The following is a 243,179-nucleotide window of genomic DNA, read 5'->3' as shown; positions in this document are numbered from 1 at the left end:
GATCAAACACACGTACGGTATAGACAGGGTTACTGTCGTCGTGCAAATGGTGAGAACAATTCGATCTCCCGAAGCGGCAGTTAAAACTATAGGTAAGTTTCTTAAATCTGCCCGCCTCTGTATAACCACGACTGGTCGACGATGGGCGGCTGGTCGCGTGTGACGCGTGCGGTGGGGTCAATTGTGAATTACCCCCACTTCTCCCATGATGTTAAAACTTGAAATTCTGTACCCACTGATATATATATACAGGAGAAACAACTGCTGAAATAGGGGGTCGTCTGTGGTTGCCCCACCTGATGACGATTGCTTGTGTTGCGATCATAACGTCGTGATCTATTATTTTTCTACCTACGTGACTTTACCGAAAGAACCAAAGAGTATGGATTCCTGCAGTCACGAAAGCTTCACATCGAGATTGTATACAGGACTCCGTTATCAGTGCTTCGGTGTCCTACGGCCTGGACATCATCAGTTCACGTTCTTTGCCACGTGAGTATAATATGCCTTCTCTGGAAACGCTTACCCTGCCTCAGCCAAATTGAGACATTATGTCTTCGTGGCCTCTCACCTGACTCAAGGCTCGTTTTGTTTAAAATACCAGCGGCAGCCTCGAGTGACCACTGGGGGATGTTCATCATCAGCCACGATCCATCCTATACTGGCGGTTCCTCCTTCAACGGTCCTGTGATGCATCAAACAATCCCGCACCTTCTTAGTTCTTTCGATAAAGTCACGTAGAATGAAAATAACAAAATAATAAAAATAAATGCTTTATTATTTTACGTGACTTTACCGAAAGAACCAAGAAGATGAATCCCTGCAGTCACGAAAGCTTAAAATCAAAATCCCGCACCTGCACGCGAGCCGGTTTGATCGTATCACCTCTGCGGTGGATGTCCTCACAGGCGCGTTTTCTCCTTTTGCATGCAGCTTTGTCACTTAGCCAGGCGGTGGTGGCTATGCACGTGGCCTGTTTGATCCAGCACTGTGGTGGCGAGGGTTGGTGGGTCGCACAAACGTTGTGAAACTCCCTTCCCACGAGTCTCGAGGAGCCATACCCGGGCTCGCCAGGAGGTGGCGGTACAGCAAAATGTGGAATTGAGAATCGGAATCAGAAAGGGTTTTATTCGCCATGAAAGTTCGCACAGACAAGGAATTTACTATGGCAGGAAGGTGCATACATTCAACATGTAGGAATCTTAAAACTTAAATAAGTGGTATACAGTCTAATTATACTAAAGTTACAAAGTCTAACTAAGGGGCTAAAGTATGTAAACTTTTAAATTAGTATACAATATAAAATGTGAATTATCCGTAATATACAATCTTAAAATACAAAAATACAAATAGGGTAAAATGTTGTAAATATGGCAAGGTGTAATTTTGTAGATAAAATGTTATAGTAAGTGTAAAAGTCATTTTAAGCCCTTGGCCTTGTTGAAGTTGAAGAGGCCATCAGCGGATGGGAAGAAACTGTTTTTATGACGTGAGGTTTTGGTCCTGATGGACCGCAGCCTTCTGCCGGAGGGGAGTAGCTGGAACAGAGAGTGTCCAGGGTGAGAGGAATCGGCCACAATCTTCCTCGCTCGCCTCAGGGTCCTCCAGGTGTGAATGTCCCCCCCCCCCTCCCCATGCATGCGTGGGTTTTCTCCAGGTGCACCGGTTTCCTCCCAGATATAAACACGAATTAATTCACAACCTTACTATATATGTGTAGAGGTCCGCAGAGCTTGGGCAATTGCCAGTATCGACTCACCCGCCTGGCTGTTGCCTTGCCCGCTCGTTTGTGTTTCCTCCTCGCAACTCCGAGTTTTCCTCTCTCTCCTAGAGACTGAGCGCATACTGTGTGGCAGCGACGCGTCACAAGTTTAAAATATAATTATCGTCTTTAGCGTTGAGAAACAGCTATCGTCCATTTGAATGGTGTCTTGGAAACGTTTTCCAGAGTGATGAACTGCAGTACACGATACCAGTCGTGAGATCATGATATCCGCGGTTCATTTGATTGTGTAACTGACAGCACGTGCGTTGTGATCGTTGTCCATTGTAAGGCTATAATCATTTGAAAGATGTGTTGTTGGCAAGCGCATGAGCAGTGAACTTTAGTGGCATAATTTGTTTTATTAAAATGTTTGTTCGTGCTTGAAGTAAAGTTTAGTATAACATTTAATTAAAGTCAATAACAACAAGTTCAATGGAAGTACAAAGTTAGGGAAAACTGATATTGCGATAATCATCATATTGTGAGTTTAAATATTGCACCGTACCGTGGAATCCATATCTGTTTTAGGTTTAAATCACTTGGTAAATAGTGTTATGCCAGAAATGCTTGCCATTAATGAAAAAACATTATTTATGTATTTAGTATAAGGCCCCGTGGTGGAAAGTGCAGTTTCCAACTAATATTCGACATGTATGTCTGGACCGCTCTATTTATGTGCTATGAAGGGCCATTCCCCGAAACGTCGGCTATTATATATTTGTTTTCCTTGTAAGGCCACACACACACAGTGTTATTGACGATTGTGTTAAGTTTTTGTTGTTTTTATTATTTGCGCAACTACGATAAAAGAGGTCATTGCCCGAAACGTCGCTTGCTATTTCCTTTCCCACTTTTAAGGCAACAACGAACGGTGTTGTATCGATGAATGTGTCGTGGTTTTTAAATCCTTTATATTAAGTTCGCTTGCGTGCTTGCTTGCTTGCTTACGACCGTGCAAACCTTTCGGTCGTTTTTTAACCCACTTCCCGTGATCCAATCGAGCTGACATTTTCCACACATACTCGTTGTGCGTGACAATTAATGTTTGTGAAAAAATTTTCCAAAATTTTACACGTTTTAGGGATTTTTTTTAAAATATTTAATTACCAATTGCTTAATGGTGGCAGGCAATCATCTGACCCATAGGTGGCAGCCATCTCAAGCCAGAGGACGAGAGGACTCTAGCCAGCCACGCATATAAAGGATTTATAGTGAAAAACTTTGTTTTTACGGGTTAATTTTTTTGAAGTCTTTATCGACGCGTCAGCGTGGGACGCGCTATTAATAGAGCCGTCGAGAGCACGCCCCGTGACGGTTACAACAACACGTGGGCGGGCACGCGGTCACCCCCTCCCCTTCCCTCCCCCACGTGCGTGACGTCGGGCGCACGAGCCAATCAGAAGCGCGGATTTAGCCCTTTAAACAAGGGGGGCGGAGTCGTCGGTGTGCGTTTGAAACGTTGCTCGCTTTGGAACTACTTTTAAAAATAATGACGGCGTGCCTAAAAAAAAATACCTGACCCCCCCCGCCGCCGCACCCCTAGCATCGTTTGCATTCGAGCGCACGTCGCATATCGATTATATCTGGCAGCGGCGTGCTTTCGATGTTGGTATCCGTGCAAAAAAAATATAAACCGGTGAGTTGCGCTGTTTGAACGCGCGCGCACTACTTTCGATGCGCGCGAGGATACGCTCGGAGGCGGGTGGGTGTGCGCGGCGGAGGGGGTTGGGGCGGTTACCCCGTGGAAGGCGCAGCGCGGTTTTAGATTTTCCACAGTGACGTCACGCAGCGGCCATATTGCTAAAGGAGAGAAGCCCCCCTCACCCATCCACTTCTCACAGGGAATCCTGCCGTGACGTCACAAAGGACATCTTGCCAGAGGACACTTGAATTTTGAATGCCAGCCACCGAAAAAAATATACAATTTGAACACATTAATTTGTGATGCTGCTGCGTTGGCAGTGGACCACAAGCACAATTATATATATATATTTTTTAAAACAGCTCAACCATACCTGGCAACTCCCTATCAGTGCCTGTCTTATTACAGACCAATTCAGACATTATTGATCACCCCGTGTCTTTATAAATCTCAATGTTTATCCTACAAAGTCCCATCAGAAGAGAGAAACAAAAACAAATAGACAAAGCAAATTGCCCGTATTGAAACGGCGGTACGCCATATGGACCTGAAAACTAATTTTGAGTATTTTGAATGCCACTAAGTACTCAGATTATATCAATGCTGTGGATTTGCTCTCCAACACGCCGGTGTGCTGTACTAGTATTCTTAGGTTTTTTCGGTAAAGTCACGTAGAAAAATGTGAATCCTTGCAGTCATCCTTGCAGTCACGAAAGCTTCAAATCTGCTGTACTAGTGTTGAGTAGTAGATTGATGACGGGTTGTCACACTCGCCTCGGGAGGAGTGACGTCATGGCCCCTAGGGGTATTTAAGGAGGGACCGGGACGGGGAATATGAGCGGTGAGCGGTGGGGAGGTGGAGACTCAGGGTAAGAGAGACATAGCACCAGGCTAGGGGGGGCTACTTTACCCGGCTGGCCGAGTTGTATGAATCGTCGGTCAGCGCTGTGGGAAGAGCCCGTTAGCCTGGAATGCGTAGGGATTTCCCAGTACACTTTCCCCTGGGGAGATTTAGCTTAGCCCGTGACTTGGGTTCGCCCTTTCCAGAAAGCTATGCGAAAGCCCTTAATAGACCCCGTAATAACCCGTTTGGCGTCAGCCCCGACAAGATCTGCATTCGTGTCGTGTTTCACACCTCAACACTAGTAACGAATTGGCATGTTCTGTTTAGGAGCCGTCCATAAATGACGTCACGCGATTTTGGACGATTTTTGACCCCCTCCCCCCTCGTCACACGGCGTCACAAAAAGTCAGACCCCCCCCCCCCCCTCAAATATGACGTCACAAAGCTCTGCTCCCCCCCCCCCCAAAACCATATTTCCATTTTGAAAATAAAACGTGCTTAAAATCGCTTTAAACTATTGTCATTGTAGTGCGTATTTAATGTGGCGCTGCACTCTAATGTTATAGGAGTGTTGTTATAACAATTAGTGTTGGTATAACAATTATATATTTATTTAAAGTTGCTCATTTTTTGTGACGTCACATTTCTCACACACCCCCCTTGTCACACATTGTCACAAATGTCTGACCCCCCCCCAGGTGCGTGACGTCATTTATGGACGGCCCCTTACGTGAAAAACCTTACTAATTGGTTGTGTTGGGTGGTGGCGGGTTTAAGGACACATTTTTATGAACGCGATCTAACCCAAAAAAAATATTATGAATTTCCATGTACAAGAATACGGATAAGCCGTATGGGCTGACAGGTATGGCTCAACACATATCGTTCATAGCACTATGGCCTTAAAAGTAAATATATATAAATATAATAGAAGACGTTTTGGGCAATGACCCTGATTTTATTGCAAGCGCATTCCACGCGCTGTTATCCAGAACACGACCACTGTAGTGTACTTAATGAGGAAGCTTGATTAGTTGTGTTTTAGAAGTTTTCCTTTAAATGTGCAATTTAAAACACATTCCTGCGGAGGGAGCTGGAAGGAACGTTGGGTTGCTCGGTCAATGGCCAGGGTCAACGGCGGCGTGGTGTATTCCGCAAATATGCCCGACTGTGAGGGCGGGCACAAGCCGGCGTGAGTAGGTTAAACGTTGAGTTTTATAAGGGCACCACAGGGTGACCAGCCCCTCCCAACCCAGCCCCACCCCTCCCACCCCCACCCAGCCCCACCCTCCCCACCCAACCCCTCCCCACCCTCACCCAGCCCCTCCCCACCCAACCCCTCCCCACCCCACCCAGCCCCACCCTCCCCACCCAGCCCCTCCCCGCCCTCCCCTCCCTCCCCACCCATCCCTCCCTTCCCCACCCAGCCCCTCCCTCCCCACCCAGGCCCTCCCTGCACGACGGACACAATAATCCCATGTGGACTGGTGTAACCAGGAGGTTCCTATCAGTATAAAGTACTGATAGCTTAATTAACAACGACTGTTTTTGGGATGTTACATTGGACATATAGCACGTCTTGGAACAATAAAGTGAATTGCAAAGCTCGTAATTTATGCTAAATTCATCAGAAGGAAACTAACTAACCACTCCAATCAGAAACTAAGTTACCGAATCGATTTGGGAGCTTCGCAGACACTTGGGTATCGTTAATAAAGTACTTCTTAGGTAGACATTGTGTTATAGGTGTGAGCTGTGACGGTGGTCAAGATATGGCAATATTGCAATAGATAATTGAATATATCTGAGTGTTTCCCATATTATCTTATCTGACATGTCCACTCAGAAAAGTTAAGTAGGGACAAACTACAACGACATTTCATTACATTTCCCCCACCAATCTCATACATTTATTGCATATTGTTAACGCTCTCCTCTGTGGGGACATGTAGCTCCATCTTTATGAACTTTCAATCACCTGTTGAGAAGCAAATGCAATGTCAGTGCGGCGAATGGGTTATGTAAAAACTAATTATTTTATTTTGTAATGTGGACACGCCTATGAAGCAGACGTATTGTCTGCTCAACTGATGTATGTGCTATGACGAAGGGCCATTGCCCGAAACGTTGCCTCCTGCTTACACTTTATTTAGGCCAAATTGTTGACGAATATGTTGAGTAATGTTTTTTTTTAAATCCTTTATATTAAGTTCGCGTGCTTGCTTGCTTGCTTAGGACCGTGCAAATCTTTCGGTCGTTTTTTAACCCACTTCCCGTGATCCAATCGAGCTGACATTTTCCACACAGACTCGTTGTGCGTGACAATTAATTTTCGTGAAATTTTTTTTCCAAAATTTTACACTGTTTAGGGAAAACTAATTAAATATTTAATTACCAATTGCTTAATACTGGCAGACAATCATCTGACCCATAGATTGCAGCCATCTCAAGCCAGAGGACGAGAGAACTCTAGCCGCCACGCATATAAAGGATTTAGAGTGAAAAACTTTGTTTTTACGGGTTTACTTGTTTATGAATGAACCACCACCGGCCGTACCAACACACGCAGAGGTGAAAAACCCTCTGATCTGGCACGAGACCCTCGCCACGCTGTGGTGACGGTGGGCGTGACCGCGCCGTTGACCCCGCCCCCTGTCTTTATTGACCCCGCCTCCTCCCCCCGAGGCCCCGCCCCCCTCACCCAACAATGTCTTTTGTGTGTCCGCGTTGTTTGGGTCGCGGGGCCGCGGCTCCGCGCTGCCCGCCGCCCTCGGCCTGAGCACGGGAAGCGACGAGGAACAGCAACAACAACAACATCACGACCACCGACAACTTGGCCACCCGCAGCAGCCGAGAGAAGCAGGATAACGAGGAGGGAGTACGAGGAGCAGCAGGAGGAGGAGGTGGTGGTGGCGAGCAGCGAGCGACCATGGCGGTGACAGCGGCAGCGGCGGCGGCGGCGGCCTTCGATGAGTTCGTGGCGCCGCCGGAGTGCCCCGTGTTCGTGCCGACGTGGGAAGAGTTCTCCGACCCCATGGGCTACATCGCCAAGATTCGCCCGTCGGCCGAGAAGACGGGGATTTGCAAGATCCGTCCCCCGCCGGTGAGCCAAGTGCGGCCGCTGCTGTGCTGATCGCCGCCGCCGCCCCTCACCTCCCCCCTCACCACCCCCCTCCCCTACCCCAACCCCCCTCCCACTTCCCCGTGCCTCCATCGCTGCCTTGCCTCTGCGTACGTCCGTCGCCTTGTTGCCGTGTCCCCCCGCTCCTCCTCCTCTCTTGCCAGTCTCCCTCGCCGCGTACTCGGCCGTGCCGAGGAGGAGCGGCGGCGTCAAACATGGCGCCGCGCCGAACAAAAGCACGGGGGGGGCCGCGGCCTAGCACGGCCCCACGCCGCGGCCTTGCCTAGAGATCCCTGCGGGGCCGCGAGCGATGGCGCCGGTAGACCAAGGCAGGGGTGGGGGGGGGGTCGTAAGGTCTAGTTTGACACATCCATACCTGCTCCGTCGAGATGGTGGTGTTGTTGTGAATGGGCTACATGACGGGGATTGTAGTTGGCGATTCGGGCAGGGTGATTTAAAGAGCGGCGGTGTCTTGTGATTGTTGACAGCCGCAACTTTACAGCGCCCTCAGCGAGCGCCTCCGTCCGTTATCTGTCCATATCGGAGTTGTGTCAGTGGCGTTGTTTTGTTTTGCTTACAATGTCTTGCTGCATCGGTTGGGACGGGTCCGTTTGCGTTGAACCTTTAGTTTGTGACACGAGAGTGGTCTTTAATGAGCCGTGTGGTACACACACATTACTGTATATACTTGCAGCAAAATGGACTCCTGGCCCACCGAGATTCGGTTTTTGATATTAGCGAAATTGAGATTTTTTTTTTTTGCTTGAAGCCATTGCGGTGAGGGAATACTTGTTCGCTTCAAAACAAACCCCACCGGGTAAACTTTTGCCGCGAGGGCTGGCTTGTCTGCAGGCGGGTCATCGCCGGTGTTTTGTTTATGTTTTTGGTTCGTGTCGTCCCTCATTGTGAATCGCCTCCCCGTCGGGGGTTTTGCACTTGCCCCCCCCCCCCTTTGCATGATTCCACTTGTGTGCACGCACCAATGTTCCCCCCACGAACTTTTTCCTTTCAGTTCGTACGCACCTTAATAGCATACAACGTCCCCTTGTTAAGGAGGCCTGGGCTACACACAATAATGTCCAAAACCTGTCAGATCCCGTTCGATTAACGCCCTACGCCGTGTCGTTTTTGGACTATACTATACCCTAAAACGCTGGTCACTTTAGGTTATTGAATAGGGGAGACCATGATCATGTATATGCCAATCGCCACTAATGTTCGCCCTGGCCTGGAATCAAATTTAGTTTTTAAGGAATGCCGAAAGCAGTGCTTAAACCGCTGCCCCATTACGTATCCTTCATTAAAGCAAATGGCAATATTGAAACATATATCATGCACATACACACAATATATATGAAGAAACACTTGAGTGTAAGCGCATCATGTTGTGGAGAGAATCATTCCCCCCCCCCCCCCTTACAATTTTCAACCAAATATTCCAACTAATGGGGCGCCAAGGTGACTAAATGTTAAGTAACCTCATGTGGTATACAGGATATGTCGTGGGTTCGATCCTAACCCAGATGCCTGGTATATTTGGAGTTTGCATGCTCTCCCCATAGTCGAGTGGATTTTTCTCCGGACCCTCCGGTTTTTTCCCTCACATTTAGAAACATACTTTTAGGGTATTTGGCTGCTATACATTTCCACATGATAAGCCACTTCGTTGAGCTATCATGCGTGACAAGGTCGCTTCTGAAAAAGAGTAGTATAGCTCGGGGTGCCTTACCTGATGAAATAAAAAATTGTTTAAATGAGCACGTCAGATACAGTAATGCATCTTATTCCAAGAATTCCCATTAAATGTATTTTTCAATGACAGAAAATTTAAATACGTTTATACATTTTAATTGTTTTATATTCCGCTCAATATCTATTCCACGAAACGGTATTCTTTCTAAACATGTCATTTAGTGTATATATTTTCGTAATTTTTCGATTTAAAGCTTTCGTGACTGCAGGGATTCATCTTCTTGGTTCTTTCGGTAAAGTCACGTAGAAGGGAAGTAATAAAATAATAATTATGTTTTATTTTTATTATTTTATTACTTCCCTTCTACGTGACTTTACCGAAAGAACCAAGAAGATATTTTCGTAATGTTATAACCAGGTTTCGCTGTGGTGAACTTATCTCCAAAACCCCCTGCATTGCTGGCAAATGATAACCTCCGACACTCATCTTGACTCTCATTGCACTTTTTAAAAATATAACTGACGTGAAAATAAGTGTCGCAGTGAGCAACATGCAAGCAAGTATTCGTGCTGAGTGAAGTTACTTGCGACGTTTACCTTTATCTTGGGAACAGAAAAAGCAATACCCCAAGTGAAACAATCGTAAAGCTATGGGAGGGGCAGTTCCTTGTTATTTTTGGCGTTATTTGCAGATGCTCCTTTGAAACGTAATAGCTAAGTGTGTCCTTCAACAACAAACGCATTCCGCTCAGTCGCCTCCTGTGTGTAATAGGGAGGCTACCTTTTTTTCAAATACCGCGATAATCATTATTTACGAATATTAAGAATAAAAATATCTAATGTTGAAACCTTTTCCAGACAAATGAATAAAAATGCTCATAAGATCAGCAACCCTGATGGTTGCAAAAGCAATATAGCAAATATACTGATGCTCGTGTGCACGTGTAATTTAAGTTGTATTTAGAGCAATACAACTTACAATAAACATGCAAAAGTCACGACAAGATACACGCATGCAAATCAAACGCAACATGTATGTGATAACAGTGAGATATGTACATTGATCGTGATAAGCTGAACTGCAGTGTGCATTATTCAATTGCACGTTGGCTTAAATTACATTTACGAAATGCTCATAATGGCATGAGAGTAATGTAGGTTTGCGGTGAGTTTAGTACACGCGGGGTTTCAATGGCAGGGCCTGTGAGCTGTCATGCCACGTTTCTTGTCAACCAGATGTCCCCTCCTGCTAATTTGCACCCAGCGGGGATGCTTGCTGATGAGACCCATGCGTGGCCCTCTATCTGTGCTTGTGTTTTATGAAAATAAAGGGTGTTTTACGATATGGTGCAAATGGCATTTCTGCAGCCTGCCAGCCGAGCCAGCTCTTAACCACAAACAGCAAGATACATATACACTCTGTTTACCGTGGTTGCAGGACTTCCTCACGTGCCGGCATTGCGATGCCACATTGGGATGGATTAATTGGTTGTTGGTAGGGTTGTAGCAATATAGTCCGTTTTGCTAAATGTTGTTACGCTGTGATTATTGTTTCTCAAAACACTTTGTGACCTGACAAAATATTTCTGAAATATTAAGTCTTACTTAAATTCATTTATATTATCTATGAAATTACGACTTTACTACATGTTTTTTTCGGAGTAATTGATAGCATACTAATTATTTGACTTAATATTTGGGGTTAATTTAATTATTTTTTGTAACGTGTGCAGTTAATTTATTTATCTAAAGACTTGTGGCAGGCTTAGGTTGAGTAAACTACAGTTTAAAAATTAAGCATCCGTTTGGATCATATACTGTAAGTACATCAAAGCACAAAACAATGCAATAAAAAAACATGTAATACCATTACAAAGTTTTCGGAAACTGATATTGCGATTGTCATCCTATTTTGAAAATAAATATTGTATTAATATTAAATTATATCGCAGCGACCCTTGTCATTATTTATTTTCCACAGAGATAACTTTTATTTACTGGACACTTTTAGAGTTGATGTCTTATTAGAATGAATGGTCTTGTATCAGATGTAAATCCTAAAAGGTTAATATCAACATGCACACAAATTTAAAGGGCAGAAGTCGGAATTAACATGTCACGTGAAAATTGTACAAAAAAGCATAGGTGTTTTGTATAACTGGTTGTCATTTCCCTCAATTATTGTCTGATTTCAGTGCTTGTCAAGCTTTTTAAAGAAAACGTGCTGATTTTATGGGTGAAATGTGGCATCATGCACCCTCATTGGTGCAGAATCCCGTGTGGTCGGCATAGCATTTAAGGCTAATGACGCAAAACTCGCTGTGCATTTCTGGGTAAACTCTCCAGGAAACTCCCGTGATATAAACGATAAGGTATTTATCAAATTGGAACAAAACCCAAAATGTAGCCACTCTTGTTACCATTACGAGACTGTGCCTTCAGTGACTTCATCTGCACCGTGTTCATGAGCGTTTTGTTTGACATTGTCGCGATGCCATAGATTTTCTGGGGTGCTGTGCCCATGACCCTTACACAAATGCTTTGGCAGCTTTCTTGTGTTGTAAGCTGCACAACATGTCAGTCATAACCTGCTCTGTCTTCCCTGCCACTTTGTCCCCACTGGATTTGCTGACAGGCTCCTTTGTACGCACGTCCAGCCCGCTCTGGCCCTTCGTGGGTGAAGACGCATGCTGTGGATAATTTTTTGCTCCCTCCCTCTCCCCCGCCACCACGCAGGGTGCAGTGTTTTCTTACAGAAAATGCAATTTGTAAAATAATGTTCCGTGAATGTATGGTCAGTGTATGGAATTAGATTCTTGCACTGGTGTAATGCCATGTCGTGTTGCCTTTACTCGTGTTTATGGGACAGATTATGTCTGTGTAGACACACGATGCACACACTAAGAATGGCTTGCGTAATTGTTATACCATGCCGAATAGAAATCCCCTTTTTTACACTAGTTAATTTATTTGGAAGTTCAACCTGTATCAGGTTCCTAACAAATGTGGTTTATATAAGTAGGCCTGAAATTGAATGGATACAGAACTCAAATTTCAAGTTATTGTAGCAAGTACATTAAGAGAGGTTTTTAAGCTGAAACGTCATTCTGTTTTCTTTGTGATTGTGCCGCTGCGTATAATACATTTACCCTATGCCAATAATGACATGTTTGTTTGTGCAATTAATGCTGTGCAACTCTTTGTTTTATTATTTTAAAAATCTGAATAAATATTTGTGTTACTCAGTTTTGAAGAGAACTTAACGACAAGTCTTACATGCTTTATAATTGCTTCTAAATTCTTATGAAGGGTAGGAGGGGGAGAGATTAACCCCTTATATTTTTGAGTTTCATACATATGGGTGACAGGGTGCCTTTTTTGTGTGGAGTTTGTACGTTCTCCCTGTGTAGTGCGTGGATTTCCACAGGGTTCCCTGGTTTCTTCCCAAAGCTAATTAAAACATACAATTTAAGTTGGTCGAAAATGAATGTCTATATGAGTGAACTTATTTCGCACTATACGTAGCCAACTGTGCTAATTGGAGGTGCGAATTTAATTGTTACAAAATTACCTGCAAATACTCATTAGTGAAAGCTTGGCAGGACCCTCCTGAAAAAGGCTTGACTCAATGAGGCTTTCCTGAGTAATCAAGCATAATAATACTTAGGCTTATAGAGAAGAATGTCTTCTAGAGCATAACAGAATGTAGTGTGCAGCTATTTTTGTTAATTTAGAATTCATATTCTTGGGTTTTTTCGGTAAAGTCACGTAGGTAAAAAATTTAAATGAATAAAAGTAAAATAAAATAAAAATCACGACGTTTCGGAGGCAACACAAGCCTCCGTCTTCAGGTGGAACCGTCACAGCACGCTTGCTGCATCAAGTAAATGAGAAATTCCAAGAGATCCGACCCCGTATATATACTGGTTGAGGGGGGAGGAGCCAGGGCAGGTCCCTGGATAGGAGTTTTTTTTTATTATGGTAAGGTTGGTGCGGCTGAAGCTACGGCTAGTCTACATAGACGGAGGCTTGTGTTGCCTCCGAAACGTCGTGATTTTTATTTTATTTTACTTTTATTAATTTTAATTTTTTACCTATGTTACTTTACCGAAAAAACCCAAGAATATGAATCCTTGCAGTCACGAAAGCTTCAAATCTAGAATTAATTTAGAATTATAGGCAGAGTTTGTGCTAATTTACGGGGATTAGATGGGCTATGCTCTATAGGATAGATATGCTTGTTGCTTGCGTTATTCTAACTTTAAATTCTCCATGGGTTCCTCCAGCAGTTGCTCTGCCATCTACTCTGTGGGCTATTCTATGGAAAACCATATGCTTCCTGCATCACATTGGAAATTTTAAACATTTCTCACTCTCATCTACTTTGCTGTTTACGGAATGATTTGTTTGCATCCTACTTCCGGGCCACATTTGTATATTTTGCCTTGTATAAGTGCATTGCGTTTATTTTGCACCTAATACCATGCTTCAGTAACAAAAAACTGTCCTTTGAAAGTTGTGCACAAAGCATTCGGCTGATTAAACGTTATTTAAAGAAATTTTGGAACTCGTGCTTTCCAGTTTTCAGTCGAAAACACACTGCCTCTTGGATTAATTTGACCTCGTCATTGCCAGTATCTCTTACACATGGCTTCCTGGAATGTGGTCACGATGTTTTATACACAAATGAGCACTTGATGCGAAATATCATGGAAGTTTCTTGCTTTTTAAAGTTCACGTACAGAGATTGTTTTCTGTTTTCATAAGAATCGTATTCAATTATTTATATCTTAATATGGATTGCCTCTTCTGCTATAGTGGTTATGTTGATGTACATTTTATGAAAATATTGTACGTGCCATCCTGAAAGTAATTTATCATGCTTATATTCAATATATGTAGATTTGTTGTCTGCTACATTAAGGTACAAGAACGGTGAACTTTTAACCCCAGCAACTCTTAGGATTAGGACGCCTTGTAAGAGACCTGTCAACCACAAATCCGATAATAATTCTCCCGAGTTGCACACAAAAAAGTAATGCATTAAAGTAATGATCAGATGTTACCAATATGCAGTTGCTGACGCTCTAGGAGATTAGCACACAAGTCGATATATGTCAAAGCAACGAGAAAGGGTCTTTTCACGTCCAAATGCAAGCCAGAGTATGTCCAATGCCCACGAGGCTTTTGTGTGCACACATGGTTTGCTGCCGTGAAAATGGTCAAGCGTGCACCTGCTGGGAAAAAAACTAAAACTACTAAAGTTTTATTTAATTTTACCAGGTAAGGGCCACTGAGCTGCTATATAGCGCTTTTCTGAAGCGACCTGGCCACAAATGATAGCTCAACGAAGTGGCTTATCACGTGGAAATTTATAGCAGCCAAATACTCTAAACGCATGTTTATTAATTTGGAGGGAAAAAACCAGAGGACCCGGAGAAAAATCCATGCCACCACAGGGAGAACATGCAAACTCCAAATATACAGGTGTCGGGGTCGGGATCAAACCCACACACGCCTGCATACCAGGCAAGGTAGTTCACATATTTCACCACTACAGCGCCCCAGTGTGACGTTACCTCTGCCATCACGTATGTGATACGAAATAGATAAATTGGCTCTTGTAGTTTTGTCTGGGGTTGCTCTCCTAATTGGTTAGTTTTTTTTTATTTTGGTAACAAAACACACTCACTGTTGCACTGTTTGTTTGAAAGTCACAATTCTCATCTGAGATTGAAACAATAATATGAAAATCAAATCTAATATAAATGTCATGCACAGCTCTTGAATGTATGTGGGGAGGAAAATAACCGACATTTGATATGGAACATGTAATCTGATTATCACTATCTAATCTTACCAAATTCGCAAACAAACTTCACAAAGCAAAAAAAATATGTGACCGGTATTGGCCAAGTAAACATTCCCCTGCTATAATATTACCTGTAGGTTATTTTATTGGGATTACACACAGCAACATAATCCTCTACTGGACATACTTGGCTGGACCCTCTTGGAAAAGACTTGAGACTCGGTGTAGTTTCCCTGGGTAAATAGGCTGAATAATATTAATAATCATGCAGCATATGAACTCCATGATCCATGGACTTCCCTAGATAAAGGAAGACTGACTTCATATTTGCTGGTCATTTATGTATTTATATGTATGGGAGCTTTTTTCTAGTAGCAGGTATTAAAATAAGAATCGGTGTTAACCTTTCTGCCAATAAAACGGGCATTAAGATGTTCAAACACCAAATAGATAACGTTTGCAAGGAATCAAGTCTGCATTAACCACACGTACTCGTGGAAAAACATGCAAACAAACGTGCTCTGATAATGTGTTGTCTTTGAATATGGTATGTATGTATGTTGAACTTCTTTCGCACCGTACGTAGCGAACCAGTGCTAATTGAAGGTCCCCAATACACTGCATCCCCAGCCCTGCATTAGCTCCTGACACTTGACAATTCTCGCCGCGGAGTGCCGTTATTGGGTCCTCGTGTGTCGGGCGGCCATTCAGTCTTGTGTTGTCTGTGTGGTTGCTTTCAGGACTGGCAGCCACCGTTTGCTGTGGACGTGGACAAGTTTCGTTTCACGCCCAGGATTCAGCGGCTCAACGAGCTGGAGGTAAAGCACTACCAAAATCAGTTGTTTTCCAACTACCGGAGAAACATTAAGGCGGATCATTGCATATGGCAGCGCCCCAGTGTGACGTTACCATTCACGATGTTTATACCGATTTTTGGCAGGTAACCTTAATGTCTCTTCCAAGGTTGGATTTTATTTTGTTGCCTTGGTCAGAAAGGATCCTTCCAATTTTTACTTCGGATTTTCCAGATTATAAAATACTTTGGAATTTAAGAAGCATTCCAAACTTGTGGCCGGTGTCAATAAACTTATACAAATCTGGTCTCGCACACAATAGATTATAAGACCTACCTCCATTTTTTTTTTATAAATAGAGCATAACTAATTTGTGTATTATCCGGAGAAGACAGTATATGAAAGCAAGCTTTTTCACCCTATTATCTATTTTTAAGTTATTATTAGTTTATATTTTCACTGTTTTAAAACGAATTAAAGTGACGCATCAAAATCGGGCACTGTGTGTGATGTATTCGTCGTGGTCTGGCAAAACGTGCATCAGCTTACACACAAAACGCACAACACTCACTTAGCCTTTGGTGCTTGTCAAAATCATTGCAGCTCTTCTGCCGGTTTGGCAGTGGCCTTTGCCGCAGTGCGTTGATCCGCTGCACTGCATCTTGTTCACTCAGGCACAGACTCGGGTGAAGTTGAATTTCTTGGACCAAATCGCCAAGTTCTGGGAGCTGCAGGGCTCCACGTTGAAAATCCCCATCGTCGAGCGCAAGATCCTTGACCTCTACATGCTCAGCAAGGCAAGTGCGGACAGAGCTTTAAGAGACTCGGGTTGTTCCTTCCATGTCGAGCCTTATCGAAAAATTGCGTGCAACGTAAACGATGAAAATTGCCAATCTGTTGGCCGCACTTATCGAAATGTCCTAATAATAGGATAAAACTCCAGCCCTGGTATGTGTGTGTGTTTTTGTGTCTGTTCACACGTAGCACATGGTAACCGATGATCTCTGCTGCCGGTGCCATATGATGGTTTCCGCTGACCAATCGCATTGGAAAGTGCCGTGCGGTTTAATGTTGAGGCTTACCAGATCGGTTCAATTGTGGCCTAAAGTTGAACTGCATTCTATTATGAATTCCACACCTTTTGGAATTGAAAGATTATTGAAATAATCAATTTACAATTGTAAAGGAGACCTTGTCTTCTTGACGATCATTAATAAGAGTCGAATTGTTTTTGGGCCACTGCAAACCCTATCTCTTTCTGTGAATAAATGCATGTTTGTTTTTAAACTAGTATCCTTGTGATTTGTGCATACTGCATTGACTAATGACTGACAGTTCAGGTGGTATGCATGATAACTCACGTTGGGAATTCCCCTGTTGTGTGTGTGTGTATTATGTTGAACTTTTTTCGCACTGTACGTAGCCAACCGTGCTCATCGAAGGTGCAGGGGAATTTATGGTATTATTAGTTGTCCTAGGAATGCATAATTTCAATAATCTAAGTGAATGTTTTCAGGTCATTGCAGTTCACCACTTTCAGGTAGCGATTACCTTCACCTCAAAGAAAATACTGGACCGGTTGTGGTAGATGTCATTTCTAAGCCTGTTTCTAGTTGGAACTGGCACGAGGAGGACTATCCTGGGACAAGAGTTTTCCTACTTTATCAGTTGTCTATATATATATAAAAGGAAAATTTGTGAATGTGTGTCTGTTCGAAATGTTTAGCATACATCCCGACATGCAACAAATTTGAAATTTGGCAAGTGGGTAGTTTCCAGACTGTAGACAATGCAAAAAGTATAACAATAGACTTTCGTATTTTTTTGGGGGGGGTGGGGGGCGCAATAATAGATATATTTTGCAAGGCAAGTGAGCTATGACGTCACATTTGTGACGTCACCCGCATGCGGCAGCGTTACGCAGCGTGCTTGCTGACGTGACGCATCCCCCCCCCCCCCACTCTCCGCGAGTAAAGTGCCATATAAATGTGTTGCAGGTCTAAGGCGTTCTTCGCGCAGCATTGCTTTTTTATTTGAGTCGTTTGCTGCCGTACGCACCCTGAAAGTTGTGTGTGTCTGCAGCAAACGCGTGTATGTGTACCTATGGACGCACGCGTGCGCGTGTGTGGGGGGAGCGGTAGTGTAGTGGTTCGCGCGCTGTGCTACGAACCCGGCGACCCAAGTTCGATTCCCGCTCACGGCCACCATTGGTGACGATTATTTGAACCGGTCCTGAGCCGCCCCGAGGTCGACTCAGCCTCAAACGAGTAACTGGTGGGGTGTGTGAACATCGCCACTGGGGAGACAAAGGCGGCCGGGCGTGGTGAACCCAAGTCCCGGGCGAAGCCGGGTAGTAAAGCTAGTGTTGTATAAGACATTTAGTATCGCACATTGTTAATAACTGTGAAGTTTTCCAGCTTCATTTGGGAGTGAAGAAATGTGAACTTGTGATAACAGGTCATTTTCACCCTTACAGAAATATCCAGACATGTTAGCGTAATTTGTAGGATTCAAATGTGGTCTGTGTGTGACATTGTACGTGCCAGTCTTTTGAGCACCGTTGTTCGTGATCAGGTCTAAAAAGCGGTTAGAAGCAAATTTTATACCCAGCTCATTCAAAGATGCTTCAAACCTTCCCATTTACGTGGGTAAACCGAGCTAACTATGATGATTCTTTGGCTTTGAGAGGCAAGCTGGCTTTGTATGTATTATACATACGTAGAACTTCTTTCGCACCATACGTATCCATCCGTGTTAATCGAAGGTGCGGATTTTGTGCATTTTAGAGCCCCCATCTTAAAGTCTGCCGAGTATACTAACAACCCAAAGCTTGGGGAATCCTTCCTGGTGCTGAATGTACTCGGAAAAAAAACCTCCGTGCACCCACCCAACAACTTGCACACACGTGTGCAACGCGTAAACGTTGGTGCGCAGTCGTTAAGACCGGCACGGAGTTGTTGGCCATGCCACCAGCTCGTAACGCTGTCTCGTTAAAGTGACTGAGGTGGGTTGTTTGTGTCACTGGCCTTTGCAATGAATTCCAAGTATTCCAGGAGGAGGTAACCTAATATTTATGTTTTTTTTTGTGTATCCGTGCACATTAAGCTGTGCCCACCGGCAGTTTGCATTAATGTTTTACTTCAAGGCTACTTTAGAATATTTCTCATCCACAAATTGTTTAATGTTAACCTTCACGTTTAGACTATTAATGCGTAAACAATTTTCCCACTTTCAGCAGATATATTTGAGGTAATAATTCTTCGTATATTTTTTTTTCAAATGATCTTTCATGCACTTTATGACCGACTGAGCCAGTTTTCATGAAACATGGATGAAGAATATAAGTAATCTGTATAACTCTATCACGAGGAATGGCCATCTGCATTCTAGATTTAAATTTAACCTTTTCTTTTTGGTGTTTGAGCAACACTGAATTTAATGCTTAATTAAACTTTGACACCTATTGTTGATTTTATAACTTGATGGTCTACATTAATACCCCAATTTACGTCTCCCCCTTTTTACGTCGTTACTAATACCACTACCCGATATGTCGCCTCAACCCACGCTTACGTCGCTGACAGCATCATCCGTCCTTCTCGGATCCGTCTCCTCTCAGCCTTCAGCCTTCACCTACCCCGTACACGAACTACTTTGCATCGCGCATATAGAAATGGACTGTACTGTAGAGTACAATATATTATTTACGTACCGTATTTTGGTGATGTATTTTATCCTATACTCTTTCTTATTGCACCCTGTATAATTCGTGTTAAAGTTTACCGCTGTACACTCGCGTTGAGTACAGAAGTTTTAGTCATTTAATCTAATGTTGTGAGTACGTCTGGACGATTGTGCGCGTTTTAACACGCAGCTTCACCGCGCCCTCCGTTTTCTCTGCTTAGCTTCTCATGGAGAAATTGCTTTGATTTACGTCGTTTCGATATTCGTCGCACATTTCAGGAACGCATCCACGACATAAGGTGGTATATTGCTGTAGGTCATGTTTACTGGGCTCCCTCTAGTGGTCATCTCATGATATGAATACAGTAGAACCTCTGGTCACGAACGCTTCTGACCACGACCAAATCGGGTTCCGACCAAAAAATTCACAAAACTTTTGAATCTGGTCACGAACACAAACTCGGGTGGCGATCAAACACGGCCGCGGCCGATTTCCCCTTCCGCCCCGTTTTTTTTTGCAAGCACCAAATTTCCTGTTTGTTTACAAACAACAGCGACCCACGTGTGGCCGCTTGCTCAGTCTCGCTTAGTAAGATATTAATTTTGTGAGTGTAGTCATACCCCTCCCCCCTCATTGAAGCCGTTATTTAGAGAGCGAAAGCGCTGAGTACGTAAATCGCTAATATAAGAACCCGTTAATCTCTTCTCGCATCATTCATACGATGATGCGGTGAAGTAAATGTTCATACGATATTACGGCGAATGCTTCCAAAAACAATACTGTACCCAAATATTACTGTTAACTTACTTTCAATAGAAACATGAATTTCTCTTACGAATATTCTCTCTCTCTCTCTCTCAAAATCGACCGACTGATGTAGCAGACGAAACAATCATCTTATTGAACGATTCTAAACCTTGACGCGGCAATGTTAGTTTTCTCTGTTGTTCAAGGTTTTCTCAGTGTTATTCAATGTTTTTACATATAGTTTACTATTACACTGTAAATTCTATGGCATAATTAACTATTTTTGTGCTTAAAAATAAAAAAAACTATTTATATACAGTTCGTAGGAGTCTGGAACGGATTAATCGTATTTACATACAATCCACTGGGGAAATTAGGTTCTAGTCACGACCAAATCGGGTTGCGACCAAAGTTATGGAACGAATTATAGTCGTGACCAGAGGTGTTCTACTGTACTAAGTCACGAGTCAATCTGAGAAAAAGTAAATTTTCTAATTATCACCCAGTTTAAAATGTGAGAATCTTTGAATATTGGGTTACTTCTCAACAACATAATTCATCTCTCTGGGTGAGATGGTTGAATAAAGATGTGCGTTTGACCGCCGGCTATCTAATTCCTTTTTTTTGTTGCCGTTCCTGCTGGTATGCACTGTCAAATTTGTTGACGTTCAGGTTATATTGAGCATTGATGAATGTTTATCATGAGAGGTGGCTGGGTGAGCGAGGTAACGGCGCTGAACTGGCAATGCTGACAACCAGGGTTTGATTAAACCAGATCATCCTCAAGTACAGTTAATTGATGGTCTCAGTCTGGTCACCAATGACTGCCCAAAAATATTATCACAGGTTTGCTTGTGATCATAATTTGGTATAAATTCCAGCTCTTAAGAACTAGCACGGTTGGCTACGTCCGGTGCGAAAGAAGTTCTACATGCGTACGTAGACAATATCAACTTGACTGTCATGCAGTCAATCATCATGCGCGCCATTACCCAACATCAAGGGTCGAACTGCTCTGCGAGAGAAGTAGAATTTGTCTCGTGACATGACCCCGATCGCACAATCGGGATTAAATTGACGGAACAGTAGCAATTTTCTCAAACAAATATACAATATTAATACTCATCGTGCCTATTATGTTTGTTTCAGTTCATCCCATTATGCCATTTCTTTTTAATGCTTATGTTTGTGTCTTTTTGGCACCTCTTGCGAGGCATGATTTAAAGTTCACTCTCATTAGAAACACGAGACTCTGTGGGCATTGCTGAGTGTGTCAGGTGTGTCCAATACAGAGAACGGAGTGATTGATAGCATTACCATAAAATCACTATAATACACTTGGCTGGCCTCACCCATTTGTCTAATTGGATCCGTTTCATTTATCCGTCAATGGAAAATGGTACGACATGCACGTAAACAAAAGGATATGAATAACATTGGCCCCTCCATACATTTCGTCCTCGAGTCCCTGAACGCATGCGGTAAATTCACCACTAATGCCACTTGGCTGATACAAACAAGTTTGAAAAATACAACCCCTCAATACTGACTGAGGACATTTAAGGACACTACCCTAGAACATGTATTCTAGTTCTGTGTATTCAGCTTAAACCAAGTCTCTTGATTATTCGTATTCGAGCTCTTCGTGTAACCCTTGCGTATTTTTGCTCTCGTATGTGTACACAGGTGGTGTCGGAGGAAGGTGGCTTCGAGACGAGCTGCAAGGAGCGCAAGTGGTCGCGTGTAGCGGCCAAGATGGGATACCCGGCAGGGAAGGGAGCCGGATCACTGCTCCGCTCTCACTACGAGCGCATCCTGTACCCCTACGACCTCTTCCAGTCTGGAGTCAGCCTCTCCGTGAGTGTCACATACTCCGCGCGCCACTTCTGCTGCCCATTGTTTGGACGCCCGACAGGCGATAGATGAGCACTAAGCGCTGCCATTCATCATGATAGAAGTGCCGGGAAAGAAGTCTGTGCGCTGTGCTTTCGAAAAGAGGGCTTGCACTCGGGCCTCTTGAGGCGACACGGTGAAATGTTAAGTTCTGTCTATATAGCCGTTGTTGCAGACCTTAAATCTCAAGGACTTGTGTACATTGGGATGCACTGAACATATTTGAGCTTTTCAGTGCAGCAGCAATGCTGCCTTGTAGTTTTAATTGTGAAATTGATAGCTTTTGTGCATTCGGTTCCCAATAACCGCACAGCACACCCTGGGGTAGTCACTTTAAAAGCAAAACAATTCTGACATGGTGCAAATTATGCGGAGTTTAATTTCGTCCCTCGCTTCAATATTGTAGGATCCTAACCCCTTCGCCATGTCAGCTGCTCTAAATCAGAATTTTGCACGTGTTTTAACTTGCATCCTTTTCACTTAACCTTGACTAGTATTATATGCAAGTTACTGCACGCACGTACCTTCAGAAATCCCAAATCCTTTACAGTCTGTGAATACTTCATTTGCTATCACTTTCTTTGCATTGCTTTTCAGTAGAAATATTGAACTTTTGATGTGTGTGGGTTGTGACCATTTATTGCTAGGACCATGACTCCTCTCCCATGAGCTGTGTGTGGCCTTTGAGGTGTGAGCAGCAACGCGGCGTCAATAAAGCGAGGAACTAGGAATAAATCAGTATGCGCAACTCATCTTGGCGCATAGTCTTCTCAGTTCCTTCCTCATCGCTGCTTGGCCAAACGATGAAACAATGCTTTGCCAGTTCCGCGCTCGTTGAAAACCCCGTCGGTCAAGAACAGTCGTGCGTCAGGCAACCAGCAGGCGGAGATTTACAGGGTTAAGGCAGCGGTTCTCAACTTAATTGGCCGCTCGAACAAGATCACATGTCCACATGTCCAGATCACAGTGTCCCACGCCTCTGGTCAACACGGTGTCAGCAAGGCGATTTGTTTCACATTGTGCCGTAGTGTGTTTTGTCGCCACACATCGACGATGGCGTTCCCCTCTTACATTTCAAATTTCTCCTGCACGGTATCCATGCTGCAGTCTGTGACCCCGACGAGTTGAAAACCGCTGTGTTTTTAAGCGGTGGTTGTGAGGGGTCCCAGGCATCAGCGTTTTGAAAGGATATGTGCGTGTTGGGTTGTAGTGCACTGATGTGACATTGACGCTGTCGCCTCGCTTGTGCACTCAGACCCTCTTAACCCTCTCCAAGCAGAAAATCTCCCTCAGACTGGCAGTAGCTGAGTTTTGCACAAAAGAGGTATGTTGTGTATTTAAAATCCTAACGTAACTCTCAAGTTCTTTCTAGATTGCTAACACTTAACTCGGCAACTTGAACGCGAGGCTGAGGAATAATTCGGTGCTGTGACCCTTCCAGAGGCAGCCGTCTCCCGATGTTCCCTTCTCTTTGCACGGATCACAGTTAGGGCTGTGCCGACGGACCGGTTTTATCGTCGGTGGAATTTTGTGTAACGTTTATAATTGAACATGTGGACAAACAAAGCAATCGTGAGTGCGATTATGGCCGTATACTGTACAGCTTTGCAGTCTAATACGGTATTGAACTCTGCCCTGTTTTGCCAAAGCTTCAGCCGTAAAGGAAGGGGAGCAAGCATTTTTCAACGTTTAAGCACTTTCGCTTATCCTTGGTTTTAAACTTTAATGCCTTGTTTTAAAAATGCCAGCAGCGTTTCCTGTGCAATCGTGGAGAAGAAGCTTCAGCTTAGAATTAACTGTCACTTTTCTCGCCGAGTCCCTAGTTTTCTGTGACACCGGTTACGTGTATTTCATGAAGCGCGAATAAAAGCATTGCGCATGCTTCTTTTGTTGAGTTATTTTTATTTTAGTGGCGATGGTGGTGAGGCCTTGCAAAGGATTTGGAATGTTGAATTAACGACTAAGGCACATTTTATTTGCCTCCAACCAAGTGCATGTCGATTTATGCCTTAGAAAGTTAAATATTAAATCATATTCACTAACTTAATTACCCTGTTGAGGGAAGAAAAAATATTTACAAGCGCTCATCGTATCGTCGCTTGATGCCATTTAACTTCATATCACCTTAATATATTGTCGCAGCGAACTGTGAAGGTGACCCCTTGACATGTTAACGAGCCTTTTAACTTGAAGCCCTCTTCTTGCCGGCGTTTCTCAGACCTAGACAACGTGTGACTGCTGGACCGCATCGACGGCGCGGTGAAAAGTTTTTTTGTCGCTGTCTCCGTGCGCTGAAATGCGCGTGGGCCGCTCTGTGCTCTGTTTTCACTCAGGGGCTCTCCAAGCCGCAGTTTGAGAGCAACGACAAGGACAAGGAGTACAAGCCGCACAGCATCCCGCTCCGACAGTCATTACAGCCTCCCAAAACCGACAGCTATGGTCGCCGTGCCAAGAGGCTCAAGCAAGAGGTGCCTTCAGTCTAAACTTTACGCCCCGTACTCTTTGGTAACCGAGTTTGTTTCTCAGTCCGCTTGTCCTGGTGAGGGTCGCAGGGGGCAGCGTGTTGAGTAGGGAGGTCCAGACTTCCTTTCCCTGGCGACAGACTCCTAGCTCTACACTACTATGCACTGCACTACTACACTATACACTACTTTACATTACACACTACTTTACATTATACACTACTATCCACAGACTCGAGCTCTTCCTGGGGAATTCCCAGGTGTTCCCAGGCCAGCTGAGCGACATTGTCCTGCCAGCGTGTCCTGGGCTGGCCCCCCCAGGGTCTTTGCCCAGTTCAGGTGTACGCTTGACGTTGTGGGTGGTTCCTCAACACTTTAATCTAAGCCTCAAATAAATAACCTGTGCCCTTATGTCAAAAAACCTCCGTCTCGCAGCTTTTTTATATAGCGTCCTGAGTTTTTGGGAGGTTTAGCCTTTGCGATTAATTAGTGTGCGTGGCTCCTGCTAGGAAACCATAGTACCCGGAGAGAGAACACACAACACTTACAGCGGGGTAACCAAACTTAACACGGACCCCTCACCTGGCCACCCTCACAGCCCAAGCTGATGGGACTTGGTATTCCTAGGCAGTCTCCCCATCAAAGTACTGACCAGACTCAGCCTTTGCTAATCTCCTGATATCTAGCGAGGTCGGATATATTTCGGGCAAAATTTCTGATTGGTGATTCGTTTATTTGGTCATCGGCGATCTCATAGGTATTCTAGTCATTATCGTTGAGGTATTTAATAACATATTCTTAGGTTTTTTTGGTTAAGTCACGTAAGTAAAACATCAAAATAAAAATAAAATAAAAGTAAAAAATCACGACGTTTCGGAGGCAACACAAGTCTCCGTCATCAGGTGGGACCGTCACAGCCGTATTTAATAACATGGTCAGGGTATTTAAATTGGTGTGTATTATTTATATTGGTGCTCTGGCTGAAGATTATTATCATAAATGTATTGAAATCTATTAAGTATTTCTACCAGCCCAGGATTGGCCCAGTTTTGGTGTAAATTAAATACTATTTACTATTAACATAACAAGTTTTGTCCATTTTAATGAAGACAGGAACATGCTGTCATGTGTGTAATTGAAACTCGAGACTGGTAACTCGTCGCTTTTTATTTGTAATGTTTCAGATTATCGTTTATTACATACTGATGACTTGTTCTTCAGCTGTTTACAGAGTGGATTGCTTGGCTGAGACAAAAAAAAACATAGCCTCATTTCCTCCAACAACAACAAACAGTGACGAGTCCCGTTTGTTTGTACTCATTTTATGTTTCTGTTCAGACTGCATTGTAAAAAAGGGCAAATGTCTGTGCAAGCGGGTGTTGGATTCTTCCCCTTGAAATCACACCGCTCGTGGTTCCTGTGATCTGCCCCAGCTCTATTGACTGTAGATTCTGACGAAAGAAAGTCAATAGCCATCGGCGTTGTTATGGTGACGTTAACGGAAATTACTGCTGATGTAAGAAATTAATGACAACGTAAATAATGCTTCCTTCCTATGTTTATCTTTTCACGTAAAAAAATATTTTGCGCGCAGCCCATTGGCCTTCTCCGAGCGCATCATCAGTTCGATACAAGCAATCTCCGGACTGTTTTCGATATTCAGTGTCACATCAGTATATTCAGGCTTGCTTGAACCAATGAATATAAAATAATAATTTAAATAAGTCTTGTTGCATATCCTATTGACCTTCCAAGCCAATGTTAACCAGCAGCATTTTTTTTTACCCCCAATAACCCTGCCACCTTCTTTGCCCGTCTTGTGTCTTAGCATCATAGTAATGTTGGTAATCTTGGTATGTATGTTGAACTTCTTTCGCACCGTACATAACCAACCGCGCTTATCGGAGGTGAAGCTAATGCTGATGCGTGCCCCCGTGTTCCATGATTTTACTGTCGCCCAGCCGGACGTTGTAGATACAGAGATGCCCAAACTCCCGGAGCTGCGACGGATGCAAGCCTACTGCTCGGGCATGCGTGCCAGTGCTCATGTGAGCGCCAACAAGGACAAGCTTGTCAAGGTCAAAGGTAATTTGGGGAGTGTCCTGGCCATCATTTGAATTGGTTGCGATGTGAGACAGGTCACGACAGATTAGCAAAAAAGCATCTAAGCAGAATGTTTAATTTTAGGTTTTTTGGTCTCGGCAACATTCTCAGGACTGCTTATAAGACAAATAAAACAGTTTCTTGCTGCGCGCGTGCGTTGAATTTTTTCGAGGTTCCTCATCGATGACCGATCCTTGAAAAGGATTTCTTAGAAGATACTGTAAAAAAAATCAAATACTAATTACCTTGTGAACACACATCTAGGCTGTATGTCCTCTACTATTTGACGTGAGTTTGAAGCTTAATGAATAAAATAGACTTCAGTGACTTTCAGGCATGCCGAAGGAATGCGCCTGTGACATCACTGCACTGGTGACTTATTATAAAGTTCACTGGTCATGTCACAGTAAGCACCGTCTAGCCAAAACAATTATGCAACCATTAAATGCACTTGATGCGTTGTTTCCAGTGTTTAAAATTACACTGCTCAAGTTAACTATTTTTTCTACTTGTGTCTCCCATTTGGAGGCACATGCAAACGCCTTGAGTAACACGAGTACATTTAATTGAAAACTAATATTAGTGCACGATTATAATTTAATTAAGTCAGGCGACCCTCAACGAGTCTCAAAGACTCTTTTTCAGGAGGGTCCTGCTGGGTATTAAGGTAAATGGCACACGCGTGGTCTCTGTGCGGTCTACTGAGCTCCAATTCCAAGCGGCTGAATTAGAAGCGTGTGCGGCCGTGCCTGGCCAGACGTGTACGCGCTTCATTTTTTTTTCCAGTCTCTCGTACGAGAGCCCCACTTCTCCAGCTCCTCTCCATCTCTCAACCTTGTTTTTGTCCTCCATGTCTTTTAGAAAGGGATTGGGAATTTCGACAATAGATGATAGAATGTCAACCTCGAGATGGACTGGGAATAGATAGAAACATTATAGGTATTGTCCATCAGAGACTTTGTACATGTGGTCCAGATGAATGGTGAGCAGTTCCCAAACATGCTCTTGTACGCTAACATTTATGGGTTGAGGCCACAAAGGACGGCCGAGGAAAAGGTGGATTGACGATATTGGAGAGGACTGCACAGCGATGGGGCTCGCACCCGCAGAGGCACTTAGAACTTGCCAGGGACTCAAGGGGTTGGAGGTTGGTCTTGGACGGGCTGCCAGCACACAACGATCTTCTGGTTGTCACCTTACGCTTGTATGTATGTTGGATTTCTTTCGCACCGCACGTTGCCAACCATGCTAATAGGTGCAGGGGAAGGACAAGAAGTAAGATAATAATAATAATCCCCTCTTACAACCTTGCACTTCCTTATACTCACCAACTCCCCCCCCACTGCCCCTCCGCTTCCTCTCGGCAGAAGAGGCGCGGGCGGTGGGCTCGAGGACTGAGCGCGCCTCCGAGGTGGCAGCGGCGGCGGCGGTGAAGGCGGGACGCGGGGTGCTGCCCTGCCGCAGCCCCGACCCTGAGGTAGGTGGCGCGGCGGAGAGCGGCTCTGGCAACGGAGGGGACGGCAGGACTCGCATGCAGATGCGACAGCGGACCGGCGCGCTCTCCGCACAGTTCGTAAGTTTCACAAGCAACCCGAGCACAGACTCCTTCCTGCACAACCTGAGCCTTCCTCCTTCCAGCTGCTGCAGCCGAGGCGAGCACACCATCTCTCTCCCTTCTTCTGTCTCATCAGCACCTGCTTGTGGACAGCAAAGGACCGTGTGTGTGCCTGAGGCCACACGCTATTTGTGCGGGCTCCGGATATCCATTGATGTCGTTCACAACAGCAGCACATTTTGCGTTTGTGTTGGGCAAGCTTTGAAACATTTTCCCCAATTGCTGAGTTATGAGACTCTTTTGGGTAAAGTGTTACGATGGGAACTATGTTTCTGTGCAGAATTTGAGGGGATCCCTCTGTACAGTTCCACTGTAAATGCTCTTTCGGCAATGGAAAATTATCAATGGAAATGTGTGGCTTGCCAAGTTAAGTTGTCCACAAGTCAAAAATGCCTTTCACAAAGCGAATTCCACTCTTACATTTCAAAATGTTTGAGCTCAGCCACTGCAGCTAGTAAACAACACATGGGGTGCCATGCCATGTCCCCTGATTCGTGAGTTTTCTTGATTATATACTGATCATTGTCAGTTGTTTGCGGTCGCTTTGTGAACTGGATCCCATTTCTCTTTCCTCCACTCTATGGACAAGGTTGCCAATTTCAGTGTGGCTTTTTTTATTTAGGGTGAACACAGTTTGTCAAAAAGATGCGTCTCGTGTGAAATGTGGTCTTCAAGGGGTTATAGTTGTCCCACGTACTGATTTTGGTAACCTTGACCTGACATCCTTATTTCATCTCAAGAGCCGTCTCTCCTTGGCCATCGATTTCTTCGTGAGACTTCTTCCCTCTGGGCTTCCAGAATAACAGGACACTTTGTAACGTTTGTATTTTGCAAGGATTAGCGGCACGACTGTCTTCTCTCTCCCAAATTACACTTTATATGTGCAAATGCAACTTGTTATTGCACTTATGTACACCTTGATCATCAAATTAAAGGGTTTATATTTTTAGTTGTAATGTGTCAATAAGCTATCTTTTTCACACCGAGGCGGGATGCTCCCATGGTGTAATGGGTACTACACAATGCACTTGCAGTTTAGAGGTCGCCGGTTCGATTGCCATCTCCCAGCAATGCATTTTGAATAATGGTGCAAGTTTCTAAAATCGCTTCAGCCTCTTTCCACCCAGCGGTGTAATGGGTACTCCACAGTTAGTTGATTGCAGGTTGCAGAGCTGCAGTTGAAACAAACAATGCAGACATTTTATTAAAGCCCCCCCAAAACACCTCTTTTCACCCAGAAAGATAACTGTTAGATGACGTGTGGATGGGGCAAAGAGCATATACTTTCAAGACCTCTGGCCAGTTTGGAAGAGTAGACCAAAAGGACCTTTCGGAGGACTCTCAGGAGCTTCCTCCAGTCGAAGTTGTCCCGCCTGCATTGGCCCAAGGAATAAATTGCAGCGCTGCACCTTTCAGGTTAAGTCCTCATTGTGACGCTGATTAAGTGTTACGTGTGTGTGTGTGTGCGCTCGCGTGCATCGATTCAGATTGAGATGTACGTGTGCCTGGTGTGCGGACGCGGGGACGAGGAGGACAAGCTGCTGCTGTGCGACGGCTGTGATGACAGCTACCACACCTTCTGCCTCATCCCACCGCTGCAGGACGTGCCCAAGGGTGACTGGCGCTGCCCCAAGTGTGTGGCCGAGGTGTGGTCCCCCACGCATGGGCTTGTACCTAAAGCACGAGCCGTACGACCATAGGGATACCTGGTGCAGCAGGGAAAGAAAAAAAACACCCAACAGTGTTTTGTGTAAATGCTTACCCCGAGCTCTCGTACTCTGATGGTGCATTGTCTTTGAGTTGTGCGCCTTTTGGCGTCATCTGGTCCAACCCATGTGAGACGAGGCTCTAAGGAAAGCTGTCTCGGGTGTGGACCAATCAACTTCAAGGACAGTGCATACAGAGTTATGTTTTTTGTTTGCATTATGACTGCAGGTATTGTGGTCTATGCAAACATGACTCCTTGTAAAAAAGGTGTCGGTTTTGTTGCCATATAGAAGAGTAAAAAAACAATTATCAGTGTTTTTTGTATTTCGTGATATCGCATGCTAGTATCGTCATAATTGACCAACAATTTGTCAATTAGACAACTTTACAAGGATCTGCAGTCTCAAGAGGCAGCCTCTTCGCTGTGGGAGAGACTACCACTTGCGCATATGGTGATTTACAGCTACAATGGCACACACGAGTCGTGATACTGTCGGCAGCGTCATCTTTGTTCACGAAGAACAACAACAACAACCGCCATTCCCCACCGAGTGACGGTGACATCACCACGGCGCTTGTGCCAGGTTGTGTACTTTTAAGGCCATGTGAAGGACAGGGACAACATTAACACGCACTGAGATCTCATCAACAAATGAAAACCATTTAACATGTAGAGTGCGAGCATTTGTGTATAGTTCTTACATTAGAAAAAGTGCTATTCATGTTAGAGGTGCAATGGGTAGGAGCCTTCGAAAAAAACACTTAGAATGTACCTGCTGTCATCAGGTCTGAGAAGGTAAGCAGAAATAAGTGCTTGGATGGGTGACCACCATGCACAGTAAGTTATAATATACACTCGCAGGGTTTCCCATTACAGATTTGACCATTCATGCAAAAAAAATGAAGGAGTAGTTCGCTTATCTCAACCATTCGTGATTAGCGGCGAGGTTCCTGTACGGTATGCATCATGAAGTATAGTACCTTACTATAATTACACTCTGCTCACGATGATGCCGCCACAGAAGAATACGCATGCCATCATCATCCATAGTAAGTCATTGTATTTTTTTAACTGCATATATATATACTGGAAATGTCATTAACCGTATCTTTATTTTCAGGTTTACTTTTATGTGTCCAGTACAATAAAAATGTGTTTAAATATTTACATTGAACATGCAGTTATATTTAACACTAGAAAATATTAATTATATTTTAGGTAAAAAATATTCCCTGTTTCGTGTTTCGGTGAACGTAGGGGGACAAAACGAAAGGAGGGGGTGCCACATTACGAACCGTGAACCAAGCCATATTTTCGCCACGTGCCTTTGAGCTTGCAGGTCGTGAATTTGCCGAGTGCGACTATTTTCAGGAACGTTACCCCCATGATCGGCAAGGTTTTGGTGTGCATATATATAAGATATATGCACCATAGTTATGACGAAGAGCAATTGCCGAAAAGTCACCTATTATGTATACAGTAAATCCTTGGATTGCGAGTAACTTGGACTGCGAGTGTTTTACAAGACGAGCAAAATGTTTAAATAAATATGAATTTGATAAATGAGCGAGGTCTTGCAACGAGCAGTACGTGATCACGCTTTGTCTTCCGAGCGTCACATGATCACAACTGATATACGAGTGCTTTGATATACAAGTGCTTTGGATTAAAAACATGTTTCCGGAACGAATTATGCTCGCAATCCAAGGTTTTACTGTGTCTCTAGTTTTCATTTTTTTCCCAGTGTTATTTACGAATGCGTTGCGTTCATTGATGTGTTCCTGTATTATTACATGTGACCCCTTTTTGTGCTGCCCAACACCGGTCACAGACTAATACCCTCCCCGACGCGTGAATCTGATCGGCTCGCAGGAGTGCAGCAAACCCCAGGAGGCGTTTGGCTTTGAGCAGGCCACCAAGGAGTACACTCTGCAGACCTTCGGAGAGATGGCAGATGCCTTCAAGTCAGACTATTTCAGCATGCCCGTGCACGTACGTACCTGACCCTCGTAATCCGCACATTGCACGATATTTGGCTTCTGCTGTGGGTCAGGAGCTTTACAAAAATAATTAAGGCAACGCTTCCTCGCACTTCATATTTACGTGCTGTATTTGCGCTTCTTTTTGTACGTCTAAATATGGGGTGATGAATAATGGAAGCTTATGACCACATCACCTGGAACGTGTGCCCGATCTCATCAGATCTTGGGAGCTAAGCAGGCCTAAGCCTGGATAGTGATAGGATGGATGCCTACCATGCACACAACAAGTGTTGTTGATTGCTTTGTGGCTACATTGTGGGCAGCAGAGGGCAGTACAGCAAAACACGTTGTACAGTACTTTTGGCCAACATCTGTGCTCCCCACCATCAATCTGCACTGACCAAATTTGCTAATTATGGTCAGATAACCCCTACAATCTTTATGGTGTAGGAAAGCCCTCGCCATGAGTGGGGATTGAGTGCTGTACATGAGCAGTGACACTTTATACACACGTGTATTGATAAACACTTAGGAGATTGACTGCGGGAAGGTAATAGTGCTCGAGTGTGAGACTGCTAGCATTTGCAAGCATTCTGTAACGCTTCCCAAAATGCGTTTGTCCTAGAAATTATTTAATTGCAGACAATGATGTTCTGTTCCAATCCACACGAATGAGATGATATCACGCGACGCGTGACTTGCGGAGTTGACGTCATGCATGATGATGTCATCCGGAAGGGTGAGGGGAAGTGCGTGGGTTTCCGCTGCCAGGGTGCAATTGCCGAGGCGAATCGTTTTAGCACCGGTTTTGCCTTCAAGTATTGGGCAACGCTTTGATCAATGTGGCCAGTTTTATAAAGGGTGAGTCTCTTAATAGCCACAGAACTTTACTCGAGTTTCTTGGTTCTTTCGGTAAAGTTACGTACAAGAGAAATAATAAAATAATACAAATTAAACATAATAAGATACAATTCTCACGACGTTTCGGCCACAACGCAAGCAGCCGTCCTCAGGTAAAGAACAGGGCTGCCGACAGCTCTGTTCTTCTACGTGACTTTACCGAAAGAACCAAGAATATGAATCCATGCAGTCACGAAAGCTTTAAATGAAAACTTTGCTCGAGTTTCTTTCATATCGGATCATCTTGGTGAGTGTTTTTACACCCATCCGTTTTAAAACCGACAGACAGATGGACAAGGGACCTACCTGGATTGAAAAGCATAAAACGGGAACAAACAATGACACCTGTGCACGTTGGCTTGTACAACTGTCGCCGGGTTCACCCGACTGGAATCAGATGGTGCCCCCTGAGCTGGTGGAGAAAGAGTTCTGGCGGCTGGTCAGCACCATCGAGGAGGACGTGACGGTGGAGTACGGTGCCGACATCCACTCGGGCGAGTTTGGCAGCGGCTTTCCCGTGCGCGGAACCCGGCGGAAACTCACGCCAGAGGAGGAGGTAAGTGGCTGGCAGTCAACCTCGGTTGAAAGCGCACTCTCACCCGCAGACTTCACGGCAGACCTCCGATTAGCACGGTTGGCTACGTACGGTGTGAAAAGTTCAACACGCACACGTGTTGGTGAAGGAGATGTCTGCACTGCCGCAACTGATGCGAGCCGTGGCCAGGGAAATCAGGCCCAGGTCGCTGGGTTTAGAGCACAGTGCGCTAACCACTGCACCTAGTTTTACTATATTTTTATTTTACCCGTTAAGGCCAATTTTAGCTGTATAGCTCTTTTTCAGAAGCAACCAAGCCACACCATGATAGCTCAACGATGTGGCTTGCCATGTGTAAATGTGTAAATGTATAAGCAGCCAAGTTCAACATACATACATCTCCCGCTTCGCAAAATATACACTGTTGAGGCAATCGCTGCAGCCTGTTAAGGCTGGAATGACATAGGACATTGTAGTGGGGTGAGCATCACATGCAGAATGTCTACCTCCTGCAAATTTTTGGTCAAGGGAAAACCCAAGTCAGGCTCAGAAACACTTGATTCATGACCAGGATTCCAACTCGGCAGGCTAGGATTTTAGCATGGAGCAGAACAACGCTGTTCTTAAGATTAAAGGTGTAGCTCGATCCGTGAGGCTCAAATTCTTGAATTCACCATATAATGTTCGTTGGTTTACTTAGTGTCGCATTGATGCTTGATGTGGAATATTTTCATGTGTAAATGTACGTAACCAACGTCTTTGCATTTTGGCGAAGGAATATGCACGTGCTGGCTGGAACCTCAACAACATGCCAGTGCTGGCTGAGTCGGTCCTGGCGCAAATCAACGCCGACATCTCGGGCATGAAGGTGCCCTGGCTGTACGTGGGCATGTGCTTCTCTGCCTTCTGCTGGCATATTGAGGACCACTGGAGCTACTCCATCAACTACCTGCACTGGTCAGTACAGCGCATTGGGGCACCGCGGTGGTGAGATGTTAACTACCTCGACTGGTATGCAGGAGGTCATGGGTTCGATCCTGACCCTGACGCTGATATGTTTGGAGTTTGAATATTCTCCCTGCGGTCATGTGGATTTGTCTCCGGGTCCTCTGGTTTTTTCCCTCCATATTTAGAAACATGCGTTTATAGTATTTGGCTGCTATAAATTTCCACATTGAAAAACAACTTCATTGAGCTATCATTTGTGGCCAGTTCGCTTCTGAAAAATAGCTATGTAGCTCAAGTGGGTCTTACCTGGTGAAATAAAAATGGATTAGATTAGTTTTAGTTTGACATTGACATCGCGAAGAATGTGGCTTGAATTGAAAGACTTGCTTCCTCATGCCTACATACGGAATATCCATTTTAATTAATCATGCTGGGTTTAGTTACCTCATTGCTGGGATATGAAAGAAATTCTCATGACAACTTTGTAGGGTACATTTAATTGTATAACAGGGTTGAGTTTCAGATTTAAAAACAATCATGTCAGATCAAAGACAATTTCGTATCATTTTCAGATAATTTGCGGTACGTACACATTTAAATCTTCTTCGTGGGAATAATTACGGCATCACGCAATGCCACGTGAGACCACTTATGGCAGGAAAATTGCAGCAGAAGTGACGACATTTTAGAGACGTGACTTTAGGCTTTCAGATAAATCCAAAGCTAAAAACTCATATCACCAAAATTTGTATATCTTGGCCTGGTTTTCACATTGGTTCGATTAATCCAAAAATCGTGGACTCATCCCTCCTGCGTAGTTCTGTACACTAAATTCATAGACGTGTCACATACATTACAATTCCCATTCTCCCTTCAGTCTGATAGTCCTGAAAAATGAGCACGCCTCATAAATAATTAATAGGCTGGACTGCGTGACATGTTATATGGAAGCGCACTGCTGTGCGTCTACATGTTGCTACTAAACATCTCTGAACTACTGGACATCTGTGAAAAGAGCTTTATAGCTCATCGGATTCCTCCACTATAAATAAATATTCTGATTATGCAGGGGTGAGCCCAAGACGTGGTACGGCGTTCCTGCTCACGCGGCCGAAAGTCTCGAGGAGGTAATGAAGAAGCTGGCGCCGGAGCTGTTCGAGGCGCAGCCGGACCTGCTTCACCAGCTCGTCACCATCATGAACCCCAACCTGCTCATGGCCCACGGCGTTCCCGTACGCACTGCGCACGCACCCACCCACTGGCGCGCGGGCACACGGCTTTACAGAGAGACGCAGAACTGGATTTGAAGCTTTCGTGACTGCAAGGATTCATATTTTTGGGTTTTTTCGGTAAAGTCACGTGATACAGCGAGTGTGCTGTGACGGTTCCACCTGAAGACGGAGGCTTGTGTTGCCTCCGAAACGTCGTGATCTTTATCTTATTTTAATTTTTTACTTGCGTGACTTTACCGAAAAACCCAAAAATAAGACGCAGGACTGTTGTGAACCCTCGGAGATGGACATCTCGGCCTCCACAAGTTGATGTAATTTTTTTACGAAAATTAGTAGAACTAATATGTTTTTTTGTGTGGTAGAGGTGTAAAAGCAACAATTTGAAACGTGTTTATAATAGTGTTTTTTCAACCAATCCAAGGAGGCAATAGACGCTGTATGGATCACAGCGCCCCTGTCAGGATGTACGTGGATGGCACATTTGTTTGATGGTTTGTACTTTACCGCAGTTTAAATTTTTCCAAGTCTCGGACCTTCTATTTGTGGCAGGTATATGTCCATCTCCCAGTTATCCGCATGTTGTCAAGTGGCCTCCTTTGTTTGAGACTGCACATGGGCGTGCCGGAGCTGCTTGCACATCATGGCACGTAGGAACATCTACCACGGAGGAGTCACATTGGCTCGACTGCAGCAGGGCACTGAAGTGGTCGAGATGAGATGCGATGTAAGACACTTTGAAATTGCCGAGGCATTTGAGTGCCACGTAAATGCAGATCATCGTGATCTCTCGTGGTTGACTCTCCGCGTGTTTTGTTAGACCACCTCGGCTTGGTTTCACTGTCGCTTGTCTCCGCAGGTGGTGAGAACGAATCAGTGCGCCGGCGAGTTCGTCATCACGTTCCCGCGCTCGTACCACAGCGGATTCAATCAGGGCTACAACTTCGCTGAAGCGGTCAACTTTTGTACCGCTGACTGGGTACGTTATGTTTTTACTTTACATTTTTAAAAATGTATTCTTATATTTTTTTCCAGCAATGTACACTCATTGCCCTGCACACATCTTATCCATATTCTTTGGGTCTTTCGATAAACGCACACGTAGATAGAAAAATTATGAAAAAATAAATAATGAAATAGAATGAATAGGATAAATAAATAAGATAAAATATCACAACCACATTGTTTTAAACCTTCAATGCTAACTCAAGACCTTAATTTAAAATATGGCTACAAACCTGGATCTATAGCTAGATATTGATTACTGAGCTGGCTCCAGCAATTGCTATATATAATATTGTTTATTCATGTTTTTTCATGAATGTATGCTACCATCGTGTATAATGGTTAGCACAATGGACGTGCAATACAAAGCTTGCCGGTTAGATTTCTTTTCAAGGTACGGTAGTTGGAACAACGGGCAAGGCTCTTTTTATAAATTTTTAAATGAACTGGATCCCCCATACACCAAATATGCAGTCAGTGCTGTCGCGATGGCAGGGCACTCATTAATTAAATGTATTTTTTTTAGTAAAAACTCACCCGCACTAAAGAGAGCATCGCAATACTTTACAGTATAAATTAAACATAGGTTCTCCTACCTATAAAATCAAGACGCATATAAAAAATGTCAAAATGAGAGGACATATTCAAGGAAAAGCTGAAAGGACAAAATGAATCTTGCAGAGTTTTCCGAACTGTTCGGTGCTCGGAGCCAACGTGAGGGCCAGTGGAAGAGAGTTCCAGGTCTTACGCACCACACTCGAGAAGCCCTACCACCCAGCGGAGAATGAAACATTCGAGGTTGTGCTAACAGTGCCTGACCTGGGGAGCGCAAGGTATACAGGTAGTCCTCTACTTACGATGGAGATGCGTTACGACGACCCCATCGTAAGTCAAAAATATCGTAAGTCGAAGATGGCCTAGCCTACCCAGGAGTCTTAAAGAATGGTGATAACTTAGCAAAATAGAGCAATTTACAGTACTGTCCTGTATAAACTATATACTGTATATATTTATTAATTACAATACTGTATTGCACAGTATGATGTAAAGTAAAAAAAACAAGGTAAATTCTTAGCCTACCTATGTGAACTGCAATTTAATAGAAAGTTTTTCAGGAAACAATCCTATCTGCATCACACAAGGCGGGAGATGAGTACATCCCGGCAGCGTCCCAACGTACAGCATCGTACCTCGTACGCTGCTGGGTTTGCCTGCCGCGCGAAATAAAAAATATTTTACAATTTTCTTGTATCGCTATCGTAAGATCGAAATATCGTAAGTCGGACCATCGTAACTCGGCGACTATCTGTTTATTGCACTTGTGATTTCTGTTCACCAGCGTGAAAGAGTAGGCCAAAATACCCTCTGTAGAGGAACTCTTAGAACCCCATCTGTTTGTAGGCCCTTGCGCTAATAGTGGCAGAAGAAACTATTTGCAGGGCTGCAACTTTAGCTGTTCACGTTTCAATTAACCACACAGGGTGTGTCCCGCCGGTCGGTGTGTTTTTAATGACGTGTGCGCTTTCCTTGAGCTTTTGAATACAACTGCTGCGCACGCTCTCGCGTGTGTTCCCGTGGCAGCTGCCGACGGGGCGGCAGTGCGTGGAGCACTACCGCCGGCTGCACCGCTACTGCGTCTTCTCGCACGATGAGCTCATCTGCAAGATGGCGGCGGAGCCCGACGGGCTGGACCTCCCGATGGCCGCGTCCGTGCACAGGGACATGACGGTCATGATGGAGGAGGAGAGGCGGTTACGCAAGTCCGTGGAGCAGAGGGTATGCTTTTGCCGACAGGCACTGTCTACGAACAAAGCCACGCACTTTGACGACTGACCGCCCCCGCCCCACAAAGACAAAGATTCCCCCCCCCCCATAGCCTTAACAGACTGTTGGGGCAAGTGCTGGTAGCGGGTATCAGGCCGGCACGGCGCACGAGGGGGTGGGTGGCCAGCACCACGCCCGGCCACCTTTTTTCTCCCCAGTGGCGATGTTTACACATTGCACGAGGATCTCATTTGAGGCTGAATCGACCTGGGGGATTCCCTGGACCGGTACAGACAATCGTCACTGGTGTTGGCCGTGAGCGGGAATCGAACACGGTGCAGCGTGCTAACCGGTACACTGCCGCGCTGGTCACACGCACGCACATGTCGCAAATCATTCGTTATTCTTTGCGCTGCAAGGTGATGAGCAATGCAGAAAATAAGGTGATTGTCGACCTCGGGGAGGCCCACGACCGGTTCAGATAATCGTCACTGGTGTTGTCCGTGAACGGGAATTGAACTCTGACCACTGGGTTCGGAGCGCAACGCGCTACCCACTACCACCACACTGCTCACCACTTTTTACAACTGACCACCACCCCCCCCGACCTCATGCTCACCACCCCGCCCCACCAGCCACCAGCCACCAGCCACTGAGGTCCTTTGTATCACATCTGATTTTCCATCTGTGGTTGAACACAGGTTTTCAAGTGGTAGTGAGTTAATGCTTTCAGCCGGTCACAAAAGGACTGCTCAAAATTATCGCAATTTCATGAAATTAGATTCTTTACTTAAGTTTTGCAAAAGTGCAGCTGTGACAATTGAACTATTGGTTTGTTACTCTCCTATGCAAAGTGCAGTGGGGGGAATGTCCTGCCCTTTGCAAACATGTTATCACGTGAAATTGGGAATTTCACTTTCTTTTGTTACATTTCAGCTCTGAGAGTTAATATATTGGTTTTGACTGCTGTGGGATGAACATTTCTCTATATCGGGGGGGGGGGGGGGGGTTGCGGGCGGGGCTGTAATAACAGAGAGAAAAAGTTGTGAAATTTTTAAAGCTATTCTGCAAAATCTCATGCGGGCAGTTCGCCATCAGAGGGATTCCACTGCTCTGTGGGCATTTCAATGGATGTTTTGTCCCTTGATGTGAAGCTGATGGGGCGATTGAAATAAATTTGGGTAAAGACAAATAGCAACAAACACCAGAAACGCACAACTTACACAAATGTCAGCTCAAGTGGCATTTGATATGCCGCTCGCAAAAGTCAAAGCATTATTAAAGCAAATGTGACTCTTGAGCATTAATTACACAAAAAGTGATAGCAACCCTAAGAGTGACAATATTGTTCTGGTATTTTTGTTTCCATATAATTTCTATCACAAAGTTAATGTGACAATGCAATACATATTTGTAAGCCTCATTTTCTGATTGCCGAATTAAATATAAAGAAGAGTATGCAATGCTTAACCTGTGGTAGAGTGTATTTACCCACATCATTTAATGTATTCTTCCCCACTTGATTTTCCGTACACACTCGAGCTAGAGTTAAGCAACGTTAAATAACAACTGTAAGCGCTAAGACTTGTCTGTATGCTGAACTTCTTTCGCACTGTACGTAGCCGACCGCGCTTATCGGGGGTGCGGGAATGCTTGCTCGACCACCTCACTTTTACGCTCCAGCCGTTGGCGCGACAATTAACCCGATGTGCTGCTCCGTGGTGGCGCAGGGCACGTGCGATTCCGAGCGGGAGGCATTCGAGCTAATTCCCGACGACGAGCGGCAGTGCGACTTCTGCAAGACCACGTGCTTCCTGTCGGCGCTCACATGCTCCTGCAGCCCTACCCGCCTGGTGTGCCTTCATCACGCCGACGACCTGTGTCGCTGTCCGCCCCAGCGTCAGTGCCTACGGTACGCACGTAATCACGCACACGCGCGCATTCTTTCGCTCGTGACCATCTCTTCATGAAAGATTTTATTTCTACAGTTGTTTCAATGTCGAACTTCTTTTGCACCATACGCAGCCAACCGTGCTCATCGGAGGTGCGATCTGGAGGTGTGTTGTAAGCTGCGTCTCCTGCACGCGAAGCATTGCGATCTCACGATGAGTCTCGTTGAGTGTTGTTTTTTTTCTCTTCTCCACGCGGAGGATTTGGTGTCACCCGGAGTTGTGGGTGAGCAGCAGCGGCAGCGCCGCGTGTGAGCGCCTTGACGGAGGTTTTTACCCTGGCAGGTACCGCTACACCATGGAGGAGCTGCCCGACATGCTGGCCAAGCTGAAGGCGCGAGCCGACTGCTTTGACGACTGGGTGTCCCGCGTGAGGGCAGCGCTCCAGCCTGATGGCGACGACAACAAGAGAGGTGAGGTTTCTTGGTTCTTTCGGTAAAGTCACGTAGAAGGGAAATAATAAAATAATACAACATAATAAGATAATTCTCCCGACGTTTTGGCCACAACGCAAGCAGCCGTCCTCAGGTGAAGACCAGGTCTGTCGGGGAGACAGTGTCTGAATGAAACACCACCACGCTTGGAGCGTATATTTAAGTTGGGTTGGAAGGGAAGAGCGCCTTGACAAAATAATTTGCATATCAAGAGGAATTTTGCATATTTATGGGAAATGCTGATATGTGATTAGTACTACTTGTGAAATGCATAGGAGGTGGGCGGGGGGTTTCAAAGTCATATTATTTAAGAGAGGTGAGGTTTCTCTCGAACCGTTTTCAAATATGGGACCCGAACTGATGTTTCTTAGATGAGCGTTTTCATGCTGTCTGATATGCCATCGTGTGTTCCTACGTGGGTGACAAAAGTCATGCTATTTATATATCAGGAAAATAAATGTGGTTAGTCCTCGCTTAACGCGTGGTGTCCGCACTACAACGCGTTTTCGCTAAAATGCGGGTCAACCATTAGGGAACACTTTTCGCACAACACAGAACACGCCAATTAGAATGCGGAACGTGCACCATCAGAACGTGGAATGCGCACCGTTATAATGCAGTTTCTGAGCGGCCGACGAAGATCTACTTTCTTGAGCTGTCACGCGGTGGCATATCCCGAGTTAGTTATGTCTGGCCATCTTATTGTGTGTGCCTACATCGTATATCGCCAGACTTTATTGTTACATTATTAATGGGGAGATTGTTTTCGCTGAACGTGTTTTTCACTTTTGATTGACGCGTCGACCGCGTTAAACGAATTGCTGTACTTTCATGGCATTATTATATAGCGGTTTTGGTGATGCATTCTGTCCCAGAGAGTGGCTTTGCATCTCCGCAGAGTGGCATCTCGAAAGGTTAGCTTGTAGAGGGAGAAATCGAGTGGTTTTGTAACTGGATAATTGTGCAGCCATATCAATGCAGCAACAATGCCAATGCCCCGCCCATGCTCCTGGTGCTGCTGATTCACTTGGGCTATGCCCATCCCCAAACCTTTATAAACAATTTGCCTTTAGAGGCTAACCACTTTTCCTGATGACGACCACTTGTGTTGCGATCGAAACGTCGTGATATTTTTATTCACTTCGTTTTTTTTTTTCTATCTACGTGACTTTACCGAAGGAACTAAAGAATATGAATTCCTGCACTCACGAAAGTTTTAAGTCAAAATGTAGGTTTTTACAGCCAATATTATTATCTAACCTTCTTGTCAAACCTTCCACTGCCCGACATAACCGGATCAGGTGACACGGTTATGCTGACTTCATAGAATTTATTCTGACTTTCTGGTTTTCCCTGACGCATCTTGGCATGGTTTCAAGCGAAAACGTCATGTCCAATTGCTTAATTTGCTCGTGAGAATGCGTTGGACATCTCTGAAAAAGAGCTTTATAGCTTATCGGATTCCTCCAATATAAATAAATATTCTGATTCTCAACTTACGCCTAAACAAAAAGGCTATTCTTGGCGCGTTAAACGCTTGTATGCGTTTCATGCTTGCTGCTGTTCAATATGCGTTTCACTGCTCCCGTGTCCCGACAGAGCTGGCCGAGCTGAAGGCGTTGGTGTGCGAGTCACGCGAAAAGCGGTTCCGCGACACGGAGCTGCTGCAGCAGCTCTCCGCCGCCATCCGGGAGGCGGAGAAGTGCGCGGGCGTCGCTCAGCAGCTGCTGACGCGCAAGCCCCGTACCAGGCAAGTGCCCCAGCGCTCGCGTTTAACGACACGTGATGTTCGCCTGCTTGCCCTCGCGCTGAATCGGACCCATGCCAAACGTCGGGGTCCCCGGTTTGCAGAACGTGCATTCGCTCGGTGCACTCGCCGTAAAGCTGGGTCCACACCTGAGCAACCGGTTACACACCCAGGTTACATGCAACACGGTAGCTTTTATGTTGGACGTCTGTGCAACGAAGTTGTGAGCAGCTGCACAACCAGTTGCTTACACGAGAGGCAGACTCGAATTTAAAGCATCGATCTGTTTTGCGACTTGTAGCAATGTATTTCATCACCTGCACATTTTCAAACTGATTAGTTGTTGTGCTGCTTCATTAACTTGTTGAGAAATGTGGACAAAACAGTTTATGGCGATTTGCGCTATTTGTTTGCACACCTTATTGCTGTGGACCTGGCAATAGATACGATGCGCATACTATTTGCATTCAGATCATTAAACAAATTTCGTGTAATCTACTTGCATTAAAAGCATGTGCGGTGCATGCTTGTGTGGGCTGCTATGTGTTTAGGCTGCGTTCGGAAGCAAAGGTGCAGACACAGCTCACCGTGGAGGAGCTGCAGGCTTTCGTCGATCAGCTGTGCAGTCTTCCGTGCATCGTCACGCAGGCCAAGCAGGTTAAGGTAATTGTATGGGGCAAACAACTGTACCTATGTGTGCATAGACACAGACGTGTTTGTTATTCAATCTGAGAAAAAAAAATTACCCTATTTGCCTTCGATTCACCAACTACAAACGACCGTCTTGCTCTCGCTTGGAGCGCAGGATCTGCTGAACCGCGTGGAGAAGTTCCGCTCTGAGGCACGGGACGCCCTGGTGGAGCCGAGCCCGGACGCCGACAAGCTCGAGCGCCTCCTGGAGGAGTGCTCGGGCCTCGACGTTGAGCTGTCGGAGGCGCCGCGGCTGCGGCTGGCGCTGCAGCAGGCTCGCTGGCTGGCCCAGGTGCGGCGGGCCCTGTCCGCGCCCGAGCGGCCCACGCTGGGCCAGATGCGCAAGCTGATCGACTGCGGCGTGGGGCTGCCACCCCACCCGGCCGTCGAGAGGGCCATGGCCAGGCTGCAGGAGCTGCTAACCGTCTCCGAGCGCTGGGAAGAGAAGGCTAAGCTCTGCCTGCAGGCTCGGTGCGTGCCTGGGCGCGGTGCTCGGTGCAAGCGATTGATCCTTTTACCACCGATCATACTTTGTGTTTCGAAGCAATGGTGGATGCTGGTGTAGAATGATGGCATCTGCCGAGAAGGTGGAGCAGTCAAATGCGTTTTTACGCAGGAGGTGCTCGTTTGTGGAATTGGCATAGTCGTGAGAGGCGTTCATCCAGCAGTCGATTGATCGTCGTGGCTGATGGTGTAACGTAACATCTCGGTGTGGTTTTGTTGTAGCCTGCGGCATCCCGAAGGACAGCTCGTCCATGTCTGCGCGCGGTCGCTGGTGTAGCCGTGCTGTGTACGATGGCGTACGCGTATTAAGTACTTTTCTAAAGTCTTAATTCACAAAATGTCCTAAAAAGCATCGTTAATTTACTTGTGTATAATCATGTTTATCCTTGGTTTAGAGGCAGAGGAGAATCCAATTATGCGTGAACACTGTGAACATTTAATGGGTGCAACATGTTCCGTGTAATGACAATCTATAACATAAAAATCTTATTTATTTTAATGTTATATGTCAGGTTTAACTAAAAGCAGCTGGTTCGATTGTCGTTATTGATGTTAGAGCCATGTACATTAAATTGTTATTAAAACAAAGCCTTGTATATTGTGGTAGGTTTAAGCAAATTGTCTTTGTTTCATATTTTACTGCATAAAAAGGTACTATTTTATATGCAGATTGTTCACACTACACAATCTTATTTGATTCGGTATTTGTGGTTGTGGATTCTCTATGAAAGGACTTTTGTGCTATGAATGATTAAAACATGTTAATTTCTTTGTTGAAATATTATGTTCGTGCAACGTTTTGCAATTTCTTCTGCAATGCGATTATTTTTTGCTCTGATTTCTAATGAGCATCATTGCTTTTTAACACGTAGGCTTTCGCGACCAATGTTATTCATAATCAACGTTTTTGGGTTTAGATCGCGTTTATTTATAAATGTGTCGTAACCCTCCACCACCCGACACGGCCAATCAGTAAAAATGTGTCACGTTGACAAATAGTTCACTGCTTTAGCCCACCGGTGTGTTGAATTGTAAATTGTAAATGTTGTGGCTTCAACACACCGGTGGGCTAAAGCAGTGAACTATTTGTCATTGTCAACGTGACACATTTTTACTGATTGGCCGTGTCGGGTGGTGGAGGGTTACGACACATTTATAAATAAACGCGATCTAAACCCAAAAACGTTGATTATGAAGATCATTGCTTTTATCATTTTGGTGACCAGGTAAGTCATCTTGCACAAGACGTTGTGTCGAGTTCTCACCCGGTTAAACAAAATAAACTTGAAATCTAACTCTTTCTTCACCCGGCATTTGCAATCCTGTGACATTTCCAGACCTCGGCATTCATTGGCAACGCTAGAGGCGATCGTGCAGGAGGCAGAGAACATCCCTGCTTACCTGCCCAACATCCTGGCCCTGCAGGACGCCTTGCGACGTGCCAAGGAGTGGTCTGCTCGCGTCCAAGCAATCCAGGTGCGTCTCTATGCAACAGCAGTCACTATATTAACTCTCTCCCTACCGACTCTTTCAAATACACCTGCAGATTACAGTTGCACTTTGGACTTACATATTGGATGTAAGGGACCTAGCTGATCGTAATTAGGTCGTAATTATAATATATATTGGGACACACACACACACCCCCCCCCCAATATTAAAATATGCTCAAAATGTCCCCCCCCAATATATTGCTAATTAAAAAAGTTATTGCTATGCGATGTAAATAAAAACAATTTGCTTAACCTTGGCCACAATATCTGGACTTGTTTTCATGTCAATCAATGCATAGAGTTCTGTTTATATGATTGTGATTATGGTTTTACTTTATTAATCCCTAATCTCTGCGATTACATAAAATGAAACAGGAAATTATTTAAAAAAAAGTTAAAACCGAGTAATGTAATACAATACACTATTAGACATTGTAAAAAATAAATAAAAGTCATTCCATGTGTTAGTGAATTTTTGTTAAATATTTCAGGCAGGAAATTAGTTTTCAGATTTAGATATTTTTCTGGGTTGGGACTCCCATACCCCCTGGAAGATTTGGTCCCCCCCCCCCCAATGTTGACTCCATGGCTACGGCCTTGTGATGCACTCTTGGAATTACATTGAGAGACCGAAATTGGAACACTTGCAACACACTCAAGTTAATGACGCGCTACAAAATGTTGGGAAACGTTAGTTGGCTCGGAAGGGACACACTTCTCTTGAAGGGTTTGTGACAGCCGATGGTCAAGAATTACAACGGGATTGGCCATCAATGAATCGAACACATTCAAGAAGACGTCCACCCAGGTAATGGAACGATGAAATTGGTTGATGTACAGGTGCCATGGTTGTTGTTATATTGGAGGACCATGTGAGGGGTGGTGGATACTTTGGGAGGCCTTCATTTCGCAACATATTGACCCTGGCTAATGATGATGATAATGATTATAATAATAAAAACTATTTAATCTTAACTCTTTACATAAACTGCCAATTGTTTTGTATTGAGAGAGAGGCAGTCGTAGGCAGAAGAACAAGGGAAGGTCCTGAGCCTGGACTTAAATAGAAGCAATGAGTCTACAGCACGGGTGGCTGGGGAGCGAATCCCAAACCTTGGGGGCAGCGGAGGGGAATGAGCGACCTCCTGCTGATCAAAGGTTGACTGAGGGCTTTGACAAAAACGCCTTGGTGGCTGTTGCGGAGAAGTGTATGGAGTGGAGTAGAGTGAGATGAAAGGGGAAAGGTAGACTGGGACAAGTCCGTGAAGGATAACGAATGTTGTATGTTGAACTTCTTTTGCACCGTACATACCCAACCGTGCGAATCGGAGGTGCAATTTAGGCCGGTCAGTTTGATTGTTGCACTCGCAAGGGGTGATCGCAAGTCCCTCCACTGACTTTAAATGCCCCTCCCCCTGTGCTCACCCCATCCTGCCGTGCCCGCCTCACCCAGGCCGGTGAGCACCTGCCGTACGTGTCGATGCTGGAGAAGCTGGCGGCGCGGGGCCGGCCCGTCCCCGTGCGGCTGGACTCGCTGGCGCGCATGGAGGCACAGGTGGCGGGGGCGCTGGCGTGGCGCGACCGCACCGCACGCACCTTCCTCAAGAAGAACTCGGCCTACACACTCCTCGAGGTTGTGCCACGCACTTACCCGTTGAGGCCCGTGTGTGTGTGTGCGTGTACATATGTGTATCGGGAGCCGTAGTGCAGCGGTTGGCGCACTACGCTACGAACCCGGTGACCCCACCTGCTCATGGCCAACACGAGTGATGATTATCTGAACTGGTCCTGGGCCTCTCTGAGGTTGACCCCTCGTCAAATGAGTACCTGGCACTGTGTGTAAACATCACCACTGGGGAGACAAAGGTGTGTTGCTGGCCACCCATCCCCTCGTGTACCGTGCCAGCCTTTATGGGTCCTCGCTAACAGCACTTGCCCCCCCCCCCAACAGTCTGTTAAGGCTATATGGGGGATATTTGTCTTTGTACATATATGTGCACACCCCTCTATTAATCCATTACTTTTAGATGTGTCTCGAGACCATCTGACGGCAAGTCTTCACTAAAGCGCAAGCACTTTAGTGATGTCACCGTTTCCTTGTGGCAAATGGCGGATGTTGCTGTCCCCTGTGTGTTGGGCCCGAGCACTCCTCTCTTGCACCGTGCACTGCATCTCACGTACTTTCAGATGCGCTTCTGCGGCCGTCTGGAACGCTGTTTCTTCCGATATTGGGAAGCCACTGGAGCTATTCACTTTTAAATCTAGATTGAAAACTAATTTCTTTATAACTGCTTTTTGTGTTTAGTTTGTTGTCCTTCCCCACACCTCTGATTATCACGCTTGGCTACGTACGGTGCGAAAGAAGTTCTCCATACATACGTATTTTAGAGCAGTACTTGCCCCAACAGCTTGTGTAGGTTGCTCAGGCAATCTGTCTTTATTGGTACATCATGTGCGCGTGTGTATTATTATTATATGGGGAGCGGTAGTGTAGCGGTTAGTGTGCTGCGCTATGAACCTGGCGATCCAATTTCGATTCCCGCTCATGGCCAACACCATCTGAACCGGTCCTGGGCCTTCCCTAGGTCGACTCGGCCTCAAATGAGTTTTTTGCACGGTGTATCAACATCGCCACCAGGGAAGCGAAGGCAGCCAGGCGTGGTGCTGGCCTCCCACCCCTGCATGCGCCGTGCTGGCCTTCATAGGTGCTCGCTAACAGCACTTGCTCCAACAGTCTGTTCAGGCTATACGGGGATTTTTTATTATGTACCTTTGAGCGTGGGTTTTTTTCCCAGAAGCTCTTTTGCATGAGATATACCGTCTCATGTGTATTTGTTTAGTCGATATTTTTTAACTAATAAAATGTGTTCACAGTTATGAGTCACCATTAGCTTTTACAGTTCATCGATCACTGTTTCTCTTGACATTTGTGCCCTTTGCTATCCTTCTGCAGTTGTAAATTAGCAGGCGCACATTAACAGGCAAAGCATAGTTCCTGACATTAGCACTGACAGCAATCACATGAAGGCATCTCCAGCACGTTACGCTGCAAAGACTAATGGAGAAATTGGCGACAGTGGAAATTGTGTGTTTTTATTTATTTATTTGTCGGTACCAGCGCTAAGGCATAATTGCTTCAGCTTGTTGTTGAATGCGTTTAACCTGCGTGCACTCGTCCATGTCGCACCATTGCACATCTTGAATCGGTGGTCTAGACAAGGCCGAGAGCACTGTACACCCAGTGCGGTGGTCGCGTGACGTGCATGCGAGGCATCATCTGCGTGTTGACCTTCTTTCGCACCGTACGTAGCCAACCGTGCTAATCGGAGATGCGGGGGAAGGACAAGAAACTAAACACAAAAAAGCGCCGTGGGAGTCCTGCCGTTTGTGAGCACGTATTTACGCATTGTGGTACATTGCTGCTCTTGCAGGTGCTGAGCCCGCGCGCTGACATCGGCATGTACAGCAGCAGCAAGACCAAGCGCAAGAAGCTGAAGGAGATTGCGTCGGAAAAGGAGAGCAGTGCCTCTGGGCTGGGCGACAGCCTGGACGATGACAGCGACGAGCCTGTGCACCCCGCTGCCATCGTGAGCCACCCTGCCCGCCCCGCCACCTTAAACATTTCCGAACCCCCACGTCGGCCCTCGATGGTTCTGTGGGACGGGAGCAGAAGCGCGATCGTTGCAAGTTGGCCGTCGTCGTTTCGTGTTGACGTCCATAATAAGAACATGAATTGGCACGAGTTTACATTAATTTAAGATGTTTTGTCTATTGGTTTTTGTGCATCATTGTGGTCTGTATGGTGATGTGCTGTTACTGTACATCCTAACACTGAGCACAGTAAGTTATGGCAGTTATTAATTGATGGTGCTTTCCTCAAATGCCTCTATGCATATCCACTTGTGTGGATAAACAAAATTGGAACAAAACTATTTAGTGCGTTTCAGTGTTCACGTTGCAATGAAGATGTCACAAGCCAAAGTAACACTTTTTTTTTTTATTACCGAGGCAAACATCTAATCGCCGAACCTCTGCTTGAGCGAATGTTTGCGCGACTACTGTCAGTGTCTTTATTTATCTTAATTTCTTATCATTCGCCGCAGTGGCGAGATGTTAACTTCCTTGTAGGAGGTCATGGGTTCAATTCAGACTCTGACGCCTTCATATTTGGAGTTTGCATGTTCTCTTGTGGTCGTTTGGATTGTTCTCCGAGTCCTCCGGTTTTTCCCTTCACATTTAGAATCGACATGCTTTTAGAGTATTTGGTTTCCATAAATTTACACGTGATAAGTCACTTCATTGGCCTTTCAGTTGTGGCCAGCTCGCTTCGAAAAAAATAACTACATAGCTCAGTGGGCCTTACCTAGTAAGTAAAAAAAAATGCACGTTGTGGTCTTTTACATGCTTCACCTGAGGGCTCGCGTTTGCGGCACCTGCCCCCCCCCCCTCAGGTCGCCTCGTTCAAGGAGTCCCAGAGGCGTGAGCTGGAGTCGATGCGGAAGCTCCGAGCCATCAACCAAGCCAAGCCCAGGCCGGGCTCCGGCGACCTCATGCCAGGATCGGCCTCGGTTTCTGGTGGCAGTGGCGGCGGCACGTGCCTGGCCGGCGTGCTCCCCTCGGCCGAGGAGTGCCGCTACTGCGTATGTCGGCGCGGTGCGCAGGGCTCCATGCTGCAATGCCAGCTGTGCCGCGACTGGTTTCACTCGACGTGCGTAGCCCTGCCGCGCCCCGTCAGCCTCAAGAAGGGCCAGGCCGGCGCTACGGGAGGCGGCGGTGGCGGCACGAACAGAGGAAGGGCCGGTGGCGGCGGCTTGGCCACGTCGGTTGCACTGTCCTCGTTGACAGCCGGTGCCGGCTTGTACGGCAGCGGCGCGGGTTTCATCGGCGGGGGTGTCGGGTCGGGCGTGGCCAGCGGTAGCGCTAACAGCGCGGGTGCCAAGGAGCCGCGCTTCCTGTGCCCGCTGTGCCAGCGCTCGCGCCGTCCACGCCTAGAGACGATCCTGGCGCTGCTGGTGGCGCTGCAGAAGCTGCCAGTGAGGCTTCCGGAGGGTGAAGCGCTCCAGTGTCTGACAGAGCACGCCATGGCTTGGCAGGTGAGCAAGGGGTTTGCTCATATTTATAGTAATAATAGCTATACTGTCTCTGTGTGCTGAAAAGTCTCGTTGAATCCCAGGGCTCTATTCAAACAGTTCTCCCTGGGATATTTGTCTGGCTTATAATGAAGTGTTTTTGCACGTGTGAAGAAAGAGTGCCTGAAAATGTAATTTACAAACTGCACACGGGTAGAACGTGAATCAAATAGGAATTCATTGAGTGTCGAGTAATGATGGCTTGATGAATTAATCATTTCATAATGATCCCACTTCGAGAGACAAGGTACTATAATTTAACAACTTTCATTTTATGATGCTTCATTTTACAGAACAGCTTGCACAGAGTACTAAAACTCAATTATAATTCTACTGGTGAGAGAGATGTTGATGAACATGATGATTGCGGTAATGACCACACATAGCATTTGCGTTCTTAGCAATGAACTTCCTCCTAATTGCATCACTTATTCTTGCAATACTGTTGAGTATTTTAAAGTATATTCTTCCTTGAGCTTGAATTCACTGGGCCGTGCACTTAAATGTACCGAACAGAAGAAAAAAACGCTGATCTTTTCCACTGGGTATTTTTCTGGAGTGATGGTTTATGGTTTGGCCATATACATCATCCCGCACGGACTGCTGCCAACAGTTTCATCCACAGCCAAGTCAAGGACCGTGCTGTGAAACACTCGTATAATCCCCACGTTGATGGCTTCGAACTATCTATAAACATTCTCCTAAAGATTGGCCATGACCGTAAATGCATGCTGTGTGGATTATAGATGCAGCAGTTTCCAACCAAACGTAGCACGGGTTTTCACAGCCGCTTTGTAAATTAAACTTTGGTTTTTTTTTGGTTGGGCCCAGTGTTGAGCATTTCCTGCTCAATTTTTGCCACACGCCGCTGCGTGCATCTTCAAGGCATCACATTTTAATTGATCTTCTGAAGAATTATTGGGAGAAGTATAGCTCAATAGGCAGCCAGGTCTGGAAAACTCACTCGGAACAACCTAATGCTTCATTGATTAAATCCCGATGAGTTCCAACATCATGGCGGTGAATGGTTAATGGGGCAATGACATCACGGGGCGGTCACATGGTCAACTGATGGTTTGTTCTGCACTTGTTGCAGAGGTTTGCAGTTCGACTCGGACAGGCCGCCCTCGTTATTACTGCAGTGTATTAAAACCATAAGATACCTGCCGCCTGCTTCACAGTGGACGTTAAAGATCCCGTGGTGTCATTCGAAACGAGTAGGCCGTTGTGTGGCGGCGTTATGGTCCAAATTTCTCCAAATAAAAACTACCCGCGTGTTATGGGGTTTACACGTGGTAACATCACCCCCTCCTGTGAAGCCACTGCACGCTGTGAAACAGCGCTTTCGTGATAGCCTTGTACCGCACGAATGGCGCAAATACAAAATGTACTAAAATTATACTGAATAATTAATGTTTGCAAGGTGTGCCATGGTGTCCATTGTGTTGTTATAACCCTGGGCTCTGCGCCGCTCAGGACCGAGCGCGGCAGGCGTTGGCCACTCCGGAGCTCGCGTCGGCGCTCGCCAAGCTCTCCGTGCTGAGTCAGCGACTGGTGGAGCAGGCGGCGCGCGAGAAGACCGAGAAGATCATCCACGCGGAGCTGCAGAAGGCCGCCGCAAACCCCGAGCTACAGGCAGGGCATCCTCTCGCTCGCAATACTTGCCCGGGCTGGAAGGTTCTGGGCAAACTCTCAGAAGCTTTCACATTTTCTTTAAACATCAAAGTCAAAAGACAAACGTGGTTTCCTGCTCAAATAAGCATTGAGGCAATTAGTGCTTATTCTGTTTACAGCCCTGAGCCAGTGGTGAAAGATCCAATTTTTATGTTGGCTTCCTCACAAAGTGGTACTAATTTTATCGACCCGTGGGGTGCCACAGTGGTGAGATGTTAACTACCTCGCCTGGTATGCAGGAGGTCGTGGGTTCGATCATGACCCTGGCCTGGCGCCTGTATATTTGAAGTTTGCAAGTTCTTCCCGTTATAGCGTGGATTTTTCTCCAAGTTTCCCGGTTTTCCCCTCCACATTTAGAATTAACTTGCGTTTAGAGGATTTCACTGCTATAAATTTCCAGGCGATGACAAGCCACTTCGTTGAGCTATCATTTGTGGCCAAATCGCTTCTGAAAAAGAGCTGTGCAGCTCAGTGGTCCTCGCGTGGAAAAATTTAAGTAATTTTTGTTTGGTTTAGGACGGGGTTCGGCAACTTGCGGCTGTTATTTAAATTAAATCTTCAACATAATTTAATATGGCGGGGAATGGGTTACTGGAATGTCTTTGTGACAACAAAATGTACAACAGTCAAACTGTATTGTATTGTTAAGGGGGGGCGAAACTAAATAGACAGTTTATTCCATCACCTATTTTGTTTATTCAAGTCAAAATGTATTTGTCATCTGCTGTATACATGCTGCTGTGTTTGTGCACAAGTAGCCCTGCGTGTGTAATGCGGCTCTCGAACAATTTCGGTCAAAGACGAAAACGAACCGGCTCTACATTAAAAGGTTTGCTGACCCCTGGTTTAGTAGAATGACCGTGTTTTCTTTTTTGTGTGCCGTCTCCTCTTCGCACCGCAGAGCGTCCATCACGTGGCGTTCGGAAAGCTGGCCGCGGCGGCCGGCGTCATGGGGCGCTCGCCGAGAATGATGGCCAGGGACGTGGACGACGACGACGACGAAGACGACGACGATGACGACGACGACGACGATGAGGACACCGATTCGGACGAGGAGAGCGCGAGATACACGGGCCGATACCAGCCGAGTCATGGGAAGGTGAGCTCGCTGTCAGCTGCGAATCTGAGTACAAACGGGGAAACTCCTGTCTCGACCCCGAGGTGAACAAGGTTGGGCCTCCCAACAGATTTGTCTGACCATACGATGGACAGACAATACTAGAAGGTTATTTTGATGCGACTGTCAGAGGCCAAGTGATTTCTTGCATCAAACAAAGACGGTCACCGCATCGCGCTCTTTCAGATGGCGCTTCTGTGGCCATCTGGAATGCTGTTCACTCCAATATTGTGAAGCTACTGGGAGCTCTGCACTTTTAAATCATGTGGATTAAAAACTCCTTAATTTAGAACTGTTCTTTTTAGTTTAGTTTGTTCTCCTTTCCCGCACCTCCAATTAGCACGGTTGGCTACGTACGGTGTGAAAGCTGTTCAACAACATATACAACACATTCCTGCGGAGGGAGCTGGTAGGAACGTTGGGTTGCTCGGTCAATGGCCAGGGTCAACGGCAGCGTGGTGTATTCCGCAAATATGCCCGACTGTGAGGGCGGGCACAAGCCGGCGTAAGTATTTTAAACGTTGAGTTTTATAAGGGCACCACAGGGTGACAAGCCCCTCCCCACCCAGCCCCTCCCTCCCCACCCAGCCCCTCCCTGCACGACGGACGGACACAATAATCCCCTGTGGGCTGGTGTAACCAGGAGATTCCTACCAGTATTAACAGTCCTGAACCAGTGATACAAATTTCACATAATGAGAGCATGTGAAATTTGTATCAATTCTCTGTAGGATAACCAAAGTTGATTTCACTACAAAGTGGAAGTCATTCTATTGACCGGTCAATCCCGAAGGAGGATTTGCAATTTGCAAGCCGCTCGGCTCTATCGGCGAGCCACCTGTGGCTTAAATTATATATATGTGTAAACATAAATAAATATTAGTTTAAATAAATAATACATTCTCAAGAATAGTCGTGTTTATCATTGTAATACAACCTTCATCATCTCGCTGTGAAGTGTGAATATGTGTGTGGACACTGTGCGTTTGTTTGTGAATGCCATGAAAGTGATGCATGCTTTGTCGCGTGCTCACAAGTCCGTGTTTGAATGTGGCAATTCAAATGAAATAGCACGCGCAACTGTTCGTTATTGCCCACAAGTGTGCAGTGACATTTGCAGGACAAATCTTTCCTTCGTCCTCAAATTTATTTAATATTACATCCGAGTAAAGTGGTGTAAATTGCAGCACAAGAATAGTGTGCACCTTGAGTGATTAAACAAAGAATTGGGGATATTTTCCAATAAGCAACAAATTGCATGACCTTAAAATATATATTGACATGCCAATGCTATGGTTTGTGTACAAAATTATTTGGAATCGAACCTTATGGCAGGACCCCAGGGTCCCATAAGCCCCCGCCTCTCGCATAAATTGCGTTACGACGTCATTTTGTCTGTTGAAGGCGAACGATACGGCAATCTATTCCTCTCGACGAGCTGTACACGGTGCGCTAATCAAAGTTTCAAAGTTTTGTTTCGTCTGCGCATTCGTCCTCGCTGCGCTTTGACGACGTGACAACAGAATGATCCGCGCCAGGTGGGTCGCGGCATCTATGTGCGCGGTGAAACTGAGTCTTCAAAAATAAATTTATTAATTGCGTTTTTTTTTATTTACTTCCGTTTATTCGGGACCCCGGGGTCCCGCCATAAGGTTCAATTGCTCAAAGGTCCCTGCCTAAATTATTTTATGAGATGAAGCACCTATTTTGTCTGATATATATACTGCAGCTATAGAACTTTTTTTTTATCTCAACTGCATTGAAATCTTGCTTTGTGGGAGTTTATCCAAGAAGCATTTATAGCTGAGAAGCAGTCTCGTAACAAAGTCTTTGAGAAGGCTTTGAACTTACAACTTCCTGCTGAAAGGACAATAACATTATCCTGCACTTGCGTATGGTTTCCTCCTGTGTGCGTGTGTGCATCCACCAGTCTCCGAGCAACTTCTCCCTGGCCGAGATGAGGTTGCTGTGCGAAGAAGAGGTCCCCATGGAGACGGAGGAGTGTTATCCCCCACAGCATCACCACCACCATCACCACCATCACCACCACCAGTACCACCAGCAGCAGCAGCAGTACCAGCCATACCACCATCACCACCACCACCATCACCACCAGCAACAGCTCCAGCAGCAACAACAGCTGCAGCAGCAACAGTTGCAGCAACAGCAGCTGCAGCAACAACAGCTGCAGCAACAGCGCATGGTGACTGCGTCGTTTTGTTCGGAGCATGCCTACTCGTCAGCCTCCAAGTCTATACACCAGGGTAAGCAGCCGCATATGGGACCATGGGTTAGGCAGGAGGCGCATTACACGCAGAGCTGCTTGTACATGGACACAAATACAGCAGATCAACAGCAGATGACAACACACATTCTGACTTCAATAAACAAAATTGGTGATGGAATAAACTGCGTCTATTTATATTTTTCCCCCTTAGTTATACTTTAACAGCACAGTTTGATTGTATATTTTGTTGTCGCCAAGACATTCCATAGTGACCCATTCCGTGCCATATTTAATAAATGATCTTGACGTTAAATTACGTTGAAGATTATTTTTTTTTTTAAAGGCTGCCCACCTTGGCAGCCAAAGAGCCACAAGGGGGAAGCCAAAGAGCCAAAGCTGATGGTTTCCTACCCCCTGGTCGAGCTTCAGTGGCAGTGATGTGGCCGAGCAGCAATGGTTTCAACCCCGTAGCCACTCTGGTTATTATGTTGCCGGGCGTATTACCAACACACTTGCGCCATCTGCTTCAAGCAAGCAATTCCAGTGCTGCACCGTCACGTTTTGCCTTTGCGAATAATTTTCTGCATTGATCATCACCTTGCAGCGCAGTGAATAATGAATCATTTGCGCCGTGCGCGTGTGTGTGTGACCTGCGCGGTAGTGGACCGGTTAGCGCGCTGCACTACGAACCCAGCGACCCGTGTTCGATTCCCGCTCACGGCCAACACCAGTGACGATTGTCTGTACCGGTCTTGGGCCTCCCCCAGGTCGACTCGGCCTCAAATGAGTACCTGGTGCTGTGTGTAAACATCGCCACTGGGGAGACAAAGGCGGCCGGGCGTGGTGCTCGCCACCCACCAACCTCGTCTGCCATGCCGCCCTTCATCAGTGCTTGCTAACAGCATTTGCTCCTGCAGTCTGTTAAGGCTACACGGGGGCATCTTTGTTTATCTTTGTTTGTGGCCTGCGCCACCGTTTCGCAGGCATGAGCATGCCCCGGAAGCAGCCCCGCAAGTCGCCGCTGGTGCCGCGCTCGCTGGATTCGCCCGTGCTGCGCCTGTCGGAGGGGGCTCAGGCGCGGCTGGAGGAGCTGATCCTGGAGGGTGACCTGCTGGAGGTGAGCATGGACGAGAGCCTGCACCTCTGGAGGATTCTGCAGGCCACGCAGAACCCGCCGGGGGACGGCACCGCCCTCGGCCTCTTCCAGGTACGGTCCGATTCACTCGTGTTTATTTGCGCTCCTTTACCCAGAAGCCCTCGCTGAATCTAAACTTCTGGTTTCAGGAGGGTGCGTTGTGTAATCCCAGTTGAGTAATATTCAGGTTTTTTTTTAATCATTCGGGATTTTTGACCAATACAAATTGTACGTATGTGTGAAGTTCTTTCACACCGTACGTAGCCACCCGCGCTTATCAGATGGGCAGGGTTACGTTGTTACTGGTTTTAGCTAAACTCTGCTGCATAATGTCCCAGTTTGCATCTTGTATGTGAGAGTCTCTAGCTCTTTGGGTTATTGTAAGGTCTTAAACGTTTGCTTTTACCGAATGTGCTTTTAAGGTAATTGTGACATCGAATGAACCGTCCACTGGCTTTAAAGATTGGTTTAGTTTTCTAACTGTTGCCACTTGGCTATTAAGGTGTACCTCAATGAAGCCGTTCATGATTACTGCATACCATTACACTCATCTTGACATGTGACATCTCTATTGTGCCTTCCACTCAACTGGTTTTATGTTCAAGTGAAACATTTTCTAACTCAATTGTGCTGTGAAAGGGCCATTTGCCAAAACGTCGCCTATTATATATTATTGACCGTGTTATTGACGATTGTGACTTTTGTATTCAGATGTACTTAAAAAATTGCAAAGCGTGCAATCATCCTACTTTGAAACGGAAGTATCACCGATAACACTACAGTACTCGTGAAATTTGACCACTGATGAAGTTTCATCTGACGATTATAAACTACAGCAGCATCATTGTTGAGATTTCACAACACATCCTGTATTTTCTTCAACTCAATTTTAGAGAGGTTTTTTTTGGTGGGGGGGGGGTGGGGCTTCAATTATTAAAAAAAAAAATTACCAGGTAAGGCCCACTAAGCTTTAGCTCTTTTTCAGAAGCGACCTGGCCACAAATGATAGCTCAACGAATTGACTTGTCACGTGGAAATTTATCGCAGCCAAATGTTCGAAACGCGTGTTGATTTTAAATGTGGAGGGAAAAACCGGAGGACCCGGAGAAAAATCCACGCGACCACAGGGAGAGACACGCAAACTCAAAATATACAGCAGGTGTCAGGGGTCTGGATCGAACCCACGACCTCCTGCATACCAAGCAGAGGTCGCAAACGGGTTTTGATTCCTTACCCGTACCCGTACCCGGCCGCACCAGGGTCGCAAACGGGTACCCGTACCCGGCCGGGTATCGGGTAGGGTACGGGTATCGGGTACCCGGTTGCGACCTCTGATACCAAGCAACAAGGTAGTTAACATCCCGCCACCGTTTGCGCCCCAAGTTAATGCATCGCTGATTTTACAGACGGTGGGCCGGGAGGGCAAGCCAGTGAAAGCGCGGGCGAGGGACAAGGATCAGCTGGACAAGAAACGCAAGCGCAAGCTGGAGAAGGGCGAGTTGACGTTCGGCGGCGACGCCGCACCGCGCGACATCCTCAAAGCCGACAAGCCCAAGAAGAAGAAGCTCAAGGCGGTGGGCGACGGCAAGCGGGACGAGCCCAAAGCGGAGAGGCGCGGCGTCGAGCGGGCCGACAAGAAAGACAAGAAGCGCGCCAAGCAGCGCAAGATGAAGGAGGGTGCCGGCGCTGCCAAGGAGAGGAAGGCCAAGGCCGGCGGCCGCAAAGCGACGAGTCGAGACGACGACTCGGATGACGAGTACGCCGTGTGCGCGGCGGAAGACTGCCAGCGGCCCTGCGGAGATGAGGTGACTGTTACGATTTTGCCAATTGCATTGTATGTGTACATGTACCTGTGTTGAACTTGTTTCGCACCGTGCGTAGCTAACTGTGCTCATCGGAGGTGCGGGGAAAGAACAACATGAATGTCGATTTGTATCACCGTCATCACGATCTTCTGCCCATGGATCATGAGTTGTTATTAAAGCGGGTGTGGTGAGTTGATGGGTCTCAGCCTGGTCATCGGTGACTGCACAAACACACAAGGTCATATCGGTCATCATCATCACGATCCATGGGCAGATACCCCGTAGGTTGTCCCCTGCACATTTAGTCATTTGTTTCCACTTTCCTCTGTCTTGTGCCAATATGCTCGAGTAGTTAGTGCCGCATCTTTCTGGCACCAATCTCTCATGTCATCTGGCCATTCTCTGTTAGGTCTTCCTCTCTTTCCAGAGAGCATATATAGCGCGTCAGATTTACAGCTCCGTCTCAAGACGCCGTACCGACAGGGTGAGTTTATGCGCACCGTGTAGACCAGCGGTAACTATCGATTACATTTCTAATGATCACTGTTACGTTGTTTTTATAGCATTATTTTAGTGATTTCTAAAAAGGTTTAGTTTAGCCATATTTTAATGTTGCAGTTTAGCGTTATACCTAGAATTTAAATCTAGATTGTATTGTGATTGTTATTGTGATCTAACATCAAACTGGGATTTTTGCACATTTTTTGTACGCATCATAAACATTTGGTGCTTTTTCTGGAAGATTTAATTGTTTTTATAGAGGATGTTTAAATTTGCGTGCAATAAATTTTAAATGTATCTTGTAATTGTATTGTTTGTTGCGGTTGCACCCGAATCAAGAAGTCGAATGGCTCACAGGGTCAAACCAAATAAATGGAACTGAACTGAACTGAACACCAGGCACTGCGATCCATTTTGGTGAATCTATTAACAGCTCTGGGATTCCACCAGAATGCTTTGACAACCAATTGCCCGGATTTAATCCCGTGGTATACCATGGCCATGAAATACTAGTGCCATCTATTGGTACAAGCTTTTTATTTTTTAATTCTTAGTTGGGAATTTTTATTTGGCATCGGTTGTAATGAGAATTGTATGCTTTTATATAAGTGTTCTAATTTGTCCCTGGGATCCACAAATAATATTTTTCTAGCTGCCCGTGGATTGATATCCACATTGAGCAACGCCGAAGTCAACAGTGAAGTTTCTATGCTGTTGGTATCGCGGTCTAGGTGAACACGCCTCCCACATTAGCATGTTTCTAATCCAGTGAGTGTTGCTGCAATTGCAATTCCAGTTAAAGATACTGGTTACTGTTGAGTCTGCTCTGTTAACCAAGCTGTAATGCTCTGTGAGGGCTATTGATCCTGAAAGACAATTTATCAATGTTGTATTCTTATTGTGGTTTCTGAAGGTTGTGCGTTTAGGATTTTATTAATACAAATCGTAAGAAGTTATTAGAATCGATTTAGCTCTGAATTAGGGACGATTTTTCGCATTTAAAGAGTCAGTATTTTTGGATAATTTACATTATGTAATCATTCTGCATGTCTTTATGCTAACAAAAGTGATGTCAACCTGTACCACGTGACCCCACTTTTGGTTGGAAAAGCACAAAGTGGCGTAATATATGAACCTGTGACGTCAATCTTTCTGATCAATCCGCATAAAAAACGTTATTCATATCCTTACAAATTTTGTTCCTTGGCCAGATTTTTTATATTTTTGAATCAAACCAAACGTCGGGAGCACATCTCTCCTCCAAAATAACAACTCTAGCGATCTACTTTGAATAAAAGACAAAATTATTCAGGGATTTGCTATGGATTTGCTATATTTGCTATGGTTGCAGTCGGTGTAACTCATCTGTGTCCTTCTGCTTCCCCGGCGGCCCAGGTGAACTGGGTGCAGTGCGACGGGGGCTGCGACGGCTGGTTCCACCAGGTGTGCGTTGGCGTATCGACCGAGATGGCCGAGAAAGAGGACTACATCTGCTTGCGCTGCACACGCAGGAGACCCATTCACGCAGCGCAGAGCACGGGCTAGCCCTGACCCCACCTCCCCCCCCAGCAGCACCAGTGTTTGGGCACCCCCCACCGACACACACAGCTCGCTCCCGATCGCTCTTTTCGCTCACTCGCATGGCCAGCACGTGTTCCCCCAACTCTGACGCCTTCAAGCTCCCAGGACGAACAAAAACGGGGGGCCCGTGTTGACGTTGCGGAAAAAGCAAGCGGCTCTTGGTCTTCCGGAAGGACGTGTGTGTACATTGGGGGTGCACCTTGGAATGTAGGAGGAGGAAGCTGGCCCTTGTCTCTGTGAAGTACACTTTTAAGCAAGGCACAATGGCATTTTGAGTATAGGCCAAATTGAAATGACTGAAAGGATGGCCTTCAAGGTGAAGGGGGATTGATGGCAGTTTGCTTGTTCCTTGAGTGTTCTTTATAGGTTAATGTGTAGGAGGTGGCAACGCTGAGTTGGGTAGGTTAGATTTGTCTGTACATTGAAGTGTAAAAAGAAGACACAGAAATCTTGCAACAGAGCTCAATGGACCGGATGGGCATGATCATCATTTTTTCAAGATTTAACCTTCAAGTCCAGCACAAGGGGGGTTGGTGGGACCCTCCCTCACCCCACACCCATCCCCCCCCTCCCCCCTGTTGGCCCTGTGGACCTCGGTTATTAATTTTCACAATGCTGAAGTATTTTTTTAAAATTGTTAATAACAGTGTTCACGTGGAAATGCAGCAAAGCCACGGGGATGTTCTCAGTCGCCGGACTTTGGGATGAGACTGACCACACTTTTGTCAAAGAGCATTTGATTTGTTAATAAATACAAAAAAATGTCGGTCAACAAAACACCTTGTTGAGCAAGGGAAAAGGGGATTTTTTTTTCCCTCATTTCCTGAAAAGTCTGTTTAAAATAAGTGTTAACTTTTTTAAAAGCTTGTATATTTAGCTACAGAATCTTCCTGCACATGTTACGTTGTCAGATTTAACTTTCCTTATTTTTGTGTTTCCCTCAACCCCCCCCCCCCCCCGTTTCTTTTCTCTCGCTCCGTGTGTGTTCTATTTTGTTTCATGTTTTTTGGCAGTTAAATTTATCCGATGTCAAATTTAATTTATACAAATGTTAGCATATTCTCTTCGACGACTTTGGGTTTTGCGACCTCCCCGTTTTTTTCAGCGGCGTGTATATAGTCGTTTTTGAGGCGCGTGCCCCATCCTAACCCCCCCCACCCCTCCAGACCGTCTCCATTGTGGAATCACTTTATTTCCGTGCAAGCTTTGTCTTTAGAGTAAAAAAAATGTGTGCAGAACGGACTCGCTGTTAGTTTTATGCTCGAGTAAAGCGGTAGGAAATAAACGTGTTAGACGGTTAACGCTGAAAATTGTCCCTTTGACTCGCGCGTTGTCTGTCGTTACCAGTATGAGGACGGAGTTAACTTTGCGCTTGAGTTGTGTTAATTTTGTTGCTCGTAAACATTTATCAAAACATCCGATTTACCACGCAGGGCTGTGTGATATCTGTAACTTTCCCCAAGCCCCACCCAGTTAGCATCATGTTTGTTCATACATTCATTTGGATGTAACGTTTTGTGACGCTGGCTGAAAAAGTTTAAAGAGCCACTTTTCAACAAAATTGCCTTTCGTGTTTTAATGTTCCCAAAGGGTGGTACCCAGTCGGCAAAGCCGACTCGGTTTGATTTCAAGTTTCTCACTTTCCCGGTCTGATACGGCTGCCTTATTGATGCGATGAGGGCCTCCATGTTTCTAAGAACCCAGGCCTCTTAAAATTCACCATCAAAAAATTACAGTGTGTTCTTGTGGTCTGCATGGCCCATACCAGGTGTGCGGGGGGGGGGTGTTGGTCATGCAGCCTTTCAATGCCATCGTTTACAGAGCCACACCCAGACTTCCACATGTGGCAGTTTCCGAAGTAACATTTTTCACTCGAGCTGCTAAACACATGGTATTTAGTGTTTACGCTTAACACCATATATGCGTGAGAACGTGCGCATAGGTGCACGTGCTACTGTACTTCAGGCCGAAACACTTGAGAGTGGTGGATTTAATACCTGGATGACTACTTGGAGTGGAAATTGGAACTTGTCACTGGCTGCCCTAGTTTGACTCAAATCAAAAAGTCAAAGTGATTTCCTGCTTAAATAAGCATCGAGCCGGTGTAGGAAATTCCCAATTCCTTCAGCAAGCTAGTCTTCATAGAACGGCCTCTGTTGATTCCAGCACAGTGGTGGACATTGTATCGACCCCAGAGGGATCATGGGATGAGTCAACCCAAAACCAGGACTTGAAACTCGAAATTTTCCGTTTGCGAGCCACTCATTTCTCAGCTGAGCCATCTTACTCGGCTGTCGTGAAATTGGTTTCTGGCATCGTGGCAACATCAAATCTATGGAGACAAAGGCGGTAGGGGAGCTGGTTTGCTGGCCATACGACCCAATTGCCGTATTATTCTGGCCTCAATTTGCGTGCACAATGCAGCACTAGCACCAGTTCGTTGCAGACTTTGTGAAGTCTACATGTACAGGATTGATGTTTTTACAGTACTGTACTTAGGAACTACACGCATATTTAGGAAGTGACGTCCGGTGTGCCTTAAGCTGGCCAAGCCGACGGATGCTAAATTTATATTCACACTTTTTTTTGTTGTGGTCTCTTTCCGTGCCATACCTAAGCCAGTAAGGCAACTTCATAACAAGTGCTGTGCAGCGCTTGCCTCGGTAAGAGATTATAGCAAGTCACTGCAAAATTCACAAATACGTTTTATTTATGCGCGAAATGTCTCACACACACACACACTGTGGAACCGTTTGATTCAAGAAGGTTGAGCATTTTCATTAACTTGCTTTACACCACGATAACAAATCTGCCACACCGGTTTCCTCTATTTTTGTTAGTCTCAAGCAAAGTGGGTGAGCGCGCGCGCGTCTGTGTGTGTGTGGCGTGTGCGTAAAACTCCAGCCAGCAACGTGGACCTCAAAAAAAAAATTGCGTAAATTCCTGTAGCGCACGGTGAGACCGCCGCTCGCCACGCACAGCCGAGGGCCACCGACTTCGCGGGCGGGGCCGGGACCTGTGGTGGAGGGGGGGGGACGTGAGCCCGAGAGCCCTCTCGATCGTCACCAGTTTCTCGCTCGCCACAGCCTCGGAACACAAACGTCGGTGCGCGCACACCGCCGCCTCCCGCCGCCCTCCACCCCAGCCGTTTGCCGCTCGGCCAGAGACACCCACCGCCTGCCTCCACCCTGGCGATGGTGGCTAAAGATGCCACCGGCTGCTCTTCAGGAGCCAAGCGCTCTTTGGATGCGCCGGACACGCAGCCGGTGCAACTGCGTAAGGAGCCGGAGGTAAGGCGCTCTGCGGACACTGCGGAGACGGTTTTTGATCTATCTACCGTCGCTGGCTTCCTCCGTGTTTTTTTTCTTCCGTTCTCGACCGTTTTGGGTTTTTTTCAAAAATGTCACCCCGCCTGAGGTGTGGTTCTTTTTTGGCGCACGCCTGTTCGGATAACTTTAAAGGTAAATTTGAACATTACACTGAATAATTGTGATCCACGAATAGTTTGATGGGTTCAGAGGGACTTTTCGCGCGACGACATCGATTGTATTCTTGGCTTTAGCAGCTTTGGCGAAATCGCGCTTTTTTGTTATTGTTGCTGTATGGAATCTGCCGTAGATGTTTAGCTGCATGATGTGCAGTGATGGTCTGATCGAGATGTTGACTTGGCCCTTATAAGGGCCGTTAACAGAGTTGTTGATGTTGCTCTTCAGACTCGGAGGGCGATTGGCGTTCAATCGCCTATTTAATGGCAGTCGCAGTGTTTTTACGCGTTATGGAAACACCGTGAGAAGTTGTCGCGTTCCTCCTCCCCAGACGTTAGATCATGAGTATCATTGTAAACAAAATCTAAACTGCTGACAGTTTACATGTTAAGCTGGTGTTTTGATGCCTGCCATTTCATTAAGGTTTACATGGGTTGTAGTTACAGTACGCATCTAGTAATTTCAAACGTCCCACACACAATACAGAAATCCGAGACAGGGTTAATTGGGTTTTTGGATTAATATTTAGGCCAATAGTGAAAAGCTTATTTAAATGTTATTGAAGTAAAAAACAAACGATATTCTCAGCCTAGTTGACCTCATGTTGAATAAAGCTACCTTGTAACAGCATCGTTTCTAGGCTGTGTAGTGCGTGATGTATAGAAGTTCGGGTGGGGGGTTGGGCGGTGGTTTGAGAAATTGTGTTTTGAAAAAACATCTGGCTGGGTGACGCAAATTAAGACGCAATGCAAGTGTAGCGTTCAATTAACGCCGGTGCCAGGTTTCACGACGCAGGGTCCGTGACCGTGAACGCAGTTGTCATTCCGAGGCCGCGTTCATTCCCGAATTCCCCATCCCGTCGTTAATGCCTCCTCCCCCCTTCTTTGATGGGTCAATGAGGTAAAGCGCCACTTGCCCCGAGGCTTGTGTCACCTTTTATGGGAAGTGAGTTGCGATTATTCACAAAAATAATTATACACACACACACGCCCAAAAAATGCATCGTCTCCGAACCTTCACCATAGGAATGTGGAATTAACCCCCAGTGGCTCCGTGCAACTTAATCGCTCCGCTCAAATGTAGGAAGAGCGCTGGCCATTACTGACTCGACGTCTGCACGAACTCGCACACTTCCTGAACGAGCGCACACTGCGTGGATTGTACGACGGCGAGAGCACGTAACGGGGGAGGTTTTCTTTCGGCGTTTACATAAATTGCATAATTCGCGTGACGAACTCCACGCTTGGAGCCGCGCACACACACACAAAACCAAGGCGACAACACCTAAAGCCCCCTCTCGTAGCCTCTTGGCACCGGGACCCCTGGCGTCAGGTGCTTTTAGTTTATAGGAGCTGAGTTTACCGGACACGCGTGAAAGCCCGTGCTTAATAATACAAGGGTGCTCTGTTTCATAGCAAACCCCTGAACAGAACACTTTGTTACCGAATGTTCATAACCAAGGAGGGAGATTGCTAATGATTAAAAGGTTTACTCTTCCAAGTGTTACTGGATAACTTAACTCCTGAAACCATCTGCGTGGTTGACTTGTCGTTAGCAGTGTCGGTAGTGAGACATTGACGCAGCATTGTAATCGCAGGGGAATTCTAATCATTCAAAATATGCACTTCGCGATTTTAATTTGGTGACTTTCAACCACGTGTTGTGTACCCAACATGCCTACAGAGAGATTTCGCTTGTGAATATTACCTGCGGTGACATGCATCAGACACGTAGACAGTGACAAAGATAATTTAAGAAAGAAAAATTCGCTTGTGTTGCGATCGAAACGTCGTGATCTATTAATTTTCTATCTACGTGACTTTACCGAAATAACCAAAGAGTATAGATTCCTGCAGTCACGAAAGCTTCAAATCAAGACGTCATTTAATAAAAAAAATTAAAGTATAGACCACGGCTGTTGATGCTGATAAGTGTAGACTAATTGCGCGGTGTTCATTTCACTTATGGCAGGCAGGTAGAGATCGCGCTGACGAAGTGACTACATCTAATGTGGCTAAATCTCCGAGGGCTGGAGTTGGAACTTTCTGTCCCACGACTGTAGTGACAGCATTGCTGTGATACGCATAGCTACACGCCAGGCCACAGGAACGCTGCTCACTCTGCCTCTGAATGCCATTTCTGCCATGATCCAAAAGTTTTCCAGCTCGCCTGCCACCACCCTCCGAGCACAGTTCAACCACAGTGTGCGGTTTGAAATGTGAACTCTGCAGCGCGTGGGGAGCGTAATCCCAGAACAAGTGCGACACCGCTGAATTATTTCGGTTCGGTGGAGATTGCCCCACGATATGGCACGGATAAAAAAAAAACATCAGGCTCGCCTTTGTTGACGCTTTTATGGCCATATATGGGCAAGCGTTTGGTCAAGTGAAAGTAGTCACTTCCTCGACGCTTCTACCCAGGACTTTAATTGAAGTCGCCCCTGATTATGGCTGGGAGGAAGGGGGGGGGCGTAAAAACCGTGACGATACCGCGCGTCGTCTGCTTCACAGTGCGTGTTAAAGATCCCCCTGACGTTGTTCACAAGAGGAAGCTCAGAGGGCGCCACGGTGGCGAGACGTTAACTTCCTCGCCTGGTATGGAGGAGGCTGTGGATTCGATTCCGACCCTGACGCCTGATTATTTGGAGTTTTCGTGTCTATCTCCCCGTGGTCACGTGGAATTTTCTCCCAATCCTCCGGGTTACTCCTCCACATTTAGAATCAACGTGCGTTTTAGAGTATTTAGCTGCAATACATTTCCACGTGATAAGCCCCTTGAGTTATCATTTGTAACTAAGTTGCTTCTGAAAAAGAGCGATATTGCTCAGTTGGCCTTACTTGGTAAAATAAAATTACTTTAGTTTTAATGTGCCGGTGTCAACGCCAGTACCGTCAAGAGCGTGGGGGCAGGGGGTGCCTCGCCCCTCCCCCCCTCTCCGCGGTGGTCAAAGCTCCGAGTTGGGTCCCTCTTGACAAACACCATAAGACATGTCTTCAACAAGTGTAAAATAACAAAAACGTGTTTAAAACCCCACTTAAATGTATTTTTTTTATGAAAATGCTTCCATTTACGTTACACGTTTTATTTTTATTTAACGAGAGTAGCAACGTTGGGCGACCGTGCGAGACAAATCAAATATTGGAGCCCCGCCTGATCGATTGCTGCACCCCCCCTGAGCTGATAATGTCGTCACCACGCGACTGGTCAGAGCCCATATTTTCCAAATTCTAAAACGTTACACACATTACTCAGTTGGGATTCATAACAACCCTCCACCACCCGACACAGCCAGTAAGGTTTGTCACGTAAACAATGGTGTGTTGGAGAGTCAATACACAACATTTACAATTTGAGTAGAATGTTTCGCTGTTAATTACATCCAGCATCGTTGCAATAATCGCCCCCTACTGGCAGACTAAAGCCCCATGTTACCCTTGCTGATACTCTCCTGGTCTCGAGTTCTCCTGGGTAAACAAATTCGACTTGAACTTGTCTTGAAATGGCAAATGTCCCCATGGTGTCCAATTGCTCCCGAGTAAAGCCGTAGATACACTGTGCATGTAATTCACATCCGATTAGCACACATACGGTGCGAAAGAAGTCCAACATACATGTAATGTAAATTGTGAAAACATGCGGCCGGGCGTAGTGCTGGCCATCAACCCCCTCGAGTGCCGTACCAGTCTTCATAGCTGCTCGCCAAGAGCAATTACCCCAACAGTCTGTTAAGGGGCCATCCTCAATGACGTCACGCACCTGGGAGGGGGGGGTCAGACATTTGTGACGATGTGTGACGAGGGGGGGGGGGGTTGAGAAATGTGAAGTCACATCAAAATGCGCAACTTTAAATACATATAGACATCACGTTCTACTTAAATATACTTTTTAATAAATGTTTTCTCCTGCAACATCAGAGTGCAGCGCCACATTAAATACGCACTACAATGACAATAGCTTAAAGCGATTTGAAACATGTTTTTTTTTGGGGGGGGGCAGAGCTTTGTGACGTCATATTTTAGGGGGGTCTGACTTTTTGTGACGCAGTGTGACGATGGGGGGGGGGGTCAAAAATCGTCCAAAATCGCGTGGCGTCATTTATGGACGGCCCCTAAGGTTTTATGGGGGTCTTTGGGGTCGTCCATAAATGACGTCACGCGATTTTGGACGATTTTTGACCCCCCCCCTCGTCACAAATCGTCACAAATGTCTGACCCCCCCTAGGTGCGTGACGTCATTTATGGACGGCCCCTTTGTTTGTAGCCCGGTGGATTGAGCCATGAGCCCAAACATGGCTTATTGGAACCAGCTGGGGTGGTGAATACTTCCCATGATTTTCTTCAAGCATTTTATCTGCACATTACCTAAAGACGTACGATAGCAAGGTTAACGCGGTAGTTTTTGTTAACGACATACATTTCGTTAGGGAAAGGTACCATATTTTTTCTTAATCGAAAATAAAATTTCGTATTTGTGTATGTCGAACTTCTCACCGTACATATCCCGCCGTGCTAATTTTGAGAAGAGAAAAAAGTTACGTGAAACCATCCTTGGCAAATATAGCAAAAAAAAATTAGCCGTGTCTACAAAACAGCGTAATTCTACTAAGGATTTCTGGCCATCGTGGATACCGCTCACGAATGGATAATGGTTGCAACGTCACACCAGGTGGGTACCGTTCAACTCCCTTGGCTCGTGGACTTAACAGCAGCAGCAGCAGGGGCCCCATTTGTGAGACCATGATTTTAAACCCCTTTTCAGGGTCAACTCAGTTCCATCAACATTATCATCATTGCCCAATGAGGTTGCGCCACTTGCTGCAAAATCAACATTTGTCTCATGCAGGAACCCAGCAAACGTGGGTAGATATAATTGGAATCCCAAATAACGGGGACTGAGACGAGAGTTTTAGAGTACGTACTATATTACTGGCTTCGCATTGAAACGTCAACGTTTATCAGTTGCACACTTTAAAAAAAAATAACTTAAGTGCACAGCTTAATCTGTATCCTCATTCCCTCCAAAAATTGTGGCTTTTGGGGTTTTTTGTTCTACTTCCTCTCTCCATCTTCCGAGAATTTGGCTGCTGAGCAACTGCCGCTTGGAGCCTCGCTCCACACCAGGGCACGGTGGCCTGTGTCCTGTAAATGTGCTCATACAATTATAGGAATGTAGGGTACGATAGTATGGGATTGTTTTAAGGTGGGCGTATATTGTACAGGGGACGTCCATAAGTGACGTCACGCACCTGGGGGGGGGGGTCAGACATTTGTGACGATGTGTGATGAGGGGGGGAGGGTTTGAGAAATGTGACGTGACATCAAAATGCGCAACTTTAAATAAATATATAATTGTTTTAACAACACTAATTGTTATAACAACACTCCTACAACATCGGAGTGCAGCGCCACATTAAATGCGCACTTCAATGACAATAGTTTAAAGCGATTTGAAGCATGTTTTATTGGAAATATGGTTGGGGGGGGGGGCAGAGCTTTGTGACGTCATATTTGAGGGGGGGTCTGACTTTTTGTGACGCCGTGTGATGAGAGGGGGGGGTGGGCAAAAATCGTCCAAAATCGCGTGACGTCATTTATGGACGGCCCCACAGGCAGTCCTTGACGTACGCGGTCGATGCGTTCTTGGAAAAGCGCGCGTATCTCAAAATCGCGTATGTCAAAAACAAGTTTCCCATAAGAAATCAAGGTAAAGAAGGGAGTTAGGGGATTTCACTCACACTCGCAGACACGATCGCCCATATTATCCTCGCCTATGTCTATGCAATACACGTACACACGATATAATACTTTAAATGAAAAAGAAAATCACGCAAACTCAAACATACTTCCTAGAAAATTTAAATTAAAATAAAGAAATACAGTACGACTTATTCGTGGTTATTTCGGTAAAATCACGTAGAAGGGAAATAATAAAAGAATTAAAATAAACATAATAATAAAAAGACATAATAAAAATACTTTTATTTTATAATTTTTTTATTTTATTTGATTATTTCCCTTCTACATGACTTTACCGAAAGAACCAAGAATATGAATCTCTGCAGTCACGAAAGCTCTAAATCGAAACAGTACGACTTGTAGCTCCACCGGAGTCGCGTTGTGGAGACAAAGCGAAAAGTGCCGATGTCCACGTGGCAAAATGCTGTCGACTGGAGCACATTCGTTATCGTACCGCACTGGCTGCTAACAATGCCATTGGGTCACGGTTCCAGACTGTGGGGGACGGGGGGGGGGGCTTGTATCGCATTGCGGACGACGTTATTCCTAAAATTCCGTCGCGTATGTCAACAAAATGTCTCAATACAAAGGTTGCGTTTTTTCAAAATGGCGTACCACGAAATCGCGTAAACCGAGGATTGCCTGTACTTTAGTGCCTGATATCAGAAGATTAGTGCTGCATACAACTGAATTTGTCAATGTGATTTTCTAACTTCATTGTTACCCATGTATCGATAGTTGCATTTTAATGTGCAATTTGATTGTCTTGGTGTGATCCTGGGACTGTTGTTTGCTGTTGTTTGCTGCCTTACCCAAGCTTAGGATTTGGTATACTTAGGCAATTTGAGGCAAGGCTTCGGTGGTACGGCCATGTGATGCAAAGTGAAGAGTCATCAGTGGCCAAGACTGCCATGCGTATTGAGCCAGAGGGCCGCCGTCCACGCGGACGTCCGAAGAAGCGATGGATGGATCGAATAAAGCAAGACATAAAGACGGTCAACGCATCCCCTGAAGATGCCCTGGACCGAGCCAAATGGAGAAGACAATGCCGAAAAGCGGACCCTGCGCCACAGCGGGAACAACGCTAGGAAGAAGAGGCAATTTGAACTTATATACGTTATCTATGTCATTTATTTAGCTTTAGTGATTTTCTTACATTTCCTATACTTTGCACTGCTATCGGGTTTTTGTATTGTTTGTTGTTTTGACTTTCTGACCCGCCCCTACTGGACATTTGTAAACAAAAAAAAGAGCGTCATAACTCTTCGGATTTCTCCGGGATAATTACAGATTGTCGTTATGATCCTGAAACCCTACTCTAGGCCAGCCCGGAAAATATACTGAGAAATGTAGCGCCTTGTGTGTGTATGGCCTGTGCGTGTGTGGTGTATGTATGTATGGGTCGTGTGTGGGTGTAACATGGATGAGTTTTGAATTAGAACAAATTTTGATGTGTTTAGATTCTTTATTCAACGTGTCTTTGTGCCAACTAAGTGACGACATCCAATACCACATGATGCCACTTTTGGCAGGAAAGGCATGGAAGTGACATCATTTCCTGTGATGTCATAATTTCGGCTACATCCAAAGCAAAAAAATATGTATTCACATCATCCGAAATGTAATATCTAGCCCGACGCGTGTGCAGTGTGTGGCGTATGTATGGCATGTGTGATAATTATAGAAAGTGTATGCTTGGGTTGTGTGTAGCTTAGTGCCGGATTATCCTCGTATCAAAAGTAGCATATGCTACGGGCCCCGCACTTTCAAGGGCCCCACGCTCAATGCTTTCAAGCTATCAATTCCGGTTCAGTGTTTCTGCACTTGCTCTATTACTATAGTACTATACTGCCTTCAACTTTTATGAACGACTGGGTGTTTAAGCTTAGCGATTTGTCGTATTATCTGGCTGTATAGCAGATGAAAAATACAATAACTTTACTATGCAAGTAAAAAAAACGTGTTTTAATATTTACGTGTTTTTTTTATGAAGGGCCCCTTCATAACATATGCTACAGGCCCCGCACTAACTTCATCCGGCACTGGTGTAGCTTATGTATTGGCTCAGGCATGGCTGTTCAGGGTATTTTGCTCCCTGTGCTCAGTTCCACACTGATCATCATCGTTTCTGTATTGCACACTTTTTTCACACTTGAAGGAGGATTGCACTCGAACCGTATTCATTGTTGGGTTAAGTCACGTGGTCGTTTTATGCCAAACGTCTTGCGCATTAACCCTCCACCACCCGACTTCAATGGACCTAACCAGGTCTCCGGAAACCCAAACACAGACATGGGTCTTTGTTATTGACAGCGACATTCTACTTCAGGGGTCGGGAACCTTTTTGACTGGGAGAGCCATAAAAGCCAAATATTTCTAAATATATTTCATTGAGAGCCATATAGTATTTTTAACGTATAATAAACTAAATATGTCTTACTTTTAATGCGACTTCTGGTGCTGCGTGGTTTTGCTGATGGCCTCTGGTTCATACTTGGTGAGGTTGAGCTTCATGCAGGCGTGACCCGTGAAATTTATCTTCAAAACTAATTTCTGTTTACTTTAACATGACAGTATTATTAAGCAATATCACAAGTATTTTAAAATCAGTTCCAAACTGATTTTTTTTTTCAACTCAAAATTGTCTGGGAGCCATATGCCGTCACTGGAAGAGCCATATATGGCTCGCGAGCCATAGGTTCCCGACCGCTGTTCTACTTGTTAAGCAATACAGTAGTAACTGTGTGGTGCCGGTCTGAGTCAGACGTCCTGCACCGCAGCATGGTTACGTGTCGATACGGCTGAAACTGAGTGGCAAGACTTGCCACTTTCCGCTTTGCCTTTTTAAATTATATATGTCACACCGAGGGGGGAGGGAGGGGGGTTCCCACCCCCGCCCCCCTTCTGCAAGTTGCACCACTGCGGTTATAATTGCCCCAGTGGCGGATAAAGGATGCAGATGCAGCGATCGGATAAGAAACTGCACACAAAAATCTGTAAAAGCCGCTCGCTCTACCGTGCACGCACACTGTTTTACAATTACACAATTACACCGAAACACAGATTCCTCATTAGGGGGGGGGGGAACAGCACGCATTAACTAAACTTTTCATTTTACCAGGTAAGGCCCCACTGAGCTATGTAGCTCATTTACAGAAGCACCTGGCCACAAATGATGGCTCAACGGAAGTGGCTTTGTGAACGTGGAACTTTATAGCAACCAAATACTCCTAAACCCATGCTTTTAAACGTGGAGGGAAAAACCGGAGGACCCGGAGAAAAATCCACGCAAAATCCACGTAACCACGGGCTTCAGTAAGGATCGGGATCCAACCCACGACCTCCTGTATAACACATAAGGTAGTTAACCATGATGGTCACAAGACCACGCAAATGTGATACGACTAGACCCGTACCAGAGGTCGCAAACGGGTTTTGATTCCTTACCCGTACTCGTACCCGGCCGCACCAGGGTCGCAAACGGCTACCCGTACCCATACCCGGCCGGGTACGGGTAGCCGTTCCCTACCCGTACCCTACCCGAAATGAGTGACAAATGGTTACTCACCATTAACTCACGGACTACCCGTACCCGTACTCGGCCGCACCAGGGTCGCAAACGGCTACCCGTACCCGTACCCGGCCGGGTACGGGTAGCCGGGTATCGGGTAGGGTACGGGTATCGGGTACCCGGTTGCGACCTCTGCCCCGTACCCGGCAACTATACAAAAACCCGATAGCAGTAACTCTTCACAGTTTCAATAATTTCCACCTGTGGAGGTCACTGGGTCCATCCGTGTCTTGGTGGCAGTGGCCTCAGATTCTCTCGCAGTGTCATGTTTGTGCTGTTGGCTTGCTGCCCTTGATATTCCAATTGCCTCTGTCGCTTCACTCCTTTGGTCCATCTTTTTCCTAATGGATAACGCCTCTACAGTTAACAATCAAGACGAATTAAACTCTCCGGTACAATTCTACTGACAAAACGCTGGTGCCCCCTTTAAACACAAGGTCACGCTACAGGTTTGTGACGCCCCTGCCACGTTACCACTTCTCCCTAGCTCGTCCACTTTACGGTTTTGTGCAGTCCATTTATATTTGTCGGTAAGACTTTCCAATTTCGTACGTGAACACCTTCGATTGGACATTGCCACCCTGCAATATCCTGTGACTGAAACCCCTGCCCACGGTCTTGGGCTGTGATTGTCCTTGCAACAGTGCCGCTTAGCTCAATGGGGCCTTACCGGCAGAAGCAAAAGTATGACTGAGTCTGTGAGACTATTTAACTCTACAGACCTCTATGTAACATTACGGATCTCTATGTAACTCTATGTAACTCTATGTAGCTGCGGTGTCCTGTAACTGCCGCCGCTAGCCGACGATCTTGGGCTGCGATCGTCCTTGTAACGGTGCTGCTTTTGAGCTCAATGGGGCCTTAGCTGCTGAAACAAAGTCTGGGTCAAACGCTTCGCGCATCTCATATGCCAACGCCTTAATCCGTGTCAAAGATCTACACAAACACATTTTTCTTTTTTTTGTTCACGCTTAAGCACATTAAACAATGCGAACGGAGCGGTACCGAAATCAACAAAAGGCGCGATTGTTCGATGTCGATTCTTGGCAGAATTTCGCCTCGAATGCCACGCCGTGCGCTGGAACTAACTTGTTTATCTTTCTTGCGCGAGTTTTCACGCTTGCCACGTCCTTGGCTGTATTTTGCCCCTGTGTTTTTTTCTTCTTCACTTTCTTCTTCACCTTCTTCAAAAGAAATTGCGCAAAGTAAAAGTTTAAATACCGGAAAAGTGCATTAATGGGTTCATTGTTTCCTGGCCATTTTCTGCTTGTGAGAGTGCGGGCCATTTCGCATCGGTGTTCAGTTGAAGGCGCCACGAGTATTCTCCGTGCACACACGCCGGGTTGTGTGGTGAGCCGGAGTTCGTATGGAACCCCCCGCCCTGGCTGGGCCCCGACTCACAACTCTCTCTCTCTCTGTGTCTTTGCTGACTTTTAACGTAGACATTTCCTAAATTTACAAACGAATTGAGAGCGCTGGTGAGCACAACGTTACGGACCACAGGGAGCCATTAGGATTGGCTTATGTGGGACAATCTCTGCGATGTTTTCGACAATAATTGTAGCGGTGATTAAAATCAAGTGAGTGAGATAATTATTGGAGGTAAAAAAAAAAATACCATTTTGTACATCGTTGATGACTACGAGTCTGGTACCGATAACCATATGGTGACGGTTATTGTGGTGGATGTTATGGTGGTGTTCGTAATGATGGTGAGGACTGATCCATAATATAGGTTTTTTGGGTTAGATCGCATAAATATAAACATGTCGTTAAACCCGCCACCACCCGACACAGCCAATTAGTAATGTTTGTCATATAAACAGAACGTGGAGAGCAAATCCACAACATTTACAATCTGAGCACAACGTTTCGCCAGTAATTTCAACTAGCATCATCAGGCGGACAGTCAGATTTGAGATTTGACAGCCACTGGCTGTGTGCGTCCCGTTGTTCCAACCCAGTACATTGGCTGTGCCTCTGTGTAGCGGTAAAAAAAAATGTAATTTAAAAGTACTAGGCTGTATATTTGGTTTATTTACATCTGTTTTTTTTTGCAGTTTATGATTTGTATTTAAGACACATTAATCGTTTGTCCTGTTTGCAGTAATTTTTTTGCATGTTTCAGTGTAAATACTCAGTTTTTGTTTTTGCTCTTGTAAGTTTTCACAATGCCACCCTGCAATGTGCTGTAGCTACCGCCACTGCACACAGTCTTAGGCTGTGGTCGTCCTTGTAACGCGAGGCTGCTTAGACTGTGTCTGTGGGTCTCTGGGCAACGCTACGGCTTTCTACGTAACTCTAAGTAACTGAAATGTCCTGTAGCCGCTGACACTGCAACAGAGCTAAATGACTTAAAACTTTCGTGACTGCAGGAAGTCATATTCTTTGTTCTTTCGGTAAAGTCACGTAGATAGAAAATAAAAAAATATATAAATTAAAATTTAAAATATATCATTTTTTTATTTACTTTTTTTTTTCTATCTTCGTGAATGTACCGAAAGAACCAAGAATATGCAACAGAGCTGCCTAACTCAGTGGGGCCTGGCCAGCTGGAAGTCAAGTCGTGTCTAATGGCGGTGTCCGTCCCCATCAGGAGCCAAGCAGCAAGCGCGTCAGACCCCAAAGCCGCTCGTCCTTCGCCAGCCTCATCTCGCCCATGCGCTCGGCTGCACGGACGCTCGGAAAGCCCCTCCAGGTACCGCCTCGCCAGGCAGCGCTGCGGCCTCGTGGGGTGACCGCTTCCTCTAGCAAAAAAATAAAAAAAAAATCTATATTTTTTATTCTACCAGGTAAAGTCCCACTGAGCGATATAGTTATTTTTTCCAAAGCGACCTGACCCTCACAAGTGATCGCCCGACGAAGTGGCTCATCGCGTGGAAATGTAGAGCGGCCAAACACTCCTAAACGCACGTTGATTCTAAACGTGAAGGGAAAAAACCGGGGAGAGAAACATGTAAACTCCAAACATACAGCAGACGTCAGGGTCAGGATTGAACTCACAACCTCTTGTATAACAGACACGTCGACCACCGCGTCGTCCCAAAGCGGCGACATGGCTGAGCCGTACCGCACGTCTACCAATTGTTGTAGCGGCCCTCCCGGTTAATGCCGAGTTAGTTGGTTGGAAAGACACAAGCCGTCTGCTTCACTCTGGGCGTTATTGATCCAGAGATATTATTTGGAAAAGAGTCGGCTGTGTGTGCCGGTGCCCCGGTTCAAATATGCCAAATTTGAAAATGTACGCAAATTACCCCATCGGGTAAAGCCAAATAGCAACATCGCCCCCCTCCTTTTGTGAAACTGCTGCACAACATACCCGTGGGATGTGAAACATAGTGCAATCGGGAGAGCCTCGCACGATAATAATTGCGCAAAATACAGAACTGCACAAAAGCGTTGACTTGATTTGTGCCAGCGTTCCATCTCAAAGCAGGATTGCTCCGACACTTGTGGTAACGCACCATACACTGTTCCTTGATGTGTAGCACTCCCTATTAACCAGAAGTCACCAACCCTTGACGATGGCTCCCCGTGTCTCTGTCTCTCTCTCTCTCTCTGCCTGTCCATTGTCCTTCACGCCACCTTTCCCCCGTGCAGCGTTCTGCCAGTGTCCGGTTTGGGGAAGGCCCGAGCCAGCAGCCGTCTACCGGCTCTCGCAGGCTCGCGGCCCGTGTCAGTGCAGAGGCGAGGGCTGGGCCTTCGGCCGCCAAGCGTCACGACGGCCGGCTCTGGTGCGAGACGTTCACGGACGCGGCCGCCTGCCAGCAACTGAGTGCCCACGAGCTGAAGCGTCAGGAGGTGCGTCCCCCAGCACTTTGCCCTGCGAGGACTTGACACAGCAAGCCGAGTGCTCCTTCCTGTCTCTCGTTTATTTGTGTATCATCATTATTATTTTTAATAATTATTCACCCAGGGAAGCCTTGCTGAGTTTCAAGACGCTTTCTTCAGGAGGGTCCCGCTAAAGTTTGACGACGATTGCTGTTGATGCCAATTGAATAATTTAAGTGTGATTTTTCAAATTTGGACCATGACTCCGGCACAGCACACGTGACTTTCTCTTCCTTCAGGTAACGTCGGAGGATGTCTTAAGCATCCACTGTGAAACAGGCGGCGCATATTCGTGCGTTTGATGTAACCTGCGCAGTATTAACCAGTGCGGCCACGGGGCTCCAACCGCTAACCTCTGCAGCAAGCCGCAAACACGCGAAGCCTCTGCTCGGCCAATGAGACCCTCTTTCTCTCATCCGGACACTCCTCCGCTGAGGCTCAAGACTCATTCGGGAGGCTCGTGCTTTGAGTGTTGGTCAACTTCTTTGTCCAGTACTTTTGTGCGGTGAAGAAAACCACGGTGCGAAGTGGGGTGAGGAGGAGGGTGCCGGATGGGAATACCCGCACGGTAGAAGAGTTGATGCTTAGAATTCGCACGAGCAGTTAGTCAAACCTACGCCTGTGTACTGGCCTCCCGTTGGCATCTTATTCGTAGCCCTACAGACTGGGAGTGCCACGTAGCTTCTTTGTGATGCACCAAACACAACCCTGCCGTCACGACGCTGGCTTACGGGTGTGCACAGCCACTAGCAGCTGCATCTACGCGGACAATGCATCATGCAAAGCCAGTTCTATAATCACCTGCAGTGTTGGCAACTGGCCTTGGCATTTGACCTAATTGACGCGTCACGTATATGTCCTATGTAGTCCTGTAGCAGTTGTCGTTAAGTAATAGTAGTGGTATTCTTTATTTAACCAGGTGGTTTTTATATACAGGCCCGTTGAGACACATGATACTTTTGTCTCTTTTGTAAGGGTGACCTGGGCTTTTGTGTGTTGCCAAATGTATGAGTCCGGTTTGTCTGTTTCAGGTCATCTTTGAGCTTTTCCGTGGAGAGCATGACCTCATTAAAGACCTGCAAGTTGCCAAGAAGGTATGGTTTTATGAAAATATTATTTCTCCCCAAAACACAACTGCATTCTTCACGACAGCCATGAATTAAAGAGAAGGTCAGCAATCGTGTTATTTAACGACAGGGACCGCAACAGTTTATGCAGAGGCTCAAAGCTACCTACCGCATACCATGGACCCTTTACATGACAACATTAAGGACAAAGATGAGAAATTGGAAGTGGGAGGTGCGGGTGAGGAGGGTGAGGGCAGGAGGGATGCACGGGAGAGGGGAGAGAGCAGAATACAGCTGCACAGCTCTGGACCAGCGAGGCCGAGTACATGCCACTGGATATCTGCAGAAAAAGAGCTTCATAGCTCATCGGATTCATCCAGTATAAATACACATTCTAATGGGGATGTAGCAAACTGGGGCAAATCCGGCCTCAAGGTGTTTTTGGGGGGTCTGGGACCCGTGACCAATAAATCCCATGGGCAACTCAGGGAGCCCATCCAGCAACGAGTCCTAGGGGGCGGCAAGGGCAGCATCAATGGCTTTTAGAGAGGTCTTCAGGGGCAATCCAGACCCACCGCCAATAATCCCCATGGGCGACAAAGTGACAGCGGAGGCGGAATGGGGAATGCGGGGAAACATTTTCTGTAGCTCAGCCCCAGAGAGTTCTGGCTGCAATTGTGCCTGGATTGTGGATGTACGTATGTATGCTGAACTTCTTTCACACCGTACGTAGCCAACCGTGCTAATCGGAGGTGCGGGGGAAGGACAATAAAACTAAACACAACAACAAGCAGTTCTGTGCATGTGTAGTCCGTTTAGTGAACGCGTGGTGCGAAGATTCCACCACGGAACAGAAATGACCGACTCACTGCTGTCACCGCAGGCCTACCACGACCCCATGCTGACCCTGGCCATCATGACAGAAGAGGAACTCGCGCAAATCTTCGGCTCTCTTGACTCGTTCATCCCTCTGCATGAAGGTGCGTGCCCGTGAATGGTCGTTGCCTCTGTACATCTCTCCACGCAGAAAACGCCCGAGGTTATTCTGCAGCGGGGCAACGAGGCGGCCCGTGTGGCCAGGCTCGACAAGTGAAAGAGAAAAAAATACAGACCTGAACACGTGTATGTTTATGCAGCCGATATTGTTATTCATAATTGATGCATTCGGGTTAGGCCATGTACAAAGGTGTGTGTCCATGAATGGTCGTGCCTCCACACATTACTCCACACAGAATATGACCCGAGTTTATTCCTAAGTATTGCAAAAGGGTGGCCAGCCTGAGGTTGTGAGTTCTCACCGAGGTTAGGATTGTACCGAATTTTTTATCATCATTATTGCCATTGTCATCATTTTTATTGTAACGACACCGAACACACTTTGTGCTCGGAGCCTTTTTATTTTGGCACAGCACCAACTCTGGGCCCGGCTTCTTGCTTCTCGGTTGAAGCTCGAACCCTCTCCCGAACATCCTCTCTCATTGTGCTCTCGCCTTTTATCCCTCTCGAGCCCCTTCTCTCGAAACTTCTCTCATTGGCTTTTTTCCCCAGCCAATCCCCGTCCTTCCCCCTTAACGGTTCTAAACCGTCGCCTCAACTTCCAACCTCCGTTTCCTGCCCATTTCGGTTTGAACCTCTCCTCCATTCCCTTCAAACCTTGCCTCTCGACCAATCACCATGGAGGCCTCTCTGCACTAATAGGAGGCCTTTAGCTACTTCCTGTCTGTTTGAATGGACATTTGCTTCAGGTGGGTGCTCTAGAATCTCGGTCATTACATTATCATCATAGTCGTCTTAATTGATCATCGTCATCATAGTTGTCATCGTTATAATCGATGGCGTGATCATCGCAATCACCTGGTGACGCTGCACCGCTCATTGGGAAGTCCAAAGAAATGTTTAGATATGGCTAGACGGGTCATTAGAATGTGAAATTTTGCCTTCTGGTTTAGGATTTCCAGATGAGCGCTCCGCTCAAGTCAAGTTCAAGTCAAGTTCATTTATTAGGTATAGCCCTGTGAGCCATTCGGCTCTTGAATCAGGTGCAACCGCAACAAACAAAAAACAAAAACATGAACAAAAAACATCTTAAAGTGAATATGTGACTGAGTGCAAACAGAAAATCCAAGAAAAGACAGCAAAATATTGCAGAAAAAACACCGTACACCAACGCTGTGTGCAAAAATCTCAGTGGGATGCAAGTCAAACAACCAACAACCACAAGACAACTTAGATTAAGGCCATCAGTCTAACTCTCGATACCCAATTCATTATTTGGGGGGTGGGGGGGGGGGGGTGCTGACTCACCGTGAAAAGTGGCCGATCTCGCCAGATCTCGGAGGCTAAGTAAGGGTTGGGCCTAGGTGGTAATTGTGTTGGAGACCACCTTGGACTCGCTGGTGTTTGTAGCCGGAGGTAAGGGAGTACATTTGGTATTCGCGCCATTCTCATGTCGCAAAGGCAGATGTGACAGTTGAGCAATCTTGTTCCATCTGTGCAGAGGATTGGGTGCGTGTTATTGCTTCGTATGCGTGGGTTCTGCGGGGAACCGTTTCCTCCCACATAAAGCCAAATGCTTATTAATAGATTTGGTCAAATTTCCAATTCCAATCGGCATATGCAGTTTCCACCGTCTCGTCGTTTGTCCCATTACACGACCTCCGATTGACCTCGAGTGGACCCCCTCTTCCTCATCAAACCCCGTGTGGTCTCTCGAACCAGACACGGTGGACGTTGCTTCTCTGTCACCGCTCCGCTCGTCTGGAATTCACTCCTCACTATCACCGCACATCGGCGTCAGTATTGGCCGTTTGTCGCGAGATGTTACAAACAGTCGACATGTTAACTACCTAACATCTCGGCTCTGTGGTGGCGAGATGTTAGCTACCTCACCTGGTATACACGAGGTCGTGGGTTCGATCCCGACCCTGACATCCGTATATTTGGAGTTTGCAAGTTATCCACGTGGTCGGGTGGATTTTTCTTTGGGTCCTCCGGTTTTTCTCTCCACATTTAGAAACACAGATTTAGAGCACAACTTTTGTCTGCTGTACATTTCTACACGATAAACCACTTCGTTGAGCTATCATTTGTGGCCAGGTCGCTTCTGAAAAATAGCTATATAGCTCAATTGAGCCTTACCAGTTAAAATAAAAGTACTTTAGTATGTCATAATCTGAACACTCCTCTCTTTAATTTATGTTTTCGCACCTCCGAATGCCCATTTAAGTTCAAAGTGTGCGTGTTACAGGTCTAACAACGAATGGCTGAATCCCAACGAAGGGATGTTCCTGTCAAAAAGAGATGCTCTCTCACGTGTGTTCGTTGTCGTTTATTCTCCGTTGGGGGCGACGCTGCCAATGGGGCCTCGTGTAGATCTCGTGCGGCGGCTGGATGGAGCTCGCCAGGCGGACGGCTCCATTCACCACGTGGGACCTCTGCTGCTGGACTGGGTGAGTCAGAGTCAACATCCGCGCAGCGACGGCTTTTGTTTTTTGGTATAGCCATCGAATAAACTCGGTCGCTGCATCACGCGCTTTCAAGTGTGTTTCTGCGGCCGTCTGGAATGCTCTTACTTCTGACATTAGGAAGCCACTTGAGCTATGGCACTTTCAAATCTAGGTTGAAAACGAATTTCTTTAGAACTAATTTTTGCGCTTAGTTTGTTGTCCTTTCCCGCACTTCAGATGAGCACATTTGGCTATGTACGGTGCAAAAGAAGTTCAACATACATACATTCAGGGCCCACGTGGTCAGGCTTCACTCGTGAAAAAATATTTTCAAAACCTCAATAATTATCTGATGGCATACGTTGCAAAGGTGTGTGTCCGTGAATGCCGATGCCCCCGTACGTCTCTCCACGCAGAATACGGCCAAGTTTATTCCTACGTATCACAGCAGGCTGGGGCCAGCCCAAAGTCGTGAGCTCGAATCCTAGCCAGGATTGGCCCAGCCACATCATCATCATCATCCTAATCATCGTTTTTATCATCATCATCATCCATGTTATCGTACGCGGCCTCACTCCAAAAACAAGACAACGATGAATCGACACTTATCTGCTCACTAAAAATTTCACTGCATGCGCTTCCCCTCCCCTACCTCTCTCTCAACCTCTCTTTCTCTCGCCCATCCTCGCGGGCCACAGCTCCCCTGTCTCAGCGCCTACGTCGGCTACTGCGGGAACCAGCTGGCGGCCAAGGCGCTGCTCGACCGCAAGAAGCAGGACCCGCGGGTTCAGGACTTCCTGCAGCGGTGCCTCGAGTCGCCGTTCAGCCGCCGCCTGGAGCTGTGGAGCTTCCTGGACGTGCCGCGCTCGCGCCTCGTCAAGTACCCGCTGCTGCTGCGCGAGATCCTGCGCCTCACGCCCAGCGAGCACGCCGATGCCGCGCCGCTGACACGCGCTGTGAGCTCCCGAACCTTGTTGCACCTCGCCAGCGGGATTTCTCCATCCTCTTCCATTCGTCCCCAACGGACGCGTTCCCCAGCCCCCTCCTCGCCCAGCTTTGCAGGGAGCGGGGATGAGCGCAGACTGAGGCGTGGATACTGTGCAGGAGAAATGTTTCATGTTGGGGCGCCTCGGTGGCGAGATGTTGTCCCCTTCGCCTGGTATGCAGGAGGTCGTGGGTTCGATCCCGATCCTGACGCCTGCTGTATATTTGGAGTTTGCGGTGTCTCTCTCCCTGTGGTCGCGTGGATTTTTCTCCGGGTCCTTCGGTTTTTCCCTCCACATTTATCATCGACATGCGTTCAGAGTATTTGCCTGCTAATATAAATCCCCGCACACGATAAGCCACTGTGTTGAGCTATCATTTGTGGCCCGGTCTCTTCTGAAAAAGGAGCTACGTAGCTCAGTGGGCCCTTACCTGGTGCTGTAAATAAAAAAAAGTTTAGTGAATGTGCATGCGGAATATCGGCACCATGGCGCGGCGGCAAAACACGCTGGTGTGCACAACGTGAACTTGAGGCGGGGGATCTCAGGGGCTTGGATGGGGGCCCACCCAAGCCCCCACGAACTTACCCCCCAGCCGCAGGATGGGGTTCTGCCGTACCAATAACTTTCAAAGCCCCTGCCCTACACTTACAGCAAATAGCCTTGCCCAGAACCCGACCTTAACTCGAGGTCACCAGGGACCACACACCACGCATGTAGTGCATCGGCCAGTCATCTCAGTCAGTCAACCCATGGCACCTGAGTCTGTCCCGTGACCTCCTGTCAGCGGGCGTTCGACGCTTCACGTGGCCTTAAAGTGCACATAGCCTGACACAAGCGCCGTGGTGACGTAACTGCCACTTAGTCCCGAATGGCGGTTGTTGTTCTTGTTGATTGCGGTGCAATGCACGAATGCTCACGCCTGCCGCCTTTGCCTGTCTTATTCCTGTTCAGATTCAAAAACAAAGTTTGTACTCGTTTTGTTCGGCGTTAGCGATGCATGTCCCTTGGCACGTGCGCACGCTCGATCGCTCCCGTTCTTGCCTCCCCACCCAGCTCCCCCCCCCCATCTCCACGCCATTCTGCACTCTTACACGTTTGAATTTTCCACACTCTTGTACGTACGCACGTAGAACTTATTTCGCACCGTACGCAGCCGGGCATGCTAATAGGAAATGTGAAGAAGGACAACAAACTAAACACCAAAAACAGGTCTAAACAAATGAGTTTTCAATCTCGATTTTAAAAGTGCATCGCTCCGGTGGCTTCCTAATATCGGAAGGAAGAGAGCGTTCCAGACGGCCGCAGAAGCGCATCTGAAAGCGCGCAACGCGGTGACCGCCTTTGTTCGATGGGCAGCCAAAAGCCGCTGCGAGGATGACCGGAGTTTGCGTGATGATGAATGCCCCTTGACGAGATCTCAGCAAGTTATTGTAGTTCATCTGTGCCAAGAACTTTGCGTGTATCGAGTGCGACCTGATATGCTCGCTCCATTACGGGCGCCTTTCAAACGCACACCGTCATCGTCGTCCGTTGTCGCCGTGCCCCGCCTGCGCTCGCAGCTGGACGTAATGCAGGGCATCCTGGGCGAGATGAACACGCGGGCGGGGGAGTCGGAGTGCCGCCACTACATGGGGCTGCTCGAGTACGTGGACCCGCGGCACAGAGACCCCCTCATCGCCGCCGCTCGCTCGCTCTGCTGCCACTGGAGAGCTGCGCAACCACCGCGGGCAGGTGAGCTTGCAGAGCCTCGCCGGCAGCGTCGTCATCGTCGTCGTCATCATGACAGGCAACTTCACAATCGTCGTCGTCACAATCATTACGCCTGTAACAATTAATCATGATCATTGTAATAGCCATCGTCATCATAATCATCGTCGTCGTCACAATCATTAAGCCTGTAACAATTAATCATGATCATTGTAATAGCCATCGTCATCATAGTCATCATCGTCGTCGTCACAATCATTACGCCAGTAACAATTGATCATGATCATTGTAATAGCCATCGTCATCATAGTCATCATCGTCGTCGTCACAATCATTACGCCTATAACAATTAATCATGATCATTGTAATAGCCATCGTCATCATAGTCACAATGGTCGTCGTCACAATCATTACGCCTGTAACAATGTATCATGATCATTGTAATAGCCATCGTCATCATAGTCATCATCGTTATCGTCACAATCATTACGCCTGTAACAATGTATCATGATCATTGTAATAGCCATCGTCATCATAGTCATCATCGTCGTCGTCACAATCATTACGCCTGTAACAATTAATCATGATCATTGTAATAGCCATCGTCATCATAGTCATCATCGTCATCGTCACAATCATTACGCCTGTAACAATGTATCATAATCATTGTAATAGCCATCGTCATCATAGTCATCATCGTTATCGTCACAATCATTACGCCTGTAACAATTAATCATGATCATTGTAATAGCCATCGTCATCATAGTCATCATCGTCGTCGTCACAATCATTACGCCTGTAACAATGTATCATGATCATTGTAATAGCCATCGTCATCATAGTCATCATCGTCGTCGTCACAATGATTACAACTGTAACAATTCATCATCATCATCATCGTAATAGACATCGTCGCAAGTCATCATCGTCACCGTCACAATCATTTCGCCCGCAACAATCCATCATCGACGTGATTGTCCACGGACAAATGTCTCCTCAAGCCACCTTTCACGATCCGACAGTGTAATAATCCACCGAGCACTTGCCTACACACATCATGAATCCCATCATTAGAATGATCGTCAGGGCATACATTCTCACCTGATATTTTATGGAACACTGCTAGCCTGGCTTGAAGTGGGGATTACCGGCGTAAGGCACTACCACTACACTACACACGAGCTGACTTCACCGCTCCATTTCCTCAGTGCACAACCTCTCCGGACGAGTTTCGTCCTTTGGCTTCCGCTCCGTTGTTACTCTTGACCATCGGCCTTCTCCTAGCCACGGCGTGTCCTGCGTGTGTAAGCATCGATTTTGAATTGATTTTCATCGATGATGTGAAGTATCATTACGTGCCTCATCATCATGAATCCCATCGTGAGCATGATCGTCCAGGGCATACATTCTCACCTGATATTTTATGGAACACTGCTAGCCTGGCTTGAAGTGGGGATTACCGGCGTAAGGCACTACCACTAGAGTACGAGTTACGCCTTTCTATAAACAATACCATATTATTGTTCCTTATACAACCATGCCCTATAGTCATGTAATAATAATATACCATAATACCGTATCACAAGTGTGAAATAATACGAGCTGGAGGTTACGTGCCATAACAATTGCCGGATCACCATTCCGGACTGTTCCGGCTGAAACTCTTCACTCTGACTTCCACGTACTCCCTCCCCACCCTCATCCCTTATTCCTCCCTCCCCTACCCGGCGCTGCGAGCAGAAGCTGCACGTGTTCCTGCTGGACGGGGTGCTGGTCATCACGAGGCCCGGTTACCGCAACGGAGCGCCCAGCTTCCAGGTCTACCGCCAGCCGGTCCCCACGGCGGAGCTCTGCGTGCAGGACCTGCCGGATGGGACCTCCTTCATCAGGGGCCCCTTTGGGCCGGCGGAGCGAGGCAAGCCCTAATCACCCCCCCCCCCCCCCCCCCCCACCACCTGATCGGGGTTTAATCGCAAGTCCTCTGGCACCTATTTGAGCCGATGCCTCAGCGGTCGGGCGGGTGGCTGGCAATCGGGAGGTTGCGAGTTCTAATCCTGCTTGGGGGGGTTGACTTGGCCTCATCATCTCGCTGGGGGGTCATTAAAGTGAGTACCACTTTGTGGGGACGTCAACAGTGGTTGTCCTACGGAGATACTCGCTCCCGTCATGGGAATGTCAAATTTGTATCACTGATTCAGGGCTGTAAAGAAAAGATAACAACCGCATTTTTGCTGTTTGTTGTAAAGGTCTGGGGTTCGGGCCCAGTGGCCACCCTAGTTAAACCTGCAGGTGTGTTCCTACTGTAAAAAATGTGCCGTCTGCTTCACAATGGACATTAAGAACCCGTGATGTTATTCTAAGAAGGCTAGGCCATGTGTACCAGCGTCATAATCCAAATTTGTAAAAAAAAATAATTACCCAAGTGGGAAAACATATATTCGCCCCTACTCTGAAAAGTATCAGGACACCTCTGGAAAGAAGCCTTGGTGAGCCTTTCCCAGGCAAACAAATGTTGCGAAAACAACAACAATAATAACAATAACAGTACTCGCGATTGTGACGCGGTAAGCCTCGCTAACAATCGCACCGGCGCTCTCAACCGTGAACGCACGCACGCACACGCAGGCAAGCACGCGTTCCGCGTCGGCTTCTCCTCCGCGGCACGGGGCCGCATGCACAACCTGCTTGCCGACAGCGCCTTCAACAAGCAGCAGTGGCTCGGCTGCCTGCGCGCGGCGGCGAGCCGTGCCGCGCCAGCCTCCGTCGCCCTTCCCGCTCCACCGACGATGGCGACGCCGCCGACGCCGCCGACGATGGCGACGATGGCTAGACTGCAGAGCTTCGAGGATGACAGCGACATGGAGCTGAGTTCGCAGGTCGGACGGGACGGCTACGCCAGCTGCTCCGACAGCGAGTCGGACGCAGGCTCCACCATGGACACGAGCGAGTGGGAGAAGGAGGGCGGGTCCCGATGGACGGAGGTGGACAGCGTGCCCGCGTTCTGGAATGCGACGCGATGCGAGGATTTTGATGAGCAGCCATCCACGGCCCCACACGGGGAGTAAAATGAATGTAGTTTTGTGTGTGTGTGTTTTTATTGTATATTTCAGTCCAAGGGCGGTTATCCGTTTTGTTGGGCTGCATATTGGGCAGAGGTCGCAAACGGGTTTTTATTCCTTACCCGTACCCATACCCGGCCGCACCAGGGTCGCAAACGGGTACCCGTACACGTACCCGGCCGTACCCGTAACCTAGGGTACGGGTATCGGGTACCTGATTGCGACCTCTGGGATGAAGCCATGTTGCAGGTGCGGGTGGGTTGATTCTAGGAACTTCAATTGTGAGAAGAGACAAGACGTTGGGAAATGAGTGACAAACAGTTACTCACCAGTGACTCACCGTCTACCTGTACCCAGCTGCACCAGGGTCGCAAACGGGTACCCGTACACGTACCCGGCCGGGTACGGGTAGCCGGGTATCGGGTAGGGTACGGGTATCGGGTACCCTGTTGCGACCTCTGATATTGGGTATTTCTTCTCTCACACGTTTGCCGCGCACTACAACGGAGAATCGTCTGGAGTTCAATTGGAAATGTGGATAATGATGTGAATCACGATGACGTCTAAAACTCCTGAAGATGCCCGCAGTAGTGCGTGGCGGAAGCCTCAGAGGAAAAATGTTCAACACGTCGCCCAAAACAAAAGTTGGATTACCAGCGGCTGCGAAAGCATGTGTGTTAAATTGTAATTTTCGGTGTTATATTTTTTACTTTCTCTAAGTTCAAGCCAATATATTCCCATACAATTGCTTACTTATGATCGTATCTTCATGGGGTCATTGTCAATGTTATCGTATCTTCATACTTGACCCAATTACCATACTTTGTTGACTCAAATAAATGTTTATGGCAAGGCAGACGTTGTCTTGGCACGTACAGACGAAGCAAGCTTGTAGAAAGGGGCAATTGTAATATTTCTAGTTGCAGCCTAAACGAACACGTTTCCTTTTCATATTGAGTCACTGCCATTGACACCACTTGGAGCATAGGTTTACATGTGCACACAACCACACTGCAGCTCTTATTTGCTTATAACACAGTCCAGAAATTGCCAGCTAGTGCCCGGATAAATTGCGTGCTCGCTGAATGTGAGGAATTCGGGGCAGTTCACATTTTCAGTTGTGAGGGTTCTGTGAACAGCAGTGACAGAGGTAATGAGCCAAGACGTTTAAAATGTTTCCAAATACCACTGTGCATGGCATCTGCTTGAGCAATACTCCTTTTATTATTTATATTTCGTATATGTTGGTAGTATCATTCATTCATTTTGTTCTGTTACAAATCAGTTGCCATCCTCGCTTGGAAAGGAAATGTTAACGGAACTTTGTCAATATGTGCGGCTCTCAGAAGATGTTTTTTCTTAAAACGTGTATAATTTTTTTTAGGATCAGTTCACAAATTGCTTGCGGTTATTAATGTTCGTCGTTTTTAGCCGTGTCACCAATGTATGTACAGTGTTATGTTGGAGTTAGCTTTTGGCACGTGTTAGGATATTCACGGAGCGCGTTGTGGTTATTGGTCGTTATCGTCTCTGCAATCCCAGTTATTCCCGTGTATGATTCCTGGCAGTGTACATTTTGTGGTAGCTGGGATAAGGATTCCACAAGGTCGACCGTGTATAATAGGGGTAAATAGTAGGGATGAATTTCACATTTTAAAATGTCAGATTTTAAAGGTTCATTCAGATGTAGTTCGAATCAATCTAACGTGTCTTTGTGCTCACAAAAGTCACATCACCCGATCATGCTTCCCTGGCAGCACTTTTTGGAAGGAAAATAACAGATGTGATGTCACTTCCTGTAACATCACGCAGTTCGTATAAATGGGAGAAAAAATATATTATCATATTGTGTAAAATGGCGTATTTCCAGGCGCAATTTTTTGATTATTTCTGGAATAATCTGAAAATAGGGAACACGTTCCTGGCACATAGTACTACTATCTTGTGACGCAAGTGCTGAAAGCCAAAACATCTGGGTGTGGGGGTAATGCCTCCAACTCAGATTGAACATGTCATACTGGCCACGTGTCGAGCTAGATAACAGCGTTTGTGCCAACGGTTTAATCGGGGTGAAAATAAGCTATTGTGTTGTAATATACTGTATTAAAGCTTTTCCTCACTTTTATAATAATTCAAATTTCATCTATGGTTGCACAGCTCCAAATCGTTGAGCAGAAAATAAAGTCTTCTTTTGTAATCAAATTGAATTGCTTCTCTTATTTTTAAATCCTTTATATTAAGTTCGCTTGCGTGCTTGCTTGCTTGCTTAGGACCGTGCAATTCTTTCGGTCGTTTTTTAACCAACTTCCCGTGATCCAATCGAGCTGACATTTTCCACACAGACTCGTTGTGCCAGACAATTATTGTTCGTGAAAAAAAAATTCCCAAAATGTTACACTTTTTCGGCAAATAAAATATTTTACATATATTCAAATAGAACGCATTCATGGCTTTGGCTGAACGTCAGAGTGTAAGAGCCCAGAGCGTAACCCCTCCACAGGCCGTGGCGGAGTAGCGCCCTCGCTTCCCATCTTTCGGTAAAGTCACGTATAAAGATAAAATAATAAATTAAATTATAGCATACGACGTTTCCATTGCAACACAAGCAATCATCATCAGGTATAAATGAAATAGCAACAAAAATTTAACCAGAAAACTATAGACAGACATATAAGCAGATATCACCAAGATACATAGAGAGAGAGCAACACATAGGCACACAGAGACAGAGTGTCTCTGTGACGAGGACTTAATTAGACAGAGGGAGGCGGGGGCAGAGAGAGGGAGGGGTTAGAGAAAATTAGCATGTCAATGGGTAGGACGACGGGTGGTAAAGTAAGCAAGCTTGAAAATTAGGAGAACGGGAAAGAGACACATTAAATTAAAAAACCTAGCAAAATATCGAAATGTAATGTAATGCAACACAGAGAGTCGGTCAACACACAATTAACGCATAGCCTGGTCGATTACGTATTTCAAAGATTGCTAAGTTATAATTTAAGTGTGAAAATTCCAAAGAGAGAAAAAACACAAAACACGAGGAACGGAGACACACAGACAGAGCAGAACATAAGAACGACAAAAAACGAGTAGAGACAGAAAAAGTACACTAAATACACAGGCAGAGAGAGAAAACAAAAAACGCAGAGAGGGAAAAAGATAAACTTAAAACTTCCCCGTAGAAGAGGTTCAATCTTAATTTTGGAGCTTTCGTGACTGCAGGAATTACTCTTTGGTTCTTTCGGTAAAGTCACGTATAAAGAAAAAATAATAAATTAAATAATAGCATACGACGTAGGTAAAAAATAATATAAATAAAAGAATAATAAATGAAAAGAAATCAGTGATTTAATTGTCTTATTTTAATAATAGAAATAAAATAATAATAAATGAAAATAAATCCGTTATTTAATTGATGTATTTTCATTTATTATTATTTAGAAATAAAATAATCAATGGAAATAAATCAGTGATTTAATTTAGGGAAAATGTCAAAACTGGGTGGTTTTTAACTTTTGCCGACAAAACTGGGTGCACCCTGGGTGGCCAAAAACTTGAGTTTTGGACACTCAGGGTGCACCCAGTTTTGACATTTGTCAAATACACTTGATAATTGTATACTAGCACAGTGTGCCAGCACCCCATTCATCCAAACACTTGGTATTTGTATACTGGCACACTGTGCCAGTATACATATGGCAAGTAAGTGTTACTGTAGTAGCGAGCTGGCACACTGTGCCAGTATACAAACGGCAAGTTAGGGTATGTTCGCGAGCTGTGTTACTGTAGTTGCAAGCTGGCACACTGTGCCAGTATACATATGGCAAGTAAGTGTTACTGTAGTAGCGAGCTGGCACACTGTGCCAGTATGCAAACGGGAAGTTGTGGTGCAAGGTATGGAACATGAGCCACGAGAAACATAATTTGGAACGCTCTAAATCTGTGGCGACATATGGATGAATAACGCAAGGACCTAAACGTGTACAAAATGATACATTAAATCGTACACCTTCTTCACCCAGTTTTGACATTTGTCCACATTGAACATCACCCAGTTTTGTCATATCAAAAAGCACCACCCTGTTTTGCCTGTCGTTTTCCAAGACCACACAGTTTTGACATTTGGGATCCAGTTTTGTCGGCAAAAGTTAAAAACCACCCAGTTTTGACATTTTCCCTTTAATTTATTTATTTTCATTGATTATATTTTATTATTATTTATCTACGTGACTTTACCGACACAACCTAAGAGTATGAATCCTTGCAGTCACGAAAGCTTCAAATCTAGAATGCATCATCATCGTCGTCGTGGTGTTTGTTGTGATTATTATTGCCATTCATCATCATCGTCTTGTGCTATCTATCAGCTCCACACAGCACTGTGTGTTTATGTGGTGACTAGCAGCTTTACACACCGCTGTGTGTGTTTATAGGAGGGTAGCAGCGTCTTGTGTTTTCTAGCAGCTCCACACAGCACTGTGTTTATAGGAGGGTAGCTGCGTCTTGTGCTATCTCGCAGCTCCACACCACTGTGTGTGTTTATAGGAGTTTGGCTGTGTTTTGTGTTATCTAGCAGCTTTACACACACTACTGTGTGTGTGTCTTGTGCTATCTAGCAGCTCCTCACTGTGTGTGTTTATAGGAGGGAGGCTGCGTCTTGTGCTATCTAGCAGCTCCATACAGCACTGTGTGTGTGTTTGTGTTAATTAGCAGCTTTACACAGCAGTGTGTGTGTGTTTGTGTTAACTAGCAGCTCCATACAACACTGTGTGTGTGTTTGTGCTATCTAGCAGCTTTACACAGTACTGTGTGTGTGTGTTTGTGCTATCTAGCAGCTCCTCACTGTGTGTGTGTTTATAGGAGAGTGGCTACATCTTGTTCTATCTAGCAGCTCCACACACACCACTGTGTTTGTGTGCTATCTAGTAGCTCTTCACTGTGTCTGTGTATAGGATTGTGGCTGCATCTTGTGCTATCTAGCAGCTCCACACAGCACCGTGTGGCTGTGTTTGTGTGCTATCTAGCAGCTCCACACTGTGTGTGTTTGTGTTATCTAGCAGCTCCTCACTGTATGTGTGTGTGCTATCTAGCAGCTCTTCACTGTGTGTGTGTCTTGTGTTATCTAACAGCTCCACACAGCAGTGTGTGTGTATAGGATTGTGGCTACGTCTTGTGCTATCTAGCAGCTCCACACAGCAGTGTGTTTGTGTTAACGAGCAGCTCCACACAGCACTGTGTGTGTGTGTGTGCTATCTAGCAGCTCCTCACTGTGTGTGTTTGTGTTATCTAACAGCTCCACACACCACTGTGTGTGTGTGTGTTTGTGTGCCATCTAGCAGCTCCTCACTGTGTGTGTGTGTGTGTGCTATCTAGCAGCTCCACACAGCACTGTGTGTGTGTTTGTGCCATCTAGCAGCGCCTCACTGTGTGTTTATAGGAGGGTGGCTGTGTCTTGTGCCATCTAGCAGCTCCTCACTGTGTGTGTGTGTGTGTGCTATCTAGCAGCTCCACACAGCACTGCGTGTGTGTTTGTGCCATCTAGCAGCTCCTCACTGTGTGTTTGTGTGTTAACTAGCAGCTCCTCACTGTGTGTGTGAGTGTTAACTAGCAGCTTCACACACCACTGTGTGTGTGGCTTGTGCCATCTAGCAGCTCCTCACTGTTTGTGTGCTATCTAGCAGCTCCACACAGCACAGTGTGTGTTTGTTTATAGGATTGTGGCTGCGTCTTGTGCCATCTAGCAGCTCGGTGCGTGCGTGAGCGGCAGGGGAGCGGTGGCGCAGCAGTTGACAGCTGCCTCCGTGCCGAGTTCGATTCCCGATCGCGATCGACGACGACGAATCATTCAACAGGTCCTGAGCATAGCCCCCCTTATCTCCCCTAGATCGACTACCTTGCTGGCGTGTAAACACCAGCATTGGGGATACAAAGGCGGTCGGGCGTGGGTTGCTGTTGCCACTCTAAACCAGCCCCCTTACCCCTCGTGTGCCGCCGTGCCGGACTTAATAGGTGCTCGCTAACAGCACTTTGCCCCAGCAGTGTGCTGAGGCTACACGGGGGACCTTTGTGTTGTTGTGTTAAGGCGAGTTGAGGCGTCTTTAGACTACGGGGGGTCGTCTAGTCAAGGTAATGCGTCGATTGTAGAAGCATTAACTACAGCTAGATACTACAACTACTACTACAACTACTACCACCACCACCACTACTACCACTACTACCGCCACCACGCGGGCATTGATCTGTAACTTGCGATATACAAATAGCGGTACAGTGCACTGTAGTTGCACTGTAGTTACAGTGCACTAGTTACACAAGTTACAGTGTAGTTACAGTGCACTGTAGTTACACTGTAGGAGCGGTGGCGCAGTGCTTGGCTCGCGGTGTTGTGGGCCTGCTCCTAGTGGTGGTTAACATCGGTGGTGAGTGGTGTTAGTGGTGGTTAACATCGGTGGTGAGTGGTGTTAGTGGTGGTTAACATCGGTGGTGAGTGGTGCTAGTGGTGGTTAACATCGGTGGTGAGTGGTGTTAGTGGTGGTTAACATCAGTGGTGAGTGGTGTTAGTGGTGGTTAACATCAGTGGTGAGTGGTGTTAGTGGTGGTTAACATCGGTGGTGAGTGGTGTTAGTGGTGGTTAACATCGGTGGTGAGTGGTGCTAGTGGTGGTTAACATCAGTGGTGAGTGGTGTTAGTGGTGGTTAACATCGGTGGTGAGTGGTGTTAGTGGTGGTTAACATCAGTGGTGAGTTGTGTTAGTGGTGGTTAACATCGGTGGTGAGTGGTGTTAGTGGTGGTTAACATCAGTGGTGAGTGGTGTTAGTGGTGGTTAACATCGGTGGTGAGTGGTGTTAGTGGTGGTTAACATCGGTGGTGAGTGGTGTTAGTCGTAGTTAACATCAGTGGTGAGTGGCGTTAGTCGTGGTTAACATCGGTGGTGAGTGGTGTTAGTCGTGGTTAACATCAGTGGTGAGTGGTGTTAGTGGTGGTTAATATCGGTGGTGAGTGGTGTTAGTGGTGGTTAACATCGGTGGTGAGTGGTGTTAGTGGTGGTTAATATCGGTGGTGAGTGGTGTTAGTGGGGGTTAACATCAGTGGTGAGTGGTGTTAGTGGTGGTTAACATCAGTGGTGAGTGGTGTTAGTGGTGGTTAATATCGGTGGTGAGTGGTGTTAGTGGTGGTTAACATCGGTGGTGAGTGGTGTTAGTGGTGGTTAACATCGGTGGTGAGTGGTGTTAGTGGGGGTTAACATCAGTGGTGAGTGGTGTTAGTGGTGGTTAACATCAGTGGTGAGTGGTGTTAGTGGTGGTTAACATCGGTGGTGAGTGGTGTTAGTGGTGGTTAACATCGGTGGTGAGTGGTGTTAGTGGGGGTTAACATCAGTGGTGAGTGGTGTTAGTGGTGGTTAACATCGGTGGTGAGTGGTGTTAGTGGTGGTTAATATCGGTGGTGAGTGGTGTTAGTGGGGGTTAACATCAGTGGTGAGTGGTGTTAGTGGTGGTTAACATCAGTGGTGAGTGGTGTTAGTCGTAGTTAACCTCAGTGGTGAGTGGCGTTAGTCGTGGTTAACATAAGTGGTGAGTGGTGTTAGTGGTGGTTAACATCGGTGGTGAGTGGTGTTAGTGGTGGTTAACATCGGTGGTGAGTGGTGCTAGTGGTGGTTAACATCAGTGGTGAGTGGTGTTAGTGGTGGTTAACATCGGTGGTGAGTGGTGTTAGTGGTGGTTAACATCAGTGGTGAGTGGTGTTAGTCGTAGTTAACCTCAGTGGTGAGTGGCGTTAGTCGTGGTTAACATAAGTGGTGAGTGGTGTTAGTGGTGGTTAACATCGGTGGGGAGTGGTGTTAGTCGTGGTTAATATCGGTGGTGAGTGGTGTTAGTGGTGGTTAACATCGGTGGTGAGTGGCGTTAGTCGTGGTTAATATCGGTGGTGAGTGGCGTTAGTCGTGGTTAACATAAGTGGTGAGTGGTGTTAGTGGTGGTTAACATCGGTGGTGAGTGGTGTTAGTCGTGGTTAATATCGGTGGTGAGTGGTGTTAGTGGTGGTTAACATCGGTGGTGAGTGGTGTTAGTCGTGGTTAACATCGGTGGTGAGTGATGTTAGGCGTGGTTAACATCGGTGGTGAGTGGTGTTAGTCGTGGTTAACGTCAGTGGTGAGTGGTGTTAGTGGTGGTTAACATCGGTGGTGAGTGGTGTTAGTCGTGGTTAACGTCAGTGGTGAGTGGTGTTGGTGGTGGTTAACATCGGTGTTGAGTGGTATTAGTGGTGTTTAACATCGGTGGTGAGTGGTGTTGTCCGTGGTTAACATCGGTGGTGATGTTAGCCGTGGTGTGGTAACCCCTGTAAACTGACGCGGATTGTGGAAGCCCTCACGCTGCAGTGAATTCACACCGTGGCTATGAATTCAATGTTATTTGTGCACGTATTGTTCTGGGATTGCATAACATCGTCTGGTATGCTGTAATAATGCTCAATAATCTCCTGCTGGATGATGATGATGATGCCACAATCAATCTGCGCTTGAGCTGATCCTGTCGTCCCGTCTCCTCCATCACCAGTATAGGGCATCATTCCTTGCTTGGACAAGGAGTTTTCACTGATTATTCCATCACGAGGTGAAGTGGATAACAGGACAAGCTTAGGTCTACTTTAACAATAAACCATTTTGGACATTTAAGTGTCTAAAATAAGAATCGTATATTTAGCTCGTGTTGTGAGGCTACTTTGTTTTTCATACTGTTAGAGAGTAGTGAATTGTCTTTCAAAGAGTAGTAGTTGTAGTTACGTAATGTATTCTTTGCACGTGGTTTATTTTTTCCCCGGGAGATAGAAACAAAAACAAATTTTTCGATTTAAAGCTTTCGTGACTGCAGGGATTCATCTTCTTGGTTCTTTCAGACGCTGTCTTTCCGACAGACCTGTTCTTCACCTGAGAACGGCTGCTTGCGTTGTGGCCGAAACGTCGTGAGAATTGTATATTATTTTTATTATTTCCCTTCTACGTGACTTTATTGAAAGAACCAAGAAGATAAAAACTAATTTGTCTTGCTATGTGTATACGTGAAGGGGGAGAAAGAAGCCGCAATGAAGTTACGCGTGCGACACGGAGGAAACACTCAACTCCTGGAAATAGCCAACGAGGGCGCCACGCTGGGACAACTGCAGCGACAAATACGTGACACCCTCCTGCCCAGCTTTCACATCGGGTAAAGACGATTTGCCACGGGATCCTTACGTCAAAGCCCACTGGTTGTGGCGATGTTTTCTGATGTGTACGTAAGAGATTATAAATGTAATCAACTTGGAATGGAAGCACACCTACCTATTCAGTAACCAAGAAAATATTTGCGTTGCTTGGTTGACTTTTCATACTCTGTTTTTTTTGTAAAGTCACGTAGGTAAAAAATCAAATAAATGAAAACAACTAAATTAAATCACGACGTTGCGCCCGAAATGTCGTGATTTAATTTAGTTTTCATTTATTTTATTTTTTACCTACGTGACTTTACCGAAAAAACCAAATGGTATGAATCCTTGCAGTCATGAAAGTTTCAAATCTAGAATTGGTTTACTTGTTTTGTCCTTTGTTCTCATAAATTGCAGTTGTGTTATGATGCCAGTATCGTTGGTTGCTGGCTGCTTTCAGAGAGGATCTGAGGTTCAAACAATCGTAACGCTCTTCCGACACATGTGCTTCCCAGACAAGATGCGGCATTTGGGATATCGCTGAATAGAAAAGACATGCTCAGTGATTGGGAGACACCTCTTCAAGAGTACGGCATCGTCTCTGGAGACCTTGTTTGGATTCTTCAAGCGGAAGGTGGTTCCACATCGACATCCCCGCTTTGGCCATTATTTGAGGAGTTTTTGGAGAGACGCATTTCATTATATTCCTGCGTGTACTGTCTGCTGTGACATGAATTGGAACATTCTCATTGACGATAAAATTTTATCACAAGCGAAAAGTTTGGAATTGCATTTGGAGACAGGGACACGTTGATTACGTGTGCATGTTAATGACATTAAAACTTAAGAAAGTGGGTTTGGGCAGGTTACCTTGCAAGATGTTAACTCCCTCGCCTGCTGTACAGGATGGCGTAGGTTTGATCCCGACCCTGACGGCTGTATATTTGGAGTTTGCATATTCACTCCGTAGTCGCGTGGATTTTTCTCCCGGGTCCTCCAGTTTTTCCCTCCACGCTTAGAATCAACACGCGTTTAGAGTATTTGGCTGCTATAAATGTCCACATGATAAGCCACTTCGTTGAGCTACGATTTGTGGGCAGGTAGCTTCTGAAAAAGAGCTTCATGTAGCTCTGTCGGCCTTACCTGGTACAACAAAAATAGTTTAGTTTAGATAGGGCGATGGCTGATGGTTGAGAATGATAATGGCTTTGCAGCCAAGGAATGGAACGTGTCCTAGAGAAAAGTACACTGAGGAGATGGAGCAATGAAATCTGCTCGTGTGGAAATCCTAGGTGGGTTATTGCAGCATCGGGTTGTGTAAGATGGTGACAACTTGGGGGAAGCCTTCAACAGTGGGTTGGTCATGGCTAATGTTTACGGAGGATCATCGTATATCATGAAAACTCTATTTTTCTCAAAGAAACACCATCTGTTGTGGATATTAAGATCCCAAAACTAAAGTTTAATCGATATACTTTGTGTCATGGCCACATTTGTGTTTTGCTGTTTCCGGCAGTTAATTAACCCACTGAAAAGCACATATGTTAAATGTGAGGTATTCTATTCCCAGTGAAATTTACCCTATTTAAAAAAAGACTGAAGTTACATTTTGTAGCATCCCACGTATTAATCGATGGTGTAGTCTTGATAGTGCAGCTTGAACCTTCCTGATGCCCTATCAGTGATGGCGACACTACATGGAAAGTACAGCCCCAAATTAAACAACGGTGATAGTGTTGTAGAACACCACTGCATGCACAGCACTGTTTGTCATTTGTCCAGGCTCGGCTGCAACGTGCAGCGCTGGTGCAACTTCCTCAAGAGCCCGCGATGATCATGCTCATGCCCAGACGAGCAGACTCCATGGAAATGCACCCACCGCCTCCCCTGCGTCAGTGGCAACGCCTTCGGGGAGTCAAGCGCATCAAAGCAAAGGCACCGTGATCACTCAAAAAATCTTGCCGTCATCGCACCAGGAAACGTCCGCAAGCGGTGCCAATGAAAATGACGATGCTGGTTCCTCAACGCGAGTGTCTCCGGCTACCGGTCCCCCTCCGCCGCCTCTCATCATGCTCTGCAGCGAGTCGGAGGGCGGCCGCGTCCCTGAAGTGCTCGAGAGGGAGTACGAGCAGGCGGGCGTAACGAGCCCGTGCGATGCACTCACGGTGGCTCTGCATGTGCTGATGATTGAAGCCGGATTTGCAGCTGCCGCACAGGTTCATTTTACCTCTGATTAGCCATTTAACCTCGCGTTTGTATGTCAATTAAAACCTTGGATTGCGAGCATAATTCGTTCCGGAAACGTGTTTGTAATCCAAAGCACTCGTATATCAGTTGTGATCACGTGACGCTCGGCAGACAAAGCGTATGCACGTACTACTCGTATTGCAAGACCTCGCTCGTTTATCAAAGTAATATTTATTCTACATTTTTGCTCGTCTTGCACAACACTCGCAGACCAAGTTACTCGCAATCCAAGGTTTTACTTTACTGTCGAACTTTTTTTCTCACCGTACGTAGCCAGCAGTGCTAATCGGTGGTGCGGTGGGAATGACATGTCAATTATATTTTCATTTATTTTGATTTTTTTTTTATCCATCTGGCCTGGTGGCTCTGAGGTAGAGCCAGCAGCTTTCAGTGCAAGTTCAAGCCTTGGTTGGGGATTCACTTGGCCCATCATCCCTGTTTAGGGTCGATAGAATGAGTACCACTTTGTGGGGAAGACAACAGTGGTTGTCCTGGATAGAATTGCACCATCACAGGAATGGGTCATTCCCACCAATAGCATCGGGGCTGTAAACAGGAGATCAGCGCCAACTCAATGCTCATTATGCATGAAATCACTTCAAATTTTTTCGTGGATTTAAAACTTATAGAATACTGATTTTAAACAACCTATCATTTCATTTTTTTCATATAAGTTTTTTTTAAAGTTTATGGTATTTCCTGTATTGTGTGTGTTTTAGCATTTTTACTCAAACTTACTCTTGATATGAGATTGGACATCATTGTTAGGTTGATTATTTTAAACGATTCAAAAGCTTGATTTCGTGCTCCAATCACCCGTTGAATGCATTGCTGATTTTATTCACGTTATGACAAAGCGTTCAATAATAATGAGTTTAATTTTGGTTCCGTACGTGATATTCTTATTCTCTTTGTCACAACAAGGATCAGGCAGAGTGCCATCAGGCACAAGCAAGTCTCCCGAGTTGCCTGCCTCGAGGCTGGAGAAGGCCCGGGGTATACACATTAAGGTACAGCCACCCTCTCTGCCATGGTGCCACCTGTAACCTCACCTGCATCCCCATGGGCCAAGCTCTGGTAGTTAATGGTGAGTATCATTTCACATAAAAAATAATGGAATCAATTGTATGCACATTCTGCAGCTTATGCTAAAAAAAGTTTTAAACGTTTAAAAATAAATGTACGCACGCTTTTTTCTTTTCGCAATGACACTGGCAATAATGTAACATGTTCAAGGGTGCATTCATCTTTAATGACATTTCTCGTTTAGCATGATGCTGCTGTGCCTTAGTAGAATGGTTAGCACACTGGACTGTCAATTCAGAGGTCACTGGCTTAATCTCTCGGCCGTGGCAACCCAGTATTATAAATGGGTGGTATACCAACGGTGATCAGCAGGCCTCATGTGGTGGGTAAAATGGATACTCCCATGTCTTCCAATACGCCTGGCCAGCGTGCAATAATAGGCCATATATCTTTGTAGGTAAAAAAGAGAAAAATTTAATCACGAAGTTTCGGAAGCAACACAAGCAACCGTCGTGATTTAATTTATTTTCTCTTTTTTACCTACGTGACTTTACCGAAACAACCAAAGAGTATGGACCCTTGCAGTCACGAAAACTTCAAATCTAGAATTAGGCCATATATCCTCAAGAGCAGCGATCCCTAGGGACCGGTTTCGTGGAAGACAATTTTTTCACAGACCGGGTGGGGGGGGGGTCATCATTGGGTCTTTCCCCGTTTTCAAAGAAGCTCTCCAGCGACGTTTGTTTTTTACTAATGTTGGCTAAGGGTTAGCAGCTTGTGGGCTTACCAAAACTGACACTGAGACAAGTGCGCAGTGCGGGAAAGAGACGCGGACGGAAGTGGTGAATAATAAAACAATGGGGGCGGGCCACTCGCGGACTCACCGCTCTCACCTCCTGCTGCTGTGCGGCCCGGTTCCTAACAGGCCACGGACCCCTGATCTAGAGGGGGTCTCTCTTGCGTTCTCCCTCTAGTGGATTCCCTTCTGCTAGCAGGGGCTTGATGAAGCAATTGCAGGGCTGACCCCTTTCCTTTTTTCACGACCGAATTGCAAAATTTACCCAACCTGTGAAGTGACTTTTTTATTTAATTTTATTCTTAACGACGACACTACCGCTCTGCTGCTCGTTTACCTAACTTCAGCGTTGTGCTATTTCTCGACTGTGTGGGTGCGTTGGTGATTTTTCTCGTGTTTTTCCTGCAGGCTGCGTGAACGCGTCGGGAACAACATTAAGCATAAGCGCACTCAAGTTGATGCCAACGTCGTATGTTCTCGGCAAAGGCGCAGGTAAATTCCGTGGAAGTGGAGCGCGTAAGATTGTTGCATATGCTCCTGTTCAGACTCGAGATTGGGTGGAGGTTCACAGGTTGAATGAGTGACGGGTGAAAGGGATACGGGAGTTGAGTCGCAAGCGGACGGTAGAGTCGGTTAAGAAGGTGGAGTCGACAGTTAAGATGATTTAAGACACAGTTCAGACCGAGTCCATTGCACGAGTTGAAGGAGAAAGGATGGAGGATGCAGAGTAAATAGTTATTTAGAAGTTATGTACAAGTTAAAGATAAAATATTGTTAGCAATACATGGTGATGGTTGTGTGATGTTTTACCTGTTTATTTGTTTTACAGACGTGTGTGTACATTATTTCTAGATGTTAGAATTAGCTTCTTTTTTATCCATGTTCCACATTACACTCCCATATCGCATGCCAAGTTTGAAAGGCTGTAACATACGGTGTCTTAATTCGCAGCCAATTCCCATTTACATATTCGTTAAAATCAGGGCTATAACATATCCACAAAGGGCATGCTTGCATTTTGAACAATTTTGAAATTCATTGGTTTTTCCGCTCGTAAATTTGAGTCTCAACGTTTTATTGGCATACTGTCCTGAACTTGCTTGAACATTTCAAGTAAATGGTTATAAATGTTTCTTTTCACTCGCTCGTTGAGAAGAATGCACCTTTCGTGGCATGTGCCTAGAGATGATGTGCAGTATGTGTGTCATACTGTGTGTAATATGTATGTGGGAAACGGTAGTGTAACGGTTAGTGCGCTGCCCTACAAACCTGACAACCTTAGTTTAATTCCCGCTCACAGCCAACACCAGTGACAATTATCTCAACTCGTACTGGGCCTCCCCTAGGTCGACTCAGCCTCAAATGAGTACCTGGTGCATTGTGTAATCATCGTCACTAAGGAGACAAAGGCGGCCGAGTGTGCCGTGCGGGCATTCGTGTAGGTACTCACCGCTAACAGCACTTGCCCCAACAGTTTATTAAATGCTATACGGGGGATCTTTGTTTGTGTGTGTATATATGTGTAATATGTGGCCTTGTTAAGGGTGTCTGTCCCAACCTTTCACAAATCCACGTGCACTGACTTCACGTGTGATTGCGTGCGCCTGTGTGTCCATGCGTTTGTCTCCGCAGCCCCAGCAAAGGAGGCCTCGCACGCCTACAAATCTCTTTCTCTGCTCTCCCGCACCTTTAAGGACCACGTAGCATACCCAGCCTTGGCACTCATGAGACAAGGTACAGTCTAATGGCCTATCATGTTTACAAAGGACATACGTCGGTATACGACCGCTTTGGAATACGTCGAAATTGGTATACGTCGTGTTTTGACGAGGAAAAATGTCTTGGGATACGACGTCTTGCTTGGGATACGACGCGCTTGCTAGAACTTGTATGGGTCGGGATGAGTCATCGTGTACCCGCGTAGACCCCGTTCACGAGTCCTCCCCTTCCTCACCACCATCCTCGTAGGCTATCAACTCCTCTCAGCAAGGTGAAGTGATGTTAAATAGTATTTTTATTTCAATTTGTTTTAATTTATGTATGCATTTTAGTAATAAGTAGTGTCTAAATTATTTTATACAACCCCATTAATGTATAATTTGCCATATAAAATATAATTTCTTATACTCTGGAACGGATTATTTCCTTTCCCTTTATTTCTTATGGGAAGAATTCGTTTGGTGTCCGTCATTTTCGGTATAAGTCCTACCTTCTGGAACTAATTGACGACGTATACTGAGGTACCACTGTATAAGGATGGGCGATGGAGGGGGAAAAAAATCCCATTCAAGACAAACGGCAGGAAGTAGACCTTAGCAAATGACATCTCAAATGTGTGGGTATTCTTGCTCTCCGGTTTCACTACAGATTAAATAATAAGAAATGTGTCAGATGTTGAAAGCAGCAGGACCATTGTGAATATACGCCCTGATTCTCGAGTTTTTTTTTTTGGTACAAGATGATGACTTGTAGTTCTGAAAGGAAGCGGAGATGATGATGATGAATTGCCCGTGGCTCTCATTTCCGTGGTCTATAGCGCTGGGGCTGCCATGTGCTGTGGGCCTCCTGGCGCTGCCCGTGGAGCTGCAGTTGCAGGTGCTGCGCCTGCTCCCCATCCCGGCAGTGCTCGCCGCTGCGCAGGCGTGCCGTGCCCTGTGCCTGCTTGGCGCGGACCCGTCGCTGTGGCGCGCGCTCTACATGCGAGACTTCCACCGTACGAACTCTCTCGCTTCTCTCTGCGTGCGGCGTGGACCTGCTGAACTTTGGGCAACTCGAATGAAAAGCCCCCGTGCCGCAGCTGCCTGCGAGGTCGCATCGAAGTCCCGCTTTTTTGATTCGCAAACGCGTGGAAATTATCCAGATTGCGGTGAATAGATGCTTTTACATCAAATCTTTGTGCATTTGGCGTGTGTACCGTTCTTATAGCGCAAGGCATATCGCGAAGACGTTATGTTTCACAGAGTCTGTAGTAGGGGGCGATGATTGCTGTGTGGAGCGGCAGTGCAGCGGTTAGCGCTCTGCGAACCCGTCGGCCCGAGTTAGATTCCTGCTCACGGCCAACACCAGTGACGATTATCTGAACCAATCCCGGACCTCCCCTAGGTCGACTCGGCCTCAAATAAGCACATCACCACTAGGGAGACAAAGGCAGCTGGGCGTGGTGCTGGACCCCCCCCCGTAGTCGTGTACTGTGCCAGGTGCTCATGAACAGCACTTTCTCCAACAGTCTGTTCAGACGATACGGGGGATCTTTGGCTTTTTTGTGATCGGAGTAAACTCGTGCACATGCTGAATTTATCTATCGGGAGTTTATCCACCTAACCCACCAATGTCGAGAAAAAAAGATTGCAGTTGTACTTGTAAATATCAGTAATCAAAGAATCACAACAATACTCTTTTAGAGGAGGACCAACGTTTTTACAGGGAGATTGCAAACACCACAGAAAATAATTATTTTCATAGTGGAGTCTTTTTTTGGTTTTTACACCCCCTTCAACACACGCAGCACATTTGTGTGTTTTGCGGTGGAAGGTTTTTGCCTTCCCTCAACCTCCTCAGTCCTAACACGAGTTGAATATTTAACAGGAGGCTAGCAACACATGAGATGTCGGACTTCGATTTACACTACTCATTCGTCATGTCTTTCCCCAGACCGTGCCAACTTGTACTCTTCCACGCTTGGTCTCTTAACCCCAGATAGGTCTCCTCTTGTCCACTCGGCACAGACCCTTCATGTTGTCCTGAAGGCTAAAATTAAATCGATTTTTTTTTTATCGTAACCATATTACTAATAGTTGCATTCATTCACTACAGCCATACATGTGAGTGTGATGTGGTAAGAGGGGGTGTCGTTCCGTCACACTCCAACTTTTATTTAGCTCCGCAAAACGACTCCATCGTTTGTCACCCAAGCATAAGTAAAGGTACTGAATTCAAACGTGTACATTGGAAACTTTGCCTCCTCCCTCTCATCCTAAGGTGGATTTTTTCCATTGTTTTCCTAGTACGTTGCCCTTGTAGATTCTTTGGGTCAACATCGTTTAGGCCTGCTATCTTTCTACTTTGGTGGTTATCTACAATTGAGATCCCTTGGAAAACAACTTCTAAATCTCATGAAATTGTCTGTCGAGCAACAAACGTGTAATTTTAGGAATCGAACATAGGGAACATTACATCACAACAGTGTACTATTTCGAATTGCATCACGGGATCCTTAACGGCAACTGAAGCCGCGGACATTGTGAAGCAGAGGGCACGGATTTATGATTCGTCAAACCACAGTATTAACCAGGGTGGCGATGGGGCTCAAGCCACAAACCTCTGCAATAACCGGTAAAAAGCGTTGCTGCTTGCCCCTTGTATGTAATTTACATGGATAATTTAATGGTTTGATTTTGTTTTTCAGAATCCAGAATTGACAAGCCGGGCACAGACTGGAAAAAGGTATTATCATGCTCTGTTCTCTTCTATAAACATTGACTCAACCCTTGGCATCATAGTATTTACATTGCGATAGAGGTTCATATCTGTTTACTTCAAATTCTTACACAAGCTGTGTGTGTTGGTCTCTGTTAAATGGTTTTGGGTTTGTAGACGTTAATTGTGCTCTGAAATATCGGTGTGAACCATGGCCATAAGATCTAAATGTGTCTGTACTTGCATCTGTGTTGTGTGTATGTGTGCTTATATCTGCTAAAGTGCGTGTGCAAAGTGTGAAATGTGTGCATTCCCTTCCTTCACCTAATATATTCACAGCAGTTGTCAAACTTAAGTCTTTTTGTTGCACAGCAACATCACCACTGAATTCGTTCATTAACATTTTGCTTCTGTTTGTGAATACATGAATGTTACAATTACCATGTTCGTTAGTAAACATGGAGACCCCTTGAGAGAGCTTGTGAGTATGAGCGCACGGCACTTATAACCTCGATGAACTTCATCCGAGCGGCATCGACATCGTATCATCCGTGTTGACGTGTCGTGTGAAACAGCTCTACATCGAGCAGTACCAGCTGAAGACACGGGCACAGCGCGAATGGCAAAGCGCGTTCATGCAACCATGGCCCGTGCAAGATCCAATTCCGCTTGTACCAAACCATCCCAGGCCTCTCTACCCCCCCGGTATCATCGGGGGTGCCTACGACGTCTGGCCCGACTTCGGGCTCCCAGGCGGCCCTGTGGGTCCGCTGTTGCAGAGGCCACCGCCGCGCTGGAGGTTTGACCCCACCGACCCCTCGGGGTCTCGCCGACCTCGATTCAATCCTGGCCCTGGGTTTGGGGGATTCTTTCTGCGCTAACAGCTGTGGCTGACTATAGGACATCCGGGGTGCATAGTTTTTTTTCTTTCATGTTTGCTTTTTTGTTTCAACAGCCGAAATCTATTGTTGCACTAAAAACATTTGCGTGTATAAAACCTGCAATACTCTGTAGCGTTCCAAATACCTAAGGGACTGCTGGCGCTGGTGTAGAACTACAGGCTCTGAATGCTTGTCCCAACGTCATCGTAACAAGCGCTGCCGTATAAATGAAAAATATACACGGGAATATGCTAATTATTTAGGCATTAACTCTTCTGAACAATAGCCTTTGCCTGAAACAACATTGGCTTGTTTGATTATTATTTTTTGATTGTAAGACAGGCACTGTGTTCTTTGGCACTTTTTGTAAAGTAGCTGTTTCGTGGCCTTGTGTGTGCAGAAGCTGGTTTCTGTCCCATCGGGTGACATCAATGATATTTTCATTGTACTCTATTGTGCTTTGTATTATTACACGGTCAGCAATAGAAACGTGACGGCCGATGTATAACTGCTTTCCATTTTACTTTTGTAAAGAACTACAGAATGTGTGAGATATACTGCAGAATATCTATGGGTTTAACACTTTTATGTTTAAATGCTGGAATCCGAGTGTAAGACAGTAATTAAAAATGTGTGTCATGTCTTTTGTGAAATGTGTTGCTCTTCCAACTTTCTAGTGAGCTGAAATAATCATATGATCATAGGTTTTTCCTCCTTTTTTCTGGCAACAAAACATGTGTTAAGATGTTAAAACACCAAACTAAAACCGTTTACAGAGAACCATGTCTGCATTAACCACAATGCTTGTGGTCAGAATGCAAACAAAAAACATACTCTGATAACGAACAATGCATATATTATCAGAGTATGTTTTTTGTTTGCATTCTGACCACAAGCATTGTGGTCAATGCAGACATGATTCCTTGTAAAAGTTTTCAGTCTTAACACCTGTTTTGTTGCCAGAAAAAAGGGAAAATCCTATTATCATATTTTGGTACTGGCAAAGGAGGTCCCATGATAAAATAATCATAATTTGTGTATCATTAAAACGCTTGTACACGTGATACATTACTTTGTTTGGTTGGCTGTATCGAGATGTTTGTGTATTTCACAACGCACATTTGGTCAAATTATTACGTGGCCTAACCCAAAATTTGATTGCGAATCATTTTTGTCACGAAAACCTATGCCCTCAAGTAACAATGTGTGAGTTTTCTTAAACGGCCACAATTTTAAATGGCAAGGTGTGTTTGAAACAGTGCACGCTGAATTAAGGGATGGGAAGAAATCCCCAAAAATACAAAATGGGTTAAGACAAAGTTCTTTCACTTTCTCGTTAATGTATAAAACGCGTCATTTATGTAAGCACCCCACCTGTTGAGCCAATAAATGGTTAAATTGCAACATACCATTGTCACCTCTAATTTGTTACCTCACCAACAACCACCAATTGGTTAATTCTTATGCAATTTGAACTTGTATAGTTTTTTTTCTATAGGTAAAGGAGCGCTACGGTGGCAAGATCGCTGGGTATGCAGGGAGTCGTGGGTATGCAGGGAGTCGTGGGTTCGATCGCGACCCCGACGCCCGTATATTTAGAGGTTGCGTGTCTCTCGCCATTGTCGTAGATTTTTTTTTTCTCCAAGTCCGCCGGTTTATTTCCCTACACATTTAGAGTCAACGTGCGTTTGGAGTTTTGCTGCAATAAATGTCCACATGTTAAGCGACTTCGTTGAGCTATCATTTGTGACCAGGTCGCTTCTGAAAAAGAACCTAATAGCTCCGTTGGGCTTTACCTGGTAAAATCGTTTTTTTTGTCGTGATTTTCTTACCTTTCCAATACTTGGCACTCCTATCGTGTTTCTCTGCATTGCTTACTGTTGTAACTTTCTGACCCGCCCCTACCGGACGTCTGTGAAAAGAGCTTCATAGCTCATCGGATTCCTCCCAGTATAAGTAAACATTTTTATTCTTAAGTCTGTATTATAAAAAAAATGCTTACTGTGGCCAATGCCCGCAGAATTGAACCAGCGACAGAATTCCACAGCGAGCATCCTTTTTATGCGTTGTGCTGCAATTTCTGGGAAGCCAGAAGGCCGAATTCTTATCATTGCCTTGCTGTGTTGTTTGATGGGGGGAGGAGGGGGGGGCACATGGGGAAGGTTGGGCAAACACGTGTGTGGTTAGCCTTGGAAGCCCAGAGTGGAGCTGAGTACGCCACATCAAACCCACATCCCGCGCGTGGTAAGAGCTCTCTGTTTTTGTATTCTCCACGCGAAAGCAGCAGTCTAGAGAATGTGTATAGATATGTGCCTGAGTGACTGATGACAAGTGTTTTGTATACTTGATTGCCGTGCGTAGCAGTACTATGCAGTATCTGTAGGACACTTGGTGGGATCTGTTTGGTTGTAAGCGACATTACTTTGAAGTAAAGGGACAATGTATTCAACTGTTTCTGTGATACTCTTTTCGGTGAAGTCACGTGGGTAGAAAATAATAGATCACGACGTTTCGATTGCAACACAAGCGACCGTCATCAGGTGATGCAATCGCAGCAGGCAAACTGCTGAAACAGGAGGGAGAGCTTCCGTGACAAGAGGCTTTTTTTTAAATCCTTTATATTAAGTTCGCGTGCTTGCTTAGGACTGTGCAAATCTTTCGGTCGTTTTTTAACCCACTTCCCGTGATCCAATCGAGCTGACATTTTCCACACAGACTCGTTGTGCGTGACAATGTTTGTGAAAATTTTTTTCTAAAATGTTATACTTTTTAGGACCAATAATATATTTAATTACCAATTGCTTTATGGTGCCATGCAATCATCTGACCCATAGGTGGCAGCCATCTCAAGCCAGAGGACGAGAGGACTCTAGCCGCCACGCATATGAAGGATTTATAGTGAAAAACTTTGTTTTTACGGGTTATACTTGTATAGGTATATATTAACTTTTTTCTACCTCCGTGACTTTACCGAAAGAACCAAACTGTGGATTCCTGCAGTCACGAAAGCTTCAAATCCAGATTGTTTCTGTGATATTCTTGGTTCTTTCGGTTAAGTCACGTAGAAGGGAAATAATAAAAATGAAACAATAAAATTCTCACGACGTTTCGGCCACAACGCAAGCACCCATCCTCAGGTGAAGAAACTGAGCTGTCGGAAAGACAGCGTCCTAATGAACACTGCTAAGCTTGGCAGCGTATTTTAAGCTGGGTGGGAGGAGGAGAGAGCCTTGACAAAGGAGTTAACATCAACAGAGGAATTTAGCATATTAATGACATGCAGATATGGGGTTAGTCCTTGCGGAATGTGTAAGCGGTGAAGGGGTCAAAAAGTCATGCTAGTGTATTATGCAGGATTAGCAGTAATAAAGGGAAGGAAAGTTTTATAATAAAGAACTGCAGCAGCCAAACCACAGCTTGATACGTGTTCATTAGGACGCTGTCTTTCCGATGGCTCAGTTTCTTCACCTGAGGACGGCTGCTTGCGTTGTGGCCGAAACGTCGTGAGAATTTTATTTTTTATTTTTATTATTTCCCTTCTACGTGACTTTACCGAAAGAACCAAGAATATGCATCCCTCCAGTCACGAAAGCTTTTAATCGAAATTGTTTCTGTGATGTTGCGTTTCCTGTTGAAACTACTCAAACTTTGAACACTAACACATTGTCGACTGCTTATCTTGAGCTGTTGTGTGTGCGCCAACCTCTTAGGGAAAATATTGCCATGGGGCCCAATGGATATTGGATCAAATGCGTATTCTCTGCGGGATTCCTGCTGATCTGCATCATTGTTGCACCGGCTAATGCAGGTACATACCAGCAGGACCTTATTAAACTTGCCTTCAGGCACAGGAGTGCTTTGAAACTTCAAATCCACGCTTGTGAAATACATAAGAGCGTGCCTGCCAATTTTTCCCTTGAGTATTTCGATGTTTTGCACACATATACAATGTTTTCGAAACTTGCATTATTTTTTTTATGATGGTTATGAGTCTGCCTGTTGAATTTTTTCGTTTATAATTGTATTAGATTCTGCACACAAGGTCTTATGCGGCTCCATAGTGTAAAGCCTTGACTCCTGAATTGCGAGGCGGTGCCACTTATTTTGGGTGTGCAGACATCCTCATGTTAACATTGCAGAACAGTTGTCATTGTATGGCCGTCCGTTTCAGTTTTATTCAGTAAGTTATTGGTTACGGTTTGAATGCCAGCGAACTAATCGTGATTGCAAGCAATTTTCTAGGTTAACATGAAAGATTCGAACGAAACTTCGTGGAAGGTTTAGCGTAACTAATGTGGAATAAACTAAGGCGGAGGGGAAGTTTGCAATCGGTGGGACACGTTGCAAGATAGAGGGTAGCTTACTGAATCGGGCATTGATTGCAATTTGATTTCATGGAAATGTAGGAGTTGTTGACTTGTACAGTTAGCATTGCTGATAACTGACCGGTGGAATCGTAACACTTTGGTATTTAATGAGCACATGAATGCAGCTGCATCTCAAGGCGCTGGACATGAAGTAGGATGTGCATCACAGGAGTCGAGCAACATATGGGAGAGATGTATTTTGTGTAACATTAGAAAGCTGTTTCATATACATGCATTAGGGGGTCGGTCATTGGCAGAAAAGGAGGCGGCCTTAAGTCTTGACTTGAATGGGCACAGGTACGATCAGGAGAAGTGCATTCCAGCAGAGGATGAGCAACTCACCAATGAGCAGAGGTTCACCGAATTTTAGTGTATTTGATTCGTTATACAGATGGTCCTGTTTAGCCAATCGCCCTGCTGGTTTACAAGGGAGATGGGTGGTGCGTGAGTACAGCAGCAACAAAAAGGCAAGGACATCGATAGAAGTGAGAGTTTTGACAGAGTGACCTGGTTACTGGAGTGGTGAGCACATGATGGGAAGTATAGTGTGATGAGAGGGGAGAAGTTGGTGGGGAGGAGGGGGGAGTCTGTGGATGATTTTGGATTGACTGGAGTCTGGAGAGGATCGGAGGATTGGATTGATGTGGTTTCTGCTATGAGTGATGGCCTTCTGGATAATTTTCAGTTTGGAGGTGAGAGATTGGGGGACGGCCATTGAGGAGGGGTCAAGGTGAGAGTGATACGTTACACTAGTCTAGGAAGTAGCGACTGCAGGAAATGTTGTGCATATTCAAGCTGATTTGTTATTGTCAAGTTGTGATCACTTGCTAAAGTCCACCCTGCGTGGGTCACATTTAACATTGTTTTACTTGTTTTGCAGCTCCTAGCCTTGACACAACATTTCAAACTTCATCTACAGAAGAAGAGAGCTTGACCCCACTTCACGCCACACCTCCGCTTTTCAACACTATGGGTACTTATTGAGTAAAGCCCTCCAACGTCAACCGGCTACCCATGAATTAAGTAGCACGGTCGTTTAATTCTACTCGCTTGACAATGGAACAATGGTCCGGTTTTCGTAGCCCCCTTGTGATGAACGAGACAATCTGATGATGGCAAGTGGGCAGAAGCACCCTCCTGGTGTTGTGGCCCCCTGCACTAGAAATTACCGTGTGTTCTCCACCACACAGCGCCTCCGCAAAGCTTACACGGGTGCCGTAGGGTGAGATGAACGTATTGGCTATACACCGGTGGTGCGTGATGTAAAAAAGACGAAAAAAGCTACATTTTCGCAATTATTAATTTTTCCGCAATTCGCAACCCCCGGTCAGAAATTCTTGTGAGGTCGTTGCGTCCAAAATCAGTTTCCGTGATGTTCGGAGCAGTCGTAAGACGAATGTTAAGAGCAGCTGAACACGAAGATTAACATTCTGTTGTGAGTCCCCGTATGGAACCCAGCCTGATGAGGATTGGCTCCGTGTTACAAAGGCAGATTTGACTCGTGCCCGAGAACTTGGTCGGACAGTTCCTCGATTCAATTGTGGAATCATTTCTTGTGCGGACGTTGGCATCGGAAGATCATTTACTCGTGGTGTCACACATTCGAATGCGAAAGCAGCTGCTCAATCTAAATGCAGCTTCTGATGAAGAGTCTGCAGCTCGCTCAAGGACAACGGTGACATCGTTGCTGGAGATTGAACTCAGGACATTATACATACATTTGAAGCAAGCACTCGACCACTGAGCTACATCCCTACCGTTGGACCTCAGATTCATCATGAAAAATGAATCGTGAAGATGTGACATTAACGTGTCCTGACAGCCATGATCATTTTGAGCGACAACAGTTGTATCTGAACTTGTGTGACATCGAGAAAGCAGTTTTTTTTTAATATACATTAGGGGGTTGGTCATAGGCAGAAAAGAAGACGGCCCTTGAGTCTTGATTTGAATGGGCACAGGAACGATGAGCAGAAGTGAATTCCAGCAGAGAATTAGTAACCAACCAACGAGCAGAGGCTAACCGAGTTTGAGTTGATTTGATGCGCTTCACAGATGGTCCCGTTTAGGCAATCGCCCTGCTATTTTACGAGGGAAATCAGTGGTGTGCGAGTACATTTACAACAAATAGACAAGGGCATCGATAAAAAAGTGAGAGTGAGTTTTAACAGAGTGACCTGGTTACTGGAGTGGCGAGCACATGGTGGGAAGTCGAGTGTGATGAGAGGGGAGTTGGCGGGCAGGAGGGGGGAGTCTGGAGGATTTTGGATTGACTGGAGTCAGTAGAGAGGATCTGAGGATTGGGTTGATGTGGTTTCTTCTATGAGTGATGGCCTTCTGGATAATTTGCAGTTTGGAGGTGAGAGATTGGGGGAAGGTGAGAGTGACGACAAGTTTCACTAGTCTAGGAAATAGCAAATGCAGGAAATATTGTGCATATTCAGGCTGATTTCTTGTTGTCATTTGTGATCACTAAAATCAAACCTGCGTTGGCCACATTTTTATATTGTTTTAAACTTGTTTTGCAGTTCCTCACCTTGGCACAACATTTCAAACTTCACCTCCAGAACAAGAGAGCTTGACCCCACCTCAATCCATACCTCCGCTTTTCAACACTATGGGTACTTATTGAGTAAAGCCCTCCAACCTCTACCGACTATCCATCAATTAAGTAACACGGTTGCTGAATTCTACTCGCTGGACAATGGAACAATGACTCCGTTTCGTAGCCCCCTTGTGGTGAACGAGACAACCTGCTGAAGGCAGGCTGGCAAGAAGCACCCTCTTGGTGTTGTGGCCCCGTGCACGAGAATTGACCGTTCTACACCCCACGGCACCGCCACAAAGTTTACACGGGTTCCGTAGGATTCCACATCTAATGTTAGCTTTGGCAGGTGGTCTTGTTAGGGTCAAATGACCGTATTGGCTGTACACTGGTGGTGTGCAGTATTGAAAAAACGAAATCTTCGCAATTATTAATTTTCCCACGATTCGCAACCCCGGTCAGAAAATCTTGCTGGGTGGTGGTGCGTCAAAATCAGTTCTCGTGATGATGTTCGAAGCTTCACAGTCTGTTGCCGTATAGCAGCACTCAGCCTGATGACGATTGGCTGCACCGTGTTCCTCAACTCACATCTGGAATCATTTCTCGTGCGGATGGTGGCATCAAAAGATCACGACTCAGTTTTCAGTTTAATTTATTTGGTATAGCCCTGTGAGCCATTCGGCTCTTGAATCTGGTGCAACCGCAACAAACAAAAACATGAACAAGAAACATCTTAAAGTGACTATGCGCAAACAGAAAAATCCAGGAAAAACCCCAGCAAAGTCTTCCAGAAAAAGCACCGTGTATCAATGCTGTGTGCAAAAATCCAAGTAGTATGCAAGTTAAACAATAACAACCATAAGACAATTTAGATTAAAGTTATCAGTCTTAACTCTGTACTACAACAAACAAATATAGCTAAACCAAAACGACTCGTGGTGTTACACGTCCCGAATGGGAAGGCAGCTGCTGGATCTAAGGCACAACTTCTGATGTAGAGTCCTTCAGCTCACTCAAGGGCAACAGTGGCATCGTCAGACTGTTTTACGAGGACCGCTGTGTTATGCTGCACCGGTGTACCGCCAATACGTCCAAATATTCTGGGGCAGTGATGCGGCCTTTGGGTAAACAACGCTTGCGGCTTGTTGCAGAGGATCGCCGTTCTGGCCAGCGGTTGGTCGAGAGGGCCCAGGTTAACACTCTGGATGTGTTAACTGAAAATGGACGCCTGTCTGCCTTGCGGTGGATGTCAAATATCCCATGATGTTTTTTTTTTAATGGAGTAGGCCATGTGTGCCAATGTCATGGTCCAATTTGGCAATTAAGCAAAAAAACTTGGAAATTGCTAAATTCGGAAAACCAATAGTATATCCTCCTACTGGCCATGTTGCTATTGGCCTGCCAATAGGCAAGCCAGTGCTGTGTTCACCTTCGCCCACACAGGGATAACTACTATTGGGGATCCCCATGGCTAAAATACAGAGTGCTTCAAAATTTGTTTAACACTTATATGGGACTATCGTTTTAAAATGGAAAAAATTAACCCGTAAAAGCAAAGTTTTTCACTATAAATCCTTTATATGCGTGTTCAATGGGCCACAACCCAGCCCACATTGGTCTTTGAAACGGGCGGCTAGAGTCCTCTCGTCCTCTGGCTTGAGATGGCTGCCACCTATGGGTCAGATGATTGCCTGCCACCATTAAGCAATTGATAATTAAATATAAAAAAAATTTTACCTAAACATGTAAAATTTTGGAAAAAAATTTTCAGGAAAATAAATTGTCACGCACAACGAGTCTGTGTGCAAAATGTCAGCTCGATTGGATCACGGGAAGTGGGTTAAAAAACGACCGAAAGATTTGCACGGTCGTAAGCACGCAAGCAAGTGAACTTAATATAAAGGATTTAAAAAGAACGGATTAATACGCTGTAACATGATAACAAATGTAATGTAAATAGCTTCAACAAGTCAAAGAGTCTCCACTTGATCGCCATCGTTGTCAACACGTGCCTGGAATCTTCTCCAGGTGGTCTCCAGAGCCCGAAGGCACATGTCTTGTGGTGTTGTTGAAAATTCTCAGAAGTGTTAAAACAAAATTAAGCACCCTGTATTACATCTTGGCATTGGGATGAGTGAGATGAGATGTGATGTTAGGTGCTCTGAGTTGAGGTATTTGAAACCCCTATAAATGCAAATCATGATTCTATAGTTGGTCCTTGTGAGGAATGCTGCTTGCTGAGACTGTGTGATTGATTTTGGAATATTACAATAACCTTATGCCTTGTGTGTATTTCACACTTGATTTTTGGTTTCGGCCACAGTAAACATCTGACCGAAAGAACCAAACAATATGACCAAATGTGTGCTCTTGAGAACCCTCCACTGTCTGACACAGCCAAACAAATTACATTTCCACGTGTACAATCCTCACAAGCAAATGTAGCAACGGGATATGATGTTTAATTTCTAACGATGTCGAACATTACCATAGCAAGATCCAGTAAGGTCGTAAAGTTGATGAGTATTCATGGTGTGCCTGCTTCCAACATTCTGCATTTGCCATCGAGCGGTGTAACTTGTGTACGTTACAATTGGAAACCCCTAACGGTACTCTTCTGCCTGTCTTTTTTTGCAAAAGATGTTGCACCGAACGTACAACAAACTCCAACAATAATTGTGCCTCCCCGTCCGTCTCCCGGCAAGACTCCAAAAGGTGAGAGGGCTCGAGAATGAAGCGCTGCTGGAAATGGGTCTGCCTTAAGGGCACCACCCCGACTATGCAGAGCACAAACTCTTAGGTTTTTTCGGTAAAGTCACGTAGGTAAAAATAAAATAAAATAAATAATAATAGAAATAAAACAATAATAATAAATAATAATAACCATTTATTATATTATTTTATCTTTTCTATTATTTTTATTTTTACCTACGTGACTTTACCGAAAAAACCTAAAAGTATGAATCCTTGCAGTCATGAAAGCTTCAAATCTAGAATTATGCAGAGCACAGCTTGCTGCAAAATCATTTGAAATATCCAGACAGATTTGTTTAAGACTGGAACCAGAGGGACTGTGTAAACTTGCATTGGCAATATTGCACAAGTGCACAAAACAAAGTCAACACATTTGCCCATAACACCACCCTGAATAGGAAATATATATATAAGGGAAATTTGTGAATATGTGTGTCTGGTCGAAATGTTTAGCATACTTCCCAACACGCACTGTACGTAGCCAACCGTGCTCATCGAATGTGCGGGAGAATTGATGGTATTATTAGTCGTCCTAGGAATGCATAATTTCAATAATCTAAGTGAATGTTTTCAGGTCATTGCAGTTCACCACTTTCAGGTAGCGATTACCTTCACCTCAAAGAAAATACTGGACCGGTTGTGGTAGATGTCATTTCTAAGCCTGTTTCTAGTTGGAACTGGCACGAGGAGGACTATCCTGGACAAGAGTTGCCTTACTTCATCAGTTGTCTATATATATAAAAGGGAAAGTTGTGAATATGTGTGTCTGTTCGAAATGTTTGGCATACTTCCCAACATGCAACAGACTTGAAATTTGGCATGTGTGTAGCTTCCAGACTGTACACAATACAAAAAGTATAAAAATAGACTTTTGTATGTGGGGGGGGGGGGGGGTGCAATAATGGATATATTTTGCACGGCAAGTGAGCGGTGACGTCACATCTGTGATGTCACCCGCATGCGGCAGCGTCACGCAGTGTGCCCTGCTGACGTCACGCACCCCCCACCCTCCGCGTAGGCGGTGTATTAATCCAAGACAACAATCCAAGTCCCGGGCGAAGCCGGATAGTAAAGCTAGTCAAGAATATAACAGGTTACATTGTGGGCAAAGACTCCTATTCATTCTAGATTTGAAGTTTTCGTGACTGCAGGGATCCATACTCTTTGGTTCTTTCGGTAAAGTCACGTACGTATAAAATAAAATACATTTATACCTACGTGACTTTACCTAAAGAACCAAAAAGTATACTCTTCATCTTCTTGGTTCTTTCGGTAAAGTCACGTAGAAGGGAAGTAATAAAATAATAAAAATGAAAAATAATAAAAAAAAATTCTCACAACGTTTTTTTTATTATGTTTTATTTTTATTATTTTATTACTTCCCTTCTACGTGACTTTACCGAAAGAACCAAGAAGATGAATCACTGCAGTCACGAAAGCTTTAAATCGAAAGTATACTCTTCTTCATATAGTATTCTGGGGTTATTTCCATTTGGGCCACAATTACCCCTAAACAGGCCCTCCTGGAACATAAGAACATATTGGCACGGAGACACCAATTATGCTAGCCTCTCGTTCATAAGAACATATTGGCACGGAGACACCAATTATGCTAGCCTCTCGTTCATAAGAACATATTGGCACGGAGACACCAATTATGCTAGCCTCTCGTTCATAAGAACATATTGGCACGGAGACACCAATTATGCTAGCCTCTCGTTCATAAGAACATATTGGCACGGAGACACCAATTATGTTAGCCTCTCGTTCATAAGAACATATTGGCACGGAGACACCAATTATGCTAGCCTCTCGTTCATAAGAACATATTGGCACGGAGACACCAATTATGCTAGCCTCTCGTTCATAAGAACATATTGGCACGGAGACACCAATTATGCTAGCCTCTCGTTCATAAGAACATATTGGCACGGAGACACCAATTATGATAGCCTCTCGTTCATAAGAACATATTGGTACGGAGACACCAATTATGCTAGCCTCTCGTTCATAAGAACATATTGGCACGGAGACACTAATTATGCTAGCCTCTCGTTCATAAGAACATATTGGCACGGAGACACCAATTATGCTAGCCTCTCGTTCATAAGAACATATTGGCACGGAGACACCAATTATGCTAGCCTCTCGTTCATAAGAACATATTGGCACGGAGACACCAATTATGCTAGCCTCTCGTTCATAAGAACATATTGGCACGGAGACACCAATTATGCTAGCCTCTCGTTCATAAGAACATATTGGCACGGAGACACCAATTATGCTAGCCTCTCGTTCATAAGAACATATTGGCACGGAGACACCAATTATGCTAGCCTCTCGTTCATAAGAACATATTGGCACGGAGACACCAATTATGTTAGCCTCTCGTTCATAAGAACATATTGGCACGGAGACACCAATTATGCTAGCCTCACGTTCATAAGAACATATTGGCACGGAGACACCAATTATGCTAGCCTCTCGTTCATAAGAACATATTGGCACGGAGACACCAATTATGCTAGCCTCTCGTTCATAAGAACATATTGGCACGGAGACACCAATTATGCTAGCCTCTCGTTCATAAGAACATATTGGCACGGAGACACCATTATGTTAGCCTCTCGTTCATAAGAACATATTGGCACGGAGACACCAATTATGCTAGCCTCACGTTCATAAGAACATATTGGCACGGAGACACCAATTATGCTAGCCTCTCGTTCATAAGAACATATTGGCACGGAGACACCAATTATGCTAGCCTCTCGTTCATAAGAACATATTGGCACGGAGACACCAATTATGCTAGCCTCTCGTTCATAAGAACATATTGGCACGGAGACACCAATTATGCTAGCCTCACGTTCATAAGAACATATTGGCACGGAGACACCAATTATGCTAGCCTCTCGTTCATAAGAACATATTGGCACGGAGACACCAATTATGCTAGCCTCTCGTTCATAAGAACATATTGGCACGGAGACACCAATTATGCTAGCCTCTCGTTCACAGGTGCATTTCTGGTACCTGTGATTTTAAAACTCGCTGTGAAGAAGCTGAAGCTGAATGACTCTAGATATGGGGTTTTTTTTCGCACTGGAAGAATCGTTCCATTTGAATGCTTTGTGTCATTTCCAGGCTCATGCTCCACTCCACCCGACCTGCCTCACTCGGACGTCGTGAGTGGGTGGAGCGAGGACATCTACAGGGAGGGGCATTTGGTCACATACGCCTGCCAGAGTGGCTTCACTGACATTCAGGCGCGCCGCTTCTCCATTGTGTGCGAAAGTGATAACGACTCTCCGGGCAAACTGCGCTGGAGCAGCCCGTACTTCCTGTGTCAAAGTGAGCAGGGCCAACAGTGCCTGCCCACTCACCCAACCACCCACTCATGTAGCTGCCTACCCACTTGCCCACTCACCCACCTACCCACTCATGTAGCTGCCTACCCACTTGCCCACTCACCTGCCCCCTCACCTACCCACCCACTCATGTAGCTGCCTTCCCACTTGCCCACTCACCTGCCCCCTCACCTACCCACTCATGTAGCTAACTACCCACTTCCCCACTCACCTGCCCACCCACCCACCCACTCATGTAGCTGCCTTCCCACTTGCCCACTCACCCACCTACCCACTCATGTAGCTGCCTACCCACTTCCTCACTCACCTGCCCACTCACTCACTCACCCACCCACTCATGTAGCTGCCTTCCCAATTCCCCACTCACCCACCCACTCATGTAGCTACCTACTCACTTCCCCACTCACCTGCCCACTCACTCACCCACCCACTCATGTTGCTACCTACTCACTTCCCCACTCACTTGCCCACTCACCCGCCCACCCACTCATGTAGCTGCCTTCCCAATTCCCCACTCACCCACCCACTCATGTAGCTACCTACTCACTTCCCCACTCACCTGCCCACTCACTCACCCACCCACTCATGTAGCTGCCTTCCCACTTGCCCACTCACCCACCTACCCTACCCACTCATGTAGCTGCCTACTCACTTCCCCACTCACTTGCCCACTCACCCGCCCACCCACTCATGTAGCTGCCTTCCCAATTCCCCATTTACCCACCCACTCATGTAGCTACCTACTCACTTCCCCACTCACCTGCCCACTCACCCGCCCACCCACTCATGTCGCTACCTACCCACTTCCCCACTCACCTGCCCACTCACCCAGCCACTCATGTAGCTGCCTTCCCAATTCCCCACTCACCCACCCACTCATGTAGCTACCTACCCACTTCCCCACTCACCTGCCCACTCACTCACCCACCCACTCATGTTGCTACCTACTCACTTCCCCACTCACTTGCCCACTCACCCGCCCACCCACTCATGTAGCTGCCTTCCCAATTCCCCATTTACCCACCCACTCATGTAGCTGCCTACCCACTTCCCCACTCACCTGCCCACTCACTCACCCACCCACTCATGTTGCTACCTACTCACTTCCCCACTCACTTGCCCACTCACCCGCCCACCCACTCATGTAGCTGCCTTCCCAATTCCCCACTCACCCACCCACTCATGTAGCTACCTACTCACTTCCCCACTCACCTGCCCACTCACTCACCCACCCACTCATGTAGCTGCCTTCCCACTTGCCCACTCACCCACCTACCCACTCATGTAGCTGCCTACCCACTTCCTCACTCACCTGCCCACTCACTCACCCACCCACTCATGTAGCTGCCTTCCCAATTCCCCACTCACCCACCCACTCATGTAGCTACCTACTCACTTCCCCACTCACCTGCCCACTCACTCACCCACCCACTCATGTAGCTGCCTACCCACTTCCTCACTCACCTGCCCACTCACTCACCCACCCACTCATGTAGCTGCCTTCCCAATTCCCCACTCACCCACCCACTCATGTAGCTACCTACTCACTTCCCCACTCACCTGCCCACTCACTCACCCACCCACTCATGTAGCTGCCTTCCCACTTGCCCACTCACCCACCTACCCTACCCACTCATGTAGCTACCTACTCACTTCCCCACTCACTTGCCCACTCACCCGCCCACCCACTCATGTAGCTGCCTTCCCAATTCCCCATTTACCCACCCACTCATGTAGCTACCTACTCACTTCCCCACTCACCTGCCCACTCACCCGCCCACCCACTCATGTCGCTACCTACCCACTTCCCCACTCACCTGCCCACTCACCCAGCCACTCATGTAGCTGCCTTCCCAATTCCCCACTCACCCACCCACTCATGTAGCTACCTACCCACTTCCCCACTCACCTGCCCACTCACTCACCCACCCACTCATGTTGCTACCTACTCACTTCCCCACTCACTTGCCCACTCACCCGCCCACCCACTCATGTAGCTGCCTTCCCAATTCCCCACTCACCCACCCACTCATGTAGCTACCTACTCACTTCCCCACTCACCTGCCCACTCACCCGCCCACCCACTCATGTCGCTACCTACCCACTTCCCCACTCACCTGCCCACTCACCCAGCCACTCATGTAGCTGCCTTCCCAATTCCCCACTCACCCACCCACTCATGTAGCTACCTACTCACTTCCCCACTCACCTGCCCACTCACTCACCCACCCACTCATGTAGCTGCCTTCCCACTTGCCCACTCACCCACCTACCCACTCATGTAGCTACCTACTCACTTCCCCACTCACCTGCCCACTCACTCACCCACCCACTCATGTAGCTGCCTTCCCACTTGCCCACTCACTCACCTACCCACTCATGTTGCTACCTACTCACTTCCCCACTCACTTGCCCACTCACCCGCCCACCCACTCATGTAGCTGCCTTCCCAATTCCCCACTCACCCACCCACTCATGTAGCTACCTACTCACTTCCCCACTCACCTGCCCACTCACCCGCCCACCCACTCATGTCGCTACCTACCCACTTCCCCACTCACCTGCCCACTCACCCAGCCACTCATGTAGCTGCCTTCCCAATTCCCCACTCACCCACCCACTCATGTAGCTACCTACTCACTTCCCCACTCACCTGCCCACTCACTCACCCACCCACTCATGTAGCTGCCTTCCCACTTGCCCACTCACCCACCTACCCACTCATGTTGCTACCTACTCACTTCCCCACTCACCTGCCCACTCACTCACCCACCCACTCATGTAGCTGCCTTCCCACTTGCCCACTCACCCACCTACCCACTCATGTAGCTACCTACTCACTTCCCCACTCACCTGCCCACTCACTCACCCACCCACTCATGTAGCTGCCTTCCCACTTGCCCACTCACCCACCCACCCACTCATGTAGCTACCTACTCACTTCCCCACTCACTTGCCCACTCACCCGCCCACCCACTCATGTCGCTACCTACCCACTTCCCCACTCACCTGCCCACTCACCCAGCCACTCATGTAGCTGCCTTCCCAATTCCCCACTCACCCACCCACTCATGTAGCTACCTACTCACTTCCCCACTCATCTGCCCACTCACCCGCCCACCCACTCATGTCGCTACCTACCCACTTCCCCACTCACCTGCCCACTCATCCAGCCACTCATGTAGCTGCCGACGCACTTTTCCACTTGCCCAACCACCTGCCCACACAAAGTTGCATTACTTACTTCCCCACTCTCCTCCGCACTCAGGAAGTGTTTGCTCACCATCTACACTCACCTACCCATTCGTGTACCTGCCTATTCACCTGCCTACTCGACAGCCTGCTCTACTGCCCACCTCTCAGTGCTCCTCCTGGGAGTTTGTTTCTCAAGGTTGTGATGATGTATGAGTGGGCAGTGCGAATATTGATGAAGTTATCAGCTGTCTCCTCTAGGTTTCCCTCCTTTGTTTGTGTTGCAGTCACTTGTGGGCGTCCGGAGAACCCTGCCAACGGGTTTGTGGAGGGACAATTTTACACCTTTGGGTCCACAGTCACATTCAAGTGTCGGAGAGGGTGAGTGCAGACACAGGAAGGCTGTTTTCAAAACTCTTTACGGGCTCGCCCCTGCCTATGTTTCCCCTCTGATTTAAGTTTGTTCCCCTCCCCGGGTTCTCCGTTCATCTTTTCTAGGCTCTGCTCTCCACCCCAAAAGGTAAACTTAAAACCATCGGTGGACAAGCTTTCTCATGCACAGCCCCTGCAGTCTGGGAGTAGCCTCTCACTCCACATTGGACATATCAACTCCATCATGTGATTTCAAATCTGAACTAAATGCATTTTTATTCATCCAGGCATACTGCTGAAAGATAGGCAATCACATTTTAGATTTGAAGCTTTCGTGACTGCAAGGATTCATACTCTTAGTTCTTTCGGTAAAGTCACGTAGGTAAAAAAATGAAATTAAAATTGTTTTATTTTTATTAATTTTTATTTCATTTTTTTACCTACGTGACTTTACCGAAAGAACTAAGAGTATAGGCAATCACATTTTGGACATTGGACCGATTGGTACAAATTGGTCGTAACTTTTTGGTTACTCCACCACCGGCCCCTCCTGGCTTGGTTGGAAAGTTGGGATTGCGCTCTGCTGTGTTAGACCTCGTGGACTAATTTATTCGTCGCAATAACCTTTTCTGTTGTTTGTGTTTTTTGTTTCGGTGCCATCTCCTTGTTTATGCTTTTATTTTATTTTGCTTGGCAGTGGGGTTTTCATTTGCTTTGTAGTGGCTGTATATGGGATTTGGTCCTCATAGTATAGAATTAGTGTACACTTTTTTTTTCTTCTTGGTTCTTTCGGTAAAGTCACGTAGAAGGGAAGTAATAAAATAATAAAAATAAAACATAATAAAATAATTCTCACGACGTTTCGGCCACAACGCAAGCAGCCATCCTCAGGTGAAGAATAAACACCACCAAGCTTGGAGCGTATAATTAAGCTCGGTTGGAGGGGGGGGGAGGTGAGAAGAAGAGAGCCTAGACAAAATAATTTGCATATCAAATTAAAATTTAATGTACACTGTTATGGTATGCTATTAGCATGAATCAGGCTATATAATTAACGCATTATTAATAAGGTTAATTTCGGCTTCGGCTCAGCTGTCATTGTACACGAGAACGCCTAATTATCCGTGATAATGTCGGGGATCAATTCCGCAGATCCTATTAGCTGCAGGGTTATCCACGACTTTACTCCACCTATCCGCAGCAAGAATAGGGCCACTGATAATAGGGGTTTGTGGCGACCCAACAGCTCCTGTGAATAATAGGAGCTGTGTCGTGATAGGGTAACTAATGAGAGGATTTCTCTTGTAATTATGCATTCAGGTAGGAGGGATGGCATAGTGGCAAGCACTCGCTGACCGAAAGAACCTAAAGAGTATGATGCACCGTCATCATGAGGCCTACTTTGCCAGTACCAAAATATAATAATAGGGGTTTTCCCTTTTTTTCTGGCGACAAAACTGAAACCTCTTGCAAGGGATCATGTTTACATTAACCACAATACTTGCAGTCAGAATGCAAAAAAAATAACACTCTTGATAATTCATGCATTGTCCTTGAAACTGATTGGTCCACACCAGAGACAGCTTTCCTTAGAGCCTAGTCTCATACGTTGTTCGACCAGATAACGCCAAAAGGTGCACAGTTCAAAGACAACGCACTATCAGAGTAATGAGGGCTCGGGGTAAGCATCTACATCATGAAATGTGCGCCTGTTGGCGTCATCTGGTCGAATACCGTATGAGACTACGCTCTAAGGAAAGCTGTCTCTGGTGTGGACCAATCAGTTTCAAGGACAATGCATTAATTATCAGTGTTCTTTTTTTGTTTGCATTCTGATTGCAAGTATTGTGGTTGATGTAAACATGATCCATTGCAAAAGCTTTCAGTTTTGTCGCCAGAAAAAAAGGTGAAAAATCCTATTATTATAGTATCATGTACATTATCGATGCAAACGGTACCTTAACTGAGCCTCATTTAGGTCAGCTCTGCCTAAACTAGCAATCTGCGTCATTGCATCAGTGCCAGCAATGAGGAGAAAAGAGAAGATGACTCCCTTCCAGTAGGTTGTTGGGGGGTGAACATTGCCTTATGGGTGGGCATTAACCATTCTGACACCACCAAAAGATGTTACTTTACCCTTTAGTGGTGGGCTGATGGTCCCACTGATTCGCGCTTTCCTGGGGGAAACAAATGATACATTCAAGTCGAAAAATCGAAGTGATTTCCTACTCAAGTAAGCATTGAGCATTGGAGGTAGCATTCATATCTTGTTTAGAGTCCTGAGTCGGTGGTGGAAATTCCACATTCTCATGGTGGGCGGAAGGGGGCAAGTCTCTCCGTAGCTCAGCTACTGTTGACTTCCCCAGAAAAGTGGTACTCATTTTATTGACCCCAGAGGGTTGATGGGCTGAGTCAACCCCCAACTAGGATGCAAACTGGCAACTTACCACTTGCGAACTGCCAGCTCTACTGCTGAGCCACAAGGCTTCATTGCTCATCACAATGTGTGGCCTCCAAATGTGTATATGAAACCATGTTGGTAAGCCTGGTGTTGATGTTGAATTAACTCCTTTTTTTATTGAAACGACTGAAGATACTTCGTGTTTGGAGCGAACAATTCCACATGTCAAGATGACGGAAATTGGGATAACTTAGTTCCGGAGTGCCGAGGTAAGAATTTTAATCTTTCTTAACAGAAATATTTTATGTGCACCTGTGTTGAATCCAAAATAGTTGTTTTTCTCCTATTGACAACCTCATAAAGAGTGTCTCACTCCCTGATCAGCTTATACTGTACATATCGTAAATGTGACAATTTATCGATTGTAATGCTCACAACATTCAGAGGCGTGGGAAACCAGCACAAGCGAGAAGGCAGCCAGAACCGGTGCCAACAATTTCCCAAGCTCTGCAGTCCTATAATAATAATATCGTATTTTGGGATGTTTGACCAACTCCATTAATGTAGTGCTTTTGTCTTGCACTTTGGTTTCAGAGGTGCAGTGTGAGAGGCCCCCATGGGTCGAGCACGGAGAGGCGGTGTTCAACATCGATGACAACAAAACTATTACATATAACTGTCAGCCAGGCTTCATTCTGGACGGCAATTCTACCTTCCAGTGTCCTCGATAATGGCACATGGGGCCCGAAAAATCTTCCTTACTGCAGACGTAATGCCTACATTTCCTTGAACGATCCAACTGACATTATGGACCTTTGAATTTTTTTTAATGCATGTACATATATTTCGCTAAACCGGCGGTTGTCAACCTGTTGCTGTTGTAAGATCATTGGAACTCACACCTCCCACGCCCCTCACCCTCAACAACCCCCCCACCCGCTCTCAGGTCCCAAGGTCTCCCCTTCCCCCCAGGCTACTACAGCCAAAACGCAGAGAGATCACGTGTCCATGCTTTTAGTCAAAATGTTGTAAGGAATTTGTTTCGTGTCATGCATTCGCATGTTTTGTTGCAGCAACACGGCACTGATGTTGCCCATCCGCATTGGACACTTTCTCATGCACAGTATCCATGCCGCAGCCTGTGTGTGTGTCCCCCACCCCCTATTGAACCCACGGATTGAGAACCACTGCTATTATCAGTGGGGTAGAAGGCAAATCTTAATTTTCTGAGTAGAGCGGGTGAGCGGAGAACACTCGTCATTCTTTTATTGTTGTATTTGTTTATTTTTACCAATTACATGACATTCAATTTAGATGATGACATACGAAGATATTTCCACTTGGCACTTTACAACTAGCAGTTCACCACCCTGAATGCCCCACCCCAGAAAATAACATCGCAGAGTTACTTCTGAATTCACTCACGCGGGCTCTTTGCCAACTCATGGGGCACACTTTTTAACGCCGCAAAAATGGTTTACTGCGTCGCAGATTAATGATTGTAAATATGAAATAATCAAAATTAAGTAAAAAACACTAAAAAATTATTTTTCTGTGTGTGTGTGCAGCCGTTAGACACCAGGCCACGACCATGAACTTGCTACACTTAGGAACCCAGATTAATTATTGGTGACTACCCGGATGTAAACTCAGGTCTTAGCAATACGAGCTCAGTGCCTGACCCTTGAGCGACTCAGACCCCTCATATCATTTATTTTTGAATGAATGAATGAATGGCTGCGACTGTTGAAAATCCAGAACAACTTCACCTCAACCCAACTCTGATCTCCTCACCATCTCATCAACGTTTAAAGTGCACACATCATTTACTTAGCCACGTTTGAATTTGTATTAAATTTAAGTAGCAAAAATAGTCTTTGTATTATAAATTGACTTGATATATCCCAGGTCTTCCTTGCAAAAGAGGCAATGTATCATGTATCTCAACAAGCCAGTTATGTACTCTCTTAGTTAAACAAAGGATACACCTACTACAATTACGAGAAAGTGTTTGCCACCGTTAATGCCACTGTTAATGTGCTTCTGCAAATGCTATTCGTTAGAAAGCGTGTCATTTTCATGAAAATTAATGGCGAGCGTTTACTTTCTGTCCCATCACGCGCACGCACGCACACACGTCCCGCACCCCAGCCCTTCACATGTGCAAGCATCCGCCCCCCATTGCCAACGCCATGCAGTTGTGGAGCACTCAGCAGAGCTACGAGCTGGGCACGAACGTGCGCTACCGCTGCAACCCGGGCTACACAGTGTCGCGCGACTCGTCCTACTTCATCGTGTGCGTCAACATCGACGGTCTGGCCAAGTGGACCCCGCAGAAGCTCAAGTGCCAGCGTGAGTAGCCGCCACGCGCTGCTGCTGCTGCTGCGTCGTCCGGAATGGTCACTCGCGTCGCTCTCGCACAGGGGACGTCGCCCGGCTCGTCGGAGGGACGACTCCGCTCCGCTGTCGTTGCGCGACTGGTTCGCGCACGCACGCTATCTGTCGGAGAGTGACTGAATGTTGCGTGATTTTCTTCGGCACCGTACGTAGCCAACCGTGCGTGCTAATCGGAGGTGCGAGGGGAGGACGACGACGAACTCCTCTTTTGAGAGCTGAATTCGAGGGATGAGTTATGTGACCCGTGAGCTCGGCTGTCCAAAGGGTGACTCGCACACACTTCGAGCCACACATCGGAGGGTGACTTTCACAGTGGGCGAATCGTGTGGTCACCTGATACTTGCACTCATCTGTTGGATGGTTGACTCACTCTCGCTGCTGGTGGCCCATCAGATGGTGAGTAGCCACGTGACCTGTGTACTCAACTGTCAGCAGGTGATTGAACATTTAGTTATCTGCCAGAGGGCGACTCGTGGAGCTGCTGTGTCAGAGGATGCCCCATGTGCCCGTGCATCGGCAGTCGCAAAGGGAATCGCATTGTTACCCTCTATCACTGTGTGATGTCAGGTGACAACTATGTTGAGTGGCGAGCGTGTCAAAGCGACGAGCATGCTATTTAAAGGAAAGGTCCTCAACGTTTTCACGACGTCCATCCTCATTTAACTGCTGTTAATTTTCACGTGTTTTTCAGCGAAACAGTGCAGCTTCCCAGGAGAAATTGAAAATGGGTATTTTAATGGAACGGATTTCATGTATGGAGCATATATCGTATATCACTGTAACCACGGGTGAGAGACACTGCTAATTACTTATTAAATGTATATTCCTCCCTTTTCAAAGTTTACTCCGATACAACTTTCATAAAATGTGACTTAAAAATCGACCAAAAAATGCCTAGGTCTACATTGAGTGCCAGTGTTTATGTACAATGGATAAACAAAGTGTGCGATATGTTTTTCAAGATACAAAGTTAGGTGTTATTAAAATCTTAACGGATTCACCACGTTACCATTTCGACATGGCACGCACGTTTCCTAAGAAATAAAGCATAATCACTTTGTGTAAATATCGCTGTGTAACCGTTTACAGAGAGGAAGCATACAGTACATTATATGAATAAGCAAAGCAAACAATTAAACACGATTAATGCTTTCATTACACAAATTCAGTATTTTATAAAAACTCATAAGTTGTTATTTGTTATTTTTTTTTAATTCCAGATATATTATGGGAGAAAGGCAAATGACAAGAGAGTGCATGGCTGATGGAAATTGGTTACCAAACTCTCCTGTGTGTGAACGTAAGTGCATCCAGTACATCTTGCGCACACTTACCAATTCAGATGTTCTGCTTTTAAACCTTTCCCGTTCTGATGACGTATGTGTCTACGTTATCAGTTTTTCTTCCGATTCCATTCCGATGATGTTCCGATGACGTACATGTACGTCATCGAACTGAAAGAAAGAAAAAATAACTTTATTGGTACCGAAACTCCCACAAGGCCATGCAGGAGAGCGTGTGGCACAGTTTGGCACCAGCTATCATTCTCCTCGGTGAATACAGTGTCTTTAAAAACAATGGCGCTAGGCCTTTCTAAATAAATTAACGCTAACCGCTCGCGTGTTTCGAGATTCATCGGCGAACGGGACACACCACCCTGAAACTTGCAAATGTCTCGGAACGGGAAAGGGTTCATTTTGAAGGCAGAGTTGTGGCACATTGATCGGGGCGCTGCGATTATGATCCTAGCAACCATGAGTTCAATTCTCAATTCCCAGCTGTGACTAACATCAGCGGTGAGCGATATCCAACCCCAACCCCATTCCACCACCCCAGTGTGTGTTGTCACCACAACGTGGCACCGACATTTCCTTCGCACGTTCGAGATTTCTCTCGCACAGTGGTGTGGTGCAGCCTGCAACCCCAGGGGCACAACTGACGGGTTGAGAACCGCATCAATAAATGACTGATGTATGCATTCATATCCCATCAGGCATGGAAACGAGCAGCTCTACATTTAGTCAGAGCGAGTCGGTACGAAAAGTCACGTTACTTACTGGAGCTGATCACCCCCCCCCCCTCTGTTTTCCTCCTTCGCCCATATGCAGCCGTGCAGTGCCCAGAGCCTCTTGAAATCCGTCACGGGACCATCAGCGTTCCCAGCAGCCTGATATTCGACAGCGTCATCCGGTATCGCTGCAACGGCAAAATGCAGCTGATGGGTCCCAGCCTGCGCACATGCCAAGCGGACAGCACGTGGAGTGACCGCGAGCCCATATGCATGGGTGCTGCCCTTTCTCATCGCCACAGCCATCATCATCAGTGTCACGGTCATCGTCTGCATTATCATCATCACCATCACCACCACCAGCATCAGCATCGTCATCATCTGTGTGAGAACTATCATCGGCGTTGTCATCATCATGATCTTCATTGCCACGGTCATCATCAGCATTGTCATCATCATCACCACCACCATTAAAATCATAAACATCAGTATCAGTCATCATCAGCAGTCATCATTGCCATCAACATCATCACTGTCACAGCCGTCATCACCGTCAACATCATCAAAATCCTCATAACAGTCATCTCAGCATTGTCATCGCTATCAAGATGATCATCATCAATTTCACAGTCATCGCCAATGACATTATCACCATTAATATCATTATTATCACAGTCATCATCAGCATTGTTATCATCTCTATCAACATTGTCATCAGTGTCATGGTTGGTCATCGTTGGCATTGTCACTTTCACCATCATTACCATCACACAATCATGAGGAACACAGTCATCTTCAGTAGTCTTGTAATCATTGTTATCATCATGGTTATCAGCATCACTGGTAATCATCATTTTACACCATAATCGCCATCAAAATTATCTTCACAAGTATCATATTCGTTAGAATTATCATCGCCATCACACTTCTCACCATCAGTATAAGGTATCTTATCAGTAAAAATAATATAATCATGACATGTATTCTATTGTCGTCGCTAATACTGGGTAATGCAGTCACGAATTATACGAAGCCGTGAGCCATCGTCACCCACGATCATGGCGCGGGTGGCGCATGTAACAGCATCGCCTTTTGTTGCAGCTGTTCTCTGCCCACCTCTTAAGAATATCGAGAATGGAAAGTGGCTGGGCGGGGAAGGCACCGACAGTGTTGTGAGGTTTAGCTGCAACGAAGGGTACGAGCACTTCCAACAATCACCGTGGAGCGGGTCTCTTGCCAGTTTCACTCCATCAAACTGCACTTTGCCTGACTACTTTGTTGTAGCACTGAACTCTGGATTGAACAAAGTCGAGTCAAAGTTTTTTTTCCTGCTTTAGTGAACATGAAGCTGGTGCTCATTTTCTATTCACTGCCCAGTCCCTGTTGACTTACCCCCAAATTAGTCATATTTTATCGACCCCAGAGGGAAGATGGGCTGAGTCAACCCGCAACAAAGATTTGAACTCCTTTCATCTGCGCAATGCATGTGAAGAGGAGTCGAGAATGGTTTGAAGCACTTCTTTAATTCACCAATGCACAGCTACACTCGTTCCACAACCAACCTCGAACACCCCCCCGTCCCACAGCGCCCTTTAAATCATCTCCAATACACATCCCCGTCTGGCACGCCTTGGTCCGGGTGACGTCGTGATTTGCGTGGTGCGTGTGTGTGAGGGTGGCTCGCAGAGCCACTACATATGTATTTAAGGACCATTACAAACAAATGTAAAGTGTTTTTTTTAAATAGGCAACACTGATGACAACGTCGCCATTATTGGCTATGCCTTTACATATGAAATACGCAAAACAAGTTTTGTATTGAATGTATCATTCTGTGTAGGTCGCCTAAAATGTGAATACAGTATTGTCAAACTCTTTGATTTTTTCAGTAAAGTCACGTAGGTAAAAAAGAAAATAAATGAACACAACTAAATTATTTAAAATAAATGAAAACAACTAAATTATTTAATTTATTTTTATTTTATTTTTTATCTACGTGACTTTACCGACAAAAACCAAAGAGTATGGACCCTTGCAGTCACGAAAGCTTCAAATCTCGAAGTATTTCGATTTAAAGCTTTCGTGACTGCAGGGATTCATCTTCTTGGTTCTTTCGGTAGAGTCACGTAGAAGGGAAGTAATACAATAATAAAAATAAAACATAATAAAATAAAATAATTCTCACGACGTTTCGGCTACAACGCAAGCAGCCGTCTTCACCTGAAGACGACGTTTCGGCTACAACGCAAGCAGCCGTCTTCACCTGAAGACGGCTGCTTGCGTTGTAGCCGAAACGTCGTGAGAATTATTTTATTTTATTATGTTTTATTTTTATTATTTTATTATTTCCTTTCTACGTGACTTTACCGAAAGAACCAAGAAGATCTCGAAGTATTGTCAAAGCTATTCAATATCTAATCGTGTTTATTCTTCTTCAGTTTTTTGCTGGCTGGGCAGGATACAATCACTTGCCTTCCGAATGGGCAGTGGTCAGGATATCCACCCACTTGTCAGCGTGAGTGCCAACATTGTTCATGTGCCCCATGCGCTGGTGTTAACACCAGTGGCATCACATTGCCCTGAACACACGAACGTCAATGAACACATACACGACATCCATAGCACTAAGAGATGGTGCGAAGCAGTAGGTGGGAGCCATACATTATTGCCAGATATCGATATTCTTGTTCAGTGTATTTATAAATAAGTGGGACAAAAACCTGTTTTTACCAGTGGCACACCACGGGAAGGAGATTGAGTCAAGGATATAATAATGTGAATGTTTAGGTCCTTGTTGTGTGTACATTGGTGTGTCCATTCTCATCAAGGGGCATAAACCTTCACGCGAACTCTGGTCATCCTCGTAGCAGCGGCTTTTGGCTGGCCATCGAACAAAGATGGTCACCGCATTGCGTGCTTTCAGACGCGCTTCTGTGGCCGTCTGGAACGCTCCTCCTTCCGAAATTGGAAGCCACTGGAGCTATGCACTTTCAAAGCTAGATTAAAAAACAATTTCATTAGGACTGCTTTTTGTTTCATGTTTGTTATCCTTCCTCCGCACCTCCGATTAGCACGGTTAGCTACGTATGGTGCGAAAGAAGTTCAACATACGTGCATTAGTAATATATAATGTAGCCTGCATAGGGAGGTGTTTGTTTTGATATTTTTGATCTAATGTGCAAACTATAGATAGTTTAAAATAGTTTTTTTTAGCAAACGGTTAACCGGAACTGCATCTTCCGAGGACCATTACCTATTCAGCCACCAGCTCTTCAATTGGTCTTGAGTTAACCTGTACCGCACCCGAAATTCATTCATCTTCACTCCCTGGGTTAATACAGAGAAGTAAGGGTACGTTCGTTATGTCATTGGATGCAGTTACAGATTTCCCTTAGAAGAAAGCACGTGTTTTAGGACAAGACCAGAACGCGTGCTGTTAAGTCACGACGTGCGTGCGTTGCGTGCGTGCGTGCCATCGGCAACGTACAAATGGACCCGCAAAAAAAATATGCCGTCCTCCCGTTGACAGCTGTGTGCCCTCCACCGACCCTGGACCGATATGCCGCCATACCTCAGATCATCAGAGACAAGCAGTACTTCACAGTTGGAGAGAGAGTGGAGTTTCACTGCGGCGGAGGCTATCGCGATTGGTCCTACACCCTCGTGTGCAACAAGTGGCATAGGTGGCAGCAGGTGGAAAAGCACTTCTTACATCCCTCGGGATGGAAATGCGTGGGTGAGATGTTTCAGTTTACTCTTCTTTTCAGTGAATTGCGAGCGCTTTGTTCACGGTGTGGCGGTGATGCACGCGGTCATTGTTTCTGCAACGTATTTCCCGGCTGTCGACCGTGTAACGCAACAAAAGTGGACGTGATTCGGGTTGTGCGTGAGCACGCAGAGGCGAGGGACATGCCTCGTTCATGAAAAGACTAGAAGAGTTTAAGTAAATGAAGTTAAAATCGGATGACGTCATCATCGTTGTCATCATGACATTGGGGAATTGCCACCAATGGCTCCAGGCCACCAACATATATTTGCACTTCCATTGGGGGTGCCGTGGTGGCGAGATGTTAACTACCTCGCCTGGTATGAAAGAGGTGGTGGGTTCGGTCCCGACCCTGACGCCTGTATATTTGGAGTTTGCGTGTTCTCCCTGTGGTCACGTGGATTTATCTCTGCGTCCTCCGGTTTTTCTCTCCACATTTACAATCAAATTCTTAGGTTTTTTCGGTAAAGTCACGTAGGTAAAACATCAAAATTAATAAAATAAATAAATAAAATAAAATATTAATTTTGATGTTTTACCTACGTGACTTTACCGAAAAAACCTAAGAATATGAATCATTGCAGTCACGAAAGCTTCAAATCTAGAATTTACAATCAACATGCGGTTTAGAGTATAATTGGCTGCCATACATTTCCACATGATCAGCCACTTCATTGGGCTACCATTTGTGATAGCCATGTTGCTTCTGAAAAAGAGTAAAATAAAAAAGCTTTTTTTCGCTTGAGTATTGGGACCAATTTCAAAGTAACGTTTTACGTTTGAACATGTATCACTCGCCATTCCTCCGGCTGCAGGTGCCGTGGCCGAGCACTCTGCGCGTGTGTGACTTTGTGTTACTTTGCTGCAGCGGATTCGCAGTTTGAACCGCGTGGCTGACCCCCGGTTCGTACCAGTGCTATTAAAAAAAAGAGTAGGCCGTGCACTGCGTGCTGAGCTCATGATACAAATTGGCAAAGACATAAAAAAATATATTCATGTAAATTACTTATCTTGGAGAAGGCACGAGGGCTACATCCCCCCCCCCTACCCCCCCCCCCCCCCCCCCCCCCACTGTGAAAGCACTGCAGTGTATCTACTTGTCTGTGAAACAAAGCATCTTCGTGACAGCCCTTGTCCTATAATAATGGCCTAATGCCGCATTTTTCTTAAATTCATGTGAAATTTGAAAGGTACTGTATTCTGAATGATCAACTCGCGTACTTCTGAATCATCAACTTCGATTAATTTTATTATGTTGGCTAAATGCCCACTTCTTTTGGGGTTTTCTGTTTCACAGCATTCTGTTACAGGCCAAAGCCAAACTTAAATGCAGTTATTGCAAGGAGCTACGAACACATAGACTTTTACCCCGTCGGTAAGTATGCTTATTTTGATTGCAAGCTTGGATATACTTCCGAAGCCTATGGATACTACATGGAATGTGCAGTCGACAAAGGAGGTGAAACTTACTGGAAGCCCTACAAAAAAGCACGCTGTATTGCTGGTATGTAACATCAGCACTGACAACATTAACCTCACAACCTTCAACACTCTTTACACTTCGAATATTCATTGTACATTGTGGCCCCAAAAGTGAAGGCACATAGGGTGATAATATGTATTTTAACATGTTCAAACCGACTTCCATTTACATTAACGCCTGCATGAATTACCCTTTGAAATGAATGTAGCTTTGTTTTACTACATTACTGGTTGTAACCTTTAAAGATTCATCAGTTATGTTTTGTTGTCTGAATTCACTCGGGGGTTCTTGGTCGACATTTGTAAACAGCAAATTCGAGGTGACCACACAGGAAGAAGAAAAGTAGACATTAATAACGATACCAGATCAAATGTTAACTTAAATAATAGACCATTAAAAGGTTTTGATGCCAGTATTGAAATACATTAAATAACCCGACGTGTCCTGACGTTTTGTACTTGATACTGCTCACACGCTCACACGTGACCTCTCATCCCCAATGAGAGCCGCTTGTCCTTCATATACCATAGTGTGCATTAATACAAACCCTGCCCATTTTTTCTAGTGCGTATAAAGCAGCGCTCTCTGTCACCTATCATAATGTAAAACAAGTAAACCCGTAAAAACAAAGTTTTTCACTATAAATCCTTTATATGCGTGGCATCGGGGCGGCGAGAATCCTCTCGTCCTCTGGCTTGAGATGGCTGCCACCTATGGGTCAGATGATTGTCTGGCAGCATTAAACAATTAGTAATTAAATATTTTTTTAAAAATTCCCTAAACAGTTTAAACTTTTTGAAAAAAATTTTCACGAAAATGCATTGTCACGCACAACGAGTCTGTGTGCAAAATGTCAGCTCGATTGGATCACGGGAAGTGGGTTAAAAAACGACCGAAAGATTTGCACGGTCCTAAGCAAGCAAGCGAACTTAATATAAAGGATTTAAAAAGGCAATTGTTTGGATGAAATGTCAACGTCGTCCGTTTCACTTGTGGCAATAAATAATAAAATTGCGCCACCCTTCCGGGGGTGGAGGATTGAGACTGATTCGCCCGGCTCATTTGTGATTTGGACATGTTTCGCTGAAAATATGGGGAAAGGCTATGGAATTCAAATCAAAGTGCAAGGTGCACTTGTGTTGCGGTCGTGAGTTTAAACTAATTTTGTTATTTGTGTGTTCAGGCAGAAGATGGTACTGAAAAGGTGCTCGCAAGTGTCCGCCGATCAGAGCTCTGCGATGGGGACTTTGATCGCATACGATGTTCATCTCTGGTCACAATGTTTTTTTTTTAATGACATTGTATTGCGTGGCGTCATTTACTGATCATTTCTGTATTGGAATAAAATCAAATAAAATCTGCATGTCAACCAGCTCGTTCCATGTGTGGCAGTGTTATTCCCTTGGGATAAATTGCAATGCCTCCCGTTATGAGAAGTGCCTCAATATGAAACAAATTAAAGACCTAATGAGCGGCAGCACGGTGCAGTGGTCACGTCAACTAGCCCAAGAAGACATCCATCGCGGAGATGGAGTGACAACATCGGCTCGTTTGAAGGGGCTGGGTAGACTATTCCCATGGCGTGACCGTGAGAGACGGTGACAGCTTAGGGAGTTCCTAATCAATGGGATTGATCCATTGCTGATGGTGCTGGAAATGTCAATGCACATCAAGGTGCAATTCTGCATGTCAGTGTTGATTGTGCCGTGCGGTTTGAATATTCCCGCGCGTAAATTGTGACCGCTGATCCCATAACCCTCGTGCGACGGGAGTAATTTGCTTCGGGCGGCCTATATGCAAATGTTTCTGGATGTCGACTTGTAATTGGCTAGAGTCGCCTCTGACAGTGCCCTCTTGGCTCCACCCCCCTTTGTCTGGCTCTGTGGGTGGGGTTTGAATCGACCAATGGGAAGCCGACCTACCCCCTCCCATTGAATTACACCTGCCAAGTTGAGTCTCTTGAACGATTCAATTCCAATCGATTATAATGTAGTGTATAAGAAAGTGACTTCAATCGACCGCTTTTGTTTTACTTGTGCATAGTTTATTGGTTTGTTGTATTCTAAAATAAGCGGGTTGGGGGGTGTTGAAGGTTTTTTAAATGCACTTTTTGTATACAACAGACCAGCCTGCCACTGCCCAGTTAACATGCTAAACGTTGGGCCAATGTTGAGCCCAACGTTCCACAGTTGGACTGGGTGACTGTAATAGCTCAGCTTATTGGAATGTTAATAGCTCAGCTTATTGGAGAGTATATTGAGTACATTGATTATATTGATGTATTTTATATTTCGTTTTTTCACATCGGTTTATTGTATGGAAGTAGGGTAGTTGCAGTTTTTTAGCGTCAATATGCTAAATTCCTCTGTTGATATGTAAACTCCTTTGTCAAGGCACTCTGCTCCTCCCACCCAGCTTAAATATACGCTGCCAAGCTTAGCAGTGTTCATTACGACGCTGTTTTTCAGACAGCTCTGTTCTTCACCTGAGGACGGCTGCTAGTGTTGTGACCGAAACGTCGTGAGAATTTTATTTTATTATGTTTTATTTTATTATTTCCCTTCTACGTGACTTGACCGAAAGAACCAAGAAGATGGGTGAATGTACCTTTATGGACCACTTTAGGCATTGTACTGCGCCCACAACAGTTGGTGGAGTTCAGCGCGAGGCGACGTTTATTTCCTTTGTTTTACCTCCCTGAACTGGAGGTGGAAATTCCACATTCCTGCGGCTTGCGGGAGACTACGTAGGATCGCAGCACGCCTAGCGATCCAGTTCCGCGGAGGCGAGGGACGGCTGGTGGATCGCACCGTTGTTGTGAAACTTCCCTTCCAGTGGGGGTTCGAGAAAGGAAGGATCCATGATCAGGCTCGCCATTTAGATCTTACGGGTCAGGGTCGCTCAATCAGCGGGTTTACCTAACTTCTATATTTGCTATAAAATATCACGAAGAAAATATGCATGAATGTCCGAAACTAAAGGCGTAAAACGTTGCCATTATTTTAGGATCAACCTCCGCTCGCATTGCAATCCCGCGGAGCAGCTGGAGGGACCGGTTTGTGCGATTTCGCGTCTATGCGGCTAAGCAATGTCGACCCAAAATTCGCTCTATGCGGTTTGAATTCACTCCATAAGCGGCGATGCGGTCGTACGAGGCACAACGGTACGCAATGTGTGTGTGTGCAGTACTCTATGCGTTACTCGGCAGGCAGCCGTTTCACAGAGATACACAGATATACAAAACTACACAGATAAATACATACACAAGTACATACAGAGAAACAACATTGTGTGTGTGTCCTGTATGCGCTACTCGGTAGGCAGCCGTCTAACAGAGATACACATATATACAAAGATAGACAGAGATATACATACACAGGTACATACAGAGACAACATTGTGTGTGTGTGTGCTCTATGCGCTACTCGCTTCGTACAGCCCGTTGTCTTTTTTATCCTTTATATTAAGTTCACTTGCTTGCTTGCGCGCTTACGACCGTGCAAATCTTTCGGTCGTGTTTTAACCCACTTCCCGTGATCCAATCGAGCTGATATTTTCCACACAGACTCGTGCGTGACAATAAATTTTCGTGAAATTTTTTTTTACAAAATTGTACACTTTTTAGGATTTTTTTTTCTATTTTATTACCAATTGCTTAATGGTGCCAGGCAATCATCTGACCCATAGGTGGCAGCCATCTCAAGCCAGATGACGAGAGGACTCTAGCCGCCACGCATATAAAGGATTTATAGTGAATAACTTTGTTTTTACGGGTTAATTTTTTTGAAGCCATCGACCGCATAAAGCGAGGAAAACCTGTAATTAAATTGTCACTATGAATGTCAGCTCGCTTCCCTCCGCCACCCACCCGGTCCAAGACAATTAGCCCCAATTAGTCGCTCGCTCGCAAACATCTCAACGGTACATCAAAGATAAAGTACTGCACGAATATTCAATTTGTCATTCGTAGCGAGCCTTGCACGTCTATCCTGCACAGTGCACGTACGCATGTGTTTATATGCGTGTGTACTACGCATGTTGTTGATCAGGGTGTCTGAAAATGAATATACCAAAAAGACCATTATTGTTATTCGAGATCCTGACGTACATTTAATATGACTACGTGTAATAGACGTTAAGTTTTAGTTTTTTAAATGTGTTATGGTATTAATTAGATGTTCTCGTTTAATTTGAAGCTAATTTCATTAGGTTTGTTTTCTACCTGATGACGATTGTTTGTGTTGCAATCGAAACGTCGTGTTGTATTATTTAATTGTTTTTTTTTTCTACGTAACTTTACCGAAAGAACCAAAGAGTAGATGTTCTCGATTTATGAATAAACTTCTACATGTCCATCATTCACTATAATAAATCATTCACTATACTCAATTCATTACAATCACTCATTCACTATAATCGATCATTCACTATAATTGATCATTCACTATAATCAATATAATTAGGCGCATACTCTGAGGACATATTTTTACAACATAGCATCAACGATACGATGTTTAATTTATTCAAGGTCCCTTGCTTTACTAGTGTAGACTTTAATGTGTTTATTTTTTAACTCAGAGACTTAAAAAATCGAATTGTGTTCATTCGGGTGAACTGGCGGATTTTGTTATAAATCAGAAAACTGGGTTTCTCCTGAAACAAAAAGTACTAATCAATATAAAACGCACAAGTCTAATGCATATATGTATATAAAATTTATGTCAGTATTTTGAATACCAATACAACTGTTCAAATTCTGGGATCTTTCGGTAAAGTCACATAGATAGGTTCAAAGAAAATAACAAAACATAACAAAAACTACGATGTTTCGATCGCAACACAAGCGGTCGTCTTCAGGAAATGGGGGGTTAGCTTCCAAGGCAAACTGTTTATAAGGGTTCGAAATTGGTGTAGCCAGCCCTCTGATTGGTGGAAACCCAACCACTGTCGGGTTGGCTGCCCACCACTTACATTATCATTGGCTGCTGACATTTGGGCTACGCCCATTTCGAACCCTTATAAACAGTTTGCTTTGGAAGCTAACCCTCCTTTTCCTGAAGACGACCGCTTGTGTTGCGATCGAAACGTCGTAGTTTTTTTATATGTTTTCTTTTTTTCATTGAACCTATCTACGTGACTTTACCGAAAGACCCAAGAATATGAATTCCTGCAGTCACGAAAGGTTTAAGTCCAAACTGTCCAACTTTATTTTTGGTAAATTCATTTTCGGACACCCTCTACATATTGCTGGCATGTAAGTTGCACTCTCAACCACTGTTCAAACGTTGACCCAACGTTCATATTTCATAGTGCATCCATAAAGATGCTAGCTTATTGTACTCCATATTCATAGAATCCTACGAACAGATGTATAGATGTATAGTGTAAATATATACAACGTTTGATGCATTGTCACTCGGGTAAAGTAAGGTGAGATGGGATCTGATGCGCGCAAAATAATTCGCGTTGAGACGTTCCGAAGGGTAATTAGATAAAGTTGATGTGCATGTGAGGTGGATTGCCGTGGCATCGCAGTACGGTGAGTGATGAGCGATTGCGTTTGAAGAGCCTTATCTCGAAGAGTGAAGTGGCCACGAAGAGACATTGCCCAGAGTACCATGGGGTGTGAAATCCTGCACTGCATTGTGACTCAGTTACTTCCCATGTTGTAAATCTGTGGAGCCAGGGATTTAGTTATGTACTGTACGTTGAACTTTTTTTGCGCCAGACATAGTCCCAACCGTGCAAATTGGAGGTCTTTATTTTTCATTTTTTTTCGTAAAAGCACAGTTCTGCCCACTAATTTTTTTTTATTTGGTTTGGGTTCGTGTCTCAATGTTTGACAAGGGCTTAGATCCATAAAACAAACTGATTGTATCAGTAGCGAACGGTTCAACATCCAATGTGCCTCATTTCCTGTAAACCAGTCGTGTTTAAATTCGAGGTTGCCAGCGCAGTGATCAACGTCACAATTCAAAGTTTGAAAAGTTGGAAATGATGACAAGGAGACTATTAAACGTTTGGTTGATCATGGTTTTTTTTTATAAGTGCTACCAACGTCGCATATATGTGCCAACTACATACTACATACATTGTCGAGGGGTCACACTGCACAGTTCACTCCGTCAGCGAGGTTTCGTGCAATCTTATAAGCCCGAGTCCAATACTCGGATGGGTGACAGCCGCCAAGGCTACGTTCCTCTGCTATTGGTGACGTTAAATCGTTTTTAGATTATGTATTTATACTGGAGGAATCCGATGAGCTATTAAGCAATTTTTCACAGATGTCCAGTCGGGGAGGGTAAGGACGTTACACCAACAAGCAATACTAATTCCCTCTGGCAAAACAAGAATTTAAAAAAATCGAGCGACAAAACTGCTGAATGGAGCCGGCGAGGAATCACCCCCAGTGAGGAGCTCGCATCTGGCAACAACTCAAAATGGCTCACATGGCGGAGCCTAAACAGACTGAGACTGGGTTTCGGCAGATGCAACTCTCTCATGAAACCACAGGGCTTCTGCGCAACCGAACAATGTGCTTGGTCAAAAGCAAACCATGGATCATCTTCCGAGATGCCCTGCAGCACCACAATGCACTCCTCAAGATTTGGCAATGCCAACACCAGAAGCAGTGGCCTGTGCAGAATATTGGGAAAATACTAGATGGGTTGGGCAGGAGATACGACAAGGAAGAAGGTGCCAGAAGGATGTGACACTATCCTGAGCATATTGGCACAACAAGGCAGAGGAACGTGGAGACAAATGACACTGGACACCTCCTGGCTATCTCGCCATGGATCGTGATGGTGATGATGCAGCCTCAAACCTGGCACCTGGACATGCAAGTTCCAATTACGCTCAGCGTCCCATCCGATACGAAGCCACTTACTGTGCTGAACGGATTTTCGCAAGTGACTGGTGACAAAACGTTTTACCGGTGCTGTCCTTAAACAATGCGTTACATATACATTCTGGAGACACGGCGAAGTTAGACCTGATATGTTTCGCACTGGGTACCGTAATTCCAATCGTGGCTGTGTTTTTTAAAATATTCAATATGACCCAAGAGTTGAGCGTGAGCGAGTTTTATCTGCTTTTAATACAATAGACCCCCTCTTAACAACGGTAATTGGTTCCACGAATCCAGCCGTGAACTAATTTGGTCGTTAAGCGAGTATAGCAAGTGCACGTTAAAGGCTTAATTCGTTCTGATAGCATCACCCAAAAACATACTTTATAAACACATATGAAAATAAATAAGGTTAATCAATATTCATGTTTATTGTACCTACAACAGCCCGTCGTTAACAGGAGAATAGTGCATATATAGGCACGGGATGGGTGGGGAAGGGTTGTCGAGTAAAAAAATTTGCATGTCAATGAGATTTAAATCTTGAGTCTTGACTTAAAGCTTTCGTGGCTACCTACGTGACTTTACCGAACGAACCAAAGAGTATAGATTCCTGCAGTCACGAAAGCTTCAAATCAAGGAGAATAATGGTCCGGTAAGCGAACACATTGGGCTCTATGGAGGCCCGTTGTGAAACGATTAGTCGTTAACAGGGTTGGTTTTAACAGGGGTTCTACTCTACACTCGTAGACACCACTACTATACACTACACTATACACTACTATACACTACATGTTGGCTTCTATGGAGGCCCATCACAGGGGTGTTCGTTAAGAGGGGTTCTACTGTATCATCGTCACCTCGTCTCACCTCTCTTCATGTTAATAGATGGAATGTGGTTAAACATCCAAAGATCTGCAGCTCATTTGGAAATGGGAACTTTTGAAACGGCATTCGCCGTGACACACAGCCATCGTCTTTGTCCGTCCGTACGGCTGATGCAGATGCTGAGCGACAGCTCCAATGCCCCAGTCACGCCAGCAGACTACCGCGAGACAGCGGAGTGGTGGTTATCGCCGTTATGTCTCCTTCGTAGATTTGTCGATCGGGGCATTGGCGTCGCTATGTCCTAGTACGGTCTGTTCTGGATGACCGCACTGCTACTGGAGAGTTTTTAATGTTTCTATTGGCGCATCAGGTGTCCGCATCTGCCATGGTTTGTGTGGATGCGGTTTGGGGTGGACTCTGAGCTTTACGGAAGATCATAAGCCAGGGATCTTCTGCGTTGGGTCACACCAATCTACGTGACCCCCTACGCATTTCACAAGTAGCACTAATCGCATTTCTGCATTTCCCATAAATATGCTAAATTCCTCTTGATATGCAAATTATTTTGTCAAGACGCTCTTCGCCCCTCCATCCCAACATAAATAGTCGATTCAAGCCTGGGGCTCCTTGACAGACCTGTTCTTCACCTGAAGACGGCTGCTTGCGTTGTGGCCGAAACGTCGTGAGAATTATTTTATTATGTTTTATTTTTATTATTTTATTAATTTCTTTCTACGTGACTTTACCGAAAGAACCAAGAAGATGAATCCCTGCAGTCACGAAAGCTTTAAATCGAAATTCAATCTACGTGACTTTACCGATAGAACCAAGAATATGAATTCCTGCAGTCAGGAAAGTTTTAAGTAAAAACATGTTAGTGAATTATTTAGCCATTTTCTGTACTTTTGAGGCATAAGCAATTGGAAAATAACACTTACTACCCAGGAACAAATAATATATATTTTTGTTACACAGTGATCCGTCGTACTTCCGATTAACACGGTTGGCTCCGTACGGTGCGAACGAAGTTCAACGTCTCTGTGCGGACCTCGCCCCGCACATTCAACTTAGATGCTCGCTTCTCCCGCGCCGCTGGAGGGCGACACTCGGCAGTGAAGTCCCTCGGCCACAGGGCGTTGTGGATTCGTGGGGCTTCTTCTCAGTGCGGCTGCGTCTCTGTGAAGAAGACGCGGAGCGGCGTCATCATCACGTGGAGCGTGGCTCGTGCCGTGGCAACACGCGAGGAGCGGGCAAGAGGAGACAGGGCGGACAAAGACTTTTGACTTTTAAACAACTTTTATTGCCGCCAACAGCAACAGCACTGAAGGCGATTCCGATATGAAATACACAGTCACCAGCAAACAAATAAAACAACCGCTATGCACTGCGCACAACACGAAATAAAAGCCACGTGGTTGGTGGTGGTGGTCATCGTGCACGCCACGGTGACGAGCGAGCGCTTCAGAAGGTGAACACGAGGGTGCCGTCCACGCTGGTGCAGAGGGTTTTTCCGGTTCTCCAGCGTTCGAAGAAGACGTGCACATCGCCGACATGTGTGTGGTACATGGCGTGCTCCAGCCGGAGCCGCGCCTTAAGCAGGCCTCTGAACACTGGAAGCACAAAGCAGCCATCAGTGAGAGAGAGAGAGGCAGAAGAGGAAAGGAAGGGTTGGGAGTATGGAGTCGAGCACGGGAAGGGCCGTTACAGGGTGGACGGGAGAGGGAGTTTCAGACAGAGGGGGCGGCAGAGAAGCAATCTCACATTCAGTGGGGATTGACTGAGGCTTAAACAGAGGATGCTGGAGCGGAGAGCAATGGGCAGTGGAGTGGAGCGAGGTGAGAGGGGAGAAGACGGGGAGTGAAGTGGAGCAAGGGAGAGGGGAGGGAGAGAGGAAAGCACGAAGAGTAGAGTGGAGTGAGGGGAGAGAGCGGAGAGCACAGCGAGTGGGAGTGGAGCAAAGGAGAGGGGAGTGAGGGAGAGAACACGGAGAGTGGAGTGAGCTACCCGTCGGAGGCCGTCAGACTGCGAGAAGGGCTGCGTGCAGAACGAGAGAGAGTGAGCGAGAGGTGGGGGTTTACATGAAGCAAAGTTATTATAAAAAAAAATACGAAATGATGAAAGAAGCAAAGTGCCGAATACACCGATCATCTTGTTTCCACTGATCGTAAAAAAGGAGAGAGAGGACAGGACGGGGATGAGAGGGAAGCGATGTGAGAGAAAAGAGACAGGTGGTGTCTGAAGTTTTCTCGCTGTGATTTTCATGATGGGTTTTCACGTGTAAAGTTATGTGTTGCCTTTTTGAGGCCATTTTTGTTACTGATAAATCGTGCTTTTTAGTCGTATTTTACTGTAAAAATCACATTGTCAGTTACTTTTAAATGTTTTTAATGTTGTACATTTCTGGATAAGTCAGTTTGGTCCCAATTAACGCCGGTGTAACCCTTGCCAATCCACTGCTGGATGAAGTCACAGGGGTTATTCGACCATACTTCACTGGTTTCAAGCGTTTTAATGGGTCAAAGGTTCGATTCTATTGGCTTGGTAATATTTCACGGTGGGTTTTTTTGACGGCTCTGGTTGTATTTTGTTGTGAAAATGTTTTAGCTTTTCTGTGGTTGTTCAAAATTACCATCTTACTGTTGCCACGCAACTTTTACAGTTTTAGTGGCAGAATTCGCTGCAGTTTTACATAAACCCATGTCTTACAGCTGAAATGTGTTGAAAAGCCGGTTTATCTGAATTTAATGGACAGAAAACATTTTAATTGGACAACAGCGCCCTCTAGTGGCGAACAGCGCCCCCTAGTGGTCACAACAGCGCCCCCTAACGGTCTATTTTAGCAGGATAAAAAAAGTTCCCCCTCCTCTCAATTTACGGCACAGTTTGTCTCTTCCTTACACTCACAGCAGATTCTACCCCAACATCGCACCTTGGTTTCCATCTCCTTTGCATTTGACACTGGTCTCCACCACCATCACATTCTGGGTTCTTTTCAGCAACATCACCCACATCTTGTTCACTTGCCCTTTCCGCACATCCACCGTCTCTCTTGTTTTTTTTCCAGTATATTTGGCAGCTTTTGCCTCTGCCAGGATTTTAACGTTGCACCTCCAAACCTCCGGGGATGCCTTTCAACCCTTTAAGCCACCGTGTCCTCACACAAACGACTCTCAGCCACATAATCGCAGAGTTTGTAAATAATCAACACACTCACCCCTCGGGGATTCGAACCCAGGTCTCGACTTTTCAAAGGCAACTGCGTATTCCACTACACTACGGGAGCTGACTTGATTCAGTCAATGTTCTGGTTATTATATCATCGTCGTTTTTAACACTGCTTCAGATGTATTTTTTACGTAAAATGTACAAATAAACATACATATACGTTTGTAAAATGTCCTTTGCTTTCATCATTTAATTAGCTAAATAAAAGTTGGATTTGAACCCAGTACCCCATGACTCGCAGTCCGCGTTCCTCCCCACTCCGTCACTGAACGCTTGTGACGTCAACACGCTCCACATGGTATCGTGACTGCACTTCGCGGACACGTGTGATGATGTTTTAACCAAATATAAATGTGACCATCACTTGTGTTGACGGCATCACGCGAAAGGAACATAATTACGTCTGTCGTTATGTAATGTGTAAGTCACTTGGTAAAAAGTTAAGTATGGGATCCGAACCTAGGCAAACCACTTCAAAGGCAGCTGTGCCATCCATTATAGCAGGAGGTTTTGGTGATGGGTGGAAATATTCTGGCTATTAAGTCATTGTCGTTTTTAATTTGTTGCATAAAAAATAAAGTGTATGAAACATTTGCCCATGATTCTTGTCCTACATTCTTCATCGAACTTAACAAACGGGCAGCTTTGTTCATAGGTGAAAGGGGGGATTTGAACCCAGACTCCTAAAACCATGCAGCCACTCACACTCCCCCTTGGCTACGATGCATCTCTGCAGATAACCCGTGCCGCTCCTGCAGGTGACATCAGTCACAGACTTTGGCGTGACCAAAAATATCTCCAAAATCCTTAACAAACATAAGATCCAAGTCCGATTCAGTACAGTACATAAAATCCGTGATCTAATTCCATCTTTGAGGATGTCATCCCTGACTTGCAATACCCTGGAGTCTATAAACTGATTTGCAGCTGTGGTGACTGTTACATTGGGGAAACGAAATGTCATGTCTCTGATCGTGTCCGCGAGCACAAGTCTGATTTGAAACACGGCAAAATTGAGTCTTCTGCCGTTGCCGATCATTGCTACAACGCGGTGGGCTCTCATGATATTATATTCTTAGTTTTTTTCGGTAAAGTCACGTAGGTAAAACATTAAAATTAATGAAAGTAAAATAAAATAAAAAATCACGTTTCGGAGGCAACACAAGCTTCCGTCTTCAGGTGGAACCGTCACAGCCACGACAGCTGTATCAAGTAAATGAGAGATTGCAAGAGCTACCACTCCGTATACATAATGGTTGGAGAGGGGGGAAGGGCCAGGTACGGCACACTTTTTATTCATATGGTAAGGTGAGGCTTAAGAGGGTGAGCCTTTGTTATGGAGAGGTACGGTTTGTGCCTAAACCTGGCTTCAAATCTAGAATCTCATGATATTGTTTTTTCCGAGACTAAGGTGCTCTGCAAACCCTCTGGCTACCATCAAAGGTTTGTACACGAAGCCATTCAGATATACAAACACAGACATAATTTCAACCGTGATGATGGGTACAAACTTAGTAATCATTGCAAAGATGTTATTAACCATGCAAAAAAGATATAACTACACATTTTTGGACCATCTTATCTGACAGGCACTATTTTACTTTACCGAGTGTTAACATCCCCAGCGTTAAACGATACTCTCTTTATTGTCAGCCAACACTGATATAAACATGGGATTTTCGTTTTCTTTTCTATCATGTGCATCTACAATGACTTGCGCACAAACACGTCCACGTCGCCCACAAGTACCTCGTCCCCTCTTTTAGCCCCGCCCCCCCCCCCCTCCTGATACGTTCCATTCATTGGCTACCACATTCTGATAAGCTCCTCCCCCCTCTCCTCCTCCTGAACTTGTATTTAAGAGCTTGCATCTTGAATCCCTGCCTCACTTGATACAGTAAATCTGGCTGTGACGGTCCCACCTGATGACGGAGACTTGTGTTGTCTCCGAAACGTCGTGAGTTTATTATTTTATTTTTATTAATTTTAATTTCATTTTTTACCTACGTGACTTTACCAAAATAACTAAGAGTCTTCCTAGCGTTGTTCCCGCTGTGGCGCAGGGTCCGCTTTTCGGCATTGTCTTCTCTATTTGGCTCGGTCCAGGGCATCTTCAGGGGATGCGTTGACCGTCTTCATGTCTTCCTTTATTCGGTCCATCCATCGCTTCTTCGGACGTCCGCGTGGACGGCGGCCCTCTGGCTCAAATAACTAAGAGTAACAATTAGATAAAGTTGATGTGGCAGCGCAGGACGGTGAGGAATGGCGATCGCGTGGGGAGGGCCTCATCCAGAAGAGCGAATTCGCCATGAAGAGACATTGCCAAGAGCACCGTTGGGTGTGAAATCCTCCACTGCGTGTGAACTCGCTCCACACTCTGCATCAGTTACTTCCCACAGTGTAATTCTGTGAAGCGGGGATATAGTTAAGAGGCTTTATTTTCCAATTTGTAGTACAAGCGTAGTTGTAACTCTTCAAATAAATTGTTTATTTGGTTTCGACTTGTGTCCCAATGTTTGAGAAGGGCATAGATCCATAAAACAAACTGGCCCACGAGTTGGGGGTGAGCGAGTGCTGTCCTAGTGGAAAGAGCTGTGCTATCGATATTATTATGGTCGTTATCAACAGCAGTGTGACCTCATCTCACCTTTGTTAATGGTTAGATGGAATGCGGTTAAACATCGTCAGAAGCTGCAGCGCATTTGCAAATGGAACTTTTAAACGGCGTCCGTCGTGGAACACTCATCACACAGGTAGACCCTTTAATTTTAAAATATTAAGATGCTATATTATAGCCATTATTTGTTTTTACATACAAATACGCATACATGTATTCTTCCAGTGTGTGTATGCTATTACCACGCCCTATTTTGACATGTTATATGTATTCATTGTGTGTCGTTTTGCATGGAGCTGCGGCACGGTGGTTAGCACTGTGCAACGAACCGGGCGACTCGAGTCGATTCCCGCTCACGGACACCAGTGACGTTTTTCTGAACCGGTTATAGGCCTCCACTTGGTTAACTCAGCCTCAAATGAGTACCTGATGCGGTGTAGAAGCATCGCCACTCGGGAGACAAAAGCGACCGGGCGTGGTGCTGGCCATCCACCCTTTCGTGTGCCGTGCCGGCCTTCATAGGTTCTCGATAACAGCGCTTTCCCCAAAGGTCTGTTAAGGCTACACAGGCGATCTTTGTCTTTGTGTTGCAGTACGAGATGGGGACTGGCACAGGGCGCACGATCTTTGGGAGCGGGATGCTTCCTGCACGCCTCATGCAGTGCCTGTGCGTGCTCATTTTCATCCCTCGCCTCGGTGCTGGTGAGTAATCCGTCGACATTCTCCTGCCTGTAAAGGGCGCTTTGCACAAAACTGAAACTAAATACAATATTTATTATCTCTTTATATTAATAGGAACTGCTAGTACCTTACGATTCCAGTGGCGATTTTAGATTAGCGAACACTGAAGGTTTGGTGGTTGCTGGAGGTCGTTTAAAATCAGAGGCAAATATATTTTTGTAGTTGCGCTTCCTTGAATTTGGAACTCCGTCTCAAGTCGCATCAGGGTTACAGCGGGGGACAGTGAAAACTTTGGTTCGAATTTCAAAACGTATTTACTTGAATTAGCTGATCAGCTGGATCGGCCAATGGTTTTTATTTGTCAGTTTTTTTATTTTAAGGATGCATGGGATGTTTGCAATAAGAGTGCTATCTATATGAGGCAACCTGCATTTTATTGTATCTGTTATTTTGACAATAACCATATTCAAATGTATGCTATTGCAAGCGTGTATTTTGACCATGGTGATAATTACGTACCATACACAAGAAGCCTGGCAGCGTCAGATTTTGGAGATGTTACATAGTTTCTTAATAACAGGAGGTCTCGTTCTTTCTTGTGTACTCTGCGCAATCTAGACCCCATGGGCTGCATTGCTCCTCAGATTGAGAATGCCAATTTTGATGGCAGCAGTGGGAGTGTCGCGATTGGCAGCAAAGTTACCTACGCATGCAAACCTGGGTGAGTTCATGTGCAAAGTCACACCTGTAAACCCACCACTTGTCTCTTTCTCTCTCCACACCATGACAGCCACGTCGAACATTCCATACATTAGGCAATGCACTGTTGGTAAATTCACAAACGCAAAGGTGCAGCCCTGCAAATGCTCGCTCACTCCACTGTTGACAGAAGGGCCTCCGCTAGATGGGCGCTCTAGCGAGCTCCTCTCGGGTATTTTTGGGCAACTCTTTCACACTGCAAAGATTTTTTTTTTCAAAGACATAGCCAGTATACTTTATTCCACACCCACAAGCGTTTTGCCTTTCGACTGTAGTGAACTCATTCATACCGTTGGGTATACGGAGGTGGCGGGGTATTTAAGAAACGTGTTAACCCTTCAACCTTTCATATGCAGATTTCTTCTGGTGGGCCAGAATACGCTGACATGCATTTCAAATGCGGAATGGTCAGACAGTGAACCAGAATGTCAAGGTAAGGCAAAATGTATATGGTCCTTTAAGTTAAAATCGATTTTATTTACATATTTTACGAAGCAGGGCCATTACCTGAACTGTTGCCTATTACATGTATTTTTCGTTTCAAGGTAACAGTGTTCTTGACAAAAAAAGGCTGTTGGACCAAATGACACCAAAAGGCACACTTTTGGTGTCATCTGGTCCAACACCATGTGAGACTAGGCTCTAAGAAAAGCTGTCTCGGGTATGGACCAATCAATTTCAAGGACAGTGCATACATTATCAGAGTTGTGTTTTTTGTTTGCATTCCGACCGCAGGTATTGTGGTCAATGCAAACATGACTCCTTGAAAAAAAGGTGTCAGTTTTGTTGCCAGATAAAAGGGTGAAAAACCAATTATCATAGAATTTCACATTCAGGTAGTCAAGCCAGACAACCGCGACAACCCCTATCACTACCCCAACCACCCCTCCTTAACCACTCCCAACTGTTCTACTGTCAACATAACTACACCTCCACCACCAACACCACTATTGCGTGTTGAACTTCTTTCGCACCATACGTAGCCCATCGGAGGTGCAGGGGGAGGACAACTAAATACAAGCAGTTCTAAAGAAATTCGTTTTCGATGTAATAATAATAACCCCACACTTTACTTTCAACCATGATCATCGTATGTACAATTGTGTAATTATTGTAAAGCACTCTTACAATAAGGTGCAGCATACATCTGTAAAATATAAAGAGAGGAGAATAGTGATGGGTGAACGTGCATGATGGGGCAAGAGGTGCCAAATCGTAAGCGAGTTGACGAACGGCTGCAATTTACTCTGCTCAATCCGTGTTAGCCACTGTTGTAGTCACGGGTTTCTGTTTTTCATTCCTGTTGCTGAACGCCCCCCTCTATCGTTCCCATTCCGTTGTAACGTGCACCGATGCCCACTTTATTGAGGGCGATATTGGCAAGTAAAAGAATGATCGATTGATTGACCAAATCTCCCCCATTATTCAGGAGCGATACCTGCGACAGGGCCCCAAGATGTTCCACAGCAGAATCTCCGGTGCATCGGAATCAGCAAGCGCTCCAAACTGGATAGTTTGCCAGTTTAACACGTAGGATTTTGCACGTGAAGGGCTCGCATGTGACGTCATCACAGCTACCCCCTCTATTTAAGGAACGAAACAAGAGGATTTCTCCACAAATCTGGCTGTCCGCGTGATGACGCTAGTTGTAATTACTGGCGAAACGTCGTACTCAGATCGTAAATGTTGTGGATTTGCTCTCCAACACACCGGTGTGCTGTACTAGTAACGAATTGGCATGTTCTGTTTAGGTGATAAACCTTACTAATTGGCTGCGTTGGGTGGTGGGGGGTTAACGACACATTTATATTCATGCCATCTCACCCAAAATCCCTATATTATGGATAGTTGGTGGGTTTTTTTCTCATTGCCTCGATTGCAAGAGTCTAGAGCAGTGGTTCTCAGATTCAGATTGTGGTCTGCGGGGGCTGTCATGCAAATGCACAGGGTGATCCGGACAATGACAATGTTTATTCCTTTTGTTTCGGACATTAATTAGGATTTTACTCATGATATTTCATTAAAAAAACATAAAGTTCGGTAAACTACCCCTATTAAACTTCCTTAACCCTAACATCTAAATGACCCCCCCCCCCCTGAAAAAGGTTACCTTATAGGTACGTTTAAAATAAAAGTGTTTATATTGCGGTAATATGAATAATTTTATCTTCCTGGTATTTCGAGAGTGAATTGAATGCGTTTTGTCAACAGCGGTGGTGGGTGGGGGGAGTCTGTGTGGTTCCGTGGAAACATAAGCTGTTCTTGTTGGGGGTACCCTCCCGTTCTGTCCAGCGTTCTGCGAGAAACCTTTGCCACACGGGAACGCACAGGTGTCTCCGCAATACAGCCGCAGGGAGCTGTACTATATCAACCAGTACGCGCACTTCACCTGCAACAAGGACTTTGTGTCCCCATCCAACGGCTTCTACATGACCTGCATGAGGAGTGAAAATGGCTCCGCTCATTGGGTGCAAGAATCCAACCTCACGTGTACAGGTAAGCCATACGGCCATGCCTGGTTCGAAGCGGGTGATATGTATAAGGCAACACACCAACACCAATCTTTGTGTGGACGAATACGCAAGACGAGCTCTCTTGAGTCTTCAGATCACTTCCAATGCAGGGCTCATTGTGCACTTTATATTTGTAGTGCTGAACTTTACGTAGACAACTTCTTTTTCCGTCGTCACTTTTTATTACAAAACTCTTTACATTCCACAACCGTGACTTCAGAGCGGTCTCTGCTCGCTCGCCACGCTCCGCTTGCCTCGCTCGCTCCGCTCCCTCCGTCTCTCTCTCCGTCTCTCTCTCCCCGACTCTCCTCTCTGCTTCAACTGTCTCTGCTTTGACTCTCTCGCTCTCTCTCGGCTTCTCAGTCTCACTCCGACTGGCTCTCTCTCTTGGCGTCTCCATCTCACTCCGACTGTCGCTCTCTCTGTCTCTCATATCTTCTCTCGTTCCTGTTCCACTGCTCGCCTATTCTATCCCTATCTTCTTCTTGTTCCTGCTCCACTGCTAGCCTATTATATCCCTCATATCTTCTTGTTCCTGCTCCACTGCTTCTCCCCCACTGTCTCCGTCCAACTCCCAGCAACCACTCCCCGTCCCTCTCTCAGGCCCCTCTCTCACGCCCCCCGTATATATCCCCGTCCTCATTAATTACCAATTCAATAAACGGCGTCCCCACCGACGCCTCGCGTCCGTGGCTTCCGCCGTTATCGTCCCCATCTCCAGACCTGCTGGCGCCACCTTGCCCCTGACAACAACAACCGGCCAATCACTGCCCTGCATCTTATAACCACTTAACGAACCGCCTCCCTCCGGCCTTTATCCTCCCAGCAACACCTGTTTGCCCGGACGTGACCCCACTCTCCATAACACACACGTGTTTCCAATTCCCCCTCTTGGCGCGCGTTAATCCACTACATGTTTATAACTCAGGCTCGGAACATTATCATCATCCTTGACATCATTATAACCAGCAACAGCCATAACAGAATTATTAACAACCGCATCAGTAGATGCAATATGCATCTTGCCTTCTTTTCTCAACCCCCTTTGTTTGGCAGGAGCTGAGCTAATTAGCTAGAATGTCCTCTCTCACCATCAAGAGAGCACTGTTGTTATTTAATCATATCCATGCTCCCACCCCAACAGGGGGCAAATTGAAAATGTTAAGCCCCACGGCATATGGGGTGGTAGCTGAGTGGGGTCTGCACCTTCAACCTGTCATGTATTAGGCAGTCATCGCCGTGGTGACGAGATGTTAACTCCCTTTCCTAGTATGCAGGAAGTCGTGGTTAAATTCCGACCCTGACGCCTGTATATTTGGAGTTTGCATGTTCTCTCCGTGATTGCATGAATGTTTTTCCGGGTCCTCTTGTTTTTCCTTCCACATTTGGAATAAAAATGCATTTAGAGTATGTATTTGGCTGCTATACATTTCCACATAAGCCACTACATTGAGCTATTATTTGTGGCCAGGTCACTTCTGAAAAAAGCTATATGACTCAGTGGTCCTTATCTGGTAAGTCCCTGATCTTCCATTTAATGGAGGAAATTTCCACACCATCTTCCATGCGTTGTTGTTGTTGGGACACAATTGAGAGTGCACCCCCCACTATCGTGCACCCCCCACTGTGTACGTGGCATAGAGAAACCAGGCTGTGTTCCTTAATCAGGTCTTCAATAAGGTTCTTTCTTTGGGGGAAAATAAAGTAAAGGTCCATGAGTGGAATTTACAAGAGCGGACAGCCTTAACAAAATCAAGTTCGCCCGCTGCCACCATGTAACAGGTGACCTCACCCCCCATTGCCGAGTATGGAAGAGAATGATAGCATATTAGAAGAAATGGTGCCGCTGTCTGTCACTTATCTCCTGCCAAGTAGAAAGCTGCAATAAATAATTGCAAGTGTGTCACTCAAGCAAGCGACATTTAGACGTTGTAAATAACAAATACTGTACAGGAAACTGGCTGTCCTCGATTTCACTTGAGCAGCGGTGCTTATGCACGAGTCGAATTGTGCAAGTCATTTGGTACTGGACATGGACATCTGTGGAAAAGTGCTTCATAGCTCATCGGATTTCTACAGGATAAATACAAAATCCGATTCTGGTACTCAGGCCTCGGGACCGATGCAACAATCATTACAGTGGTCCATCGGTTAACGATACTAATTGGTTCCTACGAAAACTATTGCTAAAATATGAAATGATCGTAAATCGAATAAACCTAGCTGAAATATTTAAACACCACAACTTTTATAAATAAACGTTATAAGAACATATTAAAGCATTACTATTAATAAACATGTATAAATATAATATCGTAAACAGATCGTTGATCATAAATGTTATCGTTAATTGAAACAATGGGACCCTATGGAAGGCGGATCGTTAATCGAAATATCGGTAATCGATGGTATCGTAAACCGAGGGACCACTGTACACAAATTGCTCGCATTATGAATGTAAGTTGTCGTCATGTCAGTCGATCCCTCTGCCCCCATGGCTCTGACTGAGCAGTCCTATTGAAGTGACTTCAGACACAGGGCAATGCACTGCTAAAAAAAGCATAAAGGGCTGATTCAAACATCACTCGCCACTGATGTTAGCCGTGGCCGGGAATTGAAATAAGGTCATGGCGTTTGCGGCACAGTGTGTAAAGCACTATATCGCCGCTCTACCCAACTAAACGATGCGATTTATATGTACAGTGATACCTCGGTTCACGAACGCTTCTGTTCACGAACAACTCGGTTCACGAACAGAAAAGTTCATAAAAATATGCTCCGGTTCACGAACTCCACTTCGGTTCACGAACAGGAGCCGCGGCCATTTTAATGCTATTTCCAGGCTGTCACATGGTCGTGACATCCTGTAGGAAGATCGTGGAGAGAAGAAGAGACACAGAAATACGTACTGTGAGTACTGTGAAGACAATTTCAGTGACTTTTTGCTTTTTGGTGTGCTTTTTAGCACATAGAGTACTGTACTGTACTACTGTACTGTACAATACTGTACTTACTGTATTGTACAGTTCACCCGTTTGAGTGCTTACTGAAGTCATCTCAAGCAAGGTTAGTGTTCTCTCTTTATACATTACTATACTGTACAGTACTAATGTGTATTGTAATTTGTTTCATATTTTTGTGCTTCAAAAATAAAAAAAAAGGTCAGAATGGATTAACCGGATTTACATTGAACCCTATGGGAAAATGTGCCTCAGTTCACGACCAATTCGGTTCGCGACCAGAGTCAGTTCACGAATTAAGTTCGTGAACCGAGGTATCACTGTATATAAAGTATTACGTGTTTAAATGGTGTTGATCCTTTACATGTTATTAGCATGCACAGTATATGCTGAGCTTCTGTTATCTGTACCTGATAGCATCACATGACCATTCGGGAAGACCTGGTTAAACGAATACACAATTTAGGATTTGAGTTCACAAACTGCTCATTGGACTTGTTAATGATGATGCTGCACCATTTGATTTATCTCACCAGCTACTCTGTGCACGATGTTTGAAGAATTAATGCATGGCTCTTTCGAAGGAAGCAACAAAATCGGAGACTCCGTCAGATTCAAGTGTGATGAGCGGTGAGAGACACACACACACATGGTATTGTTAAGATCGGGCCCAGGCGGGTAAAACTTGAAGGTCACTCTAGAGAAGCCACATGGTGGCGGCATGACAGTGAAACGCAAGTACCTCTAAGCTCTCTCACCTTGTTTTTGTATATCATTACTCGCTTATTATTGAGTCTACCAATACTTATACAAAATAATTGTATATGTGGTACACTATGGAAAGGGAGAGGAAGAGCCAAGAATATAATGTAGATGTAGTGACATCTTGGATGTTACCGAGTGGTGCCGGCCCTAGAGAGGCATGGCGTGCGATGTACTCGCATTGCGGACATCACTTATGGAGTGACATCGTGGATGTCACTGGGTAATGCCGGCTCTCGTGAAGCACGGCGTGTGATGTATTGCCATCGCGGACACCCCGTATATGTGGGTGTAGTACCAGCCCTGGAGGGGGCTCTGTGAGCGCTGAGTGACAGCGCCAAGTGGCACCACACTCCGCGTGTAGTGCTGCCCCCTACAGGGTAGGGTGTGAGATTGCAGGCCACGGGAACGAGGTTACTGTGGGCCATGGCACTCCTGGTTGACCCCGAAGGACACGTGACCAGTAAAGTCAACATGGCGCCCCAGGTGGGGGCTAGGGGGTGGTCACGTGTCGGGGGAAAGATCTTACGAGAAGGGGCGAGAAACGACAAGAGGTTTCTCGAAGGTGGTCGTGGCCAAGGGCGCTGGACCTGGACCCAAGCCGAGGTCCGGTCCGTTGTAGCTAACTCCCAGTGTGTTAGTGTAGTTTAGCCTGGTGGTCCACCACCATAGGCTGTTATCTGGTAAAGGGGCAGTTAATGTTTTGGTACGAATTAATGTGTTGCCTCCAAGAAGTACGTCTGCGACTCAGTTGAATCCACTACATATACAAAAAGAAAGATGGGTGGGGAAAGGGAGTCAAGAATGGGAAATAATAGGAAAAGGATGGAAAAGGAACTGAAAAAATGGACCAATGGGTGCAGGAGAGGTAAGGAGGAAATGGTAGCTACATAAGGGGCCTCGGACGCTTCTTCACAGAGCAGTTTTGTTTTTGCAGGGGGTGGGAAGAGAGGAGGGATGGAGTTGGGTTGGGTCACACATACGTTACGTATGTGTGACCCAACCCAATAATACATTGGAGCGTTTGTTCACATGACAACTTTATTAATTGGTTAGGCTGGGTGGGTGAGGGTTTACAGCACACATTTTACACACGCGATCTAATCCAACAATCTATTTTGAAGCACTTTTCAGTGTTGCTGGTTTATAAAAATGATGGTCAAACCAAGTATATTTTAATATGAAACTGTTATATACAAATAACATGGCTGTACCTTGTGTTTAATATGTTATGATCAATATGGTACACTACAATGTTGCGTAGATCACCTCGTAGTTGATTTGTGTAGATGTGGCAAAATCTGTGCAAGTAAAGGAGCATGCCAGATGTTAACTACCTTACCTGGTATGCAGGAGGTCGTGGGTTCGATCCCAACCCTGATGCCTGTATATTTGGAGTTTGCATGTTCTCCCCGTGGTGACAAGGATTTTTCTCCGGGTCTTCCGTTTTTTCTTTCCGCATGTTGAAACATGCATTTAGAGTATTTGGTTGCTATACATTTCCACATGATAGGCCACTTTGTTAAGCTATCATTTGTGGACTGGTCGCTTCATAAAACGAGCTATACAGCTCAGTGGGCCTGACCTGGTGAAATAACAATAGTTTAGTTCGTTTGTACAACTTATAAGCATCCTTGTGTTTGAACATGGTGTTATTAACATTCCGTGACTAGCACAGAATTCCAATAACATCTCACCGTTCGGGTTCAGATCAGGGGAGGGAGGGCATTCCTCCCAATCATGCCTCTCCACATATCTCCATATAAGCGCACAACTTTATCTATCTGTGATGAACACTGCACTTTCCGTCGTTTTCATGCAGGGGGCGCTGCAAACCTACGTGCCCCCTGCATGAACGACGGTGAAGGTACGCGGTAGAGCTGTATGCACGTGCTAGCATTGACGTTGAACCAAAGTGAATGTTGACATCTCTGTCGTGTCCCCCAAGTTTTTTGTTGGTTGGAAGTTACGAACTCACCTGTCTGAAAAGTGGAAAATGGACAGGAGATGCTCCTACTTGCCAGCGTGAGTGATGCTGCACTTTCACCAAGTACCTGCCACATTATTCACTTCCTTTCCCGATGCACAGGGAATATGACGTTATTTTAGAAATTGAAGTACGTCAAATCTGAAGGCCTAAGTCACCAAGGAGCCCTTCGAATGACCTTCTTTATGGCAACCCCAGATTACAGTTTTTGATAATTGGAAAGTGTACGAAGTCTCTGAGTTTAATGTCTCGGTTAATTAATGGTTCTGACTGGTGTATCTGAAACAACTTAGATATAAATCAGCTGAAAGATCCCCGAAGTTTAATCAGATCTAGTCTCCATTTCTCTATATCCCACTGTGCCCCAGTAAATATCTAACTTTGGACCAACATAGGTCCAACGGTCCAACCATGTTCCAATGTTGCTCCAACGTTGTATGTTTGCAGGTGCCTAACCTAAATGCCATATTCACAATAGAGTTTTTTGGATTGGATCGCAGTAAATATAAGTGTCATTAAACCCGCCTCCACCCGTGAGAAACAGCAAACAATAAACCCGCAATATGCAAGGCTCTCCTGCACACCATTCCCTCGTTATTCACGAACTTGCTATCCATGATTTTGGCTATCCGCAAATCGCATTTGGAACTCTACACGGCTGCATCGAGAGAAAGTGATGAATGAAATAAAGTAATGAGAGAGAATGTGATGCGATAAAGTGATCAGATAAAGTGATGATGCGTAGCATCATAATGTAAGGTAAGTTGATTTATAAACTATAATTTAATACATTAATATTTATTTGTAATTACTTTATTATTATTTTGTCCCCTTTATTATGATAATTTTCATGTATAGCTTATGGATGTATTTATTTAAGGTAATTTATTAAATAGATAGGTTTTCGTAAGGCCAATATCATCCCCGAAATGTTCTCTTCACGAGCATCTCTGGAACGTATCCCTCGCAAATAACGAGGGAATACTGTATTGATTTCATTTGTACACTGAGGTGACTTAATTTTTTTAATGGAAAGAACTTCGTGGAGCGATGTTAAGTTGTTCTACTGCATTTGTGAAGTGCCAAGCAGAATAAAACGTCAGTTTTTACTGGCCCCTCTGTTTCAACTGACAGACGACGATGGAAGCATCCGCTATCATTGTTTCAAGCAGAAGCTTGAAGGCATAGACTGTTTCGACGACCATAAGGGTGGACTCCCCAGTTAACACAGAACGCTGAGCCAGCGTTGGCCCAACATTCTATGTTAACTCGGTCTGAGCCTGGCTCCGTACCTATAAGTTGCGTTTGAACACGTTTCTCTTCAATTTGCGGCATGTATGTCCATTGCAAATTGTGTTATCCTTTTAGGATTTGAAGGTTTCGAATCCTTGATTAAAATTCACGTTTCAACTTCATGCAGGTGCGACTACACGTGTGAATTCGCCATCATGTTGGTCCTTAAGTTGCCCTCCTACGAGTCGGCCTCTGTCGACCACAAAGGCAAACAACGAATGGTTAGTGGGAATGTATAACACGATCGTGAATGTTCCCGGCAAGTGCAGCTTCAATGCTCACAGATTGCAATTCCGTACCAGCCGCTTGCTGGAGAACAAGGCAGCTTGTGCAACAGCAGCAGCCTGGTTTCAGAAGCCTATGGCCATACACGCCCTCCATCATCGCCAAGTCCCATTAGGCCTGTAGAAGGCTGACCCATATCATGCAAGGGCTCTGAAAACAGAGAAAGCTTCTTAAACCAGACAAGTCTGCTGAATCCAGGCAATACCTACTATAATCTCCCAGGAATCTCCTTAACGCTCGTGACGTCACTCCACATCAGCCCCCATTATTAATATCCATGAGCAGGTGACGTCCTTTCAAATGCACATTCCCTCCACCCCTCATTAATAATCATGCGCAAGTGACGTCACTCCACATCGAACAGCCACCTTCATTACTAATAATGAGCAGGTGACATCCTCGAAATGGACACCCCCCCCCCCCCCCATTATTATTAGCTACTATCATAAGCCAACAATGTCTGTGTGCAACGATCGTGACGTCACTCCATGTCGACCAGCCCCCTCATTAATAATCATGAACAGGTTACGTCCTCCACATGGACCCCCCTCATTAATAATCATGAGCAGGTTACGTCACTCCACATCGAACAGCCCCCCTCATTAATAATCATAAACAGGCGTCGTCCTCCACATGGACCCCCCTTATTAATAATAATTAGCAGATGATGTCACTCCACTACAAAGGCAGAACCCTCATGTCACACGATCTCCGTAGCACTATTGAGACATCAAAGTAAAAAGGACGTCATGGTGAACAAAAAGTGTAGATCAAGACAAGACTTCTGAAACCAGAGGTTTTTGAAACTGGCGTTGTGTGTGCAATTGCACGTTTTCTGATGATGCTGCTGCTGCTTCACAAGCCGCCTGTTCTACAGCAAGCGGTTTGCTAGAGTGACAGTTACCATCGTGTTACGTTCCCACTGATAAATAATTCGTTATTTGTCTCTGTAGTCCACGAAGATGAGGATGGTGACGTGCAGAAGTAATTAGCAATAATACGATAAAGTTATACAAATGTGTAATTATTGTTGTTATATGACAAAGGTGCTACGGTTCTCAGGTGCAGAAGCCTAAATGCCTTCTTTGCTTTTCTTGTGCAGCATTTTGTGCTGGTCAGCCAAAACCACAAAATGCAATGATTTCTACAAATCATCAGCATAAGGAAAAGTATGCCATTGGCTCTTCAATTACATTCCAGTGCCTTCCGAGATACAGAGCAATTAATGCTGGGTATGACTTCAACGTGTCCTGCCGGGAGGATATAAGCAGAGGGGTCCAGTGGTTACCAGAAAACACCTGCATTTACGGTGAGTTTTGTACACAAGCACAGCCTTGCGTATTTTTACGTCCATCTCCCTCAGTTTAATTGTAGTCGAGTTCGGGTCACAGCCAAATGTATCATCCTTCACGTCTCCTCAAATCACTGCGTTGGACAAAATAAGACTACTTGATATGTGAATCCTCTGGAGCATTTTACCCACAGTAAACATGCAACGTTGGTTCATGTTGAACCAAAATTGATCCATGGTTATTGGGTAACTGAATATATATTAATACTTAAGTCTAAACTATTTTAAACGTTAAAAGTGAACAATGGAAGGTTATTGAGAAGCTATGTGTAGTTTACCAAACGGAAATGCACAACTAAGGTATATATTTATAAAAAATTAAAAAATACATGGTTCAATATTCGCGACTCGTTTTTATAACTTTTTTGTTGTTGAATGTTCTCCTTGCATCCGTTAGGTTTCTAATCAACATGACCGAACGTGCTATCAAATGTGGAAGTATTTATTTTAAATGTTTGTTGTTCCTGCATCTCTGGCAATTGTGTCAGATGGATGGGGAAAAAACTGCTTCTGGCATGAATATAATTAATGCTATTAAAATAATATGGAAATAATTACAATAATTAAATGTATATTTATTAAATAACTTTGCTCATAGTAAATTATTATAATTATTAAATTACTAATTAAATTATTATAATTAAACACCAATGTTTATAATTAAATTGCCCGTTAGCCGTGGTGGCTTTATTTTTTGTTAAGAACTGAATTTACCACTCATGTTCGTCAGCTAGCTCGCTATACACGTGTCCCATTTTTACATTTGTAGTGTTGTAAAGGACGGACTCCTTTATGGCACACACTGTTTATTATCTTAATACACAGTCCCTATCACACAAAGGGGTATATGGTCCCCTCACCCGTTACCCTGAGGAGACACAGCCTCCGGACCTTGCAGGCTATCTAATCTCCCTGCTATTCCAGCATCCTCTGGCTGGACCTAGGGGATCTCTCCCCGACCACTGGTTACACTGAGCCCGAGCCCTGACAAGGGCTGGAGGGCTTGGTCCTGGGTCCTAGATGTCTTCGGCCGACTTGGGTCTTCGTGTAGCAGAACTGGCCAAGAGCTCTCAGCGCTCTGGCTTTTATACCTGTTCGTGGCCGGGTTGTCCAATCCCCGGCCACCTTGTGGGACCGTCCGATTGGTCCTTCCCAATCTGGCGTTTGGATCCTACCTCGCCCCCTTTGACCCTGACCGTTTGATTGAGCGGGAAAACCTTGTTTACGATCCGCTCTCACAGTTTGCGAACAGCGAGTAGTTAACACCACTACACATTTACCGGTTGATGCTGATATTTTCTTTCCCATTATTCTTACAGCTGAATGCGAACAAAATGTTTCAATAAAAAATGGACACGTTATAAGTGGTTTGGTAAAAGGACTACACTTTACCATCGGTTATTCTTTAATAATCAAATGCAATTACAACTCTAAAACAAAACTAAATCAAACCGCATTTATAAAAAAATGCTGTCAAGACAGCAATGGATTCGTTTTCTGGAAGAATGTCAATGAAGATGAGTGTTAAAATCGTAAGTACGCTGGAGTGACGGACACAATTCCAAGGGTTGTTTGTTAGCAGTCAGCTACACACCTCCTGTTGATAGCTTCGGTAATACATCTTTTGTACCAGATATTAATTTCTGTATTTTATGTACCGTGCCAAATCTGACTCGGATGTTTTGTTTTTTCAAACATCTGGCTAGTTTATCAGGTGTGTATCGGATTAACTGGACTTGTGGCAAATGCTATATTGAGCAAAACAGGACGAATGATCAGCACGAGACTAAAAGAACACCAAATAAATATCACATGCTCCCAAATACAACTGTCAGGAGTAGTAAAACATGCGTGCTAACAAGGACACTCAATTGATTTTGATAATGTTGAAGTCCTGTGCAAAACTAGCTACTACCGAAATAAATAAATAAATAACTGTTCTGATAGCTACCGACTTAGTGCTGCATGGAAGCGAATAATCAAACAATACATTGTTTAAATGCATGCCTATACAGGCCACCATACTTCAATAGGGATTACTCTTGGTACGGCTATTTTAATACACAAATGGACAGGAAGGACAAGATCAATGGGCCCGCATAATGTACATGCATAAGTACATTGACTCAAGAGCGCAGAAGTGTGGTCACCACATTTATCCCTCTATTTAAGAACAAAACAGGAGGATTTCTACACAAATCTGTCTGTCGCCTCGTAATGCTCGTTGTAATTACTGGCGAAACATCGTACTCAAATGGTAAATGTTAGTGGGTTTACTCTCCAACACTCCGGGGTGCTGTACTAGTAAAGAATTTGCATGTTTTGTTTACATGACAAACCTCACTAATTGGCTGTTTCGGGTGGTGGCAGGTTTAACGACACATTTATATTTATGCGATCTAACCCAAAAAAAAACTATTATGGGTACCCAATTTTACAAAAAACATTAAAATGCACCTTGCAATATACATTATTACGACCCTATCGTTCGGTATATTGTAAAATATATTGTCCAGTGTTCACTTGGTAATTTGTGCGTGTCATGTGTGAAGAACCGTGAAGTACAACGTGTTTCATGACACAAGTTAATCAATGTTCTCATAATAAAAGTCACTGAAGCCATTATTTGTACCACTGTTAATATCAATGATATATTTCAGACTGGAGAAGAAGATGAATGAAGCATTGGTCCTGGGTGATATGACCCTTACACAAACGTATCAGTGCGTTCTCACCATTCGTGTGGTCTCTTGGCCTCCCCAACATTTTGAACTGTGACACTGATTCATGGCCGTGTTCAAATGTAGCGGTTAAAAATTTGCGTGCAAATGCTGTAACTGAAAAGTATATGCATTAATTTTAGCGTTGGGATAAGGGAATTAGGGATTAGCTAATTTCGTAACCTGAATCTGATAAAAAAAAAATGGGTACATCCTGCGGGCCTGCTGCTGGAAGTGGGATCCCCCCGTCGTTCTGTTCAAGATCGTCATCGTCACCATCTCGTCGTCGTCACCATCTCCTCATCATCATCTCCGTCTTCACCATCCCGAGGTGCTGTTAGACAGCCTACCAACTGTTCTAAGTAGTGCCGCCGACAATAGACGGTCTTAATAATAATAATAGTGTGCACCCACGTAGGGTGTTGTGTGTTATCCCGATGGTGCTTGTTTAATAAAATAAGTACCTCCAAGTATTACTGTCTCCGATCTGCGTCACTACACATGTGTAGTGAGCGACTTCTGAGACACGTCGAGTAGAAGGCTTCTTATTTATTCTAAGCACACGGGGCGATACACTTCTTAACGCAGCTACACATAGGCAATCCTAACACACAGTCCATCTCCGGCATACGCTAGCTGTCCGACTAGTGTAGCGGTGGCGACGGAGAGGGTCTTGCAGAAGAACAGCCACGTGGTCGGAGACGAAGAGATGACGACGGGCAGTGACGCAGCCAGGACCCCGGACCCGCTAACAGCCCCGAACCTCTGGTTCGGTCCCCCTTATATCTGCCCGACGCGGCCGAGCTCCACCTCTGGCAACGCCCCCTTTCCAGAAAATTCGGGCTGGTTCCCGGAGCTTCTCGACTGACTCCGCCCTTCACCTTTACCCCAGATACGCCCTCCTTATAATAAAGCATTATGTAATGCAGCCATAACCGTAATTACCCCTCCAGGCCGGCAGGTGTCACCCTGTCATTACACACGTATCAATGATAAATATTTGATGTATTCAAGTAAAACATGCAAATACTTATTTTTTTTCTAATATTTGCAAAACTACATATTAACCTCTTGAATTTGTGATCATATACAAATTAGAAAATATTTAGTTGAAAACTAATTATTACACAATGTGTTGATGCTAAATAAGCGACACCATTAATATAAATAAGGAAATATTGACAATTAAATTTTCATCCCAAACTAATTTTTGTAAAAACAAAATCGAGTCTTATTTATATTTACGTCGAGGCGATTGACGTAGCTTACAAATCGGTGACATAATGGTTTGATGTAGTTGACAGGGGCGGGTGTACAAGGAAAGAAGAATGAGTGACAGCAATAGAGGGGTGCTTAAGGGATCATGGAAGGGTCGGGGAGGGACGGGAAGGAGTGGACTAGGCGAGGGGAGGGAAGAGGAAGAGAATGGGCGATGGAGGAGAGGTGAGACTTCAAGACAGGAACGGAAGGAGGTTAAGGATGGGGAGGGCTTAATGTACAGATGCAGTGTTGAGTCTATGGGCAGTGTTGCGTCTATGGGCAGTGTTGAGTCTATGGGCAGTGTTGAGGCTGTGGGCAGTGTTATGTCAATGGGCAATGTTGAGTCTATGGACAGTGTTGCGTCTATGGGCAGTGTTGAGTCTATGGGCACTGCTGCTCAATGTACAAGGATGTTGATTCCAGTGGGGGGGGGGGGGGGGGGTGCAAGGACAAAGAAGGGCCAGAGAGAGAAGATTGGGAACGAAGAGGAGGTGGGGCAAGGCCATGGCAAGATTTAAAGACGAGCAACAGCGGCAATAAACGGGAAGCCAGTGGAGTTGCAGGGCGAGACCATTCTGGCTCCAGGAGCCACCTGTGCCTCTTACTCATAAAACAAGTGCGACCTGACTTAGACTTCTCCACATGCACCCTGAGAGCGTAGCAGCATCAGGCCACTATCCGCGTCAAATCAGGGCTTCAGACTAAAATAATTATTTAATTTTACCTCTTAGCTATAAGCTCTTTTTCAGAGTGGCTCATATTATCACGTGGTAATTTATAGTAGCGAACAAAAAACCTAAATGCATGTTTCCAAATGTGGAAGGCAAAACCGGAGGCGCAACCCAGAGTGAGAGAGAGAACACTCGAACTCCAAATATACAACAGGTATCGTTAGGGTCGGGATCGAACCCTTGACCTCCTGCGTACCAGGCGAGGTAGATCACATCTTTGTACCATGGAACTCCACGAAACATAAAGAAGGGCGAATAAGTTTTCATCAATACCTTGCTGTTATCGTCAACGAGCGTATACCATCACGCGAACTCTGGTCATCCTTGCAGCGGCTTTTGGCTAAGTCATCGGAACAAAGTCACCGCATCACGTGCTTTCAGATGTGCTTCTGAAGGCTTTCAGATGCGTCTGGAACGCTCTTTCATCTGATATTAGGAAGCCAGTGGAATAATGCACTTTCTAGATTGAAAACGCGTTTCGTTCAAACTGCTTTTTGTGTTCAGTTTTTTTTACCTCCCCCATCACCTCCGATTAGCACGGTTGGCTACGTACGGTGCAAAAGAAGTTCAACATACATATGTAGTAAGTTCGAGGAGACGATGTCGAAGTTGAGGCACACTCTGTTTATTAACTCCGGGACAGGTACAATAGTTGAAGGGGTATCGGCCCCTTCACCCGTACTATGGGAAACCCACCCTAGTCCTAAGCCCTCTGTCCTGTTCCCCAGTCCTCCTCTACTGGGCTACGGGAGGCTGACTGATCTGGCCCTGGCAAGCACAGATCTCGGCACCAGCTAACCAGCCTTGCCCTGATAAGGGCAGCGGTCTGGAAGCTCTTGGGCCGCGCCACTGGCTTACCCGGCTCGGCCCTTATAAGGACGGCGAGACCGGGGAGTCCCAGGGCCTAATCTCCGAGTCTTGGATCTTCACTGGTCAGCTTCGTGTCGAACTCAACTCGAGCTCTTTGGGTCTCCACCTTTTATAGGGATCGCCTCCGAGGGCTGGGGGCGTGGGCAATAACTGATGCGGACGTCGGTGTGACCACCCGTGTATGTGAGTGCCGACAGCCCTGTGTTTTTTGTCCGCCGTTTCTCCCGTAATAACCCCTACACATACAAACTCCCTGCTCTCGAAATCATCATCGGCATGAAATCAACGTGGGATTATAAAATGTCGTGGTGTGAGATTGCAGCAAAGAAGCTGTAGTTCTCCATCCCCCCCTGCCCCCGGACACCTCGTAAAAGGGGTGATGTGGCCACAAGCAAATCAAACAGCCTTGCAGGTCAGAAATGTCAAGTCTGCTGATTACAGAGGCTCACACGGGATATGAGAAAGAGTGTCTCAGGCGGCAAACGGGAGAGGCCAAGGACAGTGGGTGATGGCTTGACCGGAGGTCTCTGAAGAAAATCCATCGCGTTAACCAGGGCGACCGGAGGAAGTGTTACCGCAAGGAACTCATCCTCATCCTTGTGAAAACCCGATTTTGCCAGCAGGTGCAACTACAACATTTAAGGGCTGGGGGTGGTGGAAGCGGGGGAGGTATGTGGGGTTGAAACATCATCACTCGATGTTCGACTGTATGAAATATTACTTGGAGTGTATCTTAATAATATACGCCTTTTGGCGTCATCTGGTCCAATACCAATTGAGACTAGGCTCTAAGAAAAGCCGTCTCGGGTGTGAACTAATCAATTTCAAGGACAGTGCATATCATTATCAGAGTTGTCTCTTTTTGTTTGCATTTTGACTACTTGTGTTGTGGATATTACAAACATGATCCCTTGTATAAAGGTGTCAGTTTTGGTGCCAGATAAAAGGGTAAAAACCTCGATTTTAAGCTTTCGTGACTGCAGGGATTCATCTTCTTGGTTCTTTCGGTAAAGTCACGTAGAAGGGAAGTACCTGAGGACGGCTGCTTGCGTTGTGGCCGAAACGTCGTGAGAATTATATTATTTTATTACGTTTTGTTTTTATTATTTTATTACTTCCCTTCTGAGTGACTTTACCGAAAGAACCAAGAAAAGGGTAAAAACCTGTTACTGCTAATATGAAAACATTTTATAAAATGCACAACCAATGTGTGAGCACACAAGCGGTCGAGTGACCAACATTGTAGCTGCATGAGGTTTTTTGCCTTTCTTTTTTTAAATGCACAACTTAACCAACCGAACTTTGGGCCATTGCACAATTTTACCGCGATGGCAGTAACTGGATGGTTCTGTTTATTTTGTACCCGAATTGCAAAATCATAACAATTTTCGCAATTCCGTGCCGAAAAAAAGTGGCGAAGTGACGGCCAAAATAGCTGCACGAGTCAGGGCCTTGGAGTTGCCTTACAGCCCACAAACGTCATACTTCATATAGGCAGGCCTGCCTGAATGTATGTTTTTGTTAATCTTCTTTCGCACCGTACGTAGCCCACCGTGCTTATCGGAGGATACCGTTTTCCCAAAACCTTGGTACTGTTTCCTTTAAACGTATTTTACATTTGAGCCAAGCACGTCGCTTTGCAACGCGAGTTTGTTTTTGTATGCGCTTCTTTGTGTTGGGAACGCGTCTATTTGCTGTTTCCGATGTGGGGGTGCGGCTGTAGTAGGGAGTTATTAAATTAGCCGGGGCATGGTGGCGCATACCTGTGATCCCAGAGATTTTGGAGGAGAGAGTTGTGCAGATAAACATATTGACTTGTGCAACACTAAATCCACTGAACCGTGGCTAAAAATGTTTTTGTTATAGCAGGTGGGTTCCATGAAGCCATACGTGCAGACCGTGGAGTGCCACGCCTCTCGATACGCATATAGGCATTCTCCACGTGAGTGCAGTGGACGTAAGAGTGTGAAGGTCAGAGACCAGTATAAAGGTATCCATCGATTTAAAAAGAAAATCAGCTCGTGTGCAGGTGCTACAGGTCGATTGTTACGTCACACGGCCGTGAGAGATGATGTCAGCTTTTTGGGAGACCTTCATCCAGCAGTGGATGAAGGCCTCCCAAAAATGTCTGCTGAGGAATAGATGAGAGCGGAATCTTCACTCAAACACCTGGCTCGAGGTGTGCGTGAATTTTCGACTGGATTGCTCAATTACATCATTCACAACACAGGAACGGGTTGTCTCTCCCTTTGTCAAGAGAAACGTGCGTGAAAGGGGATTGTTGATCAACGTGTGAAATAAGCAGTGGCGCGCAGCACCCCCGGTTAATTGGTGCTTGTGAAAAGCGGCTGGTGCAGTTGGGATAATGAGACCTGGGTTGAGAATCATTCACCGCCGTGGTGTCGACGCCGCTAATTTCGCTCAGCCAGAGATGGGACAAGGTCGGATGTGCCACGTGCCGTCGAGCGTTTTGGGTTTTTTTTATTGCAAGCTCGTTGCAAAGAGCAAGCCACCCAGAGGCGTGGCCTAGGAGCTCCCAAAATTAAATGCGGACACTCTCGCAACGGTACGGGATCCTACACAGCGGGGAATTTGCGAATAACTTTCGTTTCGAATGTTATTACCGGGGATGGAGGAGGGGGGGCTTGTTAAGTAGTAATAATAAATACAATTTAATGAATGCCAAAACTGGGCCAATCCTGGACTGGTAGGGAAATAAATGTAACGCGCAGTAGGCTTTTCGTGACCAATATTATTGATGGTCAATTTTGTTGGGTTAGGATCGTGTCGGGTGTAGGTGGCTGCACGACACATTTACATTACGCGTTCTAACCCCCCAAAAAAACCCCGTTATTGTGAATGGCAGGAAGCACTCGTCGTTTTCAAGAAATGCATAAAAATGATATCCAGCCAGGATACCAATATAAATAAGGTACACCCATCTTAATACCAACCACGCGATTAAATACCTTGACGATATTTACTATAGATTACCTACTGGATTGCCAATGACCACGTAAACGAATCGCCAATTTCAAATGTTGCCCTGCATTGATCCAACCTTGTTATATACGAGGAGATAAGCAAGGTTGATTTCTGGTTAGTACATCTCTCCCCACCGCGGCGCTAATGGTCGCGGCTCCTCGTTGAGATGATGCTTTTGTGTTTACTTCTGAGCTTGTCACTGTTGACAATCTCGGGGCTTGCCTGTTACCTGAAATCATAACATTTGCAGTCACAATGCGCACGCTGAGCTGAGCTGCATTGGCTTCGGGGTGCCGCACGAATACGTTATACCAGCGGTCGGGAACCTATGGCTCGCGAGCCATATATGGTTCTTCCGGTGACGGCATATGGCTCCCAGAAAATTTTGAGTTGGAAAAAGTAATAATAATAAAAAATCAGTTTGGAACTGATTTTAAAATACTTGTGATATTGTTTAATAATACTGTGTCATTTTAAGGTAAACAGAAATTAGTTTTGAAGATAAATTTCACGGGTCACGCCTGCACGAAGCTCAACCTCACCACGTATGAACCAGACTACAAGGCCATCAGCAAAACCACGCAGCACCAGAAGTCGCATTAAAAGTAAGACATATTTAATTTATTATACGTTAAAAATACTATATGGCTCTCAATGAAATATATTTAGAAATATTTGGCTTTTATGGCTCTCCCAGTCAAAAAGGTTCCCGACCCCTGCGTTATACGGTCGCACTCATTGTGCTTGCCACAAATGAACCACAATACATTGCTCTGATCTCGTCAAGAAGCATAAACCATCACACGCGAACTCCGTTCATCCTGGCAGAAGTCGCTTTTGGCTGGCCATCGAACAAAGACGGTCACCGCATCGCGCGCTTCCAGATGTGCTTTTGCGGTCGTCTGGAACGCCCTTTCATACGATATTCGGAAGCCATTGGGAGCTATACATTTACAAATCTAAATCGCAAACTCATTTTTTTAGGACTGATTTTGTCTTTAGTTTATTGTCTTTCCCCCACACCTCAGATTGGCACGGTTGGTTACGTACGGTGCGAAACAAGTTACACACACACACACATTGTTTGTGTGCTCGGTACAAACCTCCGCCCCTCTCCCGTCATTAATGCTCCCACGGCTGCCTCAGCAAAGGTCAGTAAAGGTCACACTCACTTCGTAAAGGTAGATGCAACCTACAAAACAAATTTTCCGCATCCTCCGGATTATGAACAAAAACAGAGGGGAGATGAGGGGGGTGGTGGAGGGGGGGGTAGAATGGGGGACAAAAGGCGACGAGGGTAACTCTTATTGTGTAGCGAGTGAAAAACAAGCACGCATATGCATGGCGTGCTCCGTGTTGGGCTGGTGTATTGTGTCCGTCCGTCGTGCATCCAAAAATGGGAGGGGTGGAGCTGGGTGGAGAGCGGAGGGTGGGGAGGTGCTGGGTGGGGAGGATGGGGAGGGGCTGGGTGGGGAGGGTGGGGCTGGGTGGAGAGGGTGGGGAGGGGCTGGGTAGGGAGGGTGGGGAGGGGCTGGGTGGGGAGGGTAGGGCTGTGTGGGGGGTGAGAGGGGTGGGGCTGGGTGGGGAGGGGCTGGTCACCCCGTGGTGCCCTTATAAAACTCAACGTTTAACCTACTCACGCCGGCTTGTGCCCGCCCTCACAGTCGGGCATATTTGCGGAATACACCACGCCGCCGTTGACCCTGGCCATTGACCGAGCAACCCAACGTTCCTACCAGCTCCCTCCGCAGGAATGTGTTTTAGAGCAGTGGTTCTTAAACTTGACTACAGCCTTCACCCCCTTAGGTTCTCAGAAAAGACATCCCGCTAGTGCCTCCACTTTTTGGGTTTCCTTTGTGGCAACGTCTTGTCAAATCTAACGACTCACTGTAGATTAATCTATGCATGTGTGGTGCAGTGAAGTGTGGGTATCGTGTATGCATTTATGTAGAACTACTTTCGCACCGTACATAGCCGACCAAGCTCATCGGTGGGCTAAAAAAAAAGCAGTTTTATAGAAATACTTTTCAATCTAGATTTAAACGTGCATAGCACCACTGGCTTCCTAATATCAGGACGAAGAGCGTTCCAGACGGCCGCAGTAACACATCTGAAAGCGCGCGATAGTGACCTTCTTTGTTCGTGGGCTAGCTAAAAGCTTCTGCGAGGAAGACCAGAGTTCGCGTGATGGTTAATATTCCTTGACGAGACTCTTACCTCTTACAAAACGTCTGGTCAAGCATGAAAGAGTGGGGCAAAATACCCCCTGAGATGGGCTCTAACAGTGCTCCCTCTACGCGAAGGCCCTCCTGCAAGCAGTGGCGTGAGGAAGCAGTTACAGAGCTGCGCCTGTGCCTTTTTTAAAGAATGAAATCAACAACTTCATAATGACTTTAATAAGCACTCTCTATAAATAAGCACACCAGTCACGTGCCAGTGCCCTCATTAAGGCGCTAAGGAAATTCACTTTAAAGTGGGCTGTGTGTGTGTGCCGACGTCATGGTCTGAACCATTACTCGCAAATTACTATGCTTAATCGGAAAAAAAACAATTGCCCCCCTCCCCCCCCCCATGCAGACAGACTAATGAACTCCTTGTAGGTTGGTGCTCTGTTGTTCACGTTATGTCGCACGGGTACAGCTACCATCAGGAGCATCCCTGGGGATAGTTGGTTCGTTCGTTTCTCAGTCCGCTTGTCCCGGTGGGGGTCGCGGCGACAGCGTGTTGAGTAGTGACGGTCCCAGACCTCCCTTTCCCTGGTGACAGACTCCAGCACTACATTACTATACACTACTACACTACACTATACACTACTATACACTATAATACACTTCAATACCATACACTACTACACTATACATTACTATACACTACACGAAACACTACTATACACTACAATACCATACACTACTACACTATACATTACTATACACTACTACACTACACTATACTGTACACTACTATACACTATAATACACTTCAATACCATACACTACTACACTATACATTACTATACACTACTACACTACACGAAACACTACTATACACTACAATACCATACACCACTACACTATACATTACTATACACCACTACACTACACTATACACTACTATATACTACACTACGATACAATACATTACTATACACTATACATTACTATAATACACTATACACTCCACTATACACTACTACACGTTCCACTACACTGCAATACACAACACTACTATACAAAACATTACTATACACTACTATACGTTACTATAATATACTACTACACAATACACTACTACACTGTACACTACACTACTATACATTAGTATACGCTACACTAAAAACTACTCTCTACACTACAATATGCCGACTCTAGTTCTTCCTGAGTAATTCCCAGGCGTTCCCAAGCGACATCGTCCCGCCAGCGTGACCTCGGGCATCTTCACCCACTGGATAGTGTCCTTCACTCCTTTTCAGAGGGGGGGGCACTTTCGCCGATAAGACATCATCAGTGTGTGGGGGCCGTCACACATTTAAACCCATTGGGGGCTTGACAGCAGCACGCTGATGATGATGGGTGGGGTGTTTTCACAATTTGTGTTGTCGGGGGTGGGGGGCACACTACAGGCCACCAAGGGGCCGCCAGTGGCCCGCGGACTTTGCGACAAAGAACACCGCCGGGGGGTTAACAAAAACCTGTGCGATATAAATGAACCTTGTGGCGGGACCCCGGGGTCCCGAATAAACGGAAGTCAAAATCGTAATTAGTTCATTTATTTTTGGCCACTCCGTCCCACCGCGCACATAAACGCCGTGACCCACCTGGCGCGGATCGTTCGGTTGTCGTGTCGTCCAAGCGCAGCAGCGAGGACGAATGCGCAGAAGAAACAAAACTTTGATTAGCGCATCGTGTAGAGCTCGTCGAGAGGAATAGGTTGCCGCGTTGTTCGCCTTCAACAGACATAAAATGACGTCGCAACGCAGTTTATGCGAGAGCCGGGGGCTTATGGGACCCCGGGGTCCCGCCATAAGGTTCAAATGTAAGTTGTTATACATTGTTATTGTTGTCGATTCAAACTCGTGTTGGGCAGCTCGATGGAACAGCAACCCTAAGTGCGGTAGGTGCAAGAGCTATGTTTGCTTTTCTGGTTATCCCGACTTTTGCACAGTTTGTTCCTTCGTTCAAGATGAATGGTGCAGGTGATCGTGATAAGGATGTGGATTTGATTATTATAATCAAAACACATTTTGTGAGCCATTACCAGGGATTTAAATTGCTCACTTCACAATTTTCAGGAACACTGCTGAGCCTGGCTTGGAGTAAGCATTATCAGCTAACACACTACCATTAGAGAACAAAGCACGCCCGTCCATTTTTTTATTACTGTCCCTTACGTTCCTATAAGGAAAAAATAATAATAGATTAATGAAGTGTGACAAAATAATTACTGCAGCAGCGTTCCGGCTGAAATTAGGTACTATTGCTCATCAGAACGATCTATTCACCTCGCAGTCGGGTTTGTGCACGGCTCAAATCAGACAATTGACGAGGCAAGATGGGAGGGGAGGGGCGGTGTGTAATTTCTACACACTCATCTGCGTGTGGTAATTACGTGCAATCTACCAATGAACGTAGCTTCACCAGTTCCACTTGGCGCAGGAAGTTCCGGCGAATGAGCCTGTTGCACCCTCCTCAGCGGTGGCCCAGGAGCCTGCCCTCTGTTGTGAGGCCCCGGGGAGGGGGCTTGGGGGTAAATCGGCCTCGCACAAAGAGGGCAGTCAGCCCACACCAGGCCTGTGGGAGCTGCAATCCGTGGTATTTTGCCCCAGGCCTCCAGGAACCCCTGGCCTGCCACTGGTTGTGGCTGTGCAACCAGTGGCAAGACTGAGAGGTGGGTGGGTGGCAGCCTGGAGAGGCCTTCATCCAGCAGTGGCGTGACCGTGGTCTGATCACAACGAACTGGTGGCTGCACCGAGATAATGCATCTTCTGTATTTGATTCATGTAGAGTGCACGGAATTTTTTTTATGATGTCGAATATTTCCGTTTCTTTCCTTAAGGAAACTCGGCAAAGATTCAAGATCTTGCTAGGGATTTAAATAGAAGATTGTTTATGGTTTTAATATCCTTGAGGCAGCCTTGAAAAGGGGATCAGTCTAAGTTCATAATGCAGATTTATGCCTTTTCAAATACACTTCTAAATGTTACGGGGGAAAACCCAAGAGATTTTGGCAGACTTTGGAATTCCTCAAAAAATGTATAAATGTGAGTGTCATTTATGCAAACATTTGAACAAAATCCAATTAATGGTCACAAACAAACCTTGCAATTGTCACTTTACTGCTGTAGTTTAAACCCACAAACACAAAACAATTGATCCCCTGTGTAGCCTTACAGACTATTGGGGGGAATAACTGTTAGCAAGCGCCTCAAAGCCAGCACAGCACACGAGGAGGTGGTGTGGCCAACGTTGGACTCGATCATCTTTGTGTTCCCAGGACTGGTCTTCACACGCCTGGCACAGTATTCCTGGAAGCCCAAGGGCAGGCTGCCTTTTGTCTTTCCAGGGCCTGATGTTTACACACCGCACCAGGTATTCATTTAAGGCTGAGTCGACTTAGGCTAGGACCCAGGACCGATTCAGATAATGGTCACCGCTGTTGGACCGTGAGCGAGTATCAAAACACGGATCGCCGGGTTCGTAGCACATCGCACTAACCGCTTGCACGACTAAATTCCGCGCTAACCACACACACGCGGGCTTTTACCGACAGCGGTAACTATGCATCAGTGCCGTTTGTCGTTTGGGTGACATCTAAACACCAAAGGCACGGTGAGTCACACAGCTTCGGGTCACACTGGGTTCACACACACACACACACAGAGAGAGGGTCAGCGGAGACGGGCCAGCGTGGACCTCAAAACACTTGTTTACCGTTCCAATAAAAAAAATTGAGCCACATCAAAAGAAAAAAAAACGGGTGTAAAAATATAACTTCACCGAGGTGGCGGCGGCGGCACGACGGCACGACGGTGATGACGCGGGGCCGCACAGGTGGACGACGCGACGAGGGAATCAGCGGAGGGAGAAAAGACACGGCCCCACGAACGACGAACGGTTTCGTGGACACGACTTGCCGGACACTCGCACTCAGGCACAGTTAAATCAGTGCCGGGTGGCTCCGGCGGTAGAGCGAGCGGCTCTCAAATCGGAATGTTGCGAGGTTCAAATCCAGTTTTTTTATGGGTGGGGTTGACTCGGCCCATCATCCCCCCCCCCCCTCGGGGTCGAGAGAATAGGTACCACTTTGTGGGGAAGTCAACAGGAGTTGTCCTACGGTTAGACTCGTCCGTGCCACAGGAGAGGGGAGTTTGCACCGATGGCTCAGGGATGTAAATGGAAGATGCCCCCGACTCGATGATAATTTCAGCAAAAAACTCATAATGCAGTGTGGGAGCCTAAATAAAGAAATAAAGGCTGATGGCAGCATCTGGCAAAATACGACCACCATGGGTTTGAGACTCCGTGCAGACATCATTGTGGAATTGGACTTGTAATAAAGCCCGCAGAGAGGGTTTGATCTCAGTAACTAAAAAAAAACATGTAATCAGGCGAGACCCGATTGACACGACTCCCTGAACCTGGCAAAATGAAAAGATGAAAGAATAAGAAAAACCTCAAATAAGGAAGCAAGAGCCCCCAAAATATAGGGAATGCAAATGGAGCAAAAGTGCAGAAACACTACGCCGATAAAACATTTAAGACATGCTTATAGAGTTGTAACTTTAAAAGGTTAAAAAAATGTAAACTGCGAGTGATGGAATCATTCAAATGAATATATATGCTTGAAGTGACTGCTATAGCCGTCTGCAAGATCATCTTCATTCTTGCAGCAATGTATTCTCAGCATTGCGTTTGAAAGTATTTTGTAACGAGGAGTCTCAAAGCATGTCGCATATACAAATGAGCAGAAATGCACCACTGGCACTGCAATTAGCTCACTGGGAAACAAGTCAATCAAACACAGCAATAATACTCAAAATGTACACCAACTTCCAAGGAGTATGTTACGTCAAGCTTTTACAACAGTACCTCTTGAATAAGTATTGCTTAACTTTATGGTAACAACGACAAAACAAACTCTTGCACATTCCCTCGTCTATTTAATATCGCCTTAAAACTGTTAAGAAACATAAAAAATGCAAGCAGCAGCAGCATCATAACCCACCATCTCAGCCTACATCACTGGCGCGTCCAAACACGCGCAATCTGTGCAGGGCCTTACCGTGCTCTAACTGGCAAGGCGCCGATAAGGGATGCGTATACGTGGCCGATATGCAAACGATGAAATCCAAACGCTGCCCCAAGCCTCCTGCGCAGTATACGACTCGCGCAAAAAAACACATCTTCACGCATTCGTCAATAACACCGTGGCCTTAAAAGAATACACATACACAGCACATGATTTTAGATTTGTGTCTTTCCCCCGCACCTCCGATTAGCATGGTTGGCTACGTACGGTGCGAAAAAAGTTGAACATCTACACAAATACATGAAATGTCCCCTATTATATTTGTTTCTTTCACGGTCACAATGTTATTGATGAATGTATTGGGTTTGTTTTGCATTGTCAATTTGTGCTTGTGCACCGCTGCCAACGCAAGCGGCGGCGGCGGCATCACCAAATAATCAGTGTACAATACGTTACTCGGGATCATACCTGCTACGTTATAGCTGCAGCACACTTTGTGGCACCACACAGCAAACGCATACAACAACAACAAACACCAGCATGTGAATGTTAATTGAAAATTCACGCTGGCGTTAGAAACGACCGTAATAGTATCCTAAAATAAACAGCAATTGTAGACACGCAACAAATGTAGAAAAACAAATCTAAGTTAACCGTGTACAAAATTGATGAGAGTTAAATGAGCCACTTTAGAACGCATATCGGCAGCACGCCTCAACCCAATGCAATCTGCCTCTACAGGTACGCGTGGACACGGCTCGGATTGGGCAGATCCAACCCTCTGCTGGAGTTAAAATTCCACACAAGGGATGGATTTTTTTCAGATACTGATTATTATTTTTTTGTCTTATCCATTGCATTGGCAGGCACACGCAAACCGACGCACTTTTGTAATAATTGGCACGTGGACAGGCAGGATTGATGAACGTAGAATGGCGACAAAGAGGAAGCACGGAGGAGTTTGGGGGTCAGGTTGGGTGGAAACTGACTTCTCGAGTTCAGGGGGGCAGAATCACAAATGATCAACTCCGCAATAACTGGTGAAGCAAGTTGAAATATAATTTAAATATAAATATTATCCGGTCGGTGGAGGCTGTGCATGCTTGTGGAGGCGAGGGTTGGTGAATCGCGAAAATGTTGTGAAACTCCCTTCCCCTGGGCGTCGAGGAGGTGCCGTACCGTGGCTCGCAAGGAGAACGCGACACTGAAAAATTAACCAGTAAAAACTAAGTTTTTCACTAAATCCTTTATATGCGTGGCGGCTAGAGTCCTCTCGTCCTCTGGCTTGAGATGGCTGCCACCTATGGGTCAGATTGTCTGCCACCATTAAGCAATTGGTAATTAAATGTGTAATTTTTTTCCCCTAAACAGTGTAAAATTTTGGAAATTTTTTTAAGGAAAATTAATTGTCACGCACAACGAGTCTGTGTGCAAAATGTCAGCTCGATTGGATCATGGGAAGTGGGTTAAAAAACGACCGAAAGATTTGCACGGTCGTAAGCAAGCAAGTGAACTTAATATAAAGGATTTAAAAAAAAGGTGAAACTCCCTTTTTTCGTCTGTATGGGATAGAGCGTTTCCCCCTCGCACGCGTGGCTTTTCCCCAGGGACTCTCCGGCTTCCTCCATCATGTAAACGCTCATGAATTAGCTGTTAACGCCTTAAAATATCGAGGACCGCAGAGCTTTGGCAATCGTTTGTGCCAGCTCATCGCGTGGCCGCCTTCCCGCGTGTCTGTGGTTTCCCTGCGCCTCCAGAGTCGTCCTCTCATTCTATGAGACTTAGCGAACGTCGTGCGGCACATCACAGGTTGACATTATTATTACTGTATTATTATTATTATTTGATAACCCGTCAATAATGCCATCACTGCACCGTTGTGCACTGCCCAGTGCAGAGACTGGTGGGTAAATGCGTCCACCGCCGAAGTTGACAAATGGTTATCGTCGGTTATCCATTTAGAACGGGTTATCCATTTACACCCGCAAAACGTTAAGAATGAGTGGGCTTGGGGCAAGACATTTTGGCAGAAGGGATGACGGGCCAACACGGTCGAGAATCATGATGAGGGGGCAGCCAAGGAAATGGAACGCGTCCCAGGAGACGTCCACCGTGGAGACGAAATGACGAGATTAGCTCATGCGCAGGCGCTGGGTGGATTGTTAACACTGCACGATCGTGAGAGATGGCGGCGGGCTTGTGGGGTTGGCCTTCATCCAGCAGTGAATTGACCAGGGCTGGAAGAGCATAAACCATCACGGGAACTCCGGTCATCCTCGCAGCGGATTTTGGCAAGCCATCGAACAAAGACGGTTACTGCATCGTGCGCTTTCAGATATGCTTCTGCGGCCGTCTGGAACGCTCTTCCTTCCGACATTAAGAAACTACTGGAACTATACATTTTTAAATCTGGATTGAAAACCCATATCTTTAGAATTGCTTTTTGTGTTTAGTTTGTTGTCCTTCCCCCGCACCTCCAATTAGCACGGTTGGCGACGTACGGTGCGAAAGAAGTTCAACGTACATGCATGTGTAATAACAGCCATAGAGGGTTCACGTGGAGATTGGCTTGCCGGTCCTGCTTTGTAGCCAATAAGGGTTGAGACAGGGAACATGGCCTCTGCGTGATCGCGGCATGTTAGCAGGGGGGAATGGCCTGGCCATTCGGGGCCCCAGCTAATGGGGAGCCGGATCAGAGGCGTGGTCCCGGGATTGACAGGGAACCATCGAGAACGGTCAATGCTGTCTACGGAGGATTGGCTGGGGGGTACCACGTGACGAAGGGATTAAGAGAGAGAGAGAACGATCGAGAGCAGACTGGGGAACTACAAGAGCAAGAGCCACGCGCGTACGGGGGCTCTGGGTGCCACGTGCGCGGTGGGGACTTGGTGTGAAGTCTGCCCTCTCTCCGTTGTCTGCCAGCAACGGAGAGTGTGTGAGTAAAGTGTATTGTGGAAGTGGAAATAAAAAGGACCGATTCCGAAGCCGTCTCAGAAGGATTATTACACACGCATACATGACGACGAGGACGCGAAAGGGTAATAAATCACTGTAGGCGTTTAACGTCTGCAACCAGCCGGAGAAAAAAAAAAATCTGAACAGGGAGGGCCTAATACATCAACACGGACGAGACGGCTCAATTACGCTCAGCGCGAACTCGCACAACGCACGTCTCAGCGACGGGTAAAGCAACCTGCACGAAGCTCGATGCACGCACAGTGCTCACAGCAGCGGGGTAGGGATGTCTCTCCTGCCCTCCCATCTCAAAGACGAAGGGTGAGAGACAAAAGATTTTCTTCGTGGCCTCATTAAGCAATCTCCCCAAGATTTGAATCTGTCACACGCAGCTTTGACTCGACTATAAACTACGCAGTGAATTGGTACGCGAGTAAACAATGCCACCCACTGTTATCCCGCGGAAAAAGCCGCTGATGCTGAAAACAGTGCCAGCCTTGGCAACCAGCACCAGCACTCTGGAGCTCACGCCTGGTCTACAAGGTAAAGGTGTAGCCCTGCAATTGCTGGCTCACGTCACTGCTGGTGGATGGGCCTGTGCTAGAGAGGCCCTCCGTGTAGGATATTTTTGTCCACTCTTCCACCTTCACGGAGGTGGGAAAACCCCCACAATGTATACCCACCACTCGCAATCTGCCCATCGACCAACTGTGGTGCTACCATTTATAGTGTAAAAGGATGGATAGAGGTGGCGGTGGGGGGACGTTGGGACAGGAGGTAGAAATTGAGAAACCTGCCCCATTGTTTTGACTTTGCGTCGGGAGTTCAAAGTGAACCGGCGACCTCTGGAGTGCGAGTCAAGGGTGCGAATCGTGACACCACGAACTCATGAAGACAAGTGCTCTCCGGATGACTCTTCAGTGTGCTTTTATTTTTTTACGTGGGGGTTAATAAAAACCATTATTTTCTAAGCAAAGCCTCAACGAGTCTCAGGACTCTTTCGAGAGGGACCTGCTTTGATTGGCTAGTCAATTGTTTTGTGCGTCGGAAGAGAGTGAAGTACCCGGAAAAAATCCCAACACTCCAAAAATGCAGATGTCAACAACCTACTTACTAGGAATAGGTTTTTACCCTTTCAACTGGTACAAAAACTGACACCTTTATACAAGGCATCATGTTTGCAATAACCACAACACAAGCAGTCAAAATGCAAACAAAAAGAAACAACTCTAATGATGATAATGATATGCACTGTCCTTGAATTTTGACTGCTTGTGTTGTGGTTATTGCAAACATGATGCCTTGTATAAAGGTGTCAGTTTTTGTACCAGTTGAAAGGGTAAAACCTATTACTATATTTTGCCACTGGTAAAGGAGGTCTCATAGTGTAAACCTACTTACTCTATTGCTCTCTTAAAACTCACCTAATTTGGTCCTCCTCGAGTAATAAAAAAGACGTAGGGTTACAGTAGTTAAAACACAACTACAAACTGAGTAAATAAAGCAATGTTATGCAACTGCATTTGCTGTGACATTAATAACGGTGAAGCAATTCCACTAAATCCGAGCTCCGAGCTAAAATTACAACATCGGTTTCACTCTTATTCAACGATCCTCACTCTCGTATGCAGAGCGAGTGGGACAATGCTTCCCCCCCTCTATTTGTGCGTTCAGTAGTCACTGGATGGGAATCTCTGAGGTTGCACCGCAATGCCCTCTTTTGTGGGGCCATTCCACCCCACGAAGGGCTGAAATGCACTGCGAGAGATCCGAATGGATTTTTCGTCTCTCGTGATGCCAATAGCCCAGTCGGGATCAGATTGGAGGAAAATTACGGGAAAAAAAATATAATGGTGCAGCAATCGTATAATTGCCATCTTAAAATTAGCAACTGTTCATTAGCTAGCGTTTATCACACTCCATTCCGCTCTACTCCTAGCTTTCATTATTTTTTACCAGGTATCTGATATGTTTAAAGATGCAACTTGCATTTTAATTAATTATATTCTCGCGCCTGATGGCAATATGATTCGGGAGCTAAATACCAATGTTGAGGTCTGCTAACAGCAAAGAAAGGGCTTCAGGAGAGTGTGTAGTTTTAAAATTCCTCCTCTGTTGAACTAAAAATACAATTATTTTTTATTTTATCAGGTAAGGCCCACTGAGCTATACAGCTATTTTCCAGAAGCGACCTGACCACAAGTGATCGCTGAATGAAGTGGCTTATCATGTGGAATTTAGAGAAGCGCCTCTCTAAACGCATGTTGAGTCTAAATGTGGAGGGAAAAACCAGAGGACCCCGGATAAAAATCCACGCGACCACGGGGAGAACAAGCAAACTCCAAATATACAGGAGTCAGGGTCGGGATCGAACTCACAACCTCCTGCATACCAGGCGAGGTAGTTAACATCTCGCCACCATGGCGACATCGACGTCATTAATCTTAAGGAATGCTCTCGTTAAACGTGGGGCCCCGGACTCGGACACTTCAACACTGGCGGTGACCGCAGGTCTCATCTCTTCCCCGCAGCCGAAGCAACGGACCCGGCCAAGAATCCGACCTCTTTAACGACCACTGGCTCACACTTCCCATCTCCTCCTCCTCCTCCGTACTGCTTCCCAAGTACATTCCTTGTCGTTGAACATAAACACTGACGCAGACTGCAATGTTCACGACGTTATTCAGTCATTACTGATGTGTCTATAAATTCCGTGGTCTGTGCAAGACACACCTTTTAAGACTTGCCTTCCCACAAAATAAAATCGTTAAGTAAAAACAGTCTCGCTTTACTTTTAATTTACCATGCGATTCGTTACAATTTACTCTGCTCTCAGTCGATGTTCAACGCCGAGGTCGTGACGAGTTTATTTTCTCATCCCTGTTGCTCTGTGACCCCCCCCCCCCCACCAGCACCGCTAACGTGCACTGATGCCGACTTTATTGAGGGCGATATTGGCACATCAAAAAATACATATTTGGTTATTTATTTTATAAGTGTTACAACTATGTTACCAAATACCAATTAATTATTTTGTACTTGTTAGAATCATGAGATGCAAACGTTACATTACAAAAAAAAAACTCCAGAGTGGGTTATGAATCCAGGACACCAGTCTAAAACAATACCCATTGGGCTCTGGCCTCATCTCATGAGAAGAGAGGGGAAGAGGGGGTGGTATTTTACATGTTTTATCCCAGTGTAGCTTTTAACAGACTGTTGGGGCAAGTGCTGTTAGCGAGCACCTATGAAGGCCGGCCCCAGCACACGAGGGGGTGGGTGGCCAACACCACGCCCGGTCGCCTTTGTCTCCCCAGTGCTAATATTATACACACCACACCAGGTACTCTTTTCTTTTCGAAACTGCCTCTGGTGTTTAGCTTGTTGTAATTCCCCTGGCACTACCAATTCGCACGCTTGGCCACGTACGGTGTGAAAAAAGTTCAACATACAGAGAGTATACGAGGCCTGAATTGACCTCGGGGGGGGGGGGGGAGGGACACACCCAGGACTGGTGCAAACATTCGCCACTGCTACCGGTCGTGAGCGGGAATGGAAATCGGGTCACCGGGTTGGCAGCATGGTGCAGCGAGATAAGCGGGCGCACCGCCGCGTGCGTCAGGTTTCCGTCTTATTCCGTTATGGTCACCGACCGCCGTCCCGCTTTCGCCGGTACGGCTGCGGTTTCAGAAATTCCCGTCCACCATAATTTGCGAAGGGGGGTGGGGTTGGGGCGGGGGGGGCTTGTGATGAATCTCTCACCGTGAGAACATCGCCAAGAGCAGCAGCAGCAGCACGCATTCGACAATTACCCGTGCCGACTGTGCCGGGGGCGCGTAAAATGCAATCAAGAGGCGATATCTCTACGAGGCCAAGGGCAGATCGGTGCCGACAACTGGGAGAGGCATAGCCAATTCTGTGTCGCTGTACGGCTCTGCGATGCGTTTTCTAGGTTGTACCCACACGTTGCGTGGCCCGAAGTCTGGCGCCTTGTGTGTGCGTGCGCAATTTGTCACTTGTAATTTCTCTCGCGAGCCTCTCTCAGCGCCAGCTTGAGCCACTTCAATGGGTGGACCCCTGAGCGTGAACGATGGGAGTGGGGGGACGCCCGCCCGCCCGCCCGCCCGCCCGGGCCACACTCATGCGATTACAATTCCACGCCACACACACACACACCAGTTAGAAATAGCCTCACGGAAAGAACACGCCGCCCAAAGAAAGCCACCTCATCATGCTTTGCTATGGAAACATTACGGGCAGAAACAAATGTAAAGCAGAAATGCAATCGGTGCCTCTACCATCTTAGCAGTGCACGGCATTGCTTTTTGCATTGAAATATGTGGGGGGGGGGGTCCCATATTTTATATGGAATGCTCATTTTCCAATGGAAATCTGGTAATCCATCAGCATATGTTCAACAAGCCTGACTCTGCTGATGAGACCAAGAAGGTCGAGGCCGGTGCAGTTTGCCTGTTTAAGCGAAAAATGCTTGATGATGTTTGGTCGAGAGAGCCAATAGTCAGATGGGCCTGCTTATTATTTTGTTCATGTGTGGAGGCACAGAACAGAGGAGTTCTGCTCGTATTTGCTTTTGCCCAACGAACAAGCGGCTGTTGCAGCAGACGCTCGCGTGATTGCGTGTGCCCGAAGCTGCGTGACACAACTTCGAAGCTTCGTTAATGAGCAGGGAGGGAAACAAAGGATTCACGATCACGGTACAGGGCGGCGATGTGGCACTCCCGCGACGTCACCCTGACGCCACTCTTGGAACCCACAGCCTGGGTTGAGTATCCACAAGACGAGAGAGCAATATCTTATTTTGAGTTGCATCTTCAACTTCATTTCCATCGGGGGGGGGGTGAGGAACGGGAAGCCACGACTCCCTGGGAATCCAACCACAGCATGAGCGATGAGTCCAGCGGCAGAAGGCGACAGGAACGTTGGCGGGGCAACGATGTGACACGTGTGCGTTTGCGATCGGCGTCATCGTCTCCGTCGTGTGCGGTTGAGCGTCGGCACCCACGCTCCGCGCCCTGCCAAGAGACACGACGAGACACGACGAGACTCAACTCCCAGAAAGGGGGATGACGGCACGCAAATGCTCACCTGCGGACGGTGTGATCTACAACCCTTAGGGTGGAGCGGTACCATATGGCTGCTGTGCATACACGCCCTGAAGAAGGGAAGTCGAGTTTAAAGTCTTTCGAAAGCGATGACTGCCGTGTCGCGCCTACAGCCTGTTTAATCTCGTGCACACACTCATGTGTTTCTGTGCAGCATTATTTTGTTTTAACAGGTAAAGGCCATCGAGCTTAATAGCTTGTTTTCAGAAGCCAGCTGGCCACAGATGATAACTCAACGAAGTGGCTTAACACGTGGAATTGTATAGCAGCCAAATACTCTAAACGCATGTTTCTGAATGTGGAGGGAAAAACCGGAGGGACCCAGAGCAAAATCCACGTGATCACCACAGGGAGAGAGACATGCACACTGCAAATATACAGCAGAGCAAGGCCGTAATTGTAATATTTATTGGGGAGGGGACACATCCCCCAATATTCAAATATGCTCAAAATGTCCCCCCCAATATATTGCTATAATCAATATTTTAAAAAATGCTATGCTATGTAAATAAAAACAACAATTTGCTTAACCTTGGCCACAATATCTGGACTTGTCTTCATATAACAATGTATAGATTTCTGTTTATATAATTGTGGTTATGGTTGTACTTTATTAATCCCTAATCTCTGCCGTTACAGCCATTGAAAGAAGAAAAGGTAAAAAAGAAAAGGCAGAGAAATGTAATACAATACACTATTAGACATTATTGTAAAAAATAAATAAAAAGTCCATCCCATGTGTTAGTGATTTTTTTTTTTAGGCAGGAAATTAGTTTTCAAATTTAGATTTTTTTTCTTGGGGGGGGGGGGGGGGCCCTAGACGCCCTGGAAGATTTGGTCTCCTCCAATGTTGACTCCATGGCTATGGCCTTGCAGCAGACGTTTGAGTCGGGATCACACCCACGACCTCTTTCATACCAGGCGGGGGAGTTAACATCTCGCCACCGTGGCGCTGAGCTCCCTACGCCGTCATCTTTGTACTGAAGTCCTCTTCGAGACTCAACCTGCATGTGCGAGACTCCTTTTTGCGTGTAAGGCTACTGGAGTAAACACAACCGCACAAAATAGACGGAATTTTTTTTTTGTTTACAAAAAATAAACGTTGTCTCCACTCCTTTTTACAAAGCTGCCCACAGTCTGTATGCACGTACGTTAAACAAGCGTGGAAACGGGTAAAGACCGATTTATTAAATAAAGACTCCTCGCTCTGATCTCGAGAGTGGGCAAAAGAAGAGGGAGAGAGAGATAAGAAAGATAAGAGAGAGAGAGAGGAGAGAGAGACGGCAGGAGTGTATGCAACCGGTGGTAAGATGAACAAACCGTCGCTGTATCAACTGAAGGGGAGTGAACCTTCCTAAAGGGAGCCAGCAAGTCCTGCGAGAGGGCCCGAAATGATCAAGTCTGGGTATGTTTGTATATATGTTGAACTTCTTTCGCACCGCACGTAGCCAACCGTGCTAATCGTAGGTGCTGGGGGCCATTGCTTCTCTGGCTTCTGCTCCTGATGTCTGGGATTCTCGTCGACCTTCAACCTTGTCCGGTTGCCACCTCTGCTACTGCCCTTGGGTCAAGTCATGACTGAAGACCCCATTTCCTGTCACGTGCATTGAACTGCAAAAAACAATTCCCCTGTGAAGCGCCTGGAGATGCGGTGGCATTTAGATGCTACGACAAGAGGTTTTACCCTTTCTGGCAATAAAAACCAGGCGTTATGATGGTAAAACACCGAACAGAATCTCTTTGTCAAGGAATCCTGTCTGCATTAGCCACGCGTACTTGTGGTGAACGTGCAAATAAAAAAATGCCGCTGTATGAATGTGAATTGTATTGTATAGAATAGAATATCAACGTAGGTGTCTTATGCACTTGGCTACTGGCCTCTGCATTGGGGCGGTATGCACACCACGAGCTGGTAATTATATCGGCCGCTGTGGTAATTATATCGGCCGCTGTGGTTTGTGGTGCAGTGACTCCACATGACAGCCAAAGTTGCCGAGTCCATCACCGGAGGCATGTCTGCCGAATAACAAGAACACCGCTTTTAGTGGTTCCCACGACGTTTTTTTTGTCCCGTGGGGATGCTATCGGTGTCATGTCACCCGACACACGTTGGAGAACGGCCCACAGGGGTGCATGTCACACAGCTACCTCTGAAATCCCTTCAAGTGACCGCTGTCCCACACAGTAGAGGACAGCACTGATTGCGCGCTCTGCCACACAGGGTACCCGTTCATCACACGGCATTTTTCATACGGAGCACCGGAATTTCGCCAAATTAAGTGCAGAAACAAATGTATCGTGATGATTTCGTTTGTGCAGTCATTGGTAAACTGGCTGAGACCATAAACTCGCTACACTTGAGAACTACTGTTCGATCACAGGTGGCTGCCTGAATTTTAACCTATGACCTCAGTGGCTGCCAGCTCAGCGCTCTGCTCTCTGTGCCACCCAGCAACCTCCTCGTGCTCAATAGTTGTTGCCCCAAGGGAAAGGTTGGCCCTCTGCCATAGGAATGTTGAATTTCCACAACTGGCTTACGAACGCCTACTGGAGATGACTCAGCAATTGGGAGAAAACGTATGAATCATAGTCCCGCACTATGAAATCACCGCAGACTCTGTCCATGAAACACAGTACCATGTGCTAGCCTTGCACTATCTAAACCACTGGTACTTAACCTTTACTGCAGCCTCGCATCCCTTGGTTCTCAAAAGTAAAAAAATGTACAATGTTAATAAATACGTAGGTTTTGACGAAACAAAGTTGGTTGTACTTACGTGCCTGTGCTTAATTTGTGTTTTCGATTATTTACCTTCTAAAAAATAATCTGGCTATGTCTTGCACTTTCTAAAGCTCTTAAGACAGAAACAGGAGGATATCTCCACAATTCTGGCTGTCGCCTGATGGTGCTGGTTGTAATTACCGGCGAAATGTCGTACTCGAATTGTAAATGTTGTGGGTTTACTCTCCAACACACTGGTGTGCTTAACTCGTAACCAATTGGCTTGTTTTTGTTTACATGACAAACCTTACTAATTGGCTGTGTCGAGTTGTGGCGGGTTTAACGACAACGTTTATATTTACGCGATCTAACCCAAAAAAACCTCTATTATGGAGAACACTGGCCGTGAAAGCCTACTATGTGTTAAACCAAACTGTACCTGCTTTAACAATTCCCAAACACTTGACACCTGCGCTCGGCATTCACGTAGGCCTGGCCTCAGACCGCACCACCACATCCTGACGAGCCACAACTTGTTGCCGCCGCTGCTGCTGCTGAAACCGCCGGCCAAAATTGGACAAATCTCTCAACGCAAACACTTCCCCGCGGTGTTTCTTTCTGGCGGAATAATAATAATCGTGACTGGTTTTGTACCTCTCAAGAGACTTATGAAATCGGCTCTGCTTGGGATTCTGGACAGTGAGTCAACGATGTTCGTTGAGTACAGTGAACAGGCGTGTAGAGTTACACGGAGTAACCGATTCACATTAATTATGACCATGTGACCTATACGGTGATTAGTGTGTGCACGAGAGAAGAGATGATTATAATTTTTGGAAATGCCTTAAACATTTTATGTTGATGTTATATTTTGACGAAATGGGGCCAACAACATTTTACAAAGCAAATAGCAAAATAAAACCGAGAAATATCGCAAAATGAGATGGTAAAAATGAGAGGAATTGGACAATTTTTCTTGAATCCAGTTGGAAACCCAAATCTTGACAATCCATTTCAAAGGGTGATATTTGTATAATTTGTGACGTCGCATTGGCATAGCCTATCACAAACGTCTTGTTCTGTCTCCCATCGGCCAAAATAAAACATGCCCATATCAATTGCATAAATAACAAAGTAGCTAATCTAATTTACATTTATAAAGAAAGTGTCTTCACTCGAGGCACATGGAATGATTTAGTTGGCAGTGGCTGTGCTCAACGGATTGAGGAATGAGTGGCAGCAATAGAAGGGTGCTGAGGGATCACGAAAGGGCAGGGGAGGGATGGGAAGGAGTGGAGGGGCAAGGGCAACAAAGAGGAAAATAATGGGTTATGGAGGACAGATGAGGCTTTAAAAGAAGACTGGAAGGAGGTTAAGGAGGGGGACTGCCTTAATGTACAGGGGCAGTGTTGAGTCTATGCGAAGTGTTGAGTCTATGAGGAATGCTGAGTCTATGGGCAGTGTTGAGTCTATGGGCAGTGCTGAGTCTTTGGGCAGTGTTGAGTCTATGGACAGTGTTGAGTCTATAGACAGTGTTGAGTGTATGGGCAGTGTTGAGTCTATGGGCAGTGTTGAGTCTATGAGCAGTGCTGAGTCTATGGGCAGTGCTGAGTCTACGGTGCAGTGTTGAGTATATGGGCAATGTTGAGTCTACGGTGCAGTGTTGAGTCTATGGGCAGTGTTGAGTCTATGGGGCAGTGTTGAATCTATGGGCAGTGTTGAGTCTATGGGGCAGTGTTGAGTCTATGAGCAGTGTTGAGTCTATGAGCAGTGGTGAGCAGTGGTGAGTCTATGGGCAGTGCTGAGTCTATGGGCAGTGCTGAGTCTATGGGCAGTGCTGAGTCTATGGGCAGTGCTGCTTAATGCTCGGGGGAAGATTATTCCAGTGGAGGGGTTCAAGGAGGGAGAAGGACCGAAAGGGGGACTGGGCACAGGAAGAATGAGAGACAGAGAGAGGATTGGGAATGAAGACGACGAGAGGAGGGGACGTGGAATGAGATGAGAAAGGCGAGATGAGGTGGGTCAAAGCCATGGAGAGATTTAAAGACCAAGATCACCCATATGGCCTTAACAGACCGTTGGGACGCGGAAGGAGAGCGTGGCTGCGAGGGGGCATGGCTGGGAGGGGGCAGGGGGGGGGGTTGTGGGTGGAGGGGGGGCTATCATCAGCGTACCTGCCCCGGGGGGGGGGGGGGGGGTAGCCGTAGCACCATCACACGAGGCCACAGTCCTTGAGGTTGTTCTTGATGATGACGTCAGTGACGGCGTCGAACACGAACTGCACGTTCTGCGTGTCGGTAGCGCACGTCAGGTGCGTGTACACCTCCTTGCTGTCGCTCCGCCGGTTCAGGTTCTCAAACTGCGCCTGGATGTAGGAGGATGTCTCGTGGAACGAGTTCCCTCCTGCGCGGCAAAACGGTGGGCGCCGGGGGAAATAAATAAGTGATGCGCGCGCCGCAAACACGGCCACAGCGGACAGGGATATTGGTAACGGTGGCGAGGTGACAAAGCATCGGGGTTACCGGCAACAGAGGCACAACCACACACACAATCAACAGGGATATGGGCAACAGTTGTACAACAAGAACCACCAGGACGACGTCAACAAACAACCAATGGAGCTCTAAGTGACCGTGACGCAACCACAAATACAACCACCACCAGGACAATCGTCAACCAAAACACAACCACAGGTTTCATGGCCATTCGCAGCCAAAAAATAAATGCAACCACCAAGGAAGGACTTTCAACCACAGCGTAACCACAACTCTCTGGGCTGTTGGTTACCAGGCAATAGAAAGCAGCCACAACCACCAGGGCTCTTCATGTCGGTGATGATTATGTTGGCAATAATAGTGACGATGTAACTGAAATCGGTGTTGGTGGTGGTGTTGGTGGCGGTGTTGGTCATGCAGCATCAAGATTAGCCTCTGTGGAGGAGGCTCATGAAGGATGCTGTTGGGCAGTTGGAGGCAGTCGCCGTCCAACAACAACGGAGGGTGGAGGAGCGACGCTCACAACAACGAGCGGAGTGCCGTGCAGATAAAATGCAGCAAGTTGGCACAGTAGGGAGCACAGTTGGTGCATATGCAAGTCATCTCACTCAGTCAACCCATGGCACCTGGGTCTGTCCCGTGATCTGTCAGGCAAGCCTTCGACACTTCACGTGACTTTGCAGTGCACACCTGACCTGGCACAAGCGCCGTGGTGACATCACCGCCACTTAGTGGCCAATGGCGTCTGCTGTTATTGTTGGTGTGCATGATACTGACGTTGTGATATTGGCGGAGTCGATCATGTGTATGAAGTAATGTGGGTGACATTGATGTCGTAAGTGATGTTGATTGATATTAGCAATAGCAGGAACGTGTGCACAGTGGGCGTTGCACAGTGGGCGTTGCCTGCTTCAAATTCACTCTCACTCAAGAGGCAAAGAGCCTCCGGCACATATAGCAGCTGCAGCTGACAATGAGGGGTACACTGAACTGATGAAACCAGTATACAAATGCCCCGTCATCCTTCTGTTACCTAAATTGACTTAAATGCCATCAACATGTAAACACTCATTAATTGGTTGAAAACATCTTGGAATGTAGAGGATCGGAGAGCTTGGGCAACAGTTGGTAATGCCGGCTCACTGCCGGACTGCTGCCTTCCAGCTTTGCCCATGGTTTCTCACCGATTTTGAGATTAGCATGAACGACGACGATATATAAAACTAAACCATTTTTGTTATCAATATAAGCACAGCTCTATTTAACTGGTAGCTACCACAGGGCTATGTGCAGAGCGTGTAACAGTGGTAAAGTGATCTGGACACACAAAGCTTGCAAGAATGTTCATGTTTTGCTGTTGGCATCCTCTTTATGTATGCGTTTACACATATATATGTATGCTTCTCCCCTCCCACTGCTCACCTCTTTATTTTAATTTTCATACGTGTACGTCATAACAAAAACTGATGACGTATGCGTACGTCATCGGAATGGGTTAAATGAGCGCATCATCAACCCTTAAAACAATGACACCTTCACAACAGCGCTGTGCGGTGCCAGCCGCCCGGTTCTTTGGGGCCCTTGGGCACCGTGCGCTCGCTCGCTGTCACATGGTACAAATACATCCCGAGGGAAAATACAATAAGGTGCGTGGTCCGCCTGTACAGGGAAAGGGGGTTGGGGAAAAGAATGTTTCGTGAGGCAGGGAGGAGAGATAGAAGCATGCGCACGGAGTAATTGAAAATGATGAAGGTGCGCGGCAAGCTGGGCTATTGTGTTTGGAACAGGTGGAAGACCAAATTCCCTCAAGGTGTCAATCACAATTGAGCGAGCCCAACCCAGCCAGCTTCCTATAAATATGACCCCCCCCCACCACACAATAGAGGTGGAGGGTGAATATAGGAAGGCTCGACCCATAAGCATCGCTGCTCTGGAGCGTTATCCAGCAGTGGAGAAGAGCGGTCCAAGGGAACAGCCAAGTCTAGATTTTAAGCTTTCGTGACTGCAAGGATTCATATTCTTAGGTTGTTTCGGTAAAGTCACGTAGGTAAAATTTTTAATTTAAATTAATAAAAGTAAAATAAAATAAAAATAAAAATCACGACGTTTCGATTGCAACACAAGCAATCATCATCAGGTATAAATGCAATAGCAACAACAATTCTAACCAGAAAAACTATAGACAGACATATAAGCAGACAGATATCACCAAGATACATAGAGAGTAACACAGGTACAGAGAGGGAGATCGTCTCTGTTGAGTGGCCTTAAATAGGCAGAGGGGGCAGGGGCAGAGAGATGGAGGGGGTTAGATAAAAAATTGACTTTACCGAAACAACCTAAGAATAGGAACAGCCAAGCTTGAGTCTGTAAGTAGCAGCTCGGCAGGACTATGGGCTGTGCGGTTAGAGCGTTGATATTAAAATAAATACATTTTTCGTGGTGCGCCAGGATCTGCGTTGACAGTCCCTGTGTGCAATTTCAGTGGGGATGGAGAGCAGTGACGGGCAAGGACATTCGGCAGGGGGGGAGGGGAGAGGAGCCACTCAATGGTGGGAAGGAGCCAGCAGACGCCTGGCTCACTTCCTCTGCTCTGCTGACGGTGTCAGGCCGGTGGTGGCCCACGACGCGCGGGGAGTCGGGCTTCACCTGGAGTCGGGTTTCTTGTGAATGCAGCCCAAAGCGGGTGGTAAACGCCATCTCTAAGGCTAAAAGTGTTTTTATTTAAGGGCGTGTGAGTGTTCGGGAACGCGTTGGCTTAGGTGTGAGTGTCGGGATAAAGGGGTCATAATGTAACATATTGTGAGTGTTAACCTTGGTGTGCTAGAGATGCGCTACTGCGTGAGAAATTGGCAGGGTGGCTTGTCTAAAAATTAGACCGACCAACCTACCCTGTTGAATAGCCTCCGTGAATGGCCTCGATTGCTCTCGCTAGACTCGACCCACAATATACGCGCGAGTGACCTGGCTGACAAAAAAATATAATGGTGACGCCGATTAAAGGCGAGCCTGGCCAGAGACTAAGCGTCAGCACTCGCTCAGCGGCCGTGATCGACGGCGTGGGCGCTTGCGCAGTACCCGTGTACTCGGGGAAGCAAGTGGTGATGGGGTTGTTCTTGATCTTCTCCTTGAACAGGTCCTTCTTGTTGAGGAAGAGGATGATGGAGGTGTCCGTGAACCACTTGTTGTTGCAAATGCTGTCGAACAGCTTCATGCTCTCGTGCATGCGGTTCTACGAGGGAATCGTTCGCACAAGCGACACGCACACTGTTTAACACGCAGCATTTCACGACCAATATTATTCATAATAACGTTTTTTTTTGGATTAGATCGCGTAAATATAAAATGTGTCGTTAACACACCACCACCTGACCCACAGCCCATTCTAAAGGTTTGTAAAAAAACGTGCCAATTAGCGACTACTTCAGCACACCCGTGTGTTAACAATTTGAGTACGACGTTTTGCCGGTGACTGCTACTGGCTTCATCAGGCGATTTGCTTGAATTGTAAAGAAGCCTTCCTGTTATCTATCTTAGAGTAAAAGGTGATGCCATCACTGTGAGCTTATCAGGTGCAAAGACCAGAGGGGGGGGGGGGGGTTAATGTAATCATATCAATTACAATGGATTATGGTAATATGAGAATAAGCAGTACACACTATACTCTCTCACACGCCAATGTCTTTTATCTTTTTTACATTTTACCTTTTTTCACGGTTGTGATGAGTGACATACTCCCGACGGTAAACGCACCGCCCGGCGTTGCAGGTGGCGCATGTCCTTATTTGCGGGCCTCATTGTTGGTGCGGTTTTTAATTATTTCGCGACAGGGTTTTGGCCGTTTCCTTTTTTTTTTAATAAAACACGCGAGGGGCGTGGGGGAGATTTAAAAAATGTATGTTAGGCTTGCTTAGGTTTCCTGTAAAGAAGGTTTTTCTTTTTCTAAACTCCAGTGCTTGCGACCCACCACCACACTCCAATACAAAGCAACTCCTTCCACGCCGCACCCACCCGATGACTGTTATAAACACGTCCCGTGTGAACGCTGTTTGCCTTAATAGCGCCGATTCAAATTAAGACTGAGATATTAATTGCGCGTGCATGCACACGCTTTCCACGTGACACAGATAGAGTACTCCGTTTTCCTGCCAGACAAATACATACACTCACTAAGGGAGTTGGCCAAAACATCCCAATATAGGATCACAGAGCTTGGGCAATTGTTGACGCCTGTTCTGGCTGCCTTCCCCGCCCGTCTGTGGTTTCCCACGCCCGAACCGTTCCCTCCGAGGGCGAACGAAGAACGCATTACAAACTCTACAATTGCTCAATTATTACTCAGCTCCGCGGACACCTTTGTCATTTTGGCCTCAAGTGACACCCCATTCTGTGTGGTGCTGTCGGGGAGAGGGAGGGGGACCCACCATCTCTTCGTCCTCTGCCAGGACCAAGTCGTAGGCGCTGAGAGCCACGCAGAAGATGATGGCGGTGACGCCCTCGAAGCAGTGGATCCACTTCTTACGCTCGGACCGCTGGCCACCGACGTCAAACATCCTTCACGGCACAGCACAGTGACACACGGCTCAGTGACACGGCCCAGTAACACAAGGCTTGACACGGCACAATAACACACGGTTCAATAACAGAACAGTAACACACGGCTTGACACGGCACAATAACACACGGTTCAATAACAGAACAGTGACACACGGCTTGACACAGCACGGTAAAAGAGTACAGTAACATACGACTCAATAATACACGGCTTGACACAGCACAACAAGGCACGGAGAGTGAGCGCCTTGGCCGGCCTTTGTCTTTCTGTAAATCAAGGCCGTAGCCACGGAGTCAACATTGGGGGGACCAAATCTTCCAGTGGGTGTGGGGGTCCCTAGCAGAAAAAAAAATCTTAATTTGAAAACTCATTTCCTGCCATTTCCTGCCTAAAATATTAAAAAATTCACTAACACATAGGATGGACTTTGTATTTATTTTTTGCAATAATGTCTAATAGTGTATTGTATGACATTGCTCTGTTTTTTTGACCTTTTCTTGTTTCATTGTATGTAATGGCAGAGATTAAGTATTAATAAAGTACAACCATAACCACAATCCTATAAACAGAAATCTCTTCTATAGCAATATATTGGGGGGGACATTTTGAGTATATTTGAATATTGGGGAGGATGTGTCTCCCACAACATTTATTATAATTACGGCCTTGCCATATTTCCCATAAATATGCTAAATTCCTTTTGATATGCAAATTCCTTTGTCAATGCGCCCAGCTTATATATATGCTCCAAGCTCGTGTGCTGTTTCATTCAGACTCTGTCGCCTCGACGGACCTGGTTTTCACCTGAGGACGGCTGCTTGCGTTGTGGCCGAAACGTCGTGAGAATTGTTTTATTATGTTTTATTTTTATTATTTTATTACTTCCCTTCTACGTGACTTTACCGAAAGAACCAAGAAGATATGGCCTTGCTGTAAATCCATACTATTACCACTCCCCCCCACCGCCCCGACTCATAAATCAACAACACAAGCTCATTTACACCCACATTCACGAAAAAGCTTTGACAATTATCCTTTGTTTTTCAGGGTTGGAATATTTCTAAAGGTTCGCAGCGTAACGACATGGGGCTTGGGCTCAGTTCTCGTTTCGGACATTACTCTGCGAGTACGTTTAGGAAAGATCCTGTTTTTTTGGACGGCCAACGGTGGATTGGCATGCGTACACTGTTCAGCAAAAAAAAAAATCCTCTTCCAGATCCAAAGTGAATTTGCCCTCGGTTTTCAATGCATCCCCAAACATGGGCACACGGAGCCAAAACAAGTCACACGGTGCCAACGCTCTTGTGTTTTGGCGCACACAATTAAAACCACCTGTCCATATCGTCTCGAGAATATATCGTAAGGAAAGAAAAAAAAAGTGTCGAAGTTGTGAGGGGAAAAAATAAAAAGCGAGAACACATTTCGGCTAAAGGTTGTAGGCCGGAGTGCGTGGGCTGTGTGTATTTGTGTGTACACGTGGACAGGCATTATAGTGGTTAAACATTGCGCTATAAACCCAGAGACTTGAGTTGGATACCCTGCTCAAAACCAATAAGTGGCAATATCAGAACCGATCCTGGGCCTTCCCTGGGTCGGCTCAGCCTCAAACGAGTACCTGGTGTGGTGTGTGAACATTGCCACTTGGAAGACAAAGGGCAGCCTGGCGTCGTGCCGGCCTTCATAGGTGCTGGCTAACGGCACTCTGTCCCAACCGTCTGTTCAAGCTATATGGGAGATCTTTCTCTTTGTGTACGAATGTGCATGCACATGTGGTCACATATGTATGCTTTTGTGCACTTGCAACGTGCTTGTGCTGTGCACACGTGTGTGTTTGTGCGTGCATCCGTGTGCTTGTGTGCGCGCACATGCGTAGGGAGAAATGTTACATGAATCGTGGTGGTATTTTGCCCATACTGCACCACGCTGGCTTAGTGTGGTTTGGCTAAGGGGGAAAATGGCACCACCGGTTCTGATATAACCCACCACCGATGTCTGCCGTGGCCGGGAATCGAACTCGGGTCACCAGGATCAATCGCGCAGCGCGCTAAACCACTGCGCCACCGTTTCCACCATTAACCCCTAATCACCTAAATTAAATTTCCCAGTTATCTGACTCAGTTCATTCCTAGACCAAAACAAACCAAAGCGAGCACTTAAAATGCTGCATCGACGTTATCGCAGGCAGCACAAAGGAAGCAAATGAATGGTGCCAACGAAATAATCAGTTCAAGTGCTGATCCAATCTTAACAGCTGCCCGATGACAGTTATTGTCTCATCCGTCCCGAGAGATCAAATTACAACATCTCTCGTCGTATATCTGTGGGTTTATATGCCAATGGATATGTGTGGTAGCATGTGGCGCACATACATTCTCCAGGGTTACTGTGGGTGATGAGGTCAGGTGACCCAGAAGAATAATACAATTATTAGAGCACAGTGCCGGCACGGCTCATATGCTGGGATTTTCAACATATGTTTTAGCCACCTGTTATTATTATCATTGGCGAGATGTTAACTACCTCGCCTGGTATATAGGAGGTCGGAGGTTCTATTCCGACCCTGATACCTGTATATTTGGAGTTTGCATGTTTTCCCCGTGGTCACGTGGATTTTTCTACGGGTCCTCCGGTTTTTCACTCCACATTTAGAATCAACATCTAGAATCAACATCACACGTTTACAGTATTTGGCTGCAATACATTTCCACATAAGCCACTTGCTTGAGCTATCGTTTGTGGCCAGGTCAGTTCATTAAAAGAGCTATAGTGTCCAGTGGGCCTTACCTAATAAAATAAAAAAGTATATCGTTTTTATAGAGTCTCAAGACACATTTACAGGAGGGTCCTGCTAAGTTAAGGGAGGGGGGGGGGCGACGGTGCTATGTGCAATCCCAGTTTGAGTAATTTGCAGATGTTTTTGTTGAGCAATGGGGATTTTTTTGGCCAATACCAGATATGTTGTACTTTTTTTTTAGCTATGGGAGGAAACTCTAGAAATCAGGAGGGGGGTAACCGCATTCGGAACAGGACTAGGACATATGAACTCCATAGAGAAAGAGGCACCCAAGTAGGGAATTTAACTCGGGCCCTTTTTGCTGTGAGGCACAAGTGTTTCCACTGCACAACCCCTGCTGTCCAAAACCTGTCGATTATGGTGGTCTCAGCTCACCCTCCAACAATGCCTGCTCATAAAAAAACACATCGGATTGATTTGGCTTAATTTCTGTTATTCAGCACTGTTAATTAAACGTTTCCATCTGATATTCAACATTTTTGTTACGTGGCCTTCAGCAAGAATCCCTGCATAAGCTGTCCTTTACTCTATATGTGGCACTTAACCAGCAATGGTTCAAGCAAGCCTGACTCTTCTGGTGAGACACTGGCTGTCAAAACCGGTCAGGACTTTACTTCCATTGAACCAATGCTGCTGATAATGAGATGCACTTGCAGAGGGGCCGTGCGGTTCGATGGGCTGTGCAAACGATACATTCCGTTATTATACGGAGAGGAAAATATGAGAGGGGGGCTTATTTATTTTGGAAATGGCACATTAAAAAACCGAAACTGAAGTGACTCGAGAAGTAGTTCTGCGACGTCAACTTGCGCAGCCGTTCCCTGTAACGCGAGGTGGCGCGTCTCTAGCTGCTGAGTGTCCCAAATGGAAAATGGATGCATCTGATGGCATGATTGCAAGAGCACCATAATTGGAAAATTCCGTGTGTTTGTGTGAGGCCCCCAGGCACGGGCAGGAGTGGGGAGAGTGGTGGTTGGGGGGGGGCGAGGTTGGGTTGGCTGCTTGGGGCTGCTGGCACAAATCCGGCTGAAGTCAGTGTCAAGTTATGGCTCGCGTCTGTGCCCAGCGTTAATGAAAACCAAATATAAGATGTTTGTTCTCGTCCACGTTCTACCAGCCACACCTTCCAGAGCTAATAATTAAAACAAAAAAAAATAAAAAAAACAGATGCCACCGTCTGCAAGCGGGAGTTGTAACTCTACAAATATTGACGTAGCCAAGGGAACTCACACAACTGAAATATTCAGAGGTTAACTTGCTCGTTTTTACGCACTTGTGAATGAGCGTGTGTGTGTCCATTCACGTGCGTGTGTGGTAATGCGAGCAATAGCGTAGCGGTTAGCGTGGTGCGCTACGAACCCGACGACCCGAGTTCGATTCCCGCTGTGATGATTATGTGAACAGGTCCTGAGCCTTCCCCCTAGGACGACTCAGCCTCAAATAGGTACCTGGTGCGGTGTGTAAACATTGCCACTAGGGAGACAAAGGCGGCCAGATGTGGTGCTTGCCCCCCCCCCCCTACCGTGTGCTGTGCCGGCCTTCGTAGGTGTTCGCAAATAGCACTTGTCCCATCAGTCTGTTCAGGCTATGTCGGGGATATTTGTCTTTACCTTTGTATGCACTTGAGTAGTGGTCAGCAGACTGCCCCCCTATGAAAACCTGGCAGCCTGAATTCAATTCCCACTCACAGCCAACATCGGTGACGAATATCTGAACCAGTCCAGGGCCTCCCCTAGATCGACTCGCCCTTTTTAAATGAGTACCTGGGTGTGGCGTGTGCAAACATCACTACTCGGGGAGACAAACACGGCCGGGCATGGTCCTGGCCACATCACCCCACTTTGGAGGCCTGGTTGGCCTCCATAGATACTCACTAATAGCTCATCCCCGAACAGTCTGTTAAAGGCGCGAGGGGGGCGGGGAAGGACGGGTGATAGTGGGGTGAATGTTTATCTAATTTCTTTCACTATTTGAACTGTGCGCATACCACTCGCCTATGTTGTTTGCTGCTACCCACTTGAAGTGCAGGCTCTTGAAGATGAAGTGTGTCTCCACGATGCCCGTGGTCTTGACGCGCGTGCGCAGCACGTCCTGCTGAGTGGGCACGTAGTCGGCCCGCGAGATCCGAGCCACGTCGTTCAGGTAGCTGCACCGGTTAGCACAATACACAGCTTACTCACGCACACAAAGATCCCCCGTATAGCCTTAGCAGACTGTTGAGGGAAGGTGCTGTTAGCGAGCACCGATAAAGGCCGGCTCGGCACACGAGGTGGCGGGTGGCCAGCACCACGCCTGACCGCCTTTGTCTCACCAGTAGCGATGCTTACACACCGTACCAGGTACTCATTAGAGACTGAGTCGACCAAGGGAAGGCCTTGGAGCCCGTTTCAGATAAACGTCAGTGGTGTTGGCCATGAGCGGGAAACAAACTCGGGTCGTCGAGTTAATAGCGCATTGCGTTAACCAATGCACTACTGGCACAGATACAACCCTACCCATCGCTGTCATCCTGCCAAAAAATTCATATTTTGAATTGTACACCGTTTTGATAATTATTCGTCAACGGCTGTCGAAGGTCAGCGACTCAGTGCCCACGTGACTGTTAATTTGTCGGCAAATAATCCAGGTGTCTGTGGCCGCACCGGTGTGGCGAGCCACTGGTACAAAACTGGCTGAAATAAAACCATCCGCATCGTTGGTATCCACACCACGAACACGGCCATCACAAAGGCGCCTCTGTTTCACGGACGAGTAAAGGGGTACCAGGTCGTTTCAAAGTCAGGGGGTGCTGTTGCTTACGTGGCTTTATCCAATTAGCGAGCACTTTTCAAATTGTGGCACACAACGCTTATACTCTCTTCCGAACGGTCACTACCCCAAAATCCAGCTTCCTGAATTTAACAAGAGAACAGGGCAGGGGAGGCACGGGGAGGCACGGAGGGAATCCCTGTGCGAGTGGAGCGAGGTGGGGTGAGGTGGGGCGAGGTGGTGCAAGGTGGGGCGAGGTGGAGCGAGGTGGAGCGAGGTGGAGCAAGGTGGAGCAAGGTGGAGTGAGGTGAGGTGAGGTGGAGCAAGGTGGAGCGAGGTGGAGCGAGGTGGAGCGAGGTGGAGCGAGGTGGAGCAAGGTGGAGCAAGGTGGAGCGAGGTGGAGCAAGGTGGTGCGAGGTGGAGTGAGGTGGAGCGAGGTGGAGCAAGGTGGAGCGAGGTGGAGCAAGGTGGAGCAGGGTGGAGCGAGGTGGAGCGAGGTGGAGCGAGGTGGAGTGAGGTGGGACAAGGTGGAGCGGGACGGCGCTCACTAAGCGGCGGAGTCGTTGAGCTGGTACTCGCGAGAGCGGCCGAAGCATGCCTGCACGCCAGGGTCCGCCCACAGCCGCTGCACCACGGCCGCCAACTCCGGCGACAAGACGCCCTCCTCCTGCGCATCCACCAGCGCCAGCAGCCTCCTAGCGTCCTCCTGCAGGCCACAGAGTAGCAGCAGCATTAGCGGTAGCAGTAGCAGCAGTAGCAGCAACAGCACAGACAGCAACGTGGTCACATGTTGGGACAGCACGGGCTCTTTCAACGACTCGTTGATTTGTTGACCGATGTCAATATTAAAAAGATTCCCACAATTGTATTTCTATTGTGCTCTCAAGGGACGAAAAATCCATTCGGATCTCTCGCAGAGCTGTGCGAGAACGGTCCACGGAAGAAGATATAATTACTTTCGAAATGTATTTCTGGTCACCTCTTTATCCATACTAGATGGCTGCACTTTTCCACTCACCCTGGTCTGATGAGACTATTTTGGTGTGATTGGTAACAGATGATGATTAATAAGAGTCCCAATACTCTTTTCAGAAGGCTTTTCCCAAGTTTTCGCAGTATAGTAAGAGGAAAAGCTGCTATGCGTCATTCCAAATTGAGAAATTTGCACATTACTTGTTCGCATTTGGATGTTTGGCCAATAACAGTGACAATATATGGTTATTTTAACGATCAGCATCAGCGTCCGATGGCGAGACCGGGTGAACTCACCGCGCAGGCCGGGTCAGCGAACGACACCTTGAGGCTGGCCATAGCTCGCACGATGGCCACGATGGACTGGATGGTGTTGCTGAACACCACGGCGGCGTACTGGCGGCACTCCTCAGGCGAGTAGCCAGCCTCGTGGATGATCCTGTTCACAACAAGGGGTGCGCAAGCACAACGGGAACACAGTTTTTCTCACAGGTTGTTTGGGGGGATAGGGGGGGGCAAGTGCTGGGGCGCCATGGTGGCGAGATGTTAACTACCTCGCGTGGTATACAGGAGTCTTCTTGGTTCTTTCGGTAAAGTCACGTAGAAGGGAAATAATAAAAATAAAACATTATAAAATAAAATAATTCTCACGACGAGGACGGCTGCTTGCGTTGTGGCCGAAACGTCGTGAGAATTATTTTATTTTATTATGTTTTATTTTTATTATTTTATTATTTCCCTTCTACGTGACTTTACCGAAATAACCAAGAAGATGAATCCCTGCAGTCACGAAAGCTTTAAATCGAAATTTGGTATACAGGAGGTCGTGGGATCTATCCCAACCCTGACGCCTGGTGTATATTCGGAGTTTGCGTGTCTCCCTCCCCGTGGCCGCGTGGATTTTTCTACGGGTCCTCCGGTTGTTCCCTCCACATTTAGAATCGTGTTTGGCTGCTAGAAATGTCCACGTGACTTGTGGCCAGGTCACTCCTGAAAAGGAGCTATATAGCTCCGTGGGGCTTTATCCGGTAAAATAAAATAAATAGTTCAGTGTAGTTGTTAGCGAGCACCTATGAAGGCAGGCATGCCATGCAAGGGCGGTGGTGTAATCAGAACCACGCCCGGCCACCTTGTCTCCCCCTCCTGCGATGTTTTTAAACACACTGCACCAGATGCTCATTTGGGACTGTGTCGGCCTAGGTGAGGCCTCAACCGGATTAGATATTCGCCACTGAAGGTTGGCCGTGAGTGGGAATCAAACTCAGGTTCGCGGGTTCTGAGTGTAGTGTGCTAACCGCTGCGCCATCGCTCGCCACATGTGCATGTATGCAAAAAAAAATACAAATATCCCCTGTATAGTTTAACAGACTGTTGGGACAAGTGCTGTTAGTGAGTACCATTTGAAAGTCAGCACGGTACACGCGGGGGTGCGTGGCTAGCACCACGCCTGACCGCCTTTGTCTCCACAGTGGAGATGTTTTACACACCGCACCAGGTACTCATTTGAGGCTGAGTAGACCTAGGGGAGGCCCAGGACCGGTTCAGATAATCGTCACTGGGTGTTGGTCGTGAGCGGGAATCGAACTCGGGTCGCCGGCTTCGTAGCGTAGTGCGCTAACCGCCGCTACACCACTCCCTGTAAACATGATCCCACCCAAAACACAAGTTACGTTCTCAGCAGTGTGACTCACACACAACTTTGTTCACCACCCCGCCCCATCCATACCAAAACGGTCTCGACAGAATGCTATTTTTTGTGTACGGCTATTGCCTGGGAAATATTACGACTATTTATATGTCCGTCTGAGGAGGCATCCCGTATTCTCAGAAGAGAAAAAAAGGAAAAAACCCCAAAACCAATCACCGTGGAGTGAAACTTTCCACACACCCTGCCAATGCTCACTCTCTGAACTGCGAGTCGGAAAAAAAACCCACCCTTTTTTTTTAATACTTCGTAAAAAAAAATTCAACATTGAACCTGCGCAGCCGGGATTCGAACGCTGTTCGAATTAAGCGATTCTCGAAAGAAAAAAATGTGCAGCCCTGAAATTCCCTGTTAACACCTCTGCTGGCCCCACGTGAGACGAAACACGATGGAGCCGGGAGATATATTCCTGCGGCCGGTTCACGTGGTTTTTATTTCATTGACCCGTTTCAACACAAAACGAGCGCGGAAACGGGTAAAGACCAATTGATCAAATAAAGACCCCTCGCTCTGATCTAGAGAGTGGGGGAAAGAAGAGGGAGGGAGAGAGAGAGTAGAGAGAAGAGAGAGGGGAGAGAGAGAGAGTGATGGCAGGAGTGTATGCAACTGGGGTAAGATGACCAAACCGTCGCTGGATCAACTGAAGGGGAGTGAACCTTCCTAAAGACAGCCAGCAAGCCCTGCGAGAGGGCCCGAAATGTTCAAGTCCGGGTGTGTGTGTGTATATACGTTGAACTTCTTCCGCACCGTACGTAGCTAACCGTGCTAATCGTAGGTGCAGGGAAAGGACAATAAACTAAACACACAAAGCAGTTCTCAAGAAATTAGTTTTCAATTTGGATGATTTAAAAGTGCACAGCTCCAGTGGCTTCCGAATATCGGAAGGAAGAGCATTCCAGACGGCCACAGTGGCGCATCTGAAAGCGCGTGACCACCGTTTTCGTTCAATGGCCAGCCAAAAGCTGCCGCAGCGAGGATGACCGGAGTCCGCTTGATGGTTTATGCTCCTTGATGAGATCAGCAAGGTACCGTGGTTCGTTTTAGCGTCGTCAAATGCTCAGGGCTTCGTGCGGTGCTCCAGTCTGGTGATATTGCGCTACTGTTATTTGGGGAGCGCAAGCATTTCATGGGAAAGCAGCCTTTTGAAGTCTAACTTGGGGGGCTCGCTTTTTCAGATCCTCACACGCCGCAGGGTGCTGCTGCCTGCAGGGCAATGGTAGGATGGCCAATGGAGCGTGCAAACCAATATGACAATAATTTACACCTATAAACCACGTTTCACCCAGAGGTCCCAAAGCACTGCACATAGCTAAAGGCAAGTAAGTCAATAACTAAACGAAATTCTAAAACCTAATATAAGCACGCAGGTTCATAATTTAACCAAAGATACAAATACCTCCCCCCCCCACACACACACTTCCAAACACATAACCATATTATCAGGAGAAAAGGCCTTAAGAAAATAAATCTTAATTGCGGGATTTAAATAAACCGAGGGACACATTGAAGGGAGCTGCGACCTTGGCACACACAATAGCTCACACTCAGACGACAAAGCTTCTGCGGAACATAGTTGATTTTGCGGTAAAATGTTTAATTAATAAGCTCATAATCATGATCATCACCAGCCATGGTCAATGCACGGCTGCATGAAGGTCTCCCCATGCAAGTGTCTGTCGTGGAAGGTTCTCTAACCATACTTCACCACGCTGCTTAGTGTCGGTTGGTGAAGGATTTTTGTCCTGGGAGCGGATTATTTAATCGCTCACCCCTGATTTAAGCCATGGCTGGGAATTAAACTCAGCCAGCTAGATTTTGAATCAGGCCCACTAACCTTTACGCCACCGCAGCCTCATTGTATGTGTAACCAGATGTAAATTCCGTGGAAACAAAACACGGCCTTCACACCCAAATGCACACACAAGACAAAGATCTCCCATATAGCCTTAACAGACTGTTGGGACAAGTGCTGTTAGCGAGTAGCACCTATGAAGCCCAGCACACACACGAGAGGATGGGTGGCCAGCACCACGCCTGGCGGCCTTTGTTTAACTAGTAGCGTTTACACACCGCACCAGGTATTCATTTGTAGTTGAGTCGACCTAGGGGAGTCCCACGACCAGTTTAGATAATTGTCACTAGTGGTGGCGGGAATCGAACTCGGGTCGCTGGGTTCGTAGCGCAGCACGCTAACTGCTACACTACCGCTCTCCATAAAACACACGCACACACAAGCACATACATGCCACTCATGCACGAAGAGGCCATCGTTGGCTACGATGGTAGTGGTGACGATATGTGTGATGGTGTTAATGATGGTGCGGGTAGCACTCACTTCATCTGCTTGACGATGGTGCTCTTCCCAGACTCACCAGCACCTGTGGGCACAGCACACATGCACGCACACAGAGTTAGTCACTGGTGATGGTAGTGGTCACGACCCGGACACCACCACCTCGCCTGGGAATACTGTCTGAATAAGATCTTTCAACTATCTCTCAGCCGCTCACACAATTCAGCCTGGTTAAACCCAGGATGGATTGTAGGCAGGCCCACCAGACTGTTTCAAGCCAGCACAGGTGAAAGACCCAACGCAGAAGATCCTCTGGGTTTGATCTTCCACGAAGCTCATGGTCCACCCTAAACCGCATCCGTACAAACCATGGCAGATGGTGATACCTGATGCACAAATGTGAAATTAAAAACTCCAGTAGTGTGAGATTTGTGACCATCCACAACAGAACCATACAACATATAATGAATGACGCAATGCCCCCATCCACAAATATAAAAGAGATATCGCAGCGATAAACTACTCCTCTGCTCTTGGCGCGGTTATCAGGGCTTGCCAAGAGGTCTGGTATGTGTGGTGGAAGAGTAGGCCATGTGGAGTGACGTCAGCCGCTAATAATTATGAATGGTGGGGGGGGGGGGTGTCCATTTGGAGGACGTCACCTTATAATGATTATTAATGAGGGGGGCTGGTCGATGTGGAGTGACGTCACCTGCTCATGATTATTAATGAGGGGGGAGGATGCTCCATGTGGAGGATGTAACCTGTTCATGATTATGAATGAGGGGGGCTGGTCAACGTGGAGTAACGTCACGAGCGTTGCACACAGACATTCTTGGCTCATAGTAGGTAATAATGGGGGGGGGGGGTCCATTTGGAGGACGTCACCTGCTTATGATTATTAATGAGGGGGGCTGTTCGATGTGGAGTGACGTCACCTGCTCATGATTATTAGTGAGGGGGGGAGCACTCCATATTGAGTGACGTCACCCGCTCATGATTATTAATGAGGGGTGGGGTGTCCATTTCGAGAACGTCATCTGCTCATGAATATTAATGAAGGGGACTGGTCGATGTGGAGTGACGTCACAAGCGTTAAGGACAGACAGTCCTGGGTGATTATAGTAGGTATTTAAAATTGATAAACTACTCCCCTATGGTCTACACTTGATAAAAAAATTATTATAACATAAAATCCTCAGCCCTTATGTCTACTTTGGCTTTTTAAAGAACATGTAGCATGTTGTTATTTTGGACGCTTTTGCGGTGAAAACAAATGGTTTCACAAATGAATTTTTTTACCGTGTCCTCATTCTCCATTTCATCTTCATGCTGTGCGCTCAACAATAAAAGTCCCAGCGATTTCCCCTGCTCCTAAAACGAGCATCGAGGCATTGCTCATCCCCTGTTTAGAGCCCTGCAAGAGCCAGTGGTGGAAATTCCACATTCCTATGACAGGGGCGAATCTCTTCCATAAGACAACCACTGTAGACTTCCCCACGAAGCGGTACTTATTTTATTGACCCCAGAGGAAGGGATGATGAGGTGGATGATTATGTCACCCCCCCTACCCCGGCTAACCGCACCACAACCAGGAGTCAAACTTGCAACACTTCTGATTGCGAGCCGCTCGCTCAACCGCCGAGAAACCTGCCCGTGCCGGCAGCCTGCCCGCCCCATTCTGCTCAGAATCACATTTTTGCAAAACGCTGCACAGCCAACTCTCTCCTGGGGTCTTGCCGCAGGTGGCTTTCTCTACTCACCCACGTCTGAGAATCTGTATTCAGTGCTCATTTCAGCCTTAAAGAGTGTGGAACACTGTACTGGGTACTATTCCAGGACACCACATCCACCTCGCCTTGCCCTAAACCTGCTCATTTGACGATTTTGTCCTAAACCTGTTCATATGACGACAGAATTACTATTTAGGATACAATAATCACATTTTATTATAAGTAGGCGTAGCTTGCACTTGAGTGGTAGCGCCTTATGCCAATCTTCTAATTTTCCTTCTTTCATACGGCTGATCTAGATACAGAGCAACAACTACAATTTCACATTCAGGTGGTCAAGCCAGATAACTGCGTCAGGAGCAGGGAAGCGTATCGCTGTAATGTCTCCTTCGTATTCATGGATCGGGCATTGCGTCGTTATACGTTGCACGGCGGTCTGTCCTCATGCCGATAATCCCTACTTGAAGCCAGTTCAGAGGCATTCCGGAACATATCGACTGAGAATTTCTGCCTTGTCTGTATTCATATATTCACAGTGCAATCCCAGGAAGGGGTTTTAACTGACAGACTTACATAGATGGGTAGAGCCGATGTCTGCCAATCAACTGCTGAAAGTGTTCATCCGTTCACACATACAGCACTTGTGTCAATCCACTGCTGGATGAGGGCTTCCCCACGCCTTGAGGTGGCCATGCTTCTGCATGCTGGTCGGTGTGGGTGGCGAAGGTGGGATGCATAGACACTGGAGTGTCGGAGTAGGTTACAACAAATTATTATTCTGCACTGTCCTCTGCCGTCGATGGCGAAGCCTCGCAACATGATGACAACCCGGTTGTCCACTGTGGCTACCCATTCAAGCACTATCCAGGATAAGCCCCTGCTTAGCTTCTGAGATCTGATGAGATCGGGAGCATTCCCGGGTGATTTGGTCACAGGCACAAATCAGAACTGCTTTTTGTGTTTGGTTTTGTTGTCCTTCCCCCACATCCTCCGATGAGCACGGTTGGCTACGTACGGTGCGAAAGAAGTTCAACATACGTACACAGGTACAGAACAGTACAGGGGCATGAGAGCAAACAGGAATGAAACAATTAAACCCGTCATGATCTCAGTGGCGAACACAACAGGAGTGGTGCTGGCCAGCCAAACCCACCCACCCAACTCATTTCTTGATCACTTATTTTTGTGTTTAGCTTGTTGTCTTTCCCCCACCTCCTCCGTTTAGCACGGTTGGCTACGTACGGTGTGAAAGAAGTCCAACATACGTACAGATCAGTAATCTAAACATTAAAGCAAGGCCTCAAAGTTTAGCACACTTACGTACATTCCCGTGAATAAATCTCGCTGCTCGTTTCGTCGGAGTCTAGAAAAGCTCGGGGGAGGGGCCTCACGTTCGCACATATCCCACGCAACTAAACGTGCAGAAGGATTTATAATAACGTTTTTAAACAACAGTAAAACTAAACATCTAAAATAGCGCAACGAGAGTGCACCGAATAAAAAAAGATGAGGCTCAGCCTGCGAGCACGAGCCCACCAATTTTGGAAAAGGACAACGGCAGAGTTTGGTTATGCCGACTTAGACACAGAATATGCAACGTTATTGTGAGCAACGCAACTTCGTGGCTCACGCACGAGTGCTCATGATTGTGCGGACAGATTAAAGAATTGGGACACGTAGGCTTTCGCGAACAATATTATGCCGCAAAATCTCCCGATGACGCCGGATGTAATGACCGGCGAGAAGATGTACAAATCGCTTTAAACTATTGTCATTTTTCGATTTAAAGCTTTCGTGACTGCAGGGATTCATCTTCTTGGTTCTTTCGGTAAAGTCACGTAGAAGGGAAGTAATAAAATAATAAAAATAAAACATAATAAAATAAAATAATTCTCACGACGTTTCGGCCACAACGCAAGCAGCCGTCTTCAGGTGAAGAATGAGACACTGCCAAGCTAGGAGCTTATATATAAGCTGAGTTGGAGGTGGAAGAGCGCCTTAACAAAAAGAATGTGCATATCAAGAGGAATTTAGCATATTCATGTCATTGTAGTGCGTATTTAATGTGGCGCTGCACTCTGATGTTGTAGGAGAAAACATGTATTAAAAAGTCTATTTAATTAAGTAGAACGTGTTGTATATATTTATTTAAAGTTGCGCATTTTGATGTGACGTCACATTTCTTAAACACCCCCCCCCCCCCTTGTCACACATGTCTGACCCCCCTCCCCCCAGGTGCGTGACGTAATTTATGGACGGCCCCTTTGCAGCTGTATCTATCATCGAAAACAGGCAGATGGCTCAGGCGATTAACAAAAACACCAGTGTTAGAGCATTCGGCTGGTACAGCCAGCTCACATCCCAGGTAGAAATGCATATACATACGCATGCAGCCACGCATTATTAATCTGAGATTATCATTTGCAGTGAGTACACAGTCTCAGCCCGGTCCCCAGCTTCGGAATAACAATAATATATATTTGTCGTGCCGTAATCCACATCCCAGGTAGAAATACATATACATACGCATGCAGCCACGCATTATTAATCTGAGATTATCATTTGCAGTGAGTACACAGTCTCAGCCCGGTCCCCAGCTTCTGAATAAAAATAATATATATTTGTCGTGCCGTAATCCAGAAACGATAATAAGAAGAATAACAAAAATTGCGGAAATGTTGACCGCGTGGAAGATGTGGCTCTTTTTAAAGTACTCGGGAAGTAGTTCTGTGAAGTTATCTTTCTCCAAAATGTGGTGGTACACCCCCCTTAATGTCCCTCTCTCCCCCATAGAATCTGCATCGTTCCTCTTCCCGTATGAATTCACACACACATACAGTCCCAAGGCTAACCGTATCTTGATAAGTGGTCACGCTTTATACGCCGTATAACATTAGCATCTTATAAATATGAATTTGAATTTATAAGACAACTGATACATTTGTGTGATGATGCAACTGCAAATTGACCCAGTGAGGAATTCATTGACTGTTCAATGCACATTTCAGCCAGCTAGCCAGGCTCCCTGGATAAGCACGTGCAGCTTACCACGCACGCACGCCCCAGGACATGCATCCGTGCGTGTGTCTAAGAGTTGATTACTTGAAATTCAAGTAACTTAATGCAAACGTTTCCTTTCAGGTTGCCAGTCTGAAATTAAATTACACCGAATTAGACACCGTACAAGACAGATGAGGGGGAAGAAATTAGAAAAATAATTGTGTTATTTATAAAGGACAAAATTGTTAGCCAAATTACAGTGCATACAAAATACAGTCCCGTATTCTTCACATTATTAAGTTGCTCTGGAGAGTAAAAATTCCCACCAAACTTTTGATGTCATTTTAAAAAAAAAGTGTGTTTAATAATCCGGACTATATGGTTTTATTGAGAGCCATCTTTTAAACGCACAAACTAAATGTAGCGAATTGCAATAAACCTTTTTTTATTTATTAAAGACACAAGAAGTATGTTGGAATTTATTTCAAGGACGATTACCAGATCAGGCAGGTAAGAGGCAATGGGGGGAAAAAGCAGAACATGTGATCAAATGCAGACAAAATGGCTTTAAGCAGATATGAAATCATGAACATTAAAACACCGTCCCCAGAGTTCAGCTGACATTCTCTCAGAGCTTCCCTTCGCACAGCCGAACAGGACACTAGCACGTGTCAGACTCTTCCTCGTGTGATAAGCAACGACAAGGAAACACTTTGAACATTCAAGTTTTGGTTGTCAAAGTTCCTTCAGACCAGCGATGGGAACCACGTGTCAGAGCAGCCAAAGACTTCCTGTTATACGGTCCAACACTTCATATGGCTCGTGACAGTATAAAGATTAGCAGCACTAATCGGGTATCAATTCGAGAATAGTTTGAGGCTGGAAACGTCCCTGTGTTTCTGATTTGAATGTGATCATTCACTTATTGTCATTGAAATGGCATTTCGCGGAGATAGTGGTGACTGTGGTATGTGTCTGTGTGTGTCTGATAATGTGGGGAGCGGTAGTGTAGTGGTTAGCGTGCTGCGCTAAGAAACCGCGGTGACCCGAGTTCGATTCCCGCTCATGGCCAACACCAATGACTTCTAGATTTGAAGCTTTCGTGACTGCAAGGATTCATATTCTTAGGTTTTTTCGGTAAAGTCACGTAGGTAAAACATCAAAATTAGCTAATCCGGCTGTGACGGTCCCATCTGATGACAGAGACTTGTGTTGCCTCCGAAACGTCGTGATTTTTGTTTTATTTTATTTTTATTAATTTTGATGTTTTACCTACGTGACTTTACCGAAAAAACCTAAGAATATGAACACCAATGACGATTATCTCAACCGGTCCTGGGACTCCTCCCCTAGGTCGACTCAGCCTCAAATGAGTACCTGGTGTGGTGTGTAAACATCGACAAAGGCAGCCGGGCGTGGTGTTGGCCACCCACCCCCTCTTTGTCCTTAACAATGTGCGGAGCGTCAAATGCGTTAGAATGTCCTATTGTTTCCCATTTGTATTTCTTTCAAACACAGTTTGCTGAACACGGTGCCCAAAGGCCCAAAACATCGAGCGACCGACAACAAACAGCACCGCCAAGGTTGTGATAGATAAAAAGTTAACGCATTTATTAACTTGAGCAAGGTTATACAAAAAATAACATTCCAAAGTGGAGCTGCATGAGGCAGGAAGCAGAAAATGTTGTAACCCGCATTGTGGCGAGTGGCTGAGTGAATGGAATGAGTGATTTGGTGGGTGAGTCAGCAGCTGAGAGTCTGTAGCCGAGTGTCTTGCTGTGACCTTCAGTGTGGTTGCACGTATGTATGTTGACCTACATTCGTACCGCACGAAGCCAACATTGCTAATCAGACAACAACAATTGTTAGAACACCCACGGTGCGGATGAGTCTGCCTGGGTGGAATGACGGGGAGTGCACGGGAGCAGTAACCATGTTAGTAGCAAAAGAAGAGTGATAAGAATATGACTGACTTTTGCGGGCGGGTGCCCGGGGGTGAATCGGTGATTGCTGGGTCATCAATTAAACCAACGGCTTCACATTAATCGCTATGGGGTGCAGCGAGGCAGGAGGAACTGGGTGATCCAACCCATTTCTGACAACAGTGCTTCAATTTGAGCCAAAATTGTCCCCTGTATGTATACCCAACTTCGTTAGCACCATACGTAGCCAACCGTGCTAATCGGAGGTGCGGGGAAAGGATAACAAACCGAACACAAAAATGTGTTCTAAACAAATGAGTGTTCAACCTAGATTTAAAAGTGCATAGCTCCAGTGGCTTCCTAATATCGGAAGGAAGAGCGTTCCAGACGGTCGCAGAAGCGCATCTTTAAGCGCGCGATGCGGTGACCATCTTTGTTCGATGGCGAGCCAAAATCCGCTACAAGGATGGCCAGAGTTCGCGTGATGGTTTATGCTCCTTGACCAGATCAGCAAGGTATTGTGATTGAACTGTGGCAAGCACTTGGTGTGGAATGAGTGCGACCTCATAATGTATTCGTTTGGCAACCTGGAAGCCAACGCAGCTCCGTACAGTAGTCATACTTATGCAGTTATTTGGCTCTTTACCGATTTAGTTCTCGGTAAGGTAAAGCTTTCCCACTCTGGCTCTAAAATGGTGAAACATCCAGGCAGGGAGGCAGCCCGGCAACCATGCAAAGAGAGATGGACATAGGGAAGCACACATTGAGATATATAAACAGCAATGTAGCGGGGATATACAGACAGAGAAGAATACAGGCGGGCAAGCAGATAGTACACGCACAGAGGGGAATGCACGCGTGAAAGCAGACAGCCACACAGAAGGACAGGAAAATAATCGGAGGAAAAGAGAAGACGGACAGTCACCGTTTATCGCGGTTGCCTACGTATGGCGCGAAAGAAGTTCAATAGACATACATACAACGAACAAATAAAACAGTGCCACAGAAACGTGCCAGACAGCGCAGTAAATAAACAGCCTTTGTGAGATCAGCCTTCATCTCTCGGTTACGACGAATGGAGCACGACATGCCGTCAAAACCTAAAAAAGGAAGCTGTCATTATCACGGGCCGCATGTGTTTTGAGCAGCCTCAATCGGGCCTAATTGAAGACGCTGCGCAGATGCAATACATTCAAAATTGGGAGTGAAATAGATATTTAGTGTACAGCAGTAATTACTGTCATTTTTTATCCGTAATAGCCAATATCAGAAGTAGGTGTTCGCCTGCAGTATAATCATTAGCACGGCAATGGAATATGTATACATAGCAAAAGGAAAGCCCTAGCGGAGTTTCACAACACTGTTTTTAGGGAGAGTTCTGTATTGCGATATTTAGGCAAAATCCAGTCGAGAGCTATTTTGCATGTAGAAAAAAAACTCAAGGCCCTGAGAGAAACCCTTTGCAGATGAGGGAATAACATCCAGGACAGGGGTCGGGAAACCAAAATAACAAGAAGAGACATTTTTTTGGGTAAAAATATAATAATCAGCAGGGAGCGATATCTAACACCGGTGACGGTCAAGCCACTTTGACCAGCGTAGTGAAGTATGGTTACGTATGTATGTATATTGAGCTTCTTTTGCACCATACGTAACTAACCACGCTAATTGGAGGTTAATCGGTTAAAAAAAACAACCTTGAAAGACAGCGAGGGGAAGCCTTCAACCAGTAGAAGACTCAGAAAGAATGAGTTTTGCATCGAAAAAATGAGTCTGTTTACATCTACAATAGTACAGGCAAACTTCATCTATTCAACCGAATGTCAAGGTCTCCTTTGCTAAAAGCGTAAACAGTATTATTTTATTATTATTATTGCTGCTGCTGTATTTGTTTACCCAGCAACGTTTTGACAGGAGGGTGTCATGTTGCCGCATATCATCCCAATTGAGTGATTATCAGGTATTGTTTCAGCACTGGGATGTCTGGCCAATACCAAGTTACATTGTATTTGTTTGTGGGGGTTTTGTTAGTTAAAGAGTGAAACCACAGAACCTGACGGAAACCGATACTGAACAAGGGGGAGGATCTTCTTGGTTCTTTCGGTAAAGTCACGTAGAAAGGAAATAATAAAATAATAAAAATAAAACATAATAAAATAAAATTCTCACACGTGAGAATTTTATTTTATTATGTTTTATTATGTTCTACTTTACCGAAAGAACCAAGAAGATGGATGTCTGCAGTCACGAAAGCTTTAAATCGAAATTTAAGGGGGAGGATCATAGAAACTCCACGCAGCAAGGTGCCCGGGTCGGGATTTGAACCCAGGGATTTCTCGCTGCGAGGGGGGGGGAAAGTGTTACAACTGCGCTACCCTGCCACCAAAATAAGGAAGAAAGAGAAGCTGGCCTGTATATTAGAGAATGGTTCAAGGTTCATTGCGTAACACTGCTCTACGCATTTGCATGCAGACAAGCGTAAGGACGAGTCAAGGCTGTGGCTGGATAAACGCAAAGCGTGTCACTGATTTTTTGTTAGCGAACGTAACTTTGCGTCCTTCGCTCGCCGACTAATCTCATGCTATGTAGATATTTTTCGTACTGTATGTCCACACCAATAGCACGTGGTCCGTCACATCGAAACAGAATGACGGATTGGGACAAAGAACCCAACAACCACAACGTGTAACGCGACCGTGGATTGGGTTTTAAAAATTCCTCAATGTTCTCCCGCTGCGGATTAGTACGACACACGAGAGCCAATGTTATCGAGGTGCCCAATAGGCCTGCATTGTTCTTGAAATTGCATAACCATGAATTCCCCAGAAAATTGCTGTGCAGTGGAGCACTAACTGCATGACGTTGAATCCACGGTACAGTTCATGCGAGCGCTGTGCAGCTCTGCGGACTGCGTGTCGTTCGGCACAACGTCCGACGTTTCACTCCACGTGCTCAGTAGGCCGCCCCGGATGCCGTGGAGTGGTTTATTATGAAAACAAACGTACTAATTGTAGCCGTGTTGTTGTTGTTTTTTGTTTCAAAGCACAGAAGGAGAGAAGCATGCGCTCCTCTGTGGACCATTTAGTCCACACGAAACTTTTCCACAGGTCCTCGAAGTGGCGCCAACACTGCCGACGCTGGCGGATGGACCCACAATGGCCAAAAGCAGCCAGGCAACAGCCCACAACAGACAACGGGGTCAACCGACTATGACAACCAACAGCTAACTCTGGATGATTGAACGGCCGTAGGGAAGAAAAAAAAGCTGAGCGTCAACAGCAAACAGCGAGCAAAACACCACTCGCAGAATAAACAAAGAACTGACGGAGAAAGAAACCAACACCAAACTGAAAAAGAGCTCGTGCCACACAGCGACTGAAAGAGCCCTCTTATTTGCCCTCATTTGTCCTCGTAACTCTCAACATCCTCGTGTCACACCTCAGACAGTGGTCCCACATCCCTGTATTTCACGGGGACAGGACGTTACGTTGTTCTCGTGCTCTAACCGACTTCAAGTGGCACTCATCTCGATTTGTGTTCTTAAGCCAGTAGAGGGGAAAAGGCATGTAAAGGGTGCGGCTCTGAATTTGCTTGCTAATGTTACATTAATAAATGGTCGCGAGAGATGGAGATGGCTTTTGGAGGCCTTCATCCATCTGTATCGATCTCGTTGAGGAGCTCATTACACACAAAGTGCTTGCCACAATTGAATCACAATACCTTGCTGATCTGGTCAAGGAGCGTAAATCATCACGTGAACTCCGGCCACCCTCATAGCGGAATTGGCAAGACATCGAACAAAGACGGTCACCGAATCGCACGCTTACAGATGTGCTTCTGCGGCCGTCTGGAACGCTCCTCCTTCTGATATTAGGATGCCACTGGAGTTATGCACTTTTAAATCTAGATTTAAAACTAATTTCTTGAGAACTGCTTTTTTGTATTTAGTTTGTTGTTCTTCCCCCGTACATCAGATTAGCACGGATGGCTACCTACCTACGGTGCGAAATAAGTTCAACATACATAAATAATTTTTCTATTCTTTGGGTATTTCGGTAAAGTCACGTAGATAGGTTCAAAGAAAATAACAATAAAGTACGACGTTTCGATCGCAACACAAGCGGTCGTAGTTTTTTGTTATTTTCTTTGAACCTATGTATGTGAATTTACCGAAATACCCAAAGAATATGAATTCCTGCAGTCACGAAATCTTTAAGTCAAGACATACATCATTGTTTATGGTTGACAATGATGATGAAGATGAAAAGATAGGTGATGAATCGGCTATGGCCAAGATTTAAACTCATATCTCTTACAATAAAGAACCACGCATCTCCACCAACTGATCCACAACGCTACGGTGTACTGTGCAATGCTTGATCTCAATGTTGTTGTTGTTGTGATTTGCGGCGGCACTGTATTCTTGTCATCATACGTCAAGTTTATTTGATTTGGCATTGTTCACTTTAACCTCAATATACCTACGTTTCAACCTCAACGTCCTCACACGCCCCCGTATATCAAATTCCATTAAATTCCACCACGCCTAACACTGCATAATTAAACAACTCTTATTTTTTCCTCCATCAAGCCCAGCTTTCACCTCCACCCACACAAATCTCTTCCACGCGGTTTCTAAATCACGCACCCGATCCATTCCTACTCAGGATGTCGTTTGAATTATCATCACAATATTTATCGTCCGACCTTGGTGGGCCACACAAGTTAAAGTAGAACTCTCGCTGGCCACTGGGGTGATCCTGCGACTCCAGCGCAGGGGCCCAATGCTGCGAGTAGCCACCCCCAATCAAGCACCTTGGGGGGGGGCTCCTTTACTCAATCCACTGCCGGGTGAGGGCCTCGCCGGAAAAACCTGCTGCGGGTCACGAAGGTCACTTGAGCCTAACTTCAACGCGCCGGTGAACGCGCGGTTGATGAAGGCGCGGAGCACAGTCGCAGAATCGTAGGAGCAGAGTACAAGAGCCCATTTTGTTGCACTGCTCTCTGCTACTGCCCACCATACATTTTCACAACCCCGTGACAGGCTGTTTGTGCACGGCAGTTGCCCAACCGACTCTCGCCAGGCAATGACGAGATAATGTGCATTATTGAGGGTGATTTGGGCACAGGGCGATTTGATGTATCACGTCCCTAAATAGTGCAGATTTTATTCCTGCGTACAAGTGTTTTTCCGCCCTCCCCCAACAATAACCAATGGGGGTGCGTTCATTTTATCAAATCAGAATGTTCTTTCCAGGACCTCCCGTCGCGGCAGTTAAAACAACGGTGCAAGTTTCTTAAACCCGTCTCACCGCCTCAGTCCACCCGGCGGCATGAATTGGTTGCCGCTCAGTTACGTCAATGAGCAGGCCATGCGTGTGGTAAAATTGTGGGTGCTCCTACCTAATTCAAGATTTGAAGCTTTCGTGACTGCAAGGATTCATACTCTTAGGTAAATAAAAATTTAATAAAAGTAATAATAGAAATAAAATAAAATAATAAATCACGACGTTTCGGAGGCAACACAAGTTTCCGTCATCAGGTGGGACCGTCACAGCTAGATTTACTGTATTACTTGATATTATTACTTTTATTTTTTTACTTTTTGACCTACGTGACTTTACAGAAAAAACCTAAGAGTATGCTCCTACCTATTCCGAGACATCGAGTCAGTGTGCAACAGGAATGCTAAAACACCCTCCGCTTCTGTCAGCAACTGCGCCAGCAAGTCATGGCAGGGCTCCACCTTTAATTTAAAATGTATTTTTTTTGTCCAATTTCATTCTCCATGCTGTATTTTTGTCTCTCTTTTATTGCCGTCTCCTGTGCTGTCTCCTATGCACCGTCACATTCCTAACACATTCTTGGGGACGCCGCGGTGGCGAGATGTTAACTACCTCGGCTGGTATACAGGAAGTAGTGGGTTCGATCCTAACCCTGACACCTGTATATTTGGAGTCTGTATGTTCTCTCTCCCCATGGTCACGTGGATTTTTCTCCAGGTCTTCTGGTTGTTCCCCACCACATTTAGAAACATGTGTTTAGAGTATTTGGCTGCTATAAAAATGTCCACATCATAAGCCACTTAATTCCGCTATCATTTGTGGCCAGGTTGTTTTTGAACAAGAGCTATATAGCTCAGTGGGCCTTACCTGGCAAAATAGAAAAATCGTTTAGCTTCATAGTTTTGTCCTGTCTCCTCGTCAGTCCTGTCTGGTCTGTATTCTGTACTGTTTAAACTTTCATTCATACGCCCGTCTCATTCTGTTTTCATTCGCAATGCTGTTCTCCCTGTGCCTTGTCGGTTGACGCGTTAACATTACATTAACAGGCGATTACCATAACATTTGCATGCAGCACAGATAACAGAAAACGAGCATGCTGTTCGGCAAAGCTAAATTGATGCATACATCGCTTTTTGTTGAGAACAAATTGTCATTGACCTATCAATGAACCCCTGTGATCCGAACTGACGGTATCCTTCACGCACACAAAGAACCGATTCACTGCCTTGTCAACAAAGCCACCTGGCCCGAGTACAAAAAAGAGTAATTGAATCAATTAAATTCCCCAAGGTCTCATGCCCGTGCAGAGCTCGTGTGGACCAGCCCTGGCGCGCACCACGCGCCCTCACCTCGCGCGCTGCGCCCCAACTCTGGAGCGTGAGCGGCTACTCGTACGAAACATTATGCCAAAGGGCATCATGACCTTTGCTTAACAGGCCCCGAGATGCGGAGAGTCGAGTCGTCTCCAGGGCCGGTCGGCGGTGCAGATTTGAATTAGAAATCTGTGGCTCCGCCAACAGAAGCGAGTGTCTCCCCGGGCTGTTGCTGCTTTTGCAGATATTGTACCGTCCGTGTTCCCCCCCCTCCCACGTTACAGCCCCCAGCCCCCCCGTGACCCGCTTGGCATTTCGTAGCTCTCGGCCATTTGAAAAATGTTGGGTCCATAGATTTTGGTTTAAAAACAAATCCCCGACTCACAGCGGCGCTGAGTTTTGGCAACACCTGGCACACAGCAGGGATCCTGCGACACAAGAGTTTGTTTGACGGTGGCATGGAAATAATTGGCTCGTGAACCTGCGTTTTGTTCATTTCAATGCAGCTTGCTAATTGGCACCCTCTGTAGAAAAATCACAGCCAAACACTGTGACAGTAACACATGCACACTTTGGAGCTCCCTGGGACTTTGACCCTTAAGCACAACACGTTAAAGCAGCAAATGCGTGCGGTTAAAGGCCCAATCGTGAAAATAAAATGAAGTGCTTGGGTTTAACAATTGGCCGCTGTTAACGTGCAGTTGTGTCGTTGGGTTGCAAGATCAATGCACGCTTGTTCGGACGTTAATGCATGGCTGTGGTTTGGGTTCCAGTTTCAGGTTAATTTTGTTTGAGCCAGGGGATAACTCAAGAGGCCAAGTTGAGTGGCATTTGCGAGAGTAACATGGGTCACCAAAAACCACAAAAGAAACACATAATAAATCTAGGGTACAACAATGATGTGAATAGGAATCAGAGCAAAACAAATGCATGGAGGATAATGTATGGTGAGTGTAAAGAGAAACCCCACAATACACGATTGTGGTTGTGACGGTAGTTCTGTGTCGTGTGGCTGTGGTTGAGACTGTGTTCTGTGGCTGTGGTTGTGGTTATGGTTCAGGCTATGTTCTGTGGCTGTGCGTGAGGCCGTCTCGTGTGGTTGTGGTTGAGGGTGTCCTGTGGTTATGGTTCAGGCTGAGCTCTGTAGTTGTGGTTGAGGCTATGGTCTGTAGCTGCGGTGGTGGCTCTAGGTTGTAGTTAAGGTTGTGATTTTTTTTTACTGTGGTTGTAGTTGTGGCTGTGACTGTTCTGTGGTTGTAGTTGAGGGTGTGGATTGTGGTTGTGGCTGGGGTTGTTGTGGAGGCTCTCTGCTGTGGTTATAGCTGTGGTGGTAGTGGTGGTTGTTGTGCTTTTGGATGTAGTTACGGTCGAAGTTCTGGGTTGTGGCTGTTGCTATGGTTGTATTTGAGATTGTGCATTGTATTTATGTTTGAGTTTGTGGTTCTAGATCTTGATGTGCATGTGACTGTGTTTGTGGCTGTAGCTGTCTGTGCTTATAGTTCTGTCCGTGCATGTGACCGTTTGTGCTGTCTGTGCTTGTGTCTGTATTTCTGTCTGTGCTTGTGGCTGTATTTATGTCTGTGCTTTTGACTGTAGCTCTGTCTGTGTTTGTGGCTGTAGCTCTGTTTGTGTTTGTGGCTGTAGTTCTGTTTGTGTTTGTGGCTGTAGTTTTGCCTGTGCTTGTGGCTACAGTTCTGTCTGTCTTCGTGGCTGTATTTCTGCCTGTGCTTGTGGCTATATTTCTGTCTGCGATTGTGGCTGTAGCTTTGTGTTGTTTCTGTAGTTCTGCCTGTGCTTGTGGCTAGAGTTCTGCCTGTCTTTGTGGCTGTATTTCTGCCTGTGCTTGTGGCTGTAGCTTCGCCTGTGCACGTGACTGTCCGTGCTTGTGGCTTGTCGTTCTGGCCGTGGTTGTGGTTGAGACAGCCCTATCTGTCTGTCCGTGCTTGGTGGCCACAATAGGACCGCGACTCCGCCGTGGCGCACTCTCACCCAGGAGCAGCAGCTTGACCTCCCGTGCCGAGCGGTGCCGCGCGTCCTTGAGTCCGCGGTCGATGAGACGCGAGCGCTGGGCCGCGGCGCGCTCCTCGGCGCTCAGCGAGCAGCCCATGGCACTGGCAAGGGCCTCCACCACCACCACCGCCGCCGCTGCCAACCACCCTGAGCACCACAACCAACATCAGCCGAGCCGAGCAACACGTCACTATTGCAGACGAGGCTCAACTCTGGTCTCGCGAGCTGTCATCCTTGGTAACAAAAGGAACTTGAAGAACTCAACTCAACTCGTCCTTCACACCTCCCCCCCCCCCCACACACACAACTCTCTCACTCCGACAGCTACTCAGCTGGTGGGATTTAGCATCCTCCCTTGCTCTCGTGGCTTACATCGCGTCACGTTCACCTACTCCCCTTGGTCATCACTTGGTCCTCTCTGCTCTCAATCTCGTGCCTCCTCACTCTCATCGCCCCTCTCAGCTCCTTCCTAATCGTCACCTCGTCATTCTCCTCCCTGCTCGCGTCTTCCACATCACCTCCCTCCAACCCCAAATCGCCGAATATCCCCCTGCTCGTCCATCACCTCCTCTACCTCCTCCTCTTCCTGGCAATATATCTTCTTCATACTCCTCACCCGTGGTCACCTCCTCCCTGGCCACCACCTTTCAATTACACCTCGTCATTCTTGCCTCCGGTCACCTCATCAGTCAACGTCTCCCCCCCCCCCCCCCAACTCTTTCTCCTCGTCACCACCTTTCAATTCCCCTCGTCATTCTGTCTGTGGTCACCTCGTCAGCCAACGTCTCCCCCCAACTTCTCGTCACCACCTTTCAATTACACCTCGTCATCCTGTCTGTGGTCACCTCCTCAGTCAACGTCTCCCCCCCCCCCCAACTCTTTCTCCTCGTCACCACCTTTCAATTACACCTCGTCATCCTTGCCTCCGGTCACCTCATCAGTCAACGTCTCCCCCAAACTTCTTCTCCTCGTCACCACCTTTCAATTCCCCTCGTCATCCGTGCCTCCGGTCACCTCCTCAGTCAACGTCTCCCCCCCCCCCAACTCTTTCTCTTCGTCACCACATATCAATTCCCCCCGTCATTCTTGCCTCCGGTCACCTCCTCAGTCAACGTCTCCCCCCCCCCCCAACTCTTTCTCTTCGTCACCACATATCAATTCCCCTCGTCATTCTTGCCTCCGGTCACCTTCTCAGTCAACGTCTCCCCCCCCCCCCCAACTCTTTCTTGTGGTCACCTTTCAAATCTCCTCCTCGTCCTCGTCCCGTATTCACCTCGTCTCCAGGCACCGCCACCTGCCTCCGTTTGCTCAACACAGCGCGATGATGACGACGACGACGATGCTGATGATGATGATGGCGACCAGGAAGGACAACAACAACGTCTTCGTTGTTGTTGATGATAATAACGTATCCCGGGATTTGGTGATGAGAGCCGCGGTCCCCACCACACTGAAGCGCCGCTGTTGTCGGGAGCGAGAGAGAGAGAGATGCCCGATGCTGTTCACGTCTTCATCCCGCTCTGTTGCTGCTGCTGCTGCAGCTGCTGTTCGTCTCTGGCTCACGTGGACTTAGTATTTGATGATGGATGATGTTGCGGTTGTAGCTGTCGGTGGTGGTGGTGGTTCAGACTGTGGTTGTGGCGAAAGGCTCCGTGATTCCTCCGGGAGACGTGCACGCGCGTGCGTGCGCGTGCGTGCGGATCGCTTTGCACAACGGTGGCACCACCGCTCCCTTAACCCCAAACCCATACCCCTCCCCCCGATCCCCGCTCAAGCGAGTGACGTCAACATTGCTCGGAGCCACCACGCTGCGTCGCTGCTTCTCATCCCGCATCACGCCACCCACCACCACCACCTGTTCACCACCACCATCAAAATCAGCCGTGTGGTTAATCCACTGCTGGATTAAAAAAAAGCTACATCCCCGCAAGCGGCCGCCACCGCTTACCGCTCGCCATCCTGCGATGGTGGAATAATCCACCTCGATGGTGCAACGCGCGCGGATTTCATCGCTCCGTCTCCTTGGAGGGGACGCGCTTTCGGGAGCGTGCGCGTTCCATCCCTCGGCTGTCGCTCCGCTATTATTCTGGACCATCGGCCACGCGGGCGGATCGATAAACTTGCCAAGGGAAGGGACGGACGGAGAGGCAGTGTCCAGAAGTTTTTCATCTATTTTATTTGTTCAATACGGCTCAATACATTAATTAATTCATTTACATTACTTAATTTTTCTATTGGGAAAATATCAATAAAATATCAATAAAATTTCACATTTCTGGGTCTCAAAGGAGGAGGTGTGGGGGAGAAGGGGTCACGCCCTCCCACCTACCTTCACGGATTTGTTAGCCAAGGACGAGGCAAAATCTTTGGCCTCAAGATGTGTACCGTGTACACACACTCAAATGTATACACACGGTGGATACTGCCCGTGGCGGACACTCGTAGCATTTGAGTCGTGCCGACCTTGGCCCGTGGTCACTTTGGGGCCCTCTCCCTCCGTCGTGCGTGTTGTGTCCCTAAGGTCCACGTGTTCATTGCCGAGGCGACAGAGCACAATGCCACAGACCACAACGATCTCCCCACCCTGACCATAATAAATAGACCGCTGTGTAGGGGCAGTGTTCTTCACTCATTTTCAGAAGGAGGAGGTGGGGGGGGTGACTTCAGTGTGAGAGCTGTTACACGTTTCAAACCGTTGGGGTTTAACAGCACGCTGGGGGTGGTGTTTTCATATTTTGTGTATTATTGGAGGCGCACGTCAGGGGCCGCACTAAAGGTCACCATGGGATGCCAGTGGCCCGCGCGGGCCTTGCAACGAGGAAAAGAGGCATCAATGGCTCAGCACACATTCACCTACCACCTATACTCCTATGTCCTCCTACCGTGACATGGAGTCCAATCACAGGTGCCCCATTGCTAATTACCATGATCACCTTTGTCTAAGAAAATCTTACACGTACTCAGAGCCCAGTGTCCACCCTCAGTGCTCAAGAAGGTCAACAGTTGCATGGATGCAGCCGGAATCTTGTTCAATAGACCTGCATGGTCTGCATAACCCGGAGGAAGCTCATGTGGAACAGGGAGAGAGAACATATAAACTCCGCACGGAAAAGTCCCCTTGTCAGGAATCGAACCCAGGTCCTTCTTGTTGCGAGGCACAAGCGTCACCACTGCCGTTTAGTTATGTGCAATAGCGCCCTCTGGTGATGTCACCGGGTCACAACTACTTTGTTTATTAAACCAAATCTTGATTTGTTACGTGACTTTACCGAAAGAACCAGAGTATGGATTCCTGCAATCACGAAAGCTTCAAATCAATAAAACAAAAGTCACGTAACTTTACCGAAAGAACCAGAGCGTATTGAGCGAAAACTAAGCTATGTTTTATTTTACCAGCTAAGGCACACGATACAGCTCTTCTTCTTGGTTTTTTCGGTGAAGTCACGTAGAAAAAAAAAGGAGACTGTTCCACATTCAGGTGAAGAACAGGTCTGTCAAGGAGACAGACCTGTTCTTCACCTGATTCTGTCTCCTTGACAGACCTGTTCTTCACCTGAAGACGGCTACTTGCGTTGTGGCCGAAACGTCGTGAGAATTATTTTATTTTTATTATTTTATTAATTTCTTTCTACGTGACTTTACCGAAAGAACCAAGAAGATGAATCCCTGCAGTCACGAAAGCTTTAAATCGATATACAGCTCTTTTTCAGAAGCGACCTGGCCACAAATGATAGCTCAACGAAGTGGCTTATCACGTGGATATTCATAGCAGCCAGATACTCTAAACGCGTCTTTTTCTAATGTGGAGGAGAAGAAAATACACGCGACCACGTGGAGAGACAAGAAAACTCCAAATATACAGCAGCAGGCGTCAGGGTCTGGATCGAACCCACAACCTCCTGGATACCAGGCAAGGGAGTTAACATCTCGCCACCGTGGCGCCTACACACGGTACACAATACTGTGGGCGGTAAAGTTGCAGCCAGTGCCGGATTATCGTCGTAGCAAAAGTAGCTACATATGCTACGGGCCCCACACTTTCAAGGGCCCCGCGCTAAATGCTTTCAAGCTATCAATTCCGTGTCAGTGATTCTGCACTTGGGGGCCGTCCATAAGTTACGTCACGCGATTTTGGACAATTTTTGACCCCCCTCGTCACACATCGTCACAAATGTCTGACCCCCCCCCCCCCAGGTGCGTGACGTCATTTATGGACGGCCCCTTGCTCTATTCCTATAGCACTATATTGCCTATAACTTGTTTAAGGTTAGCGATTTGTCGTATTATCTGGCTGTGTAGCAAATGAAAGAATATAATAAAATTTCGATTTAAATCTTTCGTGACTGCAGGGATTCATCCTTCTTGGTTCTTTCGGTAAAGTCACGTAGAATGGAAATAATAAAATAATAAAAATTAAACATAATAAACAGGTCTGTCGAGAAGACAGAGTCTGAATGACTATCATCTCGACAGACCTGGTTTTCACCTGAGGACGGCTGCTTGCGTTGTGACCGAAACGTCCTGAGAATTATTTAATTATGTTTTATTTTCATTATTTTATTATTTCCATTCTACGCGACTTTACCGAAAGAACCAAGAAGAAGAATATAATTACTTTACTATGCAAGTAAAAAATTTGTGTTTAAATATTTGTGTGTTTTTTTATTATAGGGCCCCTTTATAACATACGCTACAGGCCCTGAACTTGCTTAATACGGCACTGGGTGCAGCTCTGAAATTGTCGGCTCACGTCGCTGCTGACAAAAGCGCCTCCACTATAGAGAACTCTCTCTTTTTTAAATCCTTTATATTAAGTTCACTTGCTTGCTTGCTTACGACCGTGCAAATCTTTCGGTCGTTTTTTAACCCACTTCCCGTGATCCAATCGAGCTGACATTTTGCACACAGACTCGTTGTGCGTGACAATTAATTTTCGTGAAAAATTTGTCCAAAATTTGACACTAGGGAATTTTTTAAAAATATTTAATTACCAATTGCTTAATGGTGCCAGACAATCATATGACCCATAGGTGGCAGCCATCTCAAGCCAGAGGACGTGAGGACTCTAGCCGCCCCGATGCCATGCATATAAAGGATTTATAGTGAAAAACTTTGTTTTTTACGGGTTAATTTTTACTTGGGTCTTTCGGTAAAGTCACGTAAATAGGTTGAAAGAAAATAACACAAAATAACAAAAAAAATTACGACGTTTCAATCACAACACAAGCGATCGTCATCAGGACCTGCCACCTCTGGTCATCCTGCGATTAAATAATGCACCCAGCACTCGCACGTCGATTTCATCGCTCCATCTCCTCGACGGATGTACTCGCAGGGGGCGTTCTTACTGGGCATTTGTGACAAGGAGCTTCATGGCTCATCGGATTCCTCCGGCATACATTAAATAATTCTCATTCTGTTCCATTCCTTGGCTGCCACTCCCGGTATCATTGTTGACCATCGTGCACGATTTAAAGCTTTCGTGACTGCAGGGAATCATATTCTTGGTTCTTTCGGTAGAAGGGAAATAATAAAATAATAAAAATAAAACAATAAAATTCTCACGACGTTTCGATTGCAACACAAGCGATGATTGCTGACTTTACCGAAAGAACCAAGAATAGCAATGTGTATGTTGAACTTCTTTCACGCCGTACGTAGCCAACCGTGCTAATCGAGAGGTACGATATATAGATGCTATATATGTAGATTTAAATAAGTCACGCAACGGCACAAAACATTACTTACAATTCACAACAACGAAAACAATATTACACAGCGAGATCCTTTGATAGATAACCCCCCCCCCCCCCACAAAGAAAACTGGGGAGAATGAAAAAGATAAAACTTTTATTTGATTTAAAACCCTCTGCGCGTCTCCCACCATTCCTCAAACATGCAATGAAACGTTAAAGGCTCCACCTTTCAACATGCGGAGCCATCTCTCTCACACAATATTGATACGACATGTACAGCAACACGAGGAGTCGTTATAAATCAGTGCGCTATATAAACTCGGAGAGACCTTCATCCAGCAGTGGATTGATCATGGCTGATGATGGTGTTGATTGTCTCGTAAAAACATTGAGATTTACCCTGGTCAACAGCAACGAGTTCCACTAATGGAATGAAAACGTTCACATGGAAAAATATTGTTCAAAAGTTGTCAAAAATGACCACGCACAAATCACAATTATCGCATTAAAATCAGGAGCGTTAAAAATGTAAAGATAAATCACGTGCAGGCTTTGCATTCCTGCGCCAAGGGCATCTCAAAGCACTTCGTAAAAAAAGCGTTGCGGAAGATTTTAAAGAGTTAAAAAAAGTATGCAAAAGAAGCCAGCAACCAGACAGAGAGCTGTGAATAGCACGCAGAGCAGACATCACTATCACCTCGTCCTGAGCTAGGCCTACTGCTCCACTGGCTTGTGGAGTCTCTGAAGAGGTGACTGACCCCCACCCACCCTACACAGTCTCCCCCTCACCCCGCCCCACATCCATAATACCAAAAGTTAACAGAAAAGAATACAATCATTTCTTTAAATCCACCCTCTCCCCCTCAAAGTGCAAGTGTTTACGCGAAGGACAGTATAGGATATATTTCATGCATTGAACGGGTTGAGTTTTAAATGGGTTGAGAGTTGAATGGGTTGAGAGTTACGGTATGCGTGTCGGATTGAATATTGAATGGGATGTGTATTTAATTGGATAGGTGTTGAGTTCATTGTTGAATGGGATGCGTTTTTGGTTAAGCGTTGAATGGGATGGATGTTGGGTTGACTGTTGAATGAAATAAGTGTCGGGTTGAGCGTTGAATGGGATGGGTGTCAGGTTGAGTGTTGAATGGGATGAGGGTCAGGTTTAGTGTTGAATGGAATGAGTGTCAGGTTGAGTTTTGAGTGGGATGAGTGTCAGGTTGAGTGTTGAGTGGGATGAGTGTCAGGTTCAGTGTTGAATGAGATGCGTGTCGTGTTGAGTGTTGAATGGGATGGATGTTGGGTTGAGCGTTGAATGGGATGGGTGTCAGGTTGAGTGTTGAGTGGGATGAGTGTCAGGTTGAGTGTTGAATGAAATAAGTGTCAGGTTGAGTGTTGAGTGGGATGGGAGTCAAGTTCAGTGTTGAATGGGATGAGTGTCAGGTTGAGTTTTGAGTGGGATGAGTGTCAGGTTCAGTGTTGAATGAGATGCGTGTCGTGTTGAGTGTTGAATGGGATGGATGTTGGGTTGAGTGTTGAATGGGATGGGTGTCAGGTTTAGTGTTGAATGGGATGAGGGTCAGGTTGAGTGTGTTGTTTATTCGCCGATGCACCATTTCCCACGCTGTCGAGTGGAGTCCCTCATCCCTGACGTCACTGCAGCCACTGGACGATCTGCTTCTCGATCTCCTGCACACGTGGACAGTCGGGGGGGGGGGGGGGGGGGGGCATGGTCAAGGCACGTCATTATGGCACCGTAGTGACAATCCAGAACACACACCAGAGACATGTCATCTTTTAATAGGGTCATGAAATATTAACTAACTGGCATAATAAATACTTGCCTACTCACCAGAAACTAGTCTGTCAATCTACTGCCTACATATGCCACCAGAGTCGAAAATCTAGAGCACTGTATCTTAACCTGGGGTGCACGCACCCTTTGGCGGTGCGAGATGCCCTTTCTGGGGGTGCGTAGACATGGGCAGATATTTTTCGAACGTAAATCATTAGAAACACAAATTAAACACTCATGCAGCCAGCTATGGCTGCAGGGTTTGGTGGTACATGTTGTTAATGTCGTTTATTGTGAAAATTCGGTCACAGTTCCTATGATCACTGTTACATTGCTTTTATGGCTATATTTTGGTGACTTCGAAAAGTTATTTGGTTTGGCCATGTTTGTTTGTTGGAGTACGGAGTAAGACTGATGGCCTTAATCTAAGTTGTCTTGTGGTTGTTGTTGTTGTTTGACTTGCATCCCTACTGGGATTTTTGCACACAACGTTGGTGTATGGTGCTTTTTCTGCAATATTTTGCTGTCTTTTCTTGCATTTTCTGTTTGCACATAGTCACATAGTCACTTTAAGATGTTTTCTTGTTCATGTTTTTGTTTTTTGTTTGTTGCGGTTGCACCCGATTCAAGAGCCGAATGGCTCACAGGGCTATACCAAATAAATTAAACCGAAAAACTGAAAACACGGGCATGCAAGTACAACTACTTTGTTTTCATGAAACCTATGTATGTATTAATATTAGACAGGTTTAACCGATTGAGAACCATAGGGGTGCAAGGCTGTAGTTAACGTTAAGAACCAGTGGTCTAGAGAGACCCCCACTGTCAGAGACAAATCTGTCAGTCTATAGTACGCAGTCCTCAATAAAAGACTCTTCCTCAACAGTCCACGGTCTAAAAACCCCAATGGCAACCAGTCTGGGAGTCCGTTGTCATGGGTACTGAATAGCTCGATTACCTAAAGACCTCGTAACAGACATACAGAGTTCACGTGTAGGATAGTATAATTTTTAGAATGTAGGGAATCTCTGTGGTGTATCTGTATTATGTGTGTACCCGTGTTATATGTATACAACTGTGTGATATGTGTATACCTGGGTGTGATGTACACAACTGTGAGATGTACACAACTGTGTGATGCATACACCTGGGTGTTGCGTCTACACCTGTGTGGCAGTGCACACCTGTCTGGCGTGACGTAGGGCATAGATGTCATTCATCTTGGGCGTCTCCATGTCGGCGCAGTGGGACGTGCCGTTGATGACGATCGCGGGGAGCAACGGAGACAGCGACTTGAGTACGCTCAGCTTGTGCCACGGATCGATGTCACCTGGAGGCCGCATCGTCGTTGTCGTCAACATCGCATCGTCACAACCATCGTCAGCACCACCATCATCGTCGTCGCCATTGCCACCACCGTCATCATAAACACAACCATCATGATCATCACCACCATCACCAACTTCACCAACATCATCATCATTGTCAAACATCGCCATCATCATTTCTAACCATCGCCACAACTCCAGTGCGTTAATCATTACACCGAGTCAACATCTCTTCCTGTCAGTAGCAGACTTTAATTATATTCCCAAATGGAAACCATCTGTTCTCCAACTTTTTTTTTTTTACAAAATAATAATTGAATACTGCTCAACTTGCAAATAACATGTGTTAATATACCCTGAGGTGCGCATTATAATCACCAGCAAACATAAATTGCCAACAACAGACACACCAGGAGCATCTGCGTGGACATCAAAAAAGTTGGGCCAACTGTTAGGAATCAGTTAAAGTTAAAGTCATTACACAATTCATTTAGGGGCATTTAAACTGCCCATAAACAATCGAACATCACCATCATCATCCACCACCGACACCATCGTCGTCATAATCGGCATCACTTCTACAATCCCATCCTCACTACACCCAAATCATTGGCATCATAGGCACCCTGGTGATTCGAGACCTTGCTATGTAACCATAGTGATGATGCTGTGAGGGGGGGTGGGTGTGGGGCATTGCCATATGTGGTGGCGGAGGTCAATACCCCGTTATCCACTGGCACATCCGAGCCAAGGCAGGATGGGAATTCTCATTGTAACGGGTGGTTTCCACCGGCTATTTGCCGAGCCGAGCCAGAACTAAGCCATGAAACTCTGGGCCTCAGAATATATTAGAGTCGGGGTCAAGCAAGGCCAGCGGTTGAGCTAATGCTGCGTTCATTGTATGTGGCATTAATCGACAACACTGACGCGGTTTATTTGCGTGTGACATCAGCAGCGTGGCTCGGCTTCTGCAGTGGAAAAAACAAATGTGAGCCATGCCAGGGGCTGCCTCAGCATGGCCCCGGTGCGGGTTCATTGTACAGTGGAAAGAAGCCATAAGTATGTTGGGGAACGCTAAATATATATTTTTAGGTTTTGACGACATGTAGTATTCCATTCATCGCAACCGAGAGATGAAGGGTGATCACACAAAGGCTATTTATTTGCTGCGCTGTCTGGCACGTTTCCGCGGCACTACTTTACATGTTCGTTGTATGTACGTATGTTGAACTTCTTTCGCACCATACAAAGCCAGCCGTGGTAATCAGAGGTGCGGGGGAAGGACAACAAACTGAATACAAAAATCAGTTCTGAGTTCATACTCCTTCAAAGAGGTCAGCCCCAGCCTGTCTGATAACATGAGATTAATCCTCTTCCAAAAAACAATTGGGCTGAAAAAAAAAAATCTAAATAGACCGCATTGGCTTTGGAGCACAAAGCACGTTCTCGCTCTGCTCGGTAAACATCCGGTGTGGGAAAAAAAACACACCAGCAACCTACGAAGGCCTCCAGGGACGGCTCGGCTCGGAGGCGTCAGTGGAAACGGCGCTACGACAAAGCCGAGAGAGAGTCACCGTTCACGAAGATGACTCTGGTGCCGTTGGGGCGGTTGGCTCCGTACACGCGGTTCGTGCTGTCGACGCCGCGGGAGACGTCCTGGAGCGACAGGCCGAAGACGCGCACGCACACGTCCACATCGGCCTCCAGCGTGAGCAGACGCGAGAACGGGCAGCCCCGCTCCGGGTAGCACGACTGGACTGGATGCGCACACAGAGACAAAGGTTCCCCGTATAGTCTTAACAGGCTGCTACACACTACACTCTCCTCCCCTGCAGCCAATCTCTCCCCCACTGCAGCCGATCTCTCTAGTGCTGCCGCGGTGGTCCACTTTACTCCAGTGACCCGGGTGTTGCCGCGGGGTCCACTTTCTGCCCCGCCCCCTCTCTCCCCCCCCTACTGCCGAGGCCTATATAACCTCGTGCCACGGCAGATCTCTCCTACTTCAGCAGTTTTTTTGTTTGCTGTGGTTGTCCCACCTGATGACGATTGCTTGTGTTTTTTTTTTCTATCTACGTGACTTTACCGAAAGAACCAAAGAGTATGGATTCCTGCAGTCGCGAACGCTTCAAATCAAGATTACACTACACTATTTTTAAATCCTTTATATTAAGTTCGCTTGCTTGCTTGCATGCTTGCTTGCTTGCGTGCTTGCTTGCTTACGACCGTGCAAATCTTTCGGTCGTTTTTTAACCCACTTCCCGTGATCCAATCGAGCTGACATTTTCCACACAGACTCGTTGTGCGAGACAATTAATGTTCGTGAAAAAAAATTCCCAAAATTTTACACTTTTTAGGCAAAAAAAAATGATTTTACATATATTCAAATAGAACTCATTCATGGCTTTGGCTGAACGTCACAGTGTAAGAGCCCAGAGCGTAACCCCTCCACAGGCCGTGGCGGAGTAGCGCAGTTGGTAGCGCCCTCGCTTCCCATGCCAAAGGTCGCGGGATCGATCCCCGCGTCCTCCACAGGCGAATATATTTTTAAATCCTTTACATTAAGTTCGCTGCCACGCATATAAAGGATTTACAGTGAAAAACTTTGTTTTTACGGGTTATACTTATTATTTGATCAGGTAAGGCTCACTGGGCACTGTATAGCTCTTTTTCAGAAGCGATCTGGCCACAAATGATAGCCTACTGAAGTGGCTTATCACTGCAGGGAAGGGTCGGACCACCACAGCTCTGCGTGCTGCTTGCGTCATCGCTTGTGCACGCGGTGATGTATGTGCCAGTAGGACAGCCCTGCCAGCTCCACAATTTCATTTATAATTAAACTATAAACTATTTTTATTTTACCAGGTGAGGCCCACTGACTTCTATAGCTCTTTATCAGAAACGACTTGGCCATAAATGACAGCTCAACGAAGTGACTTATCACGTGGAAATTTATAGCAACCAAATACGCTAAATGCACGTTGATTCTCAATGTGGAGGTAATAACCGGAGGAACCGGAGAAAAATCCACGTGACCACGGGGAGAACATGCAATATACAGGAGTCAAGGTCAGGATCAGGATTGAACCCACGACCCCCTGTATACCAGGCGAGGTAGTTAACATCTTGCCACCGCGATGCTGGAGCAAGTGCTGCTAGCGAACCACCTATGGACGCTGGCACGGCACACGGCACACGAAGCGGTGGTGTGGCTAGCAAACCATGTCTGGCTGCCTTTGTCTCCACAGTGCTGGATAATATAATTACACACAACACCAGGTACTCATTTTGAGGCTGAGTCGATCTAGGGATGGCCCAGGACTGGTTAAAATTTTCACTGCTGTTATTGGTTCCCGATCGCAGCGCACTAACCGCTACACTTCCGCGCTCCCCACACAAACACAAAGATTCCCCGGATAGCCTTATCGACTGTACAGGCAAGTGCTGTTAGAAAGCACTTATTAAGGATTATTATATGATATACATTCGCATAGTTGCGGAGAATGAGTAACAAAATACATAATCAGACAATACACCTTCAAAAATATGTCCTCTGATTGATGATATGTGTAAAAAAATATTATTTTCTTCACGTAAAGGGATAGATATGCAATGTTGGTCATTTATTTTGTCACCTGTTTAGGAAGGTCAGCATGGACATATGGTGGGGTCGTATGACCGGCACGATGTCCGGATGCCCGATAGCCTTACTATGACTGTAGCGGCAAGTGCGGTTAGAGAGCACCTATAATTACCAATGGTGCAAGTTTCATACATTCTTACCAACCTCTGTCCATCCAGCAGTGTAAATGGATACACCGCAGTTCAGTCTAATGTCAGATTAAGTGTTATGGGATAATTCATGGGTGAATTCTAGATTTGAAGTTGTCGTGACTGCAAGGGATTTTTCGGTAAAGTCACGTAGGTGAAAACAAAATATATATTTATTTTATTTTATTTTGTTTTCACCTTCGTGACTTACCGAAAAAAAACTAAGAGTAAGTCGTAGGTGCTCCCATCTCTTTCCAAGATGTCTGACCAGCGTGGAAGAGTAGACCAAAGTACTCTCGATGTGCGCTGTGTAGAGTGCCTCTAGAGGAGGCCCTTCGACCGGCAGTGGTGCGAGCGACCAATCGCGGGTACTCACACACTCCGATCTCGCTGCACTTCTGGAAGAACCACTGACGCATTTCGGAGAGCTCGGGATCAGCGGCCTCGTTCTGCAGCGCGAGCAGATACTCGTCGTACGAGCTTTGCACGCACGTCTTGGTGTCGTCCAGAAGATGCGTCTAAAGCGCCGGCGGCACAGCAGAGGGGACATGAGAGCGACGACGAGCATATACCGCCGTGCGCAGCCACGCGTGTAATAATACGTTTTAGGATGATTGTTGAAATTGTAACGTGCGCAGTTTTCCGTCCACTCTCTGAGAGACGGAATGTTTCAGAGGTGCGGGAAACTACGAAGCAAGGCGGCAGCGAGAAGCCAGTGCTGACAATTGTCCCGAACTCTGCAGTCCTATACTTGGGATGACACACCTGAGTACCCGGAGAAAACACACGCGTGCGATGGAGTCAACTGGTCATCCCTGAGTAGATGTAAATTAACCCACTTGCTATCTTGCCATCATACGCTGGGCAAGCCAAGAGATCGTGACCTCAACACATACAGGTTGGCGCGTGGAATTTCACGAATGTCAGTTTAATAACAAAGTAGGCATGCGCGACCAATATTATCCATAAAACAGGTTGTTTTTTGTGTTAGATCGCGTAAATATAAATGTGTCATTAAACCCACCACCACCGACACAGCCAATTAGTAAGGTTTGTCACGTAAACAAAACACGCCAATGTGTTTGATCCACCAACCCTCACATCCAAAGTGCCGGATTATATGCGCGCATAGCCATGAGCGCAGACAATTTGATGGGAAGGAACTTACAAAGTGGTGCAGTGCGAGGAAAGCAGCAGATGAGAAGACTTGTGACCTGCAGTGTGGCGAGTGAGTGGATGAGTGAGCAAGTGTGTTGTTGTGACCTGCAGTGTGGATAATGAGTGAGTGGATGAGTGAGTGGGTGAGTGAGTGGGTGGTTGAGCAAGTGTGGGTATGTAGATGAGTGAACAGGTGAGTGAGTGTGTGTGTGTGTGGTTGAGTGAGTGGGGGTATGTTATGATCTGCAGTGTGGGGAGTGGATGAATGTGTGAGTGGGTGGGTGGGTGAGTGTGTGGTTGAGTGGGTGGGAGTCTTGTTGTGACCTGCAGTGTGACGGGGTGGTGGTTGAATAACAGTGCAGATGAGACGAAAGTCCTCAACATGGGTGGAGGAATCAATGCATGAACTCCATGCGACGTGGCACCTTGGCGAGGTGGGCAAGGCGCTGGTATGGCTCGCCCACGGTCCGGTCCGTCATCTTGTCGCACACTTCCGCGATGTTGTGCTTGGAATCCAGGCTCGTCATACTGCACGGCCACCATCACCACGCTCGCCAGGGTGCCCACGAACGTCGCGCGGTCCCGGGCCTTCTGGAGGCTTCCGCAGGCCTCGAAGTCGTTCTGAACTTCCTCGTACTTGCGTTGTTCCAGGAGCTTATCCAGATGCTCAAAGCCCTCTCGCATGCTGCTCACACACTGTCGAGCAGTGACGTGGCCGAGAAGAAGCGCAGTTTCTCACTTGCTGCAGGGGTTCGCGGTTCAAGCATCATGACCGCCCTGGTTAATACTACACTGTTAACCGGGTTGCATTGACCGTAAATGTAAGCGCCGTCTGCTTCGCAGTTGACATCAAAAGAACCCGTGACGTTATTCGTAAAAGAGTCGGCCATCGTGTGCCGGTGCTTTCAGATGCGCTTCTGCGGCCGTTTTGGAAAGCCCTTCCTTCCAATATGTGGAAGCGACTAGACCTAGGCACTTTTAAATCTAGATTGAAAACTAATTTCTTTAGAACTGATTTTTATGTTTAGTTTGTTGTCCTTCCCCCACACTGTGGATTAGCACGGTTGGTTACATGTGATGTGAAAGAAGTTCAACATACATGCATATACATACATCACAGTGACAATTTGCCAAATTGGAAAGGTTATCTGCAATTTGCTTGATTGGGAGTACAGACATAGACACATCGCCCCCTGCTGTGCACCTCGTGCAGATTACGTGCGTGAAACAATGCAGCACATTTCCCCTGTGATAGGTCGAATTCACGGCCGGAGTTTATATTTTTAGAAAAGCCAGGGAATGACCGATGTATGATATATTAGCTTTGGGTCGTGTAAAATCACACCAAAGGAGGTGCTACAACTTGTAATACTAAATTACAGTCGCTTTCATCCAACAGCGTAGAGCAGTGAGGTGGGGGATGAGCGTTTGAGAGTCAATTTGTTGGGGCAGCGATATAGCCGTGCTGGGCTGTAATGAGGAATCAAGTGGCACGGCTCAGGTCTGGTCTCTAATGTTAACAGAAAACCAGCACCAGTTCCCAAGGTTCCTGAGATTACCAAGAACCCCCCCCCCCCCACCACCCCCAGGAGAAGATAGGAGTGTGCGTTACCTCGTCAGATCCTCCGACCACCGAATTCCGCAGACTTTGCCCGACAACCTGAGGGTGAGGGGAAAACCACAAAGTAAAACGCGTTCATGATAATACTTAAAATATTTTTTGCACACAGTATTCGCTCACTCTCGTAGAGCGAGCAATTAAGAGGCGGCAGGTATCAGACAAGCTGGAAGGCGGCCAGGCGATGAGCCGGCACCAACAATTGCCCAAGCTCTGCGGTTCTCTATAGAGGAGCACCCCTGAGCGAGGAGGAAACACACTGCCCTCTCCTGGCGAGCCAGGGTATGGCACCTCGTTGCCGACGGGAAGAAAGTTTCGTAACGTGTGTGCAATCCATTAACCCTCGCCCCCGCAGTGTTGGATTACAAGCATGCACCACCATCGCCATATTGTCCATTCTCATCAATGTTCATCAACGCCAACAGTAACGGTGCTGTTTGTTCACATAACACTGTGAGTGAAGGGGTGCTGCAGTGATGAAGTAGCACACTGCATTTCCTGCCAGTTTAATTCGATCTCCCGGCAACGGCCATTGAAACAATTGTGCAAGTTTTCTAAATCCACACACTTCCGTCCACTCGGCATATATAAATGGGTTCACCACCTTTAGTCGATCAGCAGCCTGAAGTGTGGTCGGGTAGCGTGCTGGTATTCCCAACCTTCTCCAATAAGTCGGGCCAGCGTGGAAGAGTAGGCCACGTACCCTCTAGAGGGGCTCTCTTGAGACTCCTTCTAGCAGAGGCCTCTCCGCCAGCAGTGAGCGGGAACGAGCGATTGCCGGCCTGCACCTTTACCTTCATCGCGGTACTGTTGATCGTGTCTGCCACGGGAGCCTGCGAGCCTCACCTCGTCGTACCCTGCGTAGTCCAACTGAGCTTGAACTGGCGCCGACGAGGCAACGGCAGTGTGGATCAGCTCTGGATGCTGCAGACACAGAAGGCAACGACGCTGTTCAGCAAAGATTTCTCCGCGTAGCCCTCGAGTACCTCTTTTCCACTGCACAACCGAGCCAGGCCGGCGCGGCTCTGGGGTTCGCCAGGGCGTTTTTTTTTGTTCAACTGCAGGACCCAAGCCGAGCCACAATCTGCCTCGAGTGTACTCATTTTGTCCTCCTTCCCCCCCGCACCTCCGATGAGCGTGGTTGGCTCCGTACGACGCGAAAGAAGTTCAATATACACACGTACATTTATAAATATTGAAAATAATAAAACAAGATGTACGGTGTCGCACCTTGAGGCGGAACCAGGCGGAGAGGGAGCCGGGGTAGGAGCCGCCGAACGACACCCAGACGTGGCCCTGCTTGAGGCCAAACTCGTCGCTCACGTAGCGGTGCACGCGCACCAGATCCACCAGCCTGCGCAGGGGACATGCGCCAGCCGGCCGCGGCGGCGGTGGCGGCACAACACCCCTGAATCCACTGCTTTGGAGGCAAGGGTTGGCGGATCACGTAGATTTGTGAAACACTCTCAAACCAACTGGGTTAGTGCTGCGGGGTGGCCACAAGGTGGCAGCTGAGCGCATGGGATTGCGCACCTGACCACGTGGACATTTTGGGTGTTGTGCCCCTGGTTGTCTTTCTGGGTACTCTGATGGCCACTCTTACCTTCGGGTACTATGTTCCTTTGAATAAAATTGTTGACCGCTCATCCAGTGAATAAATTCCCTCCTTCCCCAAAAAATAACCCACCCCTTGAACCACATCATTGGAGACGCGCACGCACGAAATGCGCATGCGTGACTGGCATTCAGATTCACGGAACCCGAGTATGCCGGGGGCACTCAGATTCACCACATACTGGGATACCGGCATTCAAACTCCCTACACAGTGATAAGACCACATTGAGTTAACTTCATTTCATTCCTTGCACCAGGGACAAAGTACGAAGCACTTATGGTGCTACTCCTGTGCTTGGCGAGACACTCACGCCTGGCTGATGGTCAGGTATCGCAGGTTCTTGTCCGACAGCCCCTCTTCGTTGACGCTTTTGCCATAGAATCGGTGCTCAGCGGCGACCAGAAGAGCTCCATGGCTGTGCGCCAGCCGAACGTGCTGGCCTGCGGACAGAGTATGGGGGAACGCGCAAAAGTGTACACAACAGCCAAGACGAAAATAAATCCCTGTTCACTTTCACACACCGTGGAATTAAGCGCTGTTAGTGATCGCCTATTAATGCCGGCACGATGCACTATGCACTATTGGGTGGTGGGACCAGCGTCACTCTTGGCCATCTTTGTCTCCCCCCATAACACCACACCAGGTACTCATCTGTGGCTGAATTGAGCTAGAGGCTATGTGGTGGGCAGCAGAGGGTGGTGCAGCAAATTTTATGCATCCCATTTATTTTATCATCATTGACCTCATCTATTCACCACTGGCCGAAGGTCTCCGCAAGTCATCACCATCTCTTACGGTCCATCTGAGTGACGTGGCCCAACAGCGATAATCTCCTCCAGGCCACCATAAATTTGCCGTTTGTTAGGCCGATACTCCGTGCTGTTTATTTATTTTATCCTATCGTGAAAGGCACAATTCAAAATAAATAAATAACAATGAACATATTCGCCTTCGACAATTTTTTTTTACATTTCGGATAATGGATTTTTCTCTTTTGGTAGTGGCCGTTTGTCAATTGAAAATGTGCTATGAAAAAGGGCCACTCCTAATACATCGCCGTTTGAGTGTTGTTATTGACGATGGTGTTGAGTTTTTGTTGTCGTAAATCATGCTTGTGCACCACTACCAACTCAGCAGCAGCATCAACACCAGATCATTTGTTTACGCATACATATATTGATTTATTGCGCCGTTAAGTCAGAAAGGAGCTGCCTTACCCACAAACACGTCGTTAGAGCTGAGGGCCGATTCCCCACCGATGTAGAGGAAGACGGGGCCGTGAGGCCGCTTCCAAAACAGCGAGTTCACCCAGACACGCTGCAGCCAACACACACCGCCACCATGGTTAGCCAACCAAACTCTGCCGCTCCGACGATGACCAGAGTTCGCGTGATGGTTTATGCTCCTTGATGAGATCACGCAAGGCATTGCAGTTCATATGTGGCGAGCACTTTATGTGCAATGAGCGCGGAGGCAGCACCTGTTTGAAGGTTTTGTTGCAGGCCGGGTCGAGGTGGTCGAGCGGCTGCTTTAGCTCTACGTTCCTCAGGAAGCTCATGAATCTGCTGCTGGCCGGCCCCTGCAGGGAAGGGTTGGACCCCCACAGCTCCGCATGCTGCTGCCTGCGTCGCAGCTCGTGCATGCGGTGACGGATGCGCCAGTAGGCCAGCCCTGCCAGCCACACGATTTCATTTAGAATTTAACTTTAAACTTTATTTTATTTTACCAGCGGAAGCCCACTGCCCTATATATCTCTTTTTCAGAAACGACTTGGCCACAAATGATAGCTTAATGAAGTGACTTACCATGTGGAAATTTATAGCAGCCAAATAATCTAAACGCATGTTGATTATAAATGTGGAGGTATCTGGAAAATAATTCACGTGACCACGGGGAGAACATGCAAATTCCAAATATACAGCAGGCGTCAGGGTTGGGATCGAACCCACGACCTCCTGTATACCATGCAAGGTCGTTAACATCTCGCCACCGCAGTGCCCAATTTATATTTGGGTTAAGCCAACTTTATTCTAATTTATCGTGGCAAATGATTCAAAGTTATATTGGCTCAGATAAATTAGAATGAAATATTACATAGATTTGTAATGGTAGATATCTAGTTTAATCAGAATAGTTGTTACTGTGGTTGTGATATGAGTCGTGATTTATGATTTCACACGATACTGGACATGCACTCAGTCATAGGCATAACAAAAGAGGAAATGGCGCGTTGCTACAGATAGATGCTCTCAGTTTTACGTAATCGTGGGCCCGCTCCCTCTAATATCCCAAACCTAGAGACTCTCTTAGAGGCCTGATACGAATTGAAGCTTCCCTTAATTCAAATGGACCCTGCAATAATGATTTATGGCTGCTGTACGTTGCGACACCATAACGTCCTGCATTCTGTTAACTCGAGGCAATGTATGAGTTGGCGTTGTGTATTCGAATAAATGAGCTATGTAAAGGGGAACCAATTCATTGCATATTCTTAGGTTTTTTCGGTAAAGTCACGTAGGTAAAACATTAAAATTAATAAAAGTTTTACCTACGTGACTTTACCGAAAAAACCTAAGAATATGAATCCTTGCAGTCACGAAAGCTTCAAATCTAGAATCAATCCATTGCACAATAGCGATTCGTTGGCTCAACATGCACGCATTGCATTGTACCTGTAATGACTGATTAAAATATTACACAGTAATACCCGGCTTGAGTTGGGGATGCGTTCCTGAAATGTGCGATGATGAACTTTGAAACGATGTAAATCGAAGCGATTCACAGGGTACTGTGATGAAGGTGAAGGCCGAAAGGCGACGGATAACGACAGACGATGTCGTCATAGACGTAAGTGTGGGGTTTGATGCGACGCAAATCTGTTGACGGTGTTAATGACGTGACGACGTATTTGCGAAAGGGGGGAGACGCAAATCTCTGTGTTACTGTCGTCCAAATAAGACGCAGCGAAAGTGGTCGACGATACAAATGATACCGGACACAGGAGAGAGACAATACGCACGAGTCAATGTGCAACAGAGAATATGACAGGTGGACAATGCAAATGGTAGAAACAATAGAAATAGAAGAAAGAATACAAATGGGTGAAACAATAGAAATAGGAGAAACAATAAAAATGGGTGAAACAATAGAAATAGGAGAAACAATAGAAATGAGTGAAACAATAGAAATGGGAGAAACACTACAAATGTAAGAAACAATACAAATGGGAGAAACAGTTCAATTTTGTTCTATGCAGACAATAAAACAAAATTGAGATGACAAAATAGATGGTGAATCCAAACAAAAAGACACCGTACAAATAAGACAGTCAGAACAAACCAGATGGAACAATAACAAACGTGGCAGAATAAGACAACACGAACGAGGCATTACACAAACGTTTAAGACGAGAAGATTAATTGCGTTTGACCCGCATATCATGACGATTAATAAAGCTGTGGTGTGGTGGGGGAATAGGGGAGGAAGGATGGGGAACCATTTACATACAGAGAGCACTTTTTGTCAATACAGTACATGGCTGGATGAGGGCCTTACAATGCCACCGTGTTAACTGTGGTGGTTATTTGACCATACCTCACCACATTGGTCATTGCGAGTCGGTGAAAGTATGGAGCACAAAAGTGGCAGCATGGAAGTACGTTCCAACATTGCATGTTTCTTTCTACACTGAACTCTGCTGCCCATGAGAACATTTACGTGCCTGTAATAAGATACCCATTTATAGATTTCCAACTTAATTCTAATGATTGGATAATCAGACAATGTCTCCTTTATACTTTTTAAACAACCCATGAGGTCCACGGCCTTCTGGGAATGCATCATTACAGCAGCATTGAGTCAGGCCAAGCAAATGTTCCACTGGATCCGACATACGGCGTCTCATCAACAGTCAGGCTTGTTTGAATCAATGCTGGTGAATTACGAGATGTTATTGGCAAGATATGGCCCGTAGGTGAATGCAAACTTTCTATACCACGTATAAATAATCACGAGCGTCGTTGTTGGGAATATATGTAACAATACATAATAGCAAAACCCATCATAACAGAATTAATGTCTCCTTCATATAACCGTATTTTCACATACAAATTAAAGTTATATTTTATACAAAAAAAAGTTTTATTTTACACAACCCATAGCTCCCCCTTGAATCAAGCAAACCACACCAGCGATGTTAGACAAATCAAATCAACTTATTGCTTTAGGATTTAAGAAGTTTATTGAGATTGGCGCGAGACGTGTAAATGCTTTGTGTTAGAATGTCGGGTTTCTCTTGAGCTTTTTAGCACCCCCAAGATATTGAGGTATCTATAAATGGATCACGCTGTATGGGTGAGGCATGGGAAGTCCCCGATTCAAACTGATAGGCGGAACCGAAACCACAGGGCTCGTGAATAACCACACAAAGACAACAACACATAGAGATTCCCCGTATAGCCTGAACAGACTGTTGGAGCAAGTGCTGTTAGCGAGCACCTATGAAGGCCGGCACAGCACAGGAGGGCGGGTGGCCAACTCCACGCCCGGCCGCCTTTGTCTCCCTAGTGGCGACGTTTTTTTTTGTTTTACCGCACCAGGTACTCGTTTAAGCCTGAGTCGACCTAGTGGAGGCCCAGACCGGTTCAGACAATCGCTATCACTAGTGTTGGCCGTGAACTGGAATCGAACTCGGGCCGCCGGGTTCGTAGCGCAGCGCGCCAACTGCGACACTACCGCTCCCCACTCACACCTACAAGCAGCACACAGGCAACGCAGTACAACAGCACTTAGGTTCATAGCCACTGTGTACGTACGTTTGTAAAGTGAACTACGAATGTATAATGCAGTGGGGCTATGCTGGCAACATAGAAGATTGGAGGCACAGGGGGAGACAGGGGGACGTTCAGATACGGACACAGGCTCCGCATGGCTGTGAATGCGTCAAAAACAACAACTTAGATTTCTCAAAGCGCGCCAGAGAGCGTAGCAAATGACTCAGAGCGCATGTATATGTGTGTGTGTGAAAACTATTTGGAGGAAATTGGAGTCGCGAAGTTAGCGATTGAAGCTGACGTTTAATTCAACAGTGCTCAGGAACAAAGTCCAACAGAATCCCACAACAGGAGCCAGAGCCCAAACCCTTCGCGATAAGCGTGGCCTCAACTTCAAGTCAAACCATATCACGCAGTACTGGCTATTTGACTTAACCATTGATTTATCGTACATTTTAATTCTGGCCGTGATTCTATCCATAGTCTGTCAGCCGTAAATGTGTCACCGAAACATGAACCACAGAGCCACAGCAAAAACTCTGTTGTGGTGTGCGGTGTGATTCCATTGAATACTGCGTGATGGTTGTGATGTGCCGTGTGATTACCTGTCAACCCATTATCAGTGCCCTCACTTATTACAGATCAATTCACACCTTATTGGCCACCCCGTGCCCGCCTTACAAATCTCAACGTTCATCCCACAAAGTCCCATCACAAGGGAGAAACACACACAAATAGACAAACAAATATGTTGCCCGTATGAAAACGGAAGTACGCTGTATGGACGTGAAAACTCAATTTCCCTGTACAAGAATACGGGGTAAACCGTGTGGGTTGTCATGTTGCGGAAGCGATCACACCGACGACTGTGATGGTCGCGACGCGAGTGGCGGCTACACACGACGCCGTGGATGATCGCCTCACCCTGGCTGAGCGAGCCTTCGCAGAACGACGTCAACGAGGAGGCGATGACAATCGAGGCGAGGGAGAACAGCAGCAACGGCTTCATGGCGCGCTTGCTCCTCCGTCAACTCGACGCGTCCCTTTGTCGCCCCCCTTACCTGCCCAGAGTCGAAGGGGAGAGATTTCTATGGGTGACCTAAGTCACTTCAAGGAGTGCACGTGACGCTAAGCACGTGCGATATCGCTTACAGACGAGAGGGGATTTATTTTATTTTATACCCGCGTGACTTTACCGAAAACACCAAAGGGGGTTTCCCAAAGTGCGTGCGCGCGCGCGTGCGCTGTTCATAGGTGCGGCTCACTAACAGCACTTGCCCCGGCAGCCTGTGTTGAGCCTATACGGGGGGAACCTTTGTCTTTGCTTTTTATAGTGGGGAGCGGTGGTGTAGCGGTCAGCGCGACGCTGCGCTACGAACCCGGCGACTCGAGTTCGATTCCCGCTCACGGGCCAACGCCGGTGACGATTATCTGAACCGATCCCGGACATCCCCTAGATCGACTCAGCCTCAAATGAGTACCTAGTGCGGTGTGTACAACATCTCCACTGGGGAGACAAAGGCGGTCGGGCGTGATGCTGGCCACCCACCCCCTCGTGTG

The 243,179-nt window shown here is 46.2% G+C and overlaps 7 protein-coding genes across 12 annotated transcripts; 5 read left to right on the top strand and 2 right to left on the bottom strand.

Annotated features, from left to right (window-relative positions):
• Positions 1–6,955: 6,955 nt before the first annotated feature.
• KDM5A (lysine demethylase 5A) lies at positions 6,956–61,804 on the top strand. 3 transcript variants are annotated; one of them, XM_061574518.1, is made up of 30 exons: positions 6,956–7,354; positions 15,617–15,694; positions 16,345–16,467; positions 21,789–21,959; positions 23,251–23,319; positions 24,329–24,463; positions 26,419–26,542; positions 27,928–28,037; positions 29,663–29,821; positions 31,756–31,875; positions 33,163–33,321; positions 34,076–34,257; positions 35,318–35,480; positions 36,337–36,456; positions 38,064–38,258; positions 39,977–40,158; positions 40,481–40,608; positions 42,229–42,379; positions 42,928–43,039; positions 43,182–43,537; positions 44,908–45,046; positions 46,517–46,696; positions 48,495–48,650; positions 49,515–50,156; positions 51,669–51,827; positions 52,768–52,965; positions 54,914–55,247; positions 56,194–56,417; positions 57,752–58,150; positions 60,047–61,804. In XM_061574518.1, exons 1-30 carry the CDS (start codon positions 7,181–7,183, stop codon positions 60,194–60,196), a joined length of 5,592 nt encoding a protein of 1,863 aa, XP_061430502.1. In that variant the 5' UTR covers positions 6,956–7,180; the 3' UTR covers positions 60,197–61,804. The 3 variants fall into 3 exon arrangements, with proteins under 3 accessions (XP_061430502.1, XP_061430500.1, XP_061430501.1); XM_061574516.1 differs by having other exon boundaries at positions 27,928–28,133; XM_061574517.1 differs by lacking the exon at positions 23,251–23,319 and having other exon boundaries at positions 27,928–28,133.
• Positions 61,805–63,289: 1,485 nt separating this feature from the next.
• Positions 63,290–89,297, top strand: LOC133356711 (rho guanine nucleotide exchange factor 3-like). Its single transcript, XM_061574352.1, is given in 11 exon segments — positions 63,290–63,522; positions 75,620–75,721; positions 76,624–76,824; positions 77,886–77,948; positions 78,805–78,901; positions 81,294–81,370; positions 82,066–82,323; positions 83,913–84,056; positions 84,058–84,084; positions 85,801–85,975; positions 86,686–89,297. Coding segments are annotated over 11 exon segments (1,680 nt in total). The 5' UTR covers positions 63,290–63,426; the 3' UTR covers positions 87,126–89,297.
• A 3,375-nt stretch (positions 89,298–92,672) lies between these two features.
• FBXO7 (F-box protein 7) lies at positions 92,673–106,476 on the top strand. Of its 3 annotated transcripts, none has more exons than XM_061574373.1 (10): positions 92,673–92,971; positions 96,180–96,319; positions 96,815–96,933; positions 98,082–98,515; positions 99,471–99,633; positions 100,777–100,860; positions 102,001–102,102; positions 102,905–103,081; positions 104,774–104,811; positions 105,360–106,476. In XM_061574373.1, exons 2-10 carry the CDS (start codon positions 96,198–96,200, stop codon positions 105,663–105,665), a joined length of 1,545 nt encoding a protein of 514 aa, XP_061430357.1. In that variant the 5' UTR covers positions 92,673–92,971; positions 96,180–96,197; the 3' UTR covers positions 105,666–106,476. The 3 variants fall into 3 exon arrangements, with proteins under 3 accessions (XP_061430357.1, XP_061430358.1, XP_061430359.1); XM_061574374.1 differs by lacking the exon at positions 92,673–92,971 and adding an exon at positions 93,461–93,538; XM_061574375.1 differs by lacking the exon at positions 92,673–92,971 and adding an exon at positions 95,419–95,426.
• A 1,354-nt stretch (positions 106,477–107,830) lies between these two features.
• LOC133356741 (sushi, von Willebrand factor type A, EGF and pentraxin domain-containing protein 1-like) lies at positions 107,831–135,693 on the top strand. The gene is given in 19 exon segments (XM_061574397.1): positions 107,831–107,909; positions 109,376–109,473; positions 110,913–111,005; positions 112,561–112,653; positions 115,218–115,292; positions 118,479–118,685; positions 122,182–122,275; positions 124,860–124,936; positions 125,262–125,389; positions 125,391–125,436; positions 126,819–127,019; positions 127,756–127,852; positions 128,285–128,364; positions 129,173–129,349; positions 130,174–130,267; positions 131,511–131,587; positions 132,602–132,808; positions 134,136–134,342; positions 135,505–135,693. Coding segments are annotated over 18 exon segments (2,055 nt in total). The 5' UTR covers positions 107,831–107,909; positions 109,376–109,388; the 3' UTR covers positions 135,522–135,693.
• An 11,443-nt stretch (positions 135,694–147,136) lies between these two features.
• On the top strand, positions 147,137–163,625 carry LOC133356654 (sushi, von Willebrand factor type A, EGF and pentraxin domain-containing protein 1-like). Its single transcript, XM_061574286.1, has 11 exons — positions 147,137–147,181; positions 147,888–147,977; positions 148,435–148,543; positions 149,141–149,243; positions 149,638–149,714; positions 151,574–151,777; positions 155,291–155,384; positions 157,465–157,541; positions 160,184–160,390; positions 161,752–161,964; positions 163,093–163,625. Exons 2-10 carry the CDS (start codon positions 147,933–147,935, stop codon positions 161,958–161,960), a joined length of 1,125 nt encoding a protein of 374 aa, XP_061430270.1. The 5' UTR covers positions 147,137–147,181; positions 147,888–147,932; the 3' UTR covers positions 161,961–161,964; positions 163,093–163,625.
• Positions 163,626–173,346: 9,721 nt separating this feature from the next.
• LOC133356788 (guanine nucleotide-binding protein G(i) subunit alpha-2-like) lies at positions 173,347–221,581 on the bottom strand. 2 transcript variants are annotated; one of them, XM_061574471.1, is made up of 10 exons: positions 221,105–221,581; positions 219,848–220,015; positions 204,648–204,690; positions 200,905–201,046; positions 200,184–200,341; positions 198,905–199,033; positions 193,963–194,092; positions 192,617–192,770; positions 189,218–189,446; positions 173,347–184,231 (listed from the first exon to the last, which is right to left on the bottom strand). In XM_061574471.1, the coding sequence occupies exons 2-9, from the start codon at positions 219,963–219,965 to the stop codon at positions 189,256–189,258; spliced, it is 1,065 nt and encodes a 354-aa protein (XP_061430455.1). In that variant the 5' UTR covers positions 219,966–220,015; positions 221,105–221,581; the 3' UTR covers positions 173,347–184,231; positions 189,218–189,255. The 2 variants fall into 2 exon arrangements, with proteins under 2 accessions (XP_061430455.1, XP_061430456.1); XM_061574472.1 differs by having other exon boundaries at positions 221,142–221,581.
• A 4,778-nt stretch (positions 221,582–226,359) lies between these two features.
• On the bottom strand, positions 226,360–242,800 carry LOC133356732 (thymus-specific serine protease-like). Its single transcript, XM_061574387.1, is given in 13 exon segments — positions 226,360–227,253; positions 228,544–228,689; positions 230,262–230,444; positions 232,832–232,973; positions 234,039–234,131; positions 234,133–234,309; positions 235,226–235,273; positions 236,078–236,155; positions 236,462–236,585; positions 237,158–237,287; positions 238,065–238,164; positions 238,328–238,518; positions 242,544–242,800. Coding segments are annotated over 13 exon segments (1,533 nt in total). The 5' UTR covers positions 242,629–242,800; the 3' UTR covers positions 226,360–227,217.
• Between the last annotated feature and the right edge of the window lie 379 nt (positions 242,801–243,179).

The sequence above is a fragment of the Lethenteron reissneri genome, chromosome 55, assembly GCF_015708825.2.
Source record: "Lethenteron reissneri isolate LAM-NWPU_2019-01 chromosome 55, ASM1570882v1, whole genome shotgun sequence".
In the NCBI taxonomy this organism is placed as follows: Eukaryota; Metazoa; Chordata; class Hyperoartia; order Petromyzontiformes; family Petromyzontidae; genus Lethenteron; species Lethenteron reissneri.
The sequence above is the reverse complement of the archived record's forward strand: the minus strand, read 5'-3'. Positions and strand labels throughout refer to the sequence as shown.

What these genes read in the sequence shown, in the direction of transcription:
- KDM5A (XM_061574516.1), top strand. Translation starts at nt 7,181, where the DNA reads ATGGCGGTGACAGCGGCAGCGGCGGCGGCGGCGGCCTTCGATGAGTTC. An exon ending in ACCTCTACATGCTCAGCAAG is followed by an intron (nt 16,468 to 21,788) that starts GCAAGTGCGGAC and finishes ATGTGTACACAG; the next exon opens with GTGGTGTCGGAGGAAGGTGG. An exon ending in AGCGGCCCTGCGGAGATGAG is followed by an intron (nt 58,151 to 60,046) that starts GTGACTGTTACG and finishes CCGGCGGCCCAG; the next exon opens with GTGAACTGGGTGCAGTGCGA.
- FBXO7 (XM_061574373.1), top strand. Translation starts at nt 96,198, where the DNA reads ATGAAGTTACGCGTGCGACACGGAGGAAACACTCAACTCCTGGAAATA. An exon ending in CTGCCCAGCTTTCACATCGG is followed by an intron (nt 96,320 to 96,814) that starts GTAAAGACGATT and finishes TGTGCTTCCCAG; the next exon opens with ACAAGATGCGGCATTTGGGA. An exon ending in CTTGGCACTCATGAGACAAG is followed by an intron (nt 102,103 to 102,904) that starts GTACAGTCTAAT and finishes CGTGGTCTATAG; the next exon opens with CGCTGGGGCTGCCATGTGCT.
- LOC133356654 (XM_061574286.1), top strand. Translation starts at nt 147,933, where the DNA reads ATGGAACTTTTAAACGGCGTCCGTCGTGGAACACTCATCACACAG. An exon ending in ACCTACGCATGCAAACCTGG is followed by an intron (nt 149,244 to 149,637) that starts GTGAGTTCATGT and finishes TTTCATATGCAG; the next exon opens with ATTTCTTCTGGTGGGCCAGA. An exon ending in AGATGCTCCTACTTGCCAGC is followed by an intron (nt 157,542 to 160,183) that starts GTGAGTGATGCT and finishes TTTCTTGTGCAG; the next exon opens with CATTTTGTGCTGGTCAGCCA.
- LOC133356788 (XM_061574471.1), bottom strand. Translation starts at nt 219,965, where the DNA reads ATGGGCTGCTCGCTGAGCGCCGAGGAGCGCGCCGCGGCCCAGCGCTCG. An exon ending in TCGCTGACCCGGCCTGCGCG is followed by an intron (nt 200,342 to 200,904) that starts GTGAGTTCACCC and finishes TGTGGCCTGCAG; the next exon opens with GAGGACGCTAGGAGGCTGCT. An exon ending in TTGCTTCCCCGAGTACACGG is followed by an intron (nt 189,447 to 192,616) that starts GTACTGCGCAAG and finishes TTTGCCGCGCAG; the next exon opens with GAGGGAACTCGTTCCACGAG.